Source organism: Patagioenas fasciata, chromosome 7 (genome assembly GCF_037038585.1).
Source record: "Patagioenas fasciata isolate bPatFas1 chromosome 7, bPatFas1.hap1, whole genome shotgun sequence".
Taxonomy (NCBI): Eukaryota; Metazoa; Chordata; class Aves; order Columbiformes; family Columbidae; genus Patagioenas; species Patagioenas fasciata.
This window is the reverse complement of record NC_092526.1, coordinates 10,592,301-10,838,898: the sequence shown is the minus strand read 5'-3', so window position 1 is coordinate 10,838,898 and position 246,598 is coordinate 10,592,301. Positions and strand designations below refer to the sequence as shown.

At 43.3% G+C, this 246,598-nt stretch overlaps 5 protein-coding genes across 10 annotated transcripts; 1 reads left to right on the top strand and 4 right to left on the bottom strand.

Annotated features, from left to right (window-relative positions):
* Positions 1–5,853: 5,853 nt before the first annotated feature.
* On the bottom strand, positions 5,854–59,951 carry SLC12A8 (solute carrier family 12 member 8). 2 transcript variants are annotated; one of them, XR_011739955.1, is made up of 15 exons: positions 59,901–59,951; positions 55,492–55,711; positions 54,492–54,638; positions 51,451–51,642; positions 47,520–47,751; positions 30,237–30,350; positions 22,424–22,511; positions 20,575–20,662; positions 17,551–17,697; positions 13,448–14,120; positions 12,489–12,586; positions 11,365–11,482; positions 9,526–9,672; positions 9,111–9,171; positions 7,196–7,212 (listed from the first exon to the last, which is right to left on the bottom strand). XR_011739955.1 is itself a non-coding variant. In XM_065840796.2 (14 exons), exons 2-14 carry the CDS (start codon positions 55,561–55,563, stop codon positions 7,047–7,049), a joined length of 2,196 nt encoding a protein of 731 aa, XP_065696868.1. In that variant the 5' UTR covers positions 55,564–55,711; positions 59,901–59,951; the 3' UTR covers positions 5,854–7,046. The 2 variants fall into 2 exon arrangements, 1 of the variants encoding a protein (XP_065696868.1); XM_065840796.2 differs by lacking the exon at positions 9,526–9,672 and having other exon boundaries at positions 5,854–7,212.
* Positions 59,952–67,815: 7,864 nt separating this feature from the next.
* On the bottom strand, positions 67,816–106,727 carry ZNF148 (zinc finger protein 148). Of its 5 annotated transcripts, none has more exons than XM_065840835.2 (7): positions 106,593–106,727; positions 87,344–87,689; positions 86,008–86,133; positions 82,872–82,995; positions 82,115–82,198; positions 76,168–76,286; positions 67,816–75,833 (listed from the first exon to the last, which is right to left on the bottom strand). In XM_065840835.2, the coding sequence occupies exons 2-7, from the start codon at positions 87,671–87,673 to the stop codon at positions 74,241–74,243; spliced, it is 2,376 nt and encodes a 791-aa protein (XP_065696907.1). In that variant the 5' UTR covers positions 87,674–87,689; positions 106,593–106,727; the 3' UTR covers positions 67,816–74,240. The 5 variants fall into 5 exon arrangements, 4 of the variants coding, with proteins under 4 accessions (XP_065696907.1, XP_071666899.1, XP_065696908.1 ...); XR_011739954.1 differs by lacking the exon at positions 67,816–75,833 and adding an exon at positions 76,964–77,192 and having other exon boundaries at positions 76,199–76,286; XM_071810798.1 differs by lacking the exon at positions 82,115–82,198.
* Positions 106,728–128,363: 21,636 nt separating this feature from the next.
* Positions 128,364–163,818, bottom strand: SNX4 (sorting nexin 4). Its single transcript, XM_065840797.2, is given in 15 exon segments — positions 128,364–130,283; positions 130,610–130,724; positions 132,075–132,220; positions 133,019–133,118; positions 134,346–134,435; positions 138,470–138,535; positions 139,999–140,060; positions 141,592–141,664; positions 147,153–147,208; positions 151,096–151,143; positions 152,247–152,396; positions 152,473–152,611; positions 162,388–162,503; positions 163,507–163,632; positions 163,634–163,818. Coding segments are annotated over 15 exon segments (1,383 nt in total). The 5' UTR covers positions 163,682–163,818; the 3' UTR covers positions 128,364–130,235.
* Positions 163,819–171,337: 7,519 nt separating this feature from the next.
* On the top strand, positions 171,338–205,045 carry LOC136102972 (TGF-beta receptor type-2-like). Its single transcript, XM_065840626.2, has 7 exons — positions 171,338–171,542; positions 191,396–191,546; positions 194,265–194,467; positions 197,295–198,103; positions 198,220–198,361; positions 199,578–199,705; positions 204,531–205,045. Exons 1-7 carry the CDS (start codon positions 171,491–171,493, stop codon positions 204,741–204,743), a joined length of 1,698 nt encoding a protein of 565 aa, XP_065696698.1. The 5' UTR covers positions 171,338–171,490; the 3' UTR covers positions 204,744–205,045.
* Positions 205,046–207,935: 2,890 nt separating this feature from the next.
* Positions 207,936–245,791, bottom strand: OSBPL11 (oxysterol binding protein like 11). The gene is made up of 13 exons (XM_065840625.2): positions 245,450–245,791; positions 230,196–230,264; positions 228,960–229,135; positions 228,112–228,191; positions 227,524–227,706; positions 224,293–224,494; positions 220,289–220,434; positions 218,194–218,334; positions 217,179–217,677; positions 215,639–215,825; positions 212,033–212,215; positions 211,246–211,399; positions 207,936–209,879 (listed from the first exon to the last, which is right to left on the bottom strand). Exons 1-13 carry the CDS (start codon positions 245,596–245,598, stop codon positions 209,802–209,804), a joined length of 2,247 nt encoding a protein of 748 aa, XP_065696697.1. The 5' UTR covers positions 245,599–245,791; the 3' UTR covers positions 207,936–209,801.
* Positions 245,792–246,598: the final 807 nt, after the last annotated feature.

Below are 246,598 nucleotides of genomic sequence, written 5' to 3'. Positions count from 1 at the left end.
TGGGGAGCAGCTGACCCTCTCCCAAATTGCCATTAAACCTGCCGTAAGGTTTGGTTTCCGAACCAAACAAGGCATTTCTGACCATGACAGGGTAACCACAAGGACCGCACACCCATACGCAACACCAGAGCCAGGAAGCACCGGCCCTGCACTGCCCTTGAACCGGCCACATCCCGGCAGAGCTCAACGTAGGTGGGAAAACCCACCGGCGGGCTGGGGATCGCCCGCTGCAGCCCCCGGCACACATGGCAGTGGTGAAGCTGCTGCCTTCGCCGGCCCCACCAGGGCAAAAGCTCCACGGTGTGGACCCCTGTGTTTAAACCAGTATTTACCATGAGGAAATCTTTTCTCTTGCTGTCACGGTTCCAGTCGCGAGCAGCACATTATTCACAAGCACCTGGAAAGGAAACACCGATATTTTCAGGCAGTTTCAGGCTTCCCAAATGCAATCCCTTCCCCTGCCAGGTGCTTAATTTGCCAAGGTTTAGCGGCTGTAAATTTAAAGCTACTGTGTTTTCCTGCCATGTTATTTTATTCCAACTTTCATCGCTTCAAAGGAATACTCCTGCACCAAAGAAACAGATTTATTACTGATATTGTTGAGCTTCAGCTTCAATAGCCACATGAAAACACGGGGAGAAAAAAAACACTAACTTTTTTTAAAGATTTATTTTTTTTAAAATCCATTGGGACTGCAGTGGGTAGCATGGTGGGAACACCACCCATATGCCACATTACACACCCTCCTGGGAGGCTGAGGAAGCAGCATGGGTGGTGGGAGGAGGATGAGGAGGATGCACAGCAGGAAGATGAAGGCAGCTGCACAAGAGCTGAGCGACCGCCACCGGCGCTTGGCTTTACCTCACGTGGTCCTGGAGCTGTTTATCCCCCTGGCACCACTGCACGCTCCGCTGCTGCATCCCTCTAATAATCGTTACAGGGTAGCTCGGGGCTGAGGGTGCTCCCCTCCTCCTTCAGAGCACAAAATAGGAGATTTAAATGCATGAAATCATGCCTGCGGACTCGGCCGGACTGGGCAAACGTTGATGTAAAATAATATCACCATATCCTCCTAAAAGAGGCTGCAACCTTAAATGTCTCCCCGAATTATGTATAAAATGCATTTAACACTTTCATCTGAAAGCAGCCAGCACATTCAACATGCAAAGCACAGTATCACAGTATTTTTGGGATTGGAAGGGACCTCATCCAGTCCAATCCCCCTGCTGGAGCAGGAACGCCTAGGTGAGGTGGCACAGGAACATGTCCAGGTGGGTTTTGAATGTCTCCAGAGTAGGAGCAGTTAAAAACAAACCAACAATCAAACAACAACCTGTCAACGCAGGAAGCCTCTGACATAACTGCATAAAACATGGATTAAACATTTGCTGATTAATTGAATCCCACCCATCACCTTGTCTGGGGAGAAAAAAAAAAACATGGTATATTTTTATTTCACCTAGTCTTCCGCTCTCCAGATTGAAGGGCTGGAGACACATGGCTGAATTTGCCCAATTCTGCATTGTTTTGGTCTGAAATCACCAAAAACCCCAGGAGTCTCTACAGAAAAAGCATCTCTGTAGCACTTTGTCAGGATTATATTGACCGGACCGTTCTCTTCGGTTCCGTAGGAGCCTTTCACAGCCCCGGCCAATGTCATGAAACTCCTGCAGCTCCCTTGAAACTCAGCCCAGATCTGTCCAAAACTTGGATCAGGCTCATAAACCTCAGACAAGTTTTAAGTTGATGATGAATTAAGGTACAAAGTGAATATTTTCTACTGCTGGAATTTGTTATTAAAAGTCTCCAGTTTCCAAAGTGGACAGATAGTTCCTAACCGAGTAATTAATTACCCTCTCATCTCCTCTCAATGCCGTAAGCCATCCATTAATGGATCCCAATCATCCAAAAGACACTTAGTACCTGACCATTTTTCTTGACATTTTAGGGGTGGTGGTATTTTATTGATTTATTTTTATAAGAACTGCTTGCCTTGTACCTCCCTTGGAAGCAACTTGTTCCAGATACTTGACATTTGGAGGTCAGGATGGATACAGGTCTTGTGATCTCTTCTCATCCCTCACAGAAAAATGCACAACAATTTAAAATTACGTTGAATTTTGAATCCTGTCACTGGAAACAAATCCTGTATTTTCTGGGGGAAATAAATAAATAAATCAGACGTTTTAATCTAGCTGGGAAGAAGCAATTCTAAATTTCTGATTTATTTCTTTTAGCTCACTTTTCAGCCAGCTCCAGTTTGGAGCGCATCAAGAAAAACTCTGCCATTTCAGAGCTGAGCAAAACACTGAGCAGTAGCACCCTTAAAATCCAAAAAGAAGCCCCTGCCAAAGTTTATGAGCAACATTTGGATCCAATGGAGTTACAGATGCGCTCCTTCACCGCTGTGTTTCTGGGAGTGCGCCCATGCTTCCATTCGCTCTCGCATGAGGGGAGTCAAATCCCAAGCATCGAGAGGTATGTGCATGAAAATCACATGAAAAAAAGCCTGAGAAGCCGAAGGTGGAAAAGGAAGGAGCCCCTCTTGTGCCATATGGGATTTAAAGCTATTTATTTCTAGCCTGCAGTTTGCTGCTAGAGCCTCCGGTCCACAGATTTAAGGCTGTTACTGCTGAGGGCTCACCTCGTCTCAGGTTTATGTGATGCTACATCAAATCTGGGTCTCAGCAACACACTGCTGCAGAATACAAGCAAGTCCAATATGCACCTCTTTTATATGGAATTATCAAATTTATAGGTTGCCTACAAAATTTTCTCTTTTGTCCCATTAATTACCTTTTCTAAAATTTACTAGGCAAGGGCAATAATTCAAATAATCTCGTTTTCCCACTAACCTAAATGTTAATCTTAGGCTGGCTCCTGTGCTTCAGCAAATCTCTTCCAGCCTCAAAGGTGTAGGTACAATGCTGGTTAAAGTTCTGCCTGCGTGAACCAAAGCATACGAGCTCACAGGGCACAGAGAGCCTCCCATGCCTAAATTTGGTCCTGCACAGAAGCATCACTTCATATTTTGTCATCATCCTTTGCTACTTCAACACTGTGGTCACAACTTTCTGCTATGAATAAGTGCCTATGGCAGGCGTGTGATTTTTTTGGCCACTATACACACCAAAGAACATCCAAGGAAACTCAAAGCTGATCAAGAGAGAGCAAAGAGGGCAGAAAAAAAAAATATGGAACTGAGCTAAGCTGTGGCTTTAAGGTGCTTGGTTCTCCCTTTACAGACTCCTAACAGGACACAGAGGCAGATCCAGGTGGATGATGACAATTTATACTGAGCAGCTGTCTCTTAATGCCAATATCACAAGTAAGACCTCACTTCTCTCCTGCCCATTCTTAGTGTTGATTATTTGAGCTGCAAGTTTTTTGAGGCAGAAGATTCTGATTTCCAGACCCTTTTAGAGTTGTGGGATTACAAACACAGCATGAGCTTCCAGGCAATGCTGAAAGGCAAGTAATAAAATATTTATCCTTCACTGCCTTCTTGTGCTTATGTGCTCTGCAGAGGAAGCCATGAAAACTAGGGCCACCAATTTACAGCTGAAATCTTCAAAAAGAAACAAAACCAGAGCTTTTACATCCGTATCTCTCTTGAAAACAAATGTTTTCACACTCTGAGCCATTGTAAAACATTCTCATTTCTTTCATCATCATCATCATTCACCAATGAAATTTCCAACTGAAAAGAAAAGAATTATAGATGCTAAGAAAGTTTACATGGTTTAGAAGATAGGAGCCCTTTCATTATTACATTAACAAAGCTGCAACCTATACAGGACATTGGATGCTCAGAGCTGAGTCCCAAACCCACCTTCAGGAAACCTGAAGCTTCACAAAAGCCGCAGGATCTGGAGTCACATCCTGCTCCTGGGGATGAAGGCAGCACATTCCCACTCGCAGCAACAATCCCCACCTGCATTGCTTCCCTTCAACACTAAATGTGAAGCTGATAAATTCATACGCTTAATTTCATCAATTTTTTTAAGGTGCTACAGAAGCTACAAACATTTTTGACATAACACCGCGATCTTTGGCAATGCAACTGCTTGCTCTCTTGCTGGAAAAGCTTCCTTGATGTGCAAAGCCCTGCATACCTGTAGACTGAATTCACCAAGTCTCCAACTTTACCCAGTCTGTGGGGTTATTGGTGCTAAAACAAGGCTTCCCTCAACTCTTACTGTTAACTACACTAGAGCTAACATTCCAGGAAAGATCAGAATGTCCCTTTTAAAAGCGTTAAACAGGGAAGTTGCTCTACTCATCACCTGCAACAACAGCAAATAAACCAGCCCCATGTGACACGTTCCTCACTTGCAGACAGAGGGAAGGAAAGCACCAGGTAGCAGAGGGAGCTGAGGACCAGGGAACTGGTTCCTGCTGTGCTGGTGGTGCCTGGGGAGGAGGTGGCAGAGTTTCTCCAGCAGCAGCAGCAATAGGAGCCCAAAGACCAGAACTCCCTGGCACGGTCTGTTCTGCAGAGCATCTCTGCCACTGCCAGGCCCCGATGGCAGCTATTGCCACCCAGAGCTGATGCCTGCCTTGCCACTGCCTTTTTCCAGAAATACCAAGGCACGACCCAGCCCTGCACATCAGAACCCACTGGACAGCCTCTCACTGGGCCCCTGCACAGCACGGTGCCTTCCTTCGGCAGCCAGAGGCTTCACCAGCGGGTGAACACAACCAAAATCATTTCAGAGGACGTTCAGATGCAAAGGGCTGCTGGAGCTAAAGGGGCAGGACGAGTGGCGGCAGGGGAAGGGGACAGCTGCTGCAGACTTAGCTGAAGGGAAAGCCAGGGGGCACCTTCCTAATACTGCTAGCCCAAGGGAGAAGCTGCTTTCATTTCTGGCCCATCACATCCCAGTTTTGGGCATGAGCAGGGACAGCAGCTTCGCAGGGGCAAACACTCCCTACCACCGAGTCATCTGGCTTCACCCAGCGCAGCTCCCAGGCAAGGTACGTGGCCAAGGGACCTTCCCCATCCTCCCTCTTTATACCTCCTGATTGCTGCATTTTTTTTTAATAAGGGAATTACATTGTTTAGGAGCTAAAAAAAAAAGTTAACCCAGGAATTTCTGCCCATTAATCACTTCTTTCCATGCTCTTGAGTTTTCTTTTGTTCAACCTATAGATAAATGCATTTCTGGGCAACTCCTGTCTCAGGCAATATTTTGATGTGACAAGACTTCACGAATACAAGATTTTACAGTAAAGGACTTATGGTTGTGTATCAAACTGTAACAGCACCATGCAGCTTGCCAGCAGTAGATCAGCACCAAGGAGTGCTTGAAGTTTGCACAACAGCAGCACCTGCCAAATACAAGGATGCTACAAGCACAGGGAAAGGCTCTCTGGACCCACTGGTCCCAGGGAACACAGGAGAAGCTTCAGTACAGAGCCACATTCCCACAGGAGATCCAGACTTTTTGGAAATCAAAGGCAAAAAGCAATGGAAGGAAAGAACCTTGGAAGGAGCATCTCCAACAGAGAACGACTGACTTGATGTGACTCACAGCTGGCCACTGTAGGCATAACCACCCTCTTGTCTCTATTGACATAATTAAGGTTAAAAACACTTAATAAAATACCTGTGACCTTGAAAAATGAGTATGCTTTCTGCAGCGCACCAGGATCACTATCTTCTTCACTTCAGCAGAAAGCCTTCTTTGCTTCCCTCTGTAAGAAAACTGGAAGAGCCAAAGCTGCAGCCATCCCATGAGATAGGAAGGGGGGTCCCCCACAGCCACCAGCACCAGGATGCCAGCAAGAACAGCCCCGGTGCTCACAGGCATCGAGTGTCGCCACAGCAAGCACAGACACAAGTTCCTGGTGCCTCGAGTTTTTATTGCACAGAAAGAAAAATAAATAATCTGAAATGATGAGAGATGAAAGAAAGTGAAAGGCAGTGATTTCCCCCTCCTTTTAGCATCAGAACTGATTTGTAGTGCTGGGGCTTGCTTCAACCCCGAGCCCTCCTTCACAACTCCCCATGTGTCTGCCAGGACTGCTGCCCGTATGCAGGACAGTGCTCAGCCAGGGGCTTTTCCCCGGGGCGCAGAAGCCATGGTGACTGGGGTGTCTGTGCGAGAACTCACCCCACCCCACAGCCCACCAGCACTAAGGTCTGCGTGGGAAACCCTGAAGCATCCCAAATCACAGCAGATGGAGAAACGGCTCCTTGTGGGAGCTCACTATGGGGTGGGCTTCAAGCAAAATTAGCAAAGATGAGGCTAAACATATTTTGTTAAGGCACTTCTGTATCATCTGTACCTTCAGCCAGGAGATGCTCTATTCAGACCCAGCCATGCTGTCAGGCCCCAGGTGTCACATCAGAAAGGATGTGGCAAATCACTATGAACAGCTTCTAAGACATCATTTAACAGTTTCACAGTAGAGGTCATTATACTGCATTACTGCATTTAAATGTGTGATTCCAGTTGTGAATATACTTCATAATCTTCTTGTACTTGCCACTGATTCTGGCCTATTGTCTAATGCCTTAAAGTACTTTCTAAGACTTTGGAAACTGAAATGCTGAGGTAGAAAATTACTGTATTACAAGCAGGCAAATTCATGCCGAGAAGTGAATTGACCTGGAAGGTCACATCCATCCGTGGCACAGCTGGGAGCAGGGTGCTGGCTCCTGCTGCCGAGGTCACCGCTCCCAAGCACAAAGCATCCCTTGTCACCAAGAGGACATTTGAAATGGGGTGTTGGAAGCTTTTATAGCAGCAACGCTCTTTAGAGCTCAATAGCGCTTATAATTGAATTCTTTAAAAGGATTATATTGTCCTCAGTAACTCATCACTTCCCTGGACTGGCCCTTTCATTTGCATTTTTTTCCCTCATTTTGGATAACATTTGAAACCCAGAAATGTACTCTTCACAAAGAAGCCTCAAATATATAAATAACTATTCACATCCTTTCCATATATATTCAAGTATTTCACAGGGCACTGTGGCAGCCATTTAGCATTTCTAAATGCTTTTTCAAGTAATGGCTTGATATTTTGTGTGTGTGTCTTTTACTGGAACTGATTCCCAAACTCCTCTCTGCTGATAAGCGAGGACTGGTGATAGCGGTCCCGCGAGGCGAAGTCAGCATTCTCCTCGGTGAGCTGTGTGGTCTCCATGCCAACTGTTGCAAAGGACAGTGTCACCACGATCTGCTCCTTGGGAGATGGCCTTCTCCTGCAAACAGAGCAGCACAGGCGCCCACATCAGCCCTTGTTTGCCATCCATTAGTGGCTGCGCAAACAAAACCAGCCCGAATCACTGCTGTGAAGAGGCTAAATCCTTCTCAGTGCCCTTGGGAGGCATGGAGCTAATCTGAAAACACTCTTCTTAGAAGGCACACAAGAAATATATCTCCTTCCCCCAGCAAACACTGGAAAATACGCATTTTCTTAACAAATAAGTTTCCTCTTTGGATGTTGGTTATAGAAAACACTTTTCACGCTGTGCAGCAGAAGAAGGAGCTTGAAGCATTTCTAATAAAAATACTCTTATCATTTCCTAAGCTTTAGTGTACAATTATTTTTGTAACTCTTTAAAATGAATGAGATTTTCCTTCAATCTTTTTATCCCACAGGCTGATTTTAAGAAAAGCTTATTGCACACCTGAAAATCAAAACTGTAAGAGCTTGTAGCACTGACTCAAACTTAGTTTAACACCTAAGAGCCTTAGAGGTATCAAGGATCCTTGGTTGCCTCCACTCTCTTGCAGTTTAATGGGATTTCTTTGTTACCTCTAACTCATTCAAATATCTTGCCTGGATTGCAAGAAAAAAGAGCTTAGGAAAAACCTGTAAATAACTTCAATGGAACTTCTTGCTGTGTAACAAAGATGGGTTTCATAATGCCCACACAATCCCCCAAGCAGAGCCAGAATTGTCTTTATGTCAGCATGAGCAGAAGCCCCGGCATTAGGAGAAGGTGACCAAGCTGGCTGGCTGACCCAGAGATTGCACCCGGTGAGGAGAGAAATGGGATCAGTCTCTGCCCATACTCAGAAACATCCACCGCTCTGGCAGAGACAGGGATGGATGTGACGTGGGAGAACAGACTTGCCTGTTCTCGGCCCTGCCACAAACCTGCCCCGGGCACCTAGAAGAGGTCCCGTCACCCTCAGCTTCTCTCCCAAAACACCTCTGCTATCAAAGGCATGTGGCCACGTTATAGGGACTGTGGGCAGAGGCAGGAGCTGGCAAGGCAGGCGTAGACATATGCCAATGTGCTTAAATGCCTGGACTTTCATTTATTTCAAAGAAGCCACCGAATTTGCCCACATAATGCATGGCAGCTTGTGCTGTACAGTCCTTATTATAGTGCTCACTCACAACGAGAAAGCAACCCAGCAGATCGAGAACCTCAAATCCCACTGCACTGTACAGCGGCAGAGATGGTCACTGCCCACCGTGAGAAACTCAAATGCAATGGAATTAATAACTAATAGGACCAAAACTAATTTAAAAAAAAAAAAAAATACCCAACAGTTAATAACCAACCAAACAAAAACCTGGAGGTCTTCTGGGAAGGAAAATCCCAAGACGTTGCTACTGCAGTTCCATACAGAGTCAATACTGAACGGTTCCTTCACTGAAGATCTTGTCTATTATATTTGTCCCGTAGCTATTGCAGATTCCCCTTGGATTTCCTCTCTGAAACTCCAGCACAGCTTCCCTGTGCTCCTGTTCTACCACTACCACCAGTAATTTGCTTTCAATGGATGGTGGGTGGAAGAGATGTAGGATGGAGTCTCCTGTGCCTCATTTCCTACCAGAATTTCCAGTTCAACCTGAGCCACAGACCTTTGGGGTAGGATAAAGCTTCAGACACTGAGATATGGTTGGCAGCTGATGTGTCCACACATAAGGCAGAGTCTCCAGCTGCCCCACTTATGTGGCCAGCCATATGCCGGGCTAATGGGAGCAAACAGTTATTTTTGCCATTAAGAATTACTTTGAGTACGTGAGAAGGGACTGCGTAAGGTCACAAGCAAGTCAACCCTGCCACCCCTCACTGTGCATATTAGTGGGTCACAAGAACAATGAGCACCGCCCCAGCACTGCCAAGTGACTGGTACCAACCTGCAGGAGGTGATCAAAACCGACTTAATCCAGCTGAAGAAGCTGAAATTTGCTGCTGCTCCTGCAGAGAAAAGGCACGAGAAGTCAGTGTGCTGCTAATTCTCTCATAATAGCATTATGCCACTGAATTTTTGCATAAAATCTCAAAATAATATGCTTGTTATTAGCCTTCAGCACACAAAGATTTCACGATGGTGAGAACAATCCTGCAGTCTCCCCATGCACTGCGGCTTTTAAATTATTGTCAAGAAATTTAACCCAAATTTCCCTATCCTTTCCCAGACCAACAGCTCGTGAAAAGCCCAGTAAAGCCGTGAGCAAAGTGCACACACCCACTGCGGGACCTTCTCCTCCCTGGACAGCAAAGATGTTCCCACTGCAGGGATGGGGAGACAGGAGGAGCCATTCAACCCACCTCAACCAGGGTGGCTGTGGTCTCACCACTCATCCCCTCTTCTCTCACCCCATGGAGAGCTGGCTTAATTTATTACACCAATGCGATTTTTTTCTGTAGAATTAGTTCCTTGCACTGGTTCACTGCAGAGTCAGGGAAGTGCTGGAGCTGGCAGCAAAAGCAGCAGAAGTTAGAGATAGGGAAGAGAGCAGAGACCTGGCAGAAGTGAGAGATAGGGAAGAGAGCAGAGACCTGGCAGTGTCTGCTGGGTTTGGCTTAGGCTGTTGGGGAGAGAGGACAAAGGATGTGTCGAAATCCCAGAGCATTTCTGCTCCCAAGGTCTCAATCTAGTCCTTAATCCAGAGCATCTCTCAAGCCAGTGTCTCCCGGCCTTTCTAGACAGAAGGGTTGTTCAGTCTTCTGGAGAACAAACTCACGGATCATTGGACGCTATGTGGATGCAAAATAAGGTTCACTCACAGTCAAATAAAAATTAGGCAGAACTTTGAGTGTTCATTTCTAACTTATTTGGCGTGAGTTGTTTTACTGTATGCGTGGGAATGCATGAGCAAAGGAAACCAAGAAAAAAAATGTCTAATTACACTGCTGTTCCCCAGATCACCTTCTAAAATCCTCTGCACGCTGACTGGGAAATGCATTCTGAAATCATCTTTGGTAAATATTTCAAAAGCAGATGAGATATCATATGGTGAATATACAAAGGCAAAGTCCAAAGCCTGAAAACCTTATTTGTGTTTTAATATATAAAAAACTTCGTTAAACTGAGATATACCTCAAAAGATACAAATTAGCATGTACTATCCACAGTCTCAGCAATTTTCTACTGCCCCATACAGATAAACAGAAATCAGAGTACAGAGAGAAGCATTGGTGAGAGGTGTTTTGGTCATTACCAAGTAACAACTATTTTTTGGTTTCTTATTGTTTTGGTTTCTGAAACCTGGTCCCTACTTACCTAGAGTCTAATAATCTTTCATCTAAATAAACCCAGGCAGCTATTTCTACATTGCTTAGAAGACAGGAACTCAGGTTCTTTTGACTTTTCTCATCTTGGTTTCTCATCCTGGACAAAAAATTGCATGTACACACATGCAGGTATTTATGTCTGTGTGCATCTACATATATATTTATGCATAAATACACAAGTACAAGCACACTGCGTGTGTATCACCCTCTCCCTTCAGAGACACAACCCAATGCAAACCCCTCCCATGGTCGTGCCAAGGAGCTGCAGAATCTCACAAGCTTCTTTCTAAATGTGCTTCGCTGTTTAATTTTGAACTTGTTTAAGCCGATCACATGCGCAGACATTTCTAATGCCTGCGGCCTAAGAGTATTTTCCCAGATTACGTTCCCAACACATTCAACCTGTTTAGTTCTGGAATCAAAAGGCTCTCTTGTTCTGCAGTTATGAATGCTGAGATTTAATGAGATACTACTCATAATTCCCATTTTCATTAAAGTTTTCTCAGGTGGGTTTAGATTGATTAATTTTATTAAAATGTATTTACAGCAGATTTTTCTCGTTGTTGTGATACATTTACAATTTGCCATCCCTGTTAAGTCTTAGTATCTGGTTTTGCCATTTAAAGTACAATATATTAAAGCAATAAGCACCAGGTTCGTGGTATCAAACACATGCTAGTTACCATTAGAATCCAATATATAATTAAAGAGCCAGAGAGAAAATGTACTAAACCTAGCAATGAAACAAAACCTTATTATTCACTGTGTCACCTGCATATTAAACACAAGAGTCCCGATTCCTAATTAAGTTAAATTAAAGCTTAATGAATTTTTAAGCAGATTTAATAATACACTAAAAAAAAAAAAGCTCACCAAGGGGGAGTCCTGGGCTCACTTGGCCGATGTAGAAATACAGAATAAGAGCAGCACCCAGGCTGACAAGGGTGTAGATCCACTGAATGACAAACATGATGATGAGGGACACGACCGCCTGTTGGGAAGACAAGGCTTGGGGTTACCCCTGCGTCTGTAGGAGAACACATTGATGACAAGCTGACATTCCTTTTTCTGCGAAGTTCAGCAGCTCTGTTGACCTCCTGGCAGTGTCTGGGAAGGACTATTCACCTTCACACACAGCCTCACACCAGGTCAACAGCTTGTTCCTCAGCCTCGCAAGATAAGCATATTTTGCAACTCTGAGGATTAAACTAAAAGGACGTGATGTGTTGTGTGAGTGGGTTTGTTACATTTTACACACAGCTACAAAATCCCCATCCATGCAGCAAAGCCATATGGTTCATTCATTATGCATATCTGACCCCCTCCCTGTCATCTGCCCATTAATCCATCCTCCCAACATGAATTCAAATGTCTTAAACTCTTCAGTGCCTTGAGACAGAAGCTATCGAAAATTTATTCCTTAAAGTGTTTTGCTGGAAGAATGTTCCACTTTCCGCCCTCAAAAGGTGGAATTTCACAGCTGGACTACTGGTATCAGGAGGTCAGCACTACAAAAACCCACCTTGAGCCTGCAGAAAACAGATCGTAAATAAAAGCAAAACAGCTTTGAAGCTGCTGTCTCACTCCATCCCAGGGCAAGAAAAAGCAGGCTGGCACGTGGTGAAAAGAGAGACACTGATTTCTTTTTTTTTTTCCAGCCAGTCAAGCAACTCTAAAGTCCTAAGATGTCAGACTTTTAATTTTAATTTGGCTTCGGCTTTGTTTGTTTGTTTGGGGGTTTGCTTTTGTGTTGGGGTTTGTTTGTTTGCTTGTTTGCTTTTTCCTGGTGTTGTTTTAATTAATATGCCATCTTGCTTCCTCTGAATTTGAACTGCTGGATGCATGGTACCTTGAGTACTTAACTCAGGTGACCTGGAACACTAGAATCAAAAGTTATTTTCAAATATTGGAGTGTATTTACACTGTGGTAAGTGATGAACTTCCTTCTGTTTTTTACAATCACAAACCGGTGCTCAAAATAAAAGAAAATTACTTACACCAGCAAAGGAAACCCAGTGATTGCAGAATTTGGAGTAGAAGGATTCTGGTAATTGTTGAATTCCCAGCTCTGGACTTTGTTGCTTTATAGATGATTCTGTATAGGGAGAAAAAAAAAATAGAAAGGAGCTATAATGTTAGGTTTTGTTCTCCTACTTTACATCACCAGATTCAAAACAAAACAAAACAAACAAAAACAACAACAACAAAGCAGAAATTCTAGCTGAGATCTGCGTAGAGTTAAAAGAAAACCTCTAAAATGAAATCAGAAAAGAAGTTCAAGAAAAGAAGAAGTGTCCAGCTTTGGTGCTGAGTCCATTGGAAGGCCACATCTGCCTCAGTTTCCATATTTGTGAAAAAAAGATAAATAATACTTTTCTCCCCCACAGGGGTTTATGAAGCTTAATTGACTAACGCTGATAAAACACTACAGCACTGAGATAACAAGCTCCAAGTAAACACACGGTATCAAATACCCACATTGCCAACAAAACAAATGCAGACTCGCAGCTGTGGATGTGGAGTCACAGATCCCACCTGTGGCACAGGGACGGCTGCATTTTCATAGCCTGAGCTTTAGACTCACATGGCTCCATTTCTCCTACCCCCTGCCAGGCTGAAGTAAACCCCAAGATACACTCAAAACCTTTTTAATGCACAGCACTAAGTGTGCATGTTTAGAATAATGAGTATATAGTAAACAACCCTACACTAAATGCATTCCTGCCTGCTTTCCTGTGATTAATCTTCCGTAGGAAATTGCATCGGAGCTTCTCCTGTGATGCACTGAGCTGAACTCTACCCTCACCTGGAATAAATGATATTATTGCTATGAATCACTGAATGACAGCCCCGATAACACTGGTTTCACGCCTGCTTCTGAAAAAGCACCAAGAGGACGGCAATTATAAAGCATTCCCCTGTCAGCATGGAGATGTTCATCTCCTACAGCCCTTACCTTCTCCCCGCTGGCCGGGGAGCACCTCGCTGCAGAGCTGCTCCCCCGGTTCCAGCAGCCCGGGAGTCCGCTGGGCATCCATAGCATCCATCCATGAGCACGGACCCACGTCACTCTGATGGATGTGCTCATCCAGGTCCTGCTGGCTCTTGAGGTGGGGCTCCATGGTCTCATTCCAGCTGTATGAAGCCGAGGGAGCATCGTGATGGAGATCCAGAAGAAAGCTGTCTTGTAATGTCTGCTTGGCTGGCTTATTTGCCTTCTTTTGTTTGGCCTTTTGGGTTAAGTTCTCGGCTCGTTCCTTTTTGCAAGTACCTGGCTCACTACGAAATGGTTTAAAAAGCTGGTCCATGTCTTTTGTGAATTCCAGCAAGGTGCCGTTTGATCTGGTTTGAATTATTCCATCTACTGCACGGCCGGAGGGCTTGTTGAAAATTAAAGGCTGGGAAGGGTGAGCAGGTCTAACATTTTCCATCTGGGTCACATGGGGTTTCTGCTGTATGTTGTAAGTCAAGGAGACTGAGAAATAGGAATAGTCTACCGCAATATATGTCAACATGAAGTTGATGGTGACTATGGGAGCAAGAACGTTCACTTGGCCAATGAAGACGAAAGCCATGGTGATGAGACTGGTTAAGCAAATTGCAGCCACTGGAGTCTTGTTGGGTCCTGTCTAGTTCACAAATAAAACAAACTTACATTTAAATTACCATGAGCCTTGCCATGAAGATCCCCCACTTGCTCAGCTGCTACAGGCGGTCACCTGGGCAGTCCACAGTACCTCCTTAGTCATGAAATACGTGCAATGCATGTGCAAGCAGAGGCTCCAGCTTAATAAATTAAAGAACAGGCTGGTAGTCCAAAGTTGCTGAGTTCCCACCTTACCTCTGAGACTGACTCAAGCTTTGTCTTTGGAAAACTCATCCACTCTTACTCTGTACCTTCACGGTAAAACAATGTCATTAAAGCAGCAATAAACCTTCAGAGAGATTTGTGTGGCTTATGGGAAGTCTGGCAATAAAATGTGCTATTGAGAGTTAACTGTTCATCTTTAATTTGTCTTCAGCACTCCGCATCACTGCCCACCTCCTCATCAGCAGCTTCTGGCCCTGCCCTGACACCAGGCTGAGCTAAATCCACCATCTGCTGAGCCTCTGCACTTGGGCTTTCCCTCCTCACACCCAGCCAACCTCAGCAGGAGAGCAGCAGAGACGCTGGGCAGCGAGGATGCTGGAGGGCAAGAGGCAGCCCCAGTGATGCTGGGCAACCAGGAGAAACACCACCTGCTCCTCTCCTTTGGGGTGGGGTGAAGGCAGGGAGGGGAGGAGAAAAAGAGAGACAAAGCAAAGGGCATGGGGGGCAGAAAGACTTGAGCTATCAGCTCTTGAACTTTAATCTCAGGTCTAACGTTCCCTCCCTTGGACCAGGCATGGTCTTGCTGTTTCAGTACCTGAGAAGCTTGTGTAGGCTGCATAGAGGCCTCGCTGGAAAACATCTTACAAGATATCTTACAAAATATCTTAGGTTTTCACTTATTGCATGCACTTCTTTAATAAACACACAGCTCAAATGGAAACTATTTCTATTTCCTCCACTCTTATTTATTAACAAAAAAAGGGACCAGTCCTGGACGTTACACCTTTTCACAATGAAATAGAAATGCATCTCAGAGATAAAGGAACACCATTCTCAGAAAGCATCTGCAGCATCAGAAAGCCATACTGAGATGGGGAACAGATGGTACCACTTCATGATACCTCTGGCTTGGGTTTAACCCTACAGAAAAAATTTGTGTTCTTCACATCAGCTGGGGTTATGGTGACTACACCACTTTTTTCAACCATGGAAAAGAAGAACAGATGTGCAACAGAGTGCTGAGGGCAAACTACATTTATTAACTCTCCATAAACCATATCTAGACAATTTTCGTGGTGGTAAAGAGAAGGATGAGGGAAGTGATCTGCCTTTGATTTCTCATCTCTTTTTGAGCCCTTCCTATTGTGGCACCCTGCCCGGATAGAGTTCAGAGCAGAAAATTTGACAGAAAGACAGAAAACTACCAGAGAAGAGAGGGAATCAGCTTTGCGGTCAAATTTCCTAATTCAATGAGAATTTGCAAAGGATTGCCAAGTGGAGAACAGCCTGTTCTGAGATTGTCTGACAACTGCTGTCGGGAGCTGGGAGGTTTTACTGTTATTGTTCCTGCTTCACGTATAATTACTACTATTTATTATTATTATTATTGTTGCTGTTGTTATTATTATTACTTCAATTTTAGAAAATTACTTTGGGAAACATCAAAAAAGTCTAGAAAATTATTATACCTATACGACATTTAGATACTTAAAACATTAATAAATACCAATATTGTAAAATATGTTTCTCTAGTTACAAACTGCTTTAAAGGAGCAAAACATTGTAAGATTTTTCAAGCTGCTCAGTAGAGACAGGTGCTGCAGGTTATTGAGAGCGAGGGAATTATTTCCTCCTCGTTTGGAAGAAGAGTAAGACATAAAAAATAGTTTGCTCTGAATCTATAGCTTAAGTCCTTAGTGACTGGTACTTTGACTGATCTCAGTGGAACGACTCATGTGAACGAGGATTACTTATGAGGACAAGGAAAAAGCCTCTTGTCGTATTCAAAGCAAGGCTTTGTTTCAAAGCATATCTAAAGCTTAGCAGCCCCTAACTTAACCTTTCAAATCTATTCTTTGTTTTTATTTTATCGTGTCCGAAAGGCACCTTGTCTTACAAAGAAGCGTCCTCCAGTGCACGCAGACTGAATCCGCTGCACTGGGATGAGTCACATACTCAGCTATGAGGTTACCAAAGAGGACATGAACAACTCAAAGAAAAGGGTAGGAAAGAAAAGAAGGAGGAGAAGAAGAAGAAGAAAGAAGGAGAAGAAGAAGAAAAGGAGAAGAAGGAGAAAAGGAGAAGAAGGAGAAAAGGAGAAGAAGGAGAAAAGGAGAAGAAGGAGAAAAGGAGAAGAAGGAGAAAAGGAGAAGAAGGAGAAGAAGAAGAAGGAGAAGAAGAAGAAGAAAAGAAGAAGAAGAAGAAGAAGAAAAGGAGAAGAAGAAGAAAAGGAGAAGAAGAAGAAAAGGAGAAGAAGAAGAAAAGGAGAAGAAGGAGAAGGAGAAGAAGGAGAAGGAGAAGAAGGAGAAGAAAAGGAGAAGAAGAAGAAAAGGAGAAGAAGAAGAAAAGGAGAAGAAGAAGAAAAGGAGAAGAAGAAGAAAAGGAGAAGAAAAGGAAGGAGAAGAGAAGAAAAGGAAGGAGAAGGAGAAGGAGAAGGAGAAGGAGAAGGAGAAGGAGAAGGAGAAGGAGAAGAAAAAGAAAAAGAAAAAGAAAAAGAAAAAGAAAAAGAAAAAGAAAAAGAAAAAGAAAAAGAAAAAGAAAAAGAAAAAGAAAAAGAAAAAGAAAAAGAAAAAGAGAAAAAGAAAAAGAAAAAGAAAAAGAAAAAGAAAAAGAAAAAGAAAAAGAAAAAGAGAAAAAGAAAAAGAAAAAGAAAAAAGAGAAAAATAAAGAAAAAAGAGAAAAATAAAGAAAAAAGAGAAAAATAAAGAAAAAAGAGAAAAATAAAGAAAAAAGAGAAAAAAGGGGGGAAAGGAAAGAGAAAGGAGAAAGGAAAAAAGGAAAAAAGAAGGAAAAAAGAGAAAAAAAGAAAAAATAAGGAAAAACAGGAAAAAAAAAAAGGAAATATATATTTAGAGGCAGCTGCTATTTCATCGAAGTGCTCAGACAAAAGCTTCAGGCCTCTGCCCTGGATGGGAGGGCAGAGAGGAGCTCGGTCCCTCCCTCCAGCATGGTTAGGATCAGCACCAGCATAGATAAGGTGTTTCCAAAAAAACAAAAAAATCGCAGGTAAAGTTATATCGTAAGTGGCTTTAGTTGGTCCAAGGGTGGGAAAGGACCTTTTTTATAAAAATCACTCATTTCCCAGCTTTTCTGCCTACTCTTGGGTACCAGATCCCTAGCCTTCCCCTCCTCAGTTTTCATAGATCACTCATCTCTCCAGACAGACACACAGAAACCCCAGTTTCCTAGATCACTGGTTCTCCCTCAGGTGAAAGCTTGACAGCAATCTCAGAGAAAGGACGACTAACCCCACGTCCCAGGAAGGCGAGCATGGGGATCACGTTCTCCTGGGCGATGCACTGGAGGATCCTGGGTGCTCCGTACAGCCCGCCCATGCAGGAGGCCAGGGATGAGATGTACAGCCCTAGCAAAAACAAGAAACCCACCAAGGATACCTGGAAGAAGCATAAACAATACAAAATTAATTATATTGTTCTTTAAAGACCCTCTGAGCAATCTTAAATGCATGTGTTTTAAGAGATCTCATGTATTTTGTGACCTTGCTAAATGAACAGAGCAAGCCCTGGGAAAGCAGCAATTTAACTGGTCTGTGGTATAAAGTGCAAGTAATTAACACAGGAAAATTATCCCATAGAAGTAATTTAATACTGAACATCCTGTACCGACAGAGCCATTTGACAAGCTCATATCCAAGAAATTCTTTGCCACTTAGAGCAATTGTAGCAAAGCAGCAGCTATTAGATTCCCTTTAAGTAACTGGAAGTGAGTTTATTTCAGGAGAAATCACTTATATACAGAGCACATCATACAGGAAAAGCTGCCCAGGCTTTCAATCATCCAAAACAGGAAGACAAACCCCTGTGTCCCAGCGGGGAAAACCAATCCTGAAAGAAAATACACAGTGAAACCAAATCAAAATTGCCACTTAAACAAATGCCATCTCAAAAAATACGCTCCGAAGGATATAATACAATGACCTTATTTTCCTGTCTTCAATGAGAAAAGAATTTCCTTTGGCCAACATGAAACTTTAAAAAAACACTTTAAAGCTGCAGTGCTAACAAGGCTGGGTTTATTACTGGTTTTTAGTGAGTGCCCTTTCAAATCAGGAGCATCTCCTGCAGGCATGGAGGGCAGCTCAAGGTCTGTCACATGGAAGTGAGGGCTGGGGTCCCCACTGTCAAGAGCTGCAAGCACAGGCACCGTATCTAAAAGAAACCCCCACCCAACTATTATACACAGAACCCCACAATATGAAGAGTGTGCAAGAAAGCTTTGAAACAGGAGTGCTGCTGGTACCCTGGTGTAGGGACGCGGGCAGGGTGCCCTGCATCCCACAAGTCCTTTGCTCCCACCTCTCCTCTCACGGAAAATAAAGTCCAAATGAACCCGGGTCCTCCCAGTTTCTGCCCCTGTTGAAGTCAGGTGGCACATGCTTTATTGGAAGGAATTAGAAAAATCTACGTGGCTAAAGGCAATTCAAGCTACATCTGCCTTTTTCTCATCTATGAAATCCTCATGCAGCAAAAAGGAGAATGGATAAAAAGCCATAAAATGCTTGCTGTTCGGGGAAGTCATGTAAAATTAATGTTGTGGTCCAGAATCACACAAACTTCCTACCACAACCTTTATTTTCGCATGAAAATCCACTTGGCCTTGTGAATTTTATTTTGTTGGATGGAAGAAACTTGAAGCAAAGACGAGCAGATATCAGCTTCCATTAGAACAACAGACAGACACTCGATGGGGAATCTTCCCTTCCCTTGCCTCTAATCCTGATCTGACAAATACTTGGAAGAAACAATCAGTTGTGCCAGACATCATATATTACTTTAGCTGCCAAAAATGCTTGCATTTAAATGTACTACTTGACATTCAAATCAGTGTTAGAGGGGAAGAGTCCTTTTGACCGAGGCTGATGAAATGCTTTGCTGGGAGTTCTGAGCACAGAGAGTGTGAATACTTTGTAAGAAATTGGCACTTCGAGCTCATTAGAAGTGAAATTACTGAATCTCATTTTTATGTTTAAAAAGCCAAACAAGTATTGTAAGGGAGAAAAGCAGCCAAGCCCTCGCTCACCTGTGAGTGACAGAAAGGGAGAGTGTGGATGGGTAATGATCTCTGCCCCCTCCCTCTCTCCAAAGTCATTAAAATCTAAAGCAGCTTGTAATAACTCAAACAAGCAATATGAATATTTGGACTACACCATTGTTTTGTTCCATACTAGGGAAAAGAAAACTGAATCTGCTTTTTTTGGGTTTTATTTATTTGCTTGGGGTTTTTTTTGTATTTAACATTATTAAATATCTTCACATTCTTTCCTGGGAAATTTTTCATTCCCCCCCACCCCCGAGGGTTTTGAAGTTAAAACACAGCTTTAACCATCTCTTTCTCTTCAGCTGATTCATTGAAAGCTGATTCTTTTAGCTACTGTACTTTTTGCCCACTAAGTCACTGACATACAAAGACATTGCCTCAAAGAAGGTAGGCTCATTCTTTTTTCCCCCTGAAACAGAAACGATTTTTTACTTTAGGAGGAAGTGGTAGGAGACATACTAATAAATTGGAGTTTTTTGGGGGAGCTGGAGCTACAAATTACTTAGAAGAAAACAAAGCCAGAGTTTCAAATTGATATTTTAGCTTAAAACCATGTTACAAAGCAAATAAATGACAAACACCTAATTTTAAATTAATCACAAGAAATAGCATCAAACATGGTGAACCCTTGGTTTTGGATAATGCTGACAAGAGAAAATTAGCCCTTCTGTATCTCATCTAAAGGAAGACAATGGCACATACCAAAATCTGTTTCTCTCTTTTTAAAGGCCTGCAACGACAAATCTCCCTCACATATATACACCCATGTGGAATGTCTCGAGTTTAATAATCCTATTGCTCACCCTGCAATTACAGCCCACTAGATATGGAAATGTAAGCTTCGCTTGACTTAGTAAAGATAAGCAGTGGGGTTCTTTAGAGATTTCAATTTGGTCTAAGCTTTCACCAATGAGAAAGGATACAATGAATAAAATACAGCATTTATCATTAGGCCACATTAGCATATTTTAGCTCTTAAAGCTATTGCTGGGTGACTATGCCAAGATTCAGCATTACTGGATATGCTGGTGAATGCAAAGCTATTCAAATCAATTGTACACTGGGATTTGCAATGGGAAAATCCCCCTGAATTTCAATGAGCGATGGGTACCCGAATTCCTTAGGCTTTTGGAAAATTCAAGCATTCAGTAAGGCAGATGACAACCCAAAAGCGCTACTATACAAAACCACATTGGATTATTGAAACAAGTTACCTTCTCAGCTATCATAAAGTCATAGCGGAGTGACTGACGGGTACAAATGGCTCCCAGCAAAAAAACAAAGACCATGTAGAGAAACCACCTGTAAATAATAAAAATAAACTATTTTCTTCCAGCAAGACAAGACCATTGAGAATTCTGCCCATTAGCAGAGCCAGGTCAAGGACCTGCAAGCTGGGTCATCAATCACTCTGCACGGGCTGTTCCTGCAAGATTCAGCCTCAGGGCTGAAATTAACATCAGTCCATGTTACTTACCCACCACAATGTACCAGGGACAGCTGCAGCATGACCATACTGTACCCCTGAAGAGAAGCTACCTGCATTCTTGATGTGTGCATGGGGGAATAAACCAGTCCTGGGAACAGACTTTACAGGAGGCTCTCAGGTGATAGTTGAAGATCATAGAATCACAGAATAGTTTGGGTTGGAAGGGACCTTCAAAGCTCACCCAGTCCAATTCTCCTGCCATGAACAGGGACATCTTCAATCAGATCAGGGTGCTCAGAGCCCCATCCAGCCTGGCCTTGAATGTCTCCAGGGATGGGGCATCAACCACCTCTATGGGCAACCTGGGCCAGGGTTTCACTACCCCCTTTGTAAAAAATTTCTTCCTTGTATCTAACACGAATCTCTCCTGCTTTAGTTTAAAGCCATTACCCCTTGTCCTACTACAAGAGGCCCTGCTAAAAAATCTGTCCCCATCCTTCTTATAAGCCCTCTCTAAGTACTGAAAGGCCACAATAAGGTCTCCCTGGAGCCTTATCTTCTCCAGGCTGAACAAACCCTGAACAAACAAATTCTCAGTCTGTCTTTACAGGAGAGGTGATCCAGCCCTCTGATCATTTTTGTGGCCTCATCCAGACCCTCTTGAACAGATCCATGTCTTTCCTGTCCCTGCTCACTGGAGGGGATTGGACTAGAGGGCCTTCAAATGTCCCTTCCAACCCCAACCATTCCATGATTCTGCAGATACACAGGTCCTCTCATCTGGCAGTAACATAAAAACACAGCAGCAAGCCTGATCTACCATCTCAGTCATGATCTTCCTCTGGTGTCTCTGGCCTTTCCAGTACTCAGGTGGAGGTATAAGCTAGTCTGTCCACAAAGCCCAGGCAGCAGAGATGTGAATGACCACAGTCCATCCATCTGTGATACTTTTGTGTCCTGTGGTATCCCCTCACGTAAAACAAGCACCAACTTCAGCAGGAATCCTTCTGAATTCTGAAGATCCCTTCTTTCTGAACCTTGGTACATAATTAAAAGTAATAATTTCAAAAGCAATCTAGGTGGCAATGAAAACAGGCAGAAAAACCTACTGCATTTTTTTTTTTAATATGTAACAGTATTTTACTCCTGGAAAGCAGCGCTGCTCGGGGCTCCTGGGCTCCTGCATTCCCCTGGCCTTGCAGGTGGGTGGGTCATCTCATTTGTCTTGGCCCCATTTTCCCAATATTAAAAATTATATATTTTTAATGTATTTTATATTTTATGTGTATATAGAAAAATAAAACACTTTGAAGTCAACATCAAAAAGTGACAAAATCACGCTACCCAAGCCTTTGAGAACTTTGCATCCTGCCCTGGGACAGCCAGGTTGCAGTAGCACAACCACTCCAGAACCAACACACATCCCACCCATCAGAGGAAGGACTGATTACAGCCACACTAATGAACCTCTAACCCACCCAGCGTAGGTGGTGGTAACAGATGATAATTTGAATGAGAGCCAGACTTTAATTTTCCAGATGGCTGAGTAATAAAAGGTTGATGGGAACATGAAATGGACTGGTCACATCCAGGGCAGCCTTGAAAGAGTAAATTTTCCTCAATTTATGACTTACGAGGTGGCAATAGCGGCCAGAGACCCCAGGGGGATGTTGGTAGCAGGCTTCTGGAGATCTCCACTCATATTGAAGCCAGCCATTACACCTGTATTTTGTAGATAGAAATGCAATTTAGAGTTAATCTAAGTTATAACATATATAATACACATTACAATATGCAATAAAAATTAATCAGTTAATTGATTGCTTCAGAACAGTAACTATTTCACTTCATTGCACTTGCACACACACGAATATTGGCCCCTATCAGTTGCTTGGTAAGAAACTGTTCATGTCTTCAATGGAGCCAAGCCACCACTAACACATCTATAAAGAGCCCTTTGTCCAGTTTGAACAATGCTGGGAAGAAGGAGAAAAAAGAAGGAAAAAAAAGCAGAAATCTGAACAAAACCCACCTTATCTTAAAGCAAACCCCACAGAAGACAATGTTGTCCAATTGTTGAAAAGAAAAATGCTACCATTCATCAGAGCAGGGCATTCAGCAGGTGGTACAACCCCCCCAGACCAGATCCATTACAGATCCCTGCATTCACAGGGGACAACCGCCGTCACAAAATGTCCTGTCCTGTTCGTGTTTAATGACAATCACATGCACATTTAGCAGAGGTAACAACAGTGCTCAACACGTAGGTGGCACCTTCCAGCCAAGGGATCTGCTTTGGAAGTGGGCATTATCTCTGCTTTGCAGATAGGAAAACAGAAGCACTGAGAGGGCAAGTGATTTTCCCAGTGTCACGTAGAAAACACGTGGTGGGACTAAGAATAAAGTACTGAAGTGTTATTTTAAGCCAGAGTACATGGCATTGTACAATCAGGGACAGTTCTTAGCCTAAAAAATCACCATCTAAAGAAGCAAGAAAGGGAAACAGGATGGAGCAAAGGATTACAGTCTCCACGCTGAGGCTGGGAACCTGAGGTACAAATTGGCTGAGAGGCTTTGCCCATAGTTGAAGGTGAAGTCACACCAGACTTGCAAGAAAACACAATTTCTCTTGTCATATTATTCCAAAAGTGTTTCTAGAAGACTTCAGATACCTGCTATAAATTAAAAAAAAAAAAAAAAATTAAAACCCTGTGATTTAGAATCCTGATGAGAATTTGGCCAATTTGAAGGCAGGACGGAAGAGCCTCTTTAAGACACTAACTTCTGCCAATCACTGTCCCACCCCTCAGATGACAAACTAATATCTTCATAAGGACGCAGTGGCCAGGTGCCAGCCAGCAGTGCTCATGGGATGGTCCCTGGGAGCTGGGATGAGATCATCACAGAACAACAATGAGAAGGAGGACGCCAATGCCACAGCGTTCACAGCATCTGCCAGCCCCGGCAGCAGGGGACCGGCCACACGTCAGCCTGACGCTCAGCTGCCAAGCCCAGCAGTCATTCCTCATTTTCAGGGGGCACAAGAATGATGAAGTCAGCCTCTGAGGCTGCAAAACTGAGTGACTACAGCTCTAAATCAGCAAAAACCCACTGCATTTTAAGGCTCAAACACTGATTGCTGCTTGGGAGGGTTTTCTCCCAAGATGAAGTGTAGACAAGAGCCGTGGAACAAACCTCAGGGTGAAGGGGACAAACCCAGCTCAGTCAGATCAATGTTTTCCCTACAGACCTTGCGTGACCACCTATGGGTTGCCAACAGGGAGCAACGGTTGGGCTGCTAATTGAGGAACAGAGGCTCATGTCCCTCCTCTGCCCCAGGCTTTGCTGTGTATTGTCATAGCTCCATCTCCCCATCTGCTCGATGGGAATCATAATACTTCCTCTCCTCGCTGCGCTGCCGTGGGGATAACACGTTAATGAGCACAAGGCACTCACATGTTGCCAAACACATCAGCTAAACATCCAGGGCTTTATGTATTTATTATTAATTTATAATCTTTTTTTTCTCCCTTGATCATTCCATTCACCGGCTATCTCTGTCCTCCTCTCCAGCACAGAGCCAGAGCCCCAACAGCCGCTTCTTGGTCTCCACAGGCTCTTGCCATTCCTCAGCTCCTGGAAGAGCTGTCTTCCAGATTCAGACCAGATTTGCATCCTTGACACCATACCAAAAACATTACAAATCAATGTGAGTTCTTAATTTTCTCCTGGAAGACTATTCTGTGGATCTATTTCTGAACAGCACTGTTAAAAGCCCATCAACTGGTGTGCTTTTCCCTTAAATAAAGCTTCCAAGTGCTCTTCAAGCATTGCTCATTTTAAACAGCTACACAATAGGCCTAGCTGGAGGTGAGAAAAGTTAGGAAGGCAGAAGTCCATGGAAATGATCATGAATTGTTTAGGTTGGAAAAGACCTTTAAGATTATCAAGTCAAACCACTAATCTAACACTGCCAAGTCCACACTAAACCAGGTCCCTACGTGTCACATTTACACATCTTTTAAAGACTTCCAAGACTCAACCACTTTCCTGGGCAGCCTGTTCCAATGCTTGGTATCTCTAAGTGAAGAATTTTTTCCTAATAACCAATCTAAACCTCTCCTGGTACAACTTGAGGTCATTTCCTCTCATCCTATCACTTGTTACTTGGGAGAAGAGACCAACACCCTCCATGGTACGGCCTCCTTTCAGGTAGATGTAGACAGTGATAAGGTCTCCCCTCAGCCTCCTTTTCTCCAGGCTGAACTGCCCCAGTTCCCTCGGCTGTTCCTCATAAGGCTTGTGCTCCAGACCCCTCACCAGCTTTGTTGCCCTTTTCTGAACTCTTTCCAGCACCTCAATGTCTGTCTTGTAGAAAGGGGCCCAAAACTGAACACAGAATTTGAGGTGAAGCCTCATCAGTGCTGAGTACAGGGGGATGATCACTGCCCTGGTCCTGCTGGCCATCATGCTAAATGAAGTCCCTATGAAGCACTCTTCAGTGACATGCTACTTTGCCAATCAGGGGCAAAGCAGAAAGCTGAGAATACTCTGAATTTTTCTTCCAAAGGGAGGAAACTATTGTCAGAAGGACAGCTGTTAATCTCATGTGCCTTTTGGCCAAGTTTCCCAAACATCTGGCACCACCTCTAAACCTGAGGTTGAGCTTGACTCATCTCTTCCTCATCCAAACTCCTGCCTCAGCAAAGCACTGGGGAAGCACCAAAATTACATTTTCTGGACTGAATATGAAAAAAGTTGAAGATGTGAGTCACCAGCACAGCAATGACTGCACAGTCCAGGCCATCTCATTGTGTCCCTCCCACAGACCCACACATATTCAGGAGCAGCCAGGAGATGACCTGCCAGAGCCCACATAAACAGGATCTTGAGATCAATGACTGACCTCCTGCCCAGCAGCAACTAGGGGTCAAACTCAGGCCAGTGCACACCATTAGCTCTTGTCACAACCACCAGGAGGTCACCAGAGTCTCATGGCTTCCACTGTCAAAGGACCAGGCCACCACAGAGAGAACCAACATAGCTCAGCCACTCAGGCCAAAGCCATCTCCTCCATGCTGCAACTACACCTCTGACCTGACTAGTACAAAAGTATGGACAGTCTGGTAGTACAGATATATGGACAACGCCAAAGACACCTCTCCACCGCCAGCCAAAGAGTAATTTTCCAGAGAGGATGACATCTGCCAAAAAGCAGTACTGAGGAGGTCTTTTGCAAGCAGCAGACTAACCACCCCACTTTTCAATTTAAAGAAAGTCTGATTAATTTTCAAAAAAGACCTAAACAATCTCCACCATCCATAGACTCAGTCACTCCCAGTCAGAGAACTGGTCTAACTTTCCAATAGCCACAAACTGCCTTTCCAGAGACCTCAGCTACTGAACAGAAGAAAAACCCAACACTTGTATATAAAACTCAACGACGTAGGGAAGTTGGGACGTGCCTTCCTCCAGACACAGACCTGTCCCTAGGGAAAGGCCAATCCCTTCTGAACTCAAGCAATCATATCTGCAGATTGTCCATGGAGAAAATTATCCACCTCTCTGCTTTGGTGAGATAGCAGGCAGGATTTTCCACACTGGCTATTATCTCAGAGAGCAGCAGATAATGACAAAGCTTCTGGACAAGGAAGCATTAAAACACAGTCAACTCAGCCAGGAAATTATGGCTGAGACAGTCTGTACATCGCTGCTATTCCCAGCGTAATCCTGTCCTGGGTATCATCCAGGCGGTGGATATGTGCACGAGGGGACCACCTACATTGTACATTAGATATGACCATCAGCTCCACCAGCTATGGGTTATAACTGTAGATATGACCGCTTTCAAACACCCATAGCATTTTCCAGTGAATTTACTATAAAATATAAAAGGGTTTTTTTTTTCCTTCACCCAAGAGATGAAGAATGGAAAATCTTATCTAAGAATTGTAGCTAATTTTTTAAAAGGGCCAAATTCTCCACTGATGTAAGCTGGCACCTCTCCATCGGCTTCAATGGAGTTGTGCCAGTTTACATCATCTGATAACTTAGCCCAAAACTTCTAAATCAATTTGCTGTCATTTTGCTAGTGCCAAATATGGTTTATTTCAGAACTGATTTCAGTATGATGATATTTTCCACTAATGCCGCTTCAAACGTGGTCTTACTTTTTTGTATCACATGACTACACACTTCTTTCATTAGACAGAAAACCTCGGGGATTTAGCAGAAAAAGACAAACATTCTCTGCACAACAGAAACAACGCTTAACTTCATTTTTAAAATGCACTGTCGGTTGCATGGCTGCTGCCAGGAGTTGAACGCAAGATTCCTTCTCCATGCAAAGCCCTGGTTAGATGGGTAGCTGGGTGTTTGCATATCACAGCATGGCAGCAAAATATATGCATTAAGAAGGTATTTACAAACACAGAAAAATATCTGGTTAATGCACAGAACGTTTATAGGCGTACATTCTATAGCGAGTATGTTAGTCTTTTTGACTGAAGCCAGCAAATCCGGGTCTTCCATACCCATGTGCTCGCATTTAGGTCAGCTCTAGATGTATGTTTTGGATCGCTCAGCTACTTCTCTATTATTAAATGACAAACTTGATGGGATAAAGCCAGTTGCACTGCACACCCAGCTGAAATGGTTTAAACAACGTTCACCCAGGAAGCAAACGGGCCAGCCTCTGCTTAGCACCATTCAATTGTAAAATACAGAGAAACAGAGAAAACAACCCAACCTAGAGCATAACGATCCAAGGAGGATGCTCACAGGAGGCAGCATGTCACTGCTGGTCTATGGCAGGCTGGGACAACCATCCCACCTCTCCAGCCAAAGCACAGACCTGGCTGCTCCTCCTGCCCACCTGGTCCTGGGAAGGGTCTCCCTGCAGGTCCTGCTCCCCTTTCCCAAAGTGGCTGCCCCTCTTTGCTTCTACAGCTATCCAAAGGTTCCATTTCACTGCTATTTCTGGTGGAAACGGGCAACTGAAAACCACTTTTCAGCACATCCCAGAGACAAACCGGATGAATTCAGGCAACCATTTCAGAGGGAAAGAGCTTATCCTGAAGAGATCAAAACAGTTTCACTTCAAAGAGGGACATTTCATCTCAGAAAGTCCCAAACATCTTGTTTCATAATTTCCTAAACATTTTTTTTAAAAAACTTCGTTATCAAAACAGCATCTTAGATTGTAAATAGCATATGCTAAAAATTAAAAAGTGTAAACACAACATTTAATAATCAAAGATAAACAGAACATTGCTTTGGGTCAAAGAAATGTTTCAGACTGGCTCAAAGTAAGTCCTCAAAACTAAACAACATGTTGTTTTACTAAAACTCTCCCCAAATTTCCTTTGCATCTTAACACAAAGGATTTTGCTTCGGCTGGATCACTGTGAGGGTCCCAGCAGAGGCAGGTGCCACCTGGGATGGTGCTGGGCAGGAGCACAGGCTGGATGTGACAGCCTGGGGGTGATGTTCAGGTGTCCCTGCCATTCCTCCTCACGTGGAGGTGCTGAGGATGGACACTGCCGCTCGCTCGCCGTCTGCATCACACTGCCTGCCCTGCACCAGAGCCACTGGCAATCCCATCACGTCCCCCAGCCTGCTATGACATCAGTGCTGCCGCCAAACCCACCCCTGAAATATCATCTCCAACCTCATGGACCACCTGTCCTGTCCTCTGCGGCACCAGCATCGCACCCCATCATGGGGAAGGAGGTGAGCTAAGCCAGCGTGGGTCCAGAGGGACACGGAGGAACCAGCCCTCACTCACTGACCCCGTCTGAGGAGATGTGAACTTTATTCCCAGCCCTTCTGAAGCTGCACTGGCCTCCCCATTTGTGACCCCCAGCAGAGAAGTCTTGACTCCCACCTTCTTACAAATTTCTTAACCAAATCACAAGTTCTTCTACGTAGAGCATCGAACCCAACCCTACATTTTATGAGGCTCCTGAACTCTGCAGTGCTACAAATAGCGATAACAGGAGCAATAGCGATGTTATATGGTACTACTGGCACCACTGCTCCAAAGGAACAATTTAAATCCTGTAAATAACCAAGCAATTAAAAAGAACGCATGAAAAAGCTGTTCAGCAACCAAAGTAATTATACATCAGCCCAGACTGTATTTTCAGAGAATGTTTAACATTACTACTGGTATTACTACTGCTAACTAACAAAGCAACAGGCTGCCAGAGCTTTAAATAAATTATATCTATTAGCTTTGGCCTTCTTCCTAGCAGCCAAGCATTAGCAGTGATGAAGAACCATTTAATATGGCTAATCAGGGTAATTTTCTGCACAGCTTTGTCATAACTATTCCTTCTTCTACAATCAGGGAGCTGGAAAAAATCTGCTTTCCTGCAGAGGCAGGGCTCATGGGGAAGGTCTCTTTCTTTGGCCAGGGTCTTGCTTAGGCCAGGCAGAAATGACAAAAGAAGAGGGCAGGAGCCAAATTCTTCATGGTGCCAATAGTTCAGGCAGGTGAGTATTCCAGGAGAAAGTCTACATGGAGGCAATAGCCAGCCTGATAGGCTGGCAGAGAGGATTACAAAGGAAAATTTGAAGTCCTGCACTAGATGCACGTGACAAAGTGACTACTTCTGCTATCAGACCATTCCTCCAGACCCATCTGCTTCACAAAAACTTTTAGTTTGTCTCCCTGTACTGCAGCAATACTGCAAACAACTTCCAGCGAGTTGCTTAGAGCTAATCCTCTGAAAATTCATTCTGTAATCCAAGGATTCATCGCTATGGAAACTGCTTATAATTGGTACTTTTTATAGCTTAAAAAAAACCCAGCATCAACAAAAGGTATTGTAACTGCAATCGATAGTGATTTCATTCCCACTGGAGACTGTCACCTTTGGAAAGGGGACATGGATCTCTCTGAGAATTTAAGGGAATGAATAATATGAAAAAGCATCCAGTTAAGCTCATGAAGGTGAATTCTGCTGACAGGCAAAGATGCATCCATGACATTGTGAAGAGAGTGGTGGGTCAGTATCGTGAGCGATGGCATCAGTCCAATCTTTCTCACCTTCCCAGGGCAATCAAATAATACAGCTTACCTAATAAGTTAAAGCATGAATGGCACTTTTAAAAAGGCTTGATACCTGACAGCACTGGCCAAGATCAGTGCCTGAGCCTTGTCCTGAGTGGGGAGGGATTTTCACCACCACGTCAACCCATGGAGTTGACCAGCAGTTTCTGACCACAGAGACACAGAAGAGCACATTCAGGTGAACAGGAGTGTGCAAAATTTGAGGTGCTGCAGGAAAGCCTGAACATTTGGGATCGACCATACCGAGTCTGCTACAGTCAAGTACAGCCCTGCTTGCCCCGCCAAGCAGTCCAGAGGAACTCCCCTTGCTTCTGCTTGTCTCCATGATGTGACTGTGGAGGGAAAGAGAGAAAGGATAAAACATACGGTACCTGTGGCAGCTGGGAAAAACACTCCAAAAACAGTGAAGAAGGACTCCCCCTGGCTGTAGTCTGGCAGCGTGTTGTTGAACATTAGCTCTTCAGAGTAGCCGACGAAGCCATGCTCTGTGAAGAGACAAAGGGCAAGAGGAGAACCTCAGTAATCATATGGATCGCAGGAGACCCTCCAGTCTGGTCCTGGCAACCACCCATCCTCTAAACATGTGTGATAGCAGTGCCTGTTTCCAGGGATTGTTTGAAAGGGTGACTGGCAGGGAAAAGGTCAGTGTGGTTGCAAGGGTGTCGATGCCAGTGCAAGGCATAGCTGATGATGGGCACAGCAGTGGAGCCCAGCGTGTTGAGCAGCACCGCTGGACTGGGAGGCTCTCGCCAAGCCAAAACATGGATCGTATTGAGTCCTTTCTGCGAGCAAGTGGGATACCTTCCTGTAAAACCTGTCCACAGAGGAAAACTGGCCGCAGGGATCAGCTAATATTTATATGTATTTATCCATGTCACTTAAATGCTCTTTCCAAATAGAGCAACCTGATCTAGTTGGAGATGTCCCAGCTCATTGCAGGGGGGTTGGACTAGATGACCTTTGAAGGTCCCTTCCAACCCAAAGTGTTCCATGATTCTATGCTACCACAAGACAACTGCATCCCTGAGCAAGCCCTGACACTGTACCCCAGTTCCATGCTTCTGCCAGTCAAGCTCCTGCACAGACAAGATCTGAGATGTGCCCATGCTGTGAAGCTGCTACAAACACACCAAATTTATACACTGGTTGCCAATAAGCCCAGAGCCAATACAGACAGTTTGTTAGAGGGGGTCTCCCCTACAAGACGGGTTTCCCAGTGGAGAAGGAATAATGTGCTCTAAAATTGCCCACTGCTCTCTGATGCCACACGGTGCACTTACCCTCCTGAAGCCACTGCTCTCCCATGGCTGTGTTATCTCTAAACCAGGGCTAAACACAGGGCTGAGCATCACAACCAGTTACCCCCATCCCAAAACTCCTGCAGATGTTTCTCATGGTGCAACAAGGAGCTAATGTCGAGAGCTGGGGCTGTACCCTGCTCCCCACAGCAACTCCTGCCAAGTCTTGCCAAGGTCACACACACACAAGTTTTATTTCCCAAACAAAAAGTTTTACAGGAGATGGGAGACAGGGAAAAGCAATGGGTAAGATATCGACATCATGCAACTGGTTTACTGGGTATGTAATGGAGGATCCTGCTCCCTCAGTTCAGGCTGGAAGGAAAGGTCAAATTATTCCATAAACTTGGATTTGTTAGGAGTAGTTGAGCCTGACAGCTGACATGCTGGAAAGGTTTTGGATGCTTATAGGTAGCAAAGATAACTCATGAAAGCAGGTTAAGGGATTAACAATACCTGTACAAAATTAATAATTCAATTTTCAACAGGCAACTTTGCTTGTTAATGTAGTATCTTAATCTGTGGAAACTTCTCCTCCCTGTCAGTAATCCAAATCCTTATGCCAGCTGGAGGTGGGAGGTGAGCAAAGTCGGCTCCTTTTTTCCTCCAGCCACTACAATCTATTTCCACAAGACATGTGGCTGCAATAACTTGCATTTTCTCATTAGCAGGCAGGATGTTGTTTATGGCTGCACAGGGTGACGGCGAGAAATTAAAAGAAAAAAAAAATCCATCAAAGCTGTCCCATGCCTCAAAGACAACATTAATGATGTTTGGACAATAGATTAAACCGGAAAATTAAATCAGAGCTCCAAACGCAAGACATACCCATTTAAAGTCTCAGAATATAACTAACCACAGACCTTTGAAGCTGCCACAGAAAAATCCTATAGATAATCAAAAGTTTCCTACTACATCTGCATTCATTGTGTTGCCTGAACATGGATGGAAACACACTGATAGAAAAGGTCTCCTGCTGCTGGGCTTTTTAGAAGTGCCAGCGATCTTCACCAGGAACAAGTCCCAGGTGAGATTTAAAGGGAACAAGCTCAGTACAGTACACTGACCTCAGGACCCCACGATCTCCACAGAAGGTGTGGCTTCTGGAGAAATAGAAGGGGGGTTTGTGTAGGCTGTACATTTGCACAGGACCAGAGCTGAGCTCCTTCAACCGGAACTCGTGTCCACCTTGACACAGGGGCCGGCTGCAAAGCTCCCACCAAACTGCTTGGGGAAAATGTTGGTCCCTAGCCAAGGGGTTTTTCACCAAGATTGTGCTCCTCATAGAAATGTTAAGTAAAACAAAAGGAGTGGGTAAAATATTCCTCTCGCCCTGAGGAGATCTGCAGACCTTCTCCAACCTGTGCTTTGCAGCAGCAGAATCAAATATATCTGTCACTCTTGGCAAAAGTTTGCCCCACCAATTCCTAAAATTGCCTGTGAAGTGGACTCCAGCATCTTTTGATGGTTTACTCTCATATTTTCCTGGTTTTATCATTTAAGTTTCCCCTACTGTCCAGCCAAAATCACCCTGTTTGAAGCTCACGATGCTATTTCTTTCCTGATCCACCAGCTATTTGCATTTTTAATAGCATCCTTTCACTTACTGGAAACAGTCCCCATTCTGCACTGCTACAGTCAACCATTTCTGCTATCTATAAAATTTCACATTTGCCTTAATCAAACCACAAATCGTCCTTTTCACACAACTTCCCCAGCTTGTGCAAGTTACTATGGAAGTCTGACCTTCTCATCCAGGCTGCTGCGAGCCCTTTCCAGCTGGGGGCCATCTGCAAATAGAATCTGCATATTCTTCTTTCCATAATCCAAACGGTTAAGGAAAATACCAAATAATACCAAACCAAAACCAGACGCTTGCAGAACCTCACCAGGCACAGCGTCCTGCTTTGAGAGTGAACCATCTCCAAACAGGATCTTCCAACCAAGTTTTGAGCTATATAATCCAACAATGACTTGATCCAGGCACTTTGGGTGCCTTATGTCGCCTTTCTCATATCAAAGGATGAGTATACAACCAGACTACACTTTCTGTGATACTGTTTTGGCCATACCATGGCCAAACAGAGACCATGAAACCCATGAGTCCAACATCTGACCCACACCTGTGTGCATCTGGCCCCTATTAATCTGAAGAAGCCAAACAATTCCTTGTGTTCCACCCAGTTGTCTGCTGTTCCCTTTCCCACTTTATTCCCCAAAGTGTAAATCCTGGGTGGAAGAGACAAAGCCCAAAACCATGGTAGATGTCACTAGAACCACAAAAAAAGACAGCCGTGGATTTGTTGAAAGTGCCACAGGATGCACCTACAACTCTCTCCCACTTCTGCTTCCTTTCCTCACGGCTCTGGCAGGCAAGAGGAAGCCCGGCCATTCCACATTTCCCCTTTGTACAGAACCAGGAGCTTTCTTCTCTAATTAAACAAAAGTTCATCCAAATGTTACTTGTCACTGCAACCTCATCTCTCAGTCAATCACCCTGTCATGAAGCAAATCTCACATCCCTTTCGACAGGTTTTACTACCAGGATGCGCAATAGCCATCAAATTAAGCAAGCTACCAGCACGCGACCATGGGGCTGAGAACAGCTCGCTGTGAGCATCTCCTGGTCGCCCTCACGCCTGCCACCAGAGCAAGTCATCTGCGACCTTTCCGCTGTCGTATTAATGGGACTAATTGTGGCTGACAGGGCAATTGGACTGAAAATGATCCAAAACAAAACAGGAATCGGCAACTGAGACCAATCGGTTAAACCAACAGAGCACTCAGTTGGTTGTTCAGAGAGTCAATTATCCACATCCCATTGAAAAGGCACTTCAAAAGGACGAGCTTCGGAAAGAGGAGGGAAGGAAATGCAATAGGGTCTATATTTGGCTCTCTGATCTCCAAACAAGGCAAGATCATTTTATCAATTTTTTTTTTGTGTGTGTGTGTGTGTTAGAGGATCTTTTCCTCCAGTTTACTGCTGGGTACATGAGACCTAAGCCAGATTCCTCCCTCCTCACTCATTACAAAATGTTTGTTTGATAAATTTTGCTCTCAATTAATTTATGCAAGCTCACAGCTTCTAAATCCTGCCTTTAATGATCCTGCTCTCGGTTGGCTTGCAGAGAGCTGGAGCTGAAGTGCTATAAACAATCTTCCCAGTGTCATGCTAGAAGGAAAATAATCTGGTTCCTTCTCTGTGGCGTGTCAGCCTTATGGGAAATGCACAATAAAGAGTGGTAACAATTTATTTTCATCATTAGATACTCAGTAAGAAGCAGGCAAATAATGGTTTTCTCAAGTGGCTGAGCTGAAGTAAATAAACAACAGGGAAAAAATTGACTTAGAGCAACATTTGAATTATTCCTGTGATTTTTTTTTTCAGTCCTTCCAGTTGCCCTTATTAAAATGATGTAATAAACAATAAAAACCACCTAGCAAGTTTCAAATGGAAGAGCTTCCAGGATGAACGTCCTCCATTCACAAGTGCAGGGGGACCACAGGGGGCTGCACATCAGCCTGATGCAGGAGGAAGAGGAGGAGGAAGATGGCCAGGATTCTCTTGTCCCCTTGGACACCACAGATGCATGGGAGGAGGCACCAACCCTGGCTGCCACCGCTGCATCCCCCCTCCACCCCAACTGGTTTCCATATTTGAGCTTTTCTTGCACTTTCTCCCACCTCTCATCCCATGGAAGAGGATGAAAGCAGCCAAGGTTGTTTTCAGCACTTGGGACCCACCTCAGCAAAGTGACCCCTCCGTGAAGCCCAGGGTTTCAGAGCAGGACTCGAGGTGTTTGGAGAAGGGGGTGTGAGGTGAAGCCGTGGTTATGTGGGGTCAGGCCATTATACAACAGCACAGAGGATGACGGTGCTGCCAAGTTCCAGGCAACCTGGAGTTCATTACAGATTAGTCAAGTCTTGGCCAAATTCAATAACCCTGTTCGCAAGCTTAAGGTTAAGTAAACCCTGGCATCGAGGCAGGGGCTAAATAATGCAAAAATGGAAAACCACCTTAAGAAACAGCTCCCAGAAGACAGTCACGTATTGCACTCTCCTAGTGATTAGAGATTTTAATTACGAAGGTGGATGCTGAAGTCTTGAATTGGTGAGATTTTTTTTTCTTTTCCTAAATAAGTAAGCCCACACGTTCCTGCCTGGAAGGTACTTGCTGAGATGTACTTTCAGAGGAACAGCTGGAAGTGTTTGTCTTGCAGCACATTTCCCAGGTCTGACCCCAGTGTTTTCAGGATCCTGTGCGATGTAAGACACGGAGAGCCAAAGAGTAATTACATATCCTTGGCATAATTATCTCCCCTCTCTCTCTTTGCCATTTCTTCTTCCATTTCTAAACCCTCTGGCACAAGCTCCAAAATCCAGTCATTCCCCTTGGACAACAGTTCAAGTGCACGCCCAGAGCAAGGTTCTGGTGCAGGTGTTGGAGATACCCAGGCAGATGAGTATGAAGAAAACAGGAATGGTCCTCACAGCCTGGTCCCACAGCTGCATCCTCACCTGAACACACACCTCTGCAGTAAGATAAAATTTCACTCCTCACCAGCCACATGCTTGCATTTTCCTCCTCCAAACTCTTAGCCGAGGGCAAGGTATAAGCCCAGGAATTCTGAGCTGTTAACTCTCCAGTGGGCAAGTCCAGCCCTGTCAGGTTGGTAACTCTCAGAATTTATGGTCTATCAGATGACAGTTGGGGGGGCCTAAACCAAATTGATTTCTACCCAGACTGAAGCGCTCTACAGCACATAAGGAGTGAAATTCTCTCACCAAAAGCCTGCAGAAGCTTATCCATGGATGGTATGGTGGTCACCCAACTCACCAAAACATACTTACTACCCATCACCTATCACACAAGAAAAGCATCTTCACTTGCCAAGGCAAAGTCAGGCATGCTTGGCTTTAATGAAGCAATATTTTTATGCCAAACCACAATCAGCAATAGGTTTTTCAGCATTTCAGTGTGCGATTGCAGAAACCCAGGACTAACCCTCCACATAGAGACTATGGATGTGAAGAGACGGATGCAACGCCATGAATGTCACCCAAACCTCACGATCTTCTTAACTTCGTTTTCAACCCATGCTATGCAAACACTGAAATTTAATTTGAGGCAACAAGCAGCACAGGATCCTCTGACACAACAGCTCTGAAGGATGCTCTGCACTGACATAGCCATGCTCCAAATGGTGCTGGGCTTCCCCAGCAAAGCGGGTACTCAAACAGGAGGTACAAAGACATGGGTCCAGCTGACTGCAGCCACAGCCCAGCAACGCCACGTAGAACACCCAAGGAAGGTCGCTGAAAATGATGCACCTCTCCAGCGGTCTGGCATCACCAAAGAGGTGTGAAAAGGGCACTGGGGTCATGAATAATGCTTGTATCACTTTTCCCAACACAACAAAAAAAAAAAATCAAAGTGATGCAGTCGCAAACCCCACCCCTGCGCATCACTCTGTGCACACACTTGGCTTCCTGTGTTTGGGCTTGTTTAACACCGACATCAACAATCGCATTTCCAATGCTCTTGCAAGGCCAGGGTGCTTCTGCAGCCCTGCCCTTGCAACCACCCAGCACCAGCTCCAGAGGTCCTCCCAATATTTCTTCCCAGGCCAGTCCCACACAACCACCTCTGCTCCCAGGCACTGCCTGACAGCCTGGGACATGGCAGGCAGAGACGTGTGAGAAAAACATGGAAAAGTTGGGAAGGAAAACAGTGAGAAGGAAGCAGCACTGGAGGTGGATGGACAGTATGGCGGCTTTTCTGTGCTACCAGTCCACTGCTCAGCTTGCTGTGGGCTGACTCTGGGCCTGTGAGATGCATGAACAGATTCTCACCAGAAAGTCCCAGTCCTCTAAGAGACAAGGAACTGATGAGTCATGAAAGCAAAGTGCGGTAAGAGGCAGAGCTGAGCTGGTAGGTACAGAGAATAAACACAACCTTCGCTGAACTTGTACAGGTATACAAAACTGTTTTAACATCTTCCAGGACATCTCCTGCTTCGCTTTGGGATATACAAGCTCTGTCTGGAAGGCTGGGAAGCAACAGAAGGAAAAGAGAAGAGCTGCAGGGGAGCAGAGCTGGAAGAGGATGGGACAGACTGATCAGATTGATTTTTCTGTCTCCGGGACTCATCCACCCAGGGAACTGCATTCACCAAACCCAGGTTGCCCTTTCCTGCAGCCTCAGTGCAACGCGTGTGCCATGTGAGTCAGCGTGGATCAGCAAACAGGACGTCTGCTCTGTGCCAGACTTGCGGGCAGCATCACAGCTCTGTAGCTGGAGATGGGGCACGTGCAGCCCAGCTCAGACGGAGAAAAGCAAACACACAACTTCTGAGACCTGCCCCTAAAGATGCACCCTCCATAGGTCACAAATGTTGTCATGCCTTGGGTTCATCTGAGTTCTCAGGGCCACGTCCTACCTGCTGGCAGCTCCCACAGCTTCAGTATTTCTGCATGGGAGTCTTAAACTAGGCGAGGGAAAAAATAGAGAGGAATTTTTGTTTGGAATACAGGCAGGTCCATGATTCTACAGTGATAAAAACGCAGCTATTATGCAGCGAACACAAAGGCACGTGGCCACGCTGACAGATCAGGGCAGAAAGACTGAAGAGCATCTGCTTGAGCTGCCAGGCACTGAGAGATGGGGGATGCAGGAGCTCCCAGGTCCTGCTCTACCCCACCCCAACCCATGCGGCTGCTGGCAGCCCTAAGCACAAAGTCCTGGGAAGAAGAGGAGGTAGGAACGGGAAGGGACCAAATTCCCTCTGTAATTTCATCCTGAAATACCAGATAAACACATTTACTATCAAAGGAGCTCAGAGCAATTGCAGATCCCGAGCCACAGGCAGCAGGAATGATCGCTGCCTCCTCACATGGCAGGAGGCTGCCAGCTGAAAATTAAGCCCTGGGTGCCATAGCCCACATCTCCCCACCGCAAGCAGCATCTTCAAAAACACCAAACTGAAGTTGAGCAGCAGCAAGAGGGGTGGGGACAGGAGTCCGTTGCTGCTTTTCCAGTGGTGGTGCACAAATAACCGCCTATTCTATCGCTAGCACCAGGAGATGGTTTCATATGTTGGGACAAACAGCACGCTTACGTTTCAAATTCGTCAGAGCTGCAAGTAGCAAAAACCAGATAGCTTTTAGTGAAAAAACAATTTGGCAAGACGGCAGCAGGGGGGAGGAGGATCAGAGCAATTTCAAAGAAAGAAGGAAAGGAGTTCCCTTGTCCAAGACTTTCTCTGCACCCATAATAAGCCCAGCAAACCCAAAATGAGAGATTATGTAAAGTCTGTAATCGAAGGAGTGAAAGCCACAGTTAAAACAATCTAAAAAGGCCGAGCCCTGAGAAAGGCAACTTGAATCCCTTATCTTTTGATGGAAAAGAATGTGCTCCCTGAGATTAATGACGTGTTTACCCGAAAGGAAATCGCCGCCCTTCTGAAGCAGCGAGTGTTTGTTCCTCCCAACCCCTGTTTTCTGCTCCAGAGCTGATCTCCCAAACCTCCTGTTTAAAGTCAACACACAATACGGCTTCCTGCCGCTGACGGGCTCCAAGGGATCCCACCATTAACCCTCTCCCAAAAAACACCCTCCATCGCACCTGTCCGTCCCTGTTACCACTGGCGGGGATGAAAACGGGATGTTTAGATCACACTTGGAGCACCAGCATGGAGACAGGCATCATGCCAATGGCTGCCAGCAACCTTGCTGCAGGGTGATGAATCACCCCCGGGCATGAATATTTCTCAGCTGAGCAGACAGATCAGCAAGCATGGAGAGTGACAGCGCTGTCGAGGGGAAGCAATCGCTGGCTATTTTCCCATCTTGCTCTTCTCCCAAGTCTCTGGACATAGCAGGCGACCTCTTTTCGAGCTGTTGGGGGTTTCGGCAGCACGTCCTGCAGCCTGGTGCTTTCGGAAAGAGGTTTAACACCAACCAGCGCGATGGTCTGCAGTGTTACAGGAGGCATGGAGGAGCATGGGATTTGTGCTCTGAAAATCCTCGAGCGAGCAAGAAAACCTACAGCAGAAGTGCTGGGGGGTGATCTGTTTGAAGAAACCTGAAAAAAACGCTTGGGGACTATCAGTCCTTTGTATATGTGACAAACCCAAGAATCCACATCCTCTCCCTCCTCATCAGGCTTGGGGACGCTGAGGTGGGGACTCAAGCCTCAGGGGTGGTGACAGTCAGTAAATGCACTCACACCCCACACCAATCTCCTCACGGTCCAAAGACCTCCGAGTATCCTGACCATCAGGTCGCAAGCATCCTCCTCCTCCTAAAGCCAGCTGACCTGCAGTAAGGGGTTCTGGCCAACAGCTAAAAATAGGGCACACAGCAGAATATACAAAGGGAGCTGCTTAAATTGGACTCCAAAATTCATGGTTAGCTAATGGAGCAAATTTCCTTTGCAGGATGCTGTCACCCCTCTCAGATCATGAAGCAACCTGTTCTCCCCCGAGCTCGCCCCAGCCACATCACATCTCCTGCGGGACTGGACTGGGTGGGAGGAAACACTAATTTCTGCCCAACTCCCCATGTGCCTGCTCTATATCCACCCTGGCTTCCCAAGAGGGTGGAAAAGTGGAAAACCACCGGAGTACACAAGAGCGCACACAGGCAGCTCCTGATCGCAAAACACCAGCACCTTGGTACTGCCTAAACAAAAGCAAACTCAGAAATGCACCTGTGGGAGTAGCTAGCAGAGCTGTTTGGCACTTATTCTGTCTCTACAGGTTGGTGAGGTTTAATTACTTTTTTGCAAAAGAACCAAAAAATTTATATTTTCTGCAAGTGGAAAATCTGAAATTTTGGTTAGGAGAAAAAAGGAAGATATTTTAACATGCGTATTTCACCTCTATAAAGTCCACTCATGTTTTATATTATTTAAGGCTAAGCACCAGGCTTGTCATAATATATAAAATCCTTCCATTAGTATTTTATTTTTTGATGTGGTATCCACTACCTGGCTTGTTCAGTGGTATTCAAACCAGCCAGCGGAAATGGTTTTATTCATTACAAAGAGGACAAGAAGTAAAACATTCCTTTCTTCATCTTTTTTTCCTAGGAAAATAGTTTGCAGCAAAGGGATATGATTATTAATTATGGAGTAGTATTTCTTGGAAGTCATGCCCAGAGTCCCTGGTTGTGGGAGGTTCTGCAGAACTTCTCTGACGAAAAACCCCCGCCCTGAGAAATCAGAATTTAGGCTGAGTCAAGGCACAACAATTGGAGGAAAATGAACAGCATTTGAGTGGCAGTGACAATGACACACATCCTTCGGGCACACTGGAGTGACCTCCTTTCTAACTAAGAGATACTCCATGTGCTGCTTGGGACACATCCCAGTCCACGTCCACCAAATCCCCATCTTTCAAAAGAAAGCAGTTAATCAAAATAATCCACCAGACCCTGCCATGGTCTACAGAGTCTGCTGCCATACTCATCGCTGTATCATCCCATTATTCCAGGTTATGGATGTATTATCCAGATGACAATGGTTTTTTTCAAATTAAAACTATTCCATTCAGTGATTTTTTGGATTCTGTGTCCAAAATGATAGTTTGATTATTTTTCAGGGGGTTTTCATTATCTTCTATACCACACACAGCTACAGCTTTGAGTCGGACTTTAGAATGCAAATCAAACTGGAAATCAAACTGTTTGATTTGGGAAAGGTTGAGCAAAACTGTTGTCACCTGAAAGGATTTTGGTTTTGTTTGTTTGAAACTATTAATTGAATTCAGTTTAAATCAGAGAATACATTGTTCCTACCAAAATCACATTTTTCAATGAATGTATTTTCCCTTTGAGTAGAATAGAAAACCAGGCCACTAAAGGTACAACCAGGCTAAAATCTCTTACCTACAGCCAAAAAAGGCCCAAAATCGTTAACACAAGCCAGCAGAGAAGATGATGCACAGCAGATAAGGACCCATGCCCCACGCAAAGTTTTCTCTTTAGCCTAGGGGAGGAATGCAAACTAGAAACAAAGCGGTTGGAGAAAGAATCTAATATGCAGAAATCATCTTCATAAATTAAGTACCTGAATAAGGAAAGCTGATTTAGGGCACAGCTGAAGTGTGACTGGAGTTAAACATCAGGGGAATGAAAAAAAAGAGGATTTAAAATATCTCCACCATTTAAAACCAATTATGTAGTGGCACCAAAAAAAAAGAAAAAAAAAAATCAATGCAATTAAATAAAGCTGTCCAGTTTAAACAAAGCAACAGGGAGAGATGGAGAGATTATGGGATGATATATATCTTCCTCGAGCCAGTCAGTTTTATTAGGTCTCTAGCATTAAACAAGTCGCTGCTGAATGGGAGGGTTTTATGGGGGGAGTGGGTGGGAAAAGCCCCTAGGAAGGCAGTGCCTAGCCAGGGACAGAGCCAGCCGAGTATTCCAGGATTTATTTACAAGCTCTAGGAAGACAAGTTTAGCATTGCCTTGCGGGGCAACAGTGAAGAAATTACAGGTTAAACCAACCGCATACAAAATCTCGTACATAAATCAGGAGCAGTATTATCTAATAAGCAAGTTTAAACCTGCAACAGCTTCAGCAAACCCTCTCCTGCTCCAGGGATGGATCCAGGCCAGCCCAGCCCTGATGGCACCGTGCAGTAGCATGTTTTAGGGTGTCGAATTAGACCAGGACCCTCCTCCTCCTCAGCAGCATGCGGCAGCGGGCAGCTCGCTCCCCAGCCCCATGTGGCCACTTGGACAGTGCAGCCTGGAGAAAGGGAGACTGAAGGGGAGCATACAAGGTTTTTCAGGCAAGGTGCTTTAACACAGAAAGGAAGGAAGGACATCAGCTGGTCTCCAAGTCCTTGAGAGACCCAAAGCCAATCCAAAGGTTTTGGCTGCAGGAATGAGGGGCTAGCCTGAGATAGTTGTGACCAGTGCAGAGTCCCCAGGTATGCAGCAGAGGATCCATCACTGGAAATTTTGAAGAGCAGGTTACATGCAGACAGCATCCCCAGCACTGCCCAGTGGGTGCAGGAGGGCAGGACCCTGAGCCTTCCTCCCCTCCTCCTCACCCACCTCCTGGGAGATGCCTCAGGGTGGCAGCCTCAGCAAAGGGGGGCACAGAGATGCAGCTCCGGCCCTCAGTGAGCTGCAGCTGTACCAACACCCCGAGCATCCGCCAGCAAGCAGGACCACAGCTCCTCAACAAAGCCTGACCACCGGGTGTCCTCCAGCAAGGAAACACTGTGAAAACCTACTTCCAAAGAGCAGAACTATCACAGCAGAATTACATCTCAACTCTTTTTTTTTTTTTTTTCTAAATAAGCTGCTTTAAATACGTACTTCAGAGAGCCTGGACAGAGCGGTGTAGCTTTCCTCTCACTATCTAAATAAGGCCCCTAACAATGTTATCACTTTTCAAAACACATCTGTCCCACAGCTCCTAGCCCAGACAATTGGCAGGTAACCAGTTAATAAATGTCTTCGCCAGACTGTTGAATAGGCTGGCCCAGGCTCAAGAGTGATGTCAGGGCCATTCAATGCGCTATAATTGGAAAAACCTGGGGAAAGCAATTCCGTGTTTTTTAATAAATAAAGAGCATATTAGCAGCCTCCTGCTTTTATTCACCATGGTGTCTACCTTGTTCAGTAGCAAAGTGGGATTTTTTTTTCTGCTGCCACTTACTCAATGATTTTTACGTGGAATCCGATGCCAGTTTCCAGATGTGTCTCAGGCCAGGAAGTCAGCAATCAGCCTGGATAAAGCCTCTGGGATTAGCTGCAGATCATCTTCTGACACACACATCCTTCCTGCACCCTCTCTTATGAAACTGGGGCACACCCCTCGTGCCCAAAAATAAAACAAAACAACCCAAAGACAAACAAAAGCCCCCAATTACAATGCTTTGATCATCTCATATCAAATATATGAGTATATATTTAATTAATTCAACCAATCAAAGCCTCTGAGGCACCATTCAATGGATCTTTACAATGCCAGAGTGTTTATATACATAAATCACTTTAACAATTTTACAGGTTCCCTGTCTGCTGGAACAGCCCCTGGCAAAGATCATGTCCCACAGCTTCTCACCAGTGGTACCCACAGGAGAGCATCAGCTCCCCAGCTCAGCCACAGAACACCTGACGGGGATGAATCCTCCAAAGGAAGAGCTGATGAGGAAGAGTGGATGGGGAAGAGCGGATGAGGAAGAGAGGATGAGGAAGAGAGGATGATAAATGAGTTTTCTGGGCTCTGCGTGAGCAACTTTGGAAAGCTAAAACCCAAGTGAGTGACATGAAGGATGTGGTTTGCACGGAAAATAATCCCAAGCAGAAGCACTGTGGCATCAAGATGACTTTTCAAGCCTTCTCGCATCCCTGAGAAAGGAACTACCTGGGTTTTCCAGCCGGGAGGAGAAGGGCTCAGCCCCACATCACTGGGCTCCACGCTTGCCCCAGCCACACAGTACTGTGTGCTGCAGGACTGGCGAGTCCCAGCCCAATGGGACCCAATTATTGAAATTAGTGAATTCCCAACAGATTTTTTTCTTTTCCTCAGGCATTTAAGAAGCTGCTGTCAGGCCCATTTTGCGTGTTGCGATTCTTTTCATCTCCCCAACAAAGCACAACCAAATTAACACCAGCCCTCCCCAAATAACCCCCACCCTGATCGGCTCCCGCAGCCACTTGGCTTCAACAGGGCACCTGAGAGCCACTGCCAAAACAGGAAAGCAGGCGCCTACTTGAAAGGGAGTATTTGGGAGTCACCCTACACAAAAATTAGCAGAGATATGCTAGAAAAATAAAAGAGTGGGCATTAACAGCGGGCTTATCTTCTTTTTCCGTGACTCTAATGTTCGGGACGTGAAAAGGCCAAAAAGTTTCACATACCATTCTGAGGAGCTGGTCACGGAGAGGAGCATCCTCTCCCTCACGTTCACTGCTCCTCCCAAAATGACTCAGGCTGATTTTGAGGTATGGACCTCCAGAATTAAAACACAAATGTACGCTAGCCACAAAACCCCTGCACTGCTACTGTGCGATCCTGTAGCAAGTGCTGTGTCTTGGTTAGGGATTGAGAAGTCGAGCACTGCCCAATTTACCTGTGTTAAGTTTGGTAAAAAAAGTAAGCTGTGCCTAAGGAGAAAGAGAATACAGATGTTTTCCATCCCCAGGAAAGAACACAGGGAAAGATCCCCAGGAAAGAGCACACGCTTCTGCAGATGGGACTGAATTTTAAGGCTAGTGGCCAGAGACAGCTCAATGAGGCTGGATTTCAGATGGCATAGGGAGCCCCTCTCCTCAATACCCACCCCTGGCCAAGATCCCAGCTTGGGACCGTGACCCGTTCCCAGGGGAAGCATCAGCCAGAGCCAAGGGGAGGATTTAGGATTAACTCCAAAAAACTCAGCCAGTCCCACCCCACCCTGCGGGAAGGAGCAAAAGCCCTCGGGGCCAGGCAGAGGGATGCTGCAGCCTGGCAGGGAGCAGGCAGGTCTGCCTGCAGTCTCAGCAGTATCTGGACAAATAACCCAGAGCATCCCCTGTTTGCTGGAGCTGCTCAGCTCCTCCAGCCCCAGCTCCAGGCTGCAAGAGCCTGGAAGGTTCTCAGAGCAGGAGCAACCCATGGCAATTGGGAGGAAAAAAAATAAATAAAAGGAGCAAAAGCAGCAGGGAGCCCTGCTGAGAAGCCCCCTTTTGTGTAAACACGCTCCATCCTCAGACTAAAAATAAAGGCAAACCACAGGAAGGGAGTGAGTGCTTGGACAATATCCGATGTGGTGTGTGCCTGGGTGTGCGCTGAGGGAACGGGGAGAAGAGCTGGAGACTCCACCCAGCCCAACCGCACAAAGGCAGCCGTTTCAGACCTTCAAGATGGACAGGCATTCCTGGAGATTATTTCAATCCAAATAACTGCTGCTTGGCAGATGTGCAGTCCTTTGGTATGTGTGCAGCACTTGGAAATGCAAAGTGATGGAAAAGGCTGCCATGGCAGGAGTGGGAATGGCAGGGTGACTGCACAAGGCCCATTTTACAGGTTCAGAGACCAAGACCTAAGGCTGTGAACTGAAACCCCATAAACCTGTCATTAAACAAGGATACAACTAGACAAGATGTCAGCTGAAATCTTTCCAGCTCACAGGTCCATCCTCAAAAATTATCTCTCCCTGCACACTGCCCTTTGCATTTCAGTCACGGCTGCATCCAAAGAACCAAACCCAAAACAACTGCAGGCAGGTGAAGGCTGCCGAGAGGTGACCACTTGACTGTTCACTCAAAAGGGTCCCAAATGCTTCCCCAGGTGCTGGGCTCAGATGCACTGCACCCCACCATCGCCATCGGCCGCCTCCTGAGGATGGAGTTTCACCCACAGCTGCACATCCCGCCCGCAGCCTCCTCGCAGGAGGGATGCTTTGCTGATGGGTGCAATTGTGCCCAAGAGACGAGCAGCCCCCCACGCCGTGCAGAAAGCGTGCAAGACAGAGTGAGGAGGCTTCTTGAAGGCCAGCTCTCCCGGTTGGTGCTGACACACCACTCAGAGGCCTTCTGGGGAAGTGCAGGACTTGCGAGGAACCAAGTACTCAGCCTGGCTCGTAGCAGTTTTCTCACACAGAGGCGGTCTGTCAAAGCAGAGGAACCCACAGCTCTTCCCAGCCAGCCTCAGGGCCATAGGTCCCACTGTACGGGCAGCACTGCTCTGGGATACTGGCGTTTGGAGCTTGGGTCTCGCCACCATCAGCCTGACGTTCTTCCATACACTGAAATTCCTCTCTTTAGCCAGCCACAGCTAAACTGCAGCATCTGCTATGCTCAACAGCCTCGTTTCCCTTCCTTTCTCTATTTTCAGTGAGAAGAAAATGACAGAGTGCTCGGCAGTGGAGGAAATCAAAGACAACTACATTGACCTCAACTTGAGCTTGCCTCCTGCTGACGTTTGTGTTCCTCTAATTCTCTCCTCCTGGTCCCATGTTTACTTTCCTACCATCAGGTCTTACCCTGAGTATTCATCTTCTCTCTACTATTAGAAAGGTCTCTAGGTCCACATAAAAATTCTCCTCTGAGCACAACCAAAACACTACCTCCCCCCCCGCCCCATTTCCTTTAGAAAACAACTTCCTATGAAACGCAGCTGTTTGGAGCAGGTCAGTTGCTTTCTCTGCAGGACACATCACAGGGACCACAATTGTCCTCACTTCGTTCTCATTTGCAAGTGTCTGCTGGGAATTTTACCAGCTTTCCTCTGGGCATCTCTTTCTTGTTAAGTATAAAATGCAAATGCCTTTCCACAAGGCTCTCTGAGAGGGGAGAAGTGGCTGGGGCGGCAGCTCCTGTGCCCACCCCGATGTCCCTGCACACCGTCCCGGCAGCATAAAACCCCAGCAGTGTGAAAGGCAGCCGCTCCACGGGCACTGTGAACTCCTATGGGACTCATCTCTCGCTATCCCACTCGGCAGCTGAATCATGACTGTAAATCAAAAGTCAAGATCTTTCCTTTAAACTGACTTTAACAGGCCCCTTGCAACCCCTGAAGCTCCTGCTGGACACAGGGGAAGCCAAGAAAAAGGTGACACCTTCTGTTTACTCAGCTAATTACACTTCGTTAGTGCTGAAAGTGGCCGGTGCAGCCCGCATGGACCCCATCCACCGCAACTCCCCACGTCTTGAGATGTGTTTCCCTGCAAACACCTCTCATGGATGAGGATGGAGGGAGGGGAAAGGGGGCTCGAGGTGCAAGCAGGGCTGCAGGTGGGAGCCCCAAACCTCTGCCTTGCTCAAGCTGGAGCAGTTGCTGGGGAAGGTTAATGGGGGGAGACTTGCACTCCCAGCTCCTTAAAACCCCAGCAGTCACCTGCGCCAGCCCACCCAGCTCCCTTCTCAGCTCCCCAGCACGGCCCGGGGCAGCAAATCCAGCAGTGTGCAGTTGGGGACACAGCCCACCACTGCCAGGGTCTGAGTGACCCCAGGGGTCTCTGACAAGAACAGCTCCTTAATCCAGAGTTACAATTCTTCCTTTTTTTGGACACAACACTCAGAGTTAGACAGCAGAAGGCTACAAAGAGCAATTGCTAACACAGCTGCTCTCTGTTGCTAGAAAACCTCCAAGTTTATACAAGCATAGCAAGTGCACACCCTGAGACCTGTTCCTGTGGTTAAACACCTAAATTAATACGGCATTTTCAGTCATGCTCTGGAAATTCTTATTCCTTACAAAATTACAAGTTGCCTCTAAAAGCTCGGTATAAAAGGATGGGGGACATGTCTGGGAGCACTGAACTCCACCTCTGCCCAGATGTGTACCTTCACAAATACACCGAAGGAGAAAGCCCTGGAGGATTAACACCTCCTGACCCCCAGTTTTACCTGGATCAAGATGTGTAAAGGACCCAATGACGAAGTCAAGTGTCGAGACAGCCAGGAGGAAGAGCAGCAGGAGCTGGAGCCTGATGATCCACTTCACCCCAGCCAGGTTGATCCCCAGCAGGCCCAGCAGGACAGCCAGGGAGATCCCGCGCACCGCCCAGATGTTGCTGAGGCTCAGGACATCTGCGATGGACTCCGCGAATCCAGTGATGTACATGGCACCTGCAACGCACTGAAGGACAGAGCTCTGTGAGAACAAGAGGTCCCCATCCACAGCCTTCATGCCAGCCTGGGGGCCCTCTGTTCAGACAGACAGATACTTGCTGTCACAATACAGTCTTTAATGTCACTCTGGCCTACAGGGACTGAACCTTATTGCTGTAAGAGAGCATGCTGCCCGGGCAGCACACCTACTGCCCAGGCTAACAGAGAAGGCTGGTCACTAGCCCAGTAACTTTCCACTGGCTTTAAAATTAACCCTCTATTAATGCTACAGGAGAAACCACACTGGCTTCTACAAGGGATAAAAGGATGAGTCAACCTCTAAGTTTCTTCCCTTCTTCTGTTTCTCTGTTCAACACCTGTCTGAAGAACAACAGTTTGCTTCCCCCTTCACTGCCTCCCAGGGGTTATTTTTAACTCAGTGTTTAGTTTGGATGTAAAGTCTGAGGTTTCACCAGCTCCCCATCTCGCTGCTGGAACAGAGCCTGCACTTTTGAGGAGAGCACATTGTGCAAGCCATGCCTCCCGCACTGCCGGGACAGCTGTCTGTTTGTCTTGCTGCAGGGCAGGACACACGCTGTGCCCTAGGTGGCTGAGAGTCTGCAGGACAGGACATCTGCAACACAGGTTCAGGCCTCAAACCCCACTGCAGGGCAATCCTAAATACCAGAACATTTCCCTCCAGAGGTTCCCACCAGCTGACATCTCAACAACAACCTTTTCCAGTGCACAGCACCCCTGGCAAAACAGGTCTGGGCACATGGCTGCACACTGACACGGGTGGTGTGACCTTGGGTCCTGTCAGCCCACTGTCCCTGTGCAGAGACGAGGGATGTGCAGCACAGCTCCCACACGATGGGAAGGGAGAAAACCTCCACCCAAGCCAGTAAGACCCAGAGCAGCCCCCTCCCTCGCTGCAGAACTCTCTTGGACTGACCCAGCACTGCTCCACTGAGAGTGTTCAGGGCGACCTGACCCATAACCAGGAGCTGTGGGTTCAAATGTGGTTTTCAGCAAGCAAGGTGTGTGGGACTCGCCTATTCAGACTAGGACACGTACAACTTGGAGATCCTGGAGAAGGATTCACCTCCAGAAACAGACACTTAGCACAGATTGGGTGAACTAAAGTGCTGAAAGTCTCTCCTTTTCCTCACTGGTAGCCCCACTATGAACATCTCCACCAGAGAAGCCTCAGACTCTGCAAGGAAGTCCCCAGGCAAGTAGAAGTATTCTTGTTTACTTGTGTTCAGCATGGCCTACACCACCACTGAGTGGATCATGCACGTCCTACACAGGTGTTCTCTCTGGAAAATGGGTTCCTCCTGAGCTGGCAGAGGACAACACCCCACACTGGCAAAGCTCCTCTTGGGGCATCCACAAAAGCTGCACTTCAGACCTGAAGCCAAAAAAACCCCAAACAGAACTGAACTCTGATAAACGCATTAAAACCAGGTGCAGTTCTTGTTTCTCACATGAGGAAAAGCCCTGTGGACAGACAGCGGTATCACCTAAACCCACCTGACCCATGTCAGTTTTTGAAGAAATTTTCTTAACTAAATAAGCTTTCTTTTCTTTCATGCCAGGGACAGCAATGTGCAAGGACACTCTGAAGGGAGCAGAGCAGAGCGAGCCTCTGACACGGTCTCAGCACCACAAGCCACGCTGAAGCCTTTCCTCTGATGAACCACGAGCACCAGCAGAACAGAGGAGCTGGGTGCCCACAAACCCCTCACTGCTCTGCACAGAGACATGGCCAAGCAGCACTGCGACACAAACTACCAGTCTTGAAATGAGAACTGAGTTCTAGGCCTAAATTTGAAGAAATCAGTCCCTTACAAGGCTTTGTAATTCACTGGGTGAGGAACATAATCGATTTTCAACACTCAGACAACCACTGCCACTGTCTTCACTTTTCAGATTTTAGGGCTGGACCCTGGAAAACCTCTGCTTGCACAGATAGGTCTTACTGCAAATCACTATAGAAAAGGAGACTGCGGAGAAAGGCACCAATCCCCAGCCTCGTGGTTAGAGCTGCAGTGACCAAACACATCAGTCTCATAAGACCTGGTAGATGTGTGCTGGATGGTTTAGGACAATCTGATTAAGCCTCTCGTATGGAACACCCCAGGAGGACAGCAAAGCCCAGCTGGGTCTGAGCTCACCTTGACTGATGCAGCACAGAAAATGTTTACAGTGAGGGTGGTAAAACAACTGGCCCAGGTTGCCCAGAGAGGTGGTAGATGCCTCATCCTTGAAAATAAAATACTTAAGGCCAGGTTGAACGGAGCTCTGAGCAACCTGATCTGAGTGAAGATGTCCCTGCTCATGGCAGGGGGTTGGACCAGGTGACCTTTGAAGGTCCCTTCCAACCCAAACTATTCTATGACTCTATGATCTCTGCAGAAGCCTCAGGGCACTTAGCCACCTCCCATCTCCCAAGGCATCAGCAGCACATAGCCAGTCATGCCCCACTCACCCCAGTCAGACCAGGGGATAGGGAATGCCCCCATTGCTGGCCGGACTCACTTCGTGAGGGAGGTTACAGTGCTCCATGAGCATCTCTAGCAGGGGAGCAGCCTGCAGCTGGTGCAGAGCACGTCAGGCAGAAAGCACGGCCAAAGAGAAGGGAAAGGCATCAGCTTTCGGGAGCAGACAAAGCGAGCCTGAGCAAGCTGCCAGCTCCCACCCGCAGCCCCCTGCGCACAGGGGGTGGCTGGGCCGGGGCTGCGGCAGCCATGGCTTTTACAGCCCCCAGGACGGGCTGCAGCCTGATTGCTTTCCCAGCCGGGGTCCGCTCGGAGAGCCAGAGTGGAAAATATGACAGGAAGGATTCTCATGTGTGGCCCATTTCCATATCTTGGCTTGTAACTGCATTCAGTTTGTGTTTTATGGACACTTGTTTTTAATCTGGAGTGAAAGGACAAGAGGGGATTATTTTTGGTTTGGGGCTTTTTAAGGGTTTTTGGAGATTGCTGCAAGCCAGTCAGTTAAAAACAAACCTCAATATAAATGCTTCTCTGCTCACCGCATTTTATACTGTTCATAATATCTTTATAGGGGGAGGGGGTTAAGTTACTGTGAGTTTAAGAGATTACTTTCCATTCTTTATATTTAGTACTTGTGTATTTCGGTGCTTCACCACCATGACGGCTGCTTTCAGAAAACCCAGAACTGTGACTTTTGGATCTCCAGAAGTCACTCAGCTGTGGCCCTCACCGCTGCCCAGCTCTCCTCCCACACCAGCTCCACTTCTGTGGCTCCTGCAGAGAAGCAGCCAAGGCTTGCCCGGTTCTGAGGACACCAGGAACACACCAAGACCAATGTGCCAGCCCACAGCCACCCGCTGGGCTTTAGGTGGCCACCCTGGCCTCTACCCCTTTGCTTTAAATCAAATCTCTCACCAGCAAGGACATGTCCTGGCACTGGGGGTAATTTGGGATGGGAGGGCAGATCCTGCATGTTCAAACACCCAGTTTCTCCACCACTGTGACCCATGCCAGGTGGCGTATTGCCCTGCACAGGTTTGCTTGTGGGGAGCAGAGCAGGGCTGAATGGTCCCTGCACTGCTCTCCCTTGCTGGAGCATTACAGGGATTGTACTTCTGGCAGGAAAGCACAAGATTAATATCATCATTGCAAAGTTTCTAAATTCTCTTTAAGTAAACTTTTTTTGTTGTTGTTGTTTTGTTTTGCGTTTTTTTTTTTGTTACCTGGCCAAAAATATAAAGGAGGCCAATGGTCCCCCCTACTTGACCTCCAAGGACAGTAGAAATCATAGAGTAGACTCCTCCATTTCCAATGCTGCACTTTTCACACACCCCAATTCCAGATAAGACTGTCACCAGGGCAACCAGGATGACAAAGGACACCAGAAACATGCCCATTACAATGCCCGTGTTTCCCTGGAATGAAAAAAAAAAAGAAAACACCCATAAGTAAAGTTCAACTCACACCATGAAGATTAGTCAAGAAAGACCTGTCTGCTCCTGGTCACATCAATGAAACTGGGAGTCACCACAGATCGAAATAAAAAACACACACCCCTACTTATCTAATTAATGTAACCGATTGCCAGATTTACAGATCAAATTAACACCCCTCTGAAGAAGATCTGACTCATCCTGGGGCTGGACAGACCTTTGCATGATCAGGTTCTGCTCTGCCACCAGGCTCTTGCATGAATCACTGATTTTGTCCTCTGGTTCAAAAAGAAGGAGGTCAAACAATGATTCAGCCACCATGGGCAGGGGATCACCACCTATTTGCATGGTTTAGAACAACATGCTTAAAAAAAAAGCCACTGTCATAACGAAAAATAGTTTCAAAATAGAACCTTTGGGAGTTGCGACAACTGATTTATTAACAGCATCAAGCTTGCATTTTAATTTTTCAGAACATTTATCTTTAAAAGCTCTGATACTCCCAAACAATGAGATACCAAAGAACAAAAGCCCAAAAGCAACATGGTGTGGAAGATTAATAACAGTCTCACAAACCAGGACACGCTGGCCCTTCTCTGTAGGACATAAGCCAAGGGGCAGGTGGCTCTCGCTCTCCCGGTCCTCAGGAAAGCTTTGTCCAGAGGATTCACCCCACTGAACAAACAACCATCGTGCTCGGAGTGGAGGGAGCAGCTACTGCACCAGCCATGGTCCCACTGCGGGGTGAGGAGCAAAAGCCTCTGAACAAACCCAGCGGCAGGTCCCTGGTTGGCAAAATCACCCCTATTTTTGGGGTTCAGTTTGCCATTTGGGTCAGATTTTCAGAAAGAGAAGTCGCTTAGTACCTCCAAAAGCATTCAAGTATTTCTTTCAATCTTGGGACCTCCCAACCCTCTTGCACATGGCTATGATTTATTTTCCAGGGTCAAAAGTTTTCCCTTGTGCTCCAGCCCACCTTCCCCTGCTGACAAATCGCTCAGCCCTGTGTACAGCAATTCCAACTGCTCGATCAGAAATCTCGTCCAGTGCCCAGTGCTTTGTTAACATCTGGCTTCCCTTCCCCTGCCTTTACTCATATTGCAGCCCATCTCCACGTCCCTCCTTTCCAACCTTGCTCCCGCAATGCTCATTTCTGAGGTCATGCAAGCCTTGATGGGGTTTGCTTATCGCCAGCACTAAAAGGCTGCTTTTCAGCTTTGGAGTTGGTTGAAATCCCAGATTTTTAATTTTTCTTGGTGAAAAAAACAGAAACATATCCAGGATGTTGCTATCATCATAAAATCCTATTTTGGTTCAGCATCCCGCTGCCTTTGACAGGGGCTTTAGCTGGTCAGTAGGGAATGGAGCCAAGGATTGCTAAAAATGCAGCTGCTGGCTGGGTCAGCACCACAGTCCACTAGAACCCCATACTCCTGTTTTAAAAGGACAATTGTTCTTTTTCTTCAGCAACTTACACTTAGGTTAAAAGGGTTAATAAATACGACATGCTTCAGTTAAAAAAAAATAGCACACATAGGCAAACATACACGTAGCCTTGGGCTTTTCCAGGATCTGCTGGTGGCACTAGGCCATGGCAGCAGCAAGTTAGTGGACAATGCAATGGTTCCCACGGAAGTAAGGGTTAACACAAAGACCAGGGTGGAAGGCTGGACCCACAGCAACACTATCCAGCAGAGAAAGTGAGAATAAAAAGCTCCATTAAACACCAATGCCTATTTATGCATGCGTGCTGGAAGGGGTTAGTGCAGCGTTACAATAGTTGTTGGACATTTCGGCAAGATTTGGGTCTCCTGGAATCGCAAAGCTTTACCAGCCCCGGTTCTGGAAATTTATAGCAAAAGCCTGACTCTGCAAACGCCTGGAGATGTGACCGTCCTCTGCCAGGGGAGCTCCCTGCCAACCCCAACTTCTCCTCCCTTCCCTTTCATGCTGCTTCCAGCTGTTTCAGTTTTTCTTTTATTTACTGGCTTTTTTTTTTATTTGCATTCGCTCCAGCAGTAACTTGCTTTCAATGGAGATGTGGAGAAAATAAGATCAAGAGGAAAAGGGAGCTAGAAAAATCATCCCAACTTCTCCACCACGATGGCCACAGCTCCCCTCAAAGCCTCCAGCAAAGACATTCTCAATACAGAGTGCCAGTGTTTTCCTGCTCCTTTTGGAAGATGTCCACCATGCCTGTGACATGAACTTATGCCTCTGACATGAACTCTGCCCAAAGCTCAAATTCCATTTGTCCCCAGAGGATCTTTCCTTCTTCTAAGGGGAAATTTTAAGGTATAATAAAACATTTTGCATCCGGAGGGACACAGAGACACTCTTCCAGGCTCTGACCCTCAGTGAGATGCTGTTCTGGATCCATAAGTGGACACCCCTTTGATAGCAATGACAATTTACCCTCAGTAAGGATTGTCATTCAAGACATCAGGGACTGCAACACTGCTGTGTTCAGAAGAGATCTCCCTCAGTGGCGTTGCAAAGATGGCAAAGTAGCTCTGACTACAGCAAGATACTACCTGAAAAGCAGTTTTTTCATCTCAACAATGCAACACAAGAGTGTCCCTGTTCATTGTCAAGGTTGGCTGTGTTTTTCTTTCTCTTTCCTAAAGTTAAAATAGGAAACCACTTACAAAGACCACTTCAGCTTTCCATTCTAGGGGAACTTTTCGAAATACTAAAAAATACCATAGGACATAAGCAAAGCCTGAAGTGAGCAGTACAGAATACAAAACACCTGGGTGGTGATAGAAGTACAAAGTAAGGAGGTGAGGAGGAAAATGCCTATTCACACGTTCAACCAAGTCAGCACTCACCACAAGCCATCCCGTCCTCAGGAAAAGAACCACTCCAAAAATGTTGATCATGCAGGAGGTGAAGACACCATCCCATGTTCCAAACAGCACTGGCTCCCACACAAACAGCTGGATCTTCCACCAGGGCTTGGTCTGCGTTTGAGATACCTAGAGGAAAGCAAAGCCTTGGGTTTTACTTCTTGTGCTTTACAGGTAGGCTGCTGAAGAGGTGGAACAGCCAGGCACCAGCAGCGGGATGGCCACCATGAGCTGCTAAGACATCAGTTTGCTGCAAATTATCTCCAAGATGAAGGGGCAGCAGAGCTGTTGGGATCCCTGGAAGAGACAGTTCCCAGTAATATCCTATTTATATTCTCGTAGCAGAACCAGCAAATTAACCCCACTGATGATCACAGAATCACAGAATGTTAGTGATTGGAAGGGACCTCGAAAGATCACCTAGTCCAATCCTCCTGCCAGAGCAGGAACACCCAGATGAGGTTGAATGAATCAAAAACACCATTCAAGGCGGTCCTTCACAAAGCCTGTAGCTGTATGTTGTGCTTTTCCTTCTGTCCCTGCCAAGCACCCCACCAAGACAGGCAGGGTCCTCAGTGCACTGGAGAAGTATTTGAGGTGAGATGACAAACCAGGCTGGACAGACTGGGACTGACAGAGTAGGTTAAGATGGCCTGACCACCACACACAGCCATCTCCCACAAATCTGGGGATCAGGACATCTAGAGGAGATACAGGACTCTGGTACTCAGGACACCAGCAAATTTTGAAGCTGCTGGAACCAAAAGCCGAAACTCCAGAGAAAGTGCAGCTTTCCCACTGCAACTCTGGAGTCAAACCTCCTTTCTCCCTTTCTAAAGTCAGTCCCTCAGGTTTACATAGCAGCAAGAAGAGCGGTCTTGTTATTTCAGCCCTATTTAGCAGTCACAGAGACCAGGAGGGGGTACAGAGACCACCAGAGATGGAAACTTGGGCTATGAAGGGAAATGGCTCTCCAACATACCTGCTGCGCTTCCTCATGGAACAGCTCTTGGACATATCCCTCACTTCTGGCACCATTCCGGCTGAACATCATATCCTTGGTGTTGCCTCCACCTGCCCGACGCGCAGCTCTAACACTACAACGGGTGAGGCTGATCCCAGCAGGTCAGCTATTTTCCTCCATCAAATTCCTGCAGTGCTGGATCCTCCGTTGCAGAAGATTCATTATTTTATTGCAGTCACTGTGAAAGCAGGGAAGGCAGAAGACACCGCTATCACTTTCTTAACCTGCAGAAGCACAAAGTTATTACCCAGACAGAGCTGACAGCGGCTTGTAGCAGAGGCTGAACCACAGGGTGACAGCAGAGCAAGCAGAGAGCGATACTCCCCCAGCACCATCCCAGAGCCTACCTGCAGCACAGGCTCTATCATCAGCCCCACATTTAACAGTCTTTGGTGGCCTTTTCTGAATCTATCCACACCCCTGGCATCCCCAGCATCCTGCAGCACCAGCTCCACAGCCTCACTGTGTGCTGCCTGCAAAAAGTGTTTCCTTTGGCTGGTTTCACATCTCGCACCTGATAATTTCATTCTATTCTCTGGTGACACAGACCATTCACTCCCCAGCACCGCTAAATACCTCACTGCCTTGGTCGTATCCCCTTCAGCTGTACCTTTTGCTGACTAGAGTCCCGCCAATGTAGTCTCTCCCCTGACAAGTTACCTCATTACCCCACTCTGTCCCTCTTCCAGTATAAAGCAGAGCTGGAACTGGAGCAGCTGAAACTCTCCACCACCACAGACCCACATGTTGATTTCTTGATGCTCTCAGCCACATCCCCTGCATCAATGTACAGGAGCATTTCTCCATAGTCATACCCACGTTGGAGGTACAGCCATGCTGTCTGCAGTGGCCCAGCTTCAGAGTTTTATCTGCCACAGGTAGACTCTAGCAGTGGGTCAGGCTTATACACACCACGTGTGTACCAAGAAAGCAGTATCAGATTTTACTTCAAGGACAACTTAAACCATCTTTATGGAAGGGGAAAGCTAACACGAGCATTCCTCTGCCTCAAAATTGCTGGTTCCTCTCCACATGGGGGTGGTTTTTACATGAAGTTCTCTCTCTAATTGTGGAAAGCTGCTTTTCTATACCTCTCTCCAGGTGGCTGCAAGTCTTAACTTTCCCCAAATGGTTCTGCGATGGCCAGCAACCAGTTGCCCATGGTCTCCCATGATAATTGCCAACAGAGCATTTCTGGCCATTTCTCAGCACAGGTACACCCTGCCCAGGTAAGACAAGGAGGGCTGCAGTCAGAGGGGAGCAAGATGTGCTCCACAGCTGTGGAGAGGGCAGTTTGACTGGATCATTGGCTCTCCTGGGGCTGACTGTTTCCCATCCAGTTGAGCTCACACACTTAAAAGAACCAACCATGGTCACACATGGCTTGTACCAGTGGATGGACACCTTTCTTCAGACAAGAGGCCAAATTTACCATGGGCACAGTGTAGGAATCTCTGACTCCTCCAGTTTACAACCTACGGAGACAAGACAACCAAAAGAAACGTGCTTTTCCTATTTCACAGGGACAGACATAGAGAAACTACTCCGGGTCACTCAGGATTTCTCCATCAAGATCCAAAGCCCAGCTCCTAGATTAGCACTTTCACCATCCTGCCTTTATTTCTCTATTTTTAAATACCCATTAATAAATAACCAGTCCTTGCTGCTGCTCCACCACAGTGTTCCAGCTGCAGAAGGTCTCCTGTGGCACAGGAGGTTCTTCTTCACCCTGTCTACGTGGCTGGTTAAGCAGCACCAAAGTCGTAAGGGTTCATTGATTCCCTGCTGCCCCCTCCCCTCTTTTTGAAGCAAATAACCGCTCACAATATCACAAATGACTGCTCTTACGGGGATACTGGGGCTTCAAGCAGGGCAAAAGCAGCAGGAGCAGATGAATGCTAAAGAAACAAAGCTCATGTTTTTATGCAAATAGCTGTAGTAATAAGAGAAAAAAAATACACAACAGGAAACAAGATTATAACAGCCATATCCTCCTAAAATTCCCCAAGACAGTCCTTCCTCAACAGACATTTCCCTCAGTAAAGAACTCACTGTGGCCACTCAAACTCCTGGATGGGCAAAGCCCAGGGAGGCTGCACGGATTTCACACCTGGAACTCACCTTGCAGGAAACTACAGAACCATAGAATCATTTGGCTGGAAGACACCCTCAAGATCATTGTGTCCAACCATAAAATGTTACCCTCCTGGAGATTTAAAACCCCCTATCTCACAATTTCCTTCCATTTTCTGAGCATTAAAACACCTCTCCTGCCCTGTGCTCCCTTGCTCTTTCAGCTTATTCCTGCTTGTGTCAGTATAAGCGCTTCCTCCTCTGCAGTCGCAGGAAATTACCTCTCCACTTTTGCACCTCCACAGCATTTCCAGCCACTTAATACCTTATTACTCAATTCTTCAATTGTTTACATCCCTCCTCAATGTATGGATCCATTCAGCCCTACATGGCAACCGAAGCAAACACAGGAGGGGTGTAAAGCGTAGAAGCGAGAGCTGAGCAAACATGCCAAGACGGCAGCTGCACATGCAGCCACGTCCCAGTCCACGCGACATGCACATATCTTGGGGTCTGAAAGTGGAAAGTCCTTGGGGCAGGAGCCTTCCTCTCGTCCCACGCAGCACTCAACCAGCACAGCACAGTTTTTACACTGCTGCACAGCAGAGAGATGTTTTTGGGCAGTATTACCTATATAGGTCACTGACCCAACAGAAGCTTTTTCTGCTATACACACCAGCCAACCAAAAAAGCCAAACAGGCACAAATTTCCTCTAATATAAGTGAGACTCTAACTCACAAGTTAATTGCATTACTTTTCCTGAAGTTTTTGCCAAAGACACTAACTGGTCTATAAATTAAAGAAGAATGGCTGTTTTAACCTTTCCATACCATTTAGCGCTTGAGAGAGCAGAAGAGCATTAGCAAACCTCCTCTTAGAAACATACATTACACAGGCTCATCTCCTTTTCCTGAGACGCTTCTATGTTTAATTACAAAACCAGGTTCCTACAGGTGAAACTTCCCTGCCCTCCACATCCTTTCAAAACAATAATATTTTATCAATCGTAACATTAAAGCCACTTCTGAGCTAAGTGTCGCTGCTCTGAGCTACTCAACAGCTGGCTGATCTTAAAGACGAAAGGTTAACACCTTCCCAAGCACAACTGCGGGTGGTCCCGCGACCCCCAAAACCCCCGCCCCTGCCAGAAGAGGTGCTTCCAAACCTCCTCCCTCAAGGGACCCAGCAGCCAACAGCACTTCAGCTTTAATAAATCCCCTCAACTCCTCTCCAGGTCAAGTTCTTAAAAACATCTAATTTAGAGGACCCTGAGGAAGGCAGGAATTAAAGGGAAATAAAGCAGCCAGAAGGTACTGCCACGCACAGGAGCGCTCAGTTATTCCCAGTTATTCATTTACTCCAATAGCCACGAGAATTACCCAACTCTTATTGTTTTCACATATCTCTGCAGCGTAACTAACTCTGCGGAACACGAGAGGCAGGAAACAAGTCCCGGCTCACCCCAGGAGCTTTAATTTCCCGGTGCGGTCAGATGGCTTCGGTTTTGCAGAAGCTGCGGTGCTGCCAACACCTTCGTGCCTGCGGCCCATCGCTGCACCGGGGCTGCACCCCCCGCTTCCTGGAGAACACTGCAGCACCTGCGCGCTCTTCCTTTTCTTTTTTTAATTCCTTTTCTTTTCCGCCTTTTTTTTCCTGCCTTTCTGCCTGATTCTTTTGTTTTTCTTGGTTTTTTTTTGTTGTTGTTGTATGCTTGGTTGTTTTGGTTTGTTGTTTGTTTTTTCTTTTGATTTGCCTTTTTCCTTTATTTTTCCTTTTTTCCTTTTTTCCATTTAATTTGCCTTTCTTTTGCCTTTTTTTCTTTTAATTCGTCTTTCTTCTTTTACCTTTTTTCCTTCTATTTTGCCTTTTTTCTTTTGTCTTTTTTTCTTTTAATTCGTCTTTCTTCTTTGGCCTTTTTTTCCTTCTATTTCGCCTTTTTTCTTTTGCCTTTTTTTTTCCTTTTAATTCACCATTTTTCTTTTGCCTTTTTTAATTTACCTTTTTTCCTTTTGTCTTTTTTCCTTTTAACCCGCCTTTCTTTCCTCTTCCCCCCCGCTCCCCCTTTTATTCTTCAGCTTTTCTTTCCCCCGTTTTCTAACCCCCTCCTCCCCCGCCCCGAGCGAGCTACTGCACCACCCCAGCCGGACGGAGCAGTGGCCGAAGCAACGCGAAGTAAAGCAACGCGCGGTGCCCCCGGCACGGTCCGCGCCGCTTGGCCTTGTGTCCCCCGCACCCCCGCCTCGGCCTCGCCGCGTTGGGGCGCGGGTTCCCCCGGCCCCGCTCCCTCACTCACCTGTGCCGCCCGGGCCCGCCCGCCGCCCCGCGCCCGCTGCCCCGCGGCGCCGCCTCCCGAGCGGGGCCGCCCCGGGCGCTGCCACGTCTACCCGGGCAGCGCTGCCACCCCCGGCCGGGCGCTGGAGCTCGGTCCCGGGCAGCCCCTGCCCGCCGGGGCCGCTTGATCGACCCGGTTCCGAGCGTTTCCACTCGGGGCCGGAGAAAGCGCCGGGTGGTTCCTGCAGGAGGGGCCGAGACAGCGCGGTGCCAAAGCGGTGGGCAGCGGCACACGTATCGCTGAGTGCGGGAAGCCGAACTAATTAGCGTTCAGGAGCAGAATTCCACTAAACCTGACATTCTCAGGAGTCCAGCAAAAAATATAAAGAATGAAATTCAGAGCTGCTTGGTTTCAGCAGGAGGGAAAGCTGCCAACCGCGGGGACATGGGGCTCCGGCTCTGCACAGGACCGGCTGCAACCTGGTTTCAATACGAACTCACTTCAGCGTAACTTCCCTATTCACGGCTGCCAAGAAACCCAGCGACCCCGCGTAGACAAAGCTCTGTCTGAATTAAAGTCACGAATTTTGGATAGTCTCAGTGTAAACAGGATTAAATCTAAAGCTGGACACCCTTCCTTAGAGGTTGAATAGCAGTCACGGACTTATTTTACTTCCAAAATGAAGTAAACCAAAATGAGTTAGGGCCATTTTAATTTTCAATAAAGTATCCACACAAGACATCACGTAATCTAGCGAACCCACTTCAATTTTCCAGAGTGTCCCATGGAGGCAACACGTAAACAAGCCTTTACTCTTGGGCAGACACAGCAAGGACGGGCGAGTGGCAGAAAAGGAAAGCAAGAGTTCAGAGAAGACAGGTGCTTCTCAAAGGAGGGTGAAGCCTAACTGAAGAAGTCAGCAGGTATCTCCCCAAGACATTTCTGCAATATTTTGGAAGCTCTCCTCCAGCTTCCTTATCTTTACACTCTTTACAACTATCTGGGAACAGGTTCAACCACATTATCTCATCTTGAGGGACAGTGCAAAATGTATAGTTAAGTATCTTCGATTCGTTGCAGAACTGGTGAACAGTCAGTAATTCACTGAGGACCGAGCCCTGGGACTTGCCCGCAGGCACGTCTGCCCCTACTCACGTGTGCGCACGTTATGCAAGAGCCAAACAGGTAATAGAGACTGCAGGAATCCCACAAAAGGTATTTTCAAGGAACACATCGACACATTAAAATCATAGAACCACATAATAATTTTGGTTGGAAGAGAACCTGGAGATCACAGAGTCCAACCGTTAACCTGACACTGTCACTAAACCACATCTACAAGAACTTCATCTACACGCCCTTTAAACACCTCCAGGGATGGTGACTCCACCACTGCCCTGGGCAGCCTGTTCCAATGCCTGACAACCCTTTCTGTGAAAATTTTTTTCCTAATATCCAATCTGAACCTCCCCTGGCACAACTTGAGGCCATTTCCTCTTGTTCTATCACTTGCTACTTGGCAGAAGAGACCAACACCCTCCATGCTACAACCTCCTTTCAGGTAGCTGTAGACAGCGATAAGGTCTCCCCTCAGCCTCCTTTTCTCCAGGCTGAACAGCCCCAGATCCCTCAGCCACTTCTCATCAGACTTGTGCTCCAGACTCTTCACCGGCTCCATTCCCTTCTCTGAACTCTCTCCAGCACCTCAATGTCTTTCCTGTAGTGAGGGGCCCAAAACCGAACACAGGATTTGAGGTGCAGCCTCACCAGTACCGAGTACAGGGGGATGATCACTGCCCTGGTCCTGCTGTCCGCACCATTCTTCACCAAGTACGGCTGTTTAAAAGCACTTTCAGGAGCGCTTGTCCTTGGTCTCCATCTGATCCTATTTAAGCCGTGGCAATTTTCAACGTTTTCCTTCTTGGCAAAAGAACCCAATCGGCAGCAGTGCTGCAGCGGGGCCGCCTGTGCTCCCGAGGAGCACACTGTTTTTCCATACTCAGCACACGAGCGAAACCGCAGAGTGACATACGCTGTCACTTCTTCAAGGGCCATCAACAAGTGGCAGTTGTGCAAAGCGGTTTGCTTTCCTTAAAGAATGGACTTTGCACATATAGAGGTAACCTGAATGCAAGAGAAGCGGCTCTAAGATTATTCATAACAAATATGTGGTGATGTGGAATGGTATGAACTGCCCCAGCACACGCTCGGGACGGCTGTGTGACACACAGTGGGTTTGGCCACCGCTGTGCTCATGCAAGCCTTCCTCTGCACTGCCCCGAGGTCTACACCACCTCCAGAAAAACCATCACAAACCATTTGAGAAAGTTTTAGAAAAGGCCTAATTAAAAATTCTCTGTCCTTACGCTGCATACCTGAGCTGTACTGAGAGGAAAAGGGGGGAAAGATGCAACTAAAAGCTAAAATTGTTTTATCAATTTATCTTGTGTGCTTTTATGGCTTGCAGTGAATGCTGCAAATTGCACGGACCAGCAGGAATGCCACCCCTTGGGTTACGCAGGTCCTCAGGACTGCCAGATGCAGCATCTGAAGCCTGGCAGACCTCACTACTGTGATTTGAGAACTTTCCATAGTCCATGTTGTGTCACTTGGTGGAAACTTTCCAGGGAATGGCATCCAGAGGCAAATTTGAGAGAGCGAGGGAGGTGACAAAAGCTTACGTGGGATAAAACAGTTGAAGTGTAAAATACCAGAGTGTCAAAAGATACAAACATAGACCCCAGAAACAGAGAAAGTAGCAGCACAGAGGTCAGTCACCAAGAGAAGATGTGAATTTGGAACATGCACAGGTCTGGGTCATCCCGTGAAACGTGGGAAGGATTGATTCTCAGTAGAATGGATTTATCACATACCTCATCACCGTCTTCTTAGTTGCCAGACATGCCCGTCTTTCCTAACACAGCAACAAGCAAGCTGATTCCCATCCACACACACAGCACGAACTGTGAATAAACTGCACTATTTAGCTAATCACATTTCTTTGTGACCTACCGACAAACCCTACATCAACAGTAAAATGGGCCATTACACATAGAGAGTATCTTCCTAGACAGAATGAAGAGCCGGCCTTTTTCGCTCATAGCTATAAACTGTAAAATAATTTGCTTTTAAAATGCATTTTACCTGATTTTGTTCAGTCCATGAATGCAGCGGTTATCGATATAGCACCTGAGCATCGCCACAAACAACATTCTTGTTTGGACTCCTTAAAACAGAGTTCAACGCAATGAGACCGACTCTCAGAGCCAGCACTGCCAAGGTGTGTTTCCGTACCCAACGGGAGCACTCGCACTGTCCTCGTGGCTCATTTTCAATCAGCTGCAACATCCACCGTTCCAGCTACACACTTGGGTAGGTGACTGAACATCCCATTTATTTTGATTTGACACTTTCCTTTAAGCTAACAAATTACCATCTGAAAGAAAATCCTCCTGAGTCCTGTTTTGGAAGAAAAGATCACTTTGGCACACTGGTATCGCTTACCTTGTTTATCCATCTTCTCCAGCTGTAACTTTCTTAGGCTGTTCTGATCTATCATTAGCTTTATAACAAAGAAGCTTTCAGGAACTGGCAAGACAAATGGAAAATACAGGACTTGAGAGAAAACAAACAAGTCATCCTTTGAGCTTCTGGTGACATCCCCTGCTTTGTTCTCACACATTACCGCAGGTCGATTACCTTGCAATTGCCCTGAACGTATTCTCAGCGCTCCTGGTCGTCACTTCATCATCTCTCCTGACTCAGTTTCTTGTGACAAGACAGACTGATTAAGGAAGTGCTGCTCCTGAAGAGCTTTCGGAGTATAAAAAAAATATACTTCTTGTACAGCTGTTATTCTTATTAAAACGCGTAAATATATATATAAATTACACTGCTAAAATAATGGAATCCTCTTGGCTTCACTTAAGCCAGGCTAGTGCTTTTGAACCAATAGCAGCTAGAAAAACTCTTGTTATTTCTGCCTCTCTGAAATGGCCCTAACCATGAAAAAAATTGAAAAACCTATATGTAAATTAAAGTGAAAACATGTTCAGTGGCACAGCCTGCATTTCCACAGCTGGGTCAGTTTACCTTTCTCAGAGCAGGTATTACCTCCTCTCTACACTACCTACAAGCTATTGCCAAATATACCAGCACAGAGCTTGGTTTGGGACCAGGCACCCACCTTTCCAGCTGAGGTGTGGAAGGTGCAGCCGCTGCCACACAAAAGCTGAGCCGTGTTGCTACCAGAAGGCAGCGGGGTTTGATTATCACGTAGGCAGGTAGAGCTGCCTGGGGAGAGGGACTCCAAGTGGCAAAACCAGCAGTTACCTGTTCACCCAGCAAACACCCAGAAGGAAACACAAATAACAGAGGGAAGAAAGGGATGCCGTGCTTTTCGCACAATGTGCACGGTGGCTGACACAGGCAATGGCCAGGTAGTTTGCCAGACTGCAGAAGATATGCACATGCCCCCCCATTTTAAGACAGAACCTCACCGAGTCATCGTGTTTAATTTCTGCCAGTGACTCATGCGTATGTGCATGTGACTGCATTAGAAAAGATGCTGCAGGAGGGATGTCACGAACGTGAAGCCTGGCGCTGATGTGAGAGGGGAAAGGTGCTGCAGATGTACAGATGTACCTGAGCAGCTGGGCAGGGCTGGTGTCTGCGGACAACACGCACCGGCTCCGCTTTAAACCCAAAGCTCTCTTCTGTAAACTCCATATCTCGACAACTAAAGCAGACAAAAGAGCAAACAGTATTCTATAGGAAACTATCCTCTGTTGTTTCGGCAAGTGCAATGTAGAAGACAATCAACAAATGGACACTCTACCAGAACACCTCCCTAAACCAACCCGCCTCCAAATCTACTTTCATAAACTTCTATCCTGGAACTACAGAATAGTTTATCCTGCACAGTGCAAAAAAATACTGATTTCAGAGAGAGAGAGATTTTTGCAGCCCTCTAAATAAACAAATAACCAATCATTTTAACAGAAAACTGTTTCCTTCTCCTAGCAAAAAGTAAAGCTAATTTAATGTTGTTTTTTTTTTTCTCATTCAATAGAAAATGTATGCTCTAGCAACTCTTTTTAACATCAAGATATCGAAAAATGTCGTCTTTTCTCTATCACTTTACTATTCAACAATTTTAATAATGAAATTCAATAAGCAGAAACTATTGGCTTTGATTTCTTATTTCCACTGCATAAATATAAACAAATTAAAAAATCAGTATAACTAATGTAGGCAAACATAACAGAACTAAAGACAAGTAGGGTGGTTGAGTGCTCAGGCACTGCTCACTCAGGCATATTGCAGAGTGCAGCCACAGTCTAGAACTATTAAACACGACACAATTAAAAGTGGCTACTATACTGGCTGGATGTTACCCTACCACAGCAAGTTCTTGAGAGGTTATTTTCAAAACAAGACCAAAACACGGCACACTAGAGCAGTGGTGAAACCAAGTCATATCAAGTCACGTTGCTCCGTGTCAACACCAAGTCACGTTGCCACGTTCGCTCCAGACTTCAGAAGTAGGTAAAGGCGCCACAAAACAGCAACATGGGGACAGGAAGAGGGGGACAGGAGGAGTGGGACAGTTTTCCCCAGGCCAGTCCCAGCAGAAAGCCCGTTCCATCCCTCGCTGCCTCGTGGGCGCCTCTCCTGGGGCTTCTGTCCCCCAGGACACCGGAGCGGATCTCCCGAGCGCCCTTTCTCTGCTCCTCTGTCAATTCTGTCACCTGGGTTAAACCCCCTCAGATGGGGTTTAGGCCAAGCCCAGACGAAAAGCTCCTCAGGCTCAGCCACCACTGCTCAAGGAGCTGGTGGAGCCCCAGGGGCTCCTGGACCTCCTGTGACACACATGGGGAGCCCCTGGCACCCAACGTCACTCACTCTGCACTTGGTCTGATCACAGCTCAAGTCTTAGCATAGAACTTCAAGTTGTTGTTTTGGTTTTTTCCCCTTTTTAAAAGGTATTTTACGACTTTCAACATTTCCTTATACGAAACTTGCTCTCATGCGAAGTAAAATTAACAGAGTCACACACGTCACAAAAATCAAATCTTTATCAGAAGGGACCCTACCAAAAGATTCAAGGAAAACAATGCCTTTAACACACGAATAAATAAAGGTGAGAAAACTAAATTATCAGTAATTGGTGCTAGGGGGCACATTTCTACTTCTGTAAGTGCATAAATGCTACCGTCTTCAAGATTTTTAAAATATTTCCTTCAACGATAGAAAAATTCACGTAACAAATCCTCTATGCTACACAGCTACAAAATGATGCAGTGCACACACGACATGTTGTTATCCAATAGACTTAAGAACTTTCTTAGAACTGAGATCAAAACAAAGTCCTGATTCTCATTCACCTGAAGAGTTGCTGACACCGAGTACGTGCCCTCCAGGGCAAACAGGGATCGCCAAAGGAAAGCTGCTCTAATACAAGGTGTTTCTATTAAAGTGGTTCCAGTGCAATTTTCAAGAAGTCCAGGATTAAAATTAAGATCAGATACTCTGTTTTCTATAACCAAAGCAGGCAAGAAGGATATCCAAAGGGGAAGAAACCTCAGAACTAAGTTTTATATGTCTCAAAACCAGTATTTAAAGATTTCATTTAATTGTTGAAAGTACCCACTTTACTTCTTGCACAACGATCCGTATCCTTACATGCCTTCATCTGTCTCATTAAGATTCTGTTGGAAATTACCTAACGCGAAAAATGCTGCTAAGTCTATTCATAAAACAGTATTCTATATTTTTATTTTTCAAACAGCAAGTGACCACATTTAAAATGCATCATTTGCAAATATAAATTATCAAACTATTAGTTTAATTAAAAATAAAGCAAAAACATAACTTCCCTTAGTATCACAATACATAGAAGGGTATTATAAACCCCAGAATACTAAGTTAACCATTAAGAAAACAATAATGTCAAAAGTGATGAAACTCATTAAGTCACTTAATGAATAAATCAATCCTAAGAATACAATACCATTTACCATGATTATGTTAAAAAAAAGAACAATCTTTCATTGTATTATACAGATAAAACAACCAAATCCTTCATGCCACATTTTGTAAACCATGATATAAATTACACTCACAGTCAAATAAACAGGAAGAGTAACTCCCAAAATATCTTCAGTTGCTTTTAGGGCAGAAATAAAGGCAGAAATAGAATCAGTTAAAATATATCAAGTTTAACAAAAAAAAAAAAAAAAAAAAAAAAAAAAAAAAAAAAAATCATTTGGTCAAGCCTGCTATCCAAATAGTTTTGTTTCCTGCAAAACTATTTTTGTCTTTTTTGAATTATGAAATTTAAATGTTTTACATATTAAATGTAAGCGATGTGTTGAACTACGTTCAATCCTTTTATACTTGTATCATTTTGCTATGAGACCCAAACACCTCTCATGTACCTACATGCACACACACACACACACACACACACACACACACACACACAGTCTTGGTATCAGGAAAATCCTCATTTCACAGGAATCAAGAAAGACTCACGTACTGATTTCTGTCAGAAACATAAGGAATATACAAATTCATACTTTTCAGGTTCCTACAAAACCGTCTCTCACCTATATACATACTTGTACTGATGGAATTCAGGCTACGGTCTTTTGTCTGGTAATAAAGGGACGGAATAGATGTAGGATAAAGAAACGCTGTATAATAATTGAAATAAACCTATTATCCTAAATTTATCTATATGGATTATTTCTTTTATTAATAATTGAAATACAAAGAAGGCATATGGACTTCAGGAAAATAACACTATATCAGAAAATCCACTGTAACAGTGTTCCACTAAATAGATCATCACGTTTTTCCTAACACAGTTTCTTTTGTAACACTAGATTTCGTACTAACTTCTCTGTCTCCAAATCCATATTTCCAGGTCCAATTCAGCACTACATAGTATGCCTTCAAAATAAAAGGAGGTCACTTGCTTTATTGAATACCAAGTTCCCTTCCAGAGAGCATGAAAAGAAAGACAGGACTACACAGACAAAGTCCAGTATAATTAATTCATTTCTGACAATGAAAATTTCAACTCCTCATACCGTTGCAAAATTCCTCCTACTGAAATGCTTTACTACAATAATAATAATAATAATAATAAAAAGCATACATTACATATAAAAGATACCAGTGTACTAAAAGTGACAGAAGTGGACTAGCAAATCCTTCAAAGCACATATTATATAAATGACTAGCATTTAAAAACATTTTTTTTTCTATAAAATGTAGGTCATATACATTTATAAATCGGGGCTGGGGGGGTTCTAAAGCAGTGATGACTGTTCAAATAGTTATGCTGCTCTGTACAGTCTAATACCTATTCAATTCAAACTATAAGTTTGACATTTAGTTTATTTCTCGGAATAAACCCATCTCATAGCTCCTAATTTGAAAAATACACAACTCAAATGGCGAGGTGACTTGTAAGTTCACTGTTTACTGCATATGGAATAAGAAGCGGACTACTCCTTTCTACTGGAGTCCCAAGTCTCATCACTTCAATATCAGGACTTAAAGACTCCACGTTTAAGTAGAGGAATTGGCAGGGATCAGCACAGAAGCAGAACAGTATCTCTCCTCCTTTAGAGACACAGCTATTTGACTTTTGCGGTGTTCCTGGTCCCGCAGAAGTGCAGCCCAGCCGTTCATCTCTTACTCAGAGCGTGCACGGATGGAGCCAGAGATCTAAAGCCTGTCCCCTCTGTGACTGAAATTGTGCTGTGTAAACAGTGTTATATGCTCCAGCAGGAGGACAGCTGAGTTTATTTATTAAAAAATTGATTAAGAATATTCATGAACTCAAACAAGGCTATTAGCTCTCAAAGGTATTTTTGGAACTTATCCTCATGCTACTTGGAAAGTTAGCACTGTCATGTATTATTGCTTACAAACAGGACATCATCGTGTGCCTTCTAACAGAGCGGTACTGTCATCAGTTCCTACACATTTACAGGCTTTTTTGTTTGTCTTTTTAAACAAGCTATAAAAACATTACATACTTTACAGACAATACAAATACTCAAGTCAAACAAATGGAATGCATAACAATAAGAAACGTCATAAAGGAAGACTGACATAAGTCCTTGATTGTCAAGACACATTTATATTTATATATAAACTCTAGCTGTGCAGAATCAAAGATTCAATCATAGGTACATCCTTATTTGATAAATCATATTTACAGCATGATATTGCATAAAAAAATAAAATAATGTTGTTTACACAATATTACCTTTCCATCCATTGGATTAAGGAAAGCAAGAAACAACTCTTAGAAATGTTTGCTTGCCTCAGTTTGTGTTTCCTACCAAAAGATGCCATTTTAAAAAGGAAACATAAGGTTTTATACGCCGAGTAGAGCAAAAGCGACTATAAATGTATTTCCCTGACACAAAGCAATTTAAAACTGAACAGAGGTTTAATTTTAACTTAGACATTTCTTTTCATTAGCAGTAATACTTTCTTAGTACTTGTCCTTTGCAAAGTGAGCTTTAGCTAAACGCATTACATGCCTAACATAAACATGCATCACCGTAAAGTCGAATGAACTTTCAAAGTTACAAGGCTTTGCTTCAGTCAAATGTTTAAAACCAGGAAACCCTAACATTATTAATTTGCTTCAGTACCAACCATGTAATTTGAAAGTTCACATGTGTGCTGGTACCGACTGCACAAGCATTTTTCCGCCTGTTAAAATTTCCAAACGGACTCCCAGGAGTATCAGGATTTTCCCTGCGGTTTGTAATGGTATTAAAACAAGCAAAGAAAGAAGAATAAAAATCAAAGCTCTCAAACGCAATAAAATTTAGTTAGCAAATATACATACATAAAGTAATCCAACGCTGCAAAATTCAGAGTGTGTTCATCCAAATATTCTGGTTCTTTGCAAATAGTTACTACATATGATACAAATACTATAAATATATTCTGAACAAGCATGGAATATAATGTATCTGTCCAATTGGAAAGTTTTCATAGGAGACCAGGAATATAAACTCCAAAAGTTACAGTAGAACCCCAATAATTCGCAGCAATGCCTTAGAAACCCTCTACAAACGACAATTTTGAAAATAGTGAAGAAGCAGGCAAGGAAAGCAAGGATGTCACATCACAAAATGTACTTTGTTCATTTATTTTGACAACTGCAATTTAGTTCTCAATACTTGTTGTACCTCCCCGTATACTCATATAGATTCTATAGTGTACTTGGGCGAAGTAGTACAGGATTACTAACATGAGACCTCGCTACAGTACTTTTTAGACCATTGCAGAGAGGTGGGGAAGAGACTATCGGGATGTATAAACCTATCGGATGCTCTGATTAGCGGTCAGCGAATTAGCAAGATTTTACTGTACTTCTCAATTAACAATGAAAAGCTCTCATCGTCCAAAAAATTGACAAGTACAATACCAAAATAATACCAGTGTTACTTCACGTTAATACTTTCTTGTCCTATTTTCTTCTTGAAATACGATTTTCCTAAAGACAACGCTAAGAGACACAAAATCATAAACATAGTTCTTTCATCATCCAATTCAAATTGTTTATGTTGTTATTAGCAAACCAACATACAGTAATACACATGGTTAAGCCTTCTCTCCAAACCTTGTAATTTATGATTAATTCATTCTCAAATCAAAGGAAGAAAATGTAAATGCCTATTAGTATACCATTACAAGCTGATTCCTTCATTGTCTGTTATATTAATGGTAAAACATATCAAAGGATTCATGCTAAAAGGGACACTGTCAAGTAATTTATGACCAATATATGGCCTATTAATACGTGCATATATATATATGCATACTGTATATATATATAGTTTGGTAATAAATGTCATCAAATTCCTCTTTTTTAAAATCATCATTGCTCTGTCACTAGGAGATATCCCCAAAAATTCCACCTTACACACACAGACACACACAGACACACATACATACATATTCAGTGCTTGCATGACCTTTAAGTAAGAACATCTGTTGGTAGCTCTGGGGAATAGAAATGCTCACCCCAGCCTTATGCTCAGCGACTGAACAATATCAGCACAAGAACAGAACAGAAAGCAAAAGTCACTTTTTTCCAGACATACACGGAAAACTGAAAGAAATGAACACTGACCAGATCAAGATGAAGAGTGTGCATCTAAAGCAAATGAAAAGCAGCAGGAGCAGTGGAAAAGGCTATTAAATAATATAATTATTACACAAGCAAGAATTTTTTACATAGTTTAACCCCCCAGAACTACATACAGGCTTATTCCAGAATAAGAGGGCATGTACTCAGGAAATAAGAGCAGCATATTTGGTTAAATCCTCTCGTACAGAAAGCTTCAAGCACCAGTGGATCGACTACTCACCCCACCACATTAACTGTACAGGAAGAAGAACCCCCCCACGAGAAGTCCCCGTGGGCCAGACTGGGGCTCCACAGCCTGTCCTAAGGCACAGCACAGCTGGAACGGCACCGCACAGCTGGAACAGCTCAGCAGCTGGCCGGGGAACCAGCTGCGCCACGAGGAATAACAGCTCCTCAGATGATTCCCGTTTTGCTCCGGGGAAGAGCAAGTTCCTTTGCTCGGTACAAGGTCTCGCTCACTCGCACCCCAAGCAGCGACTGTGGGAAGGTGGCACAGAGCGAGAGCAAGAGCTGCTCCCTCCTCCTCCTCAGGCACCTTCTCACCGCAGAGTATCAATGTGATAACTTTTTAAAATTAGGCTGAGTCAGTCTCCTTACAAGGAAGGAGACTATATTCCTCTTGCCTCCCTATGGTGCCAGAGAAGTGCAGTAATAATATAGCCTTTTCATTTTTTTTTTTAACTCTTGCTTTTGCTGCTTGTTGTATTTAACAAATAGTACAATTAACAGCCATCTGCTTGCAAAAACAGGACACGAGAACAAAGATGCCAACGCAGCATCATCCAGGCAGCACAAACTAGGGTGTCATGGAAGTGAAGCGCTGAAAACGAAACATGCGTTACAAGAGGTGGCTTCCTGGCATATAGGGGCCATACGTATTATGTCTGTGCAAAACAGAATGGAAAGTCAAAAAACCAAATTGACCGTAAAGGAAGAAAAACAGACACACATGGATCAGTTTAAAAATATTCTTTCAAAGACATTCGTTTACATGTATCATTAATAATCCATAAGGAATTTACTATTCTCCCTTAAGGCTCATTCTTCTTAAGTCAGGGCCAAATATTCAGACAAATTTGCTGGTAAGTCATAGCACGCTGGAACACGTTCCTATATTATACACAGGGTCAATGAATGAGAACAGAACCTGCTTCCTTATACAAAAGTACTAAGTAAGAATTTCACATAAATTGTATTTCTTGTCAATACAAGAAGCAACCTATGGATAAGAAATACACTTTCTCCCTCAACTGCACCCCGTGACGTTAGTGCTGTAATAGTGGTACCGTAAGGGAAAAGAGACAGAGCAGGATCAGTTTCCTAGTAATGTCAAATAAAGAAAAATATTGCTACTGCTTTGGGAAGAGGTGGGAACTGCGGTATGTCCTGCTCAAGTCTTGTCTTAAAAGACAGGATATATTTTAGCCCCTTGAGACGCAGTCTTTTCTCCTAGCTGATGGCTTCATCTAAGAGGTACCAGCTAGCAATAGTGCTGGAAAAGGATGTATGCAATCCTATTAAAAAAAAAAGACCCTCAAAAAACCCCAACTATAAATACATACCTACATATATATATACACGTGTGTGTGTGTTTTTTTCCCTGGTTAATCAGCCTACATTAGGCTTAAACTGCCTTAAACTACCAGACAGTGTCCCTTTAGGGAAGGTGCAATAGAATGAACATACAGTTCAAAAATCTCTAACTTGTTAACTTAAACTACACAATAGTTATGCTACTCAAATCTTACCACCTTAAAAATGCACACAGAACTACTTATCGTACCATACTGTATACTTCAAGACAAAGTACTATTCAAAAAAACATATTCATGGTACAGGGATAAACTTTGTAGTTTATTTATAAAGTGAAATGCAACAAAAACTTTGATCACTCAGCTATGCTGGAAAAAGAAACCCTGTTCACTAGCATATCAGCGGTTTTGGTTGGTAAAACTGTAATGACTTTCACTTAAGCAAACACTAAAAAGAGGGAAATTGAATGCCCACTTCTTCAGCTTTTGGGAACACTTAATAAATTCAATGATCTGAATTGTCAAAATTCTAGACAGAGAATTAAACCAGATTTTACAGAAGCGAAGAATACCCCATCTCAAGTATATTGAAAAGAATTCTTGGAGCTGTATGAGATGAAAATGATGCAACCGTGTCAAACCTAAAAATCTAAACATGGTTTTATTTTTTTTGAGAAATCAAAAAACTATCAAGTTGACTAAGTGCTCTATGTTAATCATTATGAGTATGTAGGGTAAGGTACAATTAAGCTTTTAAATCTTGGAATACACAGTTTGTGTAAGCATTATGCAATTGGGAATGTCATCTACAGAGTATTTTAACTAAAACTTCAAAATCTTGATATCTGCGTATGAAAAAGTCATTAAAAACTTACATCTAGATTCAGCTGTACAAAGAAATACACATTACTTCAGGAACGAAGTAAAGGCTTTAGCAGTTAGGCATTTTGCTTAAAAAAGTTTTTAAAGTATTTTAAATTAATTAGACTTTTAAATAGTAGAGCTAGCCTATCAGAATTCATTTTTTCCTCCAAACACAACTCAAGGTAATGCAAAGCAGAAGTAAAGGGCACATGGTCTAAAATTGATTTTGAGAGAGATGGAAGAAAGATTATTTTTTCTAGAAAATGCCATCTTTTAAAGCCATATTTGCTTGACTTTAAAACGTCTTGTTTATTTTGTGTGTTTAGTACATGTCGATTCCCTGCTGAAGAGCAATGGCTATGCTGACAAGCTTAGAAATGACAATATGAATAGGATCAGACAGCAAATTGTCCTCCCAAAGCATACAAGGAAACCAGCAGGAAACAATCATCGGGGAAAGCCTCACCTGGGGAATTGGTTTTTTTACTTTAAATTTCGTAGAAGATAAAATATTTTCTGGATTCAAACATGTGAATAAAAAACTGCCTCTGCTAGGGGCACCAACATCAGGCAGTTCAATGACTGGTGACTAACCAAAAAAATTTAAAATAAACAAAAAAGAAAAAGAAAGAAGCAGTTATTGGTCTTGCTAATATCATCTTACTTCTGTTTTAACATAGTGCTCTTAAAAGCTGTACAGAACTCCACCTTATACAGAGCAACCCCCTTTTGACAAATGTGTTCTAAAGTGCCAGTATTATTTACAAAGATTTCTTAACCAAAAGTCTGGCCCGTTGTGGCATCAGGTGAAGAAGTCATCCCAGCTCTGCTATCGTTTACATTCACCAAGGGAAATTCTGGGAAATCAGCACTTGTCCCTGGTCCCCGAAGGTTCACCTGTCCATTGGCAGTGCTAAACTGAGATGATATTCCAGCTCTTGCCCCATGGTACTGAGCTCTAAAGGGCTGCTCGAAGGAGCTAATTTGATATGCTTGATGAACAGGCTGTGCCTCTGCTTTCTTCTGAGAAGTTACTTGATCCAAGAAGTCCTGTGTAGAGGAGGAAGAAGAATGATTTGCCTCGTCACCTGAAAAGGGAAAAGGGTGCTGCGAATCACCAACCATTAGTCCAAAATGAGACTTGTCTGGAGTTGTTCTTAATGGAGAGTTCATTCCCGACCGAAAGCTATTGACGGGTATAGACGTGTAGACCTTCTCCATGGAAGGAAATGCTGGCTGGGTTGTAAGGGTCTGGCTATCAGTCACAAAATTAAGGCTCGGGTTGTTCAAGTAGGCATCATTTTGGCTAGTTCTGTCCAAAGCTTGTTGTAAAAACTTTGAATATTCTTGTAGCATACTAGCTTTATCTGATGAGGAAGCTTGCGAGCTTGTTCCGACTGTCTCCGACTGGGTGACCTCAGACACTTCAGAAGAATTGATTGATATACTGGAGGTCACCTCCGTGTCAGCCACACTGAAAGAAATCTCATGCTGTCCGTTAGCCTTGTGCGAATAATGATCTAACAGAGTTTGCAGTACCTCGTCTGGAATGACATTTTTGTCATGGTTACCTTTAATTTCAACATTCAGTGCCTGTGTGTCCAATATAGAGGCTGTAGCAGTTTCGTCAATGACGCTGGCCACAGCTGCCTGCGTTACTGAAGGCTGAGATGCTATGGTACTTACATTCAAGGCATATTCTCTACTGTTATTACTAGCTGCTTGTAGATACCTCTTTTTCTTTAAAAACTGCATTGCATCATCATAATTAGTGCTGCTGTGCACAGGTTTACTGGGCCCTTCCTGTAACGTGTCAACTTGATCAATGTCAGCGTTACCTTCGGAGTCCAGTAAACTTTGCTTATCCACAAGGTCAAAGGCATACTTTGAAACCTTGTTGTCTTCATATGTAGATAAAGGTGAAATGGTTTGACTTTGCTCAAGCGGTTGTTTCAGGCTCCTCTTGCTGTTAACTTTTTTGAGAACGAGCTTAGGTGGGTGTATTTCTCCAGAATTTGCTTCCTCTAAGTGCGACCCACCGACCGAAGAATGTGGCATCTCAACGGCATATTCCGCTACCATATATTCATCTTTTACTTTAGTACTAGAAGAGTACAAAGGCAAATAGTCATTTTTGTCCTTCTTCTGTTCTGATTTATCCGTACTTTCCTTATCCCCAGATTTTGTTTTCTCTGTTTTCTGCCTTTTCTTCTTTGGCAAGGAGTTGTCTTTCATAGGCGTAGAGAAACCAGAATCTTCCTCCGATGGCAAAAAGCCAACTTTGGTGGCACTTCTGTTCGGTTTCTTGTCGCGGTTCTCATGGCACATACGTTTATGTTTCAGCACCCGATCAGTCCTGGAGAAATACTGCAAAAGATTTTTATTATTATACAAAAATAAATACATTAGCGGAAAGAAACTAAACCTTGTAGTCTAACCCATTTACTTGACAATTTATCCACTTTACCGATTTCTAATGAAGTGTCAAACAACAGTACGTAATCAATAAAATCAAGCGCAGACAGTTGTGACTTCGCTTCACCTGCGCACCAAGACGGCCCGCCAGAGCAGAAAAACATTCTTTACACATTTATTTGTACTCAAGTAACTACAACACCTGGAGAAAGTCCCATCTGTACTACTGGGGAATTGACTTGTGGTTTGGGTTTTAATTGCAAGTGATTTCACGACACCATCTTACCTGCAAACAATATTCACACTGGTAAGGCTTCTCTCCACTGTGAGTTCTTTTGTGCCTTTCCATGTGATACTTCTGAATAAACCTCATACCACACTCATCACAATGAAATGGCTTTTCACCTGATAAAAAAACACATAGCAATGTTAATCTAAAAAAAGAAATCAATGTTCTTCCGAAAAATTACCAGGTCATATACTATATTCTCTACTAGAAATAATAAAGAAGAGAATTTAGTCTGTTGCTATTGGAAAACAACATAGGGCTTGCTCACATCACTATTTTCCCAGTACTCGGTGGCTGATGCATTAAAATTATTTTAAGCTTTTACATTAAAAAAAACAATAAAACAAAAAAACCCACAAGCTTTAGAACTAAATTCTTGCCCCTTCTTTCTAATATAGGTGCAGATATCTGCCTTAAACCCAGCCAATGAAGTACTACAAAGGCAGCCTTCCTCAACTGCTACTACATGATCTTTTTGATCAGTACGGATGACTGCATAAAAATTCCTCAGTTCTCTCGCAAACTTATTTAACTCAAACCTATCCCTTCTACAACAGATTTACGCATTTCCAAGCTTTTAATTTAGCATTTTTTGAGGGTACCCTGTATTTTCACTTTTTTTTTTTCCCCTCTTATCTGTTTGTAGAATTAAAATAGCTGCTCTGAAAAAAAATCCTATTTTGGTTGGAAACCAGATTTATTTATTTAAAAAAATAATTTAAAAGTATTTTATTTTAAAAACTAAGCTGAAAACAAGAAATTCCTGTGGCTGAACTTGCATTTGCATACTTACAGGTTTTTCTCTCTGTTGGTTTGGTTTTTGTTTTTCACTGTCATGAAATATTTGTTCAGACAATATTCATCGCCCTGAATTAATCTTCAGCTTTCCCCTTATTTTTCCTCACTCAGAAGCCCTGCAACGATGCTTTCAGAACACGGAGTAACTCTATTTTTATGTTGTTTAACTTTTACCTTGCATCTTCCACCAGTTATTTTTATCATCTAGGTTTCTCTGAAAAAAACTAAAAGTTCAAGTGCATTGACTTCAAGATTTGCTTTGGGAAAAGTTCACTGTTATTTAAGAGAACCCACCCTGAACAACAGTAAACTTTCCTCTCAATATTTACTATGAAATCTTTTGAACTGACAGAGATCAGCGATGGTCTTGGCAACATGTGGCAACATCCTCTTTGTTCTGGATACTGTACTGCACTGATTTTGGGGATATAAACCATTTATCTTTTGTTTCCAGAAACATGCAAGCTATTTCTATTTTTCTAAGGTAGTTTTATTCTTAGAATTTATTTTATTAACCACTTTATTAAATTATTACTAAGGATTAATTATTTAAATGTTAATAAATTTTAATTTATTCTTTGACATGTTGTTAGAATGTATATTTTCCAGTTTGAACAGAAATATTTTGCCACATCCTTCTACAAACGGAAATACGGTACCTTAAAATAAGACACCAGTATTTTTAGAAACTAGAATGGAAAATACCTGTATCACCCACTCGTTTGCTCCCAGAAAGGTCTTTAACACCTAGAGTTTCAACCTTCTTAATTCCAAGCAATTTCTAAATCTCTCTCTTTGTAAGCCTATGCCCTATATCTAATTATTAATTCTTACCTCTCCATGTGGTTTCTCAGCCAATCCCTTTCTTAGATGAAATTACTCCAATTTGTTCTCTTCTAAATCAAATTATCTCCTAAGATTCTCAGCTTCCATCAGTTCTTTTTTCTCCAGGCTCACAGCCTCAGCATTCGAACTCTTCTTTCACATTTAGTCAAAGACTAAGTTTTACCATTTCTTCCTTATTTATAATCATCATAAAATTTTGCTTTTTTGAGCACCCTTTATATATTATAGCACCTATCATATAACCCTCTCTCATACTGTCTACAAGCAAAACCTACTCCCTGGCTTGTTTTTTAACTTGCAAACACCAGTTTCATTCTTCACGTTCTCTTAATCCATTTGTTACCCTCAACACTATGGTGTTTCACTTGCGCCAAGCCTGTCGAGACTTTCTGAATAAAATCCCAACCCTTGCCTTCGCTTTAAAGACAAGGCGAGACTTTCAGGTCTCATTGTTCTCATGTAATACGCAGGAATTTTTCCATTCCCAAAGACAACTACTTCATCCTCTTTTCTTTCCCTTCGCTCCACTATTCTACTTTGGGTCTCTTTCATACCACCCCTTCGAACGACACTCCTTACGTTATCTGGAACTTGGCTTTCACACTCTCTTAGAGGTTTTTCCAAGAAAGGAGCAGCTGTTTGAGATGAAAACTATCCTGAGCCTTACAGAAGCCAAACCGAGCCAGAGAAGCAAGACAGCTTGGTCCTGTGAAGCTATGAAGAGCCCTGCAACAGCCATCCTGCTGTCACGGATGCACTTACCTTCAGCCTCACACCCACTCCCCTACTCAGATGGTCACATAATTCCTCAACATTTGTCTCCTCAAGCTGACTACTTGCTGCCAGAAGACTCTCCCAGCTACCTGTTCCCTTCCCAAGGCTCAGATAGGGCTGCTGAGGTTTTTCGTTGCAGAGGACAACCACCAGCAGCGATTTTGGAGATGCTGAGAGCAGGTAGGAAGGCGCTGCTGGTTGTGCCTCAGCAGGAGAAGGAGGCTGGGGACACTGCCCTTGCCTTACTGGGCATGACACAGAAAATGATATTTTTCAGTAAAATTCCAGAACACTCTGGAAGTGAGATTAAGAAACACTTTGTGAAACTGATACCATACTTAATTCTTGCTTTAATAAGCAAGATAGCATTAGAAAAAGATTAAAAATTAATGTGAAGATAAGCTTCCTATAATAATTTTCTCCCAGCAGAAGCCTGGAACTTCAGAGGCCTTCTGAAATTTTGCTGTACTTTTCAAACAGTACCTATTGCAAATGGAGGATATCATTAATAATAACCCTTTGCTAATGTAGGGAGAATCTAGCAAGTATTTTTCTAAAATATCTTGGTGGGCGGGAAAGAATCAGATATAGAAAAAAAAAGTCAAAATTTAAAAGTGCAATACAATAATTATATGAATTATTTACAAAAATAGACTATGTTTTGTGTCTACATTGGAAATCTATGAAAACTGAGCAATAGAACTACTTACAAAGTGTGGTACAAGTACTATGTGTAGGAAGGCTGTAAAAATTATAAACCCCCAGGCATTTTAAAATTTAAACAGACAAAATACAAATGATAAAACAGCAAAGGAGGCAATAAAAAAGCAGCATGACTGAATAATACGGTGCTCGAATTGTCAGCCCCAATGTTGCTTTATTTTTTTAAAATGTAATCTCATTTTTTTTGTATTTAAAATGGAAGGTAGGGTGGGTTACAGAATTAGGACACATGAATCCATGAGTGGGTAAAGTGTATGGAAGCATCTCTAACCAAAAAGAAAGCAGACATCTCGGGGGAAAAAAACCCGCAAAACAAAACAAACAAACAAAAACCAACCCACAACCAAACATTCAGCATATTCATCAGCCCAGTAAACTAAAAATATGAGAATACTTTTTAGCCGCAGGGTTCCAGCACTGCTGCTTTCCTCTACATACAATTATTTCTAGTAAGTGAATTTTGTATTAATGCAATGTCTGCTTTTAGATGCAACTATTTAATTATTTACACAGAATAAGGCTGTTCATTGATTGCTTCCTAACTCCCTCATAACATTTCATTTGAAGGAGCCCAAACTCACAACACACTGGAACCAGCTGGAGTGTAAATTCAGGGCTTGTAACAGTCATAAAATGGGGTTTCTACGTGTTACCACTGTCTTCCATTGGCTAAAAACAAAGTGGAAAATTGATGTATTATAAAGAGTAAGAAACATCCTGTTCTTTGCAAGTGTTTCGAACACCGTACAAAAGCTGGCGCTAAAGCAGTCATCCAGAGAGATAAAAATGCAAAATAAAAAGGAAAACATATAGTATTGAATTTATAAAGAATATTTCTTAAAAGAGTATGAATAATACAAAGAGATCTTTCCTTTACTTCCATCAAAGTGAGACACAGACCCACCGCTCACCTTCTGGTGAGAGAAGCAAAGCTGGAAATGCAGCTTTTCTGGATGGGTCCAGTTATGCAGCCCTGAAGAACAGCAACACAAGCAGCTATGGCCCGGTAGGGAATATTGTCATATAGCAATGAAAGCACAGACAGGTACGTAGAATGCCAATTAGCTGTACTGTAATTGGGCCAAGTAAAAAATTAAGCAGTAGTCAAATACTTGCTAACCAAAAGGACTTCAAAAAAAGCTTTTTCGACTCTTGGAAGCTGGGCCTTACGTGTTTTTTTCCTAACCACCTATTAGCTGGCACCTAGGAAAACACTCTTAATTCAACAATTTAAACACAACCACCATGTTCAATTTTCCGACAATCAAACTATACCTCAGGATGCTGAGGAAAAGAAGAAAACAGTTATCTAAAAAGGTCAGATAAAAATATGGTTAATTTGTTAAATGGCAGCTTTTCTTCTGCTAAACAAAGACTAGTATATGTAAGAGCTGACGAAACACCCTGTAATCCCCCCCAACACACACAGCCCCTCCCTCCAAAGCTTACAATCAACATGGAATTCTTGTTAGAGCTAGAAGTTGAATCTTAAAAGATAATCAAATCCATTTTAAAATATTTCCAATCAAGACTCTCATTTTCAAAGCCACGTACAGGGAATAATCCTCATTTAAACAACAAAAAAAAAAAACTCCTGAAAAATGTGAAGACTGCACTTAAATTTTTGCCTTTTTTGGAGAGGGAGGGAGAAGTGAGCAGACAGATGGAAGAGAATGAATGAACATTCTTGTCAGGAATAATATCTCCACAAAGTGAAGGCAGCATGGTTCACCAATTCAGAGCCAGAGGGAAGACTAGGAGCAGAATAAAGACACTGGGCAGAAGAATGGCAGACTCTTCTGTGGCTGACTGGCTGAAGGAAACCTACTTAGTCTGGACTCATGGCAACCTAGGATACAAAAATCCCATCAACAACAGGGCATTTGTGCATGTAACTCCCTGTACACTGCTCTGAAAATTCATTTTGCAGAGGTTTTTTTCTCCCTCTCGACTCGTACACATGCACACACTGCACTGCGTGTTAGTAGCTTTCATATCCATTTAAATGCGACAGCCAAGAAACACTGTGCACATTCACCAGCTCTGCTTTTCTGAAAAAGAGGCTGAGAAATTGGCATCTAAGTCCAAAGGGACCATATTACAAAATATTTAAAGAGGGATTGAAAGGCCATGCACCAAAATGCCAAAAACCCAACGAAGCCAAACCTGTTAAAGAATGTGATTTTGTGCAGTGCAAGAAGATAGAAAAAATAAACATGTATAAACTTTAACTCTCTTTGGCTTAAAACTTCGGGCCTTATTTGACCTATATTGCATATTTTTAAACTAAGGCTCTTATTTTTAGAACAGATCTGAATTAAAACTTAACAAAAGAAAGTGAAAAGGAAAGTTGATACTAATACCTTTGGGGTTAGGCATTTTGGCCATTTTAGTCCTGGCACTTTTCCATCAAATTCCAAATTAGTCAATAAATAAATCTACTGAAACGTAATTTAGAAGTCCCCGTTGTCTGAATTAACTTGATACAACAAAAGATAGAACTGCTTAACAAACCTTTGATTTTCATGAATACACAAGCTTCAGGATTTGCTACTCTGGGGTTACTTATAGTATACTACTTTCAGAATTGCTTACTAGACTTTATACTCACTTTACAGCCAAAGAAAAGTGGAGCAAGTTGAAAGCACAAAACTAACTTATTTTGTATCGTTTTATAACATACGTACACTTAAAACAAACTACAACAGGGTTTTAGGCTGCATATTTATTATCAGAAACCTTGCCTGAGTGGGGAAACAGATTTTAAGCACGCCAGTAAAGATACTCAAGGCACTATACTCACCAGTATGAATCTTCTCATGCCTCTGTAGCAGGTACTTCTGTATGAAACGCATGTCGCACTGACTGCACTGAAATGGTTTTTCACCTTGAACAATATAATTCCAGATCCATAAGTTAATAACTACACACTGTTGTTTCTGATAACTACTTTTGAGGAATATTCAAATGTCTACTAAAAAACCAGCATCTGAGCGAATTCCAAAAATACTCTTAATACCAAAAAACCAGCACATTAGCCTTACTATGTATATGAACTGCAGAATTCTTTCCATGATCCTAAGAGTCACATTAAGACTAAGACGGAAGAGTGATCTGAAATGGCTGTAATTTCCTCATGAATAAGATCAATCGTGATGCTGGCATAAGTCTGCATTCAGGATACTGGCAAGCTATTATAATGGTAAGTACCTTTTTCACTTCTCCGAACCAGAGAGATACCTCATCAGGCAAATAAGCAGCCGGAGCACATTTTACAAAGGGGTCAATTTTGGCACTTAGGCTACAAGTCAACCCATTACTTTCTGATAAAGAAAGAAAAGAAACCTTGTAAACAGTTAGGTCTTCAGTTTATTAAACATATGTTGATTTTTTTTTTTTTCTGGTATTCTTTTGACACTTTGGTGCATGGAATCTCTAAGCTTAGATGCCAAGTTAGCTACATTCTTAAAACTGAAATTCGCATAGAGCTGAAAACATGTTTAACATAAGTAAACAACTCTTTATATAGTAGAAAAGACAAATTTGAAGTCAAGCAGTACCTGTATGAATGAAGACATGTCTCTGTAAATGGTAGTTGGTTCTAAAGGCAGCATTGCAATGCTCACAAACATGAGATTTGTGGGTTTTCAGACCAAGTGATCCATCCTCATTTATTGTAAGGATCTATTTTAAAAAGAGTAAAATTTGTTCTCACACTACCCTCTAAAGATACCTTATTAACTACAAAAAAAAAAAAAAAAAAGCAGAAAATTTAAATATTTCAGGTAAAACAATGCTAATTTCTACAAAGCTATGTGTTAGGCTTCTAGTATACATTTCCAATTGCAGTCTAATCCAACTTGTGCCTCGTTGTGTATTAAGAGATATTTTAACAGGACGGACACACAAGCAGCTCACGGAAAATCAGCTTAGGGCTCCCCTATTCACAGCTGAGTCACTTTATATGCCACTGTTTACTTTGTCCGTCTGGTGGAAAGGATGCAAAGTAACCAAATCACCTCTGGGCACTGAACCATGGATAATCATATTTTAAAGCAGAAGTGAAAAGTTATATTCTTTTTTCAAGTCATGATAGCTAACATTTGCTAAAAGGCATTAAAACTTATCCAGGATAGCCATACAAATTCTCTAAATCTACATAATATCAATAGTTTCGGAGACAAAACTATATTTTAAAAAACAAAACCCCAAAACCAAACAATCAAGAATATAATATTTTTTTCTCCCCTTTCAGGTTTTTCACTCAGAGAAGTATTGCTCACTCAATATACATATTAGAGCATCTCCTTGACAAATTCAGCTTGCCACACTCAACTGCTTTGCTGTCAAACAAAGCCGCTATTTTCATATATAGTTGAACAAACTGAAATGAAAAAAATTACATCATATCTACCTTATTCAATAAAGTTCATCACAGGTTTTCTCTAATTTGTCAAAAATAAACTTTAAAAAAGCCCCAACTCTCTACTATCTCTGGCAAGAAAATAAGAAAACCAGTAAACAAATTACATTTCCAAAAGTCTTACTTAACTAGAAGCATAACTATAAAGAAGAGCTTAAGTAACCTTAAACAAAACAGTTTAGTCCCTTGTTATCAACAAAAAATAAGTCTGCTGGGGAAACACAGCTGCAATTTGATTACCTACAATGTTTTAGGCTTTATGATAATGACAGTGATGAGAAAGAGAGAGTCAATAACTGAAATAGTAACTCTACAATAATAGCAAATACTGTAGGATCTACTTAAGCAATTCTTAATTCTGCTGCATCAAAACTGAGCAAGAGTGAAAGTCTTGAGCTAACAAGTTCTTGTGCATTCACTCTGAAGGACAAGCACATTCATACGTTTGTAAGAGTGGTATGTTACAGCTCCAGTAAGTCACAGATACAGACAATTATAAAAGCTCTGTTCTGTAACAACATGCAGCTAATGAAACACTGACTGGTTATTTAAAATAAATTTAAATGCATGTTATGAAATGTTTTTCATAGACTATATGGCAATTTTTAAATAACTGTGCAGAAAATACATTTAATTTCACAGTTATCCTAAATGTGGGCTCTTGTACTGCATCCATTCATTGTACCACCTCTTAAACGAAGAAAGTTAACATTGTCAGTGCAGTTTTCCTAATAAAAGCAACAAAAAAGCTTGTGCGTGTGTGTGTGCACATGTGTTTGCATGCATGGAAGAGGGAAAAGTAGAGAGGATTCATGAAACCTGTTGACTCCTTTTTATGTGATGTCTACATTAATGTAAAATAGAATTCAGAATGTTTCAGCATGTTATTTGACTTCCATTTGTAAAAGTCCCAGTTGCTGTTTGCATGGAAAATCAATCCCATTACTCTGGGAACACTAAAACTGGAGTAGGCTCTCACCTATGTCAGTCCTTCAGCTTCTTCCTGCCTTTCTACGCTGACAAGTTTGGAAAAAGGGGAAGAGAGACTGAAAAAGAACCTGTTTAGAGATACTCCTGATCATTTTTCAATCTTTTGTCATCTCAAAAGACTAACACTGCCAGACTGGGAGGTAAAAAGGAAGCATGCAAATACGAGTCTGTAGAAAGAGGGACACGTAGGTCTCCTACCTCGCCATGTTTCCATGGAAGTGACCTGTGGAGGTGCTCAACCTAGAGCTCCTTTTTCTACCGAAGGGAGAAGTATCTCGATGCAGAGGATTTGGAACTTGCTTCCACACCCAATCTGAAACAATTACTCAACTCTCCAAGAATACTACAGGTGCAACCTCACTTGGCAGTGCTTTGAGGAGGACTGAGGGCTCCCACTCCCAGGCCAACAAAAAGGTGATTTTGGAGGTTTTTTTGGTGTTAGGGTGAGTTTTCCTTCAATGTATACACAGCCTGGGTTGGTTTCAGAGTAGGCTTATTTTAATGCTGCTGTGTGATCATGTAGAACTGGGTTTTGCCTATCAGAGCAGCCTGTATATGTTCTATTTTAAGTCTGAAAATTAATATTGATTTGGGGAATTACTAGAAGATATAACACTGCTACCTCATGAGGTGAAATGATTCTGGTTTTATCTGACGTGCGTCTCAATAGAAGAAAATTGTTTTCAGACATACAGGGATACATACTCTTCATGAATGGATCTACAAAACAAATTTTGAAGTAACATACCAGCAGCTATGGTAAGAATCTTTTGATATAAATAAATACATATATGAAGATGATTATGACCACAGGAATATTCCTTACTGGTAAATTATTTTTTATATATTAGTAAACTTTTTAGAATTTTCAAAACTACCGTTTTAGATTTCTTTTTAAAAACTTTTCACTACTATGCATGAAGCATATAAAATTATCAGGCTGACAGAAAAGCACAACTATTATTAGATAGATACAGAGTAACAATTTATAAACTGTCTACAAAACTACTGACTCATAATTTAAAAAAAAATATTTGGAGAGAGAACTGCCTGGAGAGACAGATGTTAAAATATGTCAAGGGTTCATGTTGCTAAAAGGAGTTCAGAGAAAAACACTGTTATATCAGGTTTTGGTTTGGGTCTCTGGTGAACTTCAGAACTGCATCTTTACTGAGCAAACAAACAATTTCCAGCCTAACTACTTCAAATGCTAATGAAATTAGTCATAGTCAACCAAATCTTCAGGTTCTTTTAATCTTGGTTTTGCCAAATCAATGTCTTACTTTTGCTGGTGAACGCTGTTTTCTTTTCTTCTTTTTCTGCAAATCTACTGGCTCTCGTATTTGTTTTTTGTCTCGTTTCTGTTGTTCAGATGCATCAGTAAAGGTAATTTCTTGCTTTACACTGATCTGTTAAGATACCAAGTGCCAGTTTCAGGTAAGGTTCTCACTACAGAAAAGCAATTTTTCAATTTTAGAAGATGACAAACTGCTGAAAACAGAAAACCTTTTTCTAAGGGAGTTATCTTGTGGCTTCATTCTTTCAGAAATTTAAGTGAAAGGAATAAAAAGTATCTTAAACAAAAAGGGCACAGTTAATTTTTACAGTGACATTTTGATGTATCCTTTCATTCATCTTCCAAAGTCTTTTTTCCTTCTGACTTGTGGTGATTTTGAGATCAGTTCTTATATTAAAATCACTTCCATCTGTAAAACCATTCAGTTTTTCATACCTATTTTACTTTAGTCCATGTGTTGTCAATGCAAGATTTAACGGAATAGTTTATTTTATATTTAAGACAGAAGTATTTTTTAAAAAAACAAGAATAGTGCTGATGAAGGGTTTTTTTCCAAAAAATAATCTAACGTAAACTTTAATAAAGAGCATGATACTCTTACATTTTTCTAACACCTGAATCACCTGATCTACAGCTCACAGAGTAGTGTTTTAACAATGCTACCTTTCTAAAGGTTATTCTTCGCATATACGGCTGTCTACTTTTAAAGTCCTGGTAATTATCTTTGATGTTTGAAGGGTAACAGTGATGATGTGCTGCATTACAGACAGATGCTCTGTTTTCAAAAAGGAAGTCATCTACATTCTCTCTGGGAAAGCTGAGGGACACCGTCTATGAGACATCGAGGAGGGGCAAATTTATGGTCATGTATGAAGTGTCACAGTCCAACCTGCAGCGTGAATGCAACTGCTAAGCGTCCACATACTTGGAAAACATACAAGATGCTTCCTATAGCAAAAGAAACTAAACAGTACTATGAACAGCATAAACAGTATGCACCTTTTAATAACGCTATTTATTCTGGATTGTAGTTACCCTTAAACATTAAATATATTTAAAAGAGCACATTGTAACGCATTAACTCTATGGTAACAGCCTGCTTATAAAATATTTATAAAACAGATACTTAAAGATTATACTTAATTGGCAAAATTTATCCACAGCCAGAGGCAAATGACATTTTCATAAATAGCATCCATTCATAAATATTTTGATAATCAAAATCCAAACAAGCAATTAATAGATTCTTGCCAGAGTAGCACTAGACTACCAGATCAAGCTTCCTAGTAATTTCTCCAATATTTCACAAAGAAATTGCTTACAGGGACATTAACAGCATACTGCATCCCTTGAGGAAGTCTATCTGGCGTATCCATGTCATCATCATTTTTTACCGTCTCCTCATGGACCATGAGTTCATCATGCGAAATCATCTCTTGCTGTCGAAGTTCGCTTTCCTGTAACACTTCGTCTGTCGCAAGAATTTCTTGGTGCGCCATAGTCCGATCTTGCAGCACTGCCTCTTGCCGCTCTCCCGATACTCCGGTCTGGTCAGATACTGCACCCATCCCTACCATAGCCCTGGGTGACTGCATCTGGTCTATGCCACCGCATTTAAGAAATAATCCTCCCAGCTTGTCTTCAATGTTCATTCTTAAGTGCAATTACCTACAAAGAAAGTTTTAATAGTAAACATCTACAACTGGTGCTCTTGCTTAAAATTTTTTACTTAAAAACATTTTATAAGAACTCAGTCAGTACTCAGCACACACACATGCACTCCTAAAACTGGTAGCTAAATAACAGTGAAAAGTTGCATATCTTGGTTCAACAATAAAAGATTCTCCTTTTACACACATGCATGTGTACACAATTGAACACTTTCAAATAAAAAGTTTCAAATCAACGTGCCTTCTGATAACTGGCAAAATACTGGTAATTAAATTATAGTTAATTTCCCCTTCTCAGTTCTTAGAAAACTTTTTTCCTGTGTACCCTTTTCACTCTGTTCCCTTTTTCCATTCTGACTGTCTTTTACAAATGCCTCATTCACGCTGGTAGTGTCCTCCCTAGTTCCTTGTCCTTTAAGTGCCCTTTCACTGTTGCTTGCCCAGGGCACACTGTCACTGCTGGAACATCTTAATAGCCAGAAATGAGAGAAAACTGGGCTGCATCAAAAGGAGCGTGGCCAGCAGGTCGAGGGAGGTGATTCTGCCCCCCTGCTCTGGTGAAGCTTCATCTGGGGTCCTCAAGACAGGAGAGATCTGCTGGAGAGGGGCCAGAGGAGACCACCAAGACAACCATAGGTCTGGAACAGCTCTGCTGTGAGGACACACTGAGAGCGTTTGCATTGCTCAGCCTGGAGAAGAGAAGGTTCCAAAGAGACCTTATTCCACCCTTTCAGTACTTAAAAGAGGCCTATAAGAAAGATGGGGACAGACTTTTTTTGAAAGGCCTGTTTTGATAGGACAAGGGGTAATGGTTTGAAATTAAAGGAGAGGAGATTCAGGCTAGACTGGAGGAAGAAATTTTTTACACTGAGGGTGGTGAAACACTGGCTCAGGTTGCCCAGAGAGGTGGTCGATGCCCCATTCCTGGAGACATCCCAGGCCAGGCTGGACAGGGCTCTGAGCAACCTGATCTAGGTGAAGATGTCCCTGCTCATGGCAGGGGGTTGGACCGGATGAGCTTTGAAGGTCCCTTCCAACCCAAACTATTCTATGATTCTATGAAAATGCAACTTTCTGTCTAAAGGTAAAGGCCAAATAAAGACTATAGAGAGGTCAAATCTCCTTATGAAAAATGCATTCACTTTCACACACACACTAAGCAGGAACATAAGTCAGGAAATATGAATTCCAGTCATGAATAGTAATACCATTACATTGACTTATGGTACAGAGATACAAAATAATATTCCAACAAGTGTCATGACATTATTGTTTTTTAACATAGTGCAGCAGGCTTTTGTGAAGCTGGAAGTGGCAGCATCTTCTTATTCTACTTATTATTTTATATGGAAGACAGTCCTAAGTCTCTTCTCCTCCTCAGCATACACAGCGGGCAGCCTCCTTCACCCTGCTCCCCAGGCCCATAATTCCTACTCATTTCACAGTGCTCTAGTCTGCTCCTTCAGACAGACAGACATCCCTTCTCCACCCCTCTATCTTCCCGCAGCCATCCAAACATTTGTGAAGATTTGTTTATACCAAACTACACTGAGTTTACAAAATAAATAGTGGCCTTTCTTCAGATGAGATCCTAGAGTACTCAGTAAGAATGCAAGCCACCAGTAGAAACAGCTGAAAAAGATCTCAACATTTGGCTACATTATAATTTGTTTCAAATACTACTAATAGTTCTTAAAGTTCTGAAAGTAAAATTCACTCAATTTCTTAAAAACAAACAAACTCACTCACCGCACACCCTAACAAATTAAAAAAAAGGTCCATTAACACCTTCTGGTAGCAACTCATGCTACCGCTGTTCTCTATTGTGACAGCTTCTCAATTTCTGAACATAGGAAGGTGGATAGACAGGATGGTCTGATTTCCACAAGTTTCAAATATTTAAGAGGCAGGTCAAAGAAAAAAGCTTTTCAGTCAATTACATTTTTTTTTAGTATGCCTTCCTCTGCTCTAAGTCCGGAGGACAGAGTCATCATGCTAAATGTGTTTATATATGACCATGTTATTAAATTTATAATATTCTTCCTTAGCACATTCTAGGGACCAAAAAAGCCTGTGACAGGAGGAGAGCATGGGGAAAAATTCTGCTCAGAACATTTTTGCTTGCAATCTGTCCCTTCCTGTTCTCCTGCAATGCTAACACAAAGAAGTTTGAAATCTGACTCTTGATTTTCACAACAACTGTCTTCAAATACAGACAACAATTCCTTAATGCCTTAAGTGAGTTCAGGTAGTGCTAGGTGACAAGTTTACCCCCAAGTTAATCCACTTTATAGTAAGAGAATGACATTCCACATGTCTCCAAGGGAAAACGCACGTACAGTATGCCACACAGCCACCTGTGGACATTGTGTAAATCATGAAGTATTTTTTGGAGATAACTGGGGGACCATGCTCACAGTTTCTCAGCAATAACAAAAACAAACAAAAAGCAAGCCTGGCACCGCACTAAGGCTGTATTTTTTCCACCAATGCAGATGTCCCAGAGAGATCTTGCAACAACAGACCTTAGTGCTCCTCAAAGAAGAAAACGAGGATTAATTTATCATCTTATCAGTGTGGATTATCCTGTGCCAAGTAAGAAATGTGAGAAGGAATAGAAATTCTTAAGAATCTGTCTCCTGTGGAGCCATTATTTGATAAGAGAACAGGCAAAAGATCTAAGGTTGAGACTGGTTTCTTAGGTAGGGCATTTTAAATATGCAGCATGAAAGACAGACTTGAAGGAAAACAAGCAGATATATTTACTCATTTCAGCCTGTATCCCAAGTTAATCCATCCTCAGAGTACATCTCACACAGATCATCATGTTTTTGTTCCACACTACAGAAATGTGACAGCATAAGCTCACTGCAGATTCTTAAGAGGAATGACGTGGACAGGTACTAGAATACAAGAACTCCAAATGCTGAAACACATTCACAAGGGAGAACAAACAGCACCAAGTGTGAGAACGTGGTGGCCCTAATCCGTCTGCTCAAGCCACTGACAAGAACAGTGCACGAGGTTGTTCCACATGGAGGATGCTGCCATATCACTCTGAAATTAGGTATGAATTACGGAAATCCTGGATGTAAAGCTAGTTCCTGGCAGGAAGGTAGGTAGGCGAGTGCAAACAGAGAGGCTGAGTGTTTGCAGAAGAGCCTCCTGCTCTCACCAACAGCAGCGGGAAGACTCGTGACTTGCGGAATCTTAGCACAGCTGGCAAAATCCAGCAGCTGCCCAGAAACGAGGCCAGCAGGGTACTGGTATTTATTGGTCTTGTTAGTTCTCTCAGTTGTCAAGGATATGGAAACGTTTTCTTTCTCACCCTGACTAGTAGGCTTAGTAGAGTCATGCAACTGAAAGCACTCAAGTTGTTTTCCAGTCGTGATCTTGAGTCATATCAGCAGCTGGTACAGCGAGTGTTCTGCTTACTAAACCAGGCCTGCAAACATCTGGCTTTTCACTGAAAAATGATGAGAGCTCATAACTGTTAGGGTGCATATTCTAAGTGATGAAACGCAATATAAGTTCTATGACATGCAGGTACTGTTCTAAAATTAAGAAACACAAACAAAAATAATCTATTCATCCAAACAAGAAGTACTCAAATTGCAATCAACTTAGTAAAATGTGTTATTTGTCAACTGACTCCTTTTGGCTCACATAAAAGGAATCCTATCATTTAAACTGAAGATGACAAGAAGTTTTCTTGGAAGAATGACAGTGTGATAAAGAAAATGTACGTTAAAAGCATTCAAACAAGTTCACTTTACCAACCCTGCAAAGATTAAATAAATATTTTTAAGTGCAAGATACATCTGTGAAATAAAGATCAATGTATTTTGAGACTATCTTCAGGGAAGCTACAATAATATAAACCACATGCTAATACACACAAGCACATTTCTTGGCATAAAACATTGTTGTTCTTATTGCAGAGATGTTTTCTGAAGAATTTCAGCACTTTCATTAAGCTTCACCAAATAATCATATGATTTTTCTTTCAATCTATAGTTTCTCTATGTACTAAGAGGGGGAAAAAGCTGTCAACTAAATCTTCAAACGTGGTAGAGGTTCTCAAAACCTTTACTCTAGGCAAAGCATTTCACAAGAGACATCCACAGGCAGAGCTTCCTTGGTCCGCTGACATTTTGGGGGAGGAGAAAGGGGAAGGGGCGGAACTGCACAGAAAAAGTCTCCCAGATCATCCCAGCACCTTTTCTATCCAGTGCCTCATAGCTGCTTGTCGAACATCTACAGTCAGAAAACCACACACCGCTGCTGCCCCAAACCCTCCGGCGGTAATACAGAACTGTGCATTTCAGTAACCCTGACATCAGCTTTTCCAAAGGTTCCTGGTGCAGTAAGTTGGAGAGCTAAGCGGTAAAGACAATATTCCTAAGTGAAGAAACAGCCATTTAAACAAAAATATACTAAGTGAAAAGTGTGACAGCCTTTCCAATTCAAAAATTAAAATACAATTGAAAGAAAATATTCATGGATCTAAGAAAGCCTGCTGGGATGGTGGCTGCTACAAAGTAAAGCTGAACAGAGACCCTGAAGGAACATGGCAGAACTTTTTAGCCACTGCAGGACAACACATGGTCCAGCTCTTTTTCTCCACTTTGACTGATGGTAGGTAAGGGTTATTGTGTCTTCTCCCTTCTTTTCCTAAGCAAGTTGTAAAGCATTATTTAATTTAATGAGCAAGTACCCAGAGATATTAATTGGGTTCATTTTAAAAATAAAATTCAACCAACCCAAAGGCCATTCCAATGGGACATTTAGTGTGGTTTGTTATTTAGAAAAAGTCAACCCAGCTCTCAAAGATACAGCTGCAAGAAACAATTTGATCCATGGGCTACCTGCCTAAAGTAGTGCCCTGCACCTCTCCCCCTGTCAGACCTTCTTGTTGCCTTCCCTGGGTTGAGCACAGCGTTGTGCAACTCAGAGGGGAATTAGAGAAAAAATGTGCCCACCAGAAAAGCCATGAGGTTTCCCCTGGAGCAGTGGGACAGTGCAGGCAGGGCGGATGGGAGATGCACGAGTGAGGCAGCAGGGAGGAGGGAAAAGGACGGCGGCTTTCAGCAGCAGTCAGTGGTTAGATTAGATCAAAGCCTATTGTGAAACCGCTCCGCAAATGCAATGTACACAACACAAATAAAGGAGGTAGAGCTGCCGTGCAAACATACCTTACAGCTACGCCAAATTAGATCAAGAGAAAAACATACATCTACATTCTCAAATGCCTTCTTCCTAAAAGGAATTATAAAAGTCACAAATAATTCTTCAATACCTAATGCTAATAAAGAAAGAGAAAGCAACATGGCTTAATAACACATTAAAAACTACCTATGTTTAAGCACCACCACGAATAAAACAGCCATCAACACAATCTTCTCCAAAAGAAAAAAATCAGAATTTCACAGGTTCCTACTATACACTTAACAACTCTACCAGACCATGAACCATTGAATATTTTCACATTAGAAAATATATTTGCACTATTAAAACATGAATATAGTCCAATATAAAAGGAAATAGCTTTCATAATATCAAAATTTCAGTTTCTAACATACTGCATACTCAAAAGTAAAAACCAATACCCTACTTAATGTTTCTAAATAAAAAATATTAAATAAAATTACCTCTTCTCCCTACTCAGAAAAATAAGACAGCTAAAATAAAGATTTTGAAATTAACAGACAAGTGTTTGTAAGAATGAATTAAAATGTGTTGACTTGCAAGAAGAAAATAATCAAATATAAATCATTGTGAAAAGGTTCACAGATCATAAAATTAACACATTCTAAAATGTAACATATGATACAAACACTCTTTAGACTTGTTGCAGTTATTTCTAAACGCTCCATGTTGCCGAACATGTGCCAGTACAGGGCCTGATCCCCCCCAAGATTTATACTCGTACTGAGCTGTGAATAGTCCTATTACAATCAACAAGATTACTCACAGAAAATCTACTTATCGTGCATAAAATTACCCATGTGTGAAAATCTTTGCCACCTTGTTTATCCTCAAATCAGTGTTAGATCATCACCAGTATAACCATAATCTAATATCAAACATGTATCAGAAAGCTTTTGACACTATACTAACAAAGCCACAGGTACATGTCAAAATTCACAGGGATGTCACCAGTCTAGCAAACATACTTTAAATATTCTGAAACCCAAAGGCAATGTTACTTTTTAGCTGGAAAAACAGGCCACTGATTTTGTGGCACTAAATTATAAACTACTAGAAAACAGTTAATTCTGAGAATTGATATGGGAATTTCTTTCACTGTATAGTAAACCTCAGAAGAACAATACAGAATTTCTGCCCTTACGCTATGAAACTTAGGCACTCAAATGTGCTCACTCCAGAGATTTCCGACTAAATTTATACACAGGAAAGCAAGCACTACACATAACTAAGGCTACCCAGCATCCTCTAAGCACTTCTAGTAGTTTATAACTTCAGTCCAACTGCTTAAAATTTCGTGAAATTTCATGTATCACATGCAAGCCTCAAGCTGAATCTTTGTAAAAATATTTCAGATACCGGATCAAATGTCTGTTTGATTTTGATAACAGTGCAGTTCCATGACAAAGCCAAGCCAATCTGACAGCCAATTGTCACTGCAAGGGGCAATCCTGCTCCCTGCTCTGTCAAGAATTCACTCTGTCTTCCGTGCCTACTCTGATGCTCATGCCAAGACATATTGGTTTATACATTCCATCAGCCTGGCAATTCTTTTTTCCCCAGTTATTAATTTTCTGCCAGATTAACTCAATAACTGGATTTACCATAAAGACAGTGTGCCAGAAGCAGCTCAAAACAGGGTGCAGGAGTGGGCCCTCTTATTTAATTTCACCTTGAAAATAAACGGAAAAGAAAAAAATGTTGCTTTTTAAAAACTGTGGGGTTTTTTGGTTTTGTTTTTGACAAGCCCTTAAATTCTTTGGGTCTTACCACTCCTCTACTATCTGCAAGTGTCTGTGAAGCATCTCCCCTCGTCACTAGCACTATGCTGCGCTTTACAGAAGATGACAACCCACTGTTGCTGTCAGTTACTCTGTCTAGTGGCCTAAATGGCAAAGGTCTGTATATATAACAGAATTTCTGGTGTTTCTTTCCAGGTTGCTTTTTAAAAAACCTGAAAACATTATACACTAAAACCCCCAGAAGAATACAAAAAGTTGCATGCAAACATACGGAAGTTTTAGGGCTACCACATCTAAAGTACCTTGGTTCATCAAAATTCACCTCTCCAGCCTATTGGCACTGTAATTTTATTTTTAATAATATATTTGTGTATATTTAGATATATATATTTTTTTTTCTACAAAGCGTCATTTCCTTCAGCACACTGGATAGAACTGCTCCATAGAAGCAGGTGAAACTAGTAAGATAGTTTATGATATCATTGCTCCATTTGTTTCAAGTGCTGAAATGTGTAAATGAGACACAGAGAGAAGGAAAAGAAAGTCACGACCATTTAAGCAGTTGAATGCTATCTTGCAAAATAGGATCCTGTCCTTGATCCTGCCAGAGATCTTGCACAAGTCTATACAAGCCATTTCTACCAAACTTGTTTGGGGTTTTGTTTTGTTTTGTTGGGTTTTTTTTTGTAATAGATGATCAATAATTACACTTCCCTTATTTTCTGGGTGCTTACCCTGACACATCTGGGGCAGATTTACTCTAAATGTTGAGTATGCAAGGCTGCAATTAAATCAATGACAGCAACAGTTTGAAATTGCAAAGATGGAGGCAATGCTACAGATTCCTTTTCTAATTTATTTTTTAAAGGCAAACAAAGAGACCCCATGGACATCCACACCAAACACAAATTTTCACCTTACGTCCAGGTATCAATTCTCCAACTATATAATAAGAAGTGTCCATTTCCTCTCCCTGAGACATAGTGGAATACTTGTAAGAATAAGCAACATTCAATATAGGTCACAAGGGTGAACTAATCAGTTTACAGCGCTCATGTTCCTGCGGCCACGTGGCCCACGTCAATGGAAAGGTAAATCCACATCAGTTACTTTGGTAACTACCTGCAGAAGGTGGGCAAGAGGGGTCCAGCCTCTCATTGGACCTATTCACTGATCAGAAAGCACAGTAGGATTCCAGCTAACAGAGAGTAGCTACTTTGGTGGAGAATCACTAGAGGAATGAGGGCACAAAGGGTAGGACTGGCATCAAGAAAAGGTAAGCGTGAGGGTAAGACTGAAGAGAGAAATGGTGGTTATCACCACGATGTCGTAACAGAACTGTAAGAGATTTGACTCCTTTTCTCAGCCCTGCCACTGCTGCTGGGCAAATCTGTTATCTTGGCAAATCATTCCCCACCCTGTATTTCCACCTCCTTGTCCCTGAAATGGGGGCAATGACCTACCTAGGATTTAAGCATGAAGAGAACAGTAGGAACTATCTATGGCCTCACAAGCCTACTGGTAACAGTTATGGAAATTTCACAAAGAAATATATTCATTCTGCCTTCAGAACAGGATTAAGCAAAGCACAGTAAGAGAACACAAGTTATGCAATGAGAAGAAAGTAAATTACAGAACAGCTGCTCAGTTAATGAGCAGCATGTATCCTGTGCAGTCAAAAAGGTAGGGGCTTTTGGAGGGGGAAAATACTCTGTTTGGGTAGCACGAAAGACTACAATATAATAATAAGGCACAATATATTAGTAATATAGTGACATACATACACTTAGGATGGCAAAATCAAGGTGACATAAGTATAGCTCAGTGCTGCAATTTTAATGTTTGCGTGCTTGACTTATACCTAAAACTGTTCATTTAAAAGGGCATGCTTTTCTTGCCTGTAATATCTTCAGCTTCATTGTTTTCTAAAAGGCTGTGGATATGTATTACAGAAAAATAGTAAATACAGAAAAATTCAACCAATTACTTAACATGCCCAGGTACACTAAATAACATCGGACAATAAGCTAACCCAAGTATAATCAAGAAAGTTTTGATCCAAAAGATTTGAAGTTAGCAGCAAAAGCCATCTCAGAGATCGTGGAAGACACACCCTCATTTATATACATTACAGTGTAAGGAAAACTTTCAGGGCAATACCAACACTAAACCCCAGGTGAGAAGGACATAGATAACGGATGCAAAACAGATCTTACAGAGTACACAATATTTCTAGATCTTACTTCAGCATTCGAAAGCATTATTTCAACACAGGCTCTCAGGCTGTGAGGACAATGCAAATGTTTTACAATACAGGAAACATTCTCCTAAGCTGCAATTTCAATTTGAGGACATCGGTGTTCACTAAGTGGACATCTTTTTCTCTAATTTCATTAAGGTAAACTTATCCAGGGTTAGAGTACATTCTGTGTAACACCTATAAAAACGTTCTGAGAAATATCCTTGGCTCTCTGTAGACTGACTTTTCACGTGGTGGTACAGGCAAGGAATATTCTCCCATTTAAACCTGCTGAGGAAGTAGTGTCATATACCAGTATAAATTTTTAATGTATATTTATTGCCTTTCAACCATGTTTCAAACATAGCTTTTACCTACACATGGAACAGTAAACTCAAAAAACCCAATTAGTCCAAAACATGATAGAATGAATACCTCTTTATTAAAAGATTCACTGCAGGCAGACCAAGCAAATCCTATGCTTGCTATATTGTTTTTCAAACAACAGTGTTAGCTTCAGTGTCTATCTTTCAAATCCACCAGTGGTGTGGACCAGAAGATTTGAAAGAGCCCTCCCTAAAGCCCAACGATATATATCTGAGTTGACTGCTTCACTCCACTCCTCAAACACCACAGGTCTGCCATCCCCACAATAAAAAAGGCCTTTCAGGGACCTATTCCACAAGACCAATACACCCAGCAACTAAAAATGAAACATGGAAAATAAACTACTTCAACACACATAAATAAGCTTATGTACTTCACTTTGGTAGCATAAACACAAGGCAACACACATACAACACAGTTGATGGGGAAAAAAAGCCCATATAATAACCCTCTGAGGAAAAAGAATCACAGGTGACCATTCCTAATCGTAACGCACAAGACATTTCCATAAGGTGCCCTTCAGAGATGGCAGCTGTATAACCACATAAAAACAGTGAAGTCACAATGATTTAGGTATCGTTAGAAGCAGCATCTCCGGCAATATGCTCTGGTGTAGCCTTCTCCTTCAACACGATAAAAAATAAGGAGCAAAGGATCTTGAGATGCTCCATTAGAGAGACCACTGACCAACAGCGAACAACAAAAAAATTATCATTGTCCTTCAAAATATTCAACCATTTATGAACTGGGCACCAAGGAGCAGTTTTCATCAGTGGAATCAGGGCTTGCTGTGGCCTGACCAGCACTCTTACAACAGCATCACAACTGTATTGAGCATCTTTGTCAAGAATAAGCAGAAGAGTCAGCACATAAAGGGACACGTTAGTATTTAAAGACAGTATGAAATCATCCAGAGGGGAAAGAAGCAGAAATAAACTCTAAATTCATGGAAGTGAGCAACCAGGTCACTTTCTCAAAACCCCCTCTTGGAGCATAAGCGTGTTATAGACCGGGTAAATTTGCCAAAACAACAAAGAAGTTTTTCAAGAGTACACTTCTGTACAGTTAGGATTTTTTTGCCCACTTTGTTGCAACAAATCCACCACCTCCCTACTGATAACTAAGATTTATGGTCAGATTAAATCAACTAAGAACTACTCCTATGCTGCTTACATAAAATTCCAGAACTGTAAGTCAGCTTCTTTTAATCTGGCTGATGCTCACGCCAAAGGAAAAAAAAGTCAAATCAGGTAACTACTATATCTCATGTGTTGCTGCAGCGTATCCTCTTCAAAACACTATCCACAACCTCAACAAGAACTGCCAGGTAACTCTTCACCATGATACTCCAAGAATGGTATGAACAAGGAATCCCGCTGACTTCTATCACATACCCCAAGGTGGTTACTCCTCATTACAGTTCTACATTTCTCAAACAACATTAAAACACTTAAGCCCATCTTCAGATCAAGGCAAGCCAAAACATGAGATGTCTAGAAGCCATTTTACAAGAGCAATAATAACAGAGAAATCCTGGCCCATTAACCAATATTGAAAATAATCCAAAAAATAAAACCCAGACCTCTCAGGACTGTGCCCTTTTGAATAAAAAGATTGAGAAAATTGGATTCTACCTCAATGACTTTGGTACCCTGCAGCTAGTTCTTGCTAATTAAGTGCTAGAATACACTAAAACAGAAATTCAGATTGATCAAAAGATATGCTTCATGTTTATAATAACTCCTGTAATTATTAGGAACAAAAATCTTGAAAGCTTTTGATGCTGTTAACTCACAGGCCAACAATTAAGAGCTGCCATCCCAAATAGGCCTGGAATTTCTGAGAATCCATAGTCAAGAAACTTCACAATGAAGCCAAGTCCTAACGAAACACATTCAATACAACCCATGTTACAAAGCAAGCAGGAAAGCAATCTAACAAGTAAACATTCCTACAGGACGCTGGTAAAAGAAAAACCCAGCATGTCCTGTGTTTATGGACTGCTTTCCAGATACTAATTTCTCATCCAACCATATCTAGAGTCTCAAGTCCTCAAGCTCTCAAGTCACAGGTGCAGCTGCACTCCGCAGGTTCCCTCGATGCACAGACGTGTCCCACAGGTAACAGGGCAGCAATTCTAGGCGCCCAAGATGCAAACACTGGAGCCACGACCCCTGCACTGAACTTGTGTCCAACCAAAGATGGGAAATGAAGAGTTGCCCAAAGTTACAGCAAATTTTAGGCATGTAACACGTAACTACAATGGATCCCATGCTTTCTGGCTTTGCAGCCACGCTCTCGTCACCACCACAACTGTGGAAAGCCCCTGTCCTGTGACCTATAAGGAATGTAAGCTGGGGACAACACAACAACTCACTAGAGAGTAAACTGCAAGGTCATGCAAAGAATTGAGAGATTAGGTTTTCTGTCAGTTTGTCCTTTGACTGCCACTTTTCAAGAACAGCAATGTAAACTCAGACTTAAGTCTGCCTTGTATTAATATTTGATCCAATACGGTGTATATAACATGGAGCACAGGTTCCTAAGAGGCACCAGAAAAGCCAGAGCACACCTGCTTTGCGTGATCTACTTTTAACAGATTACGACAACAAGCCCACTGGTTTTGCCAACAAATTGTCACTTATTCTATATATTCAAGCAATATACTATGACAACTCGATGATCATGCTCTGTGTGCTCCTTTTCTGTAAACTCTATCTTTCCCCCCCAGTCCCTTAATTTCATGTTGGGGATAAATAATTTGTGATCATAAAAAAACATTCTAAATACATAACAATTATTTTCTACAATTCATTTAAAAAATCCTTAATCTCTGGAAAGGAAAAGCAACATTAAAGCCAAGGAGTTTTCCCTTACTTCCTTACACCCCCTAACAACACAAGCTTTCCCGATCCTCAGAAGACAATCCCGTAACTTTCACATCTTTTTGCTGATCTGGACAAAAATTCATCTCAGAGTACAACTGTCAGGTTTACTAGTGACGGAGGAAGCTCCTGAGAACAGCAGCCTAATAAAGCTTTCCTCCTTCAGGCATGACGGCAATATTTCTCCCAAAAGAATGATTCATTTTTGTTTGATATCGTTAAAGCGATATTCACACAGGGAACCTTCACACTAGATTTTACCCCCCAAAAATAGTCATAAGGTCAAAACGTAAGTTGAAAACCAATATTCCACAGACACCTCTAGAAAATCTGCAAGTAATTGTGGTCTAAAATAATTGTGCCACATCTTGGTACCCTGAGGATTGATGGCCTCCCTCTACAGTTGATCTACTGTGGTCAATACAAAATTTTCTTCAAGGTAAGAAGGGTAAGATTACTCTAGCAAAAAAGGAGTTGGTTGAATTTACTAATCTTTCATGAAGAACTCCTTTGTTAAACGAAACATTGAGGACACAAACTGAAAAGATTTTTTAAATGTATTTATATAGCTACTGTTGTATCTAGAAATGCTCAGTGCTATACCCGACTTAAAAGCCTGACAATTGTAATCCTTTTCATATATATTTCATCTGACAGACACTCACATATAACAATGACCTATGTCGGGAACCACTGTGTATGTGGTTAAAAATGGGAGAATAGTACTTCAGGAGGTCAGCAACAGAGATGGTAATTCGCTTTAGAGTACTCTTACTTGAAAAACTCTGAAATCATCTACTGCATCTGGAAACTCTGACTGTTTTAATGCTTACAGACTAAAACTTTACCCATGGATCCCGTGAAATGCACTCATTTCTTGGCTTTAATATTCATTTTGCTCCCTCTCCCCTCCCTTCGCAAAATTGAAGAATGTTTGCAATGCAATACTACAGATTCACTTGTTGAAAGCAAGACTAAGTAGTTTTTACTACCAAAGGAAATCTGCACAAAGCCGGTGAATGGATAAGTTGCGTGCTTGCTCTGCCCTTTCCCAGTAAACTACAAAACGAAGCTCCATCCCAGGCAGCTAACCCACATAACATGTTTCTTACTGTCTGGTAAAATAAACTTCACTTTATGCTGAACATTTCTCATACTCAATGACTACAGCTTTAGGCCAGAGATCACCATAAATACCTTCTAAAAGAGCTTTACATATACATATATACACACACATACCTTTTAGGAGTACATCACCACTTTCTCATTTCAGATCTAACCCCAACAATAGAAAAAAAAAAAAAAAAGAAGTCTGACAATTTTTCAGAGCAAACATGTAGTGGTTAAAATACAGTGTACAAAGATGTTTGTTTTCCCTTTCTTAAACATCACTAGTGAACAATGGCCAATCTGCTCAACATCGGTATTTCTCACTTCACCTCTTGCACTAAGGTAACATGGCCTGGTCATTATGTCACTGGCATCGTAAACCTTTTTAATGATGTCTTTCATACCCACTTTCGGATACATAAGTAGGAAAAGTTAATACAGACTTCACGGGTAATTACTACAAAGCATTGATACTTGTCAAAAATTTTATTAATGGACATTTTTACCTTATGAGTGTAGCTGCCATCTGAAATAACTTTAGAGCAGAAGGCTTATCAACCTCATATCCAAGCTCACACAGATATCACAACAGCTTTATGTATTAGTAATATCACATGTTACATCTAAAAATTGTTTTCAGACATTTTATAGGCAACTTGATTTTTGGTTCTTTTTGTGTGTTTGGTTTTTTTTCCCCTCCAGTACCAGAGATCTAGACAGTTTATATTTGATAGCCTGTTCATAAATTATACCCTACTGCTGTTTGCAGGTTGGAACTTCTTCCCACACAGATTTCATTTTATCAGACTGTTTAATTCTGCACCTATAAAAATGTTACCCTAGTCAGCAGGGAAGAATTAGACAATACTGCCTTAAAGTTTTCTGCACAAACGGTGACAAGATGCAGATAGTGTAATACTAATATGCCACTAGAGTATATCTAATGCAGGATCAGGCCAATATCCATACCCCGTTAAAGAGCTATGTCTTGCTGTTTTCCAAAGTGCAATGAAATCACAAAGTAATAGAAATAAGTAATACATTAACTATATTACAGTATTCACACTGTTATCTCTTGATATTGCAGCCTTGAATACATTAACACACTGATAATATCCTAAGAGTAGACTAAAAATTATTTCTGAGCAAAACCAGTATCAGTCTCTACATTAGCTCCCAAAATAAAGTTCTGACAGTATGGAAGAAGTTATCAGGAGATTTTAATCCTTCTGCTTCTTGTGCTTTCCAAAGTCTTTCTAAAAGACACTGAGTTTCCCCTTACGACACGCTTATAATCAAGTTCTGTGAGAATGTATTACGGATTTTTCCAGATATTTTATCCAACATGCTGAACGTCTGAATATGAAAAATATCTGCATATGAAATCAGGGGAAGACAATTGAATCACTTATAATATTGGAAAATTCACATATGTTATTGTATTTTAATTTGAAATTTAAATAGGTTAGACTATGTCACTTGTGTAGTTTATGGCATTATTGCTGATGTATAAAATATTCTATGATTAAAAATGTTGTACATTTTAAATGTCTATAGAGTACTAATGAGCTAAACAGATGGAGTTGTGTTTTTAACTTCACTGGAAATTACTGTAATAAAGTAACTAACACCGTTTGTGCAAATGAAAATAAATCTCATGGAAACCTGAATGGATTTTCTTTTGTTGGGCAGAAATTTATGCCTGGCATATAGCTATATTATAGCCAATGACTGTGTTCTGCTGACGTGCCCTGTCAATAACTATGTCTGAGCTCTTAAAAACCAGTAAGTTAAAGGTATAAACTCAATACTAGTTCAAGGGTTTCTGCATAAATTCCAGTACATGGAAAAGGAAAAAATATTTAATGAATCTCAGTACTCCACACAAATTAAAGTGCAAGTTAATCACAGTACTTATCCTTCAAATAAGCCCTGCAACCTGCAAAAAGCAGCCACCCATGTCGGCTTAGATCCATGGAGGCTTTGTGGGGCTTCATTTGTCTTTAAACACTCAGTTATGCAGATCAGACTGCAGGCTGAAGGCCTGAATCTATTTCATCATAAATGATGCTGGCTTGAAAGGCGGCTATCAATAAAATGTCAGGCACAGGCACAAAAAGTACTTATTTTAAATAAAACATACCTATTGTTCTGTCAGATCCACTTAAGAGTCTTCAAAGTAAAAAGTATTTCCAACGGCATCCACTTTTCATTTGCTGTCCCATTCATTTAGTATAAAAGACATTGTTAAGTTTGGACAAGAAAGTTGGACACCTCAGTTCCATGTTCAGGGTCTCCAGAACAATAGCAGTATGTTTATTTATCAAAGACGTTATACCAACATCACTATTTCTTATTTAACTTTTGTTACTTCACACAGAAAAATGTATTTTATCTTAGAGCCAAAATTAAATTAAATCAAACTTAATCGCAAATTGTGCTAAACAGTTGAAGTGGTTTTGATAGGTTAAGGTCCAATCCATCAACTTCCTCCAAGCAGCCAGGTCTCTATCTGTAATATCTGCAATGCAACAACAGCACACATAACAGTCCTGACTGGAGGAAGAATCCACAAAGATCCCCGTCACAAAAACATCACAAATCTCCAGCAGCACATACAGAAGAGAATCCCACTCTGCTTTTCCCCAAAATACTAGAATACAACAAACCCTTCCTCCCCATTAGTACATTTTAAAATTTTTTACCCAAATCCATACACTAACAATCAATCCCTTGAACTTCACTACTTGCAAATTTACATTATTGAGCCTGTGGTGCAAAGAATCCTTCTAGAAATGACCTAAATTCTTTTAGGTGTACCGTCACCATCTTTCACTAGAATAATATATTCTTAATATTTTCATAGTTCAACTCTTAACGTTAGCGGTACACAGAAGTTCTTGGCTGGAAGTAAGAACTTCCAACCTGAATGGTTTTATGATACTGTCTCTAGAACACACACACACACTCCACAGAGCCTTAAATCCTCACACAAACTTGTATACACTGAACTGAAAGGGAAAAATCATCTTTTGAGAAGCTACATAATAATATTACAGAACTATGTGTTCCTTCGGGTAAACAATTAAGCCTCCATTACAACTTTTTGCGTTCTGAATAATTTTTCATCCATTGTTTTTAACCATTGTGGTTCTTCAAGTAGCTACTTACTTACTTATGATTTGATTTCATAATCCATTGTATTAGGGATTTTCCATAAATAGAATATGTTTGCAATACAGTAGAAATTAAGCACTTATGGACAAGAAGGACAATAACAGAAACACAGATTACATATACACCTGTTCTCTCAGGCCCTGGACTGAGGAGTGAAGACAGAAAAAGTACATGTGCGCATGACAGTTAAATACAAGAAGTCAGATGCATCTTCTTTAGCTTTACTCAGTTATACGCGCTCACTGGCTAACTATACATATATTTGAGGAAGAGGGGCATGCAGACATCCAGAAACAACTATAAAGAAAATACTTTTGGAAACTGAACACATACACACACACACACACACACACACACACACATATAGAGCTGAATATTCATCAAGAAAGGCCACAACAACAGTTTGCAGGAAATCATGCAACTAAAAATTAATTTTGTAGAGTTTTCCTTAATCATCACCACAACAGCAGGGTTTGCCTGCCTCTGCTGTGAATCCCTACCCTGCACCGGGAGGCTGCAGATGCCGTGAGACCCACAGGAAAGCAGCCGGCTGAGCTCCAGAGCTGCCCAGCGCAGCCAAAGCTCCCGCAGGTGACAGCTGTCACTGGACACGTGCGCGAATCCCAAACACTGGAAGTGGAACACCGAGAAACTAATGCTGCCCAAAGGTACGCAAACTTTTTACATAGCAGGATAGATTTTAAGTTTTAAATCAGACCATTGGTTTATCTTGTCTGATTTTGAGTATGGTATAAGACGACCTGCAAAAACTGATATAGGTTAGGTCTATTTTTCCACCTCTTTCCCTCATAAGGCCTGGCTTCACCAAATACATGGAGAACAACCGCAAAGGTTGTATCACTTACAAGGATGAAATCTGATCTGAATACTCCAAAAAGTTTGAGCATGACAGACCCAGGAACATATTCCTAGTAAGCTGCATTACTGAAATCTGCAAATAAGTATGGCAAATCAACAATGCAACTGAGATCTTACTCAAAAGAAAAACCATAGTCCTCTGTTATTTGTCATATACCAACAGCAAAGATGCTGCTCATCAGAAATAAGGCATCTCTCCCATCTAAAACTTCTTGGACTAGAATGTCACATGTGTGCAGAGAGACAGGTCATGCCACAGAGAGGTTTTCAAAGCCAGACTAAAGCTGTGATCACTGGATTCCACATATCTACTTTTTTCATCATTGTGCAAAATCCCTCACAGCTGCTCTGAACAGTTTACGAAAATGAAGTGATCAGAGAGATGATTTACGTTTGCAACGTAAATGTCTTCCCTTTTTATGAGCCAGCTTCATACAGACATTGCTGCACTCATCTCAGCTGAGGTCTGGCAGGAATTGGGGGAGGAAAGATGATGAAGAGTGAAAGTGTTTAAAGCCCAACTAATTTCTCCTCAACTCCTGCTGGTCCCCCCTGCCCTCCCAGGCACTTCCAGCCTGGCACTTGTTACCAGCTCCCGATGCTGCAGAGAGGTCCCTTGCAAAAGCGTCCCCCGAGCAGCTGAGAGGAGGCTCGGAAAAGGTTATTAAAAAAACCCACAGAATAAACGAAATCTTCACAAGTCGGCACACTTCACCTATGTTACACCAGGAACAATGGAGCGGCGGGCAGCGGGAGGATCCGGCCGCCTGGGAGGACGGGGCCGAGGGGACACGCTGCCTGCCCGCCCGCCTGTGGGTCCGTCCGTCCGCGGCTCCCCCAGCCCTTTGTCTGTCCGTCTGTCAGACGGCCCCGCCGGCAGCGCCGGCCCCGTCCCCACGGCCCCGCCGAGGCCTGCTTGGCCCCGCGGCCCCGGCCCGCCGCGCGGGGGAGGCTCTGACGGGGCAGCCCCGCCGCCGGCCGGGGGCAGCGGCAGGGAGCTCCCGGCGCCCCCCTGCGCGGCGGGGACGGGGGGAGGAGGGCGCCCGCCGCCTCGCTGCTCATCCCCCGCTCACCGGCCTCTTCGCCGGCGGGGCCGAGCGCGGCCCATGCGGGCGAGACGCGCCAGGCCGGGCCGCACCGCAGCCCCCCCTTCCCTTCCCATCCCTTCTCTTCCCTTCCCTCTGCCCTCCCTCCGCGCACCTCCCGCCGCCGCCGCGGGCGGGCGGGCCCGACCGGACCCGGCCAGCTCCCCGCTCCCGCCCGCCGGCACTTACCGGCTGCAGAGCTGCGAAGAGAAGGCGGGCCGGGCCGGGGCGCGGCGGCGGCGGCTCAGAGGGCCCGTGCCGCGGCCCCGGGCATGGCGGGGCGGCGGCGGGGCGCGGGGGAGGGGAGGCGGCGGCGGGGGAGGGGAGGCCGAGGGGAAGTTGGCGGCGGCGGCGGCTTCTTCCTGCTCCGGCGGGGCGAGCGGCGCCTTCCCTCAGCCTCCTGCTGGCGGTGACAGCGACAGCCCGGCCAGAGCGCCGCCGCGCCGCGGTGCAGCATGGGAAACACGCCCGGAGGACCGGCGGGCCGGCGAAGCGCGGAGGAGATGGAGCGGGGCTGCGCCGGGCCGGGCTCCTGCCGGGGCTGCGGCTGCGGCTGGGGCGGGCGGCGCGGGTTACGCGCGGGTCAGGAGGCCGGCGCGGCCGAGCGCTGCCCCGAGCCGGCTCTGCGGGGAGGCGGGGCGGGCGGGCCGGAGGGGCTGCGGGTGCCGCCGGTGCCGCTCCCGCGCCTGCGTTTCCAGCACAGGCTGTGGGAGGAGAGGGGCCGGCACGGCCGCGGCCGGTGGCCGGGAGGAGGTTGGAGCAAACCCCGATCCCTCAGGAGGCCCCGGAGCCCGGTGCGCACACGGAGGAGCGGCTGTGTGACTCCCACAGGTGAATTTCCTGCGGTGTGATCTCCACGATCGTGGTGTTCGCCATGACCCCACAGTAAACAACTCGGAGAGTAGCTGGAGGCCAGATCTTCTGGAAGCCCGTGCATTCCTGGGGATAGCTCTCCACCCAAACCGTCTGCGCCTTTACAGCCTTGGCTGTGCCTTGGTGTCTCTCAACTTCATCTCTTTCGGGGGTTACCAACATTTCTGCATTTCTCTAAATAAAGTATTTAGCCCGGCAATGTACTTAAACGCGTGCTTAACTAAGTTGCTTTATGTCACTTGCTTACAATTAAGCATGTGCTTAAGTGCTCTGCTGGATTGAAGCCAAAATCTGCATAAGCTCTATTGGGTGAAATTTAGCAGCTTCGTGGGGCTTAGCTTCGTGAGTCATTCAATCAGCAGCGGCCCAAAGCTTTTTGCTACAAGCTTAGTTATTCCCAGGTTGTCCTACAGGATCACCCTGTCTCTGCAACAAGGCCAATGCCCTTTGTTCAGGTCCTGTGTTAGAAGATGCATCTGACTGGTGAGTCAGCTTCATGTAGGTTTCTGGTTCCTCTAACAAGATGCATCAATAAGGTTCTGCATCCTCGTGCAGGTTGGAGGTTGTGCCATCCAGTTGCAGTGTGATAAATTGCATTCAGAAGAAAATAGGAATGATGTTAAGACCTAGGTTCAAGGTTTGCCCTGACTTTATGCAATGTGTATATTTCAAAATCATTTCACTGAGTACTCAGTCTGTACAAACAGAAGATGGAGTTAATAAAATGTGGCTAAATTTCATGCAGTCATCTACAGTTTTGCATAAATACAAGAAGTGTCATTAACATGCTTGCTGAATAAAATGGGAAACTTTTATTTTCCAAAAATAGTTTTAGAGACTGAGGGAAGATGTACATTTATGCAGCTTTGATTTTTTTTTCCTTCAAAGACAATTAATTTGGTGACTGTTCATTTTTACCTGTCAAAAAAAATCTTTTGAGTTTCATTAAGTCTGAGTCAGGAAGCTTGGCGCTAAAACCTTCTTTTAAAATACACTGAGGAATTAAAGCTTTCTGCAGGATGAGCACAAGTCTTTCTCCAAGGACACATCAATTGGAACCTGCTTTTCAAAAAATGTTGTTTGGCAATTAACAGTGTAATATGAATAAGAAAGACTGTCTTGTATTTAAAGCAACGAAGTAAGACTCAGCAAATTTGGGTTCTGTTCATTACTCTCCTACTATTCTTAATCAAGGCATGCCCCAGTTTTCAAATCTCAGTTTGGGTTGGAGGTTTCCGTTGGTTTAAGATAAACTGTGCACCTACAAATGCTCAGGTTGAATGAGAATCGTGGAGCTCTTCGTTCACCTGGAAGTCCCCCCAGAGGCAGGAGCAGTAAAAGGATGTGTCAGACCTTGGACCTTTACCTCTTTGCCAGCCACATTTTCAACTGATGGTAATTCCTCACCAAGTCACAACTATTGCTCATATTAGTGTTTTGACACACATTTAGTAGTGCGGTGTTTATTTATATTAATGTTTTGACATAACAAAATAGAAAAGGACTAGATAAAGCCCATAGCTCCAGAAGCCCAAAGGTGTGCTTGCATTTTGACCTATTTTTTTTTTAAATGCTATTCTGTAAATAGCAGACAAATTCTGCTTTTCCCTAGGGAAAAATGTAATAGTCATTAATATAATTTATTCTCCCTTCTGAATTCCAGAAGTTGCCCACCCATGAGAAACCGCTAAAAGGCAACATATGGACAGTGTGGAGCTCAGTACGTTTCGGTTTCCCTTTTTTAGGAGGGCTAAATAACGGAAAGTGAAAGGCACTGTTTTTCTGCCCCCTTTTCTATATAAATTGGGAAACCAAGAAAAGTAGGAAGTACAAGTAGGCTATATATTAGAAAGAGTGGCTTTTGGGGAGTCATTGGAGAATATATGTGTGTTTTAAAAGGTCTTAAAGAGGAAGTGGCTTCAGAAATAACTCTGTAGCACAAGCAGAACCGTCTCATTTGGCCTCCTGCGTGATAAACTGAACCACGCTAAATCTCGAAAGAAATAGACTTTGAGACTATCAGTGAAGAATCTGTGTCAGTAATTTATAGATAAGAGAATACTGCCTGAAAAATCTTTATGTTCTCTAAAAAAAGGCATTTGCAAACAGAAACTTCAAAACCAAGGTAAATCCAAGAGAAAGGACAGGGCATTAAGATGTGGAAATACACAATTCATCTTCCCAAACAATGCTAAACCAGCCTTTTCTGTGCTTGTGGAATCATCAAACAATTGCAGGTTATAACTTTGGTGCAGGACAATTAACTTGACTTTCAGAGATAACAGATGTGCTGTCCCCCACTCACTTGAGTTACTCTCAATGTGAAAGTTTAAGCTTTAGTGTCTGTGTGTCTCACCAGTTTACATTCTGGGCACCACCTGCAATTTTTTCTGGAAACACTTTGACAAAATTAAGTACCAGATCATGACTGCATGAAGTAACAGTAATCATTGTTGGAACTAAACCCAGGATAGAGAGCAAGAAGTAAATATAAACTAGTTAATTGTAAATGGCTTGTTGCCACTGAAGTGGAGATGAACATTACTTCATCCTCATAGCGGATTTATGTTTCATTCCGTGTTCAGCAACAGAGCCAAACACATTTGTAGCTTCAAACATGCAAATATCCCATTGAATTAAATGGAGCAATGAGATACTGAATCACAAAGAAAACTAAATCCCTTCTTCAAATTCTCTCCTCCTTCCTTGGACCACTGAGGTCTGTGTAACCCTGGTTCATACTGGTGTGTGCCAGCAATACAATGAATGATGCTTCAGAATTGACTAGATGAACGCCTGATGTTTTGACAGTGGATGCAATCGGGGAATGATTGCTATTGAAAGCTAGAAAATCTACTTCCATCCTTTTTTTTTTCCAATTCACATATTTCACCAGTGCTTTAACTAGCACAAATATTCAATGCAGAAAATTAAATTAGTCCATTGTCTGAGCATCTACTCATGTTGTCTGTAAAATGCATCTCTTCATTTCAGCATCGCTGATTGGATTTGTGTTTAAATTATTTTTTTTTTTAATAGCAGGCTTGCAATTCATGATCCCACATAAGCCCAACTTAACTGTCTGCATTGCCCTATGGTGATAGCAGATCAAGAATCTATTGTCATGCTCTCAGTCGCAGAGTTGTACGGTATGCTGGTCCTGGCATTAATTAACACAGAGAAACGGGATGATATTGTATGTCTTGTGCATCTGATGCTTGTAAACAAACAGAATTCATTATGGAAAATATTGGTCAGGAGGAGAGGGTACACAAAAGTCACCTGGCTCTGTTCCAAAATACTTTCTGCTCCCAAATCTCTTTCGAGGAGAACACTGTTTAGCTTCCACCTGAGCTCTGAAGAAGCCTTCTTATCTGATTAGTTTCTAATGCTACAAATATACCTGACTTGACTCATTCACTTATTTTACAATAACACAGCAGCTTGAAGTGCTTTAGAACTTGAGCCGAAGTCATCGCAAAAATCCCAGAGAAAATGAAAAGTAATGGTTTGATGAGAGATATACATGTCTGAAAAAAAAAAAAAAAGAAAGTAAGTCAGTGTCAGTCAGGATGGTTTTGTGTAGATGCGAGATATTCAGATATCTGTAATATGTTTGACTTGGTCCCACATGGCATTCCTGTAATACTGGCATTATAAATCTCCAGATTAAAATAAAAGAGCATGTTAAATGTCCCATGCTGAGATGCCTAATAGGCAGAAAAAGCAACAACAATTATTATGATGTAGTACTCTGCCTAACATAAATTGTCAAATGACACAATGAGGCAGAATTTAGAGAACCATTTCTCTGCATTAAAACACAAGTTCTAAGCAGAGCAGAAAACCATCCACTCTTAGATCCACTGTCTACCTAAGACATTTAAGTTGAATTAACTGCAGATGGGAAATTAAGAGAGCCTTAAACCCCAGCACGAGCGTTTTAGAATTCAGCCCTTCAGAATTAAATGTAAAGGAAAACAGGGATGTTTCATCTGTAAAAGAGAGAGCAGCCATCCAGGGATTTGGTGGGCTTCAACTAATGCAATTTGATGTCACACCTTTACTTAATTCATCTTAATCTTTCTCAAGTGTCCCACTGCAGCCGAGTTCTTTAGTTTGAAGCATTACAGTGGATCTACTTTGAAAGATGGCATTAGCTGAACCATTAGCTAAAGGCTTGTCCGCATGGGGAGGTTACTCAGTGCAGAGTAACCAGCTACTTCATATCTGCTCTGTGTCGATACTCTTGGTTTACATTAAAATGTTGTAGGCTGCATCACATCACCTGACATGCACTGAGCATTTGTGCAAAGCAACTACTGCATTTAAAATTCAGATTCACACCTCTTCATGAGTTTAACATTTACTTGATTAAAAGCGAGACTCAAAGCTTTGAAGAGCAGGTAGGATACCAGGCTGTGACACGAAGGAATCATTTCTGTTCAGTCTACATAGCGACGTTACGATTTCAGCTAGAAGTACTGAGTCTGGTTTGGGAATACATGGTTCAGACAGAGAGGACAGTGGGAATGACAAGATCTACAAAACGTGACCAAAAAGGCTGGACTGAACAGCACTTGTTCCTGAGGTGAATGCTAACGGGGAAACATGATGAGAGGCTTCAAATATGCAAGAGGCCATTGCACAGACAAGTGGAAAAAGCTGTTTTCCCTGCCCATGTGAGGTATATAAGATGTAAATTGCAGCAAGGAAGCTTTAGGCTTGGTATTTTTCAGCTTTTCTAATAGCAAAAATAGGATGAAGAACAATAAGAAGAACGCGTGGACATAGATCTGTGGTAAAACCTCAAGCAGACTGCTGTGCTCCAGCCATCTCCAAGACACTGAGAACTTCAGAGGATTCAAAGAAGAGCAACAAGTAAGATGAAGGTCATGGAAATTCATGAAAGATTGAAAAGATTGGGATTATTATGTTCAGAGAAAAACAAGGGAGACCGAGTAAAAGTACATGAAGTAATGTCTGGTACAGACTGATCAGGAACTTCTGTTCTTCCTGTCTCAGACTGTACAATAAAGGAACCTCATCTGAACTATCAAACTAATCTTAATTTTTTTTTAAAAGGAACAATAACAACAAAAAACCCAACAACAAAAAACCCAAAACAAAACAAAAAACCAAACAACAACAGCAAACACTACAGGAAAAACAAACAAAACCACCAAACAAACAAACTTTAAAAAAAAAAAAAACAAAGGGAATTGGACAACACAAGATTAAAATGGAGAACTCTGCTGTGGTATATCCAAAGTATTGATGCTAAAACCAAAACGACTGGGAAAGAAAATGGCTTAGCAACATAGCTATATGAGACACGTTAAAAACCTGTGAAAAAAAGTTGTCTTCTGTTTGCCTGCCATCAGCCCTCTGCACCACTCTGTGCTGTCCCTCCTGGGCCCTTCATGCCTGTGCTCTGTCCCTTCAGAGTTCTCCCTTAGCCAAGCAAGAGGAGTCGCTGAAGGAAGGACACACGGACTTCTGCCACCAGCCACGGTGCTCCCGCCAGCCCGAGGACCGAGAGTCACCAAACCCACCCCAGCCAGCAGCCACCTGAACCACAGAATAAAATGGGGGAAAGCAGCCAAAAAGCTTAAGTTTCAGATACTGCCCTTTTAAAAGACAGAGGAAAGGCCAAAAAGGTGGACTGTCTGTTTTTAGAGGACACTGTTCATCCCAGTAGGCTGAGGACTGGCTGGTTGTACTTGTACATCACTGTAAGAACAGAGAACAGGTCTGATCCAAGCGCTTTCCGTCTGAGATACGTAATGTGTCCTGGACCAAAAGACAGTTTTGCCCCAAAAGCAGTAACTTTGCAAAGTTGTGGCCTTGTTATCATGCTAAGAAAACTGAGTGTATGTATCAAGGAGGCTATCTAGCTGTTTCTGTGTGTCTGGTTTATCCAATAACAAATATACATTGACAAATGATCTCCAACCTGGATGACAGCATCAACAGCACTTATGAAAAGGAAGAGCAAAGGCCTTAATTGCAAAGTCTTACGCAAAGTTAACTTAACAAACCTATTTATTACTGAATAACTCCAACCATTAAATTTTCAATTATTTATACATTTCGGCTGGTGTCTGTGAAGAACTGAGCTCGAAGGCGGGTAAGCTTAAGGCCACATTTCAGAGATGCAATAGAAATTTTGCCAGAAATTTGTTTAAAACAGAAAACAGACATCGAGACAGCAATTTCTAGGAAGGAACATGGTGCTGTGTGTGGGCATTAAGAAAAATGGGACCTTTTTAATGCTGATACATCACAGTATTTTACATAGGAAAAGAGGTCCCTCCTCAGCTTCTCTCCTTGGGTCCACTTTGGTTAAAGAAGCAATGCTGCATATAAACCAGTCTCTCCATAGATGGTCTCATTAGTGGCAGCAGTTGTTTTGTAACATTAGAGCTGATGATGTTGCAACACCAAATTATTTCAAGTTAGCAGCACCAATGTGGTTTTCAAACCGTACACAGTAGCTTGATGGAAAAGCACCATCTCTCCTGGTCTCCTAGAGCTCACAAGCTCCAGAGCATCACAGCTGGCATGGTGTTTTTAAGCCCTGGCTCAAGCCTCTAGATGGCTTTGGCAAAGAACAAGAAGAACAACCTGTGTCCTGGAGGTGAGACCCTGGAGAAGAACAGGACACTGTCATATTTGATGTCCTGAAAGTCTCAGAGGTCTATCAGGAGGCTGAGAGATGTAATGCCAGCTCAAAAAGCCTCCAGAATACCAATTACCGCCCCACCTGGGAAATCCAGGGAGCCTGGGGAACAACATAAAATGGAAGTGGCCAGAAGAACATCAAAACAGTTTGGACGTGGGCTGGGAACATAGCAGACAATAAAGGCTGTTTGCTAAGTGCTGCCTTCCATCTGCAAAGCAGATGAGGGTTCAATGCTGAGGATAATTTAAAAGTGAAATAAATGTTTTAAAATGGCTTTTAATAAATAAAACCATGTTTCTTTGTAAACTGCGCTGGCCTCGTTTGCTGGCTGGATGTGTGCGGGTGAAGAAAAACCAGTCCCTGGGTGGAAGGAGGGACCCCTGCCCAGCCTGAGAGGAGCAGCAGTATATGGTGGAAGAAACTGTCCCATCACTGCTTCAACGGGCAGGTGGAAAAGGAGCTGGTGAGGGAATTAAAGCACATAACCAGAGAGAACAAATATTGCCAGTAAATTGCGATGGACTGGATTTTTTTCTAACCTGGGACCAAGCTGTGTGGAGAACCCTTGTCCCAAGAGCAGAGGCAGCTTTCCTCCTCCTTCCCTTCCCTTTCCTTTCCTCCACAGCCCCATCTGACAAATGCTGCAAAGCTGCTGGCAGTTGGTCCAAACTGCCAGACAAAGTTAACTCCCAGTTTTCAGAATGCAGAGGCACAGAGGAAAATACACCCTAATTAAATATCTACCTGATAACCTTGCAAAATGGGGAAAAAAAAAGGGGGGGGAGCAGGAGATTCTGGGTCACTCATTGAATCAAAGGGCAAAAACAACAAGGTGACCCCAAAATCCATGCAACTTGAGAGGGGAAAAATAGCTTTATTTTTAAAAATCAGCATATTATGTGAGACTCTTAATCAACACCAGTAGACGCAAGCTGACAGGCTGAAATCAATGACAGCTATTGGAATATGAAAGCATGATAGAAAGCTGTGTTTTCATTTGGAAAAAAAAAAAAGAGTATATTTAGATATAGATCAAGGATACTTTCATTTTGTTAGCTTGACCATTTATGATCCACTCAGCATATTTAATATACGGTAGTCAATCTCATTCCTTATTCCATGCAGAGTGGAAATATTTTGCAGATCGGTTTCTGCTTGGGAAATGTGTCTGTCTGTAGTACAGCCCACTTATGTACTAAAATGGCTGCTTTTTCCCCACAGTTTACAGAGAAGTTTACAAAGCTGGAGCTGTCAAAAAATAAAACATCCTGTGCTGTAACTGTGCATACTAATGCTGGTGAATTTTTCATGTAGAAATTAGTAAGTCAATGTCCTTAAAAAGGAAGAAAATCAGATCTTACTCAGTGCCAAAGCAGAGAAATAAAATCATGTGGGGGGGGAAGATAGTGAAAAAATGCAAGCTCAAAACATTGTTTTTCTTTTAACTAGAATTTGTTATTGAAATAATTATGTTAGTAATACAGAAGTGATCAGAATCACAAATAAAAGAACTAGAAGAGTAAGGTGTGGCATAGGGTGAGAGATTAAAATCCTGAACGCAAAAACAGCAAATGGGGTGGGTTAAAAGGGAAAGTGGATGTCGTGTCTTCGCCACAGAAATGCTGATCGCAGGCATATAAAATGGTTAATATTGCAGCTTCAAAGTTTAGTCTAGGGAAAGATGGTTTTCATAATACTTTAGAGCTATAAGAACGTATTCTTTGAAACCAAAATAGAAAAAGACAAAGGTATAATAATTTCACTTGGCTTTGCAGGAGCAGTAACCTGAAGCCGATGTCAAACACCAGCTGCTCCCAGTTACACCAGATCCAAATTCTTACAGGTAGCTCAGGGTGGTACAAACAACAAAGAACAAAAAACCCACAGGTGCTGTTTACTTTTGGAAATGGTTGATAGTCTCAACCTGTCAAATCTTTTAATACATCAAATCATTCCTGACAAATTGGTGTTGTGGCACTACCTGAGAGGTCCTGCTGGAACTGAAACCTGCCCGCACTGGACACTACCATCAAAATAAAGAGGTCTGTCCATCCTCAAGTCTGTTACAGCACATAAAGACACAACCACCAACAGGAATATAATGTACTCAATCTCTTGTTGCTGAATTTGCACATCCTCTTACCATTCCGTCTAAGATGTCTATATTTATAGCTACAGCTAAATTAATGAGTGAAGGAGCATTAACCTTAGATCACCTACCGCAGCTGGGGGATCCAGGGAGGAGAGAGGCAGAGCAGGGAGTTGCCATGGTCCTCCCCATGATGTGCCTGACCCCAGCCAGCAGCTGCTGGTAAAAGCACCACCTTGCATGGTCAGGCCGTCCCTTCATGCTTGCAGAGTTTCTCGTGAGGGTCATGGCTCCTGTGTCCAGGAAAATAAACTTCTTTGTATGGCGGAAGAGGAAGAGGAAAGCCTGTAGCAGCAAAATGGCAGCAACACAGAGCACATAACCTAAATAAATAGCAAGTTTTTGTGATTTGTCTTAGATGAATTGTTCCCTTTTCCTCCTAGTAGATCTTAAGTTTAAAGAAACTTGCATCAGAGTGTGAAAAAGAAATCTCAATTGCCCTTTAGAAAATGAGATACTGGTCATTAAACATTGCACTTCATTTAATTGTCATCACGTTGTAAGAGCAATCACACTGGCACAAATTGCAGTTTAATTGTTCGCAAAACACTCAGACTACACAACATGCCGCCGTTTGATCCTAGAGCCACTGATGCAGCAGCCAAGCCTGGAAATGTGCTCACAAGCCCTGTTTGAGGAGTGAAACCCCTGGAGCCAGCTTTGAAACGCCCTGTACACCGCTGACTGCGCCGTGCCCAGGTCCTGCATACCCCACGTCGTGTCCCGCTCCCACAGCTCCCCAGCAGATGGGAACTGGTCTCCTGCGATGCTTTGCTCCTCTGCAGCTCCTCACAGATGGGCACACTGCAGGGCAGACGGCCGCAGGTCCATCCTGTCCCCAGCCTTCCCCACAACGCCCTCAAATCACTCTTTAAACTGCTTCCTCCCACAGGGACATTTCAGGCCACATCACAGCCCACCAGAAGCTACCAGCGACCCCGATTTATTCCCCTAGGGACCTTTACCAACCAGGGAAAGGTGGGATAAGACACTGTCCACTGTCACACCACTAAGCATACTAACTTGTAGCTGGGTTTTATTCCAGACCCTTGATTTTGCACTTACCAAAGAATACGCATAGCCAGGGTACAGCAAACATGGCACTATAGAATCACAGAAGGTGAGTTGGGAGGGAGTCACAAGGATCATCAAGTCCAACTACTACCCCTGCATGAGACAACCCCACAGCTCACACCACATATCTGAGGGTGTTGTCCAGTCTCTTCTTGAACACTGGCAGGCTCGGCTGCAGCACCCACTTTGGGGATGAAACAAAGGGTTGCTGAAGGTGGGCATGAAGAGGAGGCTGCAGCCAGGAGCTGTTTGTGGAGGAGCACGTCACAAGGAACAAGTGGGTGAATAATCAAATAATTGGATGGGACAAAATTAAAAAAAAAAAAAAAAAGAGGGCTTGACTGTAGCTGATGTTATGCAAGAAGAGGAGGAGAAGAAGCATCTCCCACTGGGCTGGAAAAAGGCAGCACAGAAGAAGGCTGCAGGAGAGAAGAGCACCTTGACTACATGCTCTCCACCCTGGGATGTTTCATTTGGTTTGCTGGGGGTTTTTTTCTAAACAGAAGGTACAAGTCCAGACTCTGCTCTTGAAGTTCCTCTCAAGAGATGGTTCCCAGCCAAGCAGGAGATCCAAAAGGCGTCTCAGAGCAGCTGGAATGAAGTTTTGCATCTGGAGCCACATACAACAGAAAAGCTGAAATCTGTCTGCTCTGAAAGTTGAGGAAGTTTGGATGGGGCTGGAAGCGTCATGGCCAAGATCTGCATCTCCTCTAACAGGTTAGCCACAAGCAAAGGAGTTATTCCTCTAATTTTAACTCTGCAGGCCCAGAAATTGAAATGGTTTCTCTCACAGACACTGTCCAGTAGGAAAAATTTGAGCTGAAAGATTTTGTTCTCATGGTTATAGTAAAGACAATATATCAGCTTGCGAGGCAAAGCCAACAGTAAGTGTGCATTAGATGGCTTTTCTTGGGATTTAGACAACTTTTTCTTTTTTTAGAGGACTTGGAGCGGGGAGCGTTTGTTGTTGTTGTTTTACCTTTCTTTCACAAACCAGTCTGCCTGCCAGGCACCTCTTCCCTGTGAGTGCCGGTGAGGGGCAGAGGTGGCTGTTCCTCCCCTGCGGTCCCCACCACACCGATGGCAGTGGAACAGCTGCCGTTTGCAAACGCTCACCCAGCAACAGCGGCTGCTGCGCAGTGGGGCAAGGTCCTCAGATTTATTTAAATTCCCCAAATTCATGACAAGTAGTCTGATTTTCAGAGAAAAACTAAGGGCTAAGGGCTAATAAAGGCAAAGAAGAAGAAACCCAGAAACAACCTTCATCTTGTGGAAAACACACCTTAAACCTCTCTCCTTTTTCTTTTTTTTTTTTGCTTTGTTTAGTCTAGTTTTGGATTTCTCTGCTGAAGCGCGTTGGGTGAAAAGGCACTTGTTTGAACACGGTGCGCAGCGTGGGTTTGCTCCACGTGCTCCCTGGCTGCACCACGTGCGTTGTCACCAGCGCCGTGCTGGGGGCTCAGCCACCCCGGGAGCGGCACAGGGGTGTGACAGCGGCATCAGTCAGCGTTTGCGCTAAAATGCTGAGATCTGAGAGGATTCACAAATACTCTTGTGAACACCTGGGAGACAAAACAGTGACACGGCTGTGAATTACACGTTTGCAAGGACATCTGGAGAGCAGCGATGAGCAAACCGTGCTGCAGACGCGATGGGGCAGGTAAGCGAGCGCTGATAGACGCGTGAGCAGAGAGAGATCACACTGCAAAACCCCGAATGTGTTGCTTTATCCCAGTGCCTTCACATGCTGGCACTGACCCCCCAGCTGCACCCCACTTGCACAAGAGCCTCCGACACAAGGAACGACGTTGACTTGAGACCAGGCAAGAAACGTGGCTGGTGCTGCAACTTGGCTCCGGCGGGAGCAAATGAGCACAGGTACGGACAAGAATTTATTTTTCTTGTTGGAACACATTCGTCTGCGGATTAACAGCTGCTCTGTGCACACTGCCTCTAGATACCGACAGATAACTCTTCTTGCCAGCCTGCAGCCATCCTGCTGGGCAAAACACCTACACAGCAGCAGCAGCAGCCAGCTCTCCTGCCAGCGTCTGCTGCCTCGGGGATTAGTGTCCTACACATCAAGCACATAAATCCAGGCACCAGAGGCATACTGACCTCCAATTTTTATTTTATTTATTTTATGGAGTTTTTTTAATTTTGGAGGGAGAGAGAAAGAAACATCTCTAAGATAGAGATTCCCTTTCCTAGAGAACAGCAAAGCTGGTGTTTCTGGCCCAAACCCAAGAAGGATCCGTAAAATTCCCAGTTTCTAATTTTTACAGAGAAAGAGGCCAAAATCTTCAAAAGCAAACACACAGCAATCCACTACAGCTTCTATTCCTTATTTAGGGTAGACCACATCTGAAATCTAATTATCTCTCTGCAACTCCCTGTGTAGTCAAAGCAGACAGAAAAGGATCTCTAGGGAGAGATTCCTTAACCTACCTTAAACACCTACCTTTCGACATGACTGACTCCTCACGCCCAGCATCTGGGGATGTGACACAGAAGTAACTCCAGATCCCATCTTCTGCAATGTGTGGGTCAGGCTGCCCCCTTGCACATTGCAGAGCAGCTTATCCTTCCAAATATTAGCCACTGCAGACACTTGGAGCTGAAGAAATATCTTTGACATATGTTGACCCACGGGACTGGTAGCAACAGTGAGATCAGTCAGTGAGAGGAGGCAATTTCACGGTTTGTGCTTTGTTTTCCTCCTCCTTCCCCCAGATTATGGCAATCTAATAACTGGATTTAGTGTTCCCACACAGCCATGCAACAGTTTGCTTTTCTGTCCACTCAATCCAGAAATGTCCCCTGTTGAGGGACAGGTGCCAGGACACAAAGAGAACAGGGCACAAAGAGAACAGGGCACACTCCTGACAGCCAGCCGGGGAAGCGCAGCTCTCGTCTGCTGCAGCGCCCACATCTTCCACCTGCAGCTGAGGAGGTTTCCTCTCTGGTAAGTGAACACTGGTCATTGTGCTACAAGAAAATCGGTGGTTTGGAAGGCAAATGTTGACTCAGCAATTGGAGAATTCTTGGACAATCCAGCTGCAGAGGCCTTGACACCCACTCTGTAAGAATGACAGGGAAAAAGTGTCTGCAAGGGTCATGTCAAAGCTAAGCAGGAGTCTGTGTTTTAACCACAAGACAAAAGGACAAAGCACTGTGGGCTGGAGACAGAAGAGGAAAGGGCAGAAAGACAAATGGTGAGTGAAAAAGCACTACTGAACACGCCTGTTCGACCCAACCTGAGAGGCAATGCATTCTGCCAACAGAGAAAGCTCTCTAGTCACTGCAAAAACATTTATTTCTGGATAACAGAAGAACAGCCTTCAAGCGATACGGTTCCTGCCTCTCTAGAGCCAATGCATATGTAATTAAGCTTAAACTTCCCAGGACACTCGGTTATGGAGCCACCTGTAGAGCAGCAGTGCTGACAGTGCCCATGTACATCCCAGGAGACTGGGTATGCTGGTTAGGACTTTACAGGACTCTGCACCACATGAAGAAGCAGGTATCTCAGATGGGTTTCTTGAAACCCTCTTCATTCTTAATCAATGAAGCTGCATTGTAAAGTAAGAGATGAAGGTTTTGGCACACTGTTCCAGTGGGATGGGAGGCTGTATATCCTGCATGAGCACCACATCAGGAGAAGCCACTCCGATTTTCTGAGCAGCAGGCTCAGGCGGACTAAACAACTTGAAAGGTGTTGAACTGGTGTAAAGGGAGGATGGAAGGGAGCAGCCATTGAGCTAGGCTGTTCAGAACAAAACCAGTTACGGAAATGGGCCAGTTGCTGACACAGCAGTGCCACAGCACAGGTAACGCACAAAACTCAGCTGTTGTGACACATTTGCAGGCACAGACTTGGCACAGCGGCATTACCAACGCCTAGTAGAAAGATTCATATGCCAGAGCATTGACACCAATGGAAGGCACAAAGAGGGGTTCCATCCCTCTGATCATTAGGGCCACAAAAATGATCAGAGGGCAGGAACAGCTCTGCTGTGAGGACAGGCTGAGAGAGTTGGGGTTGTTCAGCCTGGAAAAGGGAGGGCTCCCAGAACACCTTATTGTGGCGTTTCAGTACTTAGAATGGGCCTATAAGAGAGATAGGGAGAGACTTTTTAGTAGGGCGTGTTATAACAGGACAAGAGGTAATGGTTTTAAACTAAAGGAGAGGAGGTTCAGGCTGGACATTAAGAAGAAATTTTTTACACTGAGGGTGGTGAAACACTGGCCCAGATTGCCCAGAGAGGTGGTCAATGCCCCATCCCTGGAGGCATCCCAGGCCAGGCTGGACGGGGCTCTGAGCAACCTGATCTGGGTGAAGATGTCCCTGCTCATGGCAGGGGGTTGGACTGGATGAGCTTTGAAGGTCCCTTCCAACCCAAACTGTTCTATGATTCTAAGAGAGGAAGAGAAGCTACACCCTCTGGCAAAGAGGATAGGAACCACTTTTGAACCAAAAATTGTGTCTACCCTGGCAACTCAATCTGCCCAGGACACCAAAACATGCCTTCTCACCTGAGGTGCCAAACCCCACTCTGTCTCTCAGAGCCAGGGCACCTGCATCCCGTGTGTTGCCCCTTGGATGGAAAAAATAAACCCAGCTCAGCTCTTGAGCCATCTAACTATGGCATGTTCGTGTGCAAGTCAGTCCTGGAAGCCAAATCTATAAATAAACTCTTCCACCTGCTCAGCCTGTGTTTGCCAAACCCAGCCTTACCCAAACCTCCAGCTGGGCTTGCAGAGCTCTGTGGTTTCTTTCCCTGTGCTTATCTCCAGCCCTACTCCTTTTAAACAGCTCAATTCCCCTCTACATCCTTATCTGACTACCCACAGTGGGATCTTGCAAGACAGAGGTTCTCAGCTCCTGAAGCCACCTCCCCTCAGCTGCGTTCCACCACCCTCCACTTGCATGAGACCGGACAAAAATCTCACCAACAGCCCCAAACAGCAACCTGGTGCCCTGTGACCCTCCAGGAGCATCTTCCTTAGACCCAGCTCCCTGATTCTTGTGTTTGCTGGGAATATCCAGTAGCACAGTACAAAAAACACTCTGCTCTGGTAGAGGGGCATAGGGAGGATGGAGAAGCTTCACCTGACTCAAGTCAAAAACTCTCCAGGACAATCTGCTGAGGACCTTCACCGCGGTGTCCGTCCTGCACACGCAGGTTTGCTGGCAAAAGGGCCCTGAATCCCTACTTACCATCTTTTTTTATTTAACTCCAGCACAGGAAGCTCTATAGTGGACATTAACATGACAGAGAAAGAGGAAATGTTTTCAAATTTAAAAGTAACATGAAACCAAGCAACCACTAAATTGCCTCATAATCGCAATCATTGTATTTGTTGGAAGGAAACAGAAAAAGACCCAGCTAAGCACTATGTATTTAGGTTTTTAAAGCTATAAATAGCAGTGACTACATCAGCAGGGAGGAGTTCAAACAGAAAGCAAACGATCGCCAACAATTATTTCAGAATATTTTAAGTAAGTGCCCTGGAATTGAAAAAGGCAACACATGTTAAAACCCTTATCCTGGCAAAACGGAAACAGGTAAAGTGTTATGGAGGAAGGGTAAAGCTAATCATTAAGAGAAGTTAGAGGTTAGGAAAAAATTATCTATAAGGAAGCAAGATGTACTTAGAGGAGATTTAACACTGAGAAGGATTTTAGATTTTGAAGGTGGGATTCCTCATCTCCTCTAATAGTTCAGCTTCCCAGAACAAATGGTATCTCCTGGTTCACAAATGAAACCCTTCTACCAGCAAATATTCCTAACACTTCACATGGTTCAAAGGTTAATTCAGCACTTGGGTTTTGAGATGTCTGAAAGTTTGGTCAAACTTCAGCAACAGCATAGAGTTATAATGTAATAACATGTTAAACTACATAAGGATATTATTTTCACTTCATTGAGGAGCATGCTAAAACCAAATCAAACTCTGTGTGTGCTCTTCACCAACCACAGCTGTGCGTTAGCTCCATCACGAGGGGGTGATTTCTCCTGAGTCCCACCCAGGGTGCAGCACTAAAATGCAGCTTCCTAAATTCCCTGTATCTACAGATCCATACAGCTTCTTCTCAAGCTTATGGAAGTCCCAACATACAAGACCTCTGAACCACAGACACGGATTTTTCAAGTCCTGAATTTCAGGAGAAATTCCACAAGGGTAGAATAAGGCTAACATTTTGCCTATTTATAATAATGTATAATTAGTGACATTGGATTATTACAGGCCTGTCTCAGATTGAAAAATATCCCTGGGAAAATAATAGTTGATAAAGAATTAAAATAGATTAATGCAAATCAACATGTTTGTGGAAAACAGATCTTGTCAAATTGATTCTCATTTTAATACACTACTGCTTTCTTGATAGAGCAATATTGTTAATGCAGCAATCCAACTTACTGCAGCTTTCCTCACTCAGGTAAGGCCAGTTCTGCTCTGAATAAGAAAGCAGAGAGCCAGGTTAGCATTCCTTAAAGTAAACTAAAATCTGGCCAAAGGTTTCAGGATGTAACTGGAAATGGGAGCTCTTTGGGGCAGTGAGGTCCCGCTAGGGTCTCACCTTGGCTCTGCTGGTTGTGGCATCTTTACTAACAGCTGCAGTCAGAGCATCACATGGGTGATGGAGATGAAGAGATGGAGTCACTAGAGGAAGAGGAGGCTGCGCTGCTGAGAAGCGGTGACAAGTCACCCTATGGAAGCAAATGGGCAGCAGCTCGGTGCCAGTCCCAAAGCCGTTCTGAAAGACAAACGCCAGACGTGGCTTGAAACAAGCAGTGACAGCCTGAGGAGCTGATGTGATCCACACAGGAGAGCAGGGAATGCCACATGCAGAAGCAGGAACACTGCTGTGGCTACCGCAATGCCCGCTACAGCTTGGCAAACACAGGGAGAGAGGGACGTGTGGCTCTGCCATGTTGCCCTGTAGGAATCGGGCCAACAAGAGGCAAGAGCTGCCCCCCAAGCACCTCAGGAGCCTACGCACACTTAGTTTGGAAGATAAAGCAGACAAGCAAGACTGGAATTAAAGTCTATGCTTTTAGCCTCTGGAACAACCATCACGAAATTCAGCCTCTCTGTCACCAGAGAGTTTCAAAGCTGGGATCAGAGAGCACATGCTTCAGAAGCAGCGAATTCAAAGCAGCTCTGGGCAAAGGTGAATTTCTCATCTCTGATACCAGAGTGCAGCTTACACAGTCAGAGAGCGTTCCTTCTGACCACACAGCCAGCACCGCTTCCACACCGTTAGTTAAGGAAAAAAAAAATATTGCTAGCTCAGAAACCTTCTAAGTCCAACTTGTAGCAGCTGTGAAAGCTGCCCAAGGAACCTGCACACAGGCTGCAAATCACAGTGTAACATCATTAATAGCAACCTACAGCAAGACATGAATTAATCACCAAATCCTGCATGGATTTCTGTTCCAGGATAACCATCCCTTTGTATTGAAGCATCCATCACGCCACAGCTGTTGCGATGGCCCTTACACCTCTGAGCAGCAGGAGGGGAGTAGGTGGCATTTGCCTCCCTCCTGCTGCAGAGTTTTATCCTGGCCCCTGTGAGCCCAGGCTGGAGACCCACAAGAGGGCGGTCGGGGTTGCATTTTCCCTTCAACTACATAATTTTCCACATTAGCATCCTGGGGAGGCTCACCAGAGAGTCGCTTTTCATCTTCAGAGAGTAACTGTAAGTGGCCACAGAAGAGAATGTAATTAGTGTTATCATATGCCACAATATATACAGATAAAAGAAAACGTTTACTGCAGATTAAGAAGTTAGTTATTAATCATAGTCCCTGGGATGTTTGAGGTATGTGGGGCAACCTGTTTTTAGGGCTGCATCAGCCCACAGGCCTCCAGATCACATGGCTGATCATGCTGGTGTTCGTAGGATAAAGGTGTCTGCAACAGTTATGCTGTGTTTTGATGACTGAACCTTCTTCTCTTACTTCATTTATTAAAAAAATTCAAAGTCATCATATTAAAAATAGATACAAAATATTAGACAAATTAAATCTTTTCTTCTGAGCTCAAGAGAAACATTACAACACCAGTGTTGAACTTGGGTTTAGGACCACAGTCATCATCACATGCTTCATTCAGACCTAGATACTATCATTAGTATCATATACTCATGTCTCTGATAGCTCTTGAATTTTCACTATCTCCTGTTTCCACCTCCCTCCCTTCTCTGAAATGAGGGCCATGCAGTGCTGCTTTCCCCTTCTCCTGCACAGCACAGCCTGCAGGTCCAGCACCTTTCCGTCTCTCACTTAGATACATAGAACGGTTGGGGTTGGAAGGGACCTCTGGAGATGACCTGGTCCAATCCACCTGCTAAAGCAGGTTCACCCAGAGTAGACCTTCTCCAGAGGAGGAGACTCCACAGCCTCTCTGGGCAGCCTGTTCCAGGGCTCTGGCACCCTCAAAGTGAAGAAGTTTTTCCTCACATTCAGATGGGACCTCCCATGTTTCAGTCTGTGCCCGTTGCCCCTCACCCTATCACTGGGCACCACTGAAAGAGGTCTGGTCCATCCTCTTGACACCCACCCTTGAGACATTTATAAACACTGATGAGATGCCCTCTCTCGCCAGGCTGTTTTCCTCTCCAGCTCCTCCACCCATCCCATCTCTGCTCTCCCTCCTGCCTCTTCACTCCTCCTTACCTCCTCACCCTCTTGTGCATCTCCCATCAAAACCCCATCCTCCCTCACATGTATACAGCTTCCCCCCCTGCCTCTCCCAGCACAGTGCCATCTCCCCTTACCTCCAAATACTCTGCACTTTCACTGTCTGGAGCTGTTTTCCTCCAAATCCACCCAAGATTCTTTCCAATTTGGCTTTGTTTTGTGTTTTAGATACCTTCCACAACCAGTCAAAGCAAAAATATTTTTTTGGAAAGGAAATAAAGCAATGGGAAGGCCAGTTTATGGAACCCATTCAAAAGCAACTAAAAGGCAGCAAAAAATAAAAGGGTTTCTTCTCTGCATTTGACCCTGCAGAAGCCACAAAATCCTTTTGATAACTCTGTATCATACCAAGAAACATCAGAAAACAGCAGCCAAAAAGTCACAGCCCTTTGCTCATGCAGGAACTCATAGAACAGTTTGGGTTGGAAGGGACCTTCAAAGGTCATCTAGTCCAACCCCCAACTCAAGGCTCTCGACCTGCCCAAGGCAGAAGAATGCACTCACCACAGTGGGTATGGACATAAAAGCCTCCTTATTTCATCTGGGGGGACACTGAAGCCTCTGCCCTTTAAAGAGAGACATTTCTCTGGCCACCACAGCTGCAGAGAACATCCTGCCCACCCTGGTCACCACCCACTAGAGGGAAGCAGCTCACACAAGTTGCTCTCCTGCAGTGCCAAGGCCTGGGCAGGAGCTGTTTCAGCAGTGAGCATCCTCTGCAAGACACCCCTGCCCAGAGAAACCCCAGCTCTGCTGGGAAGCAGAGTGAACCTGCCGGGCAGGAGCGCTCAGGGCTTGGAGCAGACACCAGCTCTGCAGCATGGGGTCAGCGGACAACAGCAGCTGGTTTTGCTGGTGATATACAGGTGTGTGTACCTGGATCTGGCTCTGAAGCCTGTGCCCCCATTTCACAAGCTCTCACTCTGCTTTGCCCAGCCAAGCATGAGGATTTTCCTTACAGAGAGGTCACATCTCCCCACAGAGCTCTAGGAGCAAACACAAGTCACAGGCAGCAGGGATGCACTGAACAGACAGACATACAGAAACAGAATCACAGAATGTCCTGCGTTGGAAGGGACCCACAGCTATAATCGAGTCCAACTCCTGTCCCTGCACAGGACAACCCCAAAATTCATGAATGATAACCCTGCCTTCCCATTGCATGGCAGGTGTAGGCATACAAGGGAATGACGACAACTTCCTTCCCTGTAATCCTCAAAAGGACATCAGAAAGTACTTCTCATTTCAACATAATTTTGGTGGTAAGGAGAGTTATACAGAAAAAGGAAGTCTCTCACACGCAGCTCTGCCAGGACCTCAGCCCCGTCCTGCCGGCACTGCCGCGAGTTTGGCTTCATCCACCGTGTCCCTCTGGCACACCTGCTCAAGCAGAGCTCCTCAGCCTGGGCCCGAGCCCCAGGATCTGCTCTGCGCTTGCCAAGGTGGTCCCTGCACACAGCCCCGAGGTTAACTCTGCTTTGGCTGACATGCCAGGTACTGAAATAATACAACTTTTTTTAAAATGGGGTTAATAAAAATACTTTATCTTTCCATTTCTGCTGGCTCTCTTACCCCAGCTACATTTAAGGGGCAGACAACAGTAGCAACTAAAATGTACTGACAAGTCAAGGTCCTGCTAGAAACGGGGAAAGTCGGGGACATCTTAAACAGTGATGATCCACCCAGCAAAGCTGCCTGGGGCAGACATGACAGCTCCATCAGCAGATCTGATCATCCACGTAGGTAAACTCTTACACATACAAGCATTTTGTCAAGTTAAAACAGTCTGCCCACCTGCTATTATTCTCAAGGCCTTCCACCATTTTTGATGTTTACTAGATAACTGAAGGCAGCACATTGAGGCAAAGCAGGCCGAGTTACAGAAGTTAAATCTGCATCATAGCTGGAGAAATGCACACTTCACAAGTGTGCTTTTGTCATCTGGACTCCATTAACCACAAGGAAACAGCCATTAACTAGATGATTTCCCCTTAAAGATAAAAAGCTAAAAGAGGGGGAGAAACCTTCACTGTTTCTTAAGATCCACAACTACACAGATGACATGCAATGCTTTTCTGCAGACAGCAGAAGAAATAAACTTATTGCAAATTATCCTTCAGCCACCTTTCACCTCTTTTCTGTCAAGCAACACAAAACCTTTTCAAATGCAACTTCTCTCACCTAAATGAAGACACACGTGAAATTCAGCCAGCTAGTTCTATTTGGGCAAAAACAAAGCAGGGATCAAAGCTGGTTTGTAACAAGTGTCCGAGTTTGGCCTTAATATGCCATTGCTCACCTGAGAGGCAAATAAGCTGGTCGTGGGCAATTTACTTAAATATTAAACCCCAGTTTGGAGGCCATTTGAGAGCCAAGATGAACAAGAACTGATTTCAAGAAATTGAACAGCTGTTGTCAGAATTGCGAAGGGAACACTTCTACAAAAAAAGACCCCAACATAACAAAGATATCAAAGAGCGATTTTATTTAGCTTATTTGGCACAAAACTTACAAGAACTGTTTTGTTCCCTTCTTAAATTTAGTACAACTAGCAAGGAGAAAAAGGCATACTAATACATTTAATAAGCTGTACAGCAAGTGAAATGTGGAAAGAGGCACCAGAAAGATCTACCAAAAATCAAAGTGCATGAAAAATACCTACTCTGAGCGCCTCACGGTATTGTATTAAGGCACCACTCCTTTAGAAGGTTTGCTGAATACATCAAGTGTGCAACTTCTTGGTTTGGAATGTAAGAGTCCTTCAGCCTGTATCAGAACTGGATACCACAACGTCTGAACAGAACAGCACTTCTTGTAAATATCATACGGAGAAACCTCTGTCTGCCCAACGTCATCTCAGCCAGGAGAGTCACTCTCACACAGTTTGAACAAGGTAACATTATCAGAGCAACCAGTATTTAACGTCAGAGTTTTAAGCTGTAGTGTACACCAGGCCTATGAATTCTTTACAATGGTTTTATAGAAAAGAAATGCTGCAGAGACAAAAGTAACACGGGGCATACCAGTAACAAAATTATTGATTATTTATCAAAAGAACTTTCAAGGACTTCCTGGAGTATCTCTTAAAAATCAAAATCTGAGTAGTGTTATAATCCAGAATAATTAAATACACTTTAAGAGAATATTACAAAGCTTCCTCTAGGACTAGCAATCAAGTCTGACAAATTCCACAAGACTTTAGGAACTTTAAGTACGTAGAAAAAGCCCATTATTAGACAGTGGTGTTTTTCATAACTGGAAATATTTAACGCAAGTACCTGTAGCTGCAAATCATGTTATATTGGTGTGTATATATACACATATATACACACACACACACACAGAAACATCATTACAAGAGCCAAACACCTTGGTTCGTTGTGGATTCTGCACATCACTGCTTTTAAGTATGACAGAAGTTGCACCAGGTGTTTGGGCTTTTTTTTCAGCATCTTCATTGATAATTATTCTTTTAAGAACCAAACCACTTCAATTACAAGAGGAGGTACCACAGGCCAGATTCACATCTAGTGTAAACAGGTTCCAAACAACTAAACAGAAGTTGCATCCGCTTCTTACCAGCTTTGACTTTGGTTTTGCTGCTCAGCTGGATCACCAGTCTCCTTTACTTGCAGGAAGAAGTTTGATAAGAAATCAATGCCCATATCAAAACTGAAGTGAGAACCAGTAAATGCAGAATATCGTATCAAACCATCATACAACACCTCTACTGTAGAGAGTTTCAAACATCTCAGGAGCTTGAGACTGCTTAACCTGAACTCTGTAGAAGCACATTTCTCTATGGACATGCAAAGGCATTTAAATATGAACCCTAGGTGTTACAATATTTCATTTTTTGCCCTCTTACAGTGTAGACCTCAAGAACACAACTGTGTGTCTCATTAAAAAAAACAAAGCACCCTTTAGCATTACAAATTCTAAACAGCAAGGGCTGAAAAGAAGGGCATCTGGAAGTGATCTACACATTACAGAGCACAGCATTTCACAAGTCTCAAAACAGTTTGGTTCATACTTTCTGGGATAACTTTCCCTGTACCTTTGCCCCAATACAGAGCTGTAGTTTTCAGTAACTCTTTTACCCCTGAATTATTTGCTACCACATATAAAACATGCCACAGAAGTGGCAGTCAGGGCTTAACATTTAATGACATGTCCTTTTTGTCCTTTATTAACAATTACAATCAGCAGAAAGAAAAACTATTCACTCAACTCATTTATTTCATGATTTATATGTAAGTCATGTAGCAACTTAACATTGGTGTTAATACATTTGTGCTTCCGTTCTCTGGCACTTGGAGGAGGAATTCATTTCCAGATAATCACATCTTGCTGAAGCATTCCTTTGCGTTTGTCCAAACTTGAATTCCCTTTAAAAAAAGTTAAAAATCAATAGGAGGAAATATACTTTGCAAACCTCATCAACAGACCTCCTTCCACAGAATACTCTACAAAAAAGTCACACAGAATACGTCCCACAAGAATAAGGCAGAGACCACAGTGGAATTGGACCACACCGCCTATAATAATACCAACATTAACACAGGACTGAGTTAAAGTGGGACAGAATACATGAGAGGTTTCATGCTAGTGACTTCCAACCTTTTGTGACCACAGTGTTCCTAGTAATTGAGGGTTTGCATCTGATTCCCCGCTGATACGATATGTACACTAGCCTGGCTGTTCACAAACATACCTTTTTGCACATGCTAATCTGCATAACAGCGTAGTTTATAAGCGCCTCCTTCAAATCGTGATTCTTTTGTTCTTTAAACCGTTCAATATCAGCCCAGGCACTTTTCACAAAGTCTCTGGAAATAAAAGCAATATTTCTGTTAGTAACTGGTTTACATTTTCCATCCTTCCTCTGAACCCTCAGCGGAGAAGCCATGTGTGACAAAGCACTCCAGCTTTCAGTCAGTAAAACAAGTTCAGTAGTTATTATGCATCCCACAGTGTCTTCATTTTATAATTGGCATCATCTTCTTTAGGTTTGTAATCTAGAGAGTAAGTTTCACATGTGTTGGGTTCTTTGTGCTGAGGATTTTTTTCCAGTAAGCATCACTGCCCTAGAACCAGCATAATTTAGAATACACTTTTCTCCTCAGATGCTGTTTGGGTAACTAAGTATCTTTATGCTGACATTCAGCACACAACATTGCACATTTCTTTGTCAATTGTCAAGTCAGAATCTTGGTCTTTTCAACCTGAAAACTCACTTGTCATCAGCATTTGAGACACTCAAGTACAACAAACATTTACAATGCAAATTTGACTTGAACAATTCACTTGCAGAATTAATTGTGTTGGCTTGCTTGATGTGCCTTCAGGTCTCCTTAACTAAAACAGAGATGGATTTCTGTAATTCATAGTTTTCATTTGTGCTGGACTATACATACAAGGCAAGTATTCACTTGAAAATTGCTTCCAGAGCTACAAAAGCAGATCTCCACCAGTACTTCTGTCAAAATGATTAAGAAACTGCATTTACTGAGCGTTTTGTTGTTTTGAACTATTCATGAACTAGTCTTATCTTTCCAGCTCTAATCCCAACATATTAGGAGATACCACGTTTAACCCTTGTGTTATATGATGAACATGTTCTGACACCATCACATGGTTTAGGAATGTTAGTTCCTATTTTTCACATTTGGCTTCCTGAAGAAAATTAGGGCACCAAGAAGCAGTTAAACACAACTCACCAGAACTTCTAACATCTTTCAAACAGGAGTTAGTTGTCTCCCATATGAGAAGTTGCAGAATATGAGCTCAGGACCCATACACATAAAACAAACTAAATACTGTGTTTGAATCGAATCAGCATTTGAGTCTTATGCTATTCAGCTGCAGACCTACAAGGCCACCTGCTAAACGTATTACTAGCTGAACATAAAAGCAAGCAAGTCAGCCATGAGAGTGGGCTCAGTCACTGGGAAAGTCATCAGGTTTTACATAAGCCATGCACTCAGCCCAGAAGCTAACTGCATGTACTGCACTTTATTTCACAGCTTGCAGCTGACAGGAGCTTTTATAGACAGCTCATAAACACCAAGAATATATTAAAAACACTTATAAAATGCAAACACCTTCAAGAGCATCCAGTCAAAGACTTCTGCTAAGACAAGCCCTGTGTTTTCTTTGAAAAAGTCAAGCCCATTTACCTGCCCTCCAGATTTTTAGACTTAAGTTGTTCCTCTCCTTCCTGTATCTGCTCTTCCAGAACCTTTATCTTGGCTTCCCTCTGCTCTGGGGTTTCCTGCCCGAAGAGCTTGCTGGTCATCCCTTTCAGCGAGAATGTTCTCACAGTCTACAAAAAGCAAAAGACACTCCAGGTTTGGGATTCTTGAGCACAGCCACAAGTCATTATGTTATTTTTGCCAATGTTTGGGCTTATTCTTATTATTCAGCTGATTTTTGGCTTTAACTTCCATTTCATCAATGTCCCATTGATAAGCAACGATAGAGGTACCGTGGCTCAAATTAGACTGAGCAAAGTAGGGAGGAAGTAATTTCACATTCGAACTCTTAAGACTGGTCTGTGGATTAGACCATAAGTGAGTCATTCCACTGACACAGGTAACCTTTCAGAGTAGTTTTCTTACTCAAGTAGGAAAGAACCCAAGTCTTGCATTCTGTGTCAGAAAGACAAAGTAGTTGCACATAGAGCATCAGGAGATCCAACAGCAATATTAAGAGTTCTAAACACTTTTTTGAAGTTACCACTTTAAGATAAATGTTTAAGTAACATTATCTTCCCTATAAAAAGGGCTACCCACATATCAATAATATCCACCTTTGAAAAGGGAGAGGAAGCCTATCAGAATTTTCATTTTTAGGATAGAGTTGTTTGTATTATACTGCTCAGGTCATATTTCCTGCAACCCTTTACTTGCTCAGTATTCAATAAAATAAATTTGGTACAAACAGCTTGTGTCACCAAGAACCAAGTTACTTTAAACCTCAGATGCCTACAGCTCATATGATACTGCTTCTCATAAGCAGCAGCCAGCATGTCAGTGCCATTTAAATGTCATTCTAAGTAAGCTGGCTTAAATAAAAAATAATTTTGAAAAGGAATCTTGGAAAAGAAAGTGGAAAGACTCACTCCTGTTGCCAGCTCCTCACACTGCTGTTTCTTAGATGTCAGGTCCTGTGCAGCCATTTCCAAGTCATATTGCATTAGTTCATGTTTCCTGCAAACTGCCCTGAAAAGTAAGCAATGAAAGACCTGTCACGTAATACTTTGTTTTGCTACGCTTCCCTCCATTTAAGCTTTACAAATGACACCATGCTTTTTTTCTTTGGCAGGCAGCACATTCAGTTATTTATCTAGCTTGAATTCAACAGCCTTATCACAAAACACGTAACTCTGCAAACGCTGTAGTTCAGCAAGCTTGGATCAGAGTATAAAGAAAGTTCTTAGTACGGCAGCACTCTGCTCTTCTGCTGCTCTTTCCAGACTCATTCCCAGACACTCTCAGCAATACCAGTCCTACCATCTACTTAACACCACCACCGTAAAATAGTTCTATTAAAAATATATTACAGAAAAATGATAACTACGACAAAAGGTACCTAAAGATGGTACTCATCACAGCAGCGATGTATCAGTCAATCAAAATTATTCACATTTTTTAAACAATGAAACAAGAAACTGTGCTCCTAGATTCATATAGTGCCTTTCATCTGGAAAAAGAGGAACATTTCCTCTGACCACCTGCAGTAAGTCCCAGTCCTGTGTGGGCTGATGATGCTACATCCGTACTCCGCTGCCGGATGCACGTTTGTCTCCCAGGAGAGGCTACTCGTGCTCTGGGTTCCCACACAGCAGCTGTCACACTCGCCAACCCAATTCTATGCTGTACTACTGAACCTCTCCAAGAGGTTCAGAGCCAGCCCATGGAGAGTACAACAGCTTCAGGTACAATCTTACAGCATAAAGCAATTTGCTTTTGTATCCACACTTGTAAGGACTGCCCTATGAAGGCTAATGTTAAAAACATTTAAAAACCCTCAGCATTTAGATGCACAACACTGTACAGCAGATGAAAGTTCTACAAGGCACTTTGAAACTTGCTGGAATTTGTAAGGGCTGTGGCAGCTCTGTTTGGCCTATCTCATATGAAAGCTGAAGCTTTCAGCACTTTGGGGCACCATTTTGCAGTGTAATCAGGGGAATAAACAGCATTACCTTTCATAGTATACACACTTTTAACACTTCTGTTGCTTCACTGCTGATCAGCTCAGTTCTAATTTTTATTGCCACCCACTTGGCAATCAAACACAAGCAAGCGGTGAGAACACGCAGAATCTACAATACTGACGTTCCCGCTTCTCAGAGAACAGAAGATACCAAATGAAATTCTGTATCAACCCAATGTACAGAGAAAAGGAGTACAGCCTCCATTTGAGCTATATGCTTCTATACATACCGTAATGCCTCTGCATAGAAGAGATATTCTTTCAGCTGATCTGCATAATGTTCCTCTTCTTCCAGTATGTCATCAATAGAAGCTGCATATCTGGTGAAAAACAGCAATGGTTAAATACAAAGCCCCTTAATTTAACCTTTTAAGGACTAAGCATAGAGTAGGAAAGGAGGACACTTGAAACACCAGTCACAAAGTAAAGCAGTGAAAGGCACTTCCAAAAGCAGTTTTTCCTTTGTTTTTAATTTAACTCTGAATCAGCTATATAAACACTTTTGTTTCTTTGGTTATTACTACAACAAATCTTCTGACAAGTACAAGATCTACCATAAGTTTCCTGCTGAAGATGAGACAGTTTTAATTAAAGGAACAGAAAACAATTTATTCCATTTCTTCAGTGGACTGTCAATAGGCAGCACCAAGACAGAACCGACATAGTGCAGAAGAAACCCTGCAAGGCCTAAAGCATTAAGGCACAGGAACACAAGCATCATACCTTCTGAAAAGCAAAGAGGCAGTATTTGAAAGGCTGTTTCCACTGCTCGTGATTCAGCCTGAGTACAACAGAACTCACAGTGGTGCTCTGAACACCACAACACTGAGTCCTTCAGCTCCTTGAAAGTGTGTTGTTTTGTCTGCTGTGTAAGTCAGGCATATCAATTCAGAGCAACAAGAAGTTTAAACCTGCCTTTTAGGGAGAAATCTGAAGTACAAAGGCTTGGACCAACTCTGGAGCTCTTGCATTCAGTAAGAGTTTTGTCACTTAAGCTGATGTCTCCTAAAAATGGAAAAAAGCGCTTCCTTCTTCTAGTTAATATTGCTTATTGGACAGTATTTAATAGGGTCTCACTGAGATGACTCTGCTTGGACACAATTGCAGACACAGGTCTACAGCTAAGAGGGAACAGCACATCTCACTTGGCACAGTGACAGAAATACAACATGCCACTTCAGCTGGCAATACAGGGCACGTGCCGCTGGCGATAAAAGAGAATCAATGAGATCCCATGACAAACTCCATCTATTCTGCCAGCTCAGTCTGGATTCTCAAGTATGTGGCAATCCCCTGCAGAGCTGCAGGCGCTCTGAAGAGAGCACATGCCCATGCTTGTCTGGTGACCAGCACACTGTAACTCAAATGTTCATTACAACATCTCTTGGCTTGAAAGATTTTACAAAATCTGAGGTTTTCCCTTTCCACCTGTGCCTCTCCAGTAACTGGTTCTACAGGATAAGAGGGCAGAGTCTCAAGCTGAAAGGGAAATGGTAATATGACCTGAGATAGAACAAGAAATCCCTCTTGCAAGCTGTAAAAGGAACAACAATATCACTTAGACCCCTGGGCATCTAAAGAAGACGCTCCTGAAAGTTATCACCATCCTCAGGCCTGCTCAGGAGGGTGTGCAGACTATGGCTCTTCAAAGAGTGAATGGCTGCTTCCAGAGTAACTGGAAGAATGTGAAGTCTGAGGAAAAGTTGTAGACATGCCCATCTCTTAAAAATTCATACTTGAAGTTTGGAAGCAAGATGAGTTGTTTTGAATCTCTGCAAAAATCAAAGACATGGCACACCCAAGAAAAGCCCTACTAGAGCTATTGGTGATAAATAAGTGTAACAGATTAAGTGACCAGCAACAGCAGATCAGTTTGGGTAGAGATAAAACCACAGGCAGAATGCAAATTCACATTAATAAAGAAGAAGTACAAACTGTTGAAAAATATACTTGGTGTGAAAAAATCCTGCAGCCACACAGGTCATAAGTGGCTTACCCTCTCTATTTTTAAGTTCTTAAGTGCATTAATTTCAGTATAGTGGTTAGATTTCTCCAAGCAGCAGATGGGACATTTCAGTTTCAAGCAAGTTCTAAGTTTAGAGCAGTGCTAGAGCTCATCTGTGGCAGAACAACTCTCCAAAAAACCAAAAAAACCCACCAAACAAAATGCCACCTTATCTAGACAGGGTTTTCATAATGACACTTAAGTTTGATTTGAGGAAAAAAATAGTAAGACAAGCTATATTTTGGGCTGTCTAAGCTGAAGTTTAAATACTGGTTTGTCCTAAGCAGGGAGGCAAACCAAGGAAAATCTTAAGGAGAAACACTGCAGTGAAGGTACCCAATATGTTTCCACTCTGCATGGGAATCATCAACTAAACCCCTGTTTTAGTTTAGACTGCTTCCACCTGTCATGACAGCCTAGTTGATACAGAGATAAAGGACAACTCATTAATAGCACAATGACAGAGTTATAACCATTCACTCGAGCTTTCTCAGCATACTCTCATTTTCTATTACTTTAGCAAGCCTCATCCTGTCATATGACACACACCCAGAGGTACTTTGGGATGCCTTCTCCAAATACTAAGCAGTTTTAGATCATACTAAACAACAACAACTCAAAAGTTTAAATAAACATCTAGTAAAGACCACAGCATATGGAGTAGATAGAGAATAATTAAATCAGCCTTGAAGTTTCACATCTATATTAGGCAACCTTTGTGAAATAGCTTTCTGTTGCAATAAACTCCTGTCTAATGTTATGGGAATGGTAACTGGGCTGTTAAGTTATACTTTCAAGAGAGCCCAGATATGATCCCTGCTGGTGGGAGACAGCACGGGTCACTGAACAAGTTCCTGAACCTCACCGCTGCTGCTTCTTGCTTGATCATCACTAAGAGATGATTGTTGTACAGAGTGCCAGAGCAGAAGAGACGACAGACAAGGAAAGCTACCTCAGACCCCATGCAGCGATTACAGTTACCCAGAAACTCAGTGTCATTGCTCTGGATCTTTAACCCTGACTGTGTCACTGACAGAAATATTAAACATCTCAGATGTCTGGAGGGGGTTCAGCCTCCTGACTGAGAAGTAAGACCTACTTCTTTTAGCTGGTTACGTGTTTGATATCTCAGTGTGGTGCATCTGAGCCACTGAAAACCTACTTGTGTTGCCTCAACTCCTCTATGTTATACCATGTTTTCATAATTTAATGTCTGCATACTGTAGTAGTTACTTATCATTGTATTCCACTTCTACTTCAATTTTCTTCTGAACGCAGAATGCATTCTCCATTTCTTCATTCACACCAGAGCCCTCTGTCTGAAAACTATTATATCATTTCTTGGGATGCAAACCACCATGTTAGCCAAAACACACAAGTGTGAATAAATTATTCAGAGAGGTTCGTATTCTTACAGATCTCATTAAAACATAATTATTCTGAAGAAGAGGAGGGCAGAGTTTGGCATGTCTCCTCATACCCTTCCAGTTGACAAGGCATAACACCAGGTACAACAGGCAGTAGTACATACGTAAATCTGCACTGTAAACTAAAGTGGTAACTTCAACAGAAATTACACTATCAGTAAGAATGGTGCATGAAGAGTAAACAGCTTCCATCTCTTGACGGAGTTGTTACTTATGTGTACTGTGCGATTACAGAAGAGGAATCAGAGCAATGAGAAGTTATACTGTTTCACTTACTATGTATGACTACCTGAAAAGCAGAAAGCACAAGCCCAGAATACCACTTCTGCGAGCCCTCTGAAGTGCTAGACTCTTATTTTGAAGGCTCTGTTTTGTATACTCTGCCAACTGACTCTAAAGATGCAAGCAGGGAGGATTTTCTACTTTATTACATCCAGTCAGTATTTATTTCAAGACTCTAACATTAGCATTTCGGTGCTGATTAATTACATTTCTTAACTTTCTGTAATTAAGTCCAAATCTATCTACCATCTACTGCATGGTACAAAATGTTGCTATCAAAACCAAATGGATCTCATCAGGTCTGCAGTACATTAAAGTTGTATTCCACCAGTTTCTGGCATAGTAGCTTAGAAGAAAAACTGGAAGAATTCCAAACACTTCTACAATTTCAAAATAATAATAAAAAAAGAAATCCCTCTTGTTCTCCAGAGATCTTCTGAGCTACTTAATACAGTACATAGATGCTAAAATTGTGCCTGTATCTAAGTCACAGAAACACCCTAAACCTAAAAACAACGCACCCCCAACTTTCCTGGTACTCTACTCATTATGTACTTTGAGATTGAGGGAAAAGAGAGGAAAGAGGGAGAGTTCTACATCTGGCTTACATCAAACTATCAGATATTCAGTCAGTACTTACACATCCATGTGGTGGCCAGCACTCTGCAACCCATCCCCCATCTCCTTTTCTATTGCACTCCACTCACTGTAGGAAAAACAAACGAGAAACAACATCAGACATGAAGGGTAAGGAAGTTAATAAGCTGCATCCTGTATACAGTTTCTTTCCAGGTGACACCTGAATAGAAATTGCCTCAAAGCCTGGCTTAGCCAACCTCTTTTCTTCCTCTTAAGCAGCAACACTGACAATGTGGCAAGGTGATTTTCAGCACTATTGCCCCTGCCACCTTAACTCATCCTCACAAATCCACTGAAGTTTGGGATTGGTTTTGAGCAGAAAGAGTCATTTAAATAGATACAATTCAATTTAAAAACAAAACAAACACAAAACCCACACAATACTAACACTTAAACGGGGAAAGAAAAAGAGGGAACTTTCTAAACCAGAATTTGGTCTAACATGTTCATCAAGAATAAACTAAGCTTTCTAGACTCACGACACATCAGATAGAAGCCTTTCATTCTAAAAAGCAGAAGGTGAGATTCGACATTTGCAAGCATTTTACTGCTCCTGAAACTCTTTGCTGTATGTCATTTTCTATTTTCATAGTAAATTGCTGTTGAGTTCTTATTCATTAAAAAAACAACTTACAATCCTCTCATTACTGCAACTACCTATTCACATTAGGGAGATCATTTAGATAGAGAAGGAAACAGAGCTGCAATAAAGATAGCAAGAGCCTTGTTCTGGCCATCAAGTATGTACACTGCAATTTTAATGGTGTTCTCAGCTTTGTGAAACCTTATGAGATTTCTTAGTTACCAGAATTACACCCACCACTCTTTTTACAAGAAAAAAGGAGTAAGTCCCCTTATATTTCACATAATTTATATCTAATGCATCTATCCCGTCCTTTGCTTTTTCATCAACATTCCACTCTGCTGATGTTGACATTTGTTTGTCTTTGTGTTATTACAGAACTACACCTAATTTCACTTTAAAACCCCCAACGAGAAAGACATCTGCAATCCATTAACCCTGAGAATTAAATTTAGCACTTGAACAGTGTGTAGAAGCAGGAGGTTTCCCTTAACCAGAAGTTTAGATTCTTTAATTCTCCAGTGAGATGGAAAACTGGAGCACGCAATTCACTCATATAAATCAAAAAAACACTGGCAAATTCACTTTAAAAAGAACAGATATAGTTGTTGATTTTTAATCCTTAAAAGTACCCAGAAGCTTTTCAGAGACAACTGCATGAAAATAGGCAGCAAGTTACTCTCTGAAGATACAGAATGCCAATGTAAAACCAAAAGCCCCAAGGGTCTGAAACACAAAACAAAAAGCTAAAATCTTCCACTTGAAACTAAGCTCAGCAGATCTGGAGATTGCTGTATTCAACATAGAAATCTCATTTGACCTGCAACATGAAGTTTTTCAAGGCAGGCATTTAAATGTTTCAGATATACTTTTCAAAAGCATAACAACATAAACAACATACACAGATCTTTCCTATGTACATATTTAAAAAATGGATTAACTCTTACCTGAATACTCTTCCATAGTTGCCATGGACTTTATAGACACCATACAGCCGGTCTGCTACCCTCTAAAAACATTAGAGTCAATTTTTGGTCATCAATTTTAAGTGCAATTCCTTTGTGAAAACCATATACAATCTTCAAGATAAAGCCTTAATGTTTTTATACAGATAAACAAGGTTAAGCCTAAATTTAATCTAAGCCACTACTGAAGGAAAAAAATCAACAGCATTAAGTCTTTGAAGACTGAAGTCACAATCAAGGCTATATTGAAAAGTAACATTTCACATAATTCTTTGGAGGTGCCCATGTATAGGATATGTTTATGAAGATCACAAATCAAGTTACCTTCAGTTTTTGAAAACCAGATGTAAGGCATACTCTCCTTTACCCAAATAATGCCAAATTTATATACACACTTGCTTATTTAACAAAGATGGCAAAACAAAAGTCCATCCTGACACCAAGAACGCAGGGAAAGCTTCAGCAAAATTGTAATAAGTGACTTGATTTTTCCATCCAGCTCGGTCAAACAAAGGAAACAAGCTATATCCATTGCAGAACTTACTGCTCAAGCTAGATATGTCATTTCAGCTGTTTGGAGAGTCAGTGCCTGCTGCAGCCAGTGCTACAACACTGGCAACATCCTCAGAAGAAGGGACCACAGGTACACTCTGAAGAGCAACTTGTAATCCAGACAATGCCCTTGTAACTGTGATATACCAATGAATGAGACTGAAGCTCGGTAAGACTTACCATTACTGGTCTGTCAAAGCAGTAAAAAGGAAACATAAGCAAATTGCCCAACAGATCTCATGCACATATTGCCCTGAGTAGAAGTCACTATCAGTAGAACACCAGTGATTAATCCTCTCAAGAACCTCAGCTCAACACGGCAATCAATTACCGTCCTCTACACCGCAGTTTCCATCAAAAATTAAATCCCTGTTGAACATACTAAAAAGCAGGATCATGCTCCTCATTATTGGAGTTGTAATTTCCCATTTCCTTTTTGTGGTTTTAAAAAAAAAAAACCCACAACTTCCATTCTCAACCCATAGAGTATCTTGACGCATGACATAATTGTTCTCGTAGTTAGAAAGAACATTATTCACTACAGAGAAAAGAACAAACCAAAGAAAGAAAGAAGTGTGCTGGGAAGCACACACAATTCATACTACAAGCTCTGGAAAACTAAGTATTGTATGTCTGACCAGAAAACAGTGTTTGGGGGCTCTTTCCAGCCCAGATACGCAGCAAAAGCAACTTGTCTGCTGAGTAGAGAAGCAGATATCTCGATTCACTTTAAAACACCTCCCTCTGATACGTGACCATCGGGGAGAGGGCAGATTAGCAACATGTATATGTTTGCTCCTCTGATGACTGTCAAACTTGACCATAACATTGGGAATTCTTCCCCTCCCCAAATCTGTACTAAATCAGCACCTCCTCCTTGCCACCTCCCGCTCCAGAGCCAGACTCCTCAGGCAAAACTGCCCTTACTCTAGAGCAGATACACCAGTTCTCTTGACTGAACAAGAAATACTGCCTCGGAAATGAATTATACTGTTTGTCACGACACACATGGGAAATACTTACAGCTCTGACTCGCAGAAGGTGTGATATGACAGACTGCAGTTCATCGCTATAGTGTTTTAGTTCAGTAAATCTCCTGGGAGCAGGAAACAGATAGTACATCATTAGGCATCATGAAAGCAAGTGTGACAGAACGTCAGATAGAGTCACAATGCCACAGCCAGCGAGACACAGCATGAATTATGCTGAGGTGGAATTATCTGAAGACTCCTAAAGAAGCGACTGCAGAGTTCAATTTCCCTAAAGTGAACAACCCAACACTTGCATAACATTTTTTATGTAAATGGAAGTTTAGAACAATTTAAGAGATACATTTGTATGAACGATAAGTAGTTAATCGAAATTATTACATAATTGTATTGGGTATCGGCTTTTTTAAAAAATAGGATTTATAAAAGCAAGCGTGAGTCAACAGGAAAGAATAGGAAAGCTTAAAATAAGTACAAAGCTAAAGTCTGCTGAAGCATACATATTTCGTAATAAAAATGTATTAATATTTCTGTCCTGACAAAGCTACTTCACTTCCAAGCTGCCATCCAGCCAGTTTTGAATACAGCCTTTCAGAAGTTCACAGAATCACTCACAAATACCACAGCTCCCCTAAGGCTAAGCCGTACAGTAACGAACTAGTTACACACGAAACCCTACAGAGACCTGTACCTGCACAAGAGCCACACAAGGCTAAAAGCGACCAAGTCACTCCAGCTTAGCAAAGCACCGGTCACCTCTGCAAGGGACACACAGGCTGTTGGCCTGCCACTGATGAAGGAAGAGGCCTTTCATCCACCACCCTGGTTAAGCCTTGGTGGTAGTTTAAGTCAATATATTTAGCTCATGCTCATGACAAAGCCGGATCGGTTGCCACAGCTTTGCTAGTGACAGGTAACCAACTAAGCCACTGCAACAGCCTCTGCCATACACACAAACCCTCCCTGTTCCACACAAGTCTGACTCGTGACCTACTTTGGTGCACAGGAATGTGTATTTCATCCAGAGGGGAAGCCACAAACAGCTTTACCTAAATTACTGAACAATGATCTGAAAATAAACAGACACAGAAGAACACAACTCAAATTAAGGAACAGGAGAATGAGATTAGCCGTCCAGGTTGATATCTGAGCATTAAAACCTTCAGCCCTCCCTCCCACAGCAGGCACACAGTCAGGCTTTGTGTTTCAGAACAGTTAGTACCTGAGAGGTCTTACTGAAACATGTCAGGTCACTTGTTCTGTGTGACCAAGTACAAAATTCCAGGGTTTTTCATTTAACACCTCTTCTTCCCCTGCCAGGAAGTCTTCCCCCAAAATATTCTCCTCCTCACATTCAGGAAGAAGGAGCTTTATTACCATTTCTAATATTTTTGATCTCCAAGGAGCATCTTTTATAAGATTATGACACACACAGGGTTAAAGTACATGAAAAGATTTAAAAGTCAGTAGAGAAAGCGTATGGGATAAAACCAGTCATTGAGCTGCACAGTGGGGTTTAGCGAGCAATCTCTTCAGTTTACACTTTATAAAATATGCACTAGGGCTGCATGTTGGACAGCTGCAGACATGCACAGTGAAGATATTTGAAATAATTGAACTAAAAACAAAAGATTAAAAAGCATGCCTTCAGCTCAGGAAGACTCCTCTTTCCACTCCAGAAACTCATAATGAAAACTTTTATTTAGCTTGTTTTATGGCAAGAAAACTTCTAGGAATGCCGTACTCCCTAAAGGCAAGTGTCAGGAACCTAAGAGAACTTCCAGTATCCTGGATTCCAGCAGCAATACATCTCCTGTGCCAATTCCTCCTCCATATAATAATAATTAATAATTTTGTTAATTATAATAATTAACAAAAAAGCCACCACTTCAGAACCGAGCTGTCTCTTTATGGTCTCAGAAAAATAAACCAACGTGATGCTATTTTTTGCCTCACCTTCCATGAAGACTGAAAATTTTACAAATATAATCTTTCAGAAAAAGGGGTTTTAAGAAACTAGTGGTGTTGCAGATCAAAGGTTTATTTCTCAAGTATTTGCTTAAGTCCTACTCATTGTTCACATATAAAAATTACATCATTAAAGTAATTTCAAAGTGAGTTTGGTGAGGCACACCAAGGGCTGTTTATTTCCTAGTGGATCATAACAACTAAAGTGTGAAACGAGACAGTTTTGATATTCAGTACCTGAAGCAAGCCCAGTGCTTTTCCATTGGTTTTACTGATTCTGCAACATTACCAGTCTAAAGATTTAATTGAGCTGTTTAATTGTCTTCAGACAAACGAAGAACTGATCAGGTCACATTTCTGTAGGAACACCACTAGGTTTCTTCTCAAAAATATCTTTTATGGTAACAGCAAAGAAAAGGTTATTTACAGGAGACAGTATTTCAGTATCAGTTATCTACTTTGTGCATTTTGCTCAGCAGAACTCCTCCCTACACCAGGGAGGGCAGCACCACTGTCCCGTTTTGTGAAGGAAGGTATCAACACTACAAGAAAGGGTTTACTAAAGAACAAGCCACTTGACGACCAACCAGACAAATAAACAAAAACAAACAAAAAACACAAACAAACCAAAGTTACTCTTTGTTTAAATTCTGGCTTAGGAAAGGATTTAGTGTTTTCTAGAGAAACTTTTCACCAAAAAGAAAGCTACTGGTCTGACTACAGCACAGAAGGGCCAATATTATTCAATATATTCATTAATGATTTAGACGAGGGAATTGAGTGTACTATCAGCAAGTTTGCTGATGACACTAAGCTGGGAGGAGTGGCTGACACGCCAGAAGGCTGTGCTGCCATCCAGCGGGACCTGGACAGTGAAGATGGAGAGTTGGGTGGGGGATAACCTGATGGAATTTAACAAGGGAAAGTGTAGAGTCCTGCATCTGGGCAGGAACAATCCCAAGTTCCAGTATAGGTTGGGGAATGACCTATTAGAGAGCAGTGTAGGGGAAAGGGACCTGGGGGTCCTGGTGGACAACAGGATGACCACGAGCCAGCACTGTGCCCTTGTGGCCAGGAAGGCTAATGGCATCCTTGGGTGTACTACAAGGGGGGTGGTCAGTAGATCGAGAGAGGTCCTCCTTCCCCTCTACTCCACCCTGGTGAGACCCCATCTGGAATATTGTGTCCAGTTCTAGGCCCCTCAGTTCAAGAAGGACAGGGAACTGCTGCAGAGGGTCCAGCATAGGGCAACAAAGATGATTAAGGGAGTGGAGCATCTCCCTTATGAAGAAAGGCTGAGGGAGCTGGGGCTCTTTAGTTTGGAGAAGAGGAGACTGAGGGGTGACCTTATTAATGTTTATAAATATATAAAGGGTGAGTGCCACGAGGATGGAGTCAGGCTCTTCTCAGTGGCAAACAATGATAGGACAAGGGGCAATGGGATCAAGCTGGAACACAAGAGGTTCCACTTAAATTTGAGAACGAACTTCTTCTCAGTGAGGGTAACAGAGCACTGGAACAGGCTGCCCAGGGAGGTTGTGGAGTCTCCTTCCCTGGAGACATTCAAAGCCCGCCTGGACACCTTCCTGTGCGACCTCACCTAGGCGTTCCTGCTCCAGCAGGGGGATTGGACTAGATGATCTTTTGAGGTCCCTTCCAATCCCAAACATACTGTGATACTGTGAGGATGAGTGCCATGAGGCTAAATTAGAGAGGGCTGCAGTAGATACAAATTTACCTCTGAGTATCAGAATATCATGTTTTTATCACCATATAAAATTCCATCATTAATTGCTTCTCATAGAAGGAGGTTTAGTTTCCAGTCTATATTGAAATATTGGCAGCATCGTTTCAGCTGTTTAAAGCTCCTCAGGCTGCTCTAAGATGAAGGGTGCAGCTCCACAGCACTGCAAGGCAATCTGGACAGGGAGCTGCAGCTGTTCTTCACCTGAACCCTTCCTGGTCCAGCAACTTGAAAGCCTACACTCCCCGCAGTGGTCACATCTCTGGTTTCGGCAAGGTGAGCTTGCTCAACACACTTTACCAGCCAGTCACACAAGCACCAAAGGTAACCGAGGGGTAAGGTGTCAGATTCCGGGCAGCTCAAGCATTAAGTGTGCTGGGCAGAGCACAGCACTATTCTGCCTGTTAGAGCTGCACACACCATACTAAACGCTCTCGAGGAATTAAAAAAAAAAAAGTTATGCTCATCAGTTATTAAACAACTTGTATCCAAAAGTTCAATTTGGAAGCTATGTAGCTGGCAGAATACAATAGAAAGCATGCGCCAGATCTCTTCAGTGCTGTGAAGTCTCTATTGAGAGACAGATACTCAGGGACTGGTTTGGTTACAAGCCCTTCCTCATGTTTTCCTTGTATTAACTCTTTTCCTGCTTTTTACTGAGCCACTTTTCACAACAGCTTTGCTTTCCAAAACATTAAGTTAACTCAAAAGATAACAGTATATTCCTCACCTCAGCCTTAACCAGTCTTGCCCACCTATGCCTACAGGCAGACTCCTGGCTAAGTCTCCCTGCTGTGAAAGCAGAAATGGCTTAAGTCCAAGCTACAGATGAAGACTGAGGATGAAACATTCAAATAAGGGACCAATTTTACCTGTAGCTGAGAGAATTGCCATCTTTTGGTATCATTGGTGACTGTTATCTCTTATATTAAACCCCAGCTAAAAGCTCCCTTGCTGCCACAGAAGGCTGCAAAAGCAAACAATAAAGAGGGAGTGCACCAATTCACAGATAAGAGGTACAGAAAGGTATGCACCCTCTCACATCCTTAATACAATACCCATAGAGGCTAGAGAAGTACAAAGGGAGCAGGCAGGAGAAGGCACTCAGGCATACTGCTGGTCATTCCCTAAACGGCATTTCCTATTGCCACTGTTGGACAGCAGACAAACCCCAAAGGGCGTTTCATACAGGTCTCTATGGCTTATAGTTGGCAAACTGCAACATCTCTTCACCCTCTTCCTGCACACTGATGTTTCTAACTACCACAGAAGTAGAAACTCCTAATTTTACCCTTCTCACATCACCTAGGGTGTGATGAATGTCCCACTACATACCCTGATAACTCTGACCGTTTTTTTGATCCAGCTGGTTGCTCTAGTGCCTGTCCCAGAGCTTCCTAAACTGCAACAGAGCTGAAGTGACCTCCAGGCTTCCAAAAGTATCTGTGAAGAATGGCACCTTGAAGAGAACTCTGAACTGCAACATCAGGGTGCATCATCCAGAATTGCACACTGGTCGATTTTGGGAAGACCTACTATATATCTGTACTCTGTTCACGCTTGCAAAGATTTCTTTACAAACATATTAAGAGGTTCTTCTTCAGGAGTCTGTTTTCATGTAACCCTTCCTTTTAACTCAGCTAAAATGGAAGACTCATTTTGCATAAAGCTATGGCATTTTCCTGAATGTTTCCTACTCCTAGGCACAGGATTTATCAAATCTTTTCACACTACCTCCTTATCGGGCTTCTGTTAAGATTTGAAATGCAGAAAGATATTTTTCTTTTCTGAACTTATTCTGAGGATAGAGAATATTCTGTTATCCGAAGTTACAGGTTTAAGTGAAAAAGGGAAAACACGGGAAGAAGTACGTAGAATCTTACTTGTCTGGGTTTTTCACTCTGAATGTTGCATTAAGAGCTTTTAATCTGGAATCTGCCTGAAAAAAGGGGAAAAAACACTTTGTTAATTTAATGCAATTAAATTTCAGTGACAAAGAAAAATCTCAGCCTTCTGGCAGCACCATTAGAAAAAAGTTCTGCCTCTCTGGCATATTTAAACCTTCAAGCATTGAACAAGTAGCTGCCCTGCATGTCAAAATTTTTTTCATTAAAAAGTAAAAAAAACCCACTAAGCTATTTTTGTGAACTAAGGTATAAACAGTATCAACTAAAATCAAGCTGGTATAATCCAAATCCCACAAAAATAGTCCCCTCCTAAAATGTTACACAAGTCACAGAGTTAAGATACACAACCCTACATTCTTTTTAGATGAAGCAATTGGGTAACATAAGACCATATGGACAAACTACTTTATATTTTTCAAACCAAAATAAAACTAGTGGCAGAGTGACCTCTATATGCTCTTTATTACCAGGAACAGTTCCCCAGTGAAATCAAAATCTTATATGTCATGTTCTCTCTTTATTTTATGACTTGCTTTACAGAAAATATGTAATTTGTATATCAGAATAGAGCCATTTTAATGCAATGTTATTTTCTATAACAGAGCATATATAAATCTCTAAAGTTCAATACCTAATTAAAAAGCTAATTGGCTACTTTGAGATGCTGGTTTACCAATGACTGCAACAGCAGTACGGAACCTCTCTAAGGAGGTGGGGTGTTTTTTGGTTTAATTGAACATTAAACTGCCCAATGGTTATTGACTCTTAATAAGACACCAACACGCATTAGATATCCCAGCCACACCCACAGAGGACCCGTATCACCACAACTTCTAATTTCTGTATGGCATTTTCCACACAGCTCACTTAGGGCTCATCTATACTGCATGAAAACTCCAACCCCGGGAAAATGGCTGGAGTTTCCTTTTGATGAAAACATCCCTCTTTTAGGGAAAGAAAAATAAACACATCTTGTGAGATGTATAGATTTCCTGCAGTGTTCTCTTTGAGCCAGACTGTGCCACAACTGCTGGCAGCCAGTTACTTACACCAGCACTAACAAATATGGTGATGACACAGGAGTATTTTGTGCACTGTTACAGCCAACTCTGAGCCTGAAGAGCTATTTTGAATTTGACTCTGAAGGAAACACAGTGTTTTCCCAAACTAAGACCTGAGTCCTTCCTTTAGGACCCTTGCAATAGCTTCTGCAGAAGAGACAGGCACAGTTTGAGACTGTTTCACCTCCCATGGCATTGAGGCTGAGCAGAAGATCCCATATTTGAGTATCACTGCAAGTTCCTTTCACCTCCATACCTGGAGGACACTTAGGAAAGCATTTAAATTGACAGAAAAGCAGCTTTTTTCTTGCAACTAGGATGAGAGGTACCGATGGAAATCTTGCTAACTTTAGCTGTCCTCCAATAACTAAACCACCAACACAAAATCCATAAACCCAATATAAGTGAATGAAACCTGCAAGACTAGGACTGACCGATATTGGAAAAAAACAGGTGCATTGTCTCTGCCACACGCAGCACTCCAAGAATATTTTGCAAAGGGAAGACAAAGGCACCATGAGGAAGCGTGTCCAGGACAGCACAAGGAACACAAAACACTGCAGTAACCCCAAGTCCCAGCCTTTAGGATCATTCAGAGTGCTCCACGGGTTTGTATGGCTTTGGACCTCTACTGCTACAGCCCAACGAGTCATTACACAAGCCAGGGAGATTCCAGGCTGTGCAGACACACCTATATGTACTCCTCACACATTTCTCACAGTAAAAACAGCACCTGGGTACACTGACTTCAAATCAGAGTCCTTCCCTCTAAGTAGCCATTTCACAAAATACTGTACTTATATTCAAACAGCAGGCAGCAAACCCATTTGAGTTTGTTGGGACAGCATGTACATTCAAGAGGTTACACTTGAAAAGGACCACTTCCTACATTGCATTTCCAGGGCAAGTTTTTGCCTTGTGTTACAGACACACACAGTGCTCTGAAGGAAGAGTTCAGCAGCACACAAGCACTCTCAGGCAGGAACCAAGATTCTGCCAATGCTCAACTATCTAAGTAGGGTTATTTCCTTCTTGCCATTAACAGCACAGTAACTCCCACACATCACTTTTGAGCATTTGCACCAGAGTTACACTGCTAGAAAAACAGCTGTCCAGTCTTAAACTTGATTTAAGGGTAACAGACACAAGCATTTTAGAGACAAACTCCCCATCAAATGAGGTACAGCCGAGGAGTTTTCAGACAGCTAATTTCTACTATGATCCTACAATCATTTAAGTAGACTACAGATAGGAATTTTCTCCTTCCTAAACAAAGGGTTAAAATCCCAAGCAAAAAAAAAAATCCCTTAAAGAACAAAATTAAGTGCTGGAGGCAGAAGGGAAGAGAGGCATGATTGAATCATACAGTTGGCAGAGTAAACAAAGTCTCCAACATCAACATTAACTATAACATGCTACACTGCATTAATGCCTAATTTAAAGTTTAGTTAGCCAGGTTCAAACCCTTTGGGACAAGAGACACATCCTGCTTTAATGCATTAGCAGCAGAGACAGCAGCAGCATGTAAACCAGTGGTCTGGTTCTGGTCTAAAACATGTAGTGAACAGGGGTTTGTTCTCCTATGTAGTGCTAAATAACCTCCAATCTTGACAGGTTTATACTTCAGATGTTGAATAAAGGGAAGATGCCCTTTCCCAGGCTTTTACAAAAAGTTATTTTTCTTTACTAAAGAAACAGGAACTGTTGAAAGGAAACCACACACATGATCAAATAGAGAAGGAAAACAGGACTTGCTCATCTCTCATTTAATCTACTATATGGTTTCAGGTAGTCAAATATTCTCAGCACTCTGCTATGAGTTTTATTTTATGCACACATATTTGTGTGCAGTCCTGAACATACCCTGCCAGTAAAAATCTCCTGAACTCTTACAGTGTAAGCTGAAATAAAGATGTGTTGACTAGGAAAATACAGCTTGAGGGCTTTACACTTTTTATATTATGAATACTAGCAATATGCAAGCCCTACCAGGATGGAAGAGAATTACTGTCCACTTAAGTTACCAACATTAAGTGTCAGTATCAAAGCCCCTTGGACATTGAGGATAAGAACACCAGTGATTTTCTTTAGCTCTCACTTTCAAAATAATTCTTCATAATCCACCTGGTTTTCAGTTGTGATTTCATGAGAGTTGACCACATTACAATGAAACAAAAGCTCAGTATTTGTCCCCAGTGTTCTTCTCCAGACACAGCCCAGCAATCTATCAGCTTCTCACAGATTCTTGTCCTGTACAGACACACGACCTTTGATGACTTATTCCTGCAAGTGTTCCATCAGTTTACCCAGCCACAAACTCACTGATATCAATGGGGATAGTACAAGACACATTCTGTTACAAAGCTAAGGGGCACCAAATCCAACTGCCTTGGTCCCTTTCAGCAACTTATCCTTGGAGATAAGTCCTACAATTCAGATTGCTTGCCTTTTTTTTTTTTTTTTTTGGATACCTTGCACCTCTTACCAGGCTAAATTTGGCATCCATCTTTAAAACAATGCTAAAATAAATTGACAACATACAAAAGCACTGCTATGGCCTCAAGTTCATTAAAGCTTAAAGCTTATAAGGATCACAACTCTACATTACTGCCAGAATTACAAGGTTGAGCATCGAACATAGGTACATATTAACAAGCCTCCTAGAGAACTTCACAACTGAAGTCTTCCCTATTACATACTACAGACCCCACTGTATTTTTGTAGTTACAAGTATACATAAAGCAATGCCTCTAACTCATTCTAACAGCAAACAGTCCTTCAAAACAATAGCCAAAAACACGTTTGCTGGAGTATTTCTGTGTCACAGCAGTCTTGAGACAAACAATTACAGTAATTACCTTTAACTGAAATCCAGTCTCATTCACCATTTCTTTCCATCCACCTTCCTAAAAACACAAGAAAAGAACATTGAGTAAGAGTTACTTAAGAGTGCCACAGCTTTTGCAAGCCCCTGTATCAGTCCGTACATCACAAGAGCTTCTCCAGTAAGCCTGGTTTCTGCCTTGGCTACCTTCCCCACGACTTTCCAAGAATCTGGGTTAAAAATAACATGTCATTATGGTGTGTTTGCATACTAACCTCCCCCCAAAAAACTGTCTCTGCACTACTCAATTACCTCATTCTATCAACTGGGGGCAGGGGCCACACAGCTTTGTCTGAAGGAGTTCAGCTCTTTAAAAATAAAAGTAGTAACCATCTATTGCCTATTAGATAAGCAGCAGCAGCTCCAAGGACCTTTGCAGGCTGAGGCAGAGAGCACACAGAAAACATACGTGTGGCAGCTGTTTACAGTGCCCATGCGGTCACCTCGCTCATGTGTAGTTGGTTGTCCCCTGTTTCCAGTTCTCATACACTGGTTCATCTACATGCTATACTGTGGCACTAAACCTACCTGCTGAGGTCACTACTTGGGAATCTCTCAAAGCACAGAAAAAAGACATCCAACATCTCCTGAAGTTCAAAACCACAGAATGTAATACTTGAGCTGACAATTGGATCACAACTTTCATGACAACATACTATAGTGGTTTTGGACCACGATACATACAAATGGATCACGAGTCAAACCGCAAAGCTAAAGAAACCGTGGATATCCAAAAGTGAATTGGAAGCCAGTACTGTCTCTGCAGCCAGCAGTACAGCATGTTAACTATTGTATTTCAGCTTTAGTCCTAGGGAAGCTTTCCCAGCCAATACACATTAAGTTCCCAATATGCTGTTCCAAAGAGGTGGAAATTCTCTCTTCGGAACCTTCGAACTAGACTGGAAAAATGCCATAAGGTACTTTAGAAGCCCAGTTGTACAATTGTAGCAGGCTGTTAAACAGTCTTCAGATGGACAAGTCTTGTCTACCTGAAGTTCACGCACGCTATCTATCCTTCTTCTAGACACAGAACAGGCTGTGGGTAAACAGGGAAGAGGAACAAAAAGACATCATCTTAAATAATTGCTAATGAATGTATTTAGAAAGCACAACACTTTACTATACCTGTGTTAAAAATGAATAAAAGATTTTGTCTTGGCAAAGAACAGGATGTGAAGCCACACGTAACAAGAAGTTTTCCAAACCAATTCTTCTTCTTTCCACAAAGTCTGGATCCATATTATCTGCTGATAGCTTATGCCAAACAAAGTCAGCCTATTTAAACAGAAGAGTGTTAATAACAAATAAATAGCAAACAAGACAAAGCAAACTGCAGCCTCAGCTTCCTTACCCTTTTTTCTGGCAAAGGGGGAACAACAATATGTGGATAGGTGACGGACAAATAATTCCTCAGTAACTCAAATTCACTGTAACGTCGCCACAGGGAATCCACCGGCACACACTGTCCCTCACTCTGGGGCTCAACAGCTCTGAAACATGAAACAACAAATTCAAGCATTGGTAAGCTATCAACTCCTTCCTCATACCATCAGTACAATTATAGCAAAGGTCCTAAAAATAGTTACCCAGTAATGATTACCACATAACTTGCCTATAATCTAAAGTAACCTTAATTAATTTCACATCCATATATTCATTTAAAAAGCTATTTCTGATTTCTGCCTGATAGCATGCTTTTTTTCTTTTTCAGAAACACAGGCAAAGTCAGCACATTTTCATCACATCACAAACACACAGGTAGGTCACAGTCAAGTAAAGAGCCACACAAGTGACTTAGCTCACGACACTACAGAATTAGACATATTTCTCTTGGAACAGTGTCAGGCTTCAAGCCAGCAGAACTTCCTAAAGCAGCTGAAGGATATAGAATATTACAAGAAAGAATTTACTATTCAATGGGAAAGTCTTCACTTCAGAGGATAAAAATTGTCTTGTCTGCAACAGCTGGAATAGTTAAAAATCTACAGTTTAATATTTAGAAATTCTAAAGGATATTTTCACAAATTTCCAAGCATCTCCAGTTTTCTGGATTCAAAGTGATATCTTTGTATAGTTAAGGCGTATAAACATAATTTAACAAACTAGATAGAGTAAGAAGGTATAAAACTGATGCATCTGAAAAAATTATTGAAAACTTAAAGCCAACATCACCAAGCAACGTGATCTCTCTCAGCCTCTTCCTGAACAATCAGATATTCCAAGCTCATCACCACCTTCATGGCCCTTCGCTGGACTTGCTTTACTATGTCTATTTGTACTGGGGAACCCAGAACTACAAGTACTTACTCACATGATACTCAGAATAGAGTACTAAATTATTTCTTCCAGCAGAAACCAGACTATGCAGCTCTTGAGTTCATCAGAACTTCCTGGAGTAAAGTTTTAAAAAAGTGTACTACTTACATACTTTTAAGCTATTCTTAACCTTCAAGGTTGGATTTCTAATGACCTTACCAAAAAAACAAACAATCCCACTCCAGGGCAGCCCCAATTACTCCATACAGTTAAATAAAACACAAGAAGCCTTTTTCATCCATTTCTGAACTAATTAGAAAAGAACAGCCTTGCTATACCCTCTTGTTTAAAAGCATGGTTACATCTTGAGGTTAAAGTAATTTAATACAGAATTATTCAAAAGGAATCTTATTTAAATGAGTAAGGCCAAGCATTTTCTGTTTATCTATCCTTGCCTTGTGGAAAGGACATTTATTCCAGGTGACTGAATCTTTAGGAAAAAGAAATTCACAAGGAGGAAAAAGAAAGGATGTATTCATAAGCATTCAACACAAACTGCTGCAGAATAAAACTGTTTGAGACTGACTTAGAAAAAGAGGTGAGCACACTGCTGACAGCCACTAAACTGTACTGCCAGCATCTCATAGATTTCTCCCCTACTAAGAGTATTTCAACTCAACAAAGCTGCAACTTGCAAACACAGAGTTTTGAAGAGGGTAAGCTGAGCTTAGTGCTGCAATGACAAGCTGTGTAGCATTCCTCCCTACACAAACACTACACAATTTAAACATTTCAAGAACACCTCAGCTAAAAGCAGGTATCTAGTGTTTGTACTATTGCCAAGTTGGAGGTAAGTTTAAATAGATAAAGAATTAAGCCACCATGCCCTGGAAGTTCAGTTGTTTTGTTGAAAACTGAAGGTACAAACTTCACTTTCCTAGAAGAGAAACTCCCAGAGTTTGGTAAACAATCTGGCCCCTGAAGATGCTCACACGAAAATACTTCAGAATTAGGGACCCTTTTACTCTCCAGCCTCAGCAGCTATCAACCAGGTGCACTGACTTACACCACAGGTTTCAAGAGAGCACTACTTCTGCACAGGTTATTATCAAGACTGCTACCATCAATGCATCAGATTATGTGGGCACTGTCTGAGAACATACTGCACATGCAAACATTAACAGGGAGACAAAGAAACAGAGGGGCCAGGACTGCCCTGAGAACCCAGCCACACACCAGAAGGACCCATCTGTGCTGCAGATAGAGATGTTGCTGCACCAGCAGGAAGACACCACAGACTCACATGGAGGCACAGAGCGAGGCAGACTGCATCCACCCTTGCTCTAAAGGCAGCAAGATCAGAGATCCACATCTCAGACCTAGAATACAGAGTTCTCCATAATATAATGCATGTTCTATCAGACAAAGAGAAGAAAAAAAAAAAAACCTGGAGGATGCCCTCGCCCATTGCTATTAAGTGTCTGTCACTCCAGCACTTAACCGTCTCCTGGCCACAGCAAATGCAACCCTGGGACTGGCTCAGGAGTCACGTTTAACTAGTTCTTCCTTCCAGTTTTCATTTTTCTGTAATAGGAGAGTTCCATTATTCATCTTTTTTTTTAATTTAACTGAAGTTTAAGACTGGCTGCATCACCTTGTAACTAGAGGCAGGCTGGGTGTGCGCACACCACTGACAGGTTATGGCTGCCTACCACTTCTCAGGCAAAGTTACAGAGGCTTAAGTATTTCCGCTAAAGGGAAACTGCAAGAAGAGCATCTACCTTTATTTTTTTAAATATCATTCTTATTTTTCTTGTCAATATGAGCCCCTAAGGAAAAGTACTGCTAGCCACAATTATTTTTCTTCTCTACTTATTCTATGGGCTTACATTGACACAGGCAACTTCAAACCTAAAGTTTTCCACCTCCTGAACACAAAGTAATTAGAAAAGTTCCTTTAGCTATTCCATTTCACCACAGTGTGTACTTAATTGCTGTCTTCTGCCTCTAACCCAACCCAGCTCAAGTCTAATCTTATATTTATCACTTTCTGAATAACCCATAATGTCAATGAGGTCCGTACAGGGAAGAATGAAAAGTTTATCTTTCAAGGAAGTTTCTGGTCCAGATATTCCCATTCTGTTTTCAAGTGCAATTCAGTAGAAATACAACTTCACAAGATGTTAGAAAATAATTATCCCAAATATTGGTAGTACGCATTTGTAAGTGGTCTCAATATGGCACCAACACATCAAACATAACTGCAGTAATACACATTAGCGGTATAAAGTCAGGTAGCTTGTCTTCCATAGTTGATCTGCCTGAACTCATCCTGCTCTGGCTTGTCATTCCTCCACACACCCATTTCTGCCAAATCAGTTTTACCATGAAAAAGTTAATCTGTATTCTTCTTAGAACTCCGAATTCCTGCATTTAGGAGAGTCACATTATTTAGTAAGTTTCAACAGTTTTAACACCACAAATGTGAGAAAACTAAAGAATAGTACTCTGCTATAAACTAACAGGAAAAAAATAAATGAAATCAAGAATGTCTTTAGAAATGTAAAAGTGGTTTCACAGATTCAAGTCCGTTTGGGGAACTACATATATTCTCCTTCCATACTACAGATTACAGGTTAGAAGAGGATGCACTTACATTTCACATTCCTATCCTATAAACAGCAAAGGGAGGGAAATGCACCAATAGAATCAACACATATTTTAATAGTGCAGCAGTTTATTTACCATTTGTAAGGGTTCAGGCCAACATACCATCAGTAAGCTGTCACTGTAAGAGATCACAGTCTTCTGACAAGAGAATGTTCCATTGTAAATTATGCTCTTAAAGCTTCATGACTGTTTTGCAGAGTTAATTATAAACTAGAAGCAGTGACCATGTGGAGCCTTAACTGTGCAAAAAAAAAAATCTCAACATGTCTCCTATATCAGTTTTGTATTTGTCAGAATTAACAAGAACACATGGGTTATTTAAAATATTTTTTAAAACCCACAATAATTGGAATACTAACATCTCAGCCCACACACACAACTATCAAGCAGAAAATTAAATAGGAACCAAAAATTTTTAAAATATTTAGGAAAGTGTGCTTCAGCAAGGAAGGACCACAGCTTTATAGAGAAGTCAAGTGCTATATCAAGACAAACCACCACCACCCCACAACAGAGATGCAGGTACCCTGTTACTTCAAGTTCTGTGTCCACAAGGGTCCTCAAGAACTCAAGGAAGAAGGAAGCAACTGCCAGAGTAAATCATGCCGCTCACCACATCTTCCCTCCTCACACTCAAACTAAGGAAGTTTACTACATCTCAAGCCCACTGTCAATTTATTCTGACAAAACAGACTTCCCTAAGTCTAAGTCAATCAAGCTTTACAACCCTTATGAGGGACATGCAACCCTCACATTAGACCTTGAAGAAAAAGGTTAAATTACTACCAGAGAACCTTGAAGGTCAAACCTGCCTGCACAGTTTATTCTTTAACCAGGCAGAACCTGATGCAGCTTCCTCAACGTAGTCTGTGTTAAGCAGCCTGGTGTTATTTCTCTTCTCAGATCATAGTTACTTCCTTTTTTCTAACATGCATTTATTCTCACTGTCTTAGAATTGAGAACGCTGCCTTTTCTGGTTGTAGTTGTTGCTTTTATCTTTATATAACATAGTTCTTGCTTGGGGTGAAAAGCAGTTCAGAGACAACAGGTAAAGCAAGCAAATGTGACAGCAAAACAGGTAGACAGACACTTGCCCAGAGAAATATCTGGATGTTTATCTTTGCCCAACATCCTCTTGCAATAAGCTGCACCCTAACAGCTGGGCCTCAGCAAGAACCTGCCACCGCACTGTCCCATCTCTGCAGGACAGACAGACATCCCTGCTGCCTCTGCCACCAGCATCACCCACTCCAGCAGCCTTGGCTGGGGTTTTGCGTGGTTGGTTTGTTTCATTTTTGTTTTGTCAGTGCTTGGGGACTTTGCTTGTTTGTTTATTTCTCTCCAACACGCTGTGAAATGTCAGTTTAGCAACTTTTAGTGACTGGAGGGGGAACACAACATTTCAGGAGGGCAGCTGAGTAGCTCTCAAAGAATCAATGACTTCTAGTTAACCCATTTTAATAAATTTAAAACATATTTTGAAGTTACTAATACTAATTTAAGATCCCCTTTCCACCCAGGCATTGATAAAGTAAAAGCAGCCAGATTCCACTCTCTAGAGAGAACAAAGCTGTGGTGGGAAAGTGCTGTACAGCCCTCAGTTACAAGCTTGCGTCCACACCACTGCCTTTCAAACCAGGTAATAAGTGTTTGAAGCTGCATGGATGGATTTGGGACAGGCAAGTAAGATGAGAGAAATAACTTTTTTTAATCACACCAAAAATGTCTCCACCTGGTTACATATGAGACTATAAAATATCACCAATTACAAGAGCATTTCTCCCCAGGAACCCTGTTCCAGAAAGGAAGTAGAAATCCACAAAGGTACTCATTACACTTAATACCTTCATTACCATCTAATTTTTTAGACCACATTATGAACTCCACCATTAAATGCAGGTACTGCAGACCAGTTTCAATTAAGATTATAATCACTTGTTGACATTCAGTCAAACTTCTCAATTTGTTTTGGTTTTAAAAACACAATATAATACTTGTACAGTCTTCAGGCAGGAAAACCATATGTTTCGCCTCCAAGAACAGTTTTAACAATGCACGTTATTCACTGAATGAACCAACCTGCCTGAAAAAAAAATTAAAAGACAAAATTGAAACCTTCAGCTTTTGCATTCATAACTGATGTTATCATATGCGATTGGAAGATTGCATTACTCCAAAAGTCACATTCATTTGCTTTAATTCAAAGTGCCAATGTGAGAACTTCAGTCCATCTAATTAACCTCTTCCCATTTCCCATTTAAAACTAATTATCTTAAACAAGCCATTAAACAATTTTGAATGAAATAAAAAAGAGGAATGGCTGCAAAATAGTAAATCAGACAAGGAGGAAATACATCAGTTATTTCCTTGTAAAAGCAATCACCTCTTCAACCATAGAAGCAGTAACTTTGCTTTCAGCCTCTGACCTTCCAGTGTACAAGAAGTGACACTTCAGTCCCCTACGGCAGACAAGGCTCACTCTCTGCAGAGAAATAACACTGCAGAGGGCTCGGCAAATTTTTCCATTAGCTATTTAGAAATGGTCTCTGTATTTCGGCCTCTAAACAGACAGAAGAGCAATCATTTCAGATCAACTACAGATTTTGTAAACCACCAAAAGTTATCTAGCAAGTTTTCTTGTCAGATGATTTTCACAGCCAGGTGGGGTTTGTTTGGTTGCTTAGTTGGTTTGTGGTGTTTTGTTTGGTTGGTTTTTTATACTGTCACCTAAACAGTTTTCTCTATTTAACTAAATTATACATCCACTAGTCAGGTTAATGATTCATAGTATCAATTAAGTATAAAGCAGCAGTAAATTTTCTTTCCTCCATCTTCTTTCATCTCTTGATGCCGCCGTTTAAAGCTCATGCTGAATTCAGACTTTCTTCCTTTTTACCTAATACCTCCTTTGGAGGGAACAGACCAGTCTTCCTGACCCTCAGTACCAAAATCTGCGTTCTGTTGTTTTATCAGAAGACAGGAGACCTCGACGAGCATTCATTCTGTGCCTCTCCTCAGGAAATGCATGCCTGTGCTCTTCGCTGAGGCCAATGTGGAGCAGAAGACTTTGGGAAAGTAACTTAAAACATAACAAAGCAAAAACTCCTGAAGACCCGTGGTGGAGCATTGCTACCACTGAACTGGCTACTCATTTACAATAGAAGTTCATTTCTCTCACAGAAACTGTCATTAGAAGCCCTTACACTACAGATGCACAATCCAACATCCTATGGGAGAAGTAGGTATTGCTCATGTCACAATTTAACTGACAGAAAACTTTCGAAATACTGAAAGCAGAAATATGAGTTAACTTCTCCAGTCATACTGTGGGAGTAACAGGCAAATATCGTGAGCCACCCTTCCAAATTGTATCAAAAGGAAGATAAGTGTAGTAAGGCTGGAAACCAGGGATCCCACTATTAAGTAGTCAGCTACCATGCCGCACAAAGTTTGTTACTTTTTCCTAAAGTCACATTAACAAAAAACAAAACAAAAAAGAAACAAACAAAAAACCAACACACAAACACCAAAACCACACAAACACAAAATCCTCTAGTTATCAAGTTTCATGACCAGGAGGACCAGGCCAGAGACCTGAAAGTCAGCAGGGAGGGAAACAAAGTTAACTAAATAGCTAAATGGAAGCGTCTTACAACTACAGAAGAAATTGTTTACTTCGAAGGAGAACAGAAAAAAGGTGTCCCTGTATGCACTATGATTAAAAGCCCACCACCACAGAGCACTGAGAGGTTCTCTGCATTCTGGTCAACTTTCAGTTCTGTCATGGAGAACAAAGAACACAAGACCAGGAGTGAAATTCTGGGTTTTATACTGTCTCCATTCTTGAAGTTTCACGCAGACTCTGGTATAAGACAGAATTTCTAAAAAGCAAGAAAATCTGAATTTAAGCGAGGTCCTGGATATTTCAGTTTCCCTTATAGAAAGCAAGTGATATGCTGAGCACCTACATCTCATGAAGGAACATTTAGCTACACATTTTAAGAATTCATATTTGCCTTACTGCCATTTCCCACAAAGAGGTGGAAGTGTTCATCTGTTTGCACAGGAAGAATATAAAAACTAAGTTATTTTTAAATAACTGTTTCACAGCTTCCATTAAACTATACAAACTGACTTCAAGACTAATTGAACGGAAATGGCTCACCACAAAAATCTACTTAGCTAATGCAGAAAGGTGTAAACCAAGAATAAAGGAGATGCTTTCAGGAAGCACGACCCTTGGAATTTGCTGAGGCTCTGCAGTCTAGAGCCGCAGAGTTTGTTTTGTCTCAAAGAAAGAGATCTATGTGGAGGTGTAATGTCAGTTAAAAAAACCCAAAACACAGAAAAGTCACATGAAAATGTGAGAGTAGTTATTTGTATTTTGAAAAGAAAAAGGAAGCAACACCATCACGTGCATTTTGAAAACGGTTTCATCAGCACTAGTGAAACTAACGTGCTAAAAAGTTTAGGTGCCCAGCTCCTGTTCTGTAACAAACGTGCAGTGACTGTAATTGCATCCATCTTGTGCCCCTTATTCACCCAGATGCATGCAACTCCTCAATTCAAATTGAAATTAAATCCTAGATAGCAGTACCAGTGGAACCCCAGCTCATATAAACGTAATACAACTATTATTAAGTGGTCTTCCTTTTATAGTACTATAAACTGAGTTTTATTCTTCTGCTACAAAATATCCTATTACCCACAGACAAATTGCTGTGAAGCCCACCTACAGCTCCAGGCTCAGCAGGAAGCACATTTAATAGCCAGCAATTATATTTATGCAAGAAATTTTGCCTTCTCAGCAAAAGGAATAGAGAACCTTTTTATTAGATATGTGACAAACCCACATTTTCAATAGTTCTGTGACAAACATAATTGGTCTTGGTATTTGCTGACCACAGAATAAATCTTAATGAAAGCAAGCAATCCGAGCAGCAAAATACAGGTTTGCCACTGAAAGAACCACTGGGAAAGACCAGCAGAAGTGAGTCTAAAGTAACATAAGGATGACTGGGAAAGGAGATGCTGCAGTCAGTGTGTTCCAGAGCTGTGTAAAGATGCCCCCAGAGTACACTTCACACCACAGTTAGACACCAATTATTCTGATTTTCTTCTCTTTTCCTTCAGAAATACAATGAAAAGAAAAACATTACTTATGTGAGAATATGTGATCTTTAATACCAATGCACTGTAGAAGTATTTTTTAAACATCTGAGCAACTGCAAAAGAGCTACAATATTTGAAAAATATAATGTATGCCATGTATGTCTATTTTGGATTTTATTCTGAAAGCTTAGCAACATATGGTAAATGTAACCCAGTAGGTCTGCAGTTAGCATGACTGGTGTGTCCCTTCATCAGTTAAACAAGTTAAGAAGCCTTTTAACTAGTAACTAAAAGACTTAAATTATAATATTACAACTTGAACTCTTTGCCTTTGCAAAATGCAACTGCTCTGTTTCAGGTTTTATCTGCACAGCAGATCACTCCTGAGGCAAAGCCCAAAGGTTAAAACTGTTAATATAAAGAAGAGAGAGACAAAACTCCTAATAAAATCTGATTTTGAAATTCTTGCTTCAGCTGAGTAACATGATCCTGCATAATAGGAGTCATCTGTGGCTGTTTGGCAAGTAACTATAGGCTAGAAGAGATTTTAAAGCTTTGTTCACTACTCAGTACCTAAAATCGCAAGCTGTCTTTGTGGTAAAAGGAGTGTTTATTTGTATTTTTTATCTTACTAACACAAGAAGATTGAAAGCAGTAAGTTCTCCAGTGAAAGTTTAAGTTAATATGAAGGAAGGAAGCAGTTAATTAATCCTAACCATTAGAACATCTACAAGGAGTATGTGGTGATCAGATCAAGCAAATCATTTCAAGTATTAGTGGAGCACTATATTTTGACCACATAACTCATGAGCCTTGCTTTATTTTCTTGAGATCCTAAACAAGCCTAACCATTACTTTAGACCATAATGCACAACCTCTCTCACATACGACCTCATACATATGTATATAAATTTATGCAAACCATGTCTAAGAAATAACCAAGCAGTCGCTGACACCATATTAAAGCAGCATCTTTCAAGCACACATTTTTTCCACCTAGCTAAATGAAAAATTACAGTATAAAGTTACACAACACCAGCATTAATACTGGAGATCAGATGCCAAGTTTTCATGGGGAAAGTTCCTCTGGAGTAGGTTGATAATCACATAACAAATCATAAACAAACTAATCCTCTCATCAACTATACCTTAATATTTTTTGGGGAAGGGCAGATAGCTGGTTTAGAATGGCACATCCATGCACTCAGAGTGAGCTCTCATCACCTACCTCGTCTCAATGAGGTAAGCAGTGTATGTTTCTTGCATGTTCATGGCATTCCTCCCAGTCCGTTTTTCGGCTTCTGAAACAGTGATTTCCATTTTTTTTGCCAAACAGTCTTCCATCTTTTTAGAGGAGGAAAATAAAGATTCATGTAACATTAGCCACACAAGGCAAAGGCTACTAACCCTGCCTCCCCTACTCTCACAGCACATTTGTTCAAATAAGACAGGTCTCTACAGGATAAAGGCTTTGGCAGGTCTTTGTTTTATACCTTTGTTCTGTATCACATTTACAAATGAAAACAGAAAGTCTGCTTTTGGAGAAAAAAACAAAAAAATCAAAGCCAACAAATAGATAACTTTGGATACCAAAAGTCATCATGACCCAGTAAGATAGAAAACTAATATTCTTCTGTACAGGTAACAAAGTAACCTTTTTTAAAAACAAACAAACCCCTGCACTTTCTACCCAAACACTTCCCAACTATCGGTGAATTCCTCCTCAAGACACCTGGGACACACGTAACCACCTCTCCCGTTTCACAGGAAACAGAACGCATCCGGACTGAGATGTTTTTCTTTTAATCTCCCGGAGGAGGATCGTTATCTTTCACACACTGGCAGGCAGAGTCGGCCAGGACCGCACACCCACCCTGGAAAGGCAGAGAGAGCTCCAGGAACCTCCAGCTGAATTCAGCTGGGAGGGGGATCTACTTGTGAAACTGGGGGGCGGGGGCAAAAATGTTGAGAAATAAAAATAACAATAGGGCACAAGGGATGAGGGCAGACGGCACAAAAATCCCTCTAACAACAGCCAGAGAGAGACTGGAAGGAAGAGAACCCCACTGCTCGGAGGGAAGGGGTGCACAGCTCAGACCCGGGCAGGTGCTAGGCCCCGGACACGCAGCGTGAGAGCTCATCCCACCTGCAGCCCCTTCCCGCTACCGCCTAGCCCCGGCCTCTCCGCGCCGGCCGAGCCCCGCACCCCTCCCCAGGCTAGCGGCGCGGCGGCCAGGCAGCGCGCTCAGGAAAGCCCGGTGCTCGGCCCGGGCGGAGTAGGCCGCGCAGAGGCCGGCGGCCCGCGGGAAGGACGCCGCCCCACCGCCGCCTTCCCCGGCACCCTCACCGTGGCCGCGGCAGCTACGGGCTGCTCCGGAGGCGGGAGGCCGCTGTAGGGCGCGCCGCCGTCCTCCTCCGGGCGGCTATCGCTGGGCTCGGCCTCGGCGCTCTCCATGGCTATAAGGCGCTCGGCCACCTTCCTCCGCGCAGGCGCTGAGGCCGGCTCCGGCGAGCAAACTCATCGCAGGTCCTAGAGAGAGCGGCCGGCGGGTGTGGTGCCCGCCCGGGGTGGGTGTGTGCCCTCCCGGGGCGGGGGGAGTGTGCCCGCACGGGGGTTGTGCCGCACGGGGGTGTGCGTGCCCGCACGGGGGGGTGTGCGTGCCCGCCCGGGGGGTGTGGGTGCCCGCGCGGGGGGTGTGTGTGTGTGCCCGCCCGGGGGTCGCGCCCGCCCGCGGGGGTTGTGAGTGCCCGCCCGGGGGTTGCGCCCGCCCGGGGCCGGCGCTGAGGCGAGGCGAACCCCGCCGGCCCGCGGCCTGCCCTGGCCGGTGCTCATCGATTGCTTTGATCGAAGCCCTCTCGAGACTGTTGGCGTCCTGCCCACCTTTCTGCCAGAAAAAGTGCCTCGTTATGTCCCTGGGGGGTGGGCACCTCTTCGCGAACACGGGGATGAAGGCACCGCTCGTTGTTAGAGAAGCCAGGCAGTGTGAGCTCCTGTCAAGGCAAGAACAGACCTTCTGCCATTCCTCGGGTGCTCATCCTCACTTAAACACTTGTAAATGTTTATTTCTAAGATTTATTTTTGCTCGTGCTCCTCTCTTAGCTCTCAGGTCACTGAAGAGTTTCTGATGCACCCATGCTGTGTCTTATTTTCCCTTCTTAGCAGGACACCTTGTCATTTTGCTTTACAGAGCCTCTCCCAGCAGCTATTAACTTTCCCGCTGGATGTTGTTAACATTATGCAGCTCGGGTTATTTTTATTTTTAAAGCCCACCAGTCTGTTATTTCTCCGCTCTCACCCCTTTGTGGGCAGCAAAGGACTCGGTCGTGCTGTGTTCGCTTTTACTCGCCCTCCAGCCCACGCTGCCTTCTCCACTGGCCCCGTCCCGGCAGCCGTGGGACACCCGGAGCTGTGTTCTGCCCGCCAGCTCTCCAGCTCACCCAGAAGCCTGTCCCACCCCACCAAGCTTCCCCAGGGGGTACCCGAGGAGTTAAAATTCCCCAGGTTCAGCTCTGGGGAAGCCTCTGTTGTTTATTTTTCCCTGTATGCCAAACGTCACTTTGGACACTCGGGAGCACACCCATCGTTCTCTGGTTTACATATCATTCCCTTGAGAGTTCCCATTTTTGCACCAGTTTCATGTCTTTTGATTCAGGGACTACATTTTTTATATTCTCATGTAGCTTTTTTTGCTTTTCCTGCCCTTTTGAAACCCAGGTTACAGGCCACCTCGGGGGATTAAAGAGTTGATATTGTAGGTTTCTTTGCTTTGCTTTTTTTCTGCGTTGAGTAGGAAATGGTTTTTCTAGTGTTGACCGGAGCTTTATTTGCATACATTTTTCATCCAAAAATTAATCTTTTTCTTTCAACAACAATTAAAATAAATCTCAAAATCCCTTTTGAAGACCCCATGAATTAATATTTGGCGTCTGGTTTCTATTCTGTTGTCTTCAATGTTTATTCAACTTTTTCCTCAGATTGTTTGAACTGATACCTCAATCCCTCCTTTCCCACCCCTCCACCACTGTAGCTGGATGGAGTTTCCCAAGGTTTTTCATAAAAGACTTTCCTAGAACAAAAGTTTTTTTACAAATATGTGAACTGTGATTTGTCCTTTGAATAGGACTGATTTAAGATTTGTTTTCTAAACCCAGAGCCCAGTTTAGATGTTAAAGCATGATTGCACGTTGTAAGACAAAGTCTGTTTTCCATTAGGGTATGGTTTTCTTATGTTTACTCAAGATGTACATTACGATACATACCTTGTATCAATTACACTTGCATTTGCAGGATGTGCATACTGAAATTTTTCTGATCCATATCAGTGATATAATGGAAGTATTTATGTGAAGCTCATACAGGATATCATACTTTGTACCAAATGTTTTTATTATAGAAAATACACTATCAATAAAACACAGTCATATTTTGCATGTCTAACATTCAGTCATTTCAAAACCTATTTTCAGCTTTGAATTTTCTTAACACTTCTAAGAGAGGTGAAGAAGAGTTAAAACACTATGTATGTACGAGGATAATGATAGAAGTGATAATGATGATAGATAGATTCGTGGAGCAATGCAGCTGGAGCTGAGAAGCCACCATCCACACCACATGTATTTTAGGGACTTTTTTAGGATGCTTCTGGCTCACTACTGGGGACTGACCACCCTTTATACCTTTCAGTCTAGCTGCTGCTGAAAAAAGTCCTAGGACTGCCTTGCAGCACAAGTCAAAGTGAGATGGCCAGGAGTTTCCCTTTGAAAGCACCTTCCTGATCCGTGGTTTAGGTTCCTGGATCCTACAATAACTTCATTACTAGTAATACTAATAGAACACAAAGATCATGAGTCGGGCTGTCAAACTGTTCATGCTTCCCTCTACAGGCCAATTCCTCCAGACCAGAAGGTTGTTGCTAACCAGGGGTGACTGGCACCCCAAGTGATGCCAGCTTGTGCTTTTGGTCTTCTAAGGTTGATCCTCACTGAAGATTCTGGCATCTGTTGCATCTGATGTCATTGGTAGGATGGATGGAGCAGAAGACAGCGCTTGCTGAGGTTCCCTAAGAAAACACAGTGGATGAAACAATGTCAAGGAACTGTCAGCATGAGTAGCTGCTTCAGCATGGAATAGACCAAGGGGCAAAATAGGTTCAAAAATAAGAAATAGGAAATCCTCTCCTCATGTAAGTCTGGGCTCCTGATAGACATATTTCCATCATCTAAATGGCTGTGTGAAATGGCCATTAAGCAGTAGAAAAATCAACGTTTTGTTAATTACTCAGGGAAAGAAAAACTCACGGAAAGGTAAGTGAAGACTGGAAAAGCGACCTGGGTGCCTTTCATGGGGAAAAGAAAGCACCCGATCCCATTCCGACTGAAATTGGTAGTGATGGTTTCCATCCATTTCAGCAACAGCGGAACTGGATCCGTGCATACAAACTAGAAAACCAAAACTAATCCACATTTTTGAAAGAATCTGTACAAGCACATCAATAGTATGAATGAAAGTTTACTGAAAGTGGCCTCAAAAGCAGCAAAAAGAGAGCAGTGAGAAAAGCTCAGAACTTCACGGGCAGAAGGCAAGAAGATTCAGGACAGTACTGAACAGGGGGAAAATACCCCCTCAATAACACTGTAAAAGGTAGAGATGAGCAAATTATAATACACTTTTACTTAATCTTGATGCAGCTTTTGTCAAGGAACCTGTTGCATGCAGTCTGAGGGTAGTTAGAATTTAGGCCAGTGTTTCTGGACTACAAAAAGACTCCAGTAAAAACCTGGCATCAATTAGAAAATGCCTTTATCCTATGTGGCTACCAAAACAAGCATTAGCTGAGATGCAGAAACACAGAGAAGTTGGCAGGGCTAAGGAGAAGTGGTTGTGGCCATGCAGACAAGGCCGCCTGCGCCCAAGGGAGCTGTAGCCGTGGCCCTCAGGATGCATTGCTGGCTTTGATTGCACTTGTCTTGCTATCTGGTCATCAAAGGTCACCACACCATCCCTAAGACAAGCTGCAGGGAGAGAATGGAAAATGCCGAAGGTCAAGTCACGATATTTTCCCTCAGGTGATAGCAGGGGCACAAACCATACCGCCATGTACGTGAGCTCAAACACCAAAACACTGTGAAACGGTGACAGCGAGAAGGTAACGAGAGCTTTTTCCAGAGAGCGATGGGCACCTACAGTGTCCACTAGGCAATGGCATTTGAGTTTATTCAGCCCTATCAGGACTGGGTGCAGTGAAACCAAGGCCATGCTTATAAGATGCAGCAGTGATGACACTGAAATTCTTGGGCTTTAATTAATTGCTGGGGCAACTTGGGAGTAGTTTGATACAAGCACACAATATGTGCACATAAATTAAGAGTATGGATTTCTGCTCACTAATCGGCACTGAGTCTGTGATCCTGTCAGGTAGGCATTTTCCTTAGACCTGCCTTTTAAAACTGTGAAGTATAAGGCAAATTCTCTTCACAACAGAAACACTCACGGACCTTATCTGAAGCCCAACATCACTACTGATATCAACAGATTAAAAGGAATGAAGCAGAGGCAACAGATAATAATCCAGTCGTGTAATGTGCAAGCAATCCAGATGGCCAAGGGAACATGTTCTGATGTAGAACTGAACCCCACACCTTTTACTGTGGTCAGTCATTTGAAACCCAATGCCCCTGCTACGTTCTCTGGGGTCTCTGGGGCATGGAGGAGGCCCACGGAAGCTCAGGAGCTTTGGCCCTTGTGTTAGCACTGTCTGGGACATGACTACATGGTTCCCTTATTCCCCTTCTCTCCCTTCATGTCCCCTGTCACATGAAGGTCATCTTTGCCTCTGGGAAGAGTTTGACTCGCCTGGGTCTGGCAGATGTCCATCATGATGTTACCCTGCACAAGTGTGTTTGGTGCTTATGTCAGGAGCTTCAAATCTATTGATTGATTGCAGAGCCTCGCCTCTCAGAGTGGAAACCCAGGCTGTTTGAAACCATCTCTTAAATATATGCTATATTGTTTCAGGTGGCCAATGTTTTATTTTATTTCTCTAGCAAATATCTTCCAGCTCCTAAACGAGAACTTGGGGAAAACTGCTCCTACAATGCAACTTAAAAATCAGCCTGCGGAAACCTTCCATTCCTCAGCCTAAATCCAGCTTTCAGTGTGTCTTGAATTATGAGGTTGTCCAGATCACTAATAGAGGAGCAGGAGAATTTACACCAAAAGGCATAAACAAGCCAACAATAAAAATAACCATTTATCTCTTCTTCCTCCCCAGTGCCTTAGTCCAAAGGTCACTGTGTTCTCTTGTGGAAGCAAAGCTCTATAATGTGAGTTTAGACACTCCAGGCTAAATCCCAGAGTTCTTACTTTTCCTCAAGTAACTTTGGTGGATTTTTAGTTTCCATTTTTCCTTGGATAAGGTCTGAGAAATAAGCAGGGTCTCCAGAACAGAGCTGTTGGTTAGAGAAAAGCCCAGATCAGTGGGGCACATGCTGCCTGGCTCTCTGCTCAACCTGGGGTCACTCACACTATGGTGTTAGGAAAGGAACAAGCTCTAAGCCTCACACTCTTCCTATTTTGCAAATGAGGCTTGCAGTAGCCTCAGCTCAGTGGACCGAAAATACAGATTATGGGAGGATACATCTAGCACTGTGCAATCTTACATGCAGCAAGGGCTGAGCAGACAGTTTCCCTCAGTGCAGGAAGCAGCCTGCAGAGCCCAGAAGGCCATGAAAGCAAACCCTCACCCATGTCACCACGACAGCATGTTTTACCAAGCAGCAGATCTAACACCATCTAGAAATAAGTACAGCTGTTTAGGAAGAGTGGGATGAACATCGCTCCCCAAAAGCTTCCCCTTGCAGAGCTTCCTGTAGAAACTCAACTGCCTTGTAAAGATGCCATTGAGTGGAACAACTACTGCCATTCCTCTCATTTCAGTGAGCTCTGGCTCAAAATCTCTCCCTAAGATTATTCTACAAACAGGATGAAGCATTGTACATGGCTTGATTTGGCCCAGAAGTTGTTTGGGATTGCCTGGGCTTTTGGAAAATGCACTTCACATGGCTCGGGGTGCCTGGCTGCAGGGACGTTGTGCAGGCTTCCTGCTGCTTTCCCAGGTCCTGCCACTAAAAAAACAATATCCCTTGCCTCCCTTGCACTTCCAAATCATACAGCATGTTTTGTCAATGTCCACTGTTGTTTAAAGCCCCTCCGAGCTCCTGCTGGGGACATTATTTCTCTCTGAGTTTTGCTAGGCAGCGGGGGATTCTTCCTGCTTTTAAAGAGAGCTCCCATAGATCATGAATAATCTGTGGTGTTCCTAGCATGAGCCTTATCCAGCTGCCTTGTAACACGCTGAAGAGCTCACATCTGCAAATCCAACCGGCAGTCTGAGGGATCTGCGGGCATCTTGAAATGCTCTGGATCAGAAAGAGAGGAGTTGGCAGGTCACCCGAAGATAGCGCTGTGCACTCAGCAGTTTCAATACGCTGATTGGAAAATAACGTCTTTCTGAAAGCTTGCTAAACATTTGCTCGTCCTTAGTCTGCAAAGGCCATACTTCAGCTGTTGTAACTCAGACCAACCCGTCTCTTCTAGATTAGTACGACATAGCACATAGAAAGATGCCCGGTTTGATGTGAAGACAGCCAAGGGAGGGAGAGCAATGTTGTATCTCTCCTTAGATTCGAGACGATGTTCTCCAGGGCTCCCTGGGTTAGGCAAGTTTCTGGACTCGTTCTTCCAGATGAATGTTCTCTGTGCACCCCAGGTGCTGTCTTCCCTCAGTGCATTCACACAGCTTTCTGCTCTGTTATCCCAAGGACATGTGGCCATTTCTCTATGGAGGACAGGCCAAGCTGGCTGGCATCTGGGTGCCCTGAAGCAAGTGGGAGCAGACCAAGCAGCTTTCTGCAGAGACATGCTGGTGTAGCCATGGCGTTAGGAGAGACGCTTTGTACGTATCAGCTGTGTCTGTACCTCATCTAACACCTCACCTTGCTCCTTTTTAAATACAGAAGGGAAAAGAGATGTCATAATTTAACTCCATAACAGAACGAATTATGTAGTTTACAAAACAAGCAGGTGTGGTTTATTGGAAAGATTCATACAAATAAAGGATCTTCATGTCCGGCAGGGCAAAACACTCATGAGAGATGATGACACATACACATAAGCATATGCAGATACATCATGTACCCACCACATACTGATGAATGAAGCAAAAGATTAATTGTAAAATAAGTAAATAAAAAGCTGGAGACTCATTGAATTAGAATGCTGTATATGCATTAAAAAAGTGATAGGTGTATTTATCAATAGCTATAAAAAATTAGCCTTACCTTAAGGCAGGCATTTTGGCTGCAAAAAACTCAATAACAACATCTCTTCCTCTCTGCCGCACTTGATTACATTGATAATTATTTTAATACATTCTGAAGGGTTGGGGTAGATCACAGGACAAGAGTCTGAGGATTTTGCTCCTCCTTTTGCAACTGATGGATTAACAACCAAGGTCAGTCAGATTTCTGCTATGTTTCGCAGTTTCCCTTTTGTAAATGGGGATAATATTTCTTACAAGTTTTTGTAAAGCAGTTTGAGATCTTGGGGAGAAAGCAGCTATTTAAATGCTCTATGTTATTATTTTAGGCCCTGATTCAGGAAAACATATACGTATATGGTTAAAACCTGCTGCTTTGATGGGTCAAAAGCGCGTACTTTAGGCTAAGTTCTTATTGATGTGGTTATTTTGAAAAAGCTGCCCTAAACTTTCCAATTACCCCTATTAAATATATATAACCCACTGAAGCTTACTTAAAAGATAATTTCTTAAAGTGTGTGGGGGGAAATAGCAAATTAATGGTAGCTCAACATATTGAAGCATTACCTTCCATGTTTTATTCAGATGAAAGAGGCACACAGGAGCACCCATGCCTTTCTGATTAGATGCACGCAGTAGGCATTAGGTCCCCTTCAAAGATCCTTGGGCCGTGCAGAGCAGCTCTGTGTTGTCACAGGGGAAAAGAAAAGAATCAAACTCTTTTTCTTGGAGTCAGGCTTCTTCCCCCTGCCTGCCCCCCTCCCATATTTGTATATATTATTTCGAGAGGAGGGTCAGGCTTGGTTTGTTCATAAACTGCAGTTCCTGGGCGGACCCCACACACAGCTGGGCTTTAGCAGCTGGATCCGCCTTCCCGGCAAGCCGAGTCGGGAGCCTCGCAAAGCCGGGGCTCCGGGCTTGACAGCAGAGTCACAGGAGGCTGGCTGCACCAAAGGAAGATGAACTGGCCAACGCCGTGAAGCTGGGCTTCTGGTCACTGGTGGGATCCAGAAAATGGGTTACTGGAGGAGACCGGGTCTGCTTTCCTTACTGCTGCTCTCCTTCTGTGAGTAGAAAAATGTTTCTGGTTAGACGACGTTAAGCAACATGCTCCGAGAGGTTGTTTATTTTTCCATCCTCCAGCAAAATAGCTGATCTTTGATTTCTCCCCTGACAGCAATTAGCCAGAGGATTGGAAATAGCGGAGAATTTAGCAGAATATGCTGTTGTGACTGCATCAGCTGTGTCTTTCTCTTACAGCGAAGGGCGAGCGTTTGCCTTGGTGGAAAGTGCCGTGTGCTCGCTTGGAGCAGCTCGCAGATGTCAGTGTTTACAGTGCAAAAATATATATAGGTCAGCATTACTTGTTGGAAGCTTTTATTTTATTGAGAGAGCTTAAAAGCAACTGAAGTCCACCGCTGAATGATCTGGCCTCGACAGTGTCCAGATGTGGGGAAGTTTGCAGCTTAGAACTTTTATCTGCCCTGGTTTATGTGCAGAATTAATCGAACTATGAAAGAAGGAAAGAAATGGGGAGAGGGGGAGGAGAAGTGTCTTTGCAACAACATCTGGTTATTCGGCAAACCTTTCCAGCACTTACGTAAAGATTTCTTTGTAATAAGTGCCCTGTTTAGGTTTTGATAGCACTTCTTCAATACCGTAGATAAAACCCTCCAGCAGCACTTGAAAATGCGCCCATCCATGATTTAACTTCTCTTGTTTATATCTTGATGATTGTTTCATAACAGAGAATAGATTTGTATATAAGTGAGTGTTATATACACATCCCCTAAGTATGTGTGTGTGTCTTTCTGTATATACAGTGCCTGTGTATATGTATACACATATATATCCCTATATAGTATATATTTATCTACAGAGACAATGGCAGGTTTTGCAGTGAGCTCTTTTACAAACACAGACCCGATTGCCACCCTATAGAAAACTTGATGCAACAAAAATTGCCTTTTGCTCAAAGCGGTTAAGTAGGAAGATTATAACTCCAGCATTTTTGCATCCAAATGAAATAACTGGGGGCAGGGATCTGTATCTGCATTCACTTTACATGGGTCCCCCTATCTACAATAACAGAGAATGAAGGAATATGATCGGTTGGTAATTCGTATGTAGGCAACTTGGTGCAACTGTTGAAGGAGAGAGACCCAGATGGGGGGATTTAGGACATAAGATCTGGTTGATTTTTCAAAATGTTGTGGAGATATATAGTATTCATTAGTGTAGATAATACACTAAAATATGGTTTAAAATGTAGAATGTTATACTGATAACATTCTGCTAAATTAGTCGCATTTGGAGCAGAACTGAAGGAATAACTCCAAGGTATTATTTAAAGCACAGTCTTGGGTTGGTTTTGGTAAGAAAGAAGACCACTAATTATCCTTCAGAAATACCTAATTTTGGAGTTATTTAACTTATGGTTTCCTTTTTCTGAAAGGCAAGGTTTTAATCTGAAAGAAGCCAAACCAAAACATATCATGATCACTAAGTTCATCTGAAAGGTTATGTGCATGATATGATGACAAAATTTGCCCCTGTATAGGGGAAAAAATAATAAACCAAGGCTCGCTCTCTCTGATTCAGCTCAACAATGGTATATGTTTTTGGGGGCTACATCCACTTCCCTTACCTATTGTGTTAAGATCAACCATACAGCCATTCTGAGACAGTAAAAGTTCCCTGGGAGCCCACTTCACACCGACATTAAGAGAGAAGGGAACAGCAAATGCCCCAAAATGACAGAAAGTACACGTTCAGTTATTCTTCAAGCAACAAATCCCACGGCTCTTCCAACCTCTTTAAAGAGTGACAGCGCTGGCTTGCTGACAGCAGCAAAGTCTCTCCTCTTAGCACAGAGGTTTAAAACTTGCCATAGAGGACACGGCCCAGCTTGCATCTCGGGTATCGCAGAGTAACTCCCTCCAGGCCAGCTGAGCATCTTCAGGGACTTTGCTGCTCTTCCTAGGAGTTTACACTGGGGCAGCCAAGACTATAGTCTGACACACTGTTGAAATTTCAGCTACTAGATTTTCTAGTTCTCCCCGGTCAGCCCTAGCAAAGGCTTCAGGATATCTACCCTTAAACTTCTCCCCAGTGGCAGTGGCTGCTGGAGGGCAGCACTTTTACACGGCTTTCTCAGCAGAAGGCGCAGACAGAAGCTGTAGCTGCACCACTGCTAATGCAAAACCTCACACAGGGGAGCAGGGCAGAGAGCTGGCACAGTTCTGGATTTACCCAGCCTGGGACAAAAGAAGAATACAAGGATCATTCAGAACTGGAAAACCTGTCTTAGAGCCGGGGGGGTGCAGGCTTTCAGTGTCTTTTGTTTGGCCAGGAGAGAGCTGGGAGGTGAGTTTATCATAATCTCTAACCTGGTTACAGAGAGATGCTTTCTGGCAGAGGGCTTCCTCTTCTAGGGCACAGAGGAAAAACAAGATTTACATGCTGGAAGCTGAAACCGGCTGCTTTTGTGTTAGTGCGCAATACAGAGAAGTTGTTCCAGCAGGTAATTACTCAGGCTCAGGATGTGGTGGATTTTTGTTGCTCAAAAGCCTTCAATGACTGCGAGAGTATCTGCTCGGTAGACTATAACCTGGAAGTTATAGACATGATATAGAGATTACTGTATTGTGCACATGGAAACATTCTGGCCTCAAAGTTAATAATCAGGAGTTTTCCTGCCCTGTTTTGCATCAGAATCAGGAAGGTTTCCCTTGTGCTGTCTGTCAGGAATAGGGCTCAGGTCAGGCCGTGCAGGCACAGGGCTGAGCAAAGTCTCTTCTCACAGAGAGGGGAGAAAAGCACCACAGCTCTGAGCTGTTGAGACAACCTCAAGAAAGTGAGCTAAGTGTCACTGCTGTCACAACAGCCCTCAGGGCATGGAGAGCCCCAGGAGCCCAGCAAGGAGCTTTTGGGCATCTAGCCTCCAAGAGAGGACATGAAACTCAAAATCTGCCAGAGCATGTAGCACTTAGCAAGGGAGAGCTGTACCCCATGGGATCTGCTGAAGCTCCAAAGACAGAGAAAAACGATTTGTGAAACAAGGGAATGTTGCAGGTCTGCTTCCCCATAGCTCGATCTCCCATTAAAATGCTGACCCTCTAAAATATCTTGACGTTTTTTGCCGTGATTCTCCTGGGCTCCCCTTTGCCACAGTCCGTCAAAGCACTTTGATGGTCTGCAGAGAGCGTTCAAGGGGGTATCTCTTGGTAGATGATGGCTCTCTGAAGCCACGTGCTCTTTCCTGCTTGCACAAACCAGCCCTGTTCCCCCAGGAAGCCTCTTCAACTAAACATATAGAGCCTATATAATTCATAAATCATTACAGGGAGCTCCAGGGCTGTCAGAAAAACATCTCTGGCTTTTGATCTGCTCATGAAATCTCTGACCTATCCCAGGCTCCTCCAGCAGCTCATTCAAGAAGTCAGACTCTCATTTCCAAGGTTACCAGAGCTAAAAGCATGGGTTGTACTGCCACCAAAATACCAAAATACTCCTTGTGCAGGGGAGCTATAGGGATTGCACCCCGACACCAACACACAATTCAAGAACACGGGGGGAAACCTCAGGTGGTGAGAGGACAGGGGAAGGAAGAAAACAAAGGAAGAGTCACCCTTCACAGACAAATATACCCATTTGCAGAAAGGTGCTTCGCAAGGTCCAAGGCTGAGCTGGGGCAACAGAACAGACCTCCTCTCCCACCCGGGGATACATGGCTGCAGGGTTGGTTACGACAATCTCCCTCAAGTAGTACCATAATTTGCTTTGGTGGTGTTTTAAGACAGCCAAAGCACCAAGGAATAAGTTATCACCCTCAAAACAAACTAAGAGGCTGCAAGGGCTCCACATTGGTTGGGTGTATGTAGGTGGGTTGGGAGCAGGCACAGCATCCCACTGCCTCAAGGAGAAACTTGTGCATTCTACCATTAGGCTAAATAAGAACAAAGTTGCAACAAATTCTCCAGTTAAGAAATGGAAGAAGAAAGTACAAGAAAAACCCCATACAATGCAAAACTGGAGTCCTCTGCAGTGTTGTGAGTGGTATGAGACTCAGCAAGGCAAGTGATGGATTATTTTAAATTCACCTTTACACTTCTCCAAACCTGATACTACAGTTTCAGCCCTTGGTGTAAGCTGGACTAACTGAAGGCTAAGAAAGCTGGCAGTGTACAGCTATGTCACATTTATAAAAACAGGCATTTCCTCTCCCCTTGCATCTCCAGCTTTACTCAGTCTTGAGACAGACTGGTCATCATTAAAGCTGCTCTAATCTGTATTTTAGGGGGGGACTTTGTGAAGGAAAGTCCTTTTTGAAATATAATTCCATGGAGCTTGGAATGAAAATACACTGCTTTCCTTTTCTTTTTTTTTTTTTTTTTATTTTTATTTTTTAAAAAAAGCTGATTTTTACTGGTGCTATCACTATTTAATGCTGGTCACAAAGACATTTTTGTGTATTAGTAGTAAAAGAGTTCAGCCAGCTGCAATCGTGATACTTGTTACTCCCATTAGAGATGGAGTCCTGAGCAGATGTATCCCACATATTCACTGAATTTGCAGAAAGAAAACATTGTCATTAAAAACAGGTGACTGGGGGCTTTTATTCTGAGAAAGTATTTAACTCTACAGCCTGTCCTCCACAGCTTTATATTGTTCCATGTTTTGCTCTGCCGAGTTTATTTCCTCAGGACATTATTTTCCTTTCCCCTTAGCGATAACTCTTTGCAATAACATTTGCTTCCAGCCGGGCTCCACAGCGTTGCAACTTGCCATAAACTAATGAACTCTCCCATAGATTGTCATGTTTTCAAGGAAGAGCAACATCTGATCTTTTTATTAAAAATAAATAAATTTTTTAAAAAACAGTCCCACCAAGGAGACAAAATCAGCAGCTCCCACACACTTTGCTCTTTTCACATCAGCGCTGTGTGCCAAGTGAAAGCCTCGCGCGGGAAGGGGCCTCCTCGTAGAGGGGAGATAACACCGCTGATGGCTGCCTGCCTTATCAAAACGGGGGATTACAGCTACATTATCTCCGTGCCGGACCCCAACTGTGGGATAACATTTCCTTAGGGACCCACAGGGGGAAATGAAGGGGTGGCTGAGAGCTGTCCTGCTTGCATGCACATCCCTGAATTCACAGGCGACCGCTGTGATCCTGCCTCCGGAAAGGATCTGTAAGGTCCATCAGAGTCGTATTTCTTCTTTGCCCATTGGTTCATCTTTTTGTTACAGCCCATGAAGGGTTTCTGGCAGCTGTCAGGCTTTTAGGAGAAGTGGGAGAGCCTGGTTATCGTGCAGTCCCCTCTGCAGCATATGCTCCCACTAGTTACACCACTCCAGGACTTACCCTTCATGGAGCGGCTCCACTGCCGTGTTTTGCTTCCCACTGATAAGCCAGGAACACGCCTGACAAGTGACAGCTGATTTATACTACAGCAAATGCATTTCAGCATCGGGGCAATTAGCGTGTCCAGCTGTACATCCCAGCCTGCCAGCCTGCGCTGGACAGAGGGCTATCAGCCACATGGATTCTAGCAGCTCTGAGGATATTCCTCAGCCTAAGTGTTACCCTTGACTAGACAGGATTATTTACAGCTGGTCTCAAGATTAAAATAATATTTTTTTTTAAATACATTTTGAACATTTCTGCTGTGCAGCTTGTAGCTATCAGCAGGAACAATGGGGAGTTGATACGAGTATCCAGTTATGGCAGCTGCTGGGTGTCACTTTGCAGAGTCCCACACTCCAGGTCAACCCACACCTTGGTAACGGCTCTGGAAGGGGTTGAAGCAGCTTTGTGCTGGACATGATCTGCCTTGGCCTGTGGCAACACTTCTTACCTTGCCATGCTGGGGATGGGGATGTTCCCTATAGCTCCATGTCATTTAGTCTCCACCAGGTCAAAAACTCCAGCTCTTCTGGGTAAGCAGAGCTCCAAAGAAAGCCATGACCAGCAGCTTCCATCCCAGCTCCAGAGTCTGTGGTGATGAGGCCTGAAGGTATTTGAAGGAAATACCTGCCCGTCTTCACTCAGCCTGCAAAGAGCTATTGTCCTCCCCTTGCAACAGATGATGGCAAGTCCTCTGACCAAGCCTAGGAGCTGAAGAGTCCCTGCCTCCAGGACCATCACACCCCAACACATGTCCTGCATGCACAACAGTGCTCATGAGCTTGTGCCACCACACATGGCAGGCAGCAGGCAGGGCTGGCTTATTGCCCTGGTCCAGGGTCCAGGGGGGGCTAAGCCATGAAACAGGCACCTGCAGTGACACCAACTGATGTGATCCGGTCATTGATGAGGCTTCTCCTTGCCCCAGTATCTGAGCACCTCATAATTTTTTCAGTTCCGCCAACACGCTTGTGGAGTTGTTCCCTCTGGGAACAACATACTTGTCTTATATCTTTGCTTCTGGGAGGCTCAGAGACACCTGCTGAAGTTCCTGGCTTGCTGGTTCTTAGACCACTAAGAGGGGCCTTTTCCTTTTTTGACAATGCGAAACCCTGAGATTTTGATAGGGTTCCTTTCTCGCCTCAGCCATCCCAAACCACACAGCCAGACTGTGTCCTGCATTGCTTTGGCACACTGTGCATTCCATCAGAAAAATGATACTGCCAACGTGAATTCATAATGTATCTGGCACTGAAAATCCAGATAAGGATTTCTTCTCTTTTCCTGCAAAGTCAGGAACTCAGACGCGTTTCTCTAAAAAGATCCATTGCTGTTTTCAGGTGGATCATTTAATAAAATGCCACTCATGCAGAATGAATTCCTGTGTCATCTGACAAGTGTTTGACAGAGCAAGTCACCAGCCAATACAGCTGGGACACGATGAGGAACATCTGTCTGATGTTGCTTGATAAAACTTCCTGCCTGGGAGACTCTGAGCACCAGAATCCAGCATGGAAGAAACTGAATCAGCCGCTGTCTTGCTGCGTAAAGCATTTTTTCCATGCTAGATCTATCCCAAAATTAGCCCCAACCAGTTCACGACAGCAAACAGGACCCTTCGTACAATGGGAAGTGACACACAGAGCCATAAGCAACGAGCAGTTAAATGAATCATCCATCTTCAAATAGACCCAGGGTACAAGTGTCCACAGAAATAAGACCAATGGGTCCCCCGAGAGCCCAGTTCCTGCCATGTCTTTAATATGTCAAAAGGCACTCGGTGGTGGTAGAACATGGTCGCATATGTTCCCACCAGAGGCACAGAATGTGTGCTTGAGGGTGAGATCTCCCCAGTGCATGTTCACTCTCATTTTGTATATTTGCCCTGTGCTCACCTGTTTGCAAAAGAGCTGCACAAGCAGCATAAGCTTTTTCTTTTCACCCTCGCTAGGGCTCTTACCTCTGCAACAGGCTGCGGCTTGGAAGGCAGCTCTTGGGCAGAGGGATTGCTCAGCGATATTCAGACCGTGACACGTTTCAGGAGGTATCTTGGGGCAGGACGCCAAGTTGAAAAGGCAAAGTGATACTGCAGAATGATGAGACGTCAGAGTGGGAGGTGGTGAATGGAGAACCTTCCTCCTCTTTGTCCATTCCTCTGAGCTGGAGGAGCAGCTTTGTCCCCTGCACCATGTCCCCTCTGGTTGCTGGGGCTCCCTGGAGCTGTGCTGAGCCCTGCCCAGGGGCTGGGACCTGTGGAACCTTCTTCTCCTGCAAGGGGGGTCTCTGGAGGGGCACCACGCAAACACGCAAGATCCTGTTACTTTCATGTGGGCAGAAAAAGCCCTTTTGGACCCTGTCAGCAGGACTCTCGGTCCCGTTCCTGCAAAAATTCCTTTCCAGAAACTTGTTCCCTCTGCCCTCCTGCCATAGCTCACCTCTGCTTCAGAAAAATGGAAAATATTCAGGTTGAATTCAACCCTATTGGGCAGTGCTTTTTGGTAGGTTGACAACAATAGATCCTTGAATGATATATTTTAAGAGATCAAGAAAGAAATGAAATAGAAGAACACTTTAGGAAAGTGGGACACTTTAGGAAAAGCAAGAAAGTTTTTAGAGCCTGTAATACAGGCTAGCCTCAAGTTCAGGTTCCCTCTGACATCACTAATTACTTAATTACTGTTAGATGAGGGCAAAACTTGACTCCACATAATAATTTTAACAGATGTAAGGAACAGGCAGTGCTGGAACAACTTGATGACAGCACATTGATGGAGAATCAACAGAGTGTTTCTGCCCCAGCAGCTCATCACGCAGTCCCTTGCAAGCCTTGTTTCTCCTCAGGAATCAAAATAATACAAATGCGAAAAAATACAGACTCGTCAATCACAAAAGTCCACATGAGATATGAAGAGCAGCTCCAGTCTTTGTGGGCTCATCAAAGTCCTTCTAGCAGATGGTAAACCGAACATGTGCCAGGAATTTCAAACACTCCTCAGGAAGTTCATCTAAATCATCAGTAAACCATTTGCACTTAAAACAGAGCGAACCCTGTTGCCCAAATGTGACCCAGATAATGTTTCTAACATGTTTACCTATTTGGATGATGTCTTCAAACTTCACTTCCATCTGTTCACAGAGATTCAGGATTCCTGCAGAGCCTGAAAAATATACGTGAAGTTGACTTCCAGAGTATAATATGATAACAGTAAAAAAAAAAAAAAACAAAAAACAAACAAGAACCATAAAAATGAACACAACTGCTGTGTAGTAGTTTTACTTGGATTGCAGTAGTTAAGAGAGAGCAACGTCTGTGATCAGCTTGCAGCTCGGTTGCTTTTGCTGTTAGGTTGGTTGCTGTGGCTTTTTCTGTCTAGAGAGAGGGAGTCATCTCTGCTGTATCTGCCTGAGAATGAGATACAGAAGCTGCAGTTAAATAAACCAGATACAGGAGATACTGTTGGTGGCTCTGGAGAAACAAGACCAACAAAAAGGATGGCAACAGCATTAAGGAGTTGGTTGACTCTCACGTTCTTCTGTTCAGCTCCCGGACCTGCAAGTGCTGTTAAATTCTCAGCAATTTCTGCTACGACTTGAGACAAGATGAGCTCAAACCACCCGTGCATGGCCAGGCTGTGACTCCTTCTCCCAAGCAGCATGGGAGATGTGAAGAAGGGACTCATTTTTGAGACCAGCATTTAGTCAAAACTGGATCACTGCAAAGTGCTCTTCAAAGGGCTGAAATTCAGAGCCCTCTGAAAACACTGTGCCAATCCCCATTCGTCAGAAGACACTTTCCATGGGGGACATGTGGAGGTAAACCCTACCAGCAGCCTATACATGCTGTGCCATGGCATACGCTAATGCAATGCCCCACATAAGCAGAGGTGCCAGCAGAGCTGCTCAAATCATTTATGAACATTGCTGTCAGCAGTTTTCCCCCTCCTCAGAGCGTGAGTAAGTTGCTGTGCTTTCCATCTGCCAGGAGAAATGGCATGTTCTCCTCACACACCCTCTGGGCTGGCAGGATTTGCCGTGGCAATGGGGCTGTGGTGTGGTTTTTTCTTGGGCTGACCTGCAGCCTGGGGGGGTTCCCTCTCAGACCCCAGATGTGTTGTCCGGGCTGCACTGTTGGCTTAGCCTGTTTTCTCAGAGCTTCACCAGTGCCACGTGTGGGTGGGAAGGATGGCAAAAGACATGAAAGAGAAAGGAACAGGGACAATAGGTACAATGAAAGGTACTTGTTGCCAGCCGAGATCTTGCATTGCACCTTCAGATACGGGAGAGCCATGAGCCTTTGTTTCCATTGTAGCCCCTCCCGTCTGACTTGCGTAGTCCAGTACTTACCCAGTGGCTGCTGAATGCCTAATGGGATAAGTACAGTTATTACCAGGCAAAATCACAACTGCTGTTGTCTACCAGGGCAGTTTTTACCTGGCACGGTAGCAGCTCTGGAGGTACCGGCCATAATAACACAGCAACCCACAATAGCCAGCACAAACTTAGGGAGGAAAAAAACCCCATGTTAAGCTGCTGTCCTGTGTGACCTGAGGGACTCCTGCGCTAACCTTCAACCCTCCTTCAGGCCACCTTTTCAATAAGAGCTGTAGGGCACCAAGCACTCCCGTAAACCCTGTCCCTACTCATCTCCCAAGGGGATAAGCGAGCTTCTGGATGGTGGACAAACCCCTAACTTGTGGGTTCCCGCCTGGTTTTAGGACAACTTTGCTCATCTAGCGAGTTGGCACAAAGCAAGGTGCGGTGTTGACAACCATGTGGAGCTGTGAACTTGCCCACCAGCATAGCCTACAGGGCTGTCCTGTCCTGTCCATCCACAGCCCATTGCGGGCTCCTGAGATCATGGCTTGGTGCCACCTTTATGTTCAAATTGCAGCCCGGTAAGTGGCAAACACTGTTACATGATCCAACAGCCCATCGAGGCTGAATTCAGCAATTCAGGTTAACTTGAATTTAGCTATTTATCTGGGTGAGACAGGGGCTTGGGTGCCTTAGGGTCTCACTGAAAAATAATGCAAATAACATGCAAACAGGCATCCCCCAGCCACCAACTTTACTGATGTTGCAGTGAAGGTTAAGTGCATCAGTGAAATGGATTCAGAAATACAGCATTTTCAGACATTGCTGAGTGTTTCAAAGACACTGAGGAAAACAAAACAAAACAAAACAAAAGGTACAGGACCTCTAGATCTGTGTTTTACCCATTCCGTGTTCCTCCATCCTCAGCTCAATGTCTCAGGGCGCAGACTGGTGTTAGTGGGAAGGACACTGTCCATAACACCAGCAAGAAGAGCGCTACTGAAAGAGCCTGAGCTCAGAGTCTAATGGGGGTATAGTTTTTGCCTCACCTGGTACTTAGAGTCCTTAAAAGCTGAGAGAGGACAGAGGATCCTCCCTGTCGCACTTGGTCACGTTCTGTTGGGCTTCAGGACCTTGGCACTGCAGGGCTGGCTCAGTTTGTCTTTCAAACTTCAATGCCAAACTTTCTTTGGTGGTTAATTTTCACGTTTGAAGGAGTTCTCCAGCTAAAAAGCAAAAAATATGCAAACGCCACATGTTTCAAGAAGTAGCAGAAATCCATAAGGATGTTTAAAGATAATTAAGTAAAATAAACTTTATCAGAATAGTTTAATGCAGGAAGTAAATAGAGGATTTGCTTGTAACATCCTGTTGTATACAACATGCAATTTTTCCATAACTCTTTTCTGATGGGTTGCATGAGAGCTTGGATGCAAAGCAGCCATGTGGAGATGAGGAAGATCCTCCAGGAATTGCTTTGCATGTGGAAATGAATTTCACTTCAACCACTTCAGAACATTTTTTTTGTTTTCTTTCCACTGACATGAAATCAGCCGCGATCGCATCGCATGCGGGATTGGTTAGCCGGTTACATAATGCTTAATAAATCCAAGAGAAATAATATAAAACACATCACCCAGTCTGGGAAGAGTAACAATATCTCAGCCAGTGTCACTAACGCACCCGGGCCAGGCACCAGCGAAGCATCTGAACCGATGCAGGGGGGGATGCAGGGTTGTGCTGCTGCATGATAGATGAGATTAGGAAAAATGCTTGTGGTATGTTTATAAGCCTTGAGGACAGACAAATTGCCCGGACAGACTGTGTGTAATGGTAAGGGTATATAAAAAAGCAGAGCTCACACTCTGGTAGGGAGGGCAGCTCATCCCATCCCACAGGCACGTGTTGGGCACCCAGCTCCAGTTGCTTCTGCTGCTCGTGACAGGTATACGAATAGTTCACCGTATTAATTTTCCTCTGCATACTTCATAAAACCATAACGGCCCTGTAAACAGAAAGAGCAAGACTTGGTGATGAAATTATTTACTACGGCTTATTTCCGCAGTGGTGGTGGTGGGGAGTAAAGAGGACATTGGGCTGAGATGTCAGCACTGGTGGCCCCAGGAGAGCAAGAAGGAGAGGAGACTGAGCGCAGAAACTGAATTGCTCATGAAAAAATGGGGTGTGCAAGACGAGTTCAGGTACCTCTGGTTTGCAGTGCCAGTGCCCCGGCTCTCCCTGCAGAGCTGTGCAACCCACAGGCGCATCACCCCAAGCACCCTCTTCTGCTTTGCATGGACCAGCCCTTCTCCATTCACATGTGTCCCTGCCTGCTCTGCCCCCCGCTTCACTGCCAGTCTCAGGAGAGGCCTGCTGCCGCCTTCACCCGCACTGTGGTTAAGTACCAACAGAGGAAAAGATGGCGATGAAGGGGTTAATTATTACAGGCTCAACACAAGCCAAGTCTGTAAGTGACTCCCTATTGCTATTTCGAAAAGAGGCTGCCTGGAAAGGGAAAGGGGAAAAAAAAAAAAAAAAGAAAAAGGTTTACTTTACAACCATCATTATTTCATCTGCAGAGTTTATACAATGGAAAATAAAAGCCAGGGTACGCAAAGTCAAATCATTTCTGTTTCATTAATGGTATGGAAATTGCTTTGTTTTTATAGGGGAAAAACAAATGTGAACTTGATGTGTGTGTGTGTGTATGCGCACACACATGTAACTCCCTTCATTGCAAAGGGCAGAGCAGTGAAATCCAGAAATAAAAAATGACTCAGAGGCCGTAGGATCTATGAGTCAGTTGAGCTGTTTTTGTTTTTAAACACAAGCGAGAGCACAATATGGCAGATAATTGCCCCTGCAGCCCTTCCATTGCAGGCGTCCCCGCCAGCCCAGCCGTCCTGAGCAGCACCCCTGCTCCCCGCCAGCCCGACCCCACAAGGGCACCCAGAGCTCTGGGACACAAACAGGGGCCCACAGGGATGGAGGATGGGTTGTCCAGGCAGGAGCAGCTTTAGGGGACAGAAAGTGAAATCTGGGGCAGGAAACTTGAGATGTGGAGGAGAAGCATTTTGCTGTGGGTAAAGGAGGAGGGTCTCTGGTGTTGCCTGATTTTATTGCCTTGGGCATGAGCAAGATGGGCTGTCACGGTGGATGGAGGAGATGAGCGGCTCCAAGGGCAGATAGAGGATCACTGGGTTGGGTGTGCTCCCCATCCTCACCCACAGGCACAGACATTGACTGACCAAACCCAAAGAGAATCCACTCTGGCCAAATCCTCCCCAGGGAGTGCTGGGCATCACCCCACTGGCCCCTGCACTCCAGCTCACCTGGGTGGTGCCAGCTTTGGTGGGCATGACCCTGGGGAACCTCTGTGTGAGCTGTCACAACGCAGAGTCATTGCACTGATGCACAGACAACCTGCGAAAGGTACCCAAAAAATACCGGAGATTACCAAAGCAGAAGGATGGACAACATGCTTCAGAGCTCATCTCTCCCCAGGGTGAAGTTAGATCATGATGTAATTCAAGCATCTGAAAGAGATTGGAGAAGTCTGCTGGTATGATCCATACCCAATTTACTTTGTAATGGGACTAAGCAGTATTTGCTAAACACTTAATATAAAGGGATATTTTCACAAAGGAAAAATAAGTGGTGGAATAAGTCAGTTACCAGCCTGTTTGAAGAGGGTCCAGCAAACCAGAAATGTATACTGCATGTCTTTCTGGCACCAGGAAGCACTGGTGTCTAATGCAATCAAAATCAGTCCTTTTTTATTCACCAGGAAACACTACTGGCTCGTTCCTTGCTCCATACCCTGCTAAGCACAGTATTTATTATGCAGCACAATGTGGACCACATACCTGAGGACAGAGCCTGGTCCCCTGAACCAAATGCAACATGAACACTGCTGGGTTTCCTGTGGGAGCTGGGGACTTGTGTCTCACAGGGACAAAAAATGGGATAATAAGTTTTTTCAGTTGCATTTGATCAGCTCTACCTCTCCTACAGAGATGAAGATACAGTGTTTGTAAAATACATCGATGGAGAACAGTGGCCTGATACTAAAAAGCTCTTTGGTTCAACGGTGGAAAGTAGCACCAGATCCCACCACTGGAGAACAGAACTGAGCCAGATGAAGCCAAGCTCCATTCAAAATAAAAGTACAACAGCTGAAGTCTCATTCTGGGGGGATCCTGCAGAACTGTGGGATGCCACAGTGAAACTGGGCACTTTCTGACAAATCAGATCTAGCTCAAGCCAGAGCTGACTGCGGGAAATCTGGGACCTCTGTTACACAAGTCATGCTGGACAGCTGCAACAGGGACTTCTGACCCTGCAGAGAATCTCCTGGAAATCCAGGACATAGGAGATACCTTGACGTAGCCCATCCATGGCACTGATAGTTGCTTCATGTCGGAGGCAGCTCAGGAGTAACCTGCCAATGGGGAACACCAACAAATGGTGTTCTCACATGGGTCAGCAACACAGCACTGCCCACCAGCCCTGCTGTTGGTTTAATCTTAAAAACAAGTATTATATATAAAAGGGAAAGAATTTGTTTGTTCTCATAATAATTTTATGAGAGGCTCTGTTACTGTGTAGTCATGTCATTAGCCATGGATGAAAGCCCAAGGCAAAGCCTAATCCTGAACTCGGCAGTGGACAAAGGACTTGCCGCCAAAACCAGGCTCACCCAGGTGGGCAGGTGAGTCTCAGCACAGAATCACAGAATGTTAGGGATTGGAAGGGACCTCAAAGCATCACCCAGTCCAGTCCCCCCGCCGAAGCAGGAACACCCAGATGAGGTTACACAGGAAGGTGTCCAGCTGGGTTTGAATGTCTGCAGAGAAGGAGACCCCACAGCCTCCCTGGGCAGCCTGTTCCAGTGTCTGTCACCCTCACTGAGAAGAAGTTTCTTCTCATATTTAAGTGAAACCTCCTGTGTTCCAGTTTATACGCATTGCCCCTTGTTTTATCATTGATTGTCACCAAGAAGAGCCTGGCTCCATCCTCCTGACACTCACCCTTTACATATTTATAAACATTAATGAGGTCACCCCTCAATCTCCTCCAAGCTAAAGACACCCAGCTCCCTCAGCCTTTCCTCATAAGGGAGATGCTCCACTCAATCATCTTCGTGGCTCTAATAAGGTTGGGATTCCATCAGGGCACCTACCTGAGGGGTTTCCAGGAGCAATGTGTCTGCAGGGTTGAGATACAGGTGATCCCCCATCCTGCATTTAAGCATGCTGCTGGTTACAGAAAAACTCCGGGCATGGCAGCAGATCTCCCAGGCCTTGGTCTCTCGAAGTGCAAAGCCTGGGGATTACAGGTTGACTGACCTGCATGGAAGAGATGGTGCGGAGAGGTCCCAGAGCTGCTGCAGTGACAGCAAGCTGGGAAGACCCCTGCAACTGCTGAGCATCAGCCCCACCCCGGGCTGCTTAGAGATACACAGATGAGAGAGGGTAGACCTCACTGTAAAGCATTTATGACCTAAAAATGATCAGATTTTCTTTTTCCTTGGAGAATAAATGCTGAATTGCAGGGCAAATTGCACTTAAATTATGGAAGGTCTCCTTCCACCTCGGGAGGAGAAGAGATGGAGGGGTGCAAGTGCCTTAGTGTCTCACACCAAGCACTTTTCCTTAAGCCCATCTGGTGTTTAGTTGTCACAAATGAGCATGCCAGGGACAATATGTGAGAACTCAAACTGCTCGTTTTGCTCCGCAGCAAAAATTAATTGCCCATACATGCCATTGCTTTGGCTACGAAGCGCTTTCTCCTTCCCTGTAATGACGGCACTGTGCCCCTTCCCCCTGCTCACCCCAGGCTTACTCCTTACTGGTACATCCTCCCTGGGACTGCAGCGTGCAGAAAAACAGAGCAAAAGTGAGGTGGTAGATGACCTACCTGCTACCTGGGGCTGCGTTGATAGAGACAAGAAAATTAGAGCCCTATTTATCCCACCGGGTTCTTACAGCTGCAGTCACCATTGGCAGCTGAGCACCTGGCAAGCGAGTAAAACTCATCTGTTGGGAGCTGACTGCTTCTGTGGCTGCGGTGATGGGACTGGTGTGAAATTCTCTTAGAGAACTGTTTTAGATTATTCTTCCATGGGGGAAGAGGATGGGTTTCTGACTCTGGCGGTGGTGCTTCGATGGGCCTCGCATGTGGCCAAGCAGAGAATGCGGATACTTTGTGGGCAATGAGAGGTTGAAGAGCTGCCCTAGCGCGTATGAAAAATTATCCCAATGTCCTTGGGCGGTGGTATCACCCCTGCTGCTCTTGCGGGAGAGACTCAGGCACTTTTGGTGTATTTTTTTCCTTTATTCCTCTGCTTGAAAATCATCTTATATTCTCTCAGTAACCTCTCTGAGGTCCCAGTTATAGATACCAGAAGACTTGATCTTGTTCTCGTGCACAAGAGAACAAGCCTTCCTATTGATAGGAAGCCAAGCTCACTGTGAGCCTACCTATCGGTGACTTCAAACCATCTTTACAACAGTCGTTCCACAATAACTTTGACTAACTGTACTATTTATTGGCTCACATCACATCCTTATGGCTTCAATTTATTTTTGGAAAACTCAACCCACGTTTAATTAGTTTATAGTTTGTTCCAAGTTTTGCTTATCCAGCTTTTTTTTTTTTCCTTTTTTTTTTTTTTTTTTTTGAAGTTTGTATTTTGATGTTCAGCATTTGCCTTGGCAACATCTGGAACCCCTTTATGGAAGTGTATTGTTACTTTTACTGCTCGTGCAGCTTTATTAAATCATCCGAGTATTAATATTGAAAGTGTTCATCTGGGTCTAATCAAGGCCAAGATGAGTGATGTGGCAGTTAAATTGTACCTACGAGCTAATGGTTCAAGGACACAAAGTCCTGAAGAAACTTGCAGTGGGCTTTGTGATCGACTTTTCAACTTCCTAGGAGAAGGAGGAGGGGGGAGAAAAAGAAGAAAAAAACCAACAGAGATATTCTTTCTCTGACCTTTCTTGCAGAGCAGATAACAGAATCGCAGCCTGAGCTGGTTTAGAACAATTTGTCTCCGAAGAATTTTGTCCGGTTACTGCTATATTTCTGGATCTTGTTTCCACATTTAACTCTTTCATCTGCCCTGGCTTCTCCGCTCCACAGTGCAAACAACTGCCAAGTCAAGATCCCCACCATATGTGCCAGTACAAAACTGCTGGGGCTGACATTTTACTCTGAGACCCTTGATATAAGTAAATAACATACTTGGTTGGTATAAATACATAAATAGCAAACCCCATCGCTCTTCTGCATCAGCAACATCTACAACCCGAATCTGTCCATTTGCTTCTCCTCTACGGGGGCCCCCAAATATCCCTGGGATGATGGTGCTGAGCCCACGGTCCCATACAGCCATGCTGTGAGCACAGCACGAGCCAGGGCATAGATGGGTTGAGCTGAAAGGGTGAAAGAAGAAATAGGATAGTGACACCACCAGAGCACAGCTCTGGGTCAGGTAGGGGTGGGTTTTTGGGGAAAAAACAAAAACAAAAACACAAAAGAAAAAAAAACCAAAACCAAACCACAACAAAAACACAAACCTTTCCATTCTCTGTTCCTGCATAATGGTGTCAATGGACTTTGTAGAGCATGGTGGCTGATGCTGTAGACTGAGAGCCCCACACAAAGGCTGGGCTTAATTTTTGATCCACCTCCAAAACTCCTGTCTTTGAGAGGAGTTTTGCCCAGGGTCCTGCAGGTCCTGCACTGACAGAGCGCGGCAGGGAGGCGAGGGTGGCTCGTGGTGGCTGCAGCTGCTTCAAATCCCAGATGAAGTCATGGTTTTGATAGCTAACCCGTGGACAGATGCGGGGTTTGGGGTCTGTTGTGGTCACCCACAAGAGCCCCAGGTGCCTCTAAGGGCCAGAGCAGCCCCACGGGTGGAGATGATGTATAGTGAGAGGTTGTGGGCAGCATCCTCACCCACTCTGCCCCCAGCTCCCCCACTGCCTTGCACCACACCGTCCCTGCTGAGCCACGTTTTAAGCCTCTCATGGGTCATTTAAACCAAAATTTCCTCCTTCCGACATTCAGATGCAACAGGCTTTTCTTCTGCAGCCCGGTTTCCCTTCTGCCGTTAACCTTAGCCCTACATACAAGGCCACAGGAGCTTGTAAAGCGTTTATTTCTGTGTGGGAGCTTCCCAGCAGCTCTTTTACAGCTGTCTCGTGACAGGGGGTCTGGGCTGGTGAGGAGAGCAGAGCAGGCACGCAAGAAGATGCCATCAGAGCCGGCTGCGTGCCCCAGATTTGGGAAGCAGAGAAGTTAAAATCCCTTTTTGTTGTTGGGACAGTACGTGCATTAAAAAGGAGAGGGACTGCAGGCTTGGCTGTGGCAGGTCACAGACACAAGTATCAAGGATGCAGGAGGTCCTGCAGGATGCCCACAGACCCAGGGTGCTCCTGTATCTGCAGGACCTTGCTTGCAGGGGCTGAGGCTTCCCAAGCCACGGTTGGGGATTTTGCAATTTGTTTCTTGTTGTACGTAACAGCTGGTGATGGAAAACCCCTGTGGCAGCTGTGGCAGACCAGGGAGCCACCACTGCCCTTTCCGCTGGGTGCTGGGAGCATCCAGCACTGCTGGGCAGCCCATGGAAATGGCAGCTGGAGAAGCACAGATGACCCAAACCTTTGAAAAATCAGCTGTTGTGGTTCAGGTTCCTACCCGAACAATCTTGAGTGTATTTATTTAAGTAAAAAATTATAAGTAATTTTAAGTAAAAAAAATATATATTTCTACACAAGCCATTTAGTGGCTTATTTAAAAAAAAAAAAAAGAAAGAAAAAAGAGATACGTTTAGCAGCCTTAAAACAGGAAGTTTAAATTTAGCTGGGATTTATCCCTTAACTGAGCATAGTTCATTCACCCTCTATATAAAAATAGAGATAATTTTATGCCCGTGAGATACACACAGAGCAGCTTCACATGGGCAGCAATTATTCCTGCTGCTGCGGCTGGATCCAGCGCTCCAGGGGCAGGAGAGCAGCTTGGAGCAGCAGAGCCAGGGCAGGAGCAGCCCCTGTTGCTCCAGAGCTCAGAAAGTCTCAGCCCATCATTTTTTGCCAAAAACACAGATTACCAGGAAGTGGGTGGCAAACACATTCCCCAGCTCAGGCTCATTGCACTGGCAGAGGGAGGATGAGGAGGCAGCAGGAGAGGAGAAAGTTGCCCCAGCTTGGTCATGCATCCCCCTCCAGAACCTTTGTTCCCCCCAGGGAGGGGAATAAACAAAGTTTTCAGACAGAGATGTCCCTTTTCAGGCACTGCATGCACTCAGGATGAAGGGCGATGATGCTTTGAGCTGAGATTGTAGAGGAAGAAATAAACTTCCCCTTGATGATAAATGGTACGGGAAACACAGAGGGAAAATGTGGTTCCTTGTGGCTCCCAGGCTCTGCAAAGCTCTCATCTAGCAGGACCTGCCTCTGCACACCAGCATCCCTTCATCTCCTCTAGGCTTGGGCTTTCTGGAGTACTGTGTGCAGTTCTGGGCTGCCCAGTTTAAGGAGGACAAGGAATTACTGGAGGGAGTCCAGCATAGAGCTACAAAGATGATTAGGGGACTGGAGTATCTTTCTTATGAGGAGAGATTGAGAGCTGGGTCTGTTCAGCCTGGAGAAGAGAAGCTGAGAGGGGACCTCATAAACATTTATAAATATCTCAAGGGTGAGTGTCAAGAGGATGAGACCAGGCTCTTCTCAGTGGTGCCCAATGATAGGATGAGGGGCAACAAGCACAAACTGAAGCACAGGAGGTTCCATCTGAATATGAATATGAGGAGAAACTTCTTTACTTTGAGGGTGCCAGAGCCCTGGAACAGGCTGACCAGCGAGGCTGTGGAGTCTCCTCTGGAGACATTCAAACCCACCTGGACACATTCCTGTGCGATCTGCTCTGGTGAACCTGCTTTAGCAGGTGGGTTGGACTGATGATCTCCAGAGGTCCCTTCCAACCCCAACCGTTCTGTGATGATCTAAAGCACATTTGTACAAGTGATGGAGCAAAATGAAATCTATAAACAAATGCATGTAGAAATAGGGACAATTCATGCTCCTTCTCCACTGGTTGTGCAAACTGCTGAAAACGGTGGTTATTTTTCCCTAGTCGGGGCATGCACAGCCACGCTCACCCTCCGCCACCCCTCTGCCCCACAGCCTGCAGTGCCGGTGCCCGCCGCAGCCTCAAGACCAACCTGTGCAAGTGGTGCGACTCCACGCCGCCCGCCTGCGAGGAGAAGGTGTGCTACAGCAACTGCAACCTCAACTCCTACTGCGAGGACCCCTACGAGATCTGCGTGGCCATATGGTAAGCAGCAATCCCCTTGGCAAGGGCACACATGGGGAGAAAAAAGGAGTGTGCAGGGTGGCAGCTCATGAGAACACACAGCTATGCACCTCTGCACTTGAATTATTGCCCATTAAAATAATTCAAGGCTTTCTCTTCCTTCCCATTTGACTCCATTAAAATCAAAGTTACAATTCATGGTAAAAAAATTGTTTGGTCTGCCCTATAATTAGCAGCAGTTTATTTTCTAAGTAAGTTATGCATGTAGATACCCAACACAAAGTGTGGCAAGTTTGCTGCAGGATATCTAAACCCAATAAACACCTGAATTTAACTTTATAGGCTGAACCCACCAGGCAACACCAGCAGCCCTGACCCCAAACCCATGATGTCCTCCTGCATCAGGCTGCTGATGGTGGTGATGCAGGGGTACAGCTGAGGTCCATCCCCACTTGGTGCACGAACGTCTGAGCTCGTACCAAACTGGGGTTCAGCCCACTGGGTTTAACCCAACTCCTCCCCATCCCCTGGGAAAAGCCCTTTCCTGCTTCTGCAGGAGATGACTGGAAGGAAAACACACTCTTGCATTTCAGGCCAAGCATATGTCTCATCATTTGCCCGGAAGAGTGCCTCCCCCAGTTTTTTGGTCCCCATGAGCAAAACTAAAAAAAAACCAACCCATCCATTTTGGGTCTGCCCAGAGTGATTTTCCTCCTCTTTCCCTTTTAATTTGGCTGCCAATGTGAAAGCCAGCCAAGCACTTATCGCTAGGCTTTATCTCAACCTGCTAATTAGCATGAATGCTGCACACCCCACTTTCAGTAGGAGTTTGCCTCAACATAATTGTTGCATTATGGACTTAAAAGAAAAACAACAGCAACAACACACAAAGAAACAAACAAAATCCAATCCACCCCTGTCCCAAGTTCTCCTGTGTGCCTATGGAAAATTCACCTTACATCAAGAGTGGGCAATCCAGCATCTTGCTGGGTTTTCCCGTCGACATCCTACATGTTCAGAAAAAAGCAAGACCCCTGCAGCATAAATCCCCAGGCCAGAAAAGCAAAACCACAGGATGGGATGGGGCTGCAACCTCACCCTTTGTATTGACGGGGTTTGGGTTGAGGCAGCTGCAGCGTCACATATAACCTGCCAGCATCCTCCCAGCGGCTCCCAACCCATCCTAAAAACCCATCCTGAGATTAAGATCCCTGCAAACACAGCTCACCTCCAAGCGAGCCTTGCTGCCCGTCACTCATTTGCAGAGGCATATTTGGATCACCTGAACTTGTCCTGTGTGGATGTCACAGCCACAGCACCAGCTTTGGCCCCATGTTCATGAGGAACATGGTCACGTCCTCCAGTGTGCCCAGCCTGGGATTGCACTCTCTTGGGACTCTTCAGCTGGAAGCTCCTCTGACAAATTACCTGGGAACCCAAGGAAAACATGGGGTCCACTGAAACAGGGGGACTTCCCACCACTTTTATGTCTGACTTCCCAGCTAACCTTGAAGGCATCGTGAAACTCCTCCATACCTTCGCCCTCACACTTCCCACCACTAGGTCAAGACACAGAGGCTGCCCCTGGAAAAGTAATTAATAGTTGTAATTTCCTTCAAATGTCACCAGGAGTATCTGCAATGCTCACCAGCTGCCCGTAGCCTGTATGGGGCTGATCACTCCCTGTCACTTGTCGTGCCCCCAGGGCTGCCCTGCAAACCCAACTGGTGCTGGGTTATCCCACCTCCTCTGGGGAAGGCTCCAGAAACAAGGGTCAAACCCTGCCTCTTAATTACCCACTGGCTCTACAAGACAGGCATTGATCCTCCCTGTAGGAGAAGGGACCATCTCTGACATGGGGGGTGTTACACGTCTCCAGGTGACACAGCGGGTTTCATCCATAGTTGCTCAGTGTCTGTAGCCATGATATAAACACAAATGCAGCCCCATGGTCTGGGAGTCACATCACCTTCATGTTATAATTTGGCAACTCCAAAGGTCAAGCCATTTCTAGAAACAGCCCCAAGCAGCAACTGAAGGGCTCTACTGCTGCAGGTCACCCGAGTCAGGAGCAAATGGTCCTGCAAGGACAGGATGTGACAACCAGCCCTCAGCCCAGAGGGGGCGAGACGGTGCTTCTGGGCTCCATCTGTAAAGGAGCAGGAGGGAAGGACAAGCCAAGCAGTTGCTGGCAAGTGGTCACCATGTCCTGCACTTCTCAGCTTTTCACCCTGCACAGGTGAAATTTGGGCAGCAGAGACTCCAGCCCCTGCTGAGACAGACATGATATGACTTGTGTTGCAGCAAAGGTGGCAGTGAGGTGAGAAGTTCATTTTGGAGAGTTTCCTTAGGACCGTACAGCCCCCAAACCTGCTGGCCTAGCAGCTGGTGCTGGTAAAAGAGGGATTTTGCTCCAAACCCTGTGCAGGGCACTCAGCCTTGGGGTTGGCACTACCTGATCCAAGGCCTGATTATGAATTGGTCACTTACCTAATGGAAACAAGCAGTCTCTGATTCACATCCTACTGTTGGCATGTTCACCATTCGAAAGAGATAAAGGGCTTTAACAGAGACTCTCCAAAGCATGTATAATTGAAATTAGATCAGAGCCAGTGAAAACAAGCCATTCCCTACACAGCTTAAAACTAACGATCTTAAAACCAGGTTTAAGATGGCATGCAGGTGACATGAAGGCTGAGTTGCTAGACTAATGCTTTATAATTCTTTTGGCACACACAGGAGACAGGACAATGAGAGCATCAGGATCAGCACACTCTGCCACAATCCCCACCGCCCCATTGAAAACCTCATGGTCCCCAACTACAACACCTCACGCTGCATCATGTCCCACCAGCCCAGTGAGGATGGGATCATCTACATCTGTGGCTGCGTGGACGAGCAGGAGTGCAACGATAAACTCATCTTTGAAAACCACACGAACGGTGAGTGCTTTTGTTAATGTGATTTACGGGGGGAGAAGCATCCAATGGTAATGTCAAATAACTTGTATTTCCAATAGAGATCCAATGCCAGGAGTTCTTTCTGCATCTTCTTTGACCTTCCTATGTAAAAGCTGGGTAAAATTTGTACCCCATTACTGAGCTCAGTATTTTGCCTGTGGCTAAACCATCCCTCCCAAAAACGCCTCCAGCCTCAGTCTGGAGACATCAGGAGATGGAAAATCCACCGTATCTCTTGGTGGGCTGTGCCCTTCAGTGCAGGGCAAATCAACCAGGGAACCCAGAAGCTGACGGAACCCAGCATGAGTCAATACTCTGGAAGCTTTAAATAAATCATGCCGGAGCAAATCCTGCCCCGACATATCCACGGGAACCGCTGGTGTACACCATGGCTGCATCCCAGAAAGGTGCTGGTGCTCGACACCACGGTGCCTCCCCTGCCACTCTCCTGGGATTTATGCATTCGCATCTCCCCTGGGCAGGGGTGGCCAGAGCCGCCTTGGTGCCATACGTGAGCATGAGCTGGGCTGGGCACACCTGCGGATGCTTCTGCAGGTGGCTGGAGATCCAACAGGAGATGAAAATTCACAGGAGGGAAAGAGGCAGCTAATTCTGTACTTCGGGAGGGTCATATGATTTGGAAATGCTTCCAGCTAGATCCTGAACCTTTGGGGGCTTGTCCAAACCTCCCTGACTCTAAATGGACCAGGTTTATCCAAATGCCTAATACAAATATGACCCATAACAAAAATCAAAGCAAAACCCCTCTGATTTTCCATAATTACAAAGCAATGAAATGCTGCAAATAAGCCTAAGCATAACCTGCAAGTCAGTGGCACAACTTCTGCAACGAAAATAAAAATAAATATTAAAAAAATAGAATGCAAATTCTCAGAACAAACAAGCCGCTTTTAACGAAGGCAAATTATGCTGAATTTGGCAGTTCTTTGCTGCTTCCCAAGCCAAACATAACAGGTACACACACTTCTAGGGAGAGATAGTCAAATCCCAAAGCTGATGCTGGGATATGTAATTTCACACAAAAATGACAACTGGCTCATTGGAAATGCCACCCCCACCAAAGGCTTCCACAAACAGCCTCCTCCTGCCAGCCGGCATGGAAAGCGCTGGAACGCTGTGTGAGAGCAGTGGCAGCCTTCAACAGTTATCTCCTCCTTGCCCAGGTTTGTGGGACCAGCTTGGGAAGCCCCAGACTCAGAGACCCCATTGTTTAACTCCTTTTCTTCTGCTTTAAGGAGTTGTTTGCGTTTTAAATGTTGACTTACGGTCATCTTCGATGGTAGAGATAAACATTGAGAAGAAAAACACCTGGTACAGATGAGCACTTCTCCGATGGTTGAAGCAGGCAGGTTTTTTTTCCCTTTTCTTGATTTCTTAAGCCCTGGCAGGGGTGGAAAGACCCCCACAGCAATGCTCAACCAGGCCTGGGTTTACAGACCCATGGTTACCACCAGAGCAGCTGCATTTGCTCCCTATGCAAGGGGTCTAAGCCACACTGCAACCCCTATGCATCCAAGGGTTTGCATTAGAAAGGGGCATCCTCACAAAGCAATTTGCTGAAGCTGTGTTACCTTCCCCTTTCCAGGACTCACACATGCAACTCCATTAAAAATATCTTCTCTTCCTTCAGTGCTTCAAGGATGGGACCTTAAACACCGGGTAAATCCATTAAAGCAGTAGGTGATATCCAGGCCTAATGTTTTCCAAAATAAACGTATTCCTGAGCTAGTTATTGATTTATATCAGTTTAGGTTGATCTTGTGGTTTGAACCTGATGCCTATTTTAGAAATGCTTTCACGGCCTTGCAGAAATTAGCTGCAGCACATTTTTTTGAAATTTGCCAAAGAAAATAGTGAAACGCTCTGTTTTTCCAGAACCTGAATTATGATTTGCACACACTGAGGTCAAGCAGTGAGAGTTTTGCTTATGGAATGATTCTTATCCCTCTTCCCCTGGGTTATTATACTTGGCAGAAAAACCTCTGAGTAAGATTTTACTTGAATATCTCTACTGAAGTCAGCATGTTTATTCCAGGAATCGTGAACATCAAAGGATAAGACAATTATATGTTGTGCGAGGGTTAGGGCTTTTTGTGTGCTCCCCCCGCCCTGATGATCTGAAAGCTGACGGAGGATTTAAAAGAAATAACACAAAAGCAGCCATGCCTGGGTGGTTGCTGAGGGCCAGTGTTGTAGCGGGACAAAGGAGGAGATGCCAACACTGGCAGACAGCACTGAAATTATGCTCATTTACACTAATTATTGCGCAAAGCATCTCGGTGCTCTCCCAGGATGCAAAGTCCTACACGCTGCCTACCACCCCCCAGCATCCCTCCTGGCTCTTCAGCAAAGCCCCAGCCCCAAACCCCCTCAGAGATTTGCTCCATTTGAGCCTTGCCTCAGCTTTATCAATGTTATTTCTGTCCCAGTTCCCCTTACCGTGAGCACAAGCAGCGCTTGGGGGCCGCCAAAGGGCAGCCGAGCCTTTCTGTTGGCAGCGACAGGGTCTTACACGCTGCATTGGCCCAATTAACACAGGTTGGCATCCTGATAAATCGTTAAATAATGAAAAAAAATAATGATAAATAAATTGATAAATGGAGGTAAATTTGAGCAGCCCTTTTAACAACTGCCCACATCTGGATTCTTTGCTGGGCCAGGGTTTGCGCTCAGCGTGCATTGCAGCTCCGCAAAGGGCTGCGCTTCATTAGCAGCTTTGCATATTTTCCTCCTGTGCGTGATGGAAACGAGCTGTTGCAGCACCCTCACCTCTGCTTTCTCCCCACAGGCTACTCCATGCTGCAGAGCAAAGAAGTCATCCCAGTGGCCGCCATCAGCCTCCTGCCCCCGCTGCTGGTAGCCGTGATGATCACGGTGATCTTCTACCTCTGCCGCACGCAGAAGCAACGCAAGAGAGCCAAGGCGTGGGGAGGGAAACCGAGGCAGCCCCCGGCGCTGCCGGAGCCGGGGAGGTCCGCGGAGAGGGAGGAGAAGTTGTCCGTGCTGATGGACGAGAGCCCAGCTGCCACCAGCCCCGTCTGTGCCAGCAGCCGCCCCGCCGAGCTGCTCCCCATCGAGCTGGACGAGATGGTGGGCAAAGGGCAGTTCGCGGAGGTGTGGAGGGCCAAGCTGAGCCACAGCCGCTCGGGGCAGTACGAGACAGTGGCTGTGAAGATCTTCCCCTGCGAGGAGTATTCCTCCTGGAAGAACGAGAGCCAGATCTTCACCGATGCCAGCCTGAAGCACGACAGCGTCCTGCGGTTCCTCACTGCCGAGGACCGGGGCACGGGGCCCCGCCGGGAGTACTGGCTCATCACCGCCTACCACAGCCGGGGCAACCTCAAGGACTATCTCTCCCGCCATGTCCTGAGCTGGATGGACCTGCAGAAAATGGCAGGCTCCCTGGTGAGCGGGGTGGCCCACCTCCACAGTGACTACACTGCCTGTGGCAGGCCAAAAATCCCCATCGCCCACCGGGACATCAAAAGCACCAATGTCCTGGTGAAGAACGAACAGGAGTGCGTGCTCTGTGACTTCGGCATTGCCATACGCCTTGACCCTTCCCTGACAGTGGACGACTTTGCCAACAGCGGTCAGGCAAGTATAACCCAGCAGTCCTTCCCAGAGGGGACCCTTTCTGAACCACCCCTGGTCACTCCATGGCCAAAGTCCTCACCCACCCCTGCTAACTCCTCTCTCCTCTTTGTGGGCAGGTGGGCACTGCCAGGTACATGGCCCCAGAGGTCCTGGAGTCCAGGGTGAACCTGGAAGACCTGGAGTCTTTCAAGCAGATGGATGTCTACTCCATGGCCCTCGTTTTGTGGGAAATGGCCTCCAGATGTGAAGTGGTAGGAGGTAGGAGAATCACACTGGGGTTGTCATGCTCCATTTTGCTGCCTTCATCCCTGTACATGGACATGGCTCACGCTCATGTGCCCAGCACCCGCATGGGACCTAATCTGGGGAGGTGTGGGCCTCTGCAGGGCTGCTAAGAGCTGGCAGCAGATCCTGCCCCATGGCTGCCTGCCCTGTGTGCTGCGGCTCGAGGGGACCAGCTCAGTGGCAGAGGAGCACGACAGGACCTCAGGTTGTCACTTGGTCCAGCCCTCACCCCAAGCCGGCCCCAGCCACCAAGTCACACCCTGGCCACTGCTGGCAATGCAAAGCAAGCCAAGGAGCAAGAGCCGAAGCTGCGTCCCCCTCCCTGGCCACAAGCACTTTTTGTTTTTCCAGACAATGCCAGAGAGTTTATGTTTAAAGGGGACTCAAACTCTAGCCTCCAACAGAGCCACATCCCCCCTCTCTTCCCAGAGCCACATCCTGGCATTTGAAATTGCGTGTAGCAAACATTTAATTAACTGCCCTGCTGCCCTCTCTTCCCTTTTTAGCTCTCTCTGGTTCCTTCCCTATCCCACGTACTTGCACTATAAGCCCATGGAGCTGCAAGAAGCTCTAATCCTCATCAGGAAAGCTGCCCCAAGTGCCCTCTGTGCCCCACGCCCGGTGGTGGGAGACCCTTGCCTGGGTCAGATGCCCCGTCCAGCCTCTGCTCCCGAACCAGCACCCCAGGCCATCCTTCCCCACTCATACTTTACCTGTGTTTGTGCCCAGGCAGGAGCTGGCAGAAACAAGGGTGGCCTCTCACCCCTGCAACAGGCATTTTCTCCACGAGATGGGGTTGTTCTTCTGGAATGGTCATTTCTCCTCTAACCCGATCCCTGCCTGCAGCAGGTATCTGGATGCTGGTCCATAATCACCTCTCCCACCTATCACCAGCGTAACACATTTTACATGCTAAAAATATGTCTCACGCAAACACACACCAAGTCCTTTGTAGCACATCTCATGGGTTCAGGAAGGTGGCCAGATGATTCCTTGGTCATGTCTCTGAAAATAACCTCTACATGAAAACTCACTACTACATTTTTGTGTTCAAATTCTAAATTGTTTCCAGATTCAATTATTTTTTGCAGTTTGATAAATAAATTTATCCTCATCCGGTGGACCGTACCAAAGCAAAACACCGAATGCATGAAAAACACCCTGTAATGCTGCTGTTGCTTCCTCGCAGAGGTAAAGAATTATGAGCTGCCCTTTGGGTCAAAAGTCCAGGAGCAGCCCTGCGTGGACACCATGAGGGACATCGTGCTGCACGGCAGAGGACGCCCCGAGATCCCGAGCAGCTGGCTGGTGCATCAGGTAAGATGGGAGTAACTGCTTCAGTAAAGAGCAACCCATGTTGTTCCACTTCATTCACCCAGCATAAAAATAAAAAAATCACAGCTGTAATCAAAGCAAAAGCAGACAGAACTCCTGGGCCCTGCTTACAGCTCCTTCTTGGCTGGCTGAGCCAACATAAACCCCACGATATCCAGTTCCCCGATGTTTAGAAGCCACCAGCCAGGGCACGGCAAACTATAATGGTGAATATATTGCTCTGATCAGGAAGCATTATAAATGCCAAGCGATTGTACTCTGTTACCTTGTGGATAACAGCAAAATGGAGCACTTCAGTGCAAGCTATTCTCGTGAGACAAGTACATGGTTTGGGTCCACCCCATTTCTCCCACAACCACCATACCCAGAAAGCTTTAGTTCAGGGAACACACAGCCCCTCGCACAGCAGGGACAGAGGGGAGGAAGATGCACCCAGCCTCCTGTCTGTCTGGTCATGGAGATTTCAAGCTCAAAATTACCTCTAACATGAGAAATCATGACTTGGTCTATAAGAAGGACTTCTGCAAGGAAAACCAAAATGAGAAGCACCTCCTTCGAGTGAAACAAGTGGGAAATGCATGTGAAGCTGAGAGCAGGGAACCTGCCAAGGAGAAGTCTTGGAGCAGCCTTCAGCTTGGAGGGTCTGAAAGCACCATGTTCCAGCATACAAAGCACAACGCAGCACTCCGGAATATAAATACTTCAGCAATGATGAGATTTGCTGTGTAAAAACCATCCTCAAGCACATGCAGACCAACCAGCTCCAGAAACAGTTTCCTCCTGGCCATGACAGGTCCCTTTCCCTCAGGTCCAGTACTTTCTTCCACGTATTGAAGACACAAGGGGTAATGGGCACGCTGACTGTGATATTCAAACCTTGTCTGACTTTGGCACTACTTAAATTTCATGTGTCTTATAGAAAAACACCATCTGCTGATCGATAATTCAGTTCATCCAAAATACAAGCCGAACCATCGAGCCCACAGGCTCAGAGCCTTGCAGTGTTTAGTGCATCATTTTGCAGTATCCACCCATAAAACACACTGCTACTCCTTCCACTCTGCCTGGATGGCATATAAAGCCAGGCTTTTTGAGAGGAAAGATTTAATTTCATGATACAAGAAGGTCATGTTTTCCCTACAACACCTCTAAAAACCATGTTTGTCCAAAGACTCAGAACTGACCCGACTGACCAAAGCTGCAAACAGCATCAAATGAATGTGTGGTTTCCGCTGGATCATCGGTGAGTTTATCAGTCGGCAACCCCATTTCTGAAGTTCCTTTTTCTTTGATGAAGGCAAATACAGGAACTTCAATCAGCACCGCTACACATTTAAAGCCTTTGAGCATTCATCTTGGACATTCACCTCTCAGGGTCTCTGATAAACTTTGAAACCACAGGAAAAGCATACACAGGCTTGGGCTGTGAAAAATCACACTATGATAGAGTCTGACCATAACTGCACTGTTTGCTGAGCTGAAGAAGGGCTGACTGCAATCAGCTCCAGGAAATAACGTTGCTGTAGTTGGGCTGGTCTAGCATGTAAACAGAGCAAGGCTTACAAGGCAGTAACTTTTATTAGACCCCCTGATATTCACCGGGGAAGAGGAACAGAAAAGCCACGTTGTGTTGCTGAAAGTTTGCCTTCGACTAATCTCAACAGATCTAATAAGCATCTCTTCTTGGTTTTAGATGATTTTTCTGGGTATTTTACAAGCGGTCTCCCCGGGATGCAGCACAGGGCAGCACCATCTGCTGGGAAGCAGCAGAAAACCACCGGCTTGGGCCACTCCTGGGCTCAGGGGCTTCCTGAGGGAGGAAATGACCCGAAGAATCAGAGAGTGATTGGGGTTGGAAGGGACCTCTGGAGATCATCCAGTCCAACCCACCTGCTAAAGCAGGTTCACCAGAGTAGGTCACACAGGAAGGTGTCCAGGTGGGTTTGAATGTCTCCAGAGAAGGAGACAGCCTGGGCAGCCTGTTCAGGGCTCTGGCACCCTCAAAGTAAAGAAGTTTCTCCTCACATTCAGATGGAACCTCCTGTGCTTCAGTCTGTGCCCATTGCCCCTCATCCTTTCATTGGGCACCACTGAAAGGAGTCTGGTCCATCCTCTTGACACCCACCCTGGACGTATTTATAAATGTTTATGGGGTCTCCTCTTAGCTTCTCTTCTCCAGGCTGAACAGACCCAGCTGTCTCAGTCTCTCCTCATAAGAAAGATGCTCCAGAAGAAGAAAAGAAAGGGTGGTAAAAAAAGTAGAAGGAAGGGTGACAAATTGCACACCTGAATGGGAAGCACCCATAGATGTTCCCATCAACAAAAATCAGCTTGATGCAAAGCTCCAAACTCTACTTCCACGTTTCAGCCATCAGGATTCCTCTCAGTCAAGTGAAGACCTACATTGTTGGCCACAGTTTCAGGTTTTCAGCACACATGGGCAATAACTGTCCTGACAGAGCTGACTCATCCAGCATGCTGCCCACCAGCAGCTCCATGACAACTGTGTGCAAGGCTGCACAGTAAAGCCCACTGAAGAAATTTATCCCCAAAGTCTCCCAGATAACTTACAAATACCTTAAGCCCATGCTTCCTCCTCATTTCACACCACACCATGTTTAAGGAAAAAAAAGTGGTTATTTAGGCCAGGTAAATTCCTGGATCTGGTTCATGAAGACTGGTGCACTGACACAACCGATGGGCTGGTGCAGGACAGGACCAGTGGGAGCTTAAGCCAATATTGCCACTAAAACACACTTGTAAAACTCAGCATCTTCTGGAAATCTGATATCAAATGTAAAACCCAAATTAAGTCCATGTTGTGAGTGTAACAAGGACTGTACCATTCAAAAGAGCATCGTTGTTACTTACAAGGCAAACTGCTTATAAATATCACGATTTCAGGGCAAAATAAGCACAGAAAATATAATTACTAAACCACATGACAGTGCCACGTTCTGTTTGAGAAAAGGCTTATTTTAAAAGCTTCAGCTAAGCCACTTCGTTTTTTGCATGTTAATCAATTATCCTCAAATCCTTTCAACTAAGCTAATAAATGAGTGATATAAGAGGTACTGAAACACACCATCTGTCACTTCTACTGCACAATCCTGTTCTAATCTGTGTCCATTATGGAAGATTTAGTACTAGCAAGTTCAGAGAAAGGTGCAAAAGGACAGATGACAGAGAGTACATCTCTGTAGGACTTGCATTTTCCTGCTTCATTGGTCCATGTGAGAATTTTGGTTTCTCTTAACTGCAAATTAAGAAATACAGATAAACTACCAAAAAACATTAAGCTTTACTTAGAATAAGGATTTTTCCACTGTGCTGCAGCCTTGGTTGACAATAACACAAAAAGCAATAGCACATGATAGGAATTATATCGGCAAAGAAAAGTTCCAGGTAGCTTCTGGTGCTGGCTGCGTTACTAGCTTCAGAGTAGGAAAAATACCATCTGAATGCTGCCATCTTGGATTTAAGCCCAAAATATTTGGACTCTTTTCAGAGCACCACACAATTGGCAAAAAATTATATATATATATATATATATATATATATATATATCACTGTGAGACATAACCATTGCAATTGAGAGAAACTGAACATGTTTCGGAGCACACTGAGAAGTACCCAGTCCCACCTAAAGCAAGACACTATTTTGTGGTGAGAAAACAAGAGTTCAGCTGCACACCGCAATGGCTATTTGGCACCACAGATCCTTTCAGAAAGCTGCTAACACAAGAAGTCAGATTTAAGATGTTGAATCCCAAACTTGCCTTTGACTCTCCCCTCCACCCAGGTGGCACAGCCCTGAAACACAGAGACCCACCACACAGCCAACCTGAGGGCCACCATCAAATCATTTTGGTTGGAAGAGACCCTCAAGAACACCGAGTCCAACCATAACCTAAATTTAACACTAAACCGTGTCCCTGAGAACCTAATATTTTAAACACCTCCAGGGTAGTGACTCCACCAATTCCCTGGGCAGCCCGCTCCAATGCCTGACAGCCCTTTCCATGAAGAAATGTTTCCTAATATCCAATCTAAACCTTCCCTGGTGCAACTTGAGACCATTTCCTCTTGTCCTATCACTTGCTACTTGGCAGAAGAGACCAACACCCTCCATGCTACAACCTCCTTTCAGGTAGTTGTAGACAGTGATAAGGTCTCCCCTCAGCCTCCTTTACTCCAGGCTGAACAGCCCCAGATCCCTCAGCCGCTCCTCATGAGACTTGTGCTCCATGCCCCTCACCAGCTCCATTCCCTTCTCTGAACTCTCTCCAGCACCTCAATGTCTTTCCTGTAGTGAGGGGCTCAACACTGAACACAGGATTTGAGGTGCAGCCTCACCAGTGCCAAGGAGAGTGGGACAATCACTGCTCTGGTCCTGTTGGACACACAATTCTGGACCCCTCCTCTCCCTCCCAATTTTAGGATGCTCTGAACAGGCAAGGTTGGTAGGAGATAATGGAGGGCCTCTTTCCTTCCAGCCCCATTTAAGTCCCACAGTCAACACAACCCGACTTCCAGGGAGTGCTGAAAATCCTTGGGACCAGAACTCAGGTAAGCTGCTCCGACACGAGCGCTGCCGGTGGTGGTGCAAATGCTGGCACTTGCCACAGCATCCCAAGGCTGTTTTCCTTCTGTGCTTAAGCTTAGCCAGAAAATAAATTAAAAAAAAAAAAAAGGCATTTCTGCAGGAAGCTGTGAAAAATATGGTAAAACTGCAATTGCTTTAGATCAGCTTCCAAGTTGTCTACATTTCGCCTTCTGATCCTAATTTCGGCCCTTCTGCCCGCAGGGGATGCGCTTTCTGTGCGACACCATCACGGAGTGCTGGGACCACGACCCCGAGGCCCGGCTCACCGCCCACTGCGTGGCCGAGCGCTTCAACCTGATGGCGCAGATGGATTGCGACGACATCCTCAACAACAACACGGACAACGAGGCCAACAAAACAGCTTCTCCCGGCGGGGAGCACCAGGACAGTGACGGGAGCAGAAATACGCAGTGACACAGCAGGCAAAACGCCTCATCGTGAGAAACAAGAGGATAAGCGAGAAGCATTTAGCTCATGGGGAAAAAAAAAAAAAAACCTCGCTCCATTTTTTAGAATGAAACTAAGATCTAGCACATAACTTATATAAATAAGATCTGTTTTCTCCCACAGATAGAGTGAACTGTGGAATCAATACTTTGGTTAAAGTGCAACATTATATATGAACTGATTTTGTACTTACTTTAAATGTATAAAATGATGCAAAGCATCCCTTTTATTATTTTTTAAAATAATAATGTTTAATCTTTTATTAATAAGTACCTGAATTCCGCGTCTATCTTTTGAAGTCCTTCCATGTTGCTATCACACGTTTCTCTTCTAACTGCTTATTTTGCAGAGACCAAGACAACTTTTTATTTTCCTTTTTTAATGGCCTCCACACAGACAAAAATCTGTTGTAGCAGCAGAAAAAAAATAATCTTGAGATGTAACACACTGTTAGTGAAAGAAATGTTAGCACCCAAGAAAATGATTCATTGATCAACAGTCCCTAATACATTGTAAAGATAGCAGATAATCCAGTTTGGAAAAGTCTGATTTGCTGCTACTCCAACACACATTTTTTCACTGGGAAATTCCTGGGTGCACTTGATAGTTCAGGTGGGCGCGTGAAGTTTCTTCATTAGAAAAAGAAGTTGCCGGTGCAGATGCTGCTGTTTCAGCTTAAGAAGTCTCCACGTGGGGTATACAGACAACTATGCCCCCATGTCAGCCCAGGTTCCAGCCACCTCTAGGTGACAGATTTGTGCCACAGTAATACCGTCAACACAAACGTGTTGGCTCATTCTTCTTGCAACTCTTTCCCACCCCTCTGCTGTTACTTGACCTGAGGAAATGTGATCAGACAGAACCATGGACCTTTGCTCCCATCACCACCAGACCAAGCCAGGCTGCCTGGGCAGTAGAAAGGCAAGTTACACCTCACTCTGAACCCTTGACACTGTGCAGACCTTAACCCCTCCACCCTTGGGAGCAAAAGGTATTAAAAACCCTTCGCTGCTCTAAGGTTTTCCTGACACTCCCCCACACTGAGGTGTGTTTTCAGGACAGCTGGGAGGAACACGTTGCTCGCCAGCACACAGCTGCATGGGTCAGCCCCTACAAGAGGGAAGGGAGAAAACACAACAGCCTCGAGCTTTCTGCAGCCGAGGCTCTATTGCTCCCACCTTTTGGACTGTTTCTACGGCTAAATTAAAAGACTAGAATAAAATTGTCTCTAATCACTTTGGAGAAGGGGAATGAATTCGGTTGCATCCAATCTAAATAATAAAAACTAACTTCAGCTACCAAGTGTAAGTTTCCACCTGCAACTGTGATCTTACTGTTTTTCCAAGCTAACACCTTTCTCCTGCAGCATATCCTCCCCAGTTCACCAAAAGCCCTTTCCATCCACCTCAGTTCAGTCTCATTTCTCTAATGCATTGACCACTGTTCTACTGTATTTACGGCCAAGAGGAACAGAGAGCATGTGGCAGCTTTCCTGACATGAAGATAAGAAATTACAGGAAAACACCAAACTCCCCCCAGGCTGTTCAATCCTTCCTTCCCAGTGCAAAATTTCCCCAACCAAGTTCTGCACCGAGTTGTTTGGATATGACACTGATTAATATGTTTATTTGCTCTTCCCAGTTTGGTTCAAGAGGCTTTAAAAGACACTTCTGGCCTGTTCTTCTCACAGGTGACTGGGACATGGGGGCATCAGCCCACGGAAACGAGACACTGAAGACACTGCTGATTCCGATGGCTGGAATGCAAATTAACCTGCGGAGTCAGAGACTTAATCCTGGGTTTGACAGTTTACAGTGTAAACACACTGAAAAACTTCTCAGTCTATTCCCCTCCCCATGCCTAAAAATTGAACTCTCCGATTTCCACAATGCATTTTTTTTTCCCATTAAAGGCAAGCCAGAATCGAGCTTTTGGGATTATACGCTTGAATGCCCATGTTGGATAAAAGTGACTTGTCACATTCTGGGTTTTCCACAAGCACCTCTGAAGAGAGACACTGATTTAAGCTCCAAGATCTGTTTATAACTCAGGGATCCTAAAAATAAAATATCATTGAGATCAACAGGAATTTTGCTCTTAACTTCAGCGAAGCTCAATTAAGCCAAAAATGACAGAAAGGGAATATAAACCCAAATCCTACATTCTGGCATGCTCCCTGTCGAACACGCTGTGGTTTTAACAAATATCTGCACAGGCCGCAGTGGTGAGCCCTTCCCTGTTCCAGAAGGTACAAGATGGAAACAACAGCAGTTACGCAAGATAATCAGATCTGGTCAGAGTTAAAAATACACACGTTAGTCCATAGGGTGCTTGCAACTCCCAGAAGAATCACATAAACGTCTTCCAATTTAAGCTGGATATTCAGCGGCTAGAATTTTTTTTAAACTGTTTTCAACTCTGCCCTTTGTTTCTAGAAGTAACTAGAAATTTGCATCATAACTAAATCCAAATCAGGAAGCCATTCCAGTTCTTGTGATCACCTGAGCAAAGGAAGGCCTTGTCTTCTTTTTTTTTTTCTAACTCACACCCATGTTAAAAGAAACGGTTTCATGTATTTTAGAAGACTGTTTCTTCAGTGTTGGTCTATTTTTACGCAACAAAATTAGTAACAGCTTTCTCAGTGTGAAACCACAAGCATACCAGATGAGAGTGGAAGAAAAGAGACTGATAATATTATATAAGGAACACAAATGGGTTTACGGTCAACATGGGAGCTTTCCAGTCTGCTTTACAGCCATCACCTTGACAAATTCCCAAATCAAAACTTCAAGCAGAGCTCAGTGACTGAGTCACAGGTCTATATTTTAATAAGCACAAGTTTGATCCTCAGAGTACACTCAGCTGATAAAGGTTTTCCACTCTGATCACCGCAATATTAAAAGCTGGACCTTGCACCACCGCCCTTGATGTTTGTTAAAAGCAAATCCGCTATATGACATGGATAAAACAACTATGAAGCATATACAGTGTTGTCAATTTGTTTTCTGTCCCCCTACCGCCCCCAGTTTGGTGCAGGTACCGATGAACCACAGCAGTTCAGGTCTTGCCACCACAACCCATACCCCAAACCCTGGAACTGGCCAAGGAGCACACCCCAAATGTGCCACGGTCCCAGAAACAAGGAGGAACTAATCCCACTGTTTTCATTTTTATTTTTATTCCTGGTTAAACATGAAAATGCCCAACGGATATCCAGAACTAACACAACAGGATGGTTCTATAGAATATCACAAACGAGATGGCAGGGCCTACAACATTCTTCTGCCGGAGAATATCGTCACTACTCAAGTGCACAGTGCCAAAACATCCCACTTCCAGGGCCAAGGAAAGCCCAGACAGACAGATTGCCAGCATAAAAATTAACAACAACTTAACTCTTCCTCATCACCTGATCTCTAGGAAAGGAGACAGAACAAATGAATCATTCTGTAGTTTTATTATGCCCACCCCCACTTCTCACAAACAGACTATGACTCGCATTGAGATCTCAGTGCATTTCACAGCAAAAAAAAAAAGTACAAGAGGATCAAAACAGTTGTGCATAAACCCAACTCTCTTTTTTTTTTTCCCTCCACAATTTACAGTTTGTATTGAAAGTTAACACGGTTATTTAAACCTTCTGATGCATTCTTACACTTGGATCTTCTCCACAGAAAACATCTTACCAGGTCACACAATTATGAGTTCTCATGATGCTGGATCGGGTGCCGCCACTGCCATGGCTGGGAAGCGGCAGATAATGTTATATACACTGTCTGGAAGACTACATCAGAAGAAAAAACAGATTAAGGCACCACTGTCGGAAAAATTAAGGTAGCTTGTAGTTACACGAATAACGAAAGCCATAATAAGTACTATTCTTAATTGCCAGCAATTCTTAGACTTCAATAAAATAGTTATAAAAAACCAAAACAAAAAGGATGTTTGTACCTGAATACAGTTTCCTGATTTCTGATTGTGTTTCAAATCAATACCCAGTCCTCAGCATAATCAGCTTTTTTTTATGGTAAGATGAAAAACCAGGACCCACAGTCCACGTATTCACAGGTCACATTTCACTGCTTTGTTCTGAGTAACACCACAGGAGAAAAAACAAAACAATCCGAAAGACAGTTTGTAACACTGATACTTCACCTCTGAGATGATTAGATGGGCAGAGAAATTTAAATACAAAATTGTTTGTTTTTTGATAATTTTGAAAGCCTTAGTCCTTGGGAAAGGGAAGTGGAAGAGGAAAAAAAAAAGGCCAAACCTCATCACACTATAACATGAGAAAAATGAAAGTCACTCAAAGAGATTTAATAAAATTAGGAGTTGAAAAGTTTTCAAATTACTTTTCCAATTCAAGTCAATTATTTCAAGTATATTAAAACGCTTCAGAGGAAAAAATTCTCCATGGTTACAATTCTAATTGCTTTTATAAATCCATAAAAAAGGAACGTAGTCTCTACACGTATCCCATATTCCTCCGATGCATGCACGCGTTCTCTCCGACGAAAAAAGTCAACACGATCCAATTGTTTCTTAACACTGATTTCAGGCACCGCTTCCAAACATCCCTCCAGTTTTTGCCAAAAGGGTTAATCACTGGGTATAAAAGCAGCAGTTTTTGTTGCTGTTGTCTACATGGGTATTGAGCAGCTTTCAGTTATTAAAGAGCTTGACGCAGATTCTCAAAGTTCCCATGTCACTCCAAAATCCAAGGATTCCTTCTTCTCTTAGGCAGCTTTCGCAATCAGATCTACTTAGAAGAATCTTACACAATTCAGATAAAATCTCTTGGATCATACAAAAAAACCAAGTTGCTTGAACGTACCTGGCAAGTTTGTCTCTACAACTTTTGATTTTTTTAATAGCTTTAAAGTGCCCTAGTTTACTTATTTCTTTATGCTCATTTAAACTTTCACAATTACATAAAAAGGGGACACTCGGTGTGATTACCGTGTTTTGAGAGATAGAGGTAAAGGAGAGGAAAAGCAGAAAACTCATCTTAAAGCATCTTTTCTAGTTAGTGTCCATTTGCTGAGTTTGCGCAGCAGAGACTGTTTTCCAGAGGGGTTTATGATAAACCCAGCCATCTCCCTGCAATTTAAAGAGAAAATATGGTTATAGTAAAGACACTGCCCCAGGAGAACTCCCTTCATTTAACTATTAGACTAATAGCTGCAAAAATCAGAGGGACATCACTTATGCCTTTAACTCCCACAGATAAAGACACAGAGATCACTGCCATAGGCTGCTGAGGCTGCTCAGGACACACACGGACTCTGGGAATCCCAGAGAACTCCCTGGAAACTGGCTGTGTTTGTAATTAACCCAGATGGAAAGTCACTCTCCTCCACTCCGCCATCCACATTCCTTTAAGAAGCCAAGCGAGAAGCAAGAGGCAGCTACTCAGGATTTCCAGCTCTAACACAAGCCCAACTGCTTACCCAGAAAGTAGCTCAGGATTACATTTAAACATTTTCTGAGTAGACCTGCACTGTGGATTAGCAAGAGAATTTTACCTCTTCTAAATCAAGATACTAATTATACAAATATCTAAATCTGAGCTAATCATACTAACATGGCTTCAGAAAACAAAAAGCTCTATTAGAGCTAACAGACGGTCCCAAACCTAAAAAAGAGAGAAATATGTATATCTCCTTCTTAGCCTAAGTTTTAAAACCTTACTAGATCACAGATATGGGAAGAAAAAGAGGGGAAGTTACAAAACTGCAGTTTAACAGATGAAGCTTTCACTACAAGGAGAATATAACCTAATACAGCATGAATTTTAGCTGAGTCCTCCCTTCTTGCACGGGGCTCAGCAAAGCTCTGCACACAAGCAGGGTCTCGTCATCTGGATCACAAGGAAAGCCCCTTTCACAGTTATATCAGCAGCCCCCAGTCGTCTCTGGTAGGCTGCAGTTCGCCATGTTAAAGATCTTACTATATTATTGTTACTGAAATACAAGTTAAGCCACTGAACAAGTAAGATCCATCCAAAACATAACGTACAAGAACACAAAAAGTTCTAGGCTGAGAATGAACTGATGTTCCTTCTTGCTACCAGTAATATCTTGAGTTTGTTTGCAAACAACATAAGCAAAATTAATACCACTGATTATTTTCTTTGCGTATTTACTGTTACAGTCTACTTACATGTGCACACGTAAAGCTGTTTTTCCTACACCACTAGGAAGTGCTTGGTAAAATAAAGTGAATCACAAAATAGCCAAACATTTTGTTGCAATGGAATCAACAAACTGAAGTGTTTGTGAAGGGTGAAGTCACAGCTTTATATGTTTGGGAGTGCTCAGGTCACCTTGCTCCTATGGATCTCATGGATTTAGTCTATAAAATCTAAGGCTACATACTTTATTCTGACAGGACATAGATCCATGTGTGCACGTGCTCTCCTTAGAATCTGCCTCTGCCTTAAAAGGCTAACTGCTTGGGAACTTACTTCTTTAAGGAAGTATTTAGTACACCAAGGTGTTTCTGTTTCCGCACGAAGCCTCTCTTCGTTCCTCTGCTGTTCTTCAAGGGCTCGCTTGTGCTCTGTAGCCTTATCGATGTCTCCATCCCGCAGAGACTCTGTTACGTGCTGCCACAGCCTCCTACAAAACAAATCATTAACAGTTTTCACAAGTCATCTCAGCCTGCCACCTGGAACTACAGGATGGCCACACAGAGTTCTCACGGAACAGGAGCACTCCTCCCTCTGCTTCCATGTAATGAACCACCTCAGGCTGGTTTGAGTCCCAGCAGCACAGGTGGAAGAGCTCATGGCCAAGTCTCACAGCTACACGAGCAATCAGGAGCAGATAGAAACGGCTCTGACATTTTGGCTGCATCAATCTAACACCTCTTTGCACACCTTGTAGAGCTGCCATTTGAGTGTTAGTCAACAAGCAGCTTCTTGTGAGGACCTCCCTTGTCAGGAGCTGCCCTGCTGTGTAGCTGACGGTTAAAAACAAAACAAATAAGGAGTATCTGTTCTAGCAGACACTTTGCAAACTCATAAGACAACTCTGTCCATGAATAAGAGAGACAAGATAACCATGTGCTGGCACTTGTTTTTTGCATTTCTTATCAGGCACTTAGGTTTTGTTTTTAAAAAACTAAAAAATTAATATCACTGCTGCTAAGCACTATCCACAAATAATATCTACGTTTGCAGGTTTTCCCAGAGCATTCTCCAGACTGCTCAGGACACAAAAGGGTCAGAGAACAGCAAACACATACTCTACCTCGATTCAAATGGTCCTTGTTTCTCAAGGGGCCGGACTCGTTTTCTGGTCACAGACAGCTTTGTCAAGTCCACATATTTTGTCTCCCCGTTGCTGTAGGTGAACTCAAGCACGCTGTTCCACTCCCCTTGCACTCTGCACACCACCGTGTTTGTCATGTTCTGCTTCACTTCTCCTGTGACTCTAGGAAAGTAATTTTTATTTTAGAAGGCCATGGCTGAAAACGGCTGAGGACTATTCCTTGCATAATCACCCAACTTCACTCTGAACAAGTTTGCAAACTTGTCACACTGTCTTGAAAAGTGTTGGTTACTGGAGTTGCATTTGCACAGAGAAGCTCAAAGAGCAAAGCGACTTCCACTCGTTGCTCTAGTTCTCTTCATGTTACCCAGGAAATCCTATTTTTGGCTTCATCTTAAACTTGTTTCAAAGCTTTTAACAGAATTGAAAACGAAAAAGAAACTAACACAAGAGGGTTCGCATGTAACAAGCACTGATCCTTTCCACTTGAAACATCACATCAGATGCGCAGTTCAGGCTTAAAGCATAAAAACTAAGCTTTCTACCAAGAATGCAACTCACTACCTACTGGCACTTCACCTCACATCTTTACATCTCAATGTTTCCATATGTAGGTGGTCTCATTTGTATGTTGCTCACACAAGTAGCAGACACATAAGGGCAGAAAGCAAGGCAGGGAACAAGGAACCAGGAGAACTGCTCTCCTTCCCTGTTTCTTCCACAGAGACCTCTGCCAACAGTAAGATTCTAATAATGTCTAATATACAATATTTCATTCCAAGTGTTGCACAGATGCTCAAGTATCACCATAACTACACACATTGATGCATATTTTTCTTCTCAACATCAAGATCTGTCCAAAGACCTCCCAACATTCACTTCATCCTAAATGAAGGAGTAGAAGCTCACTGAGCACAGTCAGGCAAATTTCCACCCTCAAACAGAACTTTGCTCCCAGAAAGAAGAAACACAAGAGTCCGCAAACTATGCAAACAAGACTTGAGACATTCTCACTTGTAAGGTGCTGCAGTATTCACAAAGAACACTATTTCCAGCACCAGTTAAACTGCAACTACCCATACACAAGCTCTCTAAAACACACCACTGTCCAGCTCCCCTTCTCATGGTGCATCAGCACTCACACAAAGCACACATCACATCTCCTTTCACGCTCACGTTACATGCAGCTCATAACAGCACACCAGTTTTTTGGTTTGCTCTCGATCCCTTTGAACAGCTACGTGCAGAGAAGCAGAAAGCAGCTCTTCCGTGCCCCCCCGCCCACGCTCAGAGCAGGATGGAGCACAGGACATGTAGGTGCCTCTGATGCTCTTCCACAAGCATCAGCCCCTCCAGCTGTGTCTGCATCTGCCTGACCCCTCCAAGAAATATAAGCAATAAGACCAAATTCACATTAAACTATAAAGCGCTTTTTTTTTTGGTGGATGTTGACAAGTGTTAACAGTTCCTGAAAACAACTGACAGAGCAGGTGACAAGCAAGCAGCCTTCATTTCGTGTGGCTTTTTCATCCTGTGACTACCACATCTCAAAGCCATTGCAAGAAGTGGAGTCCTGCTCCCAAGAGATCTCTGAACAGACCAAATCCAGAGGATGTCAGAGACCAGCCTGTTCAGTTTTTGCAGTTACATCCTCACACGTTTAAGAGTTTAATTTTTCCAAGCGCCGTGTGGTTACAACACAACGCTGACACCGAGTATTTTAACGTCAAGCACAAAATTACTGTCTCTGCTCAAAGTAAACAAGTTATATCACTACTAATGTGAAGCATCAAGCTGCTGCATTGAACTCTCATTGCAACCTACGTTTCTTCAAGTTGCATTGCTCTGTGATAAACAACCATTCCCAGCATTGCAGTTCACAATATCTGCCTGAACTAATATTAGTGATAAAAACCTGCTAGCATTCACATGCAAGCTTGGTTTGATTGATACATGCCTAGCTGCTTGTCACCATCATCTTCTGTTTCACCAAAGAGGTGCAGGACCAAACAGCCACTATCCAGCTGAGGTCTAACAACAAGGGTCACTCTACCAAAAAAATAAATCTATAACGTTGCCATAGCAACTCACTTGCGCTCCACGTAACCATGACAACACGGCTGCTTCCCCATCAAGAGACTCTTTTGACAATGTCCAATCATCACCATGTCACATTTTCAATAGCTACAGTACCTTGAGCAGATGTGTCTTTAAAAAGCCTCTACATCTGTGACTGCTTTCAGAGACACAATAACAAAACAGTTCCCAAAACTAAATCACTGAAGTGAAATTGCATTCTATCGCTTGTTTTTCACAGTATGACAGGAGTTATTGCAAGGTGGAAGAGACACTGTAAGCAATGGAAACAAAAAAATCATAAACTACACATAATTTAAAATTGCCACAAGTGAAACAGAGCTACACGTAATACTTGTTTTTTCAGACGCCATTGGGATAGGGGAGCTATGGTTGCAATTTAAATTCAAAGCGTGTACAGGAATTTATGGGGAAAAGTGCTTTAAGATGGAGGTTTTGATGTTTGGGTTTTGCTCATTTGGTTGTTTTGTTTTGTTCTCCTTGAAGCCACCTTACCCTACCGTTTCAGGAAAAGGGATTTAGAGAAAACTGCTGATTTTTTGCAACTCGTGAGACCAATCCACATTTAAGAAGTTCTTATATTCTAGGCTGTTACGTATTTTATTATTATCTCTAACACATTTAATCTAAGAAAGGTTTAAACAAGCATTGTCTAGGAAACGGCTGAGAGCTGGAATAAGCTATTCTTTGTGCGATCACTACTTAATTTTCTCCTTCCTCAGTTAAATGTCTACTAGCACAAGGTTAATCTGCAGAGGTCTTTCTATAAAATGTCTAAAACCATCAATATTAGCGATTTTGCACTAAGTGTGCAGATACTTCCTAGAATCTGCTTGAAGTATCTTTCCCTGGATCATCTTTCTCTTACCTGCTAGTTTTTGAACATTCACACACGTGAATTACCGCTGCAAGAATATAATTTTTGCCTTTAAAACAAGGTATTTTTACTTAGGGATTTTCTATAAGTTGCTTAACTTGATAGTCTTATGCTTCTTATACAGAAATCCCAAGACAATAAGTAACAGAAGACTATTTACTAATGATCTCCGCAATGCAACGACAGCATGTGTTGCAAACAACATGCAAACCTTTAAAACAGCAAGATCAACCCCATTTCAAACAAGGAGCAAAGAGAAAAAACAGGAAAAATTAACCAACTTCTCTCAGTAATAAGGGAATCTGTGGCAGCCACAAATAAAACCCAGGAGCTCTGTCTACCCACTGGCTTGAACACATAGACAAAGATGGAATTTCCTTACTCTCTTTAAAGGCAACATGGTTTTTTTTCTTTGAGGATCACAAGAGATTCAATTTTTTAGCTATGGTATGGCTTAAGACCATAATAATAGCTCCAAGTATTTATAAACAGGAAAAGCCTACATTTTTTCAGACCATCCAATGAGAACTATTCAGCACACAGAACAGTATTCACACAGCTACTGCGGTTCTAGAGTGTGTGTTACAGGGGAAAAAGAAAAGTGTTCTCACCGATGCAATTTGCCACCATAGAAGGGCTTGGTGTGAAAGTTAATACTTGCAGAATATCCAGTCTTTGCACAGTTAATGTTGACTTTTCCTCCCAGTTCTACCCAGGGAACAGTTAAAATTGACCGAGCATATGCACAGGGCAGAGAGAATGTGTATTCTTCCCCATGTTCCAAAAGACTTAGGAGACCTGTGTGAAGAAATACAAGAATCCCTAAATCAGCACCACTTCAGAAAAGATCAAATGAGTTACTGAGACAGACAGCAAATACTACATCTGACTACTTTTCCTCATAGCTCCTCACATATATACACAAAAAACAAACACCATATACACACGAAATTGAAATTCATTACAGATTCAAGACACAAACATTTTCCTGAAATTACCAACCTGAATAACACGCATTTATGTTTCTTTTGGGAAAATACATTAATCCTAATAACATTGCTCTATGAAGTACAACATTGGGCTGTGCAATATACTTCTCAGTAGCAGGTAAAAGGGCTGGTCCCTCTCTTACTGATGGTTCCGGAACACAGCAGCATAAGACTTATGTTGCCAAAGTGAAATACCGAATGAACACCCTTACCTGCAGATCCTGAGGAAGGCTAATACTCCTTTTTTTCCCCTCCCTGTAACACATCTCACCCTATCTGAAGGCAGGTGGCAGATTCAACCCTTCTCATGGTACCTCTCTGCAATGATAAACCCAACTCTCTCCTAACAGCAGCTTTTGCAATAAATGTCAAGAATCTCATAAAAAAATAGAACTTTCTTTGGTTTTTTCAAGATGTTTCCACATCCTGTCACATATGCAGCAGTCACGCAAGTGCCCGGAATCCCCAGTTACTGGGACACGTACACAGGGGACACAGAACGGGAGATGCTGCCTCATCTCTCCCAGTGAACACTGGTACTAAATGGACATTATGGTGTAAGCGCAGTTACCCTTCTCCCTAAATGACCCAATTTCTGTAGTTCAAATCCAAACTTGGATAGTAAGATACATAAGTGCAATATATGCAAACTGAATCCCACTTCTATTCCATAAACATCTGGTGCAGATTAGTTTGCCTGATGCTTGTAAATTGATATTTACGAATTTTTCCAATTATAGTAACTGCCCTTTAGTTTAAAAGTTGAAGTTTTACTTCCAAATACAATCCTGATTTTTGGTAAAGCATAAACCTATCTAGGTTCCCCCCCCGCCGATATGAAAATTTGCTGTTTATGAGGACTTGCAGTATCTTTTGTACTTTGCCAACAGTAAAGTAAGAAGTCACTGAATAACTGTACATTAAGGTTTTCGGATCACAGAGACTAGAGGAAAAACAAAAGTACATTTGAAAAAAAAAAAGGAAAACCCACAATAGTAGTGACATCTCTTACAGGCAAATTTTTTTTTGAGAAGTCTTTGAAAGAAAACTAATGAGCAGTACTCACCTATATTTCCGCCAGAGGCATACAACATCAAATTTGCCCTCAAACTAATATTTTAACAGCTTTCTAAACTAAATAAAGCACAGAAGTTCCACTTACCCTCACCAACCATTGTCACTCCTATTGACATTCCTAAGAATTTACTTTTTGTCCAGACATGGGCATTGACAGACATCTTTCTCTCTACACACTCGGCGTAAAACCCTGAGACAGGAGGATGGTGGGACACTTGCTCGGCTACAAATTTTACTGTATAATAGTCCAGTTCTGTTTGGCCTTCCAGATCTTTAGAGAGAGTTCCTTGCTCCAAAGGGGAGTGAGCAGAGAAGTTGCTGCCAGCATCAGTGGCCACGTCGCCCTTCGGCAGCCTCCAGGAGCAGTGAAACGTTTCCCCGATGATGGGATTGTACGGTTTCTTTGCGATCGCTCCTTTGCGACCTTCGTGAAATGACGTGAGATAATATTCCACAAAGCGGATCATCCTCTCCTCGGGGGTAGTGCCGTTGGTGATTGCAATGAAGAGGTCTGGATGGGACATGAAGTCCGCGTACATCTCCAACAATGATCGCTTCTCTAAAATAAACGTGGGAAGAACCACCTGAAACAGAAGAAAAAGCCAGAAAGCTCTAGTTAAGTAAAACAAAGAAAAAAGACATTTTTGTAAGGAAAATTCTCAGGTGGAGGATTCTGTCCTGTTTTGGAAACACTTTCAGACCGAACTTTATTCTCCCTCTTCTAAAATGTGAGCAAAACACAGTGATCAGAGGTCCCAGAAAAGCAGTTTACAAAGAGAAAAAAGCCAAATAAGAAAGATAAAAACATGAAAAGGCTGTAGAAAACAACACAGAAAGAGTAAGGTGCAAAGGTGGGAAAGAAAACAGGCTATTATAGGAAAGCCAACAAAGAGAATGTAATAGAAAAGATATGGTCAGCTGCATTAGAGAAAATCCACCCCCTCAGCACATTGCACTTAAAAACCTGTGTCAAACTGGATCTTGAGACCTGAAGTTGTTACAGGTCACTATTTCATATTAAACTCAATATTACTCAATATGGCAGCTGAATTTAAAATGGTACTTATACTGCAGCCGGTTGTCACACATCAGTTACTTACTCTTGTTAAGTCCATGCCAAGTTTCAGCTGAGACAAGAGATGCAAGATAACACTGCGCTGCTCTTCCACTGCTCCTAGATCATCATCTTTATCATCACAGATATCCTCCACCTCCTCCTCGGGATTTATTTCTTCAGGTTCCTGCGATAAGAGTCATAAACATCAGCTCAAAGATGTGATAATATCCAGAAAGAACTTCATATTGTATTTATCTGTCCATGTATGAAGAAAAGACTAAAACTCCTGCAGAGAGCTACACAATGGAATTCACGCCCAAGATAAACAGTTGAACTGAAAGGGACAAAATTCATTTTGGAAGATTCAGGCTAAGTTTTCTCACCATTTTTCAGAAGGGTCAGGGGAGGAAGTAAAAACAAAGAAAAGCTTAAAAGCAAGTATGACCTGTTTTCCTGTAAATTTTGTGATCTAACATTATGGCAAGCATCTAATACATAGACAAAAATAGTGAAGCAAAACCTAGTTGGAATTCCAACCACCTCAGTAACACTCCTCCACCTCCGCCTGACTTCAGGCCTCCTAGTGTTGCCATCATTACTCCAAAGGCTACAGCAAAAGGTAGATCCCAATTGCTTACTGATGTGCCTGGTGACAAGCAACAAACGTATCTACAGGGTGGTCTTCAGTCTTCACAAGCTCTTAGTGTTGCTGCTAGTGCCAACATGTAATAGTAAAGGAAAAGTAACCTGGGAGTGGTTTTATAAAAACAACATACACACATGGGTTGTCTGTTATAACCAAGGCGCCCGGACACACTAGCAGAAATGATATTAGGGGTGTTTTATCAGCCACCACCCCGCAAGCAGAAGGTGGGACGCTTCAGGCAGCAGGGATGGGGTGTCCCCGGGGCTCTGCGCAGCATCCTCCTGGGGCAAACAGCTGGAGGGAGGCAGATGTGGAGAGGAGAGGCAGCAAATGCCACAGGAGAGCAGCGATACATGACCGCCTGAGCAAAGCCCTTCGGCCAGAGGCACCTGCCTCAGCTCAACGCAAACATGAACGCTCAAACCACCAAAACCAGGGGGCCGGGCCTTCACACGGAGCTCAAACCATGATGACAACTGCAGTATCACACAGGTGACTCCTTTCCGAGGAGGCTACACTGTTCTGCTATCATAAATAAGAGAGCTGAAATTATCTAAGGGGAGCCATAAGAATAGTCATATTTCAAACACAGACAATTATATACATTAAGCACTTAGACTCAATTATTATAAGGAATTAAGTTATTTCTTTGAAAGCTCCTGATTTGTTTCATTTTTTCTTTTTTTAATTTAGTAGCAACTACTCAGATTCATTTAAAAATCTATAAACTATAACAACTGAAAAAAAAAAAATCTTTGTTTCGATTTCACCATAAGATAGCACAGTGCTGCTGCAGAGACATAAAACAGCACGTTATCTTTTCACAGTGATAGTGTCTCATCCAAACAACTGTGTGAAACCAACTAGTGTAAAAGGAACGCAATTACGATTTGCTAGCCCAGTTAGGAAAACATGTTCTTTATCATAATCCCTGCTGGTTTTTTACTTTCATATTTTGTACTTGAAATCAATTCTGACAGTTATAATGATACAGACTGCAGCTGTATTTCAAGTAAACTAAGCCATTCTGAAGTGATGAGGGTTGCTCAGATGAAGAAAAACAGACACAGCAAGAGCTAAGGAAAGAAAGACAGGGAGATTTAATAGCTGGAGACTGGCAATTTTGTCTTTCATCTGCTTAGGCAGTTCTTGGGCCTATTTTGAGTGTCATACATTCCAGTCAGGATTTTGCACTTCAGTTTCCAGTTGTTTTTGGTCAAAATGCAAGGGAATACTGCTTGTTTCAACACCTGGCATTATCAGCCCAATTGGCTCCCACCACTTAACAGCCCGTTACAGAAAGCAGCAAAAATTACTGAAAAAGCAATCAGAAAGTTTCATTTATTGCAACTGTACTCACTCTTCCAACACAGCTAATCGAGAAGTGTGAAAAGATTTGTCATTAAATCATTTTCACAAAATATGATTGAAGCATTTATAGGTATTCCTCAAAATAATTCCCCACAGAAATGGGATGTTCACATTACCTTACCCTTGTTAGCTGGCAGGGCTCTGCAACGGGCTGCTCTTCTCTAACCGACGCTGCCTTGTTTATCTCTGCCGGGAAATTCTGCGCTGCTCCATTTTTGAAGTGGTTTGCCAGAGATATCTTCGGATCCAACCAACTGATTGTTGTTCCTGAAGCAAAAGAAAGTTTGCGCTGAAACTTGCTCATTCTCTGGAAGGTCAGCGAGTAGCAGTTTTCACAAAAGAACTATATATATATTTCTTTTTTTAAGGAATCAGCTGAAAGCAGCCAATTCCTGCTGCAGCCAATCCCTTCAGCAGCCACTAAACAAAGGTGGTGCAATGAGACACCACCTTCAGCGATCATTAGCACAAACCCTGCGATTGGTGAGCTGTAATACATGCAACTTGGACTGGAGAAACTAGTTGGTGTCATGAAAGGTGTAATCAGACACCGCAGGAAGAAGCCAGCACCACGGGAATGTTAAGTAACCCGCACATTTTTCTTTAACTGGTACCAAAATAAAAAGAGTCAGTCACTTATCAGGTTCTCAAACTTCTAGATGAAAACGAGCTACAGCAAAAGTTTTGTTGCCAGTTTTTTTTCCTCTGGAGAGGGTAACTTGTCTTTTTTCAGGTAAGCACACAGTGTTGAATAAATAATAGTTGCTCAAAAAAAAAAGCTGCAGGGCTTGGAAAGCTATTACCCAACTCAATGACTCCAGCGTCTCTAGTTACTTTCAGCTAATTTTTCAGAACGGATCGGGTTCCTCATTAATAATACAAACGTTCCACTCTTTTTCAAAGGCTAATAAACGTACAGGTGACTCCAATCCGTTTTTACTGAAGAATACACAAGCTGGCAAACCATCTTGGCCGGGTTGCAAACACAGAAATTATTGAGAAGTCTGAATTTCCACCACCACACGGCAGTTTCCTGTGCTCAGGAACCTACACTGAGGTGTCTGTTGTCTCTTCCTATATGTTCCACAACCCTTTTTTCAAGACATCCGTGACCTGGAACTAGGTCACACCCTCAACCACACAGGCCGAATAAGCTTAATTCAGATCAACAGCAGCATTTCTACCAGGAACATACTGGGGTGGGAAAAAAGCCCAGTTTTACTAATGGAACAAGACAACTTTTTCCACAGCAACACAGTTATTTTCATGAAGTCCATTACTCCTGAATCCATTACACAAAAAGAAACAAGAATCCCTCAGCGGTTTAAGCTATTTAAACAGAAGTTTCAGAGAAGTCAAAAAACAAGATGCTCAGAACATCACTGTCATGCTCACCTTTTTGAAAAGGTTTTTACTCATCTTTAAAACCTCTTCACGATACCTGTTTTCTGAGCTGTAACTTTCAACAAAATCATCTCTAACCACATGTTCTAGGCTGCATTTAATCCACATTCACTGCCTTAATATTAGCTTCGATTTAGCAAGTAGCCTCCCTTTTATACTCTATCAGCTACTACTATAATAACCCTATTTATTGTTAAGCTCTGTTTAATTTTTGCTGTTAAATTTAACAAAAAAAAACCCTTTTTTAAAAGTGATCTGTGCTACAAGTTGTTTCAATCTTTATGAGAGGACAGGATAGCACACTATTACTCCTCTTCTACGGGAAGATCATGTTCAAATCTGCTTTTGACTGTTGCAGGTAGCACAAGTTATTCTCTTGCGATTGCTTCCTTCCCCAAAAGTCTTCACCCATGTTTGTTAAAACAGTTTTCAGCATCTCCCCTCTGCTACAACACAGACCTCTGAGAATCCATAGTCTTCACTTTCACCATTTTTCTTCAAGAGTTGCAAATTGTTGTTACAATTCACCTTTATGATAACAAAGTACTTTTTTCTTTTAAATCCAGTACATTTCACCACTTTTGACTTGAATGTAGGTAAAGTTAATAGCTGCAACTTCCCTGTTAATCTTCTAAGTCTGTGATTTATGGTCCACCTTGAAGCTGCTGGAGCAGTATTTTCATTCTTCTATTTTTTTTCCTCTTTGAACAATTTATAGCAACCCAGCACTAATACGTAATTTCTAATCCTTGTTTTTCAAGCCTGACAAGCACTTGCCCAACGCGTTCTTAGCAGTCAAGTACCACTCCAACAGACCTTGAAATACTTTCTTTCTGCATCATGTTTAAATTCACATTCTGTTCGACAAGTCTCCTCTTCATCATCACTTCTTGCAGCATTTCACTTGGACCTAGCTGAAGTGTCCTGACCTGCTTTTTTGATCCTCAGAAAACTAAATAATGCTTTTATATGTTTTATTAGACAGAACAGTCTGTATTCAAGATTTTTTTCCCTACATCATTTGATGTTTTCCTATACTTCCATACAAAAATGCCTCCTGCAGCATCTGCATTAGGGTCACAAGCCTTTTCCATTCTCTATGACCCTCTGATGACCACCTAAAGACTCCAGCAGTTGAACCAGAAGAATAAGTATTGCTCCCAAGTGTGGAGGGAAAATCTAAGCTAAATAGACTTAAAAAGTTAACTCTGGCCCCAGTAATCCAACCTGCTGCTTCTCCCTGCTCTGTCCATCTCCCTATGACACCACCAGAAATCTTCAAGACTTGGACTTGTTAAAGCAATGTTTGTAGATTTGGCCATTAACGAGCAGATACCAACTGAACTGCAGTCAGATGAACTGAGCTTTTCCCTGAATGGTTAAAAAAAAATTAAAAATAAGACCCAAAAACACTCATCAAGGATAAAAAAACTCCCATCTTCTTCACAAGTTATTACAGTGGTGCTCATGGGTTCTACTTATTTCTCCTGGTACTAGTGGGTCACCTTAGTAAGACATGCAAAAATGTCAAAACAAAGAGACTTCTAAGGTGGGCAGAGTTCTTTCAGTGTCGGTAACTCTGAAGTTCAGCCAAAGATTTGGAGTGGTGCCATCCAGTTTTCCATTTTTTAAAAAGGTATTTTAAACTCAAATACAGCAAAAAAAAGTTAATCCATCCTATTCACACATTCTCTTTTAATGCCTGTGGTGATTTAAGAATCACAAACAATATAGTTTTAATACTTTTATACAACGTCTTTTTTCCTCTTAGAAGCTAAATTAATTACAGCTCTGAAATAATACGCACTGGCAAAGCAAGTACCACAAATATGATAGGAATATGGGAAAGATAAGGTAAGATACAACTTATGAGTGTATTTTGTTACATACTAAGCATATCTACCCCATCTGTTGTGCAAGAGAAGCATTTGAGAATCCTCAAAACCTTTTTCCTCACAAAAATCCACAAAGTAAACCCGCGAAAAAACAAAATCACAGTACGATGCAAAAGAATTTACAAACAGGAAAGAGCACATTCAGTTCAGTACACTGCACAAAAATGAGGTGGAACAATTTGCTTACAAGTCTGTTCTGGCCTCAGAATGGAACCTGACACCTTAGCCTATGTTTTAGACTAGGATGTTAAATCAAAATAAAAATACTAATAAATAAACACTTTCAACAATAACCTGTGCAAATATAGAGCTTTGTATTTTAATGCTTAACTAGAAATGAAACCTACACATGTGTAAATGCTTATAACATGTATGTAGTGTGTGGGAAAAAAAAAGTCAGAAGCATTACACTTGACGGAGCTGTACTGGACGCCACACATCATAGAGGCTGCAATCCCATAAAGTTCCCCTTCTACTATTACTGTTCCTGAGCAATGAGTTACATCCCAAAGGCAGCCACCTGGTTGTGGTGCCTTATGTACTTCATTCTGTTGCAAGATGCTCCACAACAATTAGATGCAACATTCATGCAGCTGCTGCCACAGACTTCTTGATAGAATAAGCAATAAAGAAAATACACCATGTGTATGGAGTTCTACCCAGCACCAGCAAGTCAGATTCCAGAAAAATTCACAAGAAACCAGACAGCTGGCACTTTTCTCTGCCCATGTGAAACTGGATTTAGTGGAACAATTATTTTTGCAAGAAGGAAAGGATTCAAAGTGTTTGTTGTAGAGTTCTGCTCTTTGTGAGCACCTGTACCCACCTGCTGGTAAAGACCCCTTTTGCTGAGAAGCATGTTGTAACTGGAGAATATGGAAACAGTCATTTAAGCAGTTCATGGTTGCCATGGAAGTTGCTTTGAGCATTAACAGGTCTTGATCCAAGGATGTAAGGTGACCGGAGACAGGAAGGCATTCTATGCTCCTGATCAAGTCTCTCTGCTGGCCCTCAGCCTGAGACATCATCTGTCAAACAAAACAGTCATTTATCAGGTGATGGAAGTGTGTTCAGTGTGCACACAAAGGATCCCAAATGATTTTATGACAATAATGAAATTACAAGATAACAGATGCATATAATGTTAACTGTACTTTTTTTTGCTACAGCTATTAAAGAGTCATTAAATGCATTATGAAATTCCCACAGCAATACACGGCACTTTACTGACAAGAAAAGAATATCAAAGTGCCTCCAAAAAAAATGAGAAAGAAGAATGTGACCATGGTACTTGCTGCAGTAAATATCAAACGCTTTCATGCTTGGTTGATAGTGACGCGAGGGGTGAAAACCCCACACAGTCTGTGTGAGGAGTAATTAAGCTCCGAGTTCTACACAGCCTGGAAGAAGATCTATGAGGTTTTACCTGTGGGCATCGAGATCTTTCTACTCCCTACAAGAAGAGATCCAGCACTTCAAAGGAAAAGACCTGCATTGCTCAGTCTGGCTCAAACCACACAGGATTCCCATTTATTGCCTGCACTGCCACCACATTTAGCATCACTATCTCACTGGCTACTTCAGAGGGGGATGAAAAATCAGCATATTGCCTGATTTTGAATCACAGAGATGAAAGCAAACTTCTAGACATGCTGGTCCCTTTTCTGGGAGTACAAACAGCATTAACTTAACTGGACAGTGCTACTCTGCAATTATTATGTGTTCTGGCAGTTAAATGAATTGTAAAAACAGACAATTAGCAGAGCAGAAAAATTATTACTTCACGTGTTTAACTGCTATGGCACTACTTAGTTTTTAAATTCACCATTCCTAGCAGTATCTTGATTACTTTTTTCAATACCTTTGCCTGCCTTCCTTCCAGGAAGGTTTTAGGCAATAAATACTTAAGCAATATCTATTTATCAAAGTCCACAGTAGGTATTCGGAACATTTTAGGGCTTGGCTACAGGCTGTGCTCTGGTGTGAATTTACAGAGCATCAGCTCTTGAGAAGCAGAGTTAACTCTGCACAGTCAGCGTCCACATGTCCCAGGAGCGACAGGGCAGAAAGTTAATAAGACAATTATGCAGCCTTGCCCACGCAAACACACCGGCTGCTATCGGAACATGTATCTTATTTTCTTTCTAGTCACGGACACAATATAAGTCTTTGTGTGCAACTCTTACTCCAATACTTTGAAAAACACTTCTGGAAAAAAAAAAAAAGACAAAAGAAAAACCACAGATAATAGTTAACAAATCACCACAACCCTTCTGGTGATTCTTCATTCTTAGTAATTTCCTATGTGGCAGCACCTAAGCACCTTGTTCCAGGATCAGGCCAGTGAGAATCCCAATGAGAGGACACAAGCCCCTGCTTCAGTGTTCCAGATCACGCACTCTCCTCTTTCCTCCCTTGAATTTGGAATGTCATATCACCATTTGAAAAGTCAAAACCTTATAAAGTCATTTCTGGAACATTACCTCACCTTGTCAAACACCAAAACACAACAGATAAGAGAAAGAAAAACTGCTAAGAGAGCTATTAGTACAAATTCTGTAAATATTGATGCCATATTCTGTATTGTTACTATTTTCATGCAATGGGTAGGAAAGTGCAAATATTTAAGTTTACCATATGTTGTAACTATTGTACCACACTAGTAAGAATTTTATCACAAGTAAGAGGCAATTTGATGAATGAAACAGAAAAGCAATTATCTGTAAAGCTTCAGTTTAAAATGAATTTGGAAGAGAAACTCCTCTTTCAGAAGATAAAGCAGATGAAGCAGCTCATAGAAAGCAAAAGCCACAGAAATGCCAGCTGAAGTTTTCCTGGGTACCTGACAGGACTTTGTATGTCTTTGCATTAGCACTATAGGAGACTTTACTGCTACTTGGGGGTACAAACAGGATGGCAGCAGTTACCCTTTGGCAAGACATGTCCAAGAACAGAGATTCACAGACTCTAAGATCTGAACAGGCAGTCACTTTGTCTATCTTCCTGAATAGCTATGCCACAGCACTTGATGTAAATCAAGGAACAATGACAATAACAGCAAACCACACCAAGGGAAGTGCTTTCAATATCAATTTACAGCGTCCCACTGATGAACGTAACACAACGCTCAGCCACATATTTTAAGGTTAATGATGCTTACAATACAGAGCACTCTTCTGCCCCAGTTGGTCCAATTTCAACATCTAACTATTGACATGTCATAAATCCTTATTTACTAAATCAAAGAGCTCTCCATTAGAAACTTATTTGTGCAAAAAAACATATCACACTACACTAATTACACTGCTAACACTAAAATATTCACTGATACCAATACTGCTATTAAGCAACACGGGTTTGCAATTCAGCAACATATTTTGGCTTAGTATGATCTTTAGATTTGCATGATCTACCCCATAAAAACTCACAAGTTAAATCAAGCAGTAGTCAGTCCATTCTGTCAAGATGGAAAGGTAATTATCTGGGTTTTTTCCAAAATACACTACACCTGAAAGTGTAATGAAAAAGTATGCTTCTGAGCTGCCCATTTTATTTTGCTCTCTTTTCAGTCACATCCATCCCTAGACAATTTGTCCATGTGAATTAGCAAACCAGAACATGGTATTAGTAGTATTCTTAAACATCAACCATGACTGATGCCTCCTTATTCATAAGAGATACAACTACAGCTTAGACAATTCTACTATAGCTTGACATGGGAAAAAAAAGTTTGTGATACAATAGTCTCACAGTATGTAACATTATACTTCCTTAAGGATACTCTTTGTCGCCTGTAGTGCTGGACTTGCAAGTATGAGGACATGCAAAATTCTACCTTGAGCATCAGGATATTACTGTGGAGTAGAAAAGTCATACAATATACACCACATAATTCTACAATTAGCCAAGGCTAGTGAGTTATCCTCACACAGCTACGAAATAGTTTAGGACATGCTACTAACAATATATCCGACTAAGAATAGCAGGTTTCTCCGCAACCTACAAATAATAAGACAGCTCTTTCAAAAGATTATAAGGTAATTTAAGGCATACAAACCTCTCTAACATCTACAAGGTGATCTGGCTGCATAATAGGAACTCTTTTTCCAGTTGGCAATCTGTGATGTCCAACACTGAAAAAGGAAACTGCATTTTGACTGGGTCTTCTTTGCACACCAGGAGAGTTGGCACTTCCTTGGGATGCAAGAGAGAAGCTGCGAGATTTCAGAGGAGGGTTGTTCTAGTGAATAAACATATTGAGAAACATTCATAATTACTTCCTAATTAACCAGCAAATATTCCAATTTCAAAGATCCAGTAGAGCAGTTTAATTCTTATCTTTTATACAGCAAGGACAGATGACAAAGCCTTAATAATGTACTAGTAGCAACTGCTAAATAAATACTTTCCACTATCTGCTGACGGTTACCCTGTTGTATAGTTTAATTTTGAACAATCTGTGAAATGAGATTTTTCTATTACAAGACAGCTATTACTCAGAAAAATGTTTCTTTATGTAAATTTCAAGCCCAACCACAGGCCCTTTTGTAGTATTTGTCTTAGATAGCAAGACAGTTGTATTCACAACTGTTTCTACCACAAGCCTAAACCATCTTTGCCCGCAAAAATATCAGTCGCACAATACCTTTCCAATAGCTTCCGTGTGATGCTGTGTGCATATCTGTAGTCTGCTAACCCAGTGTTGCCGTTCTTTAGCATCAGTAGCTAATAAAATCAGAACAAAAGGATTATGTAAAAGATGACATTTCAAAGTATGGGCAAAAAAGCCTGCTTAATTCTTTAAAATAGTCAGAAGACTTTTTTAAAATCTAAAACTTGTTCAGCTCACCTGTAATTGTATCATTAATTCAAGTTCAATATAAAAGGCATGTATTCTTTATTTAATTTTGTAACACAGAAATAACTTCTACAGACAGCAATTCCCCTCACACATATTTTAATTCAACAACATGACACATTCTCCTGGAATAAGAGTGAGGTACCCTGAATTAGAAAATGACAGCAAGGCTTCAATGGAAGAAATACTAGAAGATCTTAGCTCAGATTCACATAGCCTACAAAATCAGCTAATGGGCTTTTATAACCATCACAAGAAGGTTAATAAACTGAACATTAGGAATAACATAGTTCTCTGCAAGCATTAACACAGCACTGTTACCTACAATGATTTAGAAAAGTTTGAATCAGTACAATTTAGGGACACTGTGCATGAACATTAAACCCCATCTTAGACATCTGAAGTTCATGGTCTTCTGAAAGTCAAACCCAAAGAGTATGGAACCACATATAAAGGAGGACGGTTCCTAACTGAAGAGCAGGACAGAGCAATGTTTCACATATAACTCTCATTGCAGCAGTTTGCCAAACAAGTTCTGCTTTGGACCCACTGCCAAGACCAGCAGAGCAGCCATAGGTGAGAGCCAGGAGTGTCCTCTAGTGGAAGACACCCCTGTCCAAGAACCCAGGTCCTACCTCTCAGTTTATACTGCTCCCCGCTGGCAGCGTTGACCGTAAAGGTGTGAGAATCTTCATCGCTGGGCGAAATCACAGCTCCCGCCAGCTGCAGGGTACCTCTGGGCTTCAGATGTCTAGACTGCTCATTCACAAAGTATTCCAGCAGGCCAGCATCATTGTTTAAAACAAAAAATCTGCAATGATAACAAAGCAAATACAATAAATAAAACCAGTTCATTCTTTTCCTTTATTTGGGGATGGAGAGGTGGTACTGGGAAAAGGGAAAACTTCGGTTACAAGCTGGCACAGATGGGGTTGGGACTTAAAGACGTGAGGTGATAAAAATCCCAAACATATTAATTATATCTCCAAAAAGACTGCATAAAAATTCAGTTCTTACCAATTTTTTCTCAGAGATCATGGATTGCATAACAGAAAAGCTGCACCCACAGAAGAGTGCTATTGCAAGATTTTGGGAATCAAAAGAATATCCTGAATGTCTAAGGCTTAATACATCCTTAAACTCCATAAATTAAGGATAAAACAGCCCCTCATACAAAATAGTTGAGATACAAAACTGTGAAACTTAAGCAATTTCAGATTAAAATAATAATAATGAAATGGACATTATGTTTCAGCTATTCAAATGAGTATTGAAACAAGTCACTGTATGCTGGTGGTAGCATGGTAGGAATGTGGGCAGCGTGGTGCGCTAAGGACTCGTTTCACCGACAGTCATTTGGTTGCTCTGTGTTGCCCTAGGAACAGCATCGAGCAGGAAACCCACATTTCTTTGGCCAAAGAAATGTGACTTATTCCAGGAGAGGCACATCCTGGAGAACTAAAGGGAAAAACTTGCTTGAGTTTGAATTTTCAGTAAAGACAATTTTTTATATTTTTTTTTAAACAATGGTGTGATTTTGTATAAAGCTGAAAACTCAATAGAAAAGGAAAAAGGAAAAACAATGCTGGTTTGTTTTTTTGTTAGTTTTACACAAACAAGCACAGTTATAAGCCACCAAATGTGTTAACTGCTTCACACTTCCTATGCACTTTTTTCTTATTCATGCCTTAATACAAATATTATCCACCGACACATTAGCTTAATCTATACTGAGAAAAGCATAAGGCTCTTCCATAAAGTTTGCCTAATAGAAAAATGGAAAATCCAAGTATTATTAATAAAATCTGAAACATGTTCATCTAGATGCTTCAAAAGACCAACATCACTAAAAATCACCATAAAAGACTTACCGATATTGCCAACCAGTGACAAGATTGGTGTATTTCATTAAGTAGCCACAAATATTTTCCATGTGATCACTATTAAGAAAAAGATAAAAGCAATCAGACAATACCAGTTAAATTTTAGATCTTCCTTCCCAGCTTTCGATCATCATTATCTACTTTCAGAAAATGAATTTTCACCTTCATTTTCAGACTGGTACTACTATTTTAATCAAACTACCAACAGTTAACAGATTCTTTTTTCAGCCTCATTTCTAAAATTATTTCATAAGACAGTTTAACGAGACTTACTGAACCTCAACTAATTTTGAGTCATAATTAGTTTCACCAATACTTGGGTTTTATTCAGCAGGCTCTCCTGGACATATCTGCACTAGTTTTGGGTAATTAAAGACTTAGTGTACACGCTGCTCCTGCTTTCTGCTTCCTCCAAGTTTTGTATTTTTAGACTCATGAACAAAATTAACTTTCACAAACTTATTAACAGAATCTTGATGATGATGACTAACTAAAAGCAGTCCCTAGGGACTCCTACACCAGTGTGGTTTTATTTATCCTTAATGCCCCAAATCCTTCCTGACCACATGAACAATCACGCTCTTGAATAGATGTTCTACAGGACACAACATGCAGGTACAGGTCACATCAAGATATTCCAAAATGTAAAACAGAAGCCAAAACATCTCCTCCTCTGGCCTGGCAGGAAAATCAGGTAGTTTCTCTTTCAAAGCCTCAACTTGCAACATCCAATGAAAGTGAGAACCCATCAAGAGTGTTGGGCACGGAGGCTTCATCTCACTATAGGCAAAATACATGACCAATCGTCCTAAATAAGGCCTGCAGGTCTTATGGCTATGAACTAATCATCTTAAAACCACAGCTTAAAGGCCTGCTTTATATTGTACATTCCCATAACTTTAGAATTGTCACCTCAATGCCCTCGCCTCTTACAGTAGGGCATAATCCTACACTGAAGAACACGCTCTTGATAAACAATTCAGGTCCAGCATGAGAAAAAAAGTTCCCATTATTCCAATCAAGAATTGAAACAATGACCCAGATATCAGGCACTATTTGCTTTTTAAAAGAAAGTTGTATTTGAATCATTTTACTTAGATTTTTAATTAAAAGTTCTGTAACTCATAGTATGCTGAAGATTAAATTAAAATCATTTCCAGTCCACTGGAGAAGCATCTCTTTCAGTTGTTAAGAGGCCAAAGTAGCCCCATATCAGCAAAAAGGAAAAAGGTGGTGAAAAACATAGAACTACTAGAGCCAAAGGATCATCCCCATTTGTGGAGACTAAGCTGGACTAAGTATTGGGGTAAAATTCAAACCAGTTGAAGCTTCTGCCTACACCTCATTTACAGACAGTGTCAGTATCACCAGATTAATTAGATACCTGACAATTTGATAAATATAACATGTTACTCTAAGGTTCATCCTCAAGTAAGCTATTTAGGATGCCACTAATGAAGATAACCTCAGAGTACATCACTGCCATTCAGTAATACTAGTCAAATAAGAGATGTGAGAAAGTAACTTTTCAAAGAAAAAAAACAACCAACCAAAACAAAATACAAGTTGCTGATTTTTAATTTTACATTTAAAAGCAAAAATATGTGTTCTAGCTACTACTCTGGCAATTAGTATTGCAGTAATATCCTGCAATGGAGAGCAGCCAACTGGTCTATCCAGGAATTTAATTTCTAACAGCTCATTAAGTGCTACTACAGATAAAAATAAAAGCAAGGAGAGCAGAGGGTATTCAGGCTATTGTATATTTTAAGTGTACAAAAACGCTAAAGGAGACATAATCAAACTCATCCTGTGCAGACACCTCTCTTTTGTTATTACTGGCATACAAGGGAAGTACAGTTTAGACTTGCTTGCTGTCTTAATTTAGCTGAAAATTATGAGACTGCATACTCATAAAAATGTATGCGCTTGGTTTTTAATCGTTTGAAAATTGACCCTAGTCACAACTAATTGCTTTTGAGTTTCAGTGAATGTAAGCTCCATCCTAGCTTTTCAGTTAGACATCATCCAGAGCCCTGTGCACCCAGCCACTAACTCCCTCCTTAAATCGAGGTGTGTTTACCTGTTACACCGGACTGCAATGAACACAGTAGTAATACATGTATGACCTTGGAAAGTCCATTCATTAAACATTCTTCAATTAAAGTTATTCAACATGTTTAGAATCATAGAACAGTTTGGGCTGGAAGGGACCTTCAAAGGTCATCTACTCCTACCCCCCTGCAATGAGCAGGGACATCACTTATTTGATTGTGACTGATGAGACAACTGATCTTGTCACTCTTAAGAAGAAAAAAAAAAAAAAGCCAGCCATGGAAGGGAACACAGCCCTCTTGGTGACGTACTTCCACAGCAAATGAGCACTTAACTGCATTTCTCCTTCACCTCCACTCCTTCATCTTCACTTTGACTAGACCCAAACTTCTCCAAATGCCTCTTCTTCAATAAGTCCTATGCCTAGCCTTGGTAGTCCCAAAAGGTGACGGTTTAATGGAAAAAACTTTGAAAACAGCCTCTCAGAGAAGTCTAAGAAAGTGACCAAGGCCAAGCAAGCCAGTCACCTCCAGCCCTGTGGACACTGCTGGTCTGGCAGGCGAATGTTGCAGCAAATGAGCACAAGGGTACAATGCTAAGTACACTGACCAGCTGCTTCAGGATCAGTAACTTTGCACATAGGTGTCCCCAAATCCAGCATCTCCCACAGAAGAGCCGCATCTCAGTGTCGCAGGTAAAGCTCGGGAGTACATTTAGCAGGTATCTCCCGTTCACAAGCAAGACCGCTTTATCTACCACACAAAGATGATGGAAATGTACTAAGCCCTGATTGCCAGAGCTAAGTGAGAAGAGCCCAACACGCAGCAGCAATGGGTGATGCAAGTCCCAAGGTCCAGGTCACTCAGCTGAGGGGGGTTCCTGCACAGACCAACCTCTGCAGCAGGCGAGGAACATATAACAATATGTTGGACATTAGGAAAAGACTGGACATAACAGGTTGGACATTATGGAAAGGTTCTTCACCCAGGGAGTGGTGGAGCACTGGAACAGTCCCAAGCCTGACAGCATTCAAGAAGAGACCGGACAACGCCCTCAGACACATGGTGTCAACTGTGGGGTTGTCACATGCAGGGACAGGAGTTGGACTCAACGATCCTTGTGGGTCCCTTCCAACTCAGGACATTCTATGACCTTTCTATAACACACCGACTGCCAGCGATGAGCCCAAGCCATGGTTTACCTTTGGGGAGATGAGAGAATGCGAGAGGAGTCAAAACCCAAAGAGATGGGAGCACGAACAGACCTTGCAAGCAGTAATCACACTCTCGCAGCACAAATTCCAACACCGTGTGGGCCAGGGCATTTTCAACACTGGAACTAAGGCTTATTTTAAAATAATTGACAATTTTACACACTAAAAAGAGATTTTAATCCAGTCTGCAGATTCCAGTTCACAAAAGGTAGATCCTATAACTGTACAAACCCATTACAGAACTACAGTTAACATAATCTTCTGGGTACTTTCCTATGAAAGTACTTTCCTGTGAAAGTCTTTCTCAGTATTATTTATGAACAACAAGGCTGTGAAACTATAACTAGAGCATTTTTTCAATGATTTTCAGGTTAGTGCTTCCACAGCAAGAGTTAAAAAAATAATTGTTGCTAAATCAGTGCTGTAAGGCAGTTAAGAGTGCACAAAAAAAGAACGCACAAAACTCCAGTAATATTTCACTAGTATGGAATTAACAGCAAAGCTCTTCAGAGCACTACAGAAAGCTTTTAAGAGGGTAGATTTTGAGAACAAGAGGTTCAGGACCTGGCTCTGCTCACAGAAAACTGCAGTAAGTAAATATGAGTAAGATCTTCCAACATTGCTTCTAATAAAACAGGTTTTACTGTCATTTCAAAGCCACTTCTGTACTTAAGAAGCCCCCGCAACTCTCCACATTGGGGTTTTTGACTTCCAGAAAACAGATGTCACAAGTGAGTTTGACTTAAACCACTGAATAACTTATCTCAACGTTGACAGCACAGCTTGGCTGCACAGGGATCCTTCCCAACTTCAGAAAAACCTTTGCATTCACACCTACGTGCATGTACATGTACCTACGGGTACGGGTACATTTTCATAGCCAAGATGCTGCTGTTGTTGCCATTCAAAATGCTCACAGCAGTCTCAGATTGTCAAAGGAACAGCAACAGCTCAGCAACGACGAGTCAACAACCCCTGAAGTCCATATTTATGCAGAAATTCACATGTCCTTCTTTCAAAGAAGGACAGAAAAAAAAAAAGTTTAAGTGTTGCAACAGATTCATCACATCCTTAAAGATGTAAAAATATTTTAACTTTAAGTGAGGATACTGGGTAAGTCTCAATCCAGGAAAAAATGTGTGCACAAACTCACAGCTCAGCATCTGAACTCCAGCCCAGCCCATTTACCAGCCCCCAAAATCTGGGTCGTTTTGGTTTGGGTTTTTTTTTTTGGGGGTGCTTCTGGGTTGGTTTTTTTTTGTTGTGGTGTTTTGTTTGGTTGTTTTTTTGGTTTTGCTTTATTTTCCTTTTTCAAAGGCTGAACACCACTGAATTGGCTGCACATTTATCACACTTTCTTAGTTTGTAAATGTTATGAGATGGACTGTAAGCAAACGCCTGAAGTCGATAAATTACAAACCAGTTCACATTCTTTTCAGAAAACTACCCCTCCCTGTCTTCAAAAACATCTACCACAAGCCAGATTTATACATATCCAAGTGCTACTAAAATACAACAGGTATAAAGCTTTTACAAAGGATTATTGTTAGTTTACTCATCCTTCTTTAGTCTTATTTGTTCTTTTCTATTACACCTCTTACACTGCATCAGCTGTCAGTGCCTTGTGGGCTGGTCTCCTGTCCTGGGGGAGGAACATGAGAGGGATATTTGGGCCAAACTCCCCCTGTATCCTGTTGACATGCAGCACCCAAGCCTTGGACGCAGATGCAGAGGACCAGCAGTCCCAGAATGACGTCTCTCAGGAGCTCCAGCCAAGACACGCAGGCTCACACCTGCCGAGCACCAGGCCAATACTTTTTCCAAGAACAAAGCCCGATGCAGAAGTCCTTCCCACACCCCTCATGGTGCAGCTCTCCCCAAAAGCCCCACATAAAGAAATCACCAGCAACAGTGGCACAAAATGACACCCATCTGGAAAGCGATCGTCTTCAGATTACAAGCTAGTAGAGCATAAAGAAAAGAAGAAATCAGGATTGTAACAGAAAAAGCCAGTGAGTGGTTCTGACTACACAGTTTGAAAAAAGAAGTAACCATTTTCACTGAACTTGGTCACCTCTATCTGCCCATAGGCTTGCCATCTGTAATAGCTTGTTTTTTCCCTTGCTGCCCACTTCAAAGTGTACTGATTCCTCTTTTTGTTACATGGAGGGAAAGGGCAGAGGAGAAGAGAAAGAAAAAACCTATGTCAGCAACAGCAACTTTGGGCACATCTGCAACTGTAGAGATCACTTGCTCCCAGAAAACCACCACGACACACTCCAGTCCCACGGCTTGTTGGTGTGTGGGTTCTCCAGTACACCCAGTAAGGTAAGGAGGAAAGCCCCTGTGTTGTTTACAGAGTATCTACATCAATAAATCAGTTCTGCTTTAACTACCCTTGCTGTGCAATTCACAAGCAGTGCCTTTCCAGTCAACTGTAAAGCAGCAGCAGCAAAGCCTCTGCTCTTCAGCTCTTGTGTTTGACTATTCAATTATAAGTTTAGAAACCAACAAGGAAAACAGGTCCAACAACATGACAAGAACATTGACAGTAGGCTCTGGGGATGCTTCAGAACACCTACAACTTGGCCACAAGCATGCAAGCAACACACACATCCTCATGAGAGACAAAAACTCACCTTACCACATACTCCTGTAAACCTGTAAGAGCACAGACAAGCACTGGCAGAGATGCAAAGGCTTCTGACGAAGGAAGGGTGCAGCAGAGCCAAAATAGGCTGTCACCCACCTGTGAGCACAGAACAACGCAGCCCTGGCTCCCCATGTGGGGTGAGGGGCGCTCTCACCCCCAAACTCCCCCAGCTACCAACAGAGTGCTTGTGTTTGCACCCGAAGTTTCCATCAACACAAGTTCTCAAGGGGAATGATAAATCAAGCTTACAAGTTTCTTTTAAAATCATTTTAATTAAACCTGCACTTGATTCTCCTCTTTTGTGCATTAATGCCACAGGTCACTTACACGTGAGTGAAACTGTATTGTAACGTTTTTGCAGGGTAGCAACAGAAAACAGGGAAATACACAATGTTTAATCAATAAGTAGCAAAACACTGCTCTCATTGGACCAGTGTAAAGCTTACTATTTAACTACTTTATCATTTAGAGCTCTCTAACTCTCAAAATACATCTGCCTGGAAAAAAACTGCAGCAAGTTTCAACTAAGCAATTTCTCTTGCACATACGTGAACACCTCAAGTCAGCAAGAACTCCACTCACATCCAATTTATTTGTGGATTTGCGTCAGTGTAACGCAACTGAAGCTGGACCCAAGAGTCAGTAGCAAGCCTTGCAGATTTTTCCGCAATGCTAACTACTACTCAAGCTACCCCTGGAAAAGTATAATAACTGCAGATTTAGACAACAACATTTTAGAGCTGGAACATATATAAAAAGGTACCTCAAAAGATCCAAACTCTCCACTACAAACCTCTGGAGCATGATTGCTGCCTGCAGCTTTGCCACCATTTATGTTACCAGTTTACAGCAGCACCCCGTAACACCTCATTTCACATGTTATTGTTGCTTAAACCCCAAACTCTCCCTGGCAGTACTTTCAGATAAGGTCAAGCAGTCAAATGAACACGAGTCTGCTCCACAAACAGTACTGGCATAACACAGGTGAGATGAACACACTGATGTATGAGCATCTTTGCAATTTTGGATGACCTGTGACCTACCCCACCCCGGAAAGGAGCAGCTCCCTGTCAGCACTACTCACAGACAGCAGCCGAGCAAACCTTCACATCACTTAGTTACTCCAAGCACAGCACAGCATGGTTTAGCTTACTACATATTCCATCCCAAGGTATTTTGGTCTGCTTCTAATCTAGCAGCTCTTATCCTATCAGAAATATAAAGATATACCCTCCCAGTTCTAAGACTTGTTTGTGATTATGACTTTAAAAAGACTATATTGACAATTACATGTTGCCATCCTGGACTTTGCAGTAATAAAACACTGGCTATTAAATGGAAGGTAAATACACTGATCAGCCACTCCAGATAAGCCTCTTGCCTTTTTGAGATTATTTTTGAACCATTTGAGACATTTAATATAAACAGAGGATAGCAATTACCACTATCTTCCAAGCAAGAACACAGTTGACTACACTATCTAAACATTCAGAAAAACCACAAGCCTGGAGTGCAACAACACATGCAAAAACCTGTGTGGACCACCAGGCTGCAGAAGCAGCAGCCAACGGTTTGAAATCCAACTGGCAGAGTCACAAGTGGTGCAATGCAGGGGTCAATACTGTGAAATACCTCTAAGCCGGCTGCTGGACCAGCACACACTCCCTGCAACCTCCTAGGTGAGACCAAATCTCAGGGAGCAGGTGGGACATGGGAGGGTGGGTTGGACTTTTGGGGGACCCTGACTGTCCAGAGGAATAGGCTGACCAACACCACCAGAACTTGGAGAAAAGCAACGCAAAGCCTTGCGCCTGGGATGGACTAGCCTATGGGCCAGTACAAGCTGCGTATGTCATGCCAGAGAAGAAAAGGTTGATGGACCTGGGTCTGTTCAGTCTCCTTCAGGGGAAGGGAAGGTTCCATGAGGATCTCACCGCTGTCTCCTCTACCTATGGAGAAGATGGAGTCAGACTCTTCTCAGAGATACAGAGCAGAAGGGTAAGAGGTGACCATCTCACCTTGTGGCAAGAAAAAATTAGTGTTGGACACAAGGAAAAATTCTTCACAGTGAGAGGGGATAAGTACTGCACAAGGAACCCAGAAAGGCTGGGGGAGGTCTCTGTTCTTGGAAGCACCCAAAACTCAACCAGAGAAGGCCTCAAATGACCTGTTCTAATTTCAAAGCTGGCCCTGCTTTGAGCAGAAGGCTGGAGTAGAGATTTCCCAGAGGTCACTCCCAATCCAAATTATTCTTTGATATACATAAATTAAATGAAAATATTCCTACATTAAGGCATAAGTTACTCAGGTTTAAAAACTAATTAAGAAAGCACTTGTGTTAACCACCTATCGTTATGACAATACATAGAAAGAGCAGGACTACTTTATTGTTCAGCATTTTGGGTGGACAGCAATTCCCAGACAAGGAATGGTTAAAAATGTCTCCTTTTCATCATGCAATGAACATCAGGTACTATTAATTTGGCATTCACACTCTTTCAATAAAAAGTTCCCTTACTGTTCTCTTTTCTTGTGATCATCATCAAGATTAATGAAGGTGTCATGTACCAAACAACACAAGGACACAGACATTTATCATCCCATTTTACAGATAGGGAACTGAGGCACAATGAATTTTCAGCCTCAGTTGTGGCCCAATTTTTATCTTCTTCATACATTCCAGTCACAGCTTCTGCTTATTTCAGCTGCAGCTGTGACCCTGTAAAAGTTATACAAAATCAGAGCAAACTGTTCCAAACTAGGCCTCCGAGAAAAAAAAGAGGAACACGCAGTTAGTGATTACAGTAGAAACCAGTTTAAAGAATATGGCTGCTACCCGAGAGGAAGCCAGAGACAGAAATCAGTTCCTTATTATAGCATTCTGCAGCTCTGCCCTGCAGAACTCTGACTTCCTTTTTAATCGCCACTGCAACAAACTAAACCAACTTCCCAAATCAAACTGGGCTCTTCAGGAACCTGATCTGCCAAGCTCTAAGCACTAATCAAGATTTTAAAGATTTCCAGCCTCATCGAAAGCTCAGGAATTTACACCTGGAAGGAAAAAGAGCAAAAAATGCACACCCACAGCAAAAAGCCTTCCCTCAACATGGATATTCTTGCTCCAAAGCAGAGGCATTACTGGTTGTCAAATATATAATAGCTTAACACACATGAAGTAACAGCACTTCAGCCTGCACTCCCCTCCCATATCACAGAATCACAGTACATAAAGTCTGAAATGGTATCAGCTTTGCAAACACCCTGAAAAGAAAGTTCTCCAGCAGCATTACCAGCAGGCGGTGATCCCCCACAAGATGAATTCATCGGCACTGGCGGGTGATCAGAGTGCATGTCCAGGCAACATCCTTAAGTAAACACACGTCCTTGCACACGTTCTTTAATTTTCATGGTACCATGAGCACAGCACAAGAACCTATCTTGTACAACCTAGCAGCAGCAGCTGGCACCTTCTGCATTAAGCAATGTGATTAGGTCAGCCACATGCAGTTTGTTTTTCATCTTCCCTCTGGGGAGAGAAGGTGTGCGGCAGAGCAGGATGTTAATGTTGTAGTCAAGTTTAATTAACTTGCTGCTATGCAAGTACATTAGAAAAGGTGAAGTTGAAAAACACCCTTTGCACTTAGTGACAGGCAGACATTTGTAACGGTCATTAACTCCCACAGAAATCTATTCCATGGAAAGCACACATCATTTGATATTTAGAAACTATTCAAAAGTTTGTGCATCTTCAGTTTAGCTTAATTTGAACGCTAAATGAATATCCCAGTATTAACACAGGTATCCCGCAATGCCAGAACCAACCCCCACATTGTCACGCCTGCCCCAGCGAGTTTTCACAACCTGCCTGTTCAACATGAGGATGCTCTGAGAAGCAAGAGAGACACAGTGCTCTCAACAACCACTCGCTGAGGAGCCACAGGGCTGGAGAATGGAACCCAGACCTTGCTGACCTGGTTCAGAAGTGAGGTTCAGGTTCCTTACTAGATCATCAGCCATCATGAAGCTCCTGTTTAAATTAGCCAAGCCTATTTCCCCAACTCTATCTGCTTATTATCCCTTGTCTTAATTTACAATGCATTTGAGCTTCCTTCTGCTCCAGCTCCATTCTTCCAGGTCATAAATACCTGTGTGAACATGAATGGCTCACCTGCCTTGCGAAAAATGCTTGGGGCTTCAGCAAGTGTTTTAAAATCAGCTTGATAAACAGTGACCTCAACATTTTAATAACACAGAATGGATCCTGAGGTGGATATAACCAGCTGACCACTTAAAACACAGGCTTCTTGTCTATTTTAATGAGCAAATTCGGTAAAGTGCAGCATTTCTAACTTGGTGTTGTGAATACGGTATACTCCTTAAGGAAAGACTCCAATGAGAATAAAGAAATTCAGGTAGCAGGTTTTTCTGTCATTTCCCTCCAGCATGTGAAACAAATGTGACAGCCATCTTAATCTGATTTTTAGTAAAAAAAAAAAAATGTAAAACAACTTACTAAATCGCAAAAATAAATTCTGAGTTTCCCAGCAACCACCTCAGAAACTCTTTTCAGCACCCAGTTCATCGCATCTCAGAAAGCCAGCGAAAGTGAGCAGTGAGGGCTTTCTGAAGGCCACGCAGTGGTGAGGCATCTCCATGGGTCACCAGCAACAGAAGCACGGAAGATTGGGGTTCACTTTGATGCAAGCTCGACGTCAGAGCCATCAGCCAATCCAAAAGCAGCAAAGGTGGCAGAAACTCCATCCCCATTGGTGGCTGGCGCCTCGATGTCACAACGCCGGCAGGTTCCAATGACAGCAGGACACGGGGGACGTGGGGTGAGCTGCGACAGATGGGGAGCAGCCCTCGCCAGACCACCCAGGTAACACCCTGAAATTACAGCCTCCCTCTGCAGTTGTGCACAAGGAAGCAGTTTGCAGTCATTGATTACAGTAAATATACAACAATTCCACGTGGGATCCCTGAGAATTTCATGTTAAGCAGTGAAGGTAGGAAACAACAGAGATGGGTAATAAAAAGAAGTACCAGGAGTACCAGTATTAGAGAGAACTGCCCTAGAGTGACACTAATATTTAAATGAAGCTCTGGGAGGTTTCTTCTACTTATGAAGTGATACGGACTTTAACTTAAATTCTGGCCTGCTCTTGGGGGTGCAGAGTTAATTAGGTCAGCTAACACACTCTGTTCAGCCTAAGCAAGAATTAAATGCTTATATTAATACTCAGATGAGAAATGTTAAGTTCAGAAACAAGAATAGGAGAGGACCAGCAATGGAGAGGTTTGCAACACAAAGCGCTGTTGAACCCTGTGCTGCCTTTACCTCCTGCATCTGTTTCTATCAAGCTGGTTTCAGCTTTAAAGGCCAAACTGATGTAGTTCATCCTCCTGAGATCAAACATTCTTGGAATGTGACTAAAATGCACAAAAAGTACAAAAAAATCTATACATTTTTCTAGAAATTAAGACTGACATCAATGCCACCCTCAAAAAGGATTATTATCAACACCCACTGAACAAGATCGTACCAATTTCAAGACACCTCCTTTTATTATTATTAATTAGATCCTTTTTGCAAGATAGCATGAATTAAAGAAAGAAAAAAAATCCTAAACATATATGCCTAATCCATAGTAAGCAGATGCTAAAACCATTTCCAAAACAAGGAATGAAGGCAGTTATCTACAAAAACACCCACACAAGCAAAAAGGAAGTACATTTTGAAATATAACTTGTAAGCTTAAAAATAAGCAATCGTGGGAAATTCAGGAACATCTTATGTGTATTTCTACCAGTAAGGGAAGAAATGCTGGGAATCCTTTTAATAGCAGCTGATTTATGTATCTGAGAGCAGAACCACTAAGAAAAACGTAAGAGGACAGCAAATTAGCATGTCTCCAACTGGGTAAGACAATCTTGTTTCTCTAGTCAACCACAGTGCTTTGAACTTTCAATTTTGCAATAACTGGTTTTCATTTAGCTACAAGTCATTTCTCTCAAAATTATCCAAAAGCCAGGCTGAAGGGACTTGTTATACTTCTCTGGCACATATTCTGACCAACTCTCTATTTAGCTCATAGATACACATTCTGCTTTCCGGTTGCGAATTTTTTGTTATTTGAATGACTATGATTCACATGTTGAGAAGCACCTGCCAAGGCTGTCTCCTTTCACTGATTTGAAACTACTTATTTCAGTTATATCGAGGCAAAACAAAATTAAGATGGGCAAAAATCGAACTGCTGAATGCAAAAAATTCTTTATACAGGCAAAATTACACTTCCTTCCTAGTTTTGGTTACTGCTGAAAACAAAGAAGCTGTTTAGAAAATGTTATAATATTAAATTACTTTATCAAGTCATCTTTTAATAATTTGAAGTTATTCAGAAGTCTCACCTCATGGTAAATGTTTCTCTAAATGAAATGGGGGTAAAGAGTTTAGGGTGCAGCACAGCCTCTCGGGCTCTTTTTATTTACTGAACTGCACATTAATGTTCATGTTATTCCTCACCCTGGCCAAGAAAATGCAGCTGAGGTTTGGCTGCTCTCAGACACATTTTAATGCTGATCATATATGCATACATGAACAAGATCATTTTGTGTCAGATGTCTAGAAGAGCAGTTTCTCAAGAATTATTAAGTCCAAAAAGTATCTTCCTGTCCTCTGAAGAAACAGAGCCCCTACAAATAGTGAAGGAGGCACTGCTGTCCCAGCTGAGCTCGCTGTGCGTGGGCTACAGGCAAAGTCTGCAAAGAGGTTCAGCTCTATCTCTGCATCATCTGATGTGTCCAGCAGCCTCTGGTTGCCTCTTGTCCACCCTGATAAACATCTGGTCTATCACAGCTATTTAAAAATCTCCCTACTATTGCCCTACAAAAAAATATCTGGTTAGACTTTCTGCTTCATTTTTTATTTTCTAGACATGCACTTTACCACAAGTATGTGGGACTTTCTAACTCTTTGACAGATTCAGTTTTCATTATTACAGATTCCAGCCATGCTGGAGGTTTTTTATTTTTCCATAGTCATAATTCCCCATTTGGAGCATTAAAGTATCAAGTACCTGTTGTCCCATTTGTCTGACAACTATGCTACAGCTCTTCTGACAAATACAGAGTTATACATCTGCACCGGTGCAGCCTACACTGAGTGTGGACTTCAGGACCCTGACAAGCTGCATCACCCCACATTGCTCACACTCTGTGCTATAAAAGTTGAAAAAAAAAAAACATCAAAATTCCACAAAAGCTCCCAGCAAATTCGTTTCTAAACCCCATCTTTTACACATTGATTTATCGTTAGAGGGGTCTGTCCTTTGTCAAATAGATTTTAGAATTGAAGTAATCCATAAACTGAAAACTAAGTTACAGCATAACATCCAGGAGTACTTCCTAAGGAGGTGGGGTGAAAGGTCATATTTTGCAGGTAATTAGATATAGGGACAAATGTAGGCGTAAATAATTGTTTTCCAACAGAGTGGAGATTAACAGTGAGGTACTTCAAGTGTCCATAATAATATAATCAGTATATTAAACTTGTCCAAATGATCTAGGAAAAAAAATAATTTGCACTGGAGTATTAGAGCATATTAAACTAGATATTCTCAGCTGCAAGTAATAACGTGGACAGTTCCTCTTGCAGCCGTCAAGCCACCAAACTGGCACTAAGTGAGTCTGTTCAACTTTCGCTCTGTAAGTCACAGCATTGAAAGAAGAAACAAAACACTTGAATGGATAATTTTTAAAAGTGAATTCCATTGCATAGCACTGACCTGTGACCACCATCTCAAACATACTATAGCAAAGAGGTGCAGGCAAATCAGGTGTCTCATCCCTTTCACTATCTTCAATTCCACATAAAATAATTCCATTTTGATAGCATAAACTTACTCCTGTGTTTCACATGTGAAATACATGGACAGTAAGTGCTTGGTCACAGCAGTAGCAATTTTCATTAGAAAATTCATAGTTATATTGAACCCAGGGTTTAAAAAAAAAAAAAAGTTTAGGAGTGACTAGAAACAGCAGATAAGGCAACCAATAACTGAATCAGACAAGAAACCTCCCCTATGTAAAAGCTTGAAATATTTGCCCTGAAATCACCACTTCTCTTTCAAGCACTAGTCACCAGAAAAGCAAATTACTCATGACCCAGATTCTCAGCCATGACCAAGCTCCCTATTAAAACCACGGGGCACTTGGTGCTTGCACGGCCTGGGCGCAGGTTTCCCTAAGCCATCTGACAGGCCCCCATCCCGTGCAGCACACACAGATGTACCACACGCCGGTTCTGCTGTCTCCGCACGAAGGAAAACAGCAAGCCCGTCCATCTGGGCTGGCAGATGACGGCTTTGGAGAGTCTCCATTTGTAGGAGAAGTGTGCAAACTTCACATAACAGCAGTATTTCCAACAGCAACATGGCAGAACTCCAGTCAAGGATGAGAGACCTAAAAGCAGAGATTCTGAAGTCTCTCATGCGATGCCTGAGAGAGCTCGCTATCAGCGTGAGTGCAAACTCTTCCAACCACAAAGCACGTCAGAAAAAAGTACATGAAATCCCCCCAAATCCCTCAAACGCACAGGTAGGTCATTCAAAGGAAGGATTTTAGTTTGAATCCATCTCAAAATAATGCTGTGTGCTCAGCTTCTCCCACTTGCTCTGCTCTTTTCTGCTGTATTTGTTGTACTTGAGTAATCACCCCGATTTCTGCTAAGTACAGCCATCCCTAAAATAAGTCAGATAATACATGAACTCTGTGCATGTTTCACTATCAGCAACTAACAGCATCAATTGGAAAAAAAAAAAAAAAAACCTGCCATTAAGCTCTTCTAAGAAGACACACGGTGCTAAAATTTGGCAAAGTTTAGCTTTTTAGAAAGGCTGGAAAGCGACGAGCTCCCTCCGCTAACTTTACACGGGTCTCCACGTTCCGTGAGGCAAAAATACGACCCGAAAGGACGGAGAAAAGGCGCGATCCCCGGCAGCATCTGCCGGGCTTTGTGCTCGTACCCAAACACACCAAAACCAGAGCCAACTGACAGCCCCCCCGCCCGTGCCTTCCCGGGCCGGGGAAGGGGAGAGCGGGCGGCCGGGCTCAGCTGCCCGCCTGGCCCCCGGTACCGCGGCGTGTCCGCCTGCCGAAGGCGCCTAAACCCGGGGCGGTTGCTCCACCGACCCGCGCTCCGGGCAGCCGGGCCGGGCCGCCCCGGGCGGGTGTCCCGGGCGCTCCCATTCCTGCACCCCGCGCTCCGCAGCCCCGACAGCTCCCAGGCCCGCGGCCCCTCACCGCCCCCGCCGCGCCCACCTGTACTGCCAGCCCTTGGCGCCGCGGCCGCCGCTGCTCTTGCCGCCGCTCTGTCCCGCCGGCGGCGGCTGCTGCTGCTGCTGCTGCTGCTCCGGCTTGCCCTCGCCCTCCGGCCCCTTCATGGCCGCCGCGGGGTCCGCGCACTGCATGGCGCCGCGGCTCCCCGCCCCCTCAGGAGCGCCCCCGGCCCAGGGCGGGCCGCCTGCCTGGGGAGGGAGCCCGCCCCAGCGGCCCGCCGGCCACCGCTCAGGCCGCGCCGGGGCCCGGCCGCGTCCGCCCCATGCGGGCTGCGATGGTGGCGGCTGCCGGCACCCCCGCGCCCCGCTGGGCTCGGCTCCCCGCACAGGACGACGACGGCGGCGGCAGGCTGGGGAAACCCGCCCTCCCGCTCCCTCACCCCGCGGCCCGAGCCGGCCGCCTCTTCCGGGTCAGCGCCACCGCCGCCATATTTAGTGCGGGCAGCTGTGCCCACGCTAGGCCGCTCTCAGCTACTAGCGCAGTTAAAGCAACAGCAAACCTTTAAAATAGTTCTCCCCTCCAGAAAACAGAGAAACAAAGAGTATGGGGATCCCAGCGCTGTTGTGTGCAGATGGTTACGAGCAGAGATGTGAAAGCTCTTGGCTGGGATCTCACTGAATGTTGTCACAGAGGCACACAAACCAGGTCAATTAAAGTAGTTAATTCACCAAGCAAAGCCATGGCACACCCTGGGCATGAGAGAAAATACATATTTCCTCCTATTTTTCTGCTAGTTACTGCATAGGTGCAACAGCTAAGCAGGTTTTTTTCTGCCACAGAATGGCAGCAGAGCTAACTGGGAGAGATTGGTTCTGCTGCATGGAATCTTTTAAGCCGGGCATGGCTTTAGGACAAACAAAACTGAACTGACTGCAGCTGTGTTATGCCTTAAAACCAGGGGCAGAGGATCCTTGTTTTGTCCTTAATCAATCAGAACCTGAAGAAGAGGAGGGTGGAATTGGACATGCCTGTGGTTAGTGAGGTTGTGGTTCTGCTCCCCATCCTGTCCTCCCTGAACTTCCCCTCTCTCCAGCTCTTTTGTTACACACCTATAATATTGTGAGCAACCATAACACAAAAGATGCTAAAAATGCCTTATGTGAAAATCTACATAGAAGCAAAAATGTAAAG

Excerpts from the sequence above, each read along its gene's own strand:
- OSBPL11 (XM_065840625.2), bottom strand. The coding sequence starts at position 245,598 with ATGCAGTGCGCGGACCCCGCGGCGGCCATGAAGGGGCCGGAGGGCGAG. Across the intron at positions 211,400-212,032 it reads CAAGGACCATTTGAATCGAG|GAGGCTGTGGCAGCACGTAA; the intron begins GTAGAGTATGTG and ends TTTGTTTTGTAG. Across the intron at positions 209,880-211,245 it reads CTAAATACTTCCTTAAAGAA|GGAGATGGCTGGGTTTATCA; the intron begins GTAAGTTCCCAA and ends TTTAAATTGCAG.
- LOC136102972 (XM_065840626.2), top strand. The coding sequence starts at position 171,491 with ATGGGTTACTGGAGGAGACCGGGTCTGCTTTCCTTACTGCTGCTCTCC. Across the intron at positions 171,543-191,395 it reads CTTACTGCTGCTCTCCTTCT|CCTGCAGTGCCGGTGCCCGC; the intron begins GTGAGTAGAAAA and ends TCTGCCCCACAG. Across the intron at positions 194,468-197,294 it reads CTTTGAAAACCACACGAACG|GCTACTCCATGCTGCAGAGC; the intron begins GTGAGTGCTTTT and ends TTCTCCCCACAG.
- SLC12A8 (XM_065840796.2), bottom strand. The coding sequence starts at position 55,563 with ATGATGTTCAGCCGGAATGGTGCCAGAAGTGAGGGATATGTCCAAGAG. Across the intron at positions 51,643-54,491 it reads TGAGGACGGGATGGCTTGTG|GGAAACACGGGCATTGTAAT; the intron begins GTGAGTGCTGAC and ends TTTTCATTCCAG. Across the intron at positions 30,351-47,519 it reads CTTTACACATCTTGATCCAG|AGCATGGCTTCGTCGGCTAC; the intron begins GTAAAACTGGGG and ends GTCTCTTCACAG.
- ZNF148 (XM_065840835.2), bottom strand. The coding sequence starts at position 87,673 with ATGAACATTGAAGACAAGCTGGGAGGATTATTTCTTAAATGCGGTGGC. Across the intron at positions 82,199-82,871 it reads ACATGTCTTCATTCATACAG|GTGAAAAACCATTTCAGTGC; the intron begins GTACTGCTTGAC and ends ATATTGTTCAAG. Across the intron at positions 75,834-76,167 it reads AGTGTGAATATTGTTTGCAG|TATTTCTCCAGGACTGATCG; the intron begins GTAAGATGGTGT and ends AATCTTTTGCAG.